The sequence below is a fragment of the Saccoglossus kowalevskii genome, chromosome 14 (assembly GCF_978046115.1).
Source record: "Saccoglossus kowalevskii chromosome 14, keSacKowa6.1, whole genome shotgun sequence".
Taxonomy (NCBI): domain Eukaryota; kingdom Metazoa; phylum Hemichordata; class Enteropneusta; family Harrimaniidae; genus Saccoglossus; species Saccoglossus kowalevskii.
The window spans coordinates 10,400,040-10,682,689 of NC_140654.1; the positions used below are offsets into that span (position 1 = coordinate 10,400,040).

The 282,650-nt window shown below is 36.1% G+C and overlaps 8 protein-coding genes and 1 long non-coding RNA gene across 15 annotated transcripts in view; 3 read left to right on the forward strand and 6 right to left on the reverse strand.

The window, feature by feature from the left end:
* Positions 1-2,072, forward strand: part of LOC100313674 (neuropeptide receptor-like protein 4) — a 7,486-nt gene extending 5,414 nt beyond the window's left edge. The window contains 1 exon segment of the mRNA NM_001168133.1: positions 1-2,072. This exon segment is cut by the window's left edge and continues 1,136 nt beyond it. Within this exon segment, the coding sequence (NP_001161605.1) occupies positions 1-185 (185 nt within the window). The 3' untranslated portion in view covers positions 186-2,072.
* A 10,890-nt stretch (positions 2,073-12,962) lies between these two features.
* LOC102804218 (uncharacterized) lies at positions 12,963-15,578 on the reverse strand. Its single transcript, XR_438492.2, has 3 exons — positions 15,550-15,578; positions 13,768-13,863; positions 12,963-13,305 (listed from the first exon to the last, which is right to left on the reverse strand). It is a non-coding gene; the product is annotated as an uncharacterized LOC102804218 (long non-coding RNA).
* Positions 15,579-23,938: 8,360 nt separating this feature from the next.
* LOC100369636 (tRNA-uridine aminocarboxypropyltransferase 1-like) lies at positions 23,939-38,481 on the reverse strand. The gene is made up of 4 exons (XM_085507643.1): positions 38,221-38,481; positions 30,135-30,275; positions 29,144-29,351; positions 23,939-24,287 (listed from the first exon to the last, which is right to left on the reverse strand). Exons 1-4 carry the CDS (start codon positions 38,398-38,400, stop codon positions 24,034-24,036), a joined length of 783 nt encoding a protein of 260 aa, XP_085363769.1. The 5' UTR covers positions 38,401-38,481; the 3' UTR covers positions 23,939-24,033.
* Positions 38,482-38,760: 279 nt separating this feature from the next.
* Positions 38,761-47,270, forward strand: LOC102804102 (uncharacterized). The gene is made up of 2 exons (XM_006821586.3): positions 38,761-38,889; positions 43,491-47,270. Exon 2 carries the CDS (start codon positions 43,513-43,515, stop codon positions 44,134-44,136), a length of 624 nt encoding a protein of 207 aa, XP_006821649.1. The 5' UTR covers positions 38,761-38,889; positions 43,491-43,512; the 3' UTR covers positions 44,137-47,270.
* Positions 47,271-80,862: 33,592 nt separating this feature from the next.
* Positions 80,863-128,598, reverse strand: LOC102804200 (uncharacterized). 4 transcript variants are annotated; one of them, XM_085507902.1, is made up of 11 exons: positions 128,465-128,598; positions 121,792-121,937; positions 95,901-97,403; positions 95,467-95,643; positions 94,757-94,852; positions 93,280-93,390; positions 91,823-92,004; positions 91,220-91,365; positions 87,819-88,048; positions 86,952-87,087; positions 80,863-85,265 (listed from the first exon to the last, which is right to left on the reverse strand). In XM_085507902.1, the coding sequence occupies exons 2-11, from the start codon at positions 121,904-121,906 to the stop codon at positions 85,154-85,156; spliced, it is 2,808 nt and encodes a 935-aa protein (XP_085364028.1). In that variant the 5' UTR covers positions 121,907-121,937; positions 128,465-128,598; the 3' UTR covers positions 80,863-85,153. The 4 variants fall into 4 exon arrangements, with proteins under 4 accessions (XP_085364028.1, XP_085364027.1, XP_085364029.1 ...); XM_085507901.1 differs by lacking the exon at positions 128,465-128,598 and adding an exon at positions 127,717-127,748; XM_085507903.1 differs by lacking the exons at positions 121,792-121,937; positions 128,465-128,598 and adding an exon at positions 117,575-117,785.
* A 2,787-nt stretch (positions 128,599-131,385) lies between these two features.
* Positions 131,386-162,847, forward strand: LOC100376349 (double-stranded RNA-binding protein Staufen homolog 2-like). 2 transcript variants are annotated; one of them, XM_085507905.1, is made up of 14 exons: positions 131,386-131,548; positions 132,549-132,754; positions 134,268-134,710; positions 135,430-135,586; positions 137,235-137,298; positions 139,018-139,133; positions 140,000-140,215; positions 141,244-141,390; positions 142,026-142,181; positions 142,498-142,558; positions 144,042-144,164; positions 150,076-150,308; positions 154,630-154,832; positions 162,340-162,847. In XM_085507905.1, exons 2-14 carry the CDS (start codon positions 132,566-132,568, stop codon positions 162,437-162,439), a joined length of 2,208 nt encoding a protein of 735 aa, XP_085364031.1. In that variant the 5' UTR covers positions 131,386-131,548; positions 132,549-132,565; the 3' UTR covers positions 162,440-162,847. The 2 variants fall into 2 exon arrangements, with proteins under 2 accessions (XP_085364031.1, XP_085364032.1); XM_085507906.1 differs by having other exon boundaries at positions 140,000-140,209.
* Positions 162,848-167,309: 4,462 nt separating this feature from the next.
* On the reverse strand, positions 167,310-201,529 carry LOC102803000 (hydroxyacid-oxoacid transhydrogenase, mitochondrial-like). Of its 2 annotated transcripts, XM_085507644.1 has the most exons (14): positions 201,474-201,529; positions 200,492-200,615; positions 200,282-200,335; positions 199,696-199,746; positions 196,543-196,646; positions 196,262-196,458; positions 182,533-182,610; positions 179,299-179,404; positions 178,318-178,470; positions 177,567-177,665; positions 169,638-169,716; positions 169,055-169,151; positions 168,512-168,669; positions 167,310-167,596 (listed from the first exon to the last, which is right to left on the reverse strand). In XM_085507644.1, exons 1-14 carry the CDS (start codon positions 201,527-201,529, stop codon positions 167,513-167,515), a joined length of 1,440 nt encoding a protein of 479 aa, XP_085363770.1. In that variant the 3' UTR covers positions 167,310-167,512. The 2 variants fall into 2 exon arrangements, with proteins under 2 accessions (XP_085363770.1, XP_085363772.1); XM_085507646.1 differs by lacking the exon at positions 201,474-201,529 and having other exon boundaries at positions 200,282-200,351; positions 200,492-200,613.
* Positions 201,530-202,846: 1,317 nt separating this feature from the next.
* LOC100372840 (ketohexokinase-like) lies at positions 202,847-214,423 on the reverse strand. The gene is made up of 7 exons (XM_006822126.2): positions 214,229-214,423; positions 212,847-212,963; positions 210,692-210,826; positions 210,147-210,219; positions 208,596-208,745; positions 206,787-206,875; positions 202,847-203,163 (listed from the first exon to the last, which is right to left on the reverse strand). The coding sequence occupies exons 1-7, from the start codon at positions 214,318-214,320 to the stop codon at positions 202,905-202,907; spliced, it is 915 nt and encodes a 304-aa protein (XP_006822189.1). The 5' UTR covers positions 214,321-214,423; the 3' UTR covers positions 202,847-202,904.
* Positions 214,424-216,886: 2,463 nt separating this feature from the next.
* On the reverse strand, positions 216,887-220,964 carry LOC100372991 (activator of basal transcription 1-like). Of its 2 annotated transcripts, none has more exons than XM_078013090.1 (3): positions 220,891-220,964; positions 218,421-218,795; positions 216,887-217,886 (listed from the first exon to the last, which is right to left on the reverse strand). In XM_078013090.1, the coding sequence occupies exons 2-3, from the start codon at positions 218,773-218,775 to the stop codon at positions 217,399-217,401; spliced, it is 843 nt and encodes a 280-aa protein (XP_077869216.1). In that variant the 5' UTR covers positions 218,776-218,795; positions 220,891-220,964; the 3' UTR covers positions 216,887-217,398. The 2 variants fall into 2 exon arrangements, with proteins under 2 accessions (XP_077869216.1, XP_002739285.2); XM_002739239.4 differs by lacking the exon at positions 220,891-220,964 and adding an exon at positions 220,395-220,636.
* Positions 220,965-282,650: the final 61,686 nt, after the last annotated feature.

Sequence of the window (282,650 nt, forward strand, 5' to 3'; positions counted from 1 at the left end):
TAGAGGTTGAAGAAGGTGGAAATGTTTCGGAATATGAAAATCCGGTCTCGAAGGAGGGGGCAGAACACGTAGAAAATAATGTGCAGTGTGCGACTATCTCTGATGTTGAATTAGTACACACAAGCGACGATACTGACGCACAACATCTGACTTCGGCTATAGGCACACAGACAACACTTGGATAGCTACTGAATTAATTAATTATGAAGAATAATATTTTGTTTGTGAAGTTCGATTATCAAGTTATAATATTTATCGGTATAGATGTCTGTGTGGTATTGACATACACGTTTGGGATAAATATAAAGATATTTTTAATATTTTGACACATTAAATATTATAGTATATTTAAATATAGTTTAAATTCAATGTATGTTTTTATTCCAATATGTGAGCATCAGAACATTATCCGAGCTAAGACGGTTGCAACAAACGCCAATGGTGTTTTCAACGTTTTAACAATTTTAACGTGCTCAATGTATATCTTATTGAGTCTTTTATGATTTTTTGGAATTGTGTGATACCACAAGATTTCCCACGGAAGTACGAAATATATACATCTGTCTGTGTATGTGAAATAATATTGCCTCTTCTTCTCGTAGACCGTCTTTCCCGGCATTCCTGTTCCACTACTACTCAATTCCGTTCTCACGGTCTCTGCTATTGTTTACCATCTCACCCGGCATTGCTAGTATACTATACCTTTATAATCATTGGGTATTTAAAAAACGCTCAATCATAAATATATTTTTGGGAATACAAAAACATGTAAACTTACTAGCAAGGAAACATTGTTTAACGAACATCGTGTGTGACTTTCTAATATTAAAATTGTGTAGACTAGTGGCATTTAAATGCTATAATATCTAGAACTTGGTTTTGTTTTCTAAGAATTTAAATATATTTAACTTGTTTCATAGATGTTACTAGTTTAAGTAATTATATTTGCTATGCATTGTTAGTCTAGATAACAACACAAAGTATGTGGTAGATATATGCACAGTTTGCATTATCACAAACTCTATGTCGGTTATATATCATAAACACTAAGTGTTTTTTTTAAATAATGTGTAGAGCAAAATATTCTCTTTGTGAACCATGATGACGATTGGTGTGTGGTATTCTCCCCTGGAAGACACATTTAATAGCTATTGCTAACTCAGCTTTATGACAAATTGACAGATGCTTATTTTCATATTCAAGCATGTTTTTTAACTAATACCCCAGAAATTAACAATGTATCCGTCTGATTGTTTTCTTTAGAAAATTGGCGTTTCATGTATTAGTTTAACTTTGTATGCATGACTGAATTATATATTAAGAAAATAAACAAATTGTAATTTACAAATAATTTTGAAAAAATATAATTTTTGTACAAGCAGATTTACATTTGGTATTACAAGTACAGATTATTGGATGAATATACATTTTTGTAATGTTCATTGTATTGTACTGTTTTATTATAATGTTGTAATAAGGAAATAATTCAACTAGAGTACTATTGACTCGCCTTGTAACCTTGTAGCTTTTTAATTGGTACTGATTGGACTGTTAGGTGATTTGGCAGCCAATCAGGTACAATATTATAGCTTCGCATTGAATCATTTTATTTACAATTCTTTTTAACGGATTCATGCTGCAGAAATTATATTCAGTACGATTTTGCTAAATATGTATTCACTGGTCTTTATTATAGCGACTACTAATGGAGTATCTGAAATGAGTAAATTATCAAAAAAACTGGTATACCATTTAACGACAAATCTATCTCCTAAATAGCAATGTATATTTTGTCAATATTTGTGTATTTAAGATTTGTTTGTTTAATATTACTTTATATTTGTACAGTATTTGTATTTTGTATTTTTCTAGTCCATAGATAAAAAATAATATAATGTTGTTTTGATAATAGATGATAAATCTAAAGCAAGTTTATTTATTTTTTTGCAATTTTCATCTATTGTGATAAAGATAGGTTGTAATTTCAATGTAATGGCCACTTAATTACTGTAATGTTCAATCAATGTATATCACGCATACAAATTAAAGATAGTCGTATTCACGTTCACTTATACCACTTATTTTATATATAGTCAATTGTTAAAATGTTAGTGGTAATTAAGGCGCTTTATTTATTTTTTTGTTCGTGTCACATCTACTGTGTCAGTCACAATATTATTATTATCACCATCATCATTATCATCAATATCTGTATCGCCTTGGATATGTCATATTGAAATGAGGGTTCATATAAATTTACGAGCGTGTTGACCAGTCTTGTAATCATTTATATCGTGAGAAGCAATTTATCACCTATCGTGTACACGCACCCATCCATAAATCAATTAACAGTGTGGAATACAACTATTGCAGTAAAATTCGTCCTCGCGACCCGAATAGACCCCCTGGTGGCGCAATGCATTTCACTAATCTTACGTTATGTACCGCAACTATATTAGATAGATAAATGCAATGTAACCCTCACGGAGCCACATTGAGTATTAATTACATAATTATTTGGATAAATTAAATTTATCTAAACAGACAAATATGGTTTTATTGCCAGATAAGATCCTAGCTCGGGTAAAATAAAAATGTATTACCTGTCTGTCCTCTTTCGGCAGAGAAAGGCAGGGGGTTGGGTATAAGCTGACTGAATAATCACTTCACTGTTTGGGGGTGAAAAACCAGCAATCGGACAATTTACTAATATTTTATAAACATTAATAATAAAGATTAACAGTTTTTCTAGGACATTATCATAATTATTATATGCCAGCATTTTAATTGCCCCACGTTTTATTTTATTATTCAAGACTTTGTATAATAGGGTATATACAATGTTACTGAGTACTAAGCACCACACATTAGAGGTAAATCTTTCTTTCTACTGAAATCGGCAAGGGTAATATTTATTTGATAGGAAAATACAAATATTGTGACTCCTAAATATTTTGGGTTCAAAAGAGATGCATGAATTTCTTTATCAGAATTACTCAAACGACTCAAAAATATTACGGTCTACTGTAGATTCGCTCGAAAACCTGGAAGTATTGATTTCTCGCATGTCAGTAAGACAACTCGTTATTTGGTCAAAACTTATCACCCCAAACATCATCATACTGTGAAGTCGCAGTCCGAAATCCACCCCTCTTTGCAGGCCCATGTTAAATTTCTCCATTTTAGAGATTACCACATAGTCACTGAATCTCCCTTCGACAAAGAACATAGAAAGTTATTTTCAGTCAAACCAGTGACAGTGAGAGATTGATACCTCCTGTACACGATCCCCTTTTTTATGTGATGTGTAGCAGATCGCCCTGGGGTCTTTTTCCCACATTACATTTTCTTAATCCAAGGTAATTTTGGTGGGATTCCAGGTTTAATTGGAGTGCTAAAATCCAGAGACTATTCCGGGGTTTGGTCTTCACACGAGTCCCAACCCTATGTTCCCACAGTCAGATGTGGGCAAACATTTTCAGATTAGCCACCTCTTGATCTTCCCATGCGTGCCTCCAGATAGAGGAGGAGCGGGAATATCATCACCTTTGAGTACCCTTATATGTGCATAAGGACGTACACCTACCTTATATGGGTGGATCAAATCGTCCCTGGATACAACCCCACCAGAACTGTTACCACACACATGACCCTCTGCTTTAGTATTGACATTCATTATTCATTATTTGCTCTGAATATGTTAATCGACTGTGTCAGCTAACCTAAGTACTGACTCGTGTGGATCAGACCTGCTATCAAATAAGGATAACACATACTAGAGTATAACAATCAGGTCCACCGCCTTACCTTCACTTTGGTTTATGCTAGGAAGCTCCATCCATCTATTCAAATAACTCCTTAACCTGGTTACATATATAATTGTTTTTTGATTTTATGTTAGGTGGGATTTCCCTGATGTAACTTCTCCCTACGCCCTTTCTCACTCGGATGGTATACAGTTAACGCTATTCCAATCCTGAGCATTAGTGATTCTCAAGATGTGGCATATAGCAAGGACCCTAGCAGCAAAAGCTATTCCCTGCGAGTTTTTATAGGCCATTTACACCCATGATTTTAGCAGAAAGAGGATATGGCGAATTTTCTAGTTCTCATTTTAGTCTATTTTTAATTTTGTCTGATGCTTTCTATAAATCCCTTCTATGCTTTTCTTCGACATAAAAATTAATCATTATTGTGAATTAATGCTTATTTTGTATTATGTGTGTTATAAATTGTCGAAGGATGAATGGAGGGCTAATTTTAAAGTGGCTTAGTCAATAGTCATTTGGAGTTTGTAATCAGTTAACTAAAAAATACCTACGCTGCTTTGCGTCATTTCACATTTTGCTATGATAATGGTTTTGTTAGTTTGCCTTGTACGCAAATGTCTGCGGTAAAGTGTGTCAGCCTTTTCTTTTGAAAGCCTGAACTTAAACATCATTCCTAATGTTATAATAAAAAACGGTTGTCTCTTTATTAATATGTGATCTGCTGTAAACAAACAACTAAAATAACTACCAACACTGTTAAGAATACATGATATAGTTTTATTAATCAATAAACCTGGGAGACAAAATGGAATTAAACTATTGATTCGTATTTAGAAATGTTCATGGGAATATTGGACTGTATTGTCCATAGTGATTGTTGCAGTTTCAGGTAATATTATGTACCACCATTACCATTACCATTATTTCCTTTAGGGACCGACGTACATGTGCAGTCAAAGTTATCTCCCACTGTATATGTTCCAGTGTTGTCATCAATTAAGGCCACGAGTTTGGCATTCATACCGCACCCAGGTCCAGGAGCAACTGTGGTAAATTCGGAGCCTGCACGTCGACGGCCACCCCTATACAGAGGAAAAAGACGTTAGCAACGACATTTCACTTAGCAACACTAACTATGATCAGTGCCTACATCGTAACATTCCTGCGGTGTGAGAATTAAATAAAGAGTAATGGTAATTGCTCTGATATAGCTGGCATTAGAATTTTCAGTAATTACATATTATGTCAAGATTCAATTAAGATTTGATTTATTATTTAAATTCATATAAATAATTCTAAATATCATTCAATTTTCATTAGGCAAATTCATTTGAAAATTTCTATATTTGACTAATTTAATATTTAATATGCGTGTACTTACTCAAATGCAAAGCCACTTTGTATAGTGGCCATTATTATGCTACATGCTACCAGTACATACATGTAGGTAAGCAGTGACATCTTTGCTGGAAATTCTGTGACAGAGAGATAGACATAATTTTTATTGATATGTATTGTATGTTGAGATAATTATGAGAATAGCAGAAAGTATACACGAAGGCAGTGCGGTGATCATATCGACCTTCTCGAAGCATTGATACCAGTTCCGTCATGGGAAAATATCGAATGTGACGTAAATATGACGCACATTTACCAAATAGGGAAGATGTTAATAATATTTTCGAATTCGATGATATGATGCATGATTTTTTGAATCCGATGCACCACCAATATAGAGTGTAACGGAAATGTAATCACATTACTGAACGAAAGAACCTCGAACGAGTTCCGCTGATATTTATCATTATTAAAATATATATGTTACGTATAACTATTACATTCGCCGACGTGTACTGAATGTGAGCGAATAATTATTGCGAGCTGTGAACATGGTAGTTATAAATTATTTAAATGTACTCGAAAGCATATATCGAGACGCTATGCATAACACAAATATAACACAGTGAGCAAATAGTATTGAATATGAAACTGATATTACTCAATGACATCACATAGACAACAAATGCATGTTGTGATATCGCGTGTATTTGGTAAACTATTTCACAGCAAGTTCTGAAAACACGCGATTAGTGTCTAAAAATAACATAAATCCACTCGTTCTCATACTATTAACACATTAAACACTTCCCAAATTCAACAATTACCTACTGCACTTAATGTAACTATAATAACAAATGAACATATTACCTGAGAACAAGCAGTTGACAAGTTGAAGTCGTTGTAATGCAGTAACATTGACCAGCAATGACTGTATTTATACAGTTTAATCCAGATTTGTAACTTAACGAAAATACTTGATCGATGTTTTTAAAAGTGCTCTAGATTTAATTACTGGTGAACTTGATGAAAGAATTTGTAAATGAGCTTCCATTAACATTGTTTCAAATGGATACTACCGCGCATAATAGGAATACAATAAGATAACCATTCAATTAGGCGAGACATTATTGTACCTCACACTTTTCACTATTGACGTGGAAGTACACGCTCTATTATTTCAACTTCGTGCATTCGACTATTCGCATATATGATTAGCATTACTAACATTTCTCTATTTAGTTCTTAGTTGCATGTTTCAACACTTTTACTGACGGTTTAAAAATAGCCTATAGTTCAAGTGCATCTGATTAGATATGATAAACAATCAAATACATTCTCCATCTAAGCCTCTCCAGGGGCAAATATTATACACAAACATAGCAGTGTTCGTTTCCTTTGATGTTTCAACCACACGTAAGAGTGGCTATATGGATTTATCTAAGTTTAATGAAGTGTTTTCGATTGTGAAAAAAGATTTTTTTTCTTCTCGCTACCTTTAATCAAAATTTCTTGGATAACCTATTGTGTGTATACACATTGATGTACAATGCTGAATATGCAAATAAGCATGGCAATTAAATAGAGTTGAGTTGCCAAATAAATACTTTAAAACGGCGTGTAATCCTACCATAACAGATACTTTATAACCAAACAACCATTATCTCTCCATCCGCTTTGAGAAATCGCATGGTTGATTCCATGAACCATGTTCATTAGAAAATCCTCTTCTACAAATATATGAATATGTACTATTCAAAACAACATTCACATTGCCTGGAAACACATTTACGTTCATGTATCATACACAATTAAGGAATAATTATTGATCATTTAAATACTTATCATTCATGTCAATTCGCGACAATAACATTTACATTATATTTTTTGAAACCACCAAATTAGTTTTCTGGGAAAATCCGTATTTTAAGACAATATATGTTTGCATGTATTGAGAACAGTACATACGTTAGTATGGTGTTAAAATACAACGATGTTTTAGTTTGAACTTATGAATTGATTTAAAACAAAATATACAAGTTGAATTAGAAAATGTTAAAAGTGAGTACATCCTGCTTCATATTCGTAGTTATATAGTCAAAGTCTCCATATAAACTTATATCTATAAACTTACATTTTGGCCATCATAAAGTCATTTTGATACTATTACTACATTTTACAACGAACGAGCATAATACTATTATACTCAAAGGTTTCGCTCTATGAAATATTGTCCCTGAATTTGCACTGTCTTTGAAACTAAACATTAGGACATTAATATAAACAGTTGTTCTCAATTTCTGACCGCGAAACATTTATGATATGATATTGTAATCTTAGTATAAATCATTCATGTTTAGTAGTTACCAAACTATTTATGTGTTTTCTCCACATCGGATCCCCCGTTAAAGCCACATGTTTCAAATTCCCAAGACAATGATGAATGTGAATTTGTCTGCATTGAAAAACACAATGCTTTGGCACGCAATAAAGGTGTTATCTAATGATGAATTACTGGATTGGAAAACACTTCTCTGTAAATGTTGACAAAACAGCAGGGACACATCCCGGGGCAATACATAGAACTTGCCTAATGGGGACGTGCCCATGAAATGGGTCTCGTTTTTTTGGATTTTATGTATAAGTATCGGTCTTATTTCTAGTCAAGATAGGTATAAATATCGGTAATATTTTTCTGATTTGGTATACTTATGGGTCCGTATCTGAGCGAATATCTCCACCACAGACCCGGCCTCAGATCCATATATACATCAACCAGGAAATTAAACAAGGCAATCAACATTTAAACGGAGATTTAACACGGAATAGAAGAGAGTGCACATTCATCAGTGAATTAATTGGCTTACATGTGCTTCTATTGGAGATGCTCTTCTAATAGACCAAATACGGTAACTGTTTTATTTGGAATAAACAGGTATGACAGAAATGATACTTTGGTATAAATATGGGTATAGATTTTGCCACTATCCAGATATAAAAATGGTCACACTTTAGAACACTCAGGGGCATCTCCCTACCCAGCTATGTATCAACTGCCCCCCCCCCGGGGGGGGGGACACATATATATTGATTTAGTTACACTGAGTGTATCCCGTGATTTTCAGCCGAAACGTTTGTAGCTTTTTCTGGAAATCTTGGATTACGTCATTCCGGTAATCAACAGGTGATTAACTAGTGTGTTTAAAAATGTTTCTCTATATCCAGGCGTTCAAACATTATATGGTAAATGTAGGTTTTGAGTGAGATAACAGACAGAGAATACTTTATTTAAAAACACCCTCCAGCTACCGTAAAGATGGGTCTCAATTCTCATTGTGGGAAAAAGTAATGCTCGTTATTGAAAACCGCACACGGGTTGTTAATAGAAATAGTATCATACACAAACATTTACGCAACCAAGAACAAAGAATTATAGATGAAAATAAACGACTGACATACATATTACAATACACAGAGATACTGATATATCGCTCTCGGACAATATACCTAATGTGTTTTGAAACGAGTGAGCACATCCTGCATCTTCTGTGACACTAGACATATATCATCTTAGCATATATGAGGGCGGTATTTACACATCTATGTGAGTCGCAGATTTCCCACCATCAATGCAAAACTGCTCAGAATATATAGTGGATGGTTGTAGAGACATGATTTAAACGAGGGTAGTTTATGAAATATAAAATAAGTAAGTTAGTTATTGGAGCAGATTTAATGATCACGTTACCGGGAATTGATTATTTTCCGAGTTAAACAATAATAAATTGCCTTGATAACCGTTACTTCAATACATTGCATGCATCACAATGCACACCACCCTTGATCAAACAGCATGGAAATGTTGACATGATTTATCACGCTGAGTATTGAGTTCGATGGGTAAAATCACGCAATTCCCACGACATGACAATAACATAGTCTCATTAACACAAAATCTTACTGAGATACAAAGACAAACAGTTCTTACCGAAAGGGTGAATTCTTAATTGTTTGTTAAGAAGTTAGTCATGGTGATTATAGATTTGGAAGTTTGCATTAAAACCGGAATTCGTACAAAGTCAAGGTGAGGCACATGGTATTATATTTGTAGTTGTCAGTTAGATGGTATCTGGGAATTCCTGAAGAGTGGGTTTGGATGCAAAAGGTAGCGAAAACCCTTGACATATGAACTGACCATAATCATATGGGCACCAATGTTCATGTAACTGGAGGGCTATATGTAAAGACATTACTGAAACAGTGGATGCTCGATTACTATCACTTTGACCTTCTTGTTCGTTGTTGAATAAAACCTTATTTTCAGTATCTTCTTCTACTTTTGAACACACAATATACAGAGCATTAGTTATTATTTTGAGTAGGTTATCATTTGCCGAATGGTATATATTTTTGTGCTGACGCTTACTTTAGCTTGCTGGTAGCTACATACTCTGTACGTCCAATATTATACTTAATTGCAATGACACACTCAATGTTACCATCAAGCATACATTCCTTTACACTATGAAGGTCAACATGTGTCTTAAATTAAAATTAACCACTACTCTTTGATATTTTATCTAAATTGTCTAACCTCAAACTGACTTGAGCAGACGGACTGCACTACACTTTTGCGCAGTGTACAATATCTGTTACAACATATGATATGGTAACCCCCCTCACTGTCCTTCAGACATGCACCATAGTAATATCCCATAGCAAATGTACACATGTCTGTCTCAACCAGAAACAACTCTACCTTGTCATTTATACCTTGGGCTAGTAACTGGTTCTGAATACTATGCACTGAATATGTTAAGTTAGCATCTGACATAACTTGTTCGTATAGCTGATTGATATTAGAGATGTGATTGGCTAGTGATTTCACGGAACTTGGTTTACAAATCATATGCTAAGTTATGCTAATTATGCATGACATATACGTGTGACATGACGTATCGTGTATTCTCGCCCAGAGAGGGCGAGTATCTGACCCGTGTGCCACTGGGCTAACCCAATGATGTGATACTGCAAGGGATGAGATGAGACAATGTTAGCAAGTTTGGCTTTGCAGGTAATGCTGAGGCAAATGCTTTGAATGATTTGGTTGTTGTCATCTGTTCTAAAGTGCATGCCCTTTGTACTATGTGTGAGACGTAGTGAGACGTAAAGAATGTCACATGGAAATTTACTGCAATGGGTGAATAACAAATTAGTCTATGTGTTGTCATGGTTGTTTTACACATAGTATGTCCTGAGTAGTTATAGGGCCAGGCTAATATTGGTGGGTATTGTTGTATGCATGCATATACAGATAATCAGCTTTGAATACAGTGTGTGGGGGATTTGTGTCTTTTGATTAGATACCTTGATTGGAACAATGGCTTCCTAAATAAAGACTGTGCGAACTGTATAGTGTTGGATGTACTACCAACAATTTTAAATATTTTTACATTTTTTTTTACTGTTACATGCGTGACTTTAATTCGTCGTAACAGAGTTAGGACTTGTCTGGGATAGAAGAATATTGCTCAACAAGTTTATTAAAGGTCCAGTGACTGTTGCTGTAAGTCTTTAATTTCTAGTGGATGGGATTACGTTTTTACACTTTTGAGCATTTATTTGGCGGTGGAACAAGTGTTGGTGACCGTAGAGTTTCCTAAAACATTCTCCTTGTGTGTGGTAACAAGGGAAATATCTTGACACGGAGGAAACGGAAGAGGAGTGTGTCGTCTGGTCTAGAGATATTTAAATGGCCCCGGCTGTGATATTGATGGCTCAAGTAAATCTGATGAAAGGTGAGCATATGGCAGAGCATCTTGGTGTTAATAAAACTGAAAACCAAATCCTGCTTCACTTGGCAGAGATCCATGGAATGCCCTGCTAATATTACTGCCTACCTGTTAAGTTGTGGATTGTTTACTGAGCATCAGTAAGGCCAATTTTAGCTTACTACTCTCAAAAAGCGAATTAGGCAGTGCTTATTTTTTCGTTCATCATGAACTTCCCAATCCATTCGCCTGAGGAAATTCCATTAATACGTATAGCATCTCCTCATATTATAAATGTACTAATTAACTGGTTTAAATTAGTGGGTTTGTCAAACAATAATAAAAAGGCAAGTTATGAATCAGTCAGAAATTAAGCATTATCATTCATCTCCTATCGTTCCCAATCTTAGAGGGCTTTCGAAATAATACCATCAAATGATTTGAATGAAGGACTACCTCTGCTCTTGTTTGCTACCCAGGAAACAAATTGGCCATGCAGCTCGTTTTCCATTATGACTGCTAAACCAGGAGTGGCTCTCCGACGAGACAGATGTTAACTTATTGGACTATGTCGCTCAATTCAAATATCAAATAACGAAGCATAGGAGGTGGCCCAATAGAACATAAAACTCTCACAAAAGAAAATGATAACATGGTATGACTTTAGAGGAGAAGGTGTCGTCCTATTGCTTATTGCTGAGAAACTTTCACAAGAGAAGTGCCATGATTCTGGGAAGCATCAAGGATCGAAGAATGTGTTACACAAAAGTGCTAAGCAAAATGGCCACGATGTAGATGTGTGTGAACCCCTCCAATTAGTCATCATTTCTATACAGCAAAATCAATCAATATGGACATAGCTCGGAACTAGTTGAACCTGACAAGAATGAGCTCACCAATCTTTCTAGTCTCAGATTGGATTCATTATTGAAGCTAACGAGAATGAACTTGAATGAGAGAGGGTGTTTGTCTGTTCTACAATGCTTCGGCGAATGTTTTGAATACTTTGGTTTACCAGCTGTTCTGAAGTGCTTGCCCTTTGAAAACTTTGGATCAATACCAGATTTATCTGTTTGTTGTTATGACTGTGTCCTGCAAGCTGATATTGGTGTAGACGTGAAGTTGGCGAACATTCTATCTAGATACAAAGTCAAGACTCTTGTTTTAGAAACATTCACTGTCATGATATAATTTCAGACGTGATAGTATAAGAATAAATGTCACTGGTTTGATTCAAACTCGCAACTCCAAGTTCAAATCAAACATCTTTTTCTTTTGTCTACCAGGAAGTCATATTTCGTAGCGTATATTTTCGTACAGTGTAGTTACAAATATTCTTAAGCTAATTATGCAATATAACAATGCAATAATTATAAAGTAATTGCTTAGTACAGACTGACAAAAAGGTGTGGACCACGTAAAAAGAAAAATGAGCGGGAAAAAATAGAACGAAATTATTCAAATCCACAGAAGTGTTATAAGTCAAATAATGTACTTATTATGTATACAACCCAAATACTTGCTTGTTCCGCGATTAGGTAACTCATTCCTTCTCCAATGTTATATAATAGTGTCTTTTTTTCATTTGGGTTTGTCGACCTGTGTGTAGACAATACGGTTGCCGACACACATACAGGGTTAGCGATGCCACCAGTTAAACCCTCTCTTGACGATGCCCCGTATAGAATCACGTAGTGGTAGTAATAGACGTAGATAGTCTATTGATGTGACTTCTCATATGAACCGGGCATGCGCAGTCACAGTGATAGTTTATTATGAATTGGCAAGATTAGTTACAGGCCAATATGTCACTGAGAAGCTGATGGTTGGGTTATCGAGTGGTTTACACGATTAATAAAAATTAAATAATTAAATTTAATAAATGTTTGTTACTGTACAACCCCGATTTTTCACTGGCTTTCGCTCTTGCCTTTTGTTTCTGAACAAAACTTTTATTGGTGACGTTCAATTTGTTTTCAGTCTTCACTACGACCAGTACCATTGTTTACATTGTTTGGCCACGCTCAGCATCAGTGTACTCTCTTACAAATCTGTTGTATGCTATTCGACCCAACAAACACAATTTAATGCTTGATACATTTTAATAATAATATGGTATATACAAATATAATATATTCGATTATGTAACATAGATAACACAGACAAGAACTACTAATTCGTTAAGAATGTCTGTGGGATTATTAGACTGCATTATCCATGATGATTGTTGGTAACATTATGTACCGCCATTACCATTACCATTATTTCCTTTAGGGACCGACGTACATGTGCAGTCAAAGTTATCTCCCAGTGTATATGTTCCAGTGTTGTCATCAATTAAGGCCACGAGTTTGGCATTCATACCGCACCCAGGTCCAGGAGCAACGGTGGTTACTCCGCCACCTCCACCACGTCTACGACCGCTCCTATAAAGAAAAAAAAACAAGAGCGTCAGAAACATTATTTCACAAACAACAACAACGTATTATCTGTTTATTAATATAAATTTGTCATCGTAACGCCATAAGTTACAGCGTGCCGTAATTTTGTGGTATTTTACAAGGTATTTTTATCCTACCATATAAGGAAATGCGAATTCCAAATATGAAATTATTACGCATGTAAGCGACCTCTAATAAAAAAACATGACTGCCACTAGGGTTTGACCGGACTGTCTTCGTGCATATTTTGAGGTATCTTCGTAATAACCTCATATTCATAATACATTCTTGTTATTCTTGGGTATTTTCATGCGGTAATTAACAGTAGAGTTTTAGTAAATTATTCGTTATTCGTGTGTAGTGTCATTGATAGAAAACATATCCTTCATTCGTAGATGAATGAATTTTTAAAATAAATGTTTGTTTTAATTGTTAATCAATACTTACTCCAATGCAAACCCACTGTGTATAGTTGACAAAATTAGACTACATGCTACCAATAAATAAAAGTTTGTAAGATATGACATCTTGCCAATAAATATTCTGAAATAAAAGAGAACAATGTACAGTATAATACTAGTATAGTGTATTGTTACAGTAACGTATCATAGCACCGCGCATTCAGTCCGTTAGTTTGCTCCTTTATCTGTCTCTGTTTATTTGTGTGTATTTTGTCGTGGTAGCACGGTGTAATAACCTGCTTTTGAATATTAAGTAATTATGTGCATAATATATATCACATCTAAAATCTGTAGAAAAATAACGACATCTTGTTATTGATCATTTATGTCAGAATTGGAACAAAGATATACACCAATTTACATATTGATAGATAAATAGTGGAGGTGCTGCATTTATTACTTAAATGGATCTAAAATATAAGCAATGTTTTGACGCACAATAAATGTAGATAGGTAAGCATCTAAAGATGTTCAAAAAGTTATTTCATAATTGACTGAAAATAAAATTATGTTATAACCTGTTTATGAAGTTACGTATATTTTTGTTCTTCTAATGTAATGTAATGTAATGTAATGTAATGTAATGTAATGTAATACCTTACACTCGAGCTATATGAAATAGAAATAGAAAGAGGCAGACATAATAATATCCCTAGGGAAAGCCGTATTTGTCATTTGTGCCTGCAAGAAATTGATGATGAATATCATTTTTTACTAAAATGCACTGCATGGGACACAATCAGGAAAAAGTATCTTCCAAATGAGACACAACCCCCAAATTTGAATACTCTAGTACAACTATTAAGTTCCTCTAAAAGCCAAATCATTAACTCGTTGGCTCTATTTATTTATAAGTGTTTTTTAATCAAAGATCAAATGAGAATAACCTAATAAGCTTGTATGTATATATATATTAATATCCCCATCACATTATTATATAGGGCTTATATTATGTATTGACACACTCTTCATCTATATTTTCATACATATTTTGTAATGTAAATTTATTTCTTGTCAATAATTAATTTGCATGATTGTAATGGGCCGGAGGCCATTATACAATTAATAAAATTATATAAAAAAATATATGAAAAAGAGTTATTTAATCACATTGAAATTAAATCAAATCAATTCTAATCTTTATCTATTTCATGATGCGCATTCATATGTTTAAACATGTCATTTCCGCGTCTATATTATTTCACTGGTACGATAATTAGATGCGCCAAACATTTTATGATTTGTTAAACTTATATTATATTTAAAGTCATCTTAACTGTCAGTGATAAACGAATTTACGTACTCGAGGGGGAGAGCATTCGCTATATACTAATTTTAATGTACAAGGGAAAATAACGCATTTTGTTGGATATTAACAAAACCTAAATCAGTTATACCTAACCGTAGAGATATTTATTTAAAGGAACTCCGTGCGCCTGTTCAATTTAGCTTACGCGAATTGAGTCAAACTTACGAATGATGTATTTAAAAAAAAGAACCACCACGGATGTTTATATAGGGAGTGTAAAACCATTGGTAAACAATACAAAAATTGGCACATCATTAAAATAACCGATTTATTTGTCACTGATAATTCGAAAATAGACTAAAACATTATCATGTGGATATTTTATAAATCTGTCATTTACAGCAGAATTTATATCTGAATAATGTAATGTTTACAAATGAGAAGATTAATACAACATACTCCTTGACTTTAATATGGCGAAAATTAGATACGAACTAAAAAAATAAATAACCACATTACCTGATAGTCAGCAAAGTGTGAAATGAGTCAAAGTCAGTTGTAGATTATTGATCAAGGTGTATTTATATATACTTGGTAATGGTGGGAACATATTTATTGGTGTAAAAGTGTATCTAGAGGCAATTAATAATGAACTTGTTTTAATGAATATCATAAATTATTTCAAATGATGTTAATCTAGCAACACATTTCACGCAAATTTTTACAAATATTAGATTTGAGCTGAGACAACAGAAGAAATCAACATGTGATAACAAAAATACGCTAAGAATACGCGTATTAAAATAATTATAGCGTGGTTTGTGTGGTGACAAAGATACTTTCGGTGTTCTAAACACAAGGAACTCTGGGAGGACAATGGCTTCTAGTTTATGAATTGCGAGTGGATATATTAGTTTGTTCTACTATAAGCAATTTGTAGCGGCGAGTGATTCACCCTAAATTAGTGAGTATTGATTATGTGGAATAGTGTTTATAAAGAAGTTTGGGAGGTTTGTTTGCTGTTTTGCATTTACCTAACTAGTACGTGTCAACTAAAAAAACTGGAATCCATTTCTCCGATTAACATAGCACATTGTACTAGTACGGTAACCCTGTGATACCTTTCCATCAAAACTATTTCGATAATTAAGCAATAAATACGCCTTAATTTTGATGCATGCCTTAACACGAATACGTTTCCATGTATTGTGAATGTCCCTAGCACACATTAACATTTTAATAGACAAGATGTTGACTAGAGATACAAATAGTTACCTGCTCTAAAGAATATGTTCCATGGAAACAATAATCACCAATTGAATGTCAACATATTAATAACAGAGATAAAACAATATTTTATTAACATTAATGAACATTAACAGATTATATTGTTCTCAGATGCCCGGGTTAGTTTGTGACATGGACAGACAACTTGTATATATAAATAGTATATCCTTTCGAATAATGACACTACAGAATAATAGTGTTCAATGTACTATTTCATACGTACAACAAAATAATATGTTGGAGTACAGTGAATGTAGTCCGGACATGTAACAGATTATCACAGTAGCGACTTATCACAGCGACAGTGTAAAATATCACTACACTTAACTGTTCAGTCTACGCCTTCTCAATGAGTGTACGGAGAAACCCGAAACGCGTAACGTTACTATTTTTGTTACTGTGAAAATTTCAGACCGGGTAAACACAACAAATAGTTGGATTATGCAGTGACAACGGCTGTGACAACCCATAATAATGTTGAAACTTATATTGAAAAAAAGAATATCGATAAGACTGGTATATTTCTGTTGATTTCGATAACCATCAGTAGCCGTCACAGCAAATGCGCGTCAACATACTCGATTAGACATCGCGCTAAATTGGTATAAATTAGCCTTTGATTCCTAAGACTAGTTCCGTAATCTCTGTCGTTTTGGCCACCGGAAGTGGTCATGTGATTAAAAGGTAATCACATTATATCGCTTATTCGTAAAGCTGGTTGATACCAATGACGTCACTCGTGACGTATATGTGATATCTCATATCATTCATACTGTGTCCACGAAACCTTTTCCTGTTGTCTGATGTATTGTGAGTTGAAATGACAATAATTTGATTTGAGTGTCGTCCGACAGTTGTGAATATTGCTACGTGTCAGATCTGAATCTGATTACAGATTTTCGATTATCTGTAATTAGCGAAACGAGCCATATACGTATTAAATATTATTTTCGGCATAAATACCCCCCGGAATCATCCACACTTCCGAAACTCCTTTCGCTCCTCGGCCTTATTCTCATTCAGCTCCTGCTTTTTTGGGTTTTCTGCCCTGCATTCATGCCAAAGTCACTCGGAGTTGAAAAAAAAATGGTAATGGTATCTGATGGAATAAAAATCCTGGCAAAGTTGTGAGCATTGTGTATTAAACTATCAAATAAGTGATCATATTCACAATCATGTCAATCTTTCTTCATCAAACAACGAATGACACCAACAGGAGTTGCATACACAATAACTTGTTTGAGTTGATCACACTCCACTTGATTGCAAAAAACGGCAGAGAATCCTCGCAATAGGGGGTAGGACGTTCTCAATATATTTCTGAAATAGGCGGTGTTTTTTTCTTCAATATGTCTGCTCTAGGGGGTACTAAATTTACATTGCGTTCGCAATAGGAAGTATGGTTAACCCATGAAACTGCTTTAATTTCTATGGGCAATTAGAGTGAGGTGATGGGTAGTACATAAATGTACTAAGCATTGTTAAGACAGAGTTGATGTGACAGGAAATAGTGGCGTTATGTATGTGAGCAGCAGATCACATGACGAAAATCTCACCCAGTGTAGTGAACACAAACAATGGCTAGATGAACATGTGCAATTCTAGTCTCTGATATCACAAACAACGTGCAAAATACGTACATAATAACAGTAACCTGGGTCTGACAATAATCATGACAAAAGCAATATGTCTGTGGGCGGCACATACATCGTCATTTAAGAATGGTGCCCGAGCTTAATTACGTATATTTCGAACTCAAAACTCATGCGGCATAAAACTAAATAAGAGAGTTTCCCAACTTGTCACTTTTTTTAGTTTCATGCCGTATTCAAAATGGTTGCCCCCATATAGTAAATATTGCATTTATTTTATTATCACTTGTGCGCCAGCTGACTGTGGTTGCGCCCTCCGCGGTGCTCCAAACCCAAGTGAGGTCTGACGCCGATGAGGGCCTACTCACGCCTACATGTCAGGCTAGACATAACCTTGCATCGAAAAATAAGCACCCATAATGCAATACACTACCTATCCACCAATACAATTGCAAATTTATCAAAATATACGTCAATCAAATCATAGACAAATATCATGTCTACGTCTAAAGTAGACGCCTAATCATTTTTTATTTAAAGCGGGAGGATCGTCACCTGCGTTGAGTGGGCATTGAGTCCCAAGCGACGATAATAACGCACGCTAAAACGCAAAGGCTCATGGGAAGACGCTTGCTTGTAAACAATGGCACGCTGTGGCCATCTGACGCATGCGCGGGTGACGACTCCCCCACTTTAACAAAACTTACCTACTGTATGAACGTTAATACACATTGCGCACACATTACAAGTACAAAACTAATTATCGTAGTAAAAAAAGACAGATCGACGATTGCTATTTTCCTAAAATTACATGCTATGGTATTCGAGGGCTTTCTTTGTACTGATTTGGAGAATACTCGGTCGCAGCATGTGTATGCATGCATACAGCAGCATATATCACCGATTCTATCCATCAAATATGTGCCACAGGGGTCGGTCTTGAACACATTTTATTTTGATTATTCATAAATGATATGAATGGTTCATTCATATTTTTCGACTTCAGGTTGTATTCAGATGATACAATTTAATAATTAATATTGACCTTGACAATGTTCACTAGCATCTCCCAATGTGTTGGTCTGGTGTAATGTTTAATACACATACAACAGTACTAAAGTGTCAAAAACAGAATATATTATTTTCAGAAGCAAAAACTATTATTGTAGACAGCTTGCCTCACATTAATAATATAATTGATATTTCAGCTATATTTTTAGTTATTTGGTAACGATTAGTCAATGGAAAAAATGTTTCCGTGGCAACGAGATCCAGTACTTAAAGGGTGGTGGTCGTCGCTCAGCGCTTCAAATTCCATGTAAACGATATATTTTACACGCGTTGTAACGTAACTACGAGGCCAACACCACACCGAGCAACGACTACTGGGCACGCGCGGATTTAGGCGGAGCCCCCCCTCCCCCTTCAGCCCGCCAAAAAAAATTTACAAATCAATTGACAAACTCGGCCCAGCGGAGGTGCGCGGCCACGTCAATAGGACCGCGCGCCCCTCACCGAATTTCTGGATCCGCCAGTGCCGCCCTCTATCCAAACTTATAATAAATACTTGGTCATTTTCAAAATTGCCGTTTCCCTTGTAACAAGATTCACATCTCTTGCAATATACAATAGATTCATTCCCGAAATTTCCGATTCCAGGGTAACCAAAGTGTTGCTTCCATGGCAACCATGTCATAATCTAATCGACAGTTTAGAGATTGTCCTAAAAATATTACGAGAATCCATCAATTAGTTTTAGGTTGTCCTGCTAACTGACAGACCAACAAAAATTACCGAAAACATTGATGAAGGTAGAAATCTATTCAGTGCGCAAACGATGACAGTTTGGGCACTCTGTCCCTCTGTTAGAATTGCATAAACTCATAAATGCTACTTTTTATGTATGAACTTCTTCACAGCAATGTGTTTTCTGTGCATACTAACTACATGTACAACTCTTTACTGGAACATTACTATAGGGCATGACAGAACGATACAAGTAATGATTTTGTACAAACTGTTATATTCAGGTAAGTGCTCATTTTGTACAAACTTATATTCAGGTAAGTTTCTCTGAAATAGTTTGCCCGCAAATATCAGAACTAAACCATTAAGAAATATGTGTCATCACTATCTAAACATTATCTATTCACCAAATAGGTATAAATCTTATGCATAAATTATTTGTTCTTTTATACAAGAGTTCTCGAACAGGTTATTATTTAGTAATATTTACCCGTCCTAGAGGTCAGATTTTATTAATATGATAGCTATTTTTACATCTCCTTTTACCCATTATAGTATCCTTGTAAACATTTCTTTATGTTAACATGTCATTGTATAGTTAAAGGGTGGTAGTTATCGCGCCGCGCATGAGCGAGATATATGGGTCTCAAAGATGGTGACTTTGCACAGATCAACGAGTACAAACTGAGACGTTACCAAGCTTTAATTAGTTATTTTATTAAATGTATTGAAGGAGTCATCAATGTTTATCAACACAAACGTCTCACATGCATAGCGCGATAACCACCGTCCTTTAATGTTTATGGGTGATACACATATTTTTATCAATATTAATTTAAATGTCAGATTTCATATAATCAATTGAGCTGAAAATTGCTGATGGCCCTTTGTTGTTGAAGCCTCCCCCCCCCCTGATTTAACTCTACAGTGACATATTTTTATGAGAACCAATGGTAACAACAAATGATGGGAACATCTGTACATGGACCAAGGCAATGAGTTTATCTTCAGAGATTAGAACATAATGATGATGGCAGCGTTAGTACATCGTCAAACACCAGGCTTGATGGAAAAGAAATACATTTTCTATAAGGATCTGCACCTTGTATACAAAAAAGGTATGAAAGTCAAAACCCAACATTAGGAAGGAAGATGAGGGCATTATTTTCCTAGATTAGTTATTGCAAACACAGCTTCTTTAAAACGCGGCCACGAATTCCCTGATTATTCAGCCACCACTGATATATTGATTTCAAATCTAATGATGTAGAGGTAAAATAGACATCATCGACTGGGGACTGAGAGAATAAAAGAAATCAATGGGATAAACTGAACCTATAGTACAGCAGGCTATTAGCCAGGAATTTGCAACTGCCAGTCCAAAACAATTCAACTTCATGAAAATGTAGATGGTTTTGGATATATTTTTGTAAAATTATCAAAGAACAATAGGGAAAAACAGAAAAAAGGGAAAAATGGAAAAAGTTGCCAGTCCAAAATCAAAGTTGCCGTCCGTTTGGTGGGTGGACTGGTGGCTGGCTAGAAATACATGCAATTAACTTGCTAGCTTCTTAAGAACAACAGTTGCAAGTATGATTAAAAATAGAGAATGATTTAACCTTGGAACATCAATTACTCTGAACAGAGTTGTTAAATACATCATTGTGGTTTACCAGGTCCTAGCTGAGATTGCATCAACCCAATCACTGGTCCATAGACACGTAGTAGCAAGCAAGAACCTGCTACCAAGACCAAACATTATTCAGGCAAAGATGGCTAACTATCACTGCACTTTTACACACAGAGTCTTAGTATCACCCATTTTGCACACTATTAGTACAAGGCTTTAGAACTCCCAGCTGGTGCTTTCACTTGTTAAATAACAAATACTGTAGAATACTTTATTTTCACTTGGAATTAATTTTCACTGAAGGGATGATTCAGTGAAAATAAAATCCAGCGAATATACATTATTGCAAACAATGTAAATTAAATTCTGCAAGTCCTTATTAAAAGTCAACAGCAAAACAACAAATTTAGCATGCTTGCTTGAGCTTGCCATCTTGCCATGGCTTCCACTTGCCATCTCAAGTATAAGGCAAATGCTGAAATATTGGATGCGATTAAACGACATGGATCATAATACATTAGTTCATGAAGCTTGCCAGCTGGGCATACAGCTAGATGATGCAGGCGTACAAAATTGGGTAACAGGAATAAAAACCATCCTAAACTTTCTAGACCGTGGTGACGCATGGACACAATGTAAACATAACAGCAATTACAGTCTACTTCATCCAATCTTAGATAGACTCATTAAACATTTTAAAACAGTCGCTGAAAACAGCATGTATGATGACAATAAATCTAAAAATCATAAAAACAAACTTAGAACCTACAGATTACTGAAAAAGGATTACACCTATGAAAAATATCTAACAGTAGTTAAAAATCCCAACCATCGGTCAGCCCTAACAAAACTACGTATAAGTGCCCATACCTTACAGATAGAAATGGGGCGGTACAAAAATATTGACATTAACCTTAGAAAATGCAAAGTTTGTGATCTTGATGAAGTAGAAGACGAGAAACACTTTCTTCTAAAATGCAAACTACACCAAGAGGAGAGGATTAAACTGTTCACTGAACATAACTTATTCTCAGCTGGTGTAGCTGAGGAAGAAATCATGATAAAAATTCTCACCTCTACCGACAACAAGGAAATCACTGACTATGCAAAATACATTTTTAACTGCTTTAACCGCAGAGATATTACACTGAAAAAACCACCAGCTGCCCCAAAATAATCACTCAATTTTACATTTCTTGTATTTTATCTTCTACTTTTGTTCTGTTTTACTTATTGATGTAATTTTCTAATTGTTTACTCTATTTTGTTACTTTTTTAGCTAGCTGTTGTTTATTTAAACAACATTCTTTATTGTATTATTTTCAAGATCCCAATAAGGATACGAAATCAATAAAGTTATTTACTTTACTTACTTACATTTTTTTCTAAGTTTTAGATTCAACTTGTCAAAAATCAGTGAAAATAAATTCCATACAAAACACTTTAAATGCAGGTTACAATAAAAGCACACCCAAACGTGATACACTTTTATTTAATGTGGTTCCAATTAATCTGAAAACACAATTTAAAAATAGATTCGTACATTTTTCAGTTATTTTGATAATCATAAATGCATACAATTTTTATTTTGCTTACATGATTACAAAAATGTCATCTGTATTGACACACAAAACGGAAAGATGCCAACATAGATACATTAAAACAATTAAAAAATGCTTTCGATACAGTCATTTGAACATTTGAGTCAAAGCATATATACAAAGTGGAAATTGATCTTTTCAAAAAAAACAGACTGCTGATTGGTCTGACTGTTAGGAGTTAGTGTTGGATAGAAAATCGGGCACAATCGTGCGAGTAGTTTCACATTAACTTAAAGCGAGAGGGTCGTCACCTGCGCATGCGTGGGAATTAAGTCCCTAGCGATAATAACGCATGCTAAAAACGCAAAAGCTCATGGGTAGATGCTTGTTTGTAAACAACGACACGCTATGGCCATCTGACGTATGCGCAGGTGACTACTCCCCCGCTTTGTAGTGTGTATCAGACACTATGCAAATTATTGCATTATTAAACCAAATCAGGCATTACACATTGTGCTTTGCTTTACTGGTCCCTTTCCAATTAGCAACAAAGTTCCAATACAAATACAAATTAGCAACAAAGTTCCAATACAAATACAAAAGTCAACATATCCAATATATACATCAGATTCAAAACTATTGAAGCGGGAGGGTCGTCACCTGCGCATGCGTGGAAATTGAGTTCCATGCGATGATGATAACACACGCTAAAAACGCAAAGGCCCATGGGTAGACGCTTGTTTGTAAACATTGACATGCTATGGCCATCTGACGCATGCGCAGATGACGACTCCCCTCGCTTTAAATAGATGAGCGGGTTTTCTTTTTCAAATATTATATTGTATGAAATGTGCAAGATATTGATACTGTGGTTATTTTGAATGCAGTGGCATACAGTGCATTGCTACAGTTGATAGATGATTGGAGCCGCTATGGCTAGAATGTCGTTTATCAGGACATCATCAAATTATTCTTTATGCTGATACACTTTTAAAGTGCAAAAGGGCCATTTAGTGCAAGTTTAAATTTTGTGTAAACATGGGTTGTATACATTGTGTGCGATCCAGTTCAAACATAACCCAAAGAAATGATATGGTTTCTCATGTTTGCCCTTGCTTGCCAGTGACACCAAAACCGGTGATGAACTCCTAAATTTTTCCATGTAAAACACATGTTCAACCAACACTGCATCTTGAACAGAAATACGCTAACTTTTTTCGAGTTTTTTCTGTTCCTTTAGTCTTTTTTCTCTCACATTAATATTTACTATATTGTGTAGAAATGAATAAAAATACAATAGATTATCATATCTCTTATCATAAATTGGATCAATAAATAAAAGATGATATTCAATCATAAAACGATAAACAGCCTCAATGGTTGCTAGGAAGTTGTCAGGTTTCTTCTCTTGTTTTCGCCAAAATGTAGTCTTCGCAGATTTTAAAATAACACACTGTAAACCTACCAGAGAAGAGAGATACTATATATTGAAATGTCAGTTATTTTTTCCTAGCGATCAATTTTTGCACATAGCTAAATTATTAAAAGACAATCCTAGTGAAAATGCAGCATAAGACATTTGAGTGCTAAGTTCAAATATTTTATTACATAAAAACAAATCTTTATACAGTATTCTACTTTTTTTCCAGAATGTTGATTAACACTTTAGACAGCTTAATTTTTATGGCCAAAATTCAGAGGCAACATTTTGCCTTTTTTTCGTTTACTTAATTTCCTTTTCATTTAAGTCTGCCAAGCTTCAGTGTATTATACCTTGATAAATACCTCATAATCTGTAATAGATGAGATATACCCACCTTGTAATCTGTCATCTCTGTAGATAGATGAGATATACCCACCTTGTAATCTGTCATCTCTGTAGATAGATGAGATATACCCACCTTGTAATCTGTCATCTCTGTAGATAGATGAGATATACCCACCTTGTAATCTGTCATCTCAGTAGATAGATGAGATATACCCACCTTGTAATTTGTCATCTCAGTAGATAGATGAGATATACCCACCTTCTAATCTGTCATCTCTGTAGATAGATGAGATATACCCACCTTGTAATTTGTCATCTCTGTAGATAGATGAGATATACCCACCTTGTAATCTGTCATCTCAGTAGATAGATGAGATATACCCACCTTGTAATCTGTCATCTCTGTAGATAGATGAGATATACCCACCTTGTAATCTGTCATCTCTGTAGATAGATGAGATATACATACCCACCTTGTAATCTGTCATCTCTGTAGATAGATGAGATATACCCACCTTGTAATCTGTCATCTCTGTAGATAGATGAGATATACCCACCTTGTAATCTGTCATCTCTGTAGATAGATGAGATATACCCACCTTGTAATCTGTCATCTCTGTAGATAGATGAGATATACCCACCTTGTAATTTGTCATCTCAGTAGATAGATGAGATATACCCACCTTGTAATTTGTCATCTCAGTAGATAGATGAGATATACCCACCTTCTAATCTGTCATCTCTGTAGATAGATGAGATATACCCACCTTGTAATCTGTCATCTCAGTAGATAGATGAGATATACCCACCTTGTAATCTGTCATCTCTGTAGATAGATGAGATATACCCACCTTGTAATCTGTCATCTCTGTAGATAGATGAGATATACATACCCACCTTGTAATCTGTCATCTCTGTAGATAGATGAGATATACCCACCTTGTAATCTGTCATCTCTGTAGATAGATGAGATATACCCACCTTGTAATCTGTCATCTCTGTAGATAGATGAGATATACCCACCTTGTAATCTGTCATCTCTGTAGATAGATGAGATATACCCACCTTGTAATTTGTCATCTCAGTAGATAGATGAGATATACCCACCTTGTAATTTGTCATCTCAGTAGATAGATGAGATATACCCACCTTCTAATCTGTCATCTCTGTAGATAGATGAGATATACCCACCTTGTAATTTGTCATCTCTGTAGATAGATGAGATATACCCACCTTGTAATCTGTCATCTCTGTAGATAGATGAGATATACCCACCTTGTAATCTGTCATCTCTGTATATAGATGAGATATACCCACCTTCTAATCTGTCATCTCAGTAGATAGATGAGATATACCCACCTTGTAATTTGTCATCTCAGTAGATAGATGAGATATACCCACCTTCTAATCTGTCATCTCAGTAGATAGATGAGATATACCCACCTTGTAATTTGTCATCTCAGTAGATAGATGAGATATACCCACCTTGTAATCTGTCATCTCAGTAGATAGATGAGATATACCCACCTTGTAATTTGTCATCTCTGTATATAGATGAGATATACCCACCTTCTAATCTGTCATCTCTGTAGATAGATGAGATATACCCACCTTGTAATCTGTCATCTCAGTAGATAGATGAGATATACCCACCTTGTAATTTGTCATCTCTGTATATAGATGAGATATACCCACCTTGTAATCTGTCATCTCTGTAGATAGATGAGATATACCCACCTTGTAATCTGTCATCTCTGTAGATAGATGAGATATACCCACCTTGTAATTTGTCATCTCTGTAGATAGATGAGATATACATGTACCCACCTTGTAATCTGTCATCTCTGTAGATAGATGAGATATACCCACCTTGTAATCTGTCATCTCTGTAGATAGATGAGATATACCCACCTTGTAATTTGTCATCTCTGTATATAGATGAGATATACCCACCTTGTAATCTGTCATCTCTGTAGATAGATGAGATATACCCACCTTGTAATCTGTCATCTCTGTAGATAGATGAGATATACCCACCTTGTAATCTGTCATCTCTGTAGATAGATGAGATATACCCACCTTCTAATCTGTCATCTCTGTAGATAGATGAGATATACCCACCTTGTAATCTGTCATCTCTGTATATAGATGAGATATACCCACCTTCTAATCTGTCATCTCTGTAGATAGATGAGATATACCCACCTCGTAATCTGTCATCTCTGTATATAGATGAGATATACCCACCTTCTAATCTGTCATCTCTGTATATAGATGAGATATACCCACCTTGTAATTTGTCATATCTGTATATAGATGAGATATACCCACCTTCTAATCTGTCATCTCTGTAGATAGATGAGATATACCCACCTTCTAATCTGTCATCTCAGTAGATAGATGAGATATACCCACCTTGTAATCTGTCATCTCTGTAGATAGATGAGATATACCCGCCTTTAATCTGTCATCTCTGTAGATAGATGAGATATACCCACCTTCTAATCTGTCATCTCAGTAGATAGATGAGATATACCCACCTTGTAATCTGTCATCTCTGTATATAGATGAGATATACCCACCTTGTAATTTGTCATATCTGTATATAGATGAGATATACCCACCTTCTAATCTGTCATCTCTGTAGATAGATGAGATATACCCACCTTGTAATTTGTCATCTCTGTAGATAGATGAGATATACCCACCTTGTAATCTGTCATCTCTGTAGATAGATGAGATATACCCACCTTGTAATTTGTCATCTCTGTAGATAGATGAGATATACCCACCTTGTAATTTGTCATCTCTGTAGATAGATGAGATATACCCACCTTGTAATTTGTCATCTCTGTAGATAGATGAGATATACCCACCTTGTAATCTGTCATCTCAGTAGATAGATGAGATATACCCACCTTGTAATCTGTCATCTCTGTAGATAGATGAGATATACCCACCTTCTAATCTGTCATCTCAGTAGATAGATGAGATATACCCACCTTGTAATCTGTCATCTCTGTAGATAGATGAGATATACCCACCTTGTAATCTGTCATCTCTGTAGATAGATGAGATATACCCACCTTGTAATCTGTCATCTCAGTAGATAGATGAGATATACCCACCTTGTAATCTGTCATCTCTGCAGAGCGATGAGATATACCCACCTTGTAATCTGTCATCTCTGTATATAGATGATATACCTACCTTGTAATCTGTCATCTCTGTATATAGATGAGATATACCCACCTTGTAATTTGTCATCTCTGTATATAGATGATATACCTACCTTGTAATCTGTCATCTCTGTAGATAGATGAGATATACCCACCTTGTAATCTGTCATCTCTGTAGATAGATGAGATATACCCACCTTGTAATCTGTCATCTCTGTAGATAGATGAGATATACCCACCTTGTAATCTGTCATCTCTGTAGATAGATGAGATATACCCACCTTGTAATCTGTCATCTCTGTAGATAGATGAGATATACCCACCTTGTAATCTGTCATCTCTGTAGATAGATGAGATATACCCACCTTGTAATCTGTCATCTCTGTAGATAGATGAGATATACCCACCTTGTAATCTGTCATCTCTGTAGATAGATGAGATATACCCACCTTGTAATCTGTCATCTCTGTAGATAGATGAGATATACCCACCTTGTAATCTGTCATCTCTGTAGATAGATGAGATATACCCACCTTGTAATCTGTCATCTCTGTAGATAGATGAGATATACCCACCTTGTAATCTGTCATCTCAGTAGATAGATGAGATATACCCACCTTGTAATCTGTCATCTCTGTAGATAGATGAGATATACCCACCTTGTAATCTGTCATCTCAGTAGATAGATGAGATATACCCACCTTGTAATCTGTCATCTCTGTAGATAGATGAGATATACCCACCTTGTAATCTGTCATCTCTGTAGATAGATGAGATATACCCACCTTGTAATCTGTCATCTCAGTAGATAGATGAGATATACCCACCTTGTAATCTGTCATCTCTGTAGATAGATGAGATATACCCACCTTGTAATCTGTCATCTCTGTAGATAGATGAGATATACCCACCTTGTAATCTGTCATCTCTTGTTGATAGATGAGATATACCCACCTTGTAATCTGTCATCTCTGTATATAGATGATATACCTACCTTGTAATCTGTCATCTCTGTAGATAGATGAGATATACCCACCTTGTAATTTGTCTTCTCTGTAGAGCGATGAGATATACCCACCTTGTAATCTGTCATCTCTGTAGATAGATGAGATATACCCACCTTGTAATCTGTCATCTCTGTATATAGATGATATACCTACCTTGTAATCTGTCATCTCTGTAGATAGATGAGATATACCCACCTTGTAATTTGTCTTCTCTGTAGAGCGATGAGATATACCCACCTTGTAATCTGTCATCTCTGTAGATAGATGAGATATACCCACCTTGTAATCTGTCATCTCTGTAGATAGATGAGATATACCCACCTTGTAATCTGTCATCTCAGTAGATAGATGAGATATACCCACCTTGTAATCTGTCATCTCTGTAGATAGATGATGTCTGATTCCATGTACTGTCAATAAATACAACCCGATTGAATTTTGGAACAGGAAGAACATCACGCTTGGCTTTCTTTGCAAGTGGACCATTGGACTCGTCACCTGATTCATGAGTACTTTGTTTAGCAAAGTCATCTAGTGTCAAGGCAGTCGGTGATGGGAAAACAAGCAGCACCTAGTAAGAAACAAGACATGATTATACTATCATCTTTAGGTTACCCATGGCTGTGGTTTAATATTAAAAATTAAAAATCATTTAGAAACCCGAAATGATGGTTGAAAACCATATGATAAATCACAGCAAATGTGAATTTGACTTCAATATAATTTAATTTTAAAATGGCTGGATGTAACATATAATTTGCATATACTGGTAGAAGGATGAACAAAAGAACATCCCAATACCAAATCACTCAACTGAATTTAAATCTATATTTATTAATATTTACACAAATCTATAAGTATAAACCAGAAACTACACTGAATTAAGCTAAGGCATGTACATTAAAAATTATTAATACCGGTAATGTGTTCTAATTTATGTGTGATTGATGCACAAGCAGGAGAGGACAGGAAGGAGACAGGCACCTGCCTAGCCAATCCACTGGTCTTATTCAGATTTGAATTTCAAATGAAAACCTTTTATCAATTTTTATATTGATTTATTATGAAGAAGAATTACCATGCTTAGAGGCAGACATAAGACAATCCTTAGTTGATATACTGTAAAATACTTTATTTTAGCTGGAATTAATTTTCGCTGAAAAGACTTTTTGGGTGTTTTGCATGGAATTAATTTTTACTTATTTTTGACAAGTTTATTGTAAAATATAGTAAAAAAGGTATATTCACTGGATTTTATTTTCACTGAATCACTCCTTCAGCGAAAATAGCAAAACTAATTTAAGTATTGTACAGTAATCTAAATTGGTGGACTAAGTTTCATATAAAGTTGTACCTTGTCTTTTTCTTTGAAGTCTGGAATACATGGATATGTATAAATGGTTACATCATTCGGTGCCAATACTGCAGCATGGACAGCTGTACTTTTACCTTCAAGTTCTTTGGGATGCTTTATTATAACAACTTGTAAAGGTAACTATGTGATGAGATAAAAAATTACATCAATGTTATGTACATTAATATATATTAATACAATTGATAAAAATTACCATGAAACTTTTCCACCACGCGATAATGCACGACTTCGCGAGAAACTGCAGTGTTTCAACAAGAAGTGACACGAAATGTCAGACCGCAGTTTCATATTTTTCTTACATTAGTGAATCTTGCGGGCCCCAGAAATTCATAAAACAGAAAATTAATTAAGTTGCAGGTCAATCTAAATAGCAGGAAATAAATTAGGTGGAAGTAAGTAATAAGCGTTCTCTCAACATGATGTTGCCACAAACTTGTACAAAATCAAAATCATATCAGTACTATTTCGAGACCGTTATATTAATAATTCTGCCTCGATTTAGTTGAATAGTACAGTTTTTGCCCTGATGTATCATATTTTCAAAGGCTTTTTAATACATGATCGGCGAAATATAATAACATAAGACCAGCTTTGTTGTAAACATGGCAACGTGAACTATCCTAGAAAAATTGAGTAACTATCGGGAAAAAAGTTGCCATGTTCCGGTAAAAGTCATTCTTTTTGCTCAATTCTACATTCAAGAACATTACTATGAACATTATAGTCTATACATTCAAATAATGGTTACTTTCCTAAAGTATGGTCAATTTTGGCTAAAAAAATACATTATTCAACTCAACATAAAACTCTCTTGTTTCCGGGTGATCTGATCTGAACTGAATACAGAGAATGACTGAAATGCATGTGAAACCGAGGATTCCCGATGTGTGTACTCGCTATTCAGCAAAATTCGTCAAAGCGTGAGCCACAAGCGTAGCCGAGACACACGTTAGCCGGAGATTAGGCCGCTTGACACGTCTAAACAATAGCGTTGCCAGTCTGTTTATTAGTTGTCTGAGATGTAATAGAAAGTGCCACCATAGACAACCCTAGTATGTCATCAATATAAAATCCTGCCCTCTACTGCGTAGCATGCCAGAAAATTGTGTTTTTGGTCTTGTTGGAAGGTTTTCTTCAGTTATTTCACAATTACTCAAATAATGGGTCTAACTTAAACAGCCAAGAAGCTGAACACAAAACACTACGCCCTGCATGTATGTATTGGGGTCTAAAAACTAACTCTGCAACGCGATTGTGCGACTCGCCGAATGTCGATTATTGCACTCTGCGACAGGATCGCAGTGTCACTCTGCGAAGAGCACGATTCCCATTGGTTGGTTGGTCGAAAAGCGTGAATCTCAATGGTCGATCGATGTAAGGGTACACAGCATGCCTTATGGAAATGTTTAGTTTTAAATGGTTATTTCGCCAACTGCTCGCGAACTACGGTAAACAAGTATTTACCACCGACATGCCGCACGGTTCGGTAATCAGCAAGTATTTAACATTGATTTATTAACATATATAACATCCCCCGGAGGGGATGAAAGGGGTTACAAAACACATGCACGTTGGTGTTGGCTGCCTTATTACGGTGTAACATCAGGGAGCTGGTAACATTAACGCCATCTTCAAGTTGTAAGGCTTCGTCCGCAACAATGCTCATTAGCATAGGCGGCAGCTTTAAAGCGAGTAGAGCACGATTCCTATTGGTTGGTGGGTCGAACAGCGCAAATCCCAATGGTCGATGTTCACTGCATGACTTATAAAAAATTAAGTTTTAAATGGTAAAAATGGTACGATAAAAAAAAAAAGTGTGTAAACACTATGTACTGGCGACATGCCGCACTGTTTGATGATCGGCAAGCACATGGAAGATAAATTGTGGGACCAAACAAATAACACATGGTTTACGGTGATAAAACACATCACACCGCTGGCTAGAAAAATTAAAAACGTGCACGTTGGTTTTGACTGCCTATTTACGGTGTAACATTATCGCCATCTTGGAGTTGTAAGGCTTCGTCCTGACGACTATCCTCATTAGCATAGGTGGCAGCTTCAAAGCGAGTGGAACGCGAAGTACTTTTCACGCGTTCTGCAACGAATGTTGTACGTCAGCTTTGACTTTGTTGAGTGCATCAGGGAAAATAATTTGCATGCAGTGAAAAAAAAATCATTCACGATGTGCAACGTTTTGCCATGACAGCAGTTGTTTGCAATCGTCTGCCTTCGTTTAGATCATAAACGGACTTCAAACTTGTGGTCTACGATCGATTAGCTGGTATTTTAACCAGAAATGAAATACTTTGTAACAGTTGTGAAAAGTAAACAAAAACGGCGTTGGTTTGTGGTATGAATGGAATTATTTTTGAATCATAATTTTCGAAGTCAGTATTACTGAAAATTATGGTTTTTCTTTTTTTAAATGAACGCCAAATTCCGGTGGTCCATTTAGATCTTAGTGTAGCGAGAGGGGGATTTTTTTTTATCTTGATTTTTCAATAATTGAAAATTTGTACCTTGATTCATCATCCCAGCTTTTCGGAAAGACCAGCGCTCAAGCGCTAACACTACTACCGTTTCGTTAATATTTGCATAATGTTTCATTGTACTACCGGTAATACTCTGTTGTTGACGATTCTGATAGAACGGGTGACAAGTTTCCTGTCGCAAACAATGCATATCAATCTAACGTCCATTGTCAGCATTATTATCAGTCAAGACTTCGTCTGAGAAATTGTTTTATTTTCTAAGTCTATATTCTATTTTAATAACACCATCTTACTAACGCAATGACGATGTAAAAAAAAAGCAATGACGTCAATGACAAGACGAGGTAAAGAAAAATCTGCAACTAAGGGTCATATTTACTAATTTAGACTTGCCTACAGCCTGTCGTGATTCCGATATAAAATTACTTTCGCGTTCACCCCTCGTTTACGCAATTTATATTTATTTTTTAAGAATTTTTCATCTAGGTCATATTATGACCAACCTCGCGAGTGGTTCGAAAGGGACGACTAGGCTGAAATATTTGCATCAACGCGAAAGACTTTCAACTACTTAACCGATGACGACACCGATACGTGAGACCGTTGAGGATCGGTGATCAGACGAGGAAGTGAGTACAGGAAATCTGTTGCTCGTCGACATCGGCCAAATAAACAAAGCCATCGTTCCGTTTATGCAGAGAGCGTGACACTGCTGTTTTAGTTTTCTATCTTCAGCAGTAGTTTCAATCCATTCACATAGCTTTACGTTTTTGTTCTCTTAATATTCTTAATAAAACGATATTGATTGCCTAGAAACAGTTTGACCCGCTACACGCTTTTATTTGGGAATTTAAAGTGATGAATATAGTCATAACAAATTATACTTGCTAATGAAAAAAAAATAACGTAACATCGTGTGAAACGTACTTCGCACTCTACTCGCTTTAAAGCTGACGCCTATGCTAATGAGCATTGTTGCGGACGAAGCCTTACAACTTGAAGATGGCGTTAATGTTACCAGCTCCCTGATGTTACACCGTAATAAGGCAGCCAACACCAACGTGCATGTGTTTTGTAACCCCTTTCATCCCCTCCGGGGGATGTTATATATGTTAATTAATCAATGTTAAATACTTGCTGATAACCGAACCGTGCGGCATGTCGGCGGTAAATACTTGTTTACCGTAGTTCGCGAGCAGTCGGCGAAATAACCATTTAAAACTAAACATTTCCATAAGGCATGCTGTGTACCCTTACATCGATCGACCATTGAGATTCACGCTTTTCGACCAACCAACCAATGGGAATCGTGCTCTTCGCAGAGTGACACTGCGATCCTGTCGCAGAGTGCAATAATCAACATTCGGCGAGTCGCACAATCGCGTTGCAGAGTTAGTTTTTAGACCCCCATACATACCTCCGCCCTAGGATGACGTCATCAAAGTATCGATATGTCAATATTAACTTTTAAAAATAAACTTGGTGTGCGAATTAATTGAGACTGCCAATAAGTAGTTTTTTTAATTTTATGAAATGTACATCATATACTCACAAGTATCTATACTCATCTTAACTAATCCACAAATGTAGTTTACAGTTAATAATTGTGGATGAAAACCATCCAACCAATCACAACAACTACGAATATGATTATAAATGTAGTTTTAAAATGATCTAAGTATTGTCCAATCCACAATCAGTTTTATGCATATCAGAGGGTGGCACAAAATCAAATCATAAGCTTTTGTATTAATTTTAATCTAAATTTATGGTTAACAACATCTGAAATGTACCATACATGTACCTGCTAACTTATATGCAATTTTATGAACAATTAACAACTGACCACATGAATGTGATTATTATATTTAGAATAAACGTTTACATTCAGTGTTTTAAATGGTTGTGGTTGTCGCACCAGGTCCTGGTCAATATGGGACATATAGCGAAGTATACAACGCATGTAAAATACACTGTTTGTTTACATGAAATTCGAACACGTGCTGTGTGATGACTATCGCCCTTTCATAATACCTTGCTTTTATAAAGTTACGCGGCACAGATCTAGAAGCAGTACCTACACACGAATTGGTGACGTCATAAAATACATGACCTTCAATCGGGGTCGTTTCCTCGGTATATACAAATTGGTATATACAAATTATAATAAAGATACTTAAGACATTACACATAAGGTAAAACAAATCACGTGACAATATAATGATAATAACGGTAATAAATCCTAGCTTAACAGTTGAACAGAACGCTCATACAGTCAGTCGGGTGACGCCGAGGGTCATGAACTGTGTTGCAAAATGGCCGTGTGGTTGAAACTGGGTCATGGCGTTACGGGTGAGGAAGACATCATTAAACACTCAAAATCACAATAAAACGGGGAACTGGTTGCATATTACGGCGTAGCCAACATGGGAAATAAAAAAACGCCCAATACAAACGACATGGGTTCGAATCAGACTAGATACACACTCACCAGAACCGAAGCAATCAGAAACCAGCAATCGTTTTGGCTTTTCCGTTCAACTCATCGGAACACTGGAGTAGTTAGAAAAATGAACACCACTTAACGACCAACGTCGTGGCGTGGTACACAAGCGTGCCATCAAAATAAAACAAAATTAGCTTGAAAAGACAGTGGGTTCGAGTCCCGCTCAGAGCTACCGTAAAAACGTAAATCAAATAAACTGAAATCTCTCAAACCGTAAACAAGTAAACAAAGAACGTCGCAAAAAAATAATAAACCTCACAAAACTCCACCATACAAAACTGAATGAATAAATAATAAAATAACTAACGTCTTAAACTGGACGACGCGCAATTTGTTCAACAGTTTCCAGATTGTGACAAGAGATAAACAAGACCCAAGTCAAGGTAAGTTTTGTTAAAGTGTCGATGGCGTTCCCTATATTACGAAAACAATTCAGGCAACAGACGAATATCTTCTGTGGTGTTGTGGAATTTATACCGTGTCTGCGGAATTGTTGATTGAGGGTTCGAAGCCAGCAGTTAACATTTTGTTAGAAAGTTTCACAATTAAATCAAATATCCAATGATACCAGTATATTTATTTCATTATTTTAACAACTTGCAATGGTGGAAGTTGGTCAAACACGAGTTCTTACACCTAAATAAGTATCAAATATTTGTCGACACATTTATTCTCTCAACCTTGTAGAGGTGGAAATTAATTAAACAACAGGTATTTACTCACAAATATAATGGTCAATATTTGTCCATACATTCATTCTGTCAATTTAAGAACTTGTAATTGTTGGAATTAATCAAATGAGAGTTGTCTACACCAAAATAAGTTTCAAATACTTGTCCACACATTTATTCTCTCAATTTAACAACTTGTAATGGTGTAAAATAATTAAACGAGAGTTGTCTACACCAAAATAAGTCTAAAATATTTGTCCGCACATTTATTCTCTCAATTTAACAACTTGTAATGGTGTAAAATAATTAAACGAGAGCTGTAGACACCAAAATAAGTCTAAAATATTTGTCCATACATTTATTCTCTCACGTTAACAACTTGTAATGGTGTAAAATAATTAAACGAGAGTTGTCTACACCAAAATAAGTCTAAAATATTTGTCCGCACATTTATTCTCTCAATTTAACAACTTGTAATGGTGTAAAATAATTAAACGATAGCTGTCTACACCAAAATAAGTCTAAAATATTTGTCCGCACATTTATTCTTTCAATTTAACAACCTGTAATTGTGGGAATTAATCAAACGTGAGTTGTTTACATCAAACTAAGTATTTAATATTTGTTGAGACATTTATTCTCTCAATTTAACAACTTGTAATGGTGTAAAATAATTAAACGAGAGTTGTCTACACCAAAATTAATCTCAAATATTTGTCCACACATTTATTGTCACAATTTAACCACTTGTTAATAGTGGAAATTACTTAAATGCGACTTGTTTAATCAGTTGACATTAATGCAACTTACTGTAAATGGGGTAATTATTCACTGGGTTTTAATTTAGCTTATTTCGCTGACTGGAAAATGCGCTAAATTAAAACACAGTGAATATGTACAATTTAGCATAGAACACATTATCTAAATGACGAAACCGTGAATTTAAAACCCACTTAATATGCCTGAAATGGTAAATCAGTGAAAATTAAACCCAATGAAAATTAGTCATTTTACAGTACCCGCAGACAGTGCACAACAGAGTATCATTATTGAGCAATTATAAACAGGAACGTGTCTTGGCATTAGGGTTAGGGTCGGGTCAGGTATGGGCAACGGAATTATTAACAGGAACGTGTCTTGACATTAGGGTTAGGGTCGGGTCAGGTATGGGCAACGCAAATGGCAAACACCCAATTGGCAAGATGTACACTAACGGGTTATGGCATGCATATAGTTTACACAAGTAAAAACACAAAATTGGCAATTTTTTTGGACAATTGTAACTCAATAATAGAAATATGTTGTATTTCTATATATATACACACTATATAGTCTTATCAAATGCAAACACATCCAGTTAATCCATTGTGGTCTTGTGGGTCAGTTCTTTACATAGTGATCAGGAGGACCTGGGTTCAATTCCCTTGCCTGCCCATCTTTTTCTCGCAAACACCATTTGGCAATAAAGCTAAATATGACAACAAATTATTTAATTTGCATGACTACCCACATAGCTCAGTTGATTTGTAGTATGTCAGCAATGTGAGCGATCGCTGGTTCGAATCCAGTATGTTTAGTTAGATTTTTGAATGCTAGTGAAGACAGTGCTCCTATGAGTAGGACTTAAATCCAAACTCCTGTGTGAAGACACTCGTGGTACAGTGGACAAGACAGTGCGCTGGGAACTCAAAGATCGCAAGTTCGAATCACGGATTGGACACTCCTACAAAAGACATGAAAGACGTTAAAAACATAAACAGCGGTTTCAAAAACTCAAGTCAGGAAAACAGAACACAAGAATACTACCCCACATGGAAGCCAGTCGAAGTCGTCGAAGAACGAACACAGTCGAAGAACGAACTCTGTTGACAGCTGTAGGTCACGTGCAACAACAGACACGAGGAGCATGGCTGCTCTCCAAATGGGTCCCTTCTTTTGCATTGACCCCCTAAGGATTGCTAATCCCCCTTTCTAACTCTTCCCCCAAAAATAATATATCGCCCCTTTTAAAATGTATTGAGCCACAAATTAATGAATATTCATGAGCACAGAAACTGCTACGTCATGAATAAATTAGCATAATTTTAAAAAATTTGCATAAAGTGTAGGTACTCCTTCTGGAGCTCTGCCAGTTACGCTTTATTGATGTAAGTGTGAGGTTTTGATCTATGGACATTGGTGAAGTATTTTTATAGGTTAATTGGCATATTCTAATGATAAATTACTTCACGAGACCAACATTCTATCTACCGCTAGAGGGCGCGGCGTACATCAACAGTATTTATTTGAGGGACTATTTTTCGCAATGTAGAAGAACAACAAGCCAATATTTACAACAGAAACAAAATGTTCTCGATCTGTGTCACTCCCAAAGTATTTATTTTAATTCTTACTTTGACAATAGGAATTGCTCCTTCCAGCTCCATCACTGGGCAGTAACAACTGTAGCAAAACCACTTTCTTGAAGCGCTGCACTTTGGACATTTACTTCTACCGAGAACATTTCGAAGAACGTCGTGTGAATTAATATCCATATCTGAGAATGGGCCGTTTGGAGTAGTTGCAGCATCCATCGTTCAATTTCTAGGTCTGTTGTCCAATCAGCAGCAGACGGCTTTTCTCTTAATTTCTGTCGCACAAACATGCCAGCTGCCTCAGTATTATAATTAGTTCGTTGTGTCTTTTCTCCGTAATTGTTGTAGACTCGTCTATTTATTTCTGGGGTGACTGTAGTTTCTACAATGTGTGGTGTAATATTATTATTTGTCTAACCAATTATTATATTAATAAATCAGTTTTAACAGAAATTAAATTCAGCTAATGTTAGTCAAGTGAGGGTTGGCCGTGGTGATTGAAATAATAAATGTAATTTCAAATTCAGAATGGTTTAAACCCAACTTGTTGCGCCCTCAATTGAATCTCGGGAGAAATATCGCGATTTTCCCTAGGATTCCGCAACGTACGTGAATAGGTTGAGGTCGCGATTATTCCCCACCGCAAAATTCCTGAAAATGTAGTATTCCAGATAAATACAAGTGGTTTTCTTTGAGAACAGGAGAAAGGTAAGTGCAAAATGCATAAATGCGAATTTTTAATTGTATGTATAACGGAAATTTGAGTGCGGAGAATGGTCTGGCTGGTTTGTTTACAAGCAACCTTGCGGAGGCCATCGTTTTGTTTATTTGTGGAAGAGTTCGTGCAAGTGTCAAGTTCGTTAACGTTTTCTGCAGCGTAATAATAATTTCGTAATAATTATAATGCTCTTGAAATCTCAGCCAAATCTACTGTATGTTGAGCTTCACGTATTTAACAATTTATTTGCGCCACGAAGGAAGTAAACATAGTCAATGAACCAGACATGAAAATTATATGACTGTTTCTCAAGGCTTGTACGAGGCGGAGTCTGTGAAGTGTTGACTCAGTTTGTGCTGCAATAACGAATGCAGACATTGAAACAATTGAAATCCATGTTATGTTGATGGTCAAGTTTGTACTTGCATTATAAAGGCCAGGCAAAATATATATATATATATATGTATATAATAAAAATAATCAACCTTTCAACAAAATAAGCCCAACCCAATCAACCTTGGGTTTCAATTGGTATCATGTTTTGTGTCATTGGCTTAAATAACCATGGATGATGAGTTGTGTGCAATGGACATTTGCACACTGTTGTACACAACTACTAGGTTTACACAATAGAATTTAATAAAAGCCAATCATGGATTGTGTTTTATAGCATTTTTATGCAGAGATTCCTAATAAGAAAATATATTGTGTGTGTCTCTATTACAAATGTGACCCCTTCTTGTACTAAAATCGGGGTCCTACTTTTAATATTGAGTCCAGGAAGCAGAGTATGAGTTGAACTCCAATTCCTGAAGCCAATACCAATTGAATCAGGAATTAAAATGTAGGGTTAGGGGGTATACTGAGGTTTAGGGTAATAGGGTATAGCCTAGCAGTACTGTATACACAAATCATATCTTGATACCTGATTTGAGTGCGAATGGGAATTATGTAAACACATAGGTGATAGTATTAGAACTAATATTTGCAAGAGAATAGAGCTAACATTTTCCCAGAGTAGTTTGTGATTTTCGACAGTGTAATTATTTCCTGGTGATAAACAGAGATTTTTTTATTTGAAGTCCAAAACTGTGTGCATCATTTTGCTGTACATCCACTCAACTTCGATATGACCCATCTTCTGTAAATCTCTTTACTTCAAACAATACAATTTCCTAACTCTTCTAAGAAAGTGTTTTTCTGTACGCAACATTGATGTTTTTTATAATGACACATACCTAACTATTTTGTGTAATTTAATTGACAGGAGGAATGTTTTGTCAAACATTGCCTATTATTCACACTTTAATTGTGTTGAACCATACAAATGCAAAGATACAGTAAAACGTGTCTAAACTGAACTGAAAGCCTGTCTGAACAACATTGTCAAGTTCCTTAATTAGTCTCTTTACAAGACCTCAAATTGAACACCTCTTTTCAAGAATTATTTGGTTGATAGGTTTTTATCTTGCCTGTTCATAATTAGATAAGTAGAAAAGTATATGAAGGAAAAAGTCTATTACCGTACTATATATTATTCTATAAGAGAAGTTGAGATCAATAAAGTACATGTATTGTACATATAATATTAATTGAGGAACACGTTGGCTGAGATAAGTTGTTGTACTTTTATTTTCGAAAACTTTTGTTATAGTTTATGTTATATTATTCTATAAGGGACACTGAGACTGATGTAGTACATGTAGTATTATTTGAGAAACATGAATATTAATTAATTTTTATATGTAATTATGATGACTTGATGAATGGTTCTTGTTCATTTTTAGTCAGAATTTGTTTACCCCCTAAATTTTACCCAGTATTTTCTGCACAAAATGTTTGTTTCAAGACTTTGCACTTTGCTTTGCACTTTTACCATGCAAGAAAAAATTATGCATTGTCTTTTTGTATCCATTCATTCGTTTATCTGCTTAAGTAAATGTGAAAGTACCTGGGGCTGGCTGGCAAGGTTGTAATAGTTATGCAGTGTTTTAAACTGGTGTTACTGTAGTCTGTTCACTGTGCAGGGAAGTGTTTAGTTTGATCTGGTACAACTCAACTAGTTTTAACTGTATGATTTATGCTGAATTCATCTGTTTGACAGTGTTCAACATTGTGGGTCTCGGACTATCTTGGTCTCAGCTTTCTTACTGAAACCAATGAATTTTCAAGGTTGACACTCAAGGATCTTATTACATAGTAACAATTGGATGACCTCACACATAGACAGTACTGTTGGCTTTACTAGTCAAATGGACAAAGTCTTTTGAAGTAGCATCTATATCTTGACCAGGCTCTTCTGATTTGAGTGACAACATTTTTCCCACCAACATTTTGTCTATTTTCATGTATAATTTAAAAAAAAAATTTGAACCAAATGGACAACATTTCAAATTTTCCAAAGGTGTTGATAACAATTATTGAGAAAAACATGAAAAAATGATGTCGATTTTATTTTGTGGAAAATGACAAAAGTTGATGGTAGTGGTCATCTATATTGAGTTCTTGCCTACATTGTAATGTACTGTGGAATACTTTATTTTCGCTGGAATTATTTTTCGTTATTTTCGCTGAAAGGATGATTCCGTGAAAATAAAATCCAGCGAATATACTTTTTTCCCTATATTTCACATTCAACTCGTCAAAAATACATGTTTAGCCAGAAAAAAACATTTTACATTTATAACTATTCAAAATACCCCCTCACATTTTTAGCTCCGCTGTCGACTTTGTCGAGCGGAGCTTATCATATGAGTGATTGTCCGTCGTCGTCGTCCGTCGTCGTCCGTCGTCCGTGTCAATGTTTTACTTTTTCGACTTCTTCTTGAAAACTACAAGCCTAAATGCTTTGATACTTGGTGTATATGTACCTTGGGTAGACCTCTCTTAGGTTTGTTCATTTCATGTTGATATTTTTAATTCTCTAATTTTGGTGAATATTTTTGTCATTTTTGGTAAAAACTGATATTTTCGACTTCTTGTTAAAAACCGCAAGTGCAATTGCTTTGATATTACATATATAGGTACTACATGTGGACCTCTCTCAGATTTGTTCATTTCGTGATGATATCTTCAATTCTCTAATTTTGGTGAATATTTTTGTCATTTTTGGTAAAAACTGATATTTTCGACTTCTTGTTAAAAACCGCAAGTGCAATTGCTTTGATATTACATATATAGGTACTACATGTGGACCTCTCTCAGATTTGTTCATTTTGTAATGATATCTTTAATTCTCTAATTTTGGTGAATATTTTTGTCATTTTTGGTAAAAACTGATATTTTCGACTTCTTGTTAAAAACCACAAGTGCAATTGCTTTGATATTACATATATAGGTACTACATGTGGACCTCTCTCAGATTTGTTCATTTTGTAATGATATCTTTAATTCTCTAATTTTGGTGAATATTTTTGTCATTTTTGGTAAAAACTGATATTTTCGACTTCTTGTAAAAAACCGCAAGTGCAAATGCTTTGATATTACATATATAGGTACTACATGTGGACCTCTCTCAGATTTGTTCATTTTGTAATGATATCTTTAATTCTCTATTTTTGGTGAATATTTTTGTCATTTTTTGGTGAAAAGTGATATTTTCGACTTCTTGTTAAAAACCGCAAGTCCAATTGCTTTGATACTACATATATAGGTACTACATGTGGACCTCTCTCAGATTTGTTTATTTCGTGATGATATCTTCAATTCTCTAATTTTGGTGAATATTTTTGTCATTTTTGGTAAAAAGTGATATTTTTGACTTCTTGTTAAAAACCGCAAGTCCGATTGCTTTGATATTACATATATAGGTACTACATGTGGACCTCGCTCAGATTTGTTCATTTTGTGATGATATCTTCAATTCTCTAATTTTGGTGAATATTTTTGTCATTTTTGGTAAAAAGTGATATTTTCGACTTCTTGTTGAAAACTGTAAGTCCGATTGCTTTGATATTACATATATAGGTACTACATGTGGACCTCTCTCAGATTTGTTCGTTTTGTGATGATGTCTTCAATTCTCTAATTAATTTATTTTGGTGAATATTTTTGTAATTTTTGGTAAAAAGTGATATTTTCGACTTCTTGTTAAAAACTGTAAGTCCGATTCCTTTGATACTATTCATATTGTTCATTTTCTAATGATGTCTTCAGTTCTTTAATTGAAATGTGCATTGCTAACAGCGGAGCTATCTCAGCCGATAGGCTGCTTGTTTTATAAGTTAGTAAAATACAAAAACTTTAGAAGGGACAATATCATGTTAAAACGCACTGTTATTTTTTGTTGGACTAAAATATTCCTGTGCAAGTATGGAAAGAGTTTCCTGTGAAATACTTTATTTTAGCTGGAATTAATTTTCGCTGAAAAGGCTTTTTGGGCATTTTGCTTGGAATTTGTTTTCACTGATTTTTCATGAGTTTAATGTGAAATATAGGAAAAAAAGTATATTCATGCGATTTTATTTTCACAGAATCATTCCTTCAGCGAAAATAAATTCCAAGCGAAAATAAAGTATTCTGCAGTATGTAATGTGCTCTTTGCTTTTGTTTCATAACAGCACAAATACTGATCTTTGCTTTTGTCTTTCAGGTGAAGTGAACAGGGTAACAAGATGGCAGAGCCAGGTAAATTGGACTTAGACAGTGCACTGCATGAATTGGGAATGCTCAGTGCTGTCACTAATAGTAGAAAGGAATATTTGAAAGAGAAAGAATCAAAAAATGATACTTGTAAAACTTCCAAACATGGATTTACAGTTGTTCAGATGAACTCAGCATTTGTTACGCGACTACAGCCAGTAAAGTCGCTTCCAACATCATGGAAAAGCCTCACCGATATTCCATCACACAAGTTTGATGAAGAAACAGACAAAAGTAGAAGAGCCTCCTATCCTCTTCCCACTGGTAGTGATTTCTATATTAGTCACCATCGTGTGGCAAAAATGCACAGATCGCGTGTTAGATTTCGCAAACCATACACAGTTCCCAAAAAGAGGGCCTGCATAAGAAGATGTAGCGAGAGTGATGAAGTAATAACTTCTAAGGTTGACAATGGTAACCAAGGAGAAGGGAAAGAGAAGATAAAATTTGCTAAACGTCCTGTGAGAAAAATCAAGAGATCCAAATCCCTGGACGATCTTTGTCTTACTAAATTGCACATTGATGAGAATGGTACAACACAGAGAAAAGACATTGAGAAAATAGCACTGAACTTGATGAATTTAACAGTGTCATAGCAAAAATAGTTTATTTAGTTGCAGATCTACTGTATCTCTTTAAATATGTTTATATTCAAATACTGTAGAATACTTTATTTTCGCTTGGAATTTATTTTCGCTATTTTCGCTGAAAGGATGATTCCGGGAAAATAAATTCCAGCGAATATACTTTTTTCCCTATATTTCACATTCAACTCGTCAAAAATCAGTGAAAATAAATTCCATACAAAACACCCTAAATGCCTTTTCAGCGAAAATTAATTCCAGTAAAATAAAGTATTTCACAGTAAACTCTTTCCATACTTGCACAGGAATATTTTAGTCCAACATAAAATAACAGTGCGTTTTAATTAACATGATATTGTCCCTTCTAAAGTTTTTGTATTTCTCTAACTTATAAAAAAATGTGAGAGGGGGTATTTTGAATAGTTATAAATGTAATACATGTTTAGCCAGAAAAAAACGTTGCCAGTCTAGAAAACAATTATAATAAACTCAACTGTTAAATTTGTTTACATTTTTGCCAACCAGCTTGCAAAAGTCTGATAAAAACATAACACTCGCTGATCAGCACACAATCTGTTGTAAAAATGTTTTACAAATAGTTTCTTAAGAATATGTATATGTACATGCATGCAAGTATGTATATGATAACATCAGCTAACAACACCATTTCTTATATTTGAATGCAAGAACTTGTGTCCGGCAACTGTGCAAAATGTAAACAAATGTAAACAGTACATAGGTGTCCTGTATGTGATGGTGTAATTTTCAGCTGTTATGGTAAGGTTCTACTATCTGATTATCGTGGATATGCAGTTTATACAGCTATTTTACTGTAACTGTTGCAGATTTGTACTAAGCATTGTTGTGAGCATCTAAGTAAACATATAGATTTAGCTATAAATGAAATGTTTGTATGATATCGCTGAGGAGAAACAGCCATAGAGACCTGTTTAATCGTTTGATTACCATATTTAAATTTAACTGCAACATCGTGCCTGTTTTTATGTATTTTTTCTATAGGATTTTGGACCTTGAACAAAATTTTGAGAAAGCTATAAACAAAATTTTAGACAGGTTGCATTTTGTGAATGGGGCAAAATTTGACATTGGCGTTCAGAGGGTTAATTTTCCAAAGGACTGATCCAGGGAGCACCCCCTACTTCCAACTCCTTCTCAAAATCAAAACTTGGTCATGCATACTCAGTAGTGTTAGCAGCCAGTGAACCATAGGCTCATCCATTCAAGTTATGTATTTTTCTCTTGGCCATAACTCTTATGTAGGTTTATTGTCTTTGGTGCAGTGTTATTCCCACTCCCACCTCCTCTCCTCTTTCTAAACACAACTGTATTGTGTCACATAAGCTTGGAAGCAATGTTGCATACTTTTAGTGCAACAAAGGCATTCTCTCCATCTTTATAAATATTTATGAATTTTTATGCCAGCCAATCAACAAGCACAGTGCACAACGTCATTTGAATATGTTCCAATCTTATTTAATCGGCCAATATAAACCTCTTGTTGCAGTTTGAATTATGAAATTTATAAAGACGAAGGGAATGCCTTTGTTTTTTAAGAGTACTTTGAAATTCTTGACTGTGAATTTGTTTAAATGTACTTGAATGATAGATGTTAGGTAGTAGGCACTATATTACATTTTGTACTTGCTTCATTCTGGCATTTGAGTGTTAGATAATTGAACATTGGAAATTCTTGAATCCACCTGTCCCTCTAAAAAGGGAAACTTTCTGTGTACCTGTGATTTGGAAACTCAAAGGGCCTTAAAGTAGCAATATATATAACAGTATTGAAGCACTGCTGTGATGTGAACAGACGAATGAATGACTTTGATATATATTATTTCTGATACCACTATTTTCTAAAATGATTGTCAACTGCACGACCAAGCAAACTTGTCACATTGAACTTCCTCCTAGCTTTCATTCCTTCATCACATCAGATTTCATGAATTAGAGTGTGGACTTGTTGAAATTGTATATCATTTGTTATACTTTTTCTATATTTTTATTGCTGTAATGTTTGCATTGTAATTTAATTTTGTCATAATATAATAATGTACAATAGAGCAGTCCATTTTTCTCAGATTTGACGTCACCACTATTAAGGCGATCAGTGGATGTTGTCTTGATCACATGCATTTGAATGCTTTTCAATTTTGTGTAAATAAAACAACACATTTGATCCATGTGTGTACATGTTGCTACACACAGTATGAGATTCATATTTAATGCACATGGTTGTGACAATCACTGCCTTTCAACTGTGATAATCTATAAACTTCTAGTAATGTTATCTCTTATAGTGCGCCCTCTATCAGGACTGATTTTACAAAGATTCAGAGTCAAAATGGAATCGCCCATAATCAAGTTGAATCAGTTTGTTGACTGCTGGGAAGTGAGAGGTCTTCCAGAAAACAATGAAATTGAATGTGACTGTGTAGGTGACTAGAGGCACAAATGAAAATTTTGCGACACATGATTTACTTTGTGTTTATACATTCATAAAATGTGAATTTCATTTTACCAATTCTGTGAAATGTTTTTCAAGATCACTGTATTAATGCACAATTTTCTGTTGTGTCAATGCCATGCCAATGAATTAACATAGCTAGTTGAATCGAAGCAAGTCTACATCAGTAGAATAGCTTAGAGAGCATACCGTTTCTGTTTTAACAACAGATACACATATACAATGACAACAAATGTAACTGTTATTTTTTCACTTCACCGGATTTACATAACAGAAAATTTAAATTGTTAATTTGTTGGTTGTATGGCTTTTATTTATTTGTATGTGTGTTATTTATTTGCTCCAGATTTAATTTGACAGGTGCTATTTGCATAACTTCAATGTGCTTACAAATGAATTGTATTTACTGCAGTGTTGTATGATTTTGTTTATATTGATTTGTGAACTGAATTAATGAAGCTTTTTGTACATGGTACATAGTAATGTGTTTTTCCACTGCATGCCCAGTTGTGAGTTCTTAACATTGTTTTCGCATTGTTACATAACTCTATACTGTTCAAGAAATTGTTGTTCCTTCCATAACTGTAACTATCAAATTGCTGATCTGAAACATCCTGATTTTCAAATAAATTTGGCTAGCCGTTTTGAATGTACAAAATGTATTGATATTGCTATATTCCTTGTAGTATGTGCACCCAAAAAACAATGTGAAGCTACTCAAAAGATGTGCCTGATTATCTACCCAATTCTAATACCCAACAGAATTTCAACGTATAAAATTCTGCCTTGTATATATATTCCAGTATTATTATAACTAGATTTGTACAGCTTCTTCCTTCTTTGGTTGGCTCTTTTTTTAGCTTCGCTGTTGACTTTGTCGAGCGAAGCTTATCATATGAGTGATTGTCCGTCGTCGTCCGTGTCAACTTTTTACATTTTCAACTTCTTCTTGAAAACTACAATTCTCCTGCTTTGATACTTGGTGTATTTGTACCTTGGGCAGACCTCTCTTAGATTTGTTCATTTGGTGATGATATCTTCAATTCTCTAATTTTGATGAATATTTTTGGTAAAAAGTGATATTTTCGACTTCTTGTTGAAGACTGCAAGTCTGCGACAGGCTGCTTGTTTTTAAATGTCTTTGTGCCCAGCAATAGTTCCGGACATTGAATGTCACTGTTGTATCTCCTGACTTTTTTGTATGTGCAAATTGCAAGTACTAACACATAGTGCATTTTTGCCACAGAAGTCATATTCATGTTTGGGACTACATGACAGGGTTGTGTGCCCATCTCTCTATCAAATGGCAATTTTAATGCTCTATCCAGGCATCAACTGGGCTCAGTCGAACACAAGCACCTGCACCTTAAGATAGGTTCCCTCAAAGTCGCATTAGTTAGTGAATAAATCTCGGCCAGTGGAATTGGCCTATTGAGTCTGTGGCACACTCATCCGGGGTAGGGATCGACCCCTTTTTGGTGTTCACCCAGAGATAGGATTTGAACTTGGGTCTACCGATCATGCATTTCCACTAATGCCTAGAATCTATCAGCATTCCACTCACTATACACCACTCCATTAATGCCTAGAATATATCAGCATTCCACTCACTATACACCACTTGACTCATGCCTAGAATCTATCAGCATTCCACTCACTGTACACCACTCCATTAATGCCCAGAATCTATCAGCATATCACTCACTGTACACCACTCCATTAATGCCCAGAATCTATCAGCATTCCACTCAATATACACCACTCAATGCCTAGAATCTATCAGCATTCCACTCAGTATACACCACTCAATGCCTAGAATCTATCGGCATTTCACTCACTGTACACCACTCTACTAATGCCTAGAATCTATCAGCATTCCACTCAATGTACACCACTCCACTAATGCCTAGAATCTATCAGCATTACATTCACTATACACCACTCCATTAATGCCTAGAATCTATCAGCATTTCACTCACTATACACCACTCCATTAATGCCCAGAATCTATCAGCATATCACTCACTGTACATCACTCCATTAATGCCCAGAATATATCAGCATTCCACTCAATATACACCACTCCACTAATGCCTAGAATCTATCAGCATTACATTCACTATACACCACTCCATTAATGCCTAGAATCTATCAGCATTTCACTCACTATACACCACTCCATTAATGCCCAGAATCTATCAGCATATCACTCACTGTACATCACTTCATTAATGCCCAGAATATATCAGCATTCCACTCAATATACACCACTTCTTTAATGTCTAGAATCTATCAGCATTCCACTCAGTATACACCACTTCTTTAATGCCTAGAATCTATCAGCATTCCACTCACTATACACTACTCCATCAATGCCTAGAATCTATCAGCATTCCACTCACTGTACACCACTCAACTCATGCCTAGAATCTATCAGCATATCACTCACTGTACACCACTCCATTAATGCTTAGAATCTATCAGCATTACATTCACTATACACCACTCCATTAATGCCTAGAATCTATCAGCATTTCACTCATTATACACCACTCCATTAATGCCTAGAATCTATCAGCATTTCACTCACTATACACCACTCCATTAATGCCTAAAATCTATCAGCATTTCACTCACTATACATCACTCCATTAATGCCTAGAATCTGTCAGCATTTCACTCACTATACACCACTCCATTAATGCCTAGAATCCATCAGCATTTCACTCAATATACACCACTCCATTAATGCCTAGAATCGATCAGCATTTCACTCACTGTACATCACTCCATTAATGCCTAGAATCCATCAGCATTTCACTCAATATACACCACTCCATTAATGCCTAGAATCTATCAGCATTTCACTCACTTTACATCACTCCATTAATGCCTAGAATCAATCAGCATTTCACTCAATATACACCACTCCATTAATGCCTAGAATCTATCAGCATTTCACTCACTATACATCACTCCATTAATGCCTAGAATCGATCAGCATTTCACTCGTGATACACCACTCCATTAATGCCTAGAATCTATCAGCATTTCACTCATTATACAACACTCCATCAATGCCTAGAATCTATCAGCATTTCACTCACTATACATCACTCCATTAATGCCTAGAATCGATCAGCATTTCACTCATTATACACCACTCCATTAATACCCAGAATCTATCAGCATTTCACTCACTATACACCACTCCATTAATGCCTAGAATCTATCAGCATTTCACTCATTATACAACACTCCATTAATGCCTAGAATCTATCAGCATTACATTCACTATACACCACTCCATTAATACCCAGAATCTATCAGCATATCACTCACTATACACCACTCCATTAATGCCTAGAATCCATCAGCATATCACTCACTATACACCACTCCATTAATGCCTAGAATCTATCAGCATATCACTCACTGTACACCACTCCATTAATGCTTAGAATCTATCAGCATTACATTCACTATACACCACTCCATTAATGCCTAGAATCTATCAGCATTTCACTCATTATACACCACTCCATTAATGCCTAGAATCTATTAGCATTTCACTCACTATACACCACTCCATTAATGCCTAAAATCTATCAGCATTTCACTCACTATACATCACTCCATTAATGCCTAGAATCTGTCAGCATTTCACTCACTATACACCACTCCATTAATGCCTAGAATCCATCAGCATTTCACTCAATATACACCACTCCATTAATGCCTAGAATCGATCAGCATTTCACTCACTGTACATCACTCCATTAATGCCTAGAATCCATCAGCATTTCACTCAATATACACCACTCCATTAATGTCTAAAATCTATCAGCATTTCACTCACTATACATCACTCCATTAATGCCTAGAATCAATCAGCATTTCACTCAATATACACCACTCCATTAATGCCTAGAATCTATCAGCATTTCACTCACTATACATCACTCCATTAATGCCTAGAATCGATCAGCATTTCACTCGTGATACACCACTCCATTAATGCCTAGAATCTATCAGCATTTCACTCATTATACAACACTTCATTAATGCCTAGAATCCATCAGCATATCACTCACTATACACCACTCCATTAATGCCTAGAATCCATCAGCATATTACTCACTATACACCACTCCATTAATGCCTAGAATCCATCAGCATTTCACTCAATATACACCACCCAACTAATGCCTAGAATCTATCAGCATTACATTCACTATGCACCACTCCATTAATGTCTAGAATCTATCAGCATTTCACTCATTATACACCACTCCATTAATGCCTAGAATCTATCAGCATTTCACGCACTATACACCACTCCATTAATGCCTAGAATCTATCAGCATTTCACTCACTATACATCACTCCATTAATGCCTAGAATCTGTCAGCATTTCACTCACTATACACCACTCCATTAATGCCTAGAATCCATCAGCATTTCACTCAATATACACCACTCCATTAATGCCTAGAATCGATCAGCATTTCACTCACTGTACATCACTCCATTAATGCCTAGAATCCATCAGCATTTCACTCAATATACACCACTCCATCAATGCCTAGAATCTATCAGCATTTCACTCACTATACATCACTCCATTAATGCCTAGAATCGATCAGCATTTCACTCAATATACACCACTCCATTAATGCCTAGAATCTATCAGCATTTCACACACTATACATCACTCCATTAATGCATAGAATCGATCAGCATTTCACTCATGATACACCACTCCATTAATACCCAGAATCTAACAGCATTTCACTCATTATACAACACTCCATCAATGCCTAGAATCTATCAGCATTTCACTCACTATACATCACTCCATTAATGCCTAGAATCTGTCAGCATTTCACTCACTATACACCACTCCATTAATGCCTAGAATCCATCAGCATTTCACTCAATATACACCACTCCATTAATGCCTAGAATCCATCAGCATTTCACTCACTGTACATCACTCCATTAATGCCTAGAATCCATCAGCATTTCACTCACTATACACCACTCCATTAATGCCTAGAATCCATCAGCATTTCACTCAATATACATCACTCCATTAATGCCTAGAATCTGTCAGCATTTCACTCACTATACACCACTCCATTAATGCCTAGAATCCATCAGCATTTCACTCAATATACACCACTCCATTAATGCCTAGAATCGATCAGCATTTCACTCACTGTACATAACTCCATTAATGCCTAGAATCCATCAGCATTTCACTCACTATACACCGCGCCATTAATGCCTAAAATCTATCAGCATTTCATTTACTATACACCACTCCACTAATGCCTAGAATCCATCAGCATTCCACTCACTATACACCACTCCATTAATGCCTAGAATCTATTAGCATTTCACTCACTATACACAACTCCATCAATGCCTAGAATCTATCAGCATTCCACTCACTGTACACCACCCAACTAATGCCTAGAATCTATCGGCATTTCACTCACTATACACCACTCCATTAATGCCTAGAATCCATCAGCATTTCACTCACTGTACACCACTCCATTAATGCCTAGAATCCATCAGCATTTCACTCACTGTACACCACTCCATTAATGCCTAAAAACCATCAGCATTTCACTCACTATACACCACTCCATTAATGCCTAGAATCCATCAGCATTTCACTCACTGTACACCACTCCATTAATGCCTAGAATCCATCAGCATTTCACTCACTGCACACCACTCCATTAATGTCTAGAATCCATCAGCATTTCACTCACTATACACCACTCCATTAATGCCTAGAATCCATCAGCATTTCACTCACTGTACACCACTCCATTAATGCCTAGAATCCATCAGCATTTCACTCACTATACATCACTCCATTAATGCCTAGAATCCATCAGCATTTCACTCACTGTACACCACTCCATTAATGCCTAGAATCCATCAGCATTTCACTCACTGCACACCACTCCATTAATGTCTAGAATCCATCAGCATTTCACTCACTATACACCACTCCATTAATGCCTAGAATCCATCAGCATTTCACTCACTGTACACCACTCCATTAATGCCTAGAATCCATCAGCATTTCACTTACTATACATCACTCCATTAATACCCAGAATCTATCAGCATTTCACTCACTATACACCACTCCATTAATGCCTAGAATCTATCAGCATTTCACTCATTATACAACACTCCATTAATGCCTAGAATCTATCAGCATTACATTCACTATACACCACTCCATTAATACCCAGAATCTATCAGCATATCACTCACTATACACCACTCCATTAATGCCTAGAATCCATCAGCATATTACTCACTATACACCACTCCATTAATGCCTAGAATCCATCAGCATTTCACTCAATATACACCACCCAACTAATGCCTAGAATCTATCAGCATTACATTCACTATGCACCACTCCATTAATGTCTAGAATCTATCAGCATTTCACTCATTATACACCACTCCATTAATGCCTAGAATCTATCAGCATTTCACGCACTATACACCACTCCATTAATGCCTAGAATCTATCAGCATTTCACTCACTATACATCACTCCATTAATGCCTAGAATCTGTCAGCATTTCACTCACTATACACCACTCCATTAATGCCTAGAATCCATCAGCATTTCACTCAATATACACCACTCCATTAATGCCTAGAATCGATCAGCATTTCACTCACTGTACATCACTCCATTAATGCCTAGAATCCATCAGCATTTCACTCAATATACACCACTCCATCAATGCCTAGAATCTATCAGCATTTCACTCACTATACATCACTCCATTAATGCCTAGAATCGATCAGCATTTCACTCATGATACACCACTCCATTAATACCCAGAATCTAACAGCATTTCACTCATTATACAACACTCCATCAATGCCTAGAATCTATCAGCATTTCACTCACTATACATCACTCCATTAATGCCTAGAATCTGTCAGCATTTCACTCACTATACACCACTCCATTAATGCCTAGAATCCATCAGCATTTCACTCAATATACACCACTCCATTAATGCCTAGAATCCATCAGCATTTCACTCACTGTACATCACTCCATTAATGCCTAGAATCCATCAGCATTTCACTCACTATACACCACTCCATTAATGCCTAGAATCCATCAGCATTTCACTCAATATACACCACTCCATTAATGCCTAGAATCCATCAGCATTTCACTCACTGTACATCACTCCATTAATGCCTAGAATCCATCAGCATTTCACTCACTATACACCACTCCATTAATGCCTAGAATCCATCAGCATTTCACTCAATATACATCACTCCATTAATGCCTAGAATCTGTCAGCATTTCACTCACTATACACCACTCCATTAATGCCTAGAATCCATCAGCATTTCACTCAATATACACCACTCCATTAATGCCTAGAATCGATCAGCATTTCACTCACTGTACATAACTCCATTAATGCCTAGAATCCATCAGCATTTCACTCACTATACACCGCGCCATTAATGCCTAAAATCTATCAGCATTTCATTCACTATACACCACTCCACTAATGCCTAGAATCCATCAGCATTCCACTCACTATACACCACTCCATTAATGCCTAGAATCTATTAGCATTTCACTCACTATACACAACTCCATCAATGCCTAGAATCTATCAGCATTCCACTCACTGTACACCACCCAACTAATGCCTAGAATCTATCGGCATTTCACTCACTATACACCACTCCATTAATGCCTAGAATCTATCAGCATTTCACGCACTATACACCACTCCATTAATGCCTAGAATCTATCAGCATTTCACTCACTATACATCACTCCATTAATGCCTAGAATCTGTCAGCATTTCACTCACTATACACCACTCCATTAATGCCTAGAATCCATCAGCATTTCACTCAATATACATCACTCCATTAATGCCTAGAATCTGTCAGCATTTCACTCACTATACACCACTCCATTAATGCCTAGAATCCATCAGCATTTCACTCACTGTACACCACTCCATTAATGCCTAGAATCCATCAGCATTTCACTCACTGTACACCACTCCATTAATGCCTAGAATCCATCAGCATTTCACTCACTGTACACCACTCCATTAATGCCTAGAAACCATCAGCATTTCACTCACTATACACCACTCCATTAATGCCTAGAATCCATCAGCATTTCACTCACTGTACACCACTCCATTAATGCCCAGAATCCATCAGCATTTCACTCACTGCACACCACTCCATTAATGTCTAGAATCCATCAGCTTTTCACTCACTATACACCACTCCACTAATGCCTAGAATCCATCAGCATTTCACTCACTGTACACCACTCCATTAATGCCTAGAATCCATCAGCATTTCACTCACTATACATCACTCCATTAATGCCTAGAATCCATCAGCATTTCACTCACTGTACACCACTCCATTAATGCCTAGAATCCATCAGCATTTCACTCACTGCACACCACTCCATTAATGTCTAGAATCCATCAGCATTTCACTCACTATACACCACTCCATTAATGCCTAGAATCCATCAGCATTTCACTCACTGTACACCACTCCATTAATGCCTAGAATCCATCAGCATTTCACTCACTATACATCACTCCATTAATACCCAGAATCTATCAGCATTTCACTCACTATACACCACTCCATTAATGCCTAGAATCTATCAGCATTTCACTCATTATACAACACTCCATTAATGCCTAGAATCTATCAGCATTACATTCACTATACACCACTCCATTAATACCCAGAATCTATCAGCATATCACTCACTATACACCACTCCATTAATGCCTAGAATCCATCAGCATATTACTCACTATACACCACTCCATTAATGCCTAGAATCCATCAGCATTTCACTCAATATACACCACCCAACTAATGCCTAGAATCTATCAGCATTACATTCACTATGCACCACTCCATTAATGTCTAGAATCTATCAGCATTTCACTCATTATACACCACTCCATTAATGTCTAGAATCCATCAGCATTTCACTCACTATACACCACTCCATTAATGCCTAGAATCCATCAGCATTTCACTCACTGTACACCACTCCATTAATGCCTAGAATCCATCAGCATTTCACTCACTATACATCACTCCATTAATACCCAGAATCTATCAGCATTTCACTCACTATACACCACTCCATTAATGCCTAGAATCTATCAGCATTTCACTCATTATACAACACTCCATTAATGCCTAGAATCTATCAGCATTTCACGCACTATACACCACTCCATTAATGCCTAGAATCTATCAGCATTTCACTCACTATACATCACTCCATTAATGCCTAGAATCTGTCAGCATTTCACTCACTATACACCACTCCATTAATGCCTAGAATCCATCAGCATTTCACTCAATATACATCACTCCATTAATGCCTAGAATCTGTCAGCATTTCACTCACTATACACCACTCCATTAATGCCTAGAATCCATCAGCATTTCACTCAATATACACCACTCCATTAATGCCTAGAATCCATCAGCATTTCACTCACTGTACATCACTCCATTAATGCCTAGAATCCATCAGCATTTCACTCACTATACACCACTCCATTAATGCCTAGAATCCATCAGCATTTCACTCAATATACATCACTCCATTAATGCCTAGAATCTGTCAGCATTTCACTCACTATACACCACTCCATTAATGCCTAGAATCCATCAGCATTTCACTCAATATACACCACTCCATTAATGCCTAGAATCGATCAGCATTTCACTCACTGTACATAACTCCATTAATGCCTAGAATCCATCAGCATTTCACTCACTATACACCGCGCCATTAATGCCTAAAATCTATCAGCATTTCATTCACTATACACCACTCCACTAATGCCTAGAATCCATCAGCATTCCACTCACTATACACCACTCCATTAATGCCTAGAATCTATTAGCATTTCACTCACTATACACAACTCCATCAATGCCTAGAATCTATCAGCATTCCACTCACTGTACACCACCCAACTAATGCCTAGAATCTATCGGCATTTCACTCACTATACACCACTCCATTAATGCCTAGAATCCATCAGCATTTCACTCACTGTACACCACTCCATTAATGCCTAGAATCCATCAGCATTTCACTCACTGTACACCACTCCATTAATGCCTAAAAACCATCAGCATTTCACTCACTATACACCACTCCATTAATGCCTAGAATCCATCAGCATTTCACTCACTGTACACCACTCCATTAATGCCTAGAATCCATCAGCATTTCACTCACTGCACACCACTCCATTAATGTCTAGAATCCATCAGCATTTCACTCACTATACACCACTCCATTAATGCCTAGAATCCATCAGCATTTCACTCACTGTACACCACTCCATTAATGCCTAGAATCCATCAGCATTTCACTCACTATACATCACTCCATTAATGCCTAGAATCCATCAGCATTTCACTCACTGTACACCACTCCATTAATGCCTAGAATCCATCAGCATTTCACTCACTGCACACCACTCCATTAATGTCTAGAATCCATCAGCATTTCACTCACTATACACCACTCCATTAATGCCTAGAATCCATCAGCATTTCACTCATTGTACACCACTCCATTAATGCCTAGAATCCATCAGCATTTCACTCACTATACATCACTCCATTAATACCCAGAATCTATCAGCATTTCACTCACTATACACCACTCCATTAATGCCTAGAATCTATCAGCATTTCACTCATTATACAACACTCCATTAATGCCTAGAATCTATCAGCATTACATTCACTATACACCATTCCATTAATGCATAGAATCGATCAGCATTTCACTCATGATACACCACTCCATTAATACCCAGAATCTAACAGCATTTCACTCATTATACAACACTCCATCAATGCCTAGAATCTATCAGCATTTCACTCACTATACACCACTCCATTAATGCCTAGAATCCATCAGCATTTCACTCAATATACATCACTCCATTAATGCCTAGAATCTGTCAGCATTTCACTCACTATACACCACTCCATTAATGCCTAGAATCCATCAGCATTTCACTCACTGTACACCACTCCATTAATGCCTAGAATCCATCAGCATTTCACTCACTGTACACCACTCCATTAATGCCTAGAATCCATCAGCATTTCACTCACTGTACACCACTCCATTAATGCCTAGAAACCATCAGCATTTCACTCACTATACACCACTCCATTAATGCCTAGAATCCATCAGCATTTCACTCACTGTACACCACTCCATTAATGCCCAGAATCCATCAGCATTTCACTCACTGCACACCACTCCATTAATGTCTAGAATCCATCAGCTTTTCACTCACTATACACCACTCCACTAATGCCTAGAATCCATCAGCATTTCACTCACTGTACACCACTCCATTAATGCCTAGAATCCATCAGCATTTCACTCACTATACATCACTCCATTAATGCCTAGAATCCATCAGCATTTCACTCACTGTACACCACTCCATTAATGCCTAGAATCCATCAGCATTTCACTCACTGCACACCACTCCATTAATGTCTAGAATCCATCAGCATTTCACTCACTATACACCACTCCATTAATGCCTAGAATCCATCAGCATTTCACTCACTGTACACCACTCCATTAATGCCTAGAATCCATCAGCATTTCACTCACTATACATCACTCCATTAATACCCAGAATCTATCAGCATTTCACTCACTATACACCACTCCATTAATGCCTAGAATCTATCAGCATTTCACTCATTATACAACACTCCATTAATGCCTAGAATCTATCAGCATTACATTCACTATACACCACTCCATTAATACCCAGAATCTATCAGCATATCACTCACTATACACCACTCCATTAATGCCTAGAATCCATCAGCATATTACTCACTATACACCACTCCATTAATGCCTAGAATCCATCAGCATTTCACTCAATATACACCACCCAACTAATGCCTAGAATCTATCAGCATTACATTCACTATGCACCACTCCATTAATGTCTAGAATCTATCAGCATTTCACTCATTATACACCACTCCATTAATGTCTAGAATCCATCAGCATTTCACTCACTATACACCACTCCATTAATGCCTAGAATCCATCAGCATTTCACTCACTGTACACCACTCCATTAATGCCTAGAATCCATCAGCATTTCACTCACTATACATCACTCCATTAATACCCAGAATCTATCAGCATTTCACTCACTATACACCACTCCATTAATGCCTAGAATCTATCAGCATTTCACTCATTATACAACACTCCATTAATGCCTAGAATCTATCAGCATTTCACGCACTATACACCACTCCATTAATGCCTAGAATCTATCAGCATTTCACTCACTATACATCACTCCATTAATGCCTAGAATCTGTCAGCATTTCACTCACTATACACCACTCCATTAATGCCTAGAATCCATCAGCATTTCACTCAATATACATCACTCCATTAATGCCTAGAATCTGTCAGCATTTCACTCACTATACACCACTCCATTAATGCCTAGAATCCATCAGCATTTCACTCAATATACACCACTCCATTAATGCCTAGAATCCATCAGCATTTCACTCACTGTACATCACTCCATTAATGCCTAGAATCCATCAGCATTTCACTCACTATACACCACTCCATTAATGCCTAGAATCCATCAGCATTTCACTCAATATACATCACTCCATTAATGCCTAGAATCTGTCAGCATTTCACTCACTATACACCACTCCATTAATGCCTAGAATCCATCAGCATTTCACTCAATATACACCACTCCATTAATGCCTAGAATCGATCAGCATTTCACTCACTGTACATAACTCCATTAATGCCTAGAATCCATCAGCATTTCACTCACTATACACCGCGCCATTAATGCCTAAAATCTATCAGCATTTCATTCACTATACACCACTCCACTAATGCCTAGAATCCATCAGCATTCCACTCACTATACACCACTCCATTAATGCCTAGAATCTATTAGCATTTCACTCACTATACACAACTCCATCAATGCCTAGAATCTATCAGCATTCCACTCACTGTACACCACCCAACTAATGCCTAGAATCTATCGGCATTTCACTCACTATACACCACTCCATTAATGCCTAGAATCCATCAGCATTTCACTCACTGTACACCACCCAACTAATGCCTAGAATCTATCGGCATTTCACTCACTATACATCACTCCATTAATGCCTAGAATCGATCAGCATTTCACTCAATATACACCACTCCATTAATGCCTAGAATCTATCAGCATTTCACACACTATACATCACTCCATTAATGCATAGAATCGATCAGCATTTCACTCATGATACACCACTCCATTAATACCCAGAATCTAACAGCATTTCACTCATTATACAACACTCCATCAATGCCTAGAATCTATCAGCATTTCACTCACTATACATCACTCCATTAATGCCTAGAATCTGTCAGCATTTCACTCACTATACACCACTCCATTAATGCCTAGAATCCATCAGCATTTCACTCAATATACACCACTCCATTAATGCCTAGAATCCATCAGCATTTCACTCACTGTACATCACTCCATTAATGCCTAGAATCCATCAGCATTTCACTCACTATACACCACTCCATTAATGCCTAGAATCCATCAGCATTTCACTCAATATACACCACTCCATTAATGCCTAGAATCGATCAGCATTTCACTCACTGTACATAACTCCATTAATGCCTAGAATCCATCAGCATTTCACTCACTATACACCGCGCCATTAATGCCTAAAATCTATCAGCATTTCATTCACTATACACCACTCCACTAATGCCTAGAATCCATCAGCATTCCACTCACTATACACCACTCCATTAATGCCTAGAATCCATTAGCATTTCACTCACTATACACCACTCCATCAATGCCTAGAATCTATCAGCATTCCACTCACTGTACACCACCCAACTAATGCCTAGAATCTATCGGCATTTCACTCACTATACACCACTCCATTAATGCCTAGAATCCATCAGCATTTCACTCACTGTACACCACTCCATTAATGCCTAGAATCCATCAGCATTTCACTCACTGTACTCCACTCCATTAATGCCTAGAAACCATCAGCATTTCACTCACTATACACCACTCCATTAATGCCTAGAATCCATCAGTATTTCACTCACTGTACACCACTCCATTAATGCCTAGAATCCATCAGCATTTCACTCACTGTACACCACTCCATTAATGCCTAGAATCCATCAGCATTTCACTCACTGCACACCACTCCATTAATGTCTAGAATCCATCAGCATTTCACTCACTATACACCACTCCATTAATGCCTAGAATCCATCAGCATTTCACTCACTGTACACCACTCCCTTAATGCCTAGAATCCATCAGCATTTCACTCACTATACATCACTCCATTAATGCCTAGAATCCATCAGCATTTCACTCACTGTACACCACTCCATTAATGCCTAGAAACCATCAGCATTTCACTCACTATACACCACTCCATAAATGCCTAGAATCTATCAGCATTTCACTCATTATACACCACTCCATTAATGCCTAGAATCTATCAGCATTTCACGCACTATACACCACTCCATTAATGCCTAGAATCTATCAGCATTTCACTCACTATACATCACTCCATTAATGCCTAGAATCTGTCAGCATTTCACTCACTATACACCACTCCATTAATGCCTAGAATCCATCAGCATTTCACTCAATATACACCACTCCATTAATGCCTAGAATCGATCAGCATTTCACTCACTGTACATCACTCCATTAATGCCTAGAATCCATCAGCATTTCACTCAATATACACCACTCCATCAATGCCTAGAATCTATCAGCATTTCACTCACTATACATCACTCCATTAATGCCTAGAATCGATCAGCATTTCACTCAATATACACCACTCCATTAATGCCTAGAATCTATCAGCATTTCACACACTATACATCACTCCATTAATGCATAGAATCGATCAGCATTTCACTCATGATACACCACTCCATTAATACCCAGAATCTAACAGCATTTCACTCATTATACAACACTCCATCAATGCCTAGAATCTATCAGCATTTCACTCACTATACATCACTCCATTAATGCCTAGAATCTGTCAGCATTTCACTCACTATACACCACTCCATTAATGCCTAGAATCCATCAGCATTTCACTCAATATTCACCACTCCATTAATGCCTAGAATCCATCAGCATTTCACTCACTGTACATCACTCCATTAATGCCTAGAATCCATCAGCATTTCACTCACTATACACCACTCCATTAATGCCTAGAATCCATCAGCATTTCACTCAATATACATCACTCCATTAATGCCTAGAATCTGTCAGCATTTCACTCACTATACACCACTCCATTAATGCCTAGAATCCATCAGCATTTCACTCAATATACACCACTCCATTAATGCCTAGAATCGATCAGCATTTCACTCACTGTACATAACTCCATTAATGCCTAGAATCCATCAGCATTTCACTCACTATACACCGCGCCATTAATGCCTAAAATCTATCAGCATTTCATTCACTATACACCACTCCACTAATGCCTAGAATCCATCAGCATTCCACTCACTATACACCACTCCATTAATGCCTAGAATCTATTAGCATTTCACTCACTATACACAACTCCATCAATGCCTAGAATCTATCAGCATTCCACTCACTGTACACCACCCAACTAATGCCTAGAATCTATCGGCATTTCACTCACTATACACCACTCCATTAATGCCTAGAATCCATCAGCATTTCACTCACTGTACACCACTCCATTAATGCCTAGAATCCATCAGCATTTCACTCACTGTACACCACTCCATTAATGCCTAGAAACCATCAGCATTTCACTCACTATACACCACTCCATTAATGCCTAGAATCCATCAGCATTTCACTCACTGTACACCACTCCATTAATGCCCAGAATCCATCAGCATTTCACTCACTGCACACCACTCCATTAATGTCTAGAATCCATCAGCTTTTCACTCACTATACACCACTCCATTAATGCCTAGAATCCATCAGCATTTCACTCACTGTACACCACTCCATTAATGCCTAGAATCCATCAGCATTTCACTCACTATACATCACTCCATTAATGCCTAGAATCCATCAGCATTTCACTCACTGTACACCACTCCATTAATGCCTAGAATCCATCAGCATTTCACTCACTGCACACCACTCCATTAATGTCTAGAATCCATCAGCATTTCACTCACTATACACCACTCCATTAATGCCTAGAATCCATCAGCATTTCACTCACTGTACACCACTCCATTAATGCCTAGAATCCATCAGTATTTCACTCACTATACATCACTCCATTAATACCCAGAATCTATCAGCATTTCACTCACTATACACCACTCCATTAATGCCTAGAATCTATCAGCATTTCACTCATTATACAACACTCCATTAATGCCTAGAATCTATCAGCATTACATTCACTATACACCACTCCATTAATACCCAGAATCTATCAGCATATCACTCACTATACACCACTCCATTAATGCCTAGAATCCATCAGCATATTACTCACTATACACCACTCCATTAATGCCTAGAATCCATCAGCATTTCACTCAATATACACCACCCAACTAATGCCTAGAATCTATCAGCATTACATTCACTATGCACCACTCCATTAATGTCTAGAATCTATTAGCATTTCACTCACTATACACAACTCCATCAATGCCTAGAATCTATCAGCATTCCACTCACTGTACACCACCCAACTAATGCCTAGAATCTATCGGCATTTCACTCACTATACACCACTCCATTAATGCCTAGAATCCATCAGCATTTCACTCACTGTACACCACTCCATTAATGCCTAGAATCCATCAGCATTTCACTCACTGTACACCACTCCATTAATGCCTAGAAACCATCAGCATTTCACTCACTATACACCACTCCATTAATGCCTAGAATCCATCAGCATTTCACTCACTGTACACCACTCCATTAATGCCCAGAATCCATCAGCATTTCACTCACTGCACACCACTCCATTAATGTCTAGAATCCATCAGCTTTTCACTCACTATACACCACTCCATTAATGCCTAGAATCCATCAGCATTTCACTCACTGTACACCACTCCATTAATGCCTAGAATCCATCAGCATTTCACTCACTATACATCACTCCATTAATGCCTAGAATCCATCAGCATTTCACTCACTGTACACCACTCCATTAATGCCTAGAATCCATCAGCATTTCACTCACTGCACACCACTCCATTAATGTCTAGAATCCATCAGCATTTCACTCACTATACACCACTCCATTAATGCCTAGAATCCATCAGCATTTCACTCACTGTACACCACTCCATTAATGCCTAGAATCCATCAGTATTTCACTCACTATACATCACTCCATTAATACCCAGAATCTATCAGCATTTCACTCACTATACACCACTCCATTAATGCCTAGAATCTATCAGCATTTCACTCATTATACAACACTCCATTAATGCCTAGAATCTATCAGCATTACATTCACTATACACCACTCCATTAATACCCAGAATCTATCAGCATATCACTCACTATACACCACTCCATTAATGCCTAGAATCCATCAGCATATTACTCACTATACACCACTCCATTAATGCCTAGAATCCATCAGCATTTCACTCAATATACACCACCCAACTAATGCCTAGAATCTATCAGCATTACATTCACTATGCACCACTCCATTAATGTCTAGAATCTATCAGCATTTCACTCATTATACACCACTCCTTTAATGCCTAGAATCTATCAGCATTTCACGCACTATACACCACTCCATTAATGCCTAGAATCTATCAGCATTTCACTCACTATACATCACTCCATTAATGCCTAGAATCTGTCAGCATTTCACTCACTATACACCACTCCATTAATGCCTAGAATCCATCAGCATTTCACTCAATATACACCACTCCATTAATGCCTAGAATCCATCAGCATTTCACTCACTGTACACCACTCCATTAATGCCTAGAATCCATCAGCATTTCACTCACTATACATCACTCCATTAATGCCTAGAATCCATCAGCATTTCACTCACTGTACACCACTCCATTAATGCCTAGAATCCATCAGCATTTCACTCACTGCACACCACTCCATCAATGCCTAGAATCTATCAGCATTTCACTCACTATACATCACTCCATTAATGCCTAGAATCGATCAGCATTTCACTCAATATACACCACTCCATTAATGCCTAGAATCTATCAGCATTTCACACACTATACATCACTCCATTAATGCATAGAATCGATCAGCATTTCACTCATGATACACCACTCCATTAATACCCAGAATCTAACAGCATTTCACTCATTATACAACACTCCATCAATGCCTAGAATCTATCAGCATTTCACTCACTATACATCACTCCATTAATGCCTAGAATCTGTCAGCATTTCACTCACTATACACCACTCCATTAATGCCTAGAATCCATCAGCATTTCACTCAATATACACCACTCCATTAATGCCTAGAATCCATCAGCATTTCACTCACTGTACATCACTCCATTAATGCCTAGAATCCATCAGCATTTCACTCACTATACACCACTCCATTAATGCCTAGAATCCATCAGCATTTCACTCAATATACACCACTCCATTAATGCCTAGAATCGATCAGCATTTCACTCACTGTACATAACTCCATTAATGCCTAGAATCCATCAGCATTTCACTCACTATACACCGCGCCATTAATGCCTAAAATCTATCAGCATTTCATTCACTATACACCACTCCACTAATGCCTAGAATCCATCAGCATTCCACTCACTATACACCACTCCATTAATGCCTAGAATCCATTAGCATTTCACTCACTATACACCACTCCATCAATGCCTAGAATCTATCAGCATTCCACTCACTGTACACCACCCAACTAATGCCTAGAATCTATCGGCATTTCACTCACTATACACCACTCCATTAATGCCTAGAATCCATCAGCATTTCACTCACTGTACACCACTCCATTAATGCCTAGAATCCATCAGCATTTCACTCACTGTACTCCACTCCATTAATGCCTAGAAACCATCAGCATTTCACTCACTATACACCACTCCATTAATGCCTAGAATCCATCAGTATTTCACTCACTGTACACCACTCCATTAATGCCTAGAATCCATCAGCATTTCACTCACTGTACACCACTCCATTAATGCCTAGAATCCATCAGCATTTCACTCACTGCACACCACTCCATTAATGTCTAGAATCCATCAGCATTTCACTCACTATACACCACTCCATTAATGCCTAGAATCCATCAGCATTTCACTCACTGTACACCACTCCCTTAATGCCTAGAATCCATCAGCATTTCACTCACTATACATCACTCCATTAATGCCTAGAATCCATCAGCATTTCACTCACTGTACACCACTCCATTAATGCCTAGAAACCATCAGCATTTCACTCACTATACACCACTCCATTAATGCCTAGAATCTATCAGCATTTCACTCATTATACACCACTCCATTAATGCCTAGAATCTATCAGCATTTCACTCACTATACATCACTCCATTAATGCCTAGAATCTGTCAGCATTTCACTCACTATACACCACTCCATTAATGCCTAGAATCCATCAGCATTTCACTCAATATACACCACTCCATTAATGCCTAGAATCGATCAGCATTTCACTCACTGTACATCACTCCATTAATGCCTAGAATCCATCAGCATTTCACTCAATATACACCACTCCATCAATGCCTAGAATCTATCAGCATTTCACTCACTATACATCACTCCATTAATGCCTAGAATCGATCAGCATTTCACTCAATATACACCACTCCATTAATGCCTAGAATCTATCAGCATTTCACACACTATACATCACTCCATTAATGCATAGAATCGATCAGCATTTCACTCATGATACACCACTCCATTAATACCCAGAATCTAACAGCATTTCACTCATTATACAACACTCCATCAATGCCTAGAATCTATTAGCATTTCACTCACTATACATCACTCCATTAATGCCTAGAATCTGTCAGCATTTCACTCACTATACACCACTCCATTAATGCCTAGAATCCATCAGCATTTCACTCAATATTCACCACTCCATTAATGCCTAGAATCCATCAGCATTTCACTCACTGTACATCACTCCATTAATGCCTAGAATCCATCAGCATTTCACTCACTATACACCACTCCATTAATGCCTAGAATCCATCAGCATTTCACTCAATATACATCACTCCATTAATGCCTAGAATCTGTCAGCATTTCACTCACTATACACCACTCCATTAATGCCTAGAATCCATCAGCATTTCACTCAATATACACCACTCCATTAATGCCTAGAATCGATCAGCATTTCACTCACTGTACATAACTCCATTAATGCCTAGAATCCATCAGCATTTCACTCACTATACACCGCGCCATTAATGCCTAAAATCTATCAGCATTTCATTCACTATACACCACTCCACTAATGCCTAGAATCCATCAGCATTCCACTCACTATACACCACTCCATTAATGCCTAGAATCTATTAGCATTTCACTCACTATACACAACTCCATCAATGCCTAGAATCTATCAGCATTCCACTCACTGTACACCACCCAACTAATGCCTAGAATCTATCGGCATTTCACTCACTATACACCACTCCATTAATGCCTAGAATCCATCAGCATTTCACTCACTGTACACCACTCCATTAATGCCTAGAATCCATCAGCATTTCACTCACTGTACACCACTCCATTAATGCCTAGAAACCATCAGCATTTCACTCACTATACACCACTCCATTAATGCCTAGAATCCATCAGCATTTCACTCACTGTACACCACTCCATTAATGCCCAGAATCCATCAGCATTTCACTCACTGCACACCACTCCATTAATGTCTAGAATCCATCAGCTTTTCACTCACTATACACCACTCCATTAATGCCTAGAATCCATCAGCATTTCACTCACTGTACACCACTCCATTAATGCCTAGAATCCATCAGCATTTCACTCACTATACATCACTCCATTAATGCCTAGAATCCATCAGCATTTCACTCACTGTACACCACTCCATTAATGCCTAGAATCCATCAGCATTTCACTCACTGCACACCACTCCATTAATGTCTAGAATCCATCAGCATTTCACTCACTATACACCACTCCATTAATGCCTAGAATCCATCAGCATTTCACTCACTGTACACCACTCCATTAATGCCTAGAATCCATCAGTATTTCACTCACTATACATCACTCCATTAATACCCAGAATCTATCAGCATTTCACTCACTATACACCACTCCATTAATGCCTAGAATCTATCAGCATTTCACTCATTATACAACACTCCATTAATGCCTAGAATCTATCAGCATTACATTCACTATACACCACTCCATTAATACCCAGAATCTATCAGCATATCACTCACTATACACCACTCCATTAATGCCTAGAATACATCAGCATATTACTCACTATACACCACTCCATTAATGCCTAGAATCCATCAGCATTTCACTCAATATACACCACCCAACTAATGCCTAGAATCTATCAGCATTACATTCACTATGCACCACTCCATTAATGTCTAGAATCTATCAGCATTTCACTCATTATACACCACTCCTTTAATGCCTAGAATCTATCAGCATTTCACGCACTATACACCACTCCATTAATGCCTAGAATCTATCAGCATTTCACTCACTATACATCACTCCATTAATGCCTAGAATCTGTCAGCATTTCACTCACTATACACCACTCCATTAATGCCTAGAATCCATCAGCATTTCACTCAATATACACCACTCCATTAATGCCTAGAATCGATCAGCATTTCACTCACTGTACATCACTCCATTAATGCCTAGAATCCATCAGCATTTCACTCAATATACACCACTCCATCAATGCCTAGAATCTATCAGCATTTCACTCACTATACATCACTCCATTAATGCCTAGAATCGATCAGCATTTCACTCAATATACACCACTCCATTAATGCCTAGAATCTATCAGCATTTCACACACTATACATCACTCCATTAATGCATAGAATCGATCAGCATTTCACTCATGATACACCACTCCATTAATACCCAGAATCTAACAGCATTTCACTCATTATACAACACTCCATCAATGCCTAGAATCTATCAGCATTTCACTCACTATACATCACTCCATTAATGCCTAGAATCTGTCAGCATTTCACTCACTATACACCACTCCATTAATGCCTAGAATCCATCAGCATTTCACTCAATATACACCACTCCATTAATGCCTAGAATCCATCAGCATTTCACTCACTGTACATCACTCCATTAATGCCTAGAATCCATCAGCATTTCACTCACTATACACCACTCCATTAATGCCTAGAATCCATCAGCATTTCACTCAATATACACCACTCCATTAATGCCTAGAATCGATCAGCATTTCACTCACTGTACATAACTCCATTAATGCCTAGAATCCATCAGCATTTCACTCACTATACACCGCGCCATTAATGCCTAAAATCTATCAGCATTTCATTCACTATACACCACTCCACTAATGCCTAGAATCCATCAGCATTCCACTCACTATACACCACTCCATTAATGCCTAGAATCCATTAGCATTTCACTCACTATACACCACTCCATCAATGCCTAGAATCTATCAGCATTCCACTCACTGTACACCACCCAACTAATGCCTAGAATCTATCGGCATTTCACTCACTATACACCACTCCATTAATGCCTAGAATCCATCAGCATTTCACTCACTGTACACCACTCCATTAATGCCTAGAATCCATCAGCATTTCACTCACTGTACTCCACTCCATTAATGCCTAGAAACCATCAGCATTTCACTCACTATACACCACTCCATTAATGCCTAGAATCCATCAGTATTTCACTCACTGTACACCACTCCATTAATGCCTAGAATCCTTCAGCATTTCACTCACTGTACACCACTCCATTAATGCCTAGAATCCATCAGCATTTCACTCACTGCACACCACTCCATTAATGTCTAGAATCCATCAGCATTTCACTCACTATACACCACTCCATTAATGCCTAGAATCCATCAGCATTTCACTCACTGTACACCACTCCCTTAATGCCTAGAATCCATCAGCATTTCACTCACTATACATCACTCCATTAATGCCTAGAATCCATCAGCATTTCACTCACTGTACACCACTCCATTAATGCCTAGAAACCATCAGCATTTCACTCACTATACACCACTCCATTAATGCCTAGAATCTATCAGCATTTCACTCATTATACACCACTCCATTAATGCCTAGAATCTATCAGCATTTCACGCACTATACACCACTCCATTAATGCCTAGAATCTATCAGCATTTCACTCACTATACATCACTCCATTAATGCCTAGAATCTGTCAGCATTTCACTCACTATACACCACTCCATTAATGCCTAGAATCCATCAGCATTTCACTCAATATACACCACTCCATTAATGCCTAGAATCGATCAGCATTTCACTCACTGTACATCACTCCATTAATGCCTAGAATCCATCAGCATTTCACTCAATATACACCACTCCATCAATGCCTAGAATCTATCAGCATTTCACTCACTATACATCACTCCATTAATGCCTAGAATCGATCAGCATTTCACTCAATATACACCACTCCATTAATGCCTAGAATCTATCAGCATTTCACACACTATACATCACTCCATTAATGCATAGAATCGATCAGCATTTCACTCATGATACACCACTCCATTAATACCCAGAATCTAACAGCATTTCACTCATTATACAACACTCCATCAATGCCTAGAATCTATCAGCATTTCACTCAATATACATCACTCCATTAATGCCTAGAATCTGTCAGCATTTCACTCACTATACACCACTCCATTAATGCCTAGAATCCATCAGCATTTCACTCAATATTCACCACTCCATTAATGCCTAGAATCCATCAGCATTTCACTCACTGTACATCACTCCATTAATGCCTAGAATCCATCAGCATTTCACTCACTATACACCACTCCATTAATGCCTAGAATCCATCAGCATTTCACTCAATATACATCACTCCATTAATGCCTAGAATCTGTCAGCATTTCACTCTCTATACACCACTCCATTAATGCCTAGAATCCATCAGCATTTCACTCAATATACACCACTCCATTAATGCCTAGAATCGATCAGCATTTCACTCACTGTACATAACTCCATTAATGCCTAGAATCCATCAGCATTTCACTCACTATACACCGCGCCATTAATGCCTAAAATCTATCAGCATTTCATTCACTATACACCACTCCACTAATGCCTAGAATCCATCAGCATTCCACTCACTATACACCACTCCATTAATGCCTAGAATCTATTAGCATTTCACTCACTATACACAACTCCATCAATGCCTAGAATCTATCAGCATTCCACTCACTGTACACCACCCAACTAATGCCTAGAATCTATCGGCATTTCACTCACTATACACCACTCCATTAATGCCTAGAATCCATCAGCATTTCACTCACTGTACACCACTCCATTAATGCCTAGAATCCATCAGCATTTCACTCACTGTACAACACTCCATTAATGCCTAGAAACCATCAGCATTTCACTCACTATACACCACTCCATTAATGCCTAGAATCCATCAGCATTTCACTCACTGTACACCACTCCATTAATGCCCAGAATCCATCAGCATTTCACTCACTGCACACCACTCCATTAATGTCTAGAATCCATCAGCTTTTCACTCACTATACACCACTCCATTAATGCCTAGAATCCATCAGCATTTCACTCACTGTACACCACTCCATTAATGCCTAGAATCCATCAGCATTTCACTCACTATACATCACTCCATTAATGCCTAGAATCCATCAGCATTTCACTCACTGTACACCACTCCATTAATGCCTAGAATCCATCAGCATTTCACTCACTGCACACCACTCCATTAATGTCTAGAATCCATCAGCATTTCACTCACTATACACCACTCCATTAATGCCTAGAATCCATCAGCATTTCACTCACTGTACACCACTCCATTAATGCCTAGAATCCATCAGTATTTCACTCACTATACATCACTCCATTAATACCCAGAATCTATCAGCATTTCACTCACTATACACCACTCCATTAATGCCTAGAATCTATCAGCATTTCACTCATTATACAACACTCCATTAATGCCTAGAATCTATCAGCATTACATTCACTATACACCACTCCATTAATACCCAGAATCTATCAGCATATCACTCACTATACACCACTCCATTAATGCCTAGAATCCATCAGCATATTACTCACTATACACCACTCCATTAATGCCTAGAATCCATCAGCATTTCACTCAATATACACCACCCAACTAATGCCTAGAATCTATCAGCATTACATTCACTATGCACCACTCCATTAATGTCTAGAATCTATCAGCATTTCACTCATTATACACCACTCCTTTAATGCCTAGAATCTATCAGCATTTCACGCACTATACACCACTCCATTAATGCCTAGAATCTATCAGCATTTCACTCACTATACATCACTCCATTAATGCCTAGAATCTGTCAGCATTTCACTCACTATACACCACTCCATTAATGCCTAGAATCCATCAGCATTTCACTCAATATATACCACTCCATTAATGCCTAGAATCGATCAGCATTTCACTCACTGTACATCACTCCATTAATGCCTAGAATCCATCAGCATTTCACTCAATATACACCACTCCATCAATGCCTAGAATCTATCAGCATTTCACTCACTATACATCACTCCATTAATGCCTAGAATCGATCAGCATTTCACTCAATATACACCACTCCATTAATGCCTAGAATCTATCAGCATTTCACACACTATACATCACTCCATTAATGCATAGAATCGATCAGCATTTCACTCATGATACACCACTCCATTAATACCCAGAATCTAACAGCATTTCACTCATTATACAACACTCCATCAATGCCTAGAATCTATCAGCATTTCACTCACTATACATCACTCCATTAATGCCTAGAATCTGTCAGCATTTCACTCACTATACACCACTCCATTAATGCCTAGAATCCATCAGCATTTCACTCAATATACACCACTCCATTAATGCCTAGAATCCATCAGCATTTCACTCACTGTACATCACTCCATTAATGCCTAGAATCCATCAGCATTTCACTCACTATACACCACTCCATTAATGCCTAGAATCCATCAGCATTTCACTCAATATACACCACTCCATTAATGCCTAGAATCGATCAGCATTTCACTCACTGTACATAACTCTATTAATGCCTAGAATCCATCAGCATTTCACTCACTATACACCGCGCCATTAATGCCTAAAATCTATCAGCATTTCATTCACTATACACCACTCCACTAATGCCTAGAATCCATCAGCATTCCACTCACTATACACCACTCCATTAATGCCTAGAATCCATTAGCATTTCACTCACTATACACCACTCCATCAATGCCTAGAATCTATCAGCATTCCACTCACTGTACACCACCCAACTAATGCCTAGAATCTATCGGCATTTCACTCACTATACACCACTCCATTAATGCCTAGAATCCATCAGCATTTCACTCACTGTACACCACTCCATTAATGCCTAGAATCCATCAGCATTTCACTCACTGTACTCCACTCCATTAATGCCTAGAAACCATCAGCATTTCACTCACTATACACCACTCCATTAATGCCTAGAATCCATCAGTATTTCACTCACTGTACACCACTCCATTAATGCCTAGAATCCATCAGCATTTCACTCACTGTACACCACTCCATTAATGCCTAGAATCCATCAGCATTTCACTCACTGCACACCACTCCATTAATGTCTAGAATCCATCAGCATTTCACTCACTATACACCACTCCATTAATGCCTAGAATCCATCAGCATTTCACTCACTGTACACCACTCCCTTAATGCCTAGAATCCATCAGCATTTCACTCACTATACATCACTCCATTAATGCCTAGAATCCATCAGCATTTCACTCACTGTACACCACTCCATTAATGCCTAGAAACCATCAGCATTTCACTCACTATACACCACTCCATTAATGCCTAGAATCTATCAGCATTTCACTCATTATACACCACTCCATTAATGCCTAGAATCTATCAGCATTTCACGCACTATACACCACTCCATTAATGCCTAGAATCTATCAGCATTTCACTCACTATACATCACTCCATTAATGCCTAGAATCTGTCAGCATTTCACTCACTATACACCACTCCATTAATGCCTAGAATCCATCAGCATTTCACTCAATATACACCACTCCATTAATGCCTAGAATCGATCAGCATTTCACTCACTGTACATCACTCCATTAATGCCTAGAATCCATCAGCATTTCACTCAATATACACCACTCCATCAATGCCTAGAATCTATCAGCATTTCACTCACTATACATCACTCCATTAATGCCTAGAATCGATCAGCATTTCACTCAATATACACCACTCCATTAATGCCTAGAATCTATCAGCATTTCACACACTATACATCACTCCATTAATGCATAGAATCGATCAGCATTTCACTCATGATACACCACTCCATTAATACCCAGAATCTAACAGCATTTCACTCATTATACAACACTCCATCAATGCCTAGAATCTATCAGCATTTCACTCACTATACATCACTCCATTAATGCCTAGAATCTGTCAGCATTTCACTCACTATACACCACTCCATTAATGCCTAGAATCCATCAGCATTTCACTCAATATTCACCACTCCATTAATGCCTAGAATCCATCAGCATTTCACTCACTGTACATCACTCCATTAATGCCTAGAATCCATCAGCATTTCACTCACTATACACCACTCCATTAATGCCTAGAATCCATCAGCATTTCACTCAATATACATCACTCCATTAATGCCTAGAATCTGTCAGCATTTCACTCACTATACACCACTCCATTAATGCCTAGAATCCATCAGCATTTCACTCAATATACACCACTCCATTAATGCCTAGAATCGATCAGCATTTCACTCACTGTACATAACTCCATTAATGTCTAGAATCCATCAGCATTTCACTCACTATACACCGCGCCATTAATGCCTAAAATCTATCAGCATTTCATTCACTATACACCACTCCACTAATGCCTAGAATCCATCAGCATTCCACTCACTATACACCACTCCATTAATGCCTAGAATCTATTAGCATTTCACTCACTATACACAACTCCATCAATGCCTAGAATCTATCAGCATTCCACTCACTGTACACCACCCAACTAATGCCTAGAATCTATCGGCATTTCACTCACTATACACCACTCCATTAATGCCTAGAATCCATCAGCATTTCACTCACTGTACACCACTCCATTAATGCCTAGAATCCATCAGCATTTCACTCACTGTACACCACTCCATTAATGCCTAGAAACCATCAGCATTTCACTCACTATACACCACTCCATTAATGCCTAGAATCCATCAGCATTTCACTCACTGTACACCACTCCATTAATGCCCAGAATCCATCAGCATTTCACTCACTGCACACCACTCCATTAATGTCTAGAATCCATCAGCTTTTCACTCACTATACACCACTCCATTAATGCCTAGAATCCATCAGCATTTCACTCACTGTACACCACTCCATTAATGCCTAGAATCCATCAGCATTTCACTCACTATACATCACTCCATTAATGCCTAGAATCCATCAGCATTTCACTCACTGTACACCACTCCATTAATGCCTAGAATCCATCAGCATTTCACTCACTGCACACCACTCCATTAATGTCTAGAATCCATCAGCATTTCACTCACTATACACCACTCCATTAATGCCTAGAATCCATCAGCATTTCACTCACTGTACACCACTCCATTAATGCCTAGAATCCATCAGTATTTCACTCACTATACATCACTCCATTAATACCCAGAATCTATCAGCATTTCACTCACTATACACCACTCCATTAATGCCTAGAATCTATCAGCATTTCACTCATTATACAACACTCCATTAATGCCTAGAATCTATCAGCATTACATTCACTATACACCACTCCATTAATACCCAGAATCTATCAGCATATCACTCACTATACACCACTCCATTAATGCCTAGAATCCATCAGCATATTACTCACTATACACCACTCCATTAATGCCTAGAATCCATCAGCATTTCACTCAATATACACCACCCAACTAATGCCTAGAATCTATCAGCATTACATTCACTATGCACCACTCCATTAATGTCTAGAATCTATCAGCATTTCACTCATTATACACCACTCCTTTAATGCCTAGAATCTATCAGCATTTCACGCACTATACACCACTCCATTAATGCCTAGAATCTATCAGCATTTCACTCACTATACATCACTCCATTAATGCCTAGAATCTATCAGCATTTCACTCACTATACATCACTCCATTAATGCCTAGAATCTGTCAGCATTTCACTCACTATACACCACTCCATTAATGCCTAGAATCCATCAGCATTTCACTCAATATACACCACTCCATTAATGCCTAGAATCGATCAGCATTTCACTCACTGTACATCACTCCATTAATGCCTAGAATCCATCAGCATTTCACTCAATATACACCACTCCATCAATGCCTAGAATCTATCAGCATTTCACTCACTATACATCACTCCATTAATGCCTAGAATCGATCAGCATTTCACTCAATATACACCACTCCATTAATGCCTAGAATCTATCAGCATTTCACACACTATACATCACTCCATTAATGCATAGAATCGATCAGCATTTCACTCATGATACACCACTCCATTAATACCCAGAATCTAACAGCATTTCACTCATTATACAACACTCCATCAATGCCTAGAATCTATCAGCATTTCACTCACTATACATCACTCCATTAATGCCTAGAATCTGTCAGCATTTCACTCACTATACACCACTCCATTAATGCCTAGAATCCATCAGCATTTCACTCAATATACACCACTCCATTAATGCCTAGAATCCATCAGCATTTCACTCACTGTACATCACTCCATTAATGCCTAGAATCCATCAGCATTTCACTCACTATACACCACTCCATTAATGCCTAGAATCCATCAGCATTTCACTCAATATACACCACTCCATTAATGCCTAGAATCGATCAGCATTTCACTCACTGTACATAACTCCATTAATGCCTAGAATCCATCAGCATTTCACTCACTATACACCGCGCCATTAATGCCTAAAATCTATCAGCATTTCATTCACTATACACCACTCCACTAATGCCTAGAATCCATCAGCATTCCACTCACTATACACCACTCCATTAATGCCTAGAATCTATTAGCATTTCACTCACTATACACCACTCCATCAATGCCTAGAATCTATCAGCATTCCACTCACTGTACACCACCCAACTAATGCCTAGAATCTATCGGCATTTCACTCACTATACACCACTCCATTAATGCCTAGAATCCATCAGCATTTCACTCACTGTACACCACTCCATTAATGCCTAGAATCCATCAGCATTTCACTCACTGTACACCACTCCATTAATGCCTAGAAACCATCAGCATTTCACTCACTATACACCACTCCATTAATGCCTAGAATCCATCAGCATTTCACTCACTGTACACCACTCCATTAATGCCTAGAATCCATCAGCATTTCACTCACTGCACACCACTCCATTAATGTCTAGAATCCATCAGCATTTCACTCACTATACACCACTCCATTAATGCCTAGAATCCATCAGCATTTCACTCACTGTACACCACTCCATTAATGCCTAGAATCCATCAGCATTTCACTCACTATACATCACTCCATTAATGCCTAGAATCCATCAGCATTTCACTCACTGTACACCACTCCATTAATGCCTAGAAACCATCAGCATTTCACTCACTATACACCACTCCATTAATGTCTAGAATCCATCAGCATTTCACTCACTGTTCACCACTCCATTAATGCCTAGAATCCATCAGCATTTCACTCACTGCACACCACTCCATTAATGTCTAGAATCCATCAGCATTTCACTCACTATACACCACTCCATTAATGCCTAGAATCCATCAGCATTTCACTCACTGTACACCACTCCATTAATCCCTAGAATCCATCAGCATTTCACTCACTATACATCACTCCATTAATGCCTAGAATCTATCAGCATTTCACTCACTATACATCACTCCATTAATGCCTAGAATCTATCAGCATTTCACTCACTATACACCACTCTATTAATGCCTAGAATCTATCAGCATTTCACTCACTATACATCACTCCATTAATGCCTAGAATATATCAGCATTTCACTCACTATACACCACTCTATTAATGCCTAGAATCTATCAGCATTTCACTCACTATACACTGCTCCATTAATGCCCAGAATCTATCAGCATTTCACTCACTATACACCACTCCATTAATGCCTAGAATCTATCAGCATTTCACTCACTATACACTGCTCCATTAATGCCTAGAATATATCAGCATATCCAGATTAATGCATATTTGCTTCATACAAAACTACACATCACACGGGAGCTTTGATATCACTATATTATATGACAATTCTTATCGGTCACTTCAGATTTATGTACATTACAGAGTAGTTATGGAGAATTTACAAAACTGATTAAAACAATGCATACACAGTTGCTAAAGCATCAATCCACATTTGTTTCCAAGGGAGCCCCTCAAATGTCTGGCACACAAACTTGAAGAAAAAATTAATTAATTTTGAAAAAAAAAAAATAATTAATCGTAAATGTTTTGGCTGGGCATGTTTTTTTCTTTTCGGGTATAATTCCTCATTCAGCGTACTAGTACTCCTTAAGAAACTTCGTTATTAAAAGATTAAACAAGCAGCCTTTCAGCTGAGATAGCTCCGTTGTTAACAATGCCAGTTTCAATTAGACAATTGAGGATATCCTCACAAAATGAACAAAACTGAGAGAGGTCTACCTGAGGTACCTACCTATATGTTGAATATCAAAGCAATCAAACTTGCATTTTTTAACAAGAAGTCAAAAATGAACAAATATAGGGAGATCTACCCAAGGTACATATACACCAAGTATCAAAGCAATCAGACTTGTATTTTTTGAGAAGAAGTAAAAATGTTGACAAAGTCGACAGCAAAGCTAAAACAAGCAGCTTGTCGGCTGAGATAGCTCTGCTATTAGCAATGCACATTTCAATTAAAGAACTGAATATATCGTTAGATAATGAACAATAGGTGTAGTATCAAAGCAATTGCTGTTTTCAACAAGAACTCAAAAATATCACTTTTTACCAAAAATGACTGAAAATATCACCACAAAATGAACCAATCTGAGAGTGGTCTACCTGAGGTACATGTACCTATATGTATAGTATCAAAGCAATCAGACGTACGGTTTTCAGCGAGAAGTCGAAAATATCACTATTTTACCAAAAATGACAAAAATATTCACCAAAATTAGAGAATTGAAGATATCGATCATCATGAAATAAACAAATCTGAGAGAGGTCCACATGTAGTACCCATATATGTAATATCAAAGCAATCGGACTTGCAGTTTTTAACAAGAAGTCGAAAGTATCACTTTTTACCAAAAATGACAAAAATATTCACCAAAATTAGAGAATTGAAGATATCATCATGAAATTAACAAATCTAAGAGGGGTCTACCTAAGGTACATATACACCAAGTATCAAAGCATTCAGACTTGTAGTTTCCAAGAAGAAGTCGAACAAGCAGCCTCTCGGCTGAGATAGCTCCGCTGTTAGCAATGCACATTTCGATTAAAGAACAGAAGATATCATTAGAAAATGAACAATATGCATAGTATCAATGCAATGGGACTTGCTGTTTTAAACAAGAATTCAAAAATATCATTTTTGACCATAAATGATTGTGTTTTTTAACAAGAAGAAAATATCACTTTTTACCAAAAATGACAAAAATATTCATCAAAACTAGAGAATTGAAGATATCATCATGAAATGAACAAATTTGAGAGTGGTCCACATGTAGTACCTATATATGTAATATCAAAGCAATTGGACTTGCGGTTTCTAACAAGAAGTTGAAAATATCACTTTTTACCAAAAATGACAAAAATATTCACCAAAATTAGAAAATTAAAGATATCATTATGAAATGAACAAATTTGAGAGTGGTCCACATGTAGTACCTATATATGTAATATCAAAGCAAGTGGACTTGTGGTTTTTAACAAGAAGTTGAAAGTATCACTTTTTACCAAAAATGACAAAAATATTCACCAAATTTAGAGAATTAAAGATATCGTTACAAAATGAACAAATCTGAGAGAGGTCCACATGTAGTACCTATATATGTAATATCAAAGCAATTGGACTTGCAGTTTTTAACAAGAAGTTGAAAATATCACTTTTACCAAAAATGACAAAAATATTCACCAAAATTAGAGAATTGAAGATATGATCATGAAATGAACAAATCTGAGAGAGGTCTACCCAAGGTACATATACACCAAGTATCAAAGCATTCAGACTTGTAGTTTTCAAGAAGAAGTTGAAAATGTAAAACATTGACACGGACGACGGACACCGGACGACGAACGACGACGGACAATCACTCATATGATAAGCTCCGCTCGACAAAGTCGACAGCGGAGCTAAAAAGTTGATGCGGACAATGCACACCCCGCTCTTTTGTTGCATCTAACAAAATGTGAAATTCAAACCCCATTTTCAAGGTAGCCAGGTAACTAACTAACAAACACACACGCACACTATTTACCAATTATTCATACAGAAATAGGCAGGATAAGCATGTATTTAATAAAGATTAGTTCATATATAAATAACGCTTTACATAGAATGTATTATAAGTACCATTGAATTCCAGTAACTTAAAATTGTTTTTGACTTTACAACCTTTTCACCAAAAACACAAATGTTCTTTGACCTCAAAATAATAATATGGTGAATGTCAATTTGTAAATTTGGTGAATGGACAAGGTTTTAAGAAATAATTCCTGCTTTCTTTGCTAACTGTCCAGAGTAGCCAAAGTAAAATTCATTGCATTACTTGGATTTGCAGAATTAATGCATTTGTGCAAAATTCATTGTTGATCTAATCTCAAAATGTATCTGTTAGTCTTGTATTCAAATACGGGTTAATTTGAATAAATTTGCATATATAGCAGTTGTAAATGCATTACCATGCAAGTTGATAAGATATGATAATTACCTGTAGCATAAATTTGCATATATAACAGTCAAATATACAAATGAGAAATTTGCAGAAAATACTGTTAACCATATATGGTAGAAAATACAAATGAATAATTAGCATATAATTTGCATATACAGCAGTCAAAAATACTGTTAACCATATATGGTAGAAAATACAAATGACAAATTTTCATACATAGCAATCACAAAATCTTATTGACCATATATAGTAGGAAATACATGACTAATTATCATATAATTTGCATATATAGCAGGCAAAATATTGTTGATCATATAAGGCAGTAAGTACAAATGACTAATTTGCTTACATAAGAAATGTCATTGACCAAATATGGTAAGAAATACAATTAACATATAATTTGCATATACAGCAGTCAAAAATACTGTTAACCATATATGGTAGAAAATACAAACGAATAATTAGCATATCATTTGCATATACAGCAGTCAAAAATACTGTTAACCATATATGGTAGAAAATACAAATGACAAATTTCATACATAGCAATCACAAAATCTTGTTGACCATATATAGTAGGAAATACATGACTAATTATCATATAATTTGCATATATAGCAGGCAAAATATTGTTGATCATATAAGGCAGTAAGTACTAATTTGCTTACATAAGAAATGTCATTGACCAAATATGGTAAGAAATACAAATTGGTAATTAGCATATAATTTGCATATACAACAGTCAAAAATACTGTTAACCATATACCTGTATGGTAGGAAATACAAATGACAAATTTGCAAACACAGCAGTCAGAAAATCTTAATAAACATATATATGAGATAATACAATTGATTAATTAGCATATAATTTGCATACATAGCAGTCAGAATACTGTTTCATATATAGTAGTAAATACAATTGACAAATTTGCATACGCAAGCCAAAAATGCCATTGACCATATATAGTAAGAAATGCAAATGAATATAATTTGCATATAATATGCATATAATGATATAGAAAAAACATACTATATTTACAGCTGGGTGTAAATTGCATGAAAATTTTAAAATGTTTATATTGTACTCAATTGAATTATTAAATACAATTCTCACAATGAAGATTAAGTACTACAATGTACAGCTGACATGAAGGCTGGACAGATTACAATAATTACAATTATTTAGATGTATTTTCATCAATTTTTGTTTGTACTTTGTGATAATATCAACATATAAATTGCAAAAGATTTTTGATTTCAATTTTTTACAATAAAATAATGCTTGTTGCATATTGAGGTATTCTTTACAATGCTTATTTGCATACTGTAAAATACTTTATTTTCGCTTGGAATTAATTTTCATTATTTCTCCTATATTTTACATTCATCTCATCAAAAATCAGTGAAAATAAATTCCATACAAAACACCCAAAATTCCTTTTCAGTGAAATTTAATTCCAGCTAAAATAAAGTATTTTACAGTATTAGGGAAATGAGATTTTCCGATACTATTAATTTAACCAATACTGCGAATGACAATACTACATTGTCTTTGAAATACTATATTTTTATGCCAAAATGTGGATGTTTATTTATTGGCAGAATTGTTCATCTCGATCAAATGTTTTGAAAAAATATGAGCTATTATTAGAATTCACCTTGTGAAAACTGACTTTAGCAATTAAAAATGCAAATTATGACAGTCACTATTGCAAAGAATAAATTATTTTTAATGCTGTATTTTCAGAATTTCATAAATTTAGCATTCAAAGCATATAGAATCACGGCAGTGATTGGTGTAAAGAGTCAATTATTTTATGTCGTATTATGAGCATAATTTGCATATACACGTATAATTAAAAAATAATGTATTACACTTTTGTTAAGCTGCGATTGACCTTAGACAAAAATGGCTGCTGAATCTTGTTGAGAGTGAGAGATTAATAAAACTTCTTTTAGCTTCTCAAACAGCATTCATCCTCCCTTGGCATCATGTCTCCCGTAAAATCTGTATTAGAAGCCACATCCCTAATAGAAGCCGCACCCATTCTTTTTGAGCAATTGAGAACCAAAAATTCACCATTTCTCATATGTGTAGATGCTCTAATAGAAGCCGCATCCCCTCTGTTGTATTGTACCATTTTATTAGAAGCCGCAAATTTTAAAACAGATTTTACACTACTGATCTACTGATCTATGAATCCATAGCAAACATGAGTCATTTTCCATGAATTTTCAGACTCCTGTTTCTCGAAAAACTGGCCGATGACTCTAAATTTCATGTTTCGGTATCCAGACATGAACCCATAATAATGACAAACATGACAAACTGGTATAATCCTCAATTCAGCTGAAACTCTAACGCTGCAGTTCACAATAAAAATGTTATCAACCAAGTTCTGTAAAATCAGTATTAGATGCTGTGGCTTAAATCTATTAAAACGGTAAAATGCAACAGAGAGGATGCAGCTTCTATTAGAGCAGATACTCATATAAGAAATGTCAAATTTTTGCTTCCCAATAGTTCAGAAAGAATGGATGCAGTTTCCATAGGAGATACAGCTTGTAATACAGATTTTACGGTAGTATTAACACATAAGTCAGTTAATTATACACATATTGTACGTGATAATATTCAGCCACTGGAATTCATCCCAGTTTACTAGTATATATTAATATATCCAGTCACAGCTGTTTACTGTAAAAGGATTAATTATTCCATGGGTTTTAATTTTGCTTATTTCACTGACTGGAAAATGTGCTAAATTAAAACCTAGTGAATATGTCAAATTTAACATAGAACACATTATTTAAATGATAAAACCGTGAATTTAAAACCCACTGAATATGCCTGAAATGGTAAATCAGCAAAATTTAAATTCAGTGAAAATTAGTCATTTTACAGTATATATAAATATATCCAGTCACATTCAAATCAAGAAGAATTAACACCAAGATGGACAATCAACCACTTTAATAATATAAGTGAAATTTTTTTGAAACTTAGGATACGGTACCCCTACCCTTAGTTCACAGTATTCAATATGGATACCCTGAAAGGAGTAAAGGCAGTAAATCAAGTGAAATGTTTGGGATAATTTATATTTATATAATTTGGAAAAAAGTTATATTTTGTAATAAGCAATATTTTGGTCATTTGACCAAATTGTATAACATAAATAAATTTTAAGCAAATTGCAGACCTGGAATTTAATACTTATTTTAACTTGTGTGGCTTTCCAGTGGGACAAGCACTACTGCCCTCTAGTGGCGGATGGTACATTTATGTAAGGAGTAAAATGTAGGTGCTGTCATTTACAAAATTTTACAGGACAAAACAAAGGATCTTTGAACATCATTTGGTTGAACAGCTCAACTGATTAAAAAAAAATTATGGTAATATTTTCTTTTGCGGATTTTCACAGCCCTTCTCACATACACAAATAGTGCAGTGTTATTATAATACAGACAATAAAAAAAACGATAACGTTTTAATGAATGCCCCTTAATAATGTGATTTCATTTGACAGGACACACATATATACACATATAGAATATGTCAATCAATTAAAATGCTTGTTCAGTTCATTGTCTTTCAACACAAGCATCCCCTCTGAGTTGCTTTGCTACAACAAAGGTTTCAAATTTCTTGGTAGTTTCTGTAATTTTTTTGCTAATTCTTAACCATCAAGACATGCTGTCCCATCAGCTCCACATTCTTAAAAATTATAAATAGATTTTGCTGAAACCCCTGCAAATGTTTATGCATTTTTCTCTAATTTATTCATCAATTGAGGACTAAATAGTTGTAATTTCTCATTGGGTAAAAATCTTCATTAAAATTTATGGAAAAAAAACACATAAACAGTAATTTACTTTGGCATTCAATCGGTTAAAAAGCTTTTTCTTCTCCTGCTTCTTGTTCAACATCATTACATTCTTGTTCTGCATTGTTATCCATACAAATCCAGTGCCCAATAGACTCGGCTAACGATGCAATCCACCTGAAATAAGTAACAAACAAACAAATAAAACAGCTTAATTAAATTATTATGATACATAATGAACAAACATTATGTTTCTGGACATAATATCTGACATTACATTACTAATAATTATTATACACACTTTTTGTATTTTGGCATTCCCATGATGTATCCTTGGAAGGAAAAGATGTATAATAATAAGGTTATTACAAGGATACCTCAAAGTATGTACAAAGACAGTACAGCAGGAGTATCGACCGGCACTCTGCGAAGGTCGATGCACAGCGCACTGTAATAACCTCATATAATGTCAACAACATTACTGCCATATTATATTGAATATTAAAGCAGCAGCATTGCAGGCTAGGTTGATAACTGCTTGCTCCACACATGTCTAGAATGTTACATGAATGGAACAAGCTTGGCCACACCAACTTCAACATAAGTCATCAAACTAATACTGCGACAACAGAATATCTATACGAGATGCAATTCCCTTGCAATTTATTTTACCAAATCGTATAAATTGCTGAATGAAAAATTATCCAAAGAAATTAAACAAAATATATGCATATACTGACGCATGCAGTTGCATATGTCAGGATGCAGTCACTTGTCTGCATCTAGTGTGTGTATTTAGACGAAAAGCACATCCTGCAATTATTGTTTGATCTAATCAGTATGAATCTTGAGACACGCATAGCAAACCAGTCAGCAGAACACAGCTAGCAATGTTGCTATTTTGGTGTTCAAAACTATAAGGCATTGACACGGTTCAAACTATAAGGCATTGACACTAATTAAGTTTGCCAATGGCCGAACTAAATATATTTGATGACTTACTCAGAAAATGAAAATAAAAGACTATTTTAGTGACTATAACATGACTAGATATGAACTAAGATAAACAAAATGGTGGATTTGATGACTTACCCAGACAATAAAAGTGTGGTAAATAGTTATTTAGGCTATTTTAGTGATTATAATGGCCGAACTAAATATATTTGATGACTTACTCAGAAAATAAAAATAAAAGACTATTTTAGTGACTATAACATGACTAGATATGAACTGAGATAAACAAAATGGTGGATTTGATGACTTACCCAGAAAATAAAAGTGTGGTAAATAGTTATTAAGACTATTTTAGTGATTATAACATGACTAGATATGAACTAAGATAAACAAAATGTTGGATTTGATGACTTACTCAGACAATAAAAGTGTGGTAAATAGTTATTTGGGTTATTTTAGTGATTATAACATGACTAGATATGAACTAAGATAAACAAAATGGTGGATTTGATGACTTACTCGGACAATAACAGTGTGGTAAATAGTTATTTGGGTTATTTCAGTGATTATAACATGACTAGATATGAACTAAGATAAACAAAATGGTGGATTTGATGACTTACTCAGACAATAAAAGTGTGGTAAATAGTTACACGTATTTGGGTTATTTTAGTGATTATAACATGACTTGATATAAACTAGGTTGAACAAAATGGTGGATCTGATGACTTACCCAGACAATAAAAGTTTGGTAAATAGTTATTTTAGTGATTATAACATGACTTGATATAAACTAGGTTGAACAAAATGGTGGATTTCATGATGTACCAGCAAACCCACAAATAGTTCTTGTAACAGCCATCATGGCCTATATTCTCTCTTTTCAGTAGATATATATTTCAAACTTGCCTTTTTCTGTCAACATCATGATCAGCACTGAAATACCACACTCGCATAACAGGATCAGGTGGACTCAACATAAATGCAAATTTCTTGTTACCTATCTCTGTTTCTTGAATGCTGTAACCATGGAAATGGGCCACGCCTTACAAATAAAAGAAGCAATTAGCAACATTAAAAAGGTATTATAAACAAAAGATATTTTACAATAATAACAGCTCATTGTTAAAATATAATTCACCAACTTTTCAGAGTGAGAATATTCTGTCAGGCATAAATGTATAGCATTCGCATACAGTGGCGGCGGCGGTACAGGGGGGGGGGGGCAGTCTTTCCCTCGAACAAAATTGGGGGGGCATCGCCCTCCAAAATCAAGATGAAACCCCTTTGTGTCAGCAAAATTTGCCCCACAAAATGCAGAAATTTTTTGACATATGACATAATAAAAATGTTGACATATTATAATTTTTGACATATGACATATAAAATCTTTGACATATGACATTTAAATTTTTGACGTATGACATTAAAATTATTAAAATTTTTGACATGACATATTAAGAGTAAAGAGTGAAAGAACCAAGTCTCAAGGTGAGGATGAGTCCACATATACATACATACCATGTACTTTCAACTTTCAGGTTAACAAACTAATTCATGATTTTTTTTTATTGTGTAAGTCACACAGAACCCATATCATACACAGCACAGCACAATGATTGTTACATTTGTTGTTGTTGTAGCTATATTGTTAAAAGCGCATCTCAAATGTAAGACGTATGGATACATGGACATACACAGTATTTACGTGTATGTGTTTCTAATAGTCCAAGAGTGAATTTAAAGCCATGGATCGGACAGTCTGATATTTCTTACCTTGTGCTGTCAGAGAATTTACATCCCTATAGTAATACATGCAGGCATCTTTCAACACACAGTAACGTCGTCGCCAAACCTTTCGTCTTCCACCTACTTTATAGAGGTAACCATGGCAATCAGGGTTAGTAATGGACAATGATGGCAATCCTACATTATGTACACTGATATCTATCCATGGATCAGACGAAACCTTTGGATTTGAAGCTCCAGACAGTGCATTAGCCCACCTGAAATAAGATGAAACGGGAAACAAAATTAATATTAGATGAAATAACGTAGTTCACATGATGTCCTTTACATAGTGTGATTCATTACATATGTAATGCAGTTTATTATTTATTTATCTTTATTTCAGATTGTCAGGCATTTGAAAGTCCATATAAAACTAGTATGACAAGTCATTGAAAATGACACAGTCCCCGTTAAGTTCTCTTTGTGCTCGTCATATTAAAGCGGAGGGGTTGTCGCGAGCATGTCCTTGAAACTTGAGTTCCAAGTGGCGTATACAACAGATTGTTTATTTACATCAAAACACGTGTTTCGTGTCATAGTAATATGGCCAAAATAAAAACAGTCGTTATTCAGCCATCTTTGATCTGATTATGAAACACACTGATATGTATGATGTATGTGCCAAATACGAATGAAAATGGTACATAAATTGTGGAAATATAGTAGTAAGGCCAACAAGCAGCCTATCGGCTGAGATAGCTCCGCTGTTAGCAATGCACATTTCAATTAAAGAAGTGAAGACATCATTAGAAAATGAACAATATGAATAGTATCAAAGCAATCGGACTTACAGTTTTTAACAAGAAGTCGAAAATATCACTTTTTACCAAAAATTACAAAAATATTCACCAAAATAAATTAATTAGAGAATTGAAGATATCATCACAAAACGAACAAATCTGAGAGAGGTCCACATGTACTGTAAAATCTGTATTAGAAACCGCGGCTTCTATTAAAATGGTACAATGCAATAGAGGGGATGCGGCTTCTATTAGAGCATCTACACATATGAGAAATGATGATTTTTTGGTTCTCAATTTTTCAAAAAGAATGGGTGCGACTTTTATTAGGGATGCGGCTTCTAATACAGATTTTACGGTAGTACCTATATATGTAATATCAAAGCAATCGGACTTACAGTTTTCAACAAGAAGTCGAAAATATCACTTTTTACCAAAAATGACAAAAATATTCACCAAAATTAGAGAATTGAAGATATCATCACAAAATGAACAAATCTGAGAGAGGTCCACATGTAGTACCTATATATGTAATATCAAAGCAATGGGACTTGCGGTTTTTAACAAGAAGTCAAAAATATCACTTTTTACCAAAAATGACAAAAATATTCACCAAAATTAGAGAATTACAGATATCATCACGAAATAAACAAATCTGAGAGAGGTCCACATGTAGTACCTATATATGTAGTATCAAAGCAATTGGACTTGCGGTTTTTAACAAGAAGTCGAAAATATCACTTTTCACCAAAAAATGACAAAAATATTCACCAAAATTAGAGAATTAAAGATATCATTACAAAATGAACAAATCTGAGAGAGGTCCACATGTAGTACCTATATATGTAATATCAAAGCAATTGCACTTGCGGTTTTTAACAAGAAGTCGAAAATATCAGTTTTTACCAAAAATGACAAAAATATTCACCAAAATTAGAGAATTGAAGATATCATCACGAAATGAACAAATCTGAGAGAGGTCCACATGTAGTACCTATATATGTAGTATCAAAGCAATTGGACTTGCGGTTTTTAACAAGAAGTCGAAAATATCAGTTTTTACCAAAAATGACAAAAATATTCACCAAAATTAAAGATATCATTACAAAATTGACAAATCTGAGAGAGGTCCACATGTAGTACCTATAGATGTAATATCAAAGCAATTGCACTTGCGGTTTTTAACAAGAAGTCGAAAATATCAGTTTTTACCAAAAATGACAAAAATATTCACCAAAATTAGAGAATTAAAGATATCAACATGAAATGAACAAACCTAAGAGAGGTCTACCCAAGGTACATATACACCAAGTATCAAAGCATTTAGGCTTGTAGTTTTCAAGAAGAAGTCGAAAAAGTAAAACATTGACACGGACGACGGACGACGGACGACGACGACGGACGACGACGACGACGACGACGGACAATCACTCATATGATAAGCTCCGCTCGACAAAGTCGACAGCGGAGCTAAAAAGTCAGATGGCTGTCAATCGGCCATCCTTGACCAGATTTTGAAACGAATTGTCATGGACATGCATCCTAACATGTATAAAGTACATGTATGTGCCAAATTTGAATGAAAACTGACAGAGCACGTCCAAGATACTGCATAAAAAAACAAAAACAAGATGCCTGCCAGTCGACCATCTTTGATCCAATTGCAAAATAAATCGTCATGGGCATGTATCCTAACATGTATAATCTATGTACCAAGTTTGAATGACAACTGACAAAGCATGTCCAAAATACAACATTTTCAAAAAACAAGATGGCTGCCAGTCGGCCATTTTGAATTGAATCGCTAAACCACTGCATGTGCATATGTCCCACATAAGGTACTAGGCACATGCAAAGAATGAACGGAATCAGTCCACAGGATTCTGAAATATGACGTTGGATAGACTGACACACGGACAGACGGACACACAGACGGTCGGACAGACAAACTCAGGAATTCACGGACGGTCGGGGACATGTATCCTAACATGTATGATCTATGTACTGAATTTGAATGAAAACTGACAAAGCATGTCCAAAATACGACATTTTCAAAAAACAAGATGGCTGCCAGTCGACCATCTTTGATCCAATTGTGAAATAAATCATCATGGACATGTATCCTAACATGTATAATCTATGTACCAAGTTTGAATGAAAACTGACAAAAACAAGATGGCTGCCAGTCGGCCATTTTGAATCAAATCGCTAAACCACTGAATGTGCATATGTCCCACATAAAGTACTAGGCACATGCAAAGAATGAACAGAATCGGTCCAAGGGATTCTGAGATATGACTCCGGACAGACGCACGGACGCACGGACGGACGGAGACCGAATTATAAGTTCCCGTTTTCGGACTTCGTCCGAACGGGGACTAAAAAATAAATAAATAAATAAATGACCAAAAAATATATATTAAGGTCAGTGTGCCAATGGCAACATTAAAAGTACAAAATATTATTCCAATGAACAAGGCAGACGATGGTTGGTTGTACTCTTGAAAATCGATTTCTACTATCGATATGCAAATGAGGAACGAAAATAAATCCTGTCTGACTTAGTAGTTGGCGTTTGTGTAGTATTCCATGTGATACCTTCATATTAGGTCTACATTTATAGTACAATTTAAAATCATTTCGTACCTTGACATTTCTTCGTCATCATTTGCGTATAAATAGTACGTCTTGGCACCATACTTTGTTAATTTGAATGCATAGTCTTTACCAACATCATGGGCTTTTGTCACAGTGTAGTTTGGTAAAATAATAGCTCCAATTGGTTCCTTATCCTGATGACAAAGCATACATAGAGTGAATCTGATATATAGTGGCTTGGAAGGTTTTACATCTTACTTATTTCCATATAAGTAACCTAAATGATTCATATATTAGTATTTTAAAGATTCTAACATGACTAGGTTGAACAAAATGGTGGATTTGATGACTTACTAAGACATTGGAAGTGTGGAAGGTTTTACATCTTAATTATTTTCATATAAGTAACCTAAATGATTCATACATTAAGTTCTTGAAAATTTAGAAATAGTTATTGGAAGTATTTTAAAGATTCTAACATGACTAGATATGAACTAGGTTAAACAAAATGGTGGATTTGATGACTTACTCAGACACTGAAAGTGAGGAAGGTTTTACATCTTACTTATTTTCATATAAGTAACCAAAATGATTCATATATTAAGTTTCTTGAAAATTTCTTAAAGGATTCTTACAAGTTTCCTTACATACCTTATCAGTTTTATAGTAGTACAGACAGTTGTCATGTTTAAGTACAAAATATCTTTTTCTCCACAGCTTTAGACCACTCCCTCCTTGTTTATATAGATAGCCAGATATTATGGGTTGGTCACTTGGTAGATTAAGTGCATTGGAAACACATGTAGCTACAACCATTGTAGCAGTGTCAGAACCTGAAAAAATAAAACACAATAGTATCAATCTCCTCACAAGGGCATTATATAGTTTATCAAGACCTAAAAAATTGTTTTTGCAGCATGCTAATTTTATGCTATCAACTAAACAAGCAGCCTGTCGGCTGAGATAGCTCTGCTGTTAGGAATGCACATTTATTAAAGAACTGAAGATATCATTAGAAAATGAACAATATGTACAGTATCAAAGCAATCAGACTTGCTGTTTTAAACAAAAATTCAAAAATATCACTTTTTACCAAAAATGTCAAATAAATTCACCAAAATTAGAGAAATGAAGATATCATCACAAATTGAACAAATCTGAGAGAGGTCCACATGTAGTACTTATATAAGTAATATCAAAACAAGCAGCCAGTCGGCTAAGATAGCTCCGCTGTTAGCAATGCACATTTCAATAAAAGAACAGAAGATATCGTTAGAAAATGAACAATATGTATAGTATAGTTGGACTTATGGTTTTTAACAAGAAGTCGAAAATATCACTTTTTACCAAAAATGACAAAAATATTCACCAAAATTAGAGAATTGAAGATATCATCATGAAATGAACAAATCTGAGAGAGGTCTACCCAAGGTATCAAAGCATTCAGGCTTGTAGTTTTCAAGAAGAAGTCGAAAAAGTAAAACATTGACACGGATGACGACGGACAATAACTCATATGATAAGCTCTGCTCGACAAAGTCGAAAGCGGAGCTAAAAATCAGACTTGAGGTTTTTAACGAGAAGTCGAAAATATCACTTGACAAAAATATTCATCAAAATTAGATAATTGAAGATATCATCACGAAATGAACAAATCTGAGAGAGGTCCACACGTAATACCTATATGAGCAATATCAAAGAAATTGGAAGTCAAAAATATCACTTTTGACCAAAAATGACAAAAATATTCACCAAAATTAGAGAATTGAAGATATCATCACGAAATTAACAAATCTAAGAGAGGTCTACCCAAGGGACATATACCAAATATCAAAGCATTCAGACTTGCAGTTTCCAAGAAGAAGTCGAAAAAGTAAAAAGTTGATGACGACGGCAACGATGGACAATCACTCATACGAAAAGCTCCGCTCGACAAAGTCAACGATGGAATTAAAGGAAGAGGCTTGAGTCAAACTTTCCCATTCCTCATGCTTCCATTATTATGAGTTAACTAATTAACAATTTTGTTTTAAAAAAGCAAGTATTTGTAAGAATAATACCACAGACTGAATCAAATAATGTGTGAATACAATTAATATAAAACTCACCACTTTGTACATATCTTACAACTTCGTGGTGTGACGCCATGGCAACATCTTTACCATTTAAATTTAAAACAGCATCTCCTATACGCAGACCAGCATCTTCTGCAGCTCCGCCTAGAAATGTTTGAAAATTGGTAATTTGAATTCATTTGCACAAAAGTAGTTTCATCTGCAAATATAAACATGCATATACTGTATATGGTCAGCTACATACTGTATATGGTCAGCTGTATACTGTATATGGTCAGCTATATACGATATATGGTCAGCTGTATACTGTATATGGTCAGCTATATACTGTATATGGTCAGCTATATACTGTATATGGTCAGCTATATACTGTATATGGTCAGCTATATACTGTATATGGTCAGCTATATACTGTATATGGTCAGCTATATACTGTATATGGTCAGCTATATACTGTATATGGTCAGCTATATACTGTATATGGTCAGCTATATACTGTATATGGTCAGCTATATACTGTATATGGTCAGCTATATACTGTATATGGTCAGCTATATACTGTATATGGTCAGCTATATACTGTATATGGTCAGCTATATACTGTATATGGTCAGCTATATACTGTATATGCTCAGCTATATACTGTATATGGTCAGCTATATACTGTACATGGTCAGCTATATACTGTACATGGTCAGCTGTATACTGTATATGGTCAGCTATATACTGTATATGGTCAGCTATATACTGTATATGGTCAGCTATATACTGTATATGGTCAGCTATATACTGTATATGGTCAGCTATATACTGTATATGGTCAGCTATATACTATATATGGTCAGCTGTATACTGTATATGGTCAGCTATATACTGTATATGGTCAGCTGTACACTGTATATGGTCAGCTATATACTGTATATGGTCAGCTATATACTGTATATGGTCAGCTGTATACTGTATACGGTCAGCTACATACTGTATATGGTCAGCTGTATACTGTATATGGTCAGCTATATACTGTATATGGTCAGCTGTATACTGTATATGGTCAGCTACATACTGTATATGGTCAGCTACATACTGTATATGGTCAGCTACATACTGTATATGGTCAGCTACATACTGTATATGGTCAGCTATATACTGTATATGGTCAGCTATATATGATATATGGTCAGCTATATACTGTATATGGTCAGCTATATACGATATATGGTCAGCTATATACTGTATATGGTCAGCTGTATACTGTATATGGTCAGCTGTAGACTGTATATGGTCAGCTATATACGATATATGGTCAGCTATATACTGTATATGGTCAGCTGTATACTGTATATGGTCAGCTGTATACTGTATATGGTCAGCTATATACTGTATATGGTCAGCCATATACTGTATATGGTCAGCTGTATACTGTATATGGTCAGCTGTATACGGTCAGCTGTATACGGTCAGCTGTATACTATATATGGTCAGCTGTATACTGTATATGGTCAATGCTTACCTTCATCCACCCCTGTGACCCGAACTGGTCTGCTGTACTGAATACGAAATCCAAACTGACCATCTTTCTTGTTTATTATCACTGTTCTTTCTCGAACTGAAAGCAAAACCAAATCAAACTGAATTCTGGGATGTCATCGATCAAGAATTTTGCACTTGTATTCATTTTGTGCGAGTTCACAGTGACTAGTCAGTGGAAAACTGGTTATTAATCTAGCAATAAATTTAGTAATATTGATGTTTCTATGCCAGATGAATATATACATTATGCTTGGGTATTCATTTTCACTTTACAGTGTATAAACTTAGCATTAAGGTATAAAAAAAATTATAATTATAAATTATAATGAATGTGAAATTCATATTTTTACATCCCTTGTAATATAATTTTGAAATGACCTCAGCATCCAATCAGTCTTGCAAGCACCCTTATAGTGAATCACAACCTCTCATTCAAATTTGAATCTAAGTTTATGAATATTCACAAACATTCACAATTAAAGAGAGGATGTCATCACCTGCGCATGAGTGTGTCAATGTTCCTAGGCGAACGTTTTCCCATGAGCATTTGTGTTTTTAGTGTTTGTCGTTATCGTTGTTTGACTCAAATCAAATGTATGCATTTTTTTTCTTATCTTTTAGTATTTAGATATTACATTTTATTGTATTTTCAAAAATGCAATAAAGATATTATTATTAATAAATACTCACCATTTGGGCTTAATCTGGTATAATCTTGGATTGAGTCACTTCTAATTATTCGTCTTCTTGAGATACTTTTATAACACATGTTAAACTCTGCTTCAGAAGCGGTTGTATCAATGGACCCACGTTCGACTCTGTCACGCGAGAACACATCATCATTTCCACTTCGACTCTTTGGCGTACCTAAAAATATGATAGTTGTAAAATTATAAACAGTTCAGAGAGGGGTGCACCCTCTATTCTATGCAAAGTCTCTGCAGTATACATATTATTATAGATATTGTATTAGCTTAGAATCAATTATGCCTACCTGCAATGCTAGTAATATCTCATCAATCATTCAGATATATACAATTGTCTCAATACGTGATGCGATAAGTAAACTCCAGTATGTTGAGATTCAGTTAATTTTTTATAATTACAAAGCCTCAGATTCTTACCGGCAACACTACTGAAGTTTGATCGATCAGAAAACACTTCATCATTTTCGCCAACATACATCCATGTTGATCTTCTGTATCCTTCATCATGGATACCAACATCATCATCCTCTTCATCAGATCCATCGTCCATGGTCTCTGGTGACCCATCACGGGAAGATTTGCGACGCGGTCTTCTTATAGTTGGAGTTTGTGATTCTATATTACAGTGCATGCTCTGCTCGGTTGACATGCTCTGCTCGGTTGACTGTAGTTTCATTTCTTCAAATGATTTACGAGGTACAGTGGAATTTGACATTTCTGATGCAATGTTCTTTGATTCTGTTACATGACTTTCACATTTATTATTCACTAGTAATGGAGTGTATTCGCTATCACTAGCTTTTCGTGTTGGTGCAGCATCTTTCTCATCAAATCTGGCATGGTTGTCATCTTCAGCATAGTGTGGTTCCCCAGGCAACGAATACATCTCAAGTTCAGACGATGCGCGTGATATTGAATCATCCAATTCTTTCAACACGCTCTCTATAGTTAAAGACTCATTCAACTGAATATCAACATCATCCATAAATTTTAAATCATCCTCAATTCCTCTTTTTTTCACATCCTTTTCAGCATCTTTTGCTAATAAATTGTTGGTGTGCTCAACATGAACTTCAGCAATGATGGTGTTCTCTTGTTGTTCCCTTTCAATCTGACTCAATCGTTTAGGTTTCGGAGGAGGGATTGGAGTATGCGATCGTTTTGTTTGTGGTGCTACCGTTGGTTTGACGTTCTGCTCTTCAGAAGATGACGATGGGGGAGGTGTGGTATATGAAGGCACTGATTTAGTCTGTTGTGTTATCATAATCTGTTCTTGTTCTGAAGTACTACATGTTGATTTCACCCTTGGTGGTTTCTTTGGTGGCTGCTCAGCACCTGCCCGCACAGCGAGTCGAATGTCTGTCGTCCGCCGAACAGCATCATTTGAAGCTTGCCCTTGATCATCACGACCACTGCCCTCTATTCTCTGAGCATTTTCAACATTATACTCCATTTCCGAATTTCTTTTTTTCAATCGTAAAATAATATCTTTTTCAGTCAGCTTCTGGATAAACGAATCAGGCACATCAATAGCTCGTTCATTAGCATTTATTTTTTTCTCTTCCATGTATGAGTTTCTATCTTCATCGTCACGGTAACTGGTATTTGTATAATGAGAATATTCACTGTACATACTACACTCACTCACGTCACCATTGTCAGACACTCGCTTCTTTTTTTTCCTTCGTCTCAGAAATATTCGTTTCTTTTTTTTCTTTTCTATTTGTGGGTATTCCTCCTTGAACTCATCAGGGGAGTACACCATGTACCCCTTCTTGTTTTTACCCATGTCGTCGTCGTCTTCGCTAACAGAATACCATGCACCTGAATCCCCAGTTGAATATGAATAGGAAGATGCTCCTGAGTCTGAATCAACAACTGAATCTTGCAGCGATGCTGAATCAAGTAATTTGGAAATTTCTGAAAAACAAGAAAATAACAGAAGACAAATGAAAATATGTAGAAATGATATTCTCTTAACTAAATGGCATGTAGAAGAAAACATCAGCACCCTCATGTGCCAATATAGAGACAAGACAACTCATTAAATTTTACGGCGCCCTCATTGCATATTTACGCAACACCCCAGATTCTATATGGGCGTGCATGCGTAACGCTGAATCTTTGACTTTCAGGAAAGTCGTCTATTTAATGCATGTACCACACCTTCCAGCAAAAATTGCAGAGAATCGGTTGCTGATAATCACTGAGTTTTATGTACCGGTAGCCTATATCTACCAATGCCAACAAATGATACTATCACCCTATTGCAAAACGTTGAACGAAAAAAAGTTTGAATGGAAAAAATTATCATCTGCATATTATGGAAATAAAGTAGTTTTTGAATGGTTTAAAGCGGGGGAGTTGTCATCTGCACATGCGTCAGATGGCCATAGCGTGTCAATGTTTACAAACAAGTATCTACCCATGAGCCTTTGCGTTTTTAGCGCATGTTGTTATTGTCACTTGGGACTCAATTCCTGTGTGTGCTCTCGTTTTAATCTGGTCTTTCCAAAGATAGATACTAGTTATGAAAATACGCTACAAGCTAGAAACCCATGTTGCTGAGAACTCATTAAATGAATACAAATGATTGGCCTCAAGATCATTTCTCATTTTGGCTATTTTTGGTTTTAATTTCTTAACTTTTTTTTTTAAAAAACAATGAACTTGTAAACAAATCTTCAACTTCATGTGTTAACTGAAAGTAAAAACTTATTAAGTGTATAGTGCCCCAATGTGTTATCATAGAGAATTAAACTACATGTATTTAAGTTTACCATGTTCAGTCTAGAAGCGCCTATATTGTATGAATGAATGTATTGTACTCTTATGACCCCAGACACATCTCTGTCATGTAAAAGAGAAAGAGTAAGAGAAAGAGAAAGTTTGTAGAACTCAGTTTCTCAATTACCAATCTCCCTCAGTCATCACCAATATATGTATACTTTACCCACTGGCTTGTTTCCTGATCACTAATAATGATGTATTTAAAGGCCCAATTTACTTGCCCCGGGCAAGTGTGAATTGGAGGTGTGGCTATGCTAATGAGTGTTGTTAATCACTTGCATAGCCCATGAGCATCCTGTTTCAGCGGTCCAACATCATGTGACTTTGATTGACAGTAGTTAATTATTCAAGATTAGTAGCGCATCCCTTTCCTCGGTTCATGTTTTTGACGTTTATCCGCCAAAATCTCAGCTCGTACACTATTTATTGTCATAAATACTACACACATGCAGTCACTGCTGTGATATTCATAGTCACATGCATCCACTTTGGCACGACATAATCGACCTGTAAGTTTGAGAAAACGTGTTTTTACGGAAGCTTGGCTGAAGCTGTTCACTACAGTGTGACAAGCAAGGAAATAATCCCTATTGTTTAGGGGCGTATTTATAGTATACCTAGGCCTTTAAAGAATAAAGAGCTGCCCTCTGTCTATCATTTCATGTTAGTATGGCAACGATAAGGACATAAGCAAAAAAAGTCAAGCCTATTATTTGCACACATCTTCATTCTGTTCTGTTATTATGCAATAATCAGAAAAGTATTTAAAGGTTATTGGTAGAAACATGTTGACTGTTAATTTATGGTTATTATATGTTTAACTTTATTAATCAGTCAGGGTCTGCCTTGTGTTATCTCATACATAGAAAAGAGATAAAATTGTTTTTATGAAAAACATCTTTCAAAAAATAATATTTGTGTCATGCACCAGCTGTTGTTGACAGACATTTTATTTGCAAAGGAAATCAAATTGAGTATTTACTGTAAAATATTTTATTTTCGCTTGGAATTAATTTTCGCTGATACATGGAAGAGAGATAAACTTGTTTTTATGAAAAAAATCTTTCAAAAAATAATATGTGTCATGCACCACCTGTTGTTGACAGAAATTTTATTTGCAAAGGAAATCAAATTGTTTTCATTACTGTAAAATACTTTATTTTCGTTTGGAATTAATTTTCGCTGAAGGAATAATTCAGTGAAAATAAAATCCAGCGAATATATCTTTTTTCCTATATTTTACATTCAACTCGTCAAAAATCAGTGAAAATAAATTCCATACAAAATACCCAAAAAGTCTTTTCAGCGAAAATTAATTCCAACTTAAATAAAGTATTTTACAGCAATGAAAACAGTTAGTGTGTGTGCACTACGATGTATATCCAGCAACACATATTCTACCATTTGGCATATCATTATTATATTTAGCTTTTCACAAATGCAGCTCTAGAACTTATAGCGTGGTTGATAACACCACAGATTTTTACAGATCATTGGCCAATTTTTCTTCTATACAAAAGAATTTACGTAACACAAATACATGTATACTTTGACAATGCACAACCGGCGATGAACAGCAGGAAAAACCACATAAACTTGGCGCTTTTCACAAATGCAGCTCTACAACTTATAGCGTAGTTGATAACACCACAGATTTTTACAGATCATTGGCCAATTTTCTTCTATACAAAAGAATTTACGTAACACAAATACATGTATACTTTGACAATGCACAACCGGCGATGAACAGCAGGAAAAACCACATAAACTTGGCGCTTTTCACAAATGCAGCTCTACAACTTATAGCGTAGTTGATAACACCACAGATTTTTACAGATCATTGGCCAATTTTTCTTCTATACAAAAGAATTTACGTAACATAAGTACATGTATACTTTGACAATGCACAACCGGCGATGAACAGCAGGAAAAACCACATAAACTTGGCGCTTTTCACAAATGCAGCTCTACAACTTATAGCGTGGTTGATAACACCACAGATTTTTACAGATCATTGGCCAATTTTTCTTCTATACAAAAGAATTTACGTAACATAAGTACATGTATACTTTGACAATGCACAACCGGCGATGAACAGCAGGAAAAACCACATAAAACTTGCCGCAGTTCTGAGTATTACTTCGTTAAAGTATGGCAACTCAAAAGAATGGATTTTATCTATGTCAACATCCTCGTAAATAGTATAAATTTTGCAGGAAATAGAATTAGCATATTTTCATAGCAGTGAAAATGTCTTTTGGGTCCTACGTCATGAAGTGTCACTGACTTTTGCAAATTTTTCTTCTTTACAAATGCCATGAAAATTCCTAGCAGCAAAACGTTTTACAGCATGTGGCATATTGGACCAATATTTCAGTTTGATTTCTTTTTATGCATTTCTATTTCTGCGTTTTGTTTTACATTTTTCATTTTATCAAAGAAATAATTTATGCTGAATAAATGCAATAAATATTGAACATAATGACAGGTGCAATTACTAATCCAATGATAAACACTTCAGCATTCTCAAAATCCTATCTAATGCAATGCACTTTCATCTAACCTATCTGCTAATGGTATGATCCAGTACACTAAAAATAACATGACCAGACTAAAAAACAGAGATGTAGAGGTCATGGATAGATCATTACATTGTTGACCTGCATATGCAACTATTGAAGAGGAATGTTGTTTATATCAAGAAATAACAGTATATATAACATGTCTTCTTGTTAATCAATTTTCCCATGATCCTCCATGTTTACTAACATGATAGCGTGTACAGCAAAGTGAGTATAATCAGAGGTACATTACTTGGGGTTTGCAACTCGCATAGTACTGTATGGTGACATCATGTCAAGATCCCATTCAAGTCTCTTCTCGTAGATAGCGAGACTGAGGCTACGACCTTCTGGCATGACACATATCAATGTTCAAGGTTTGTAATGAAAAAATAAAACTTTTCTTGTCACTATCATAGTGAAAAATGTAATACATCGAAAATGTACAGAATTTATAGTTCTCGTAATCCGTCATATCGTGGGCAGCTATTTTGATCCACCTGGACATCCCAGTATCCTAGTTACCTCGGGCATGCGCATTTGCATTTTTCTGAGTTGGAATGCTTATGCGAGAGCGAGATTGTAACGGGATCTTGGTATCATGTCACCGTAGTTGCAAACCCCAAGTAATGTACCTCTGGTATAATATAGTGTCACGATTTCAACATATTTTGTAACACATTGCCTGGTGTGGCAGATTTTTCCCATTCAATTTAGCTATCTGCAGAGGCTTTCAGAAGGCGAGGTTTTTATTAGAGAACATTTTTTAGCAGTATGAAACTGATCACAAGCAGACACCATGCACCGGCAATAAAGATCTTTTCAACCCCAACTGTGTTACCCCATGACAGCTTGTTGTTAGTCTTACTAAAAATTCCTTCTTAATCAATACTCTTGATAATTACTCCACAAATGATAATGAATAGAATTATCACTATTCTAGTTTAACATATTATTTGTGTGAATCCTATGACTTAATAAATAAACAATCACATATTGATGTGATTTATGTACTATGGTACTGCGACACCAGAAATGTGGGTGATAGTAGAGAAGTCAGACAAGACACTTTTGTGGCAAGTGAAAAAACAGAGATTACACACTGATGTCATGAATTTGTACAGGAGAAGTGACCATGTGATGTCATGAATAGGTACAGGAGAGGTGATCATTTGATGTCATGAACGGGTACAGGAGAGGTGACAATGTGATGTCATGAATGGGTACAGGAGAGGTGACCATGTGATGTCATGAATGGGTACAGGAGAGGTGACCATGTGATGTCATGAATTTGTACAGGAGAGGTGACCATGTGATGTCATTATTAGGTACAGGAGAGGTGACCATGTGATGTCAGTAATGGGTACAGGAGAGGTGACCATGTGATGTCATGAATGGGTACAGGAGAGGTGACCATGTGATGTCATGAATTTGTACAGGAGAGGTGACCATGTGATGTCATGAATGGGTACAGGAGAGGTGACCATTTGATGTCATGAACAGGTACAGGAGAGGTGACCATGTGATGTCATGAACGGGTACAGGAGAGGTGACCATGTGATGTCATGAATAGGTACAGGAGAGGTGACCATTTGATGTCATGAACGGGTACAGGAGAGGTGACCATGTGATGTCATGAATGGCTACAGGAGAGGTGACCATGTGATGTCATGAATTTGTACAGGAGAAGTGACCATGTGATGTCATGAATAGGTACAGGAGAGGTGACCATTTGATGTCATGAACGGGTACAGGAGAGGTGACCATGTGATGTCATGAATGGGTACAGGAGAGGTGACCATGTGATGTTATGATTGGGTACAGGAGAGGCGACCATGTGATGTCATGAATGGGTACAGGAGAGGTGGCCATGTGATGTCATGAATAGGTACAGGAGAGGTGACCATTTGATGTCATGAACGGGTACAGGAGAGGTGACCATGTGATGTCATGAATGGGTACAGGAGAGGTGACCATGTGATGTCATGAATGGGTACAGGAGAGGTGACCATGTGATGTCATGAATGGGTACAGGAGGGGTGACCATGTGATGCCACGAATGGGTAAAGGAAAGGTGGCCATGTGATGTCATTATTAGGTACAGGAGAGGTGACCATGTGATGTCATGAATGGCTACAGGAGAGGTGACCATGTGATGTCATGAATGGGTACAGGAGAGGTGACCATGTGATGTCATGAATGGCTACAGGAGAGGTGACCATGTGATGTCATGAATGGGTACAGGAGAGGTGACCATGTGATGTCATGAATGGGTACAGGAGAAGTGACCATGTGATGTCATGAATGGGTACAGGAGAAGTGACCATGTGATGTCATTATTAGGTACAGGAGAGGTAACCATGTGATGTCATGAATGGGTACAGGAGAGATGACCATGTGATGTCATGAATGGCTACAGGAGAGGTGACCATGTGAAATCATGAATGGGTACAGGAGAGGTGACCATGTGATGTCATAAATGGGTACAGGAGAGGTGACCATGTGATGTCATGAATGGGTACAGGAGAGGTGACCATGTGATGTCATGAATGGGTACAGGAGAGGTGACCATGTGATGTCATGAATGTGTGTAGGAGAGGTGACCATGTGATGTCATGAACGGGTACAGAAGAGGTGACCATTTAATGTCATGAACGGGTACAGGAGAGGTGACCATGTGATGTCATGAACGGGTACAGGAGAGGTGACCATTTGATGTCATGAACGGGTACAGGAGAGGTGACCATGTGATGTCATGAATAGGTACAGGAGAGGTGACCATTTGATGTCATGAATGGGTACAGGAGAGGTGACCATGTGATGTCATGAATGGGTACAGGAGAAGTGACCATGTGATGTCATGAATGGGTACAGGAGAAGTGACCATGTGATGTCATTATTAGGTACAGGAGAGGTAACCATGTGATGTCATGAATGGGTACAGGAGAGATGACCATGTGATGTCATGAATGGCTACAGGAGAGGTGACCATGTGAAATCATGAATGGGTACAGGAGAGGTGACCATGTGGTGTCATAAATGGGTACAGGAAAGGTGACCATGTGGTGTCATAAATGGGTACAGGAGAGGTGACCATGTGATGTCATGAATGGGTACAGGAGAGGTGACCATGTGATGTCATGAACGGGTACAGAACAGGTGACCATTTGATGTCATGAACAGGTACAGGAGAGGTGACCATGTGATGTCATGAATGGGTACAGGAGAGGTGACCATGTGATGTCATGAACGGGTACAGGAGAGGTGACCATGTGATGTCATGAATAGGTACAGGAGAGGTGACCATTTGATGTCATGAACGGGTACAAGAGAGGTGACCATGTGATGTCATGAATGGGTACAGGAGAGGTGACCATGTGATGTCATAATTGGGTACAGGAGAGGTGACCATGTGATGTCATGAATAGGTACAGGAGAGGTGACCATTTGATGTCATGAACGGGTACAAGAGAGGTGACCATGTGATGTCATGAATGGGTACAGGAGAGGTGACCATGTGATATCATGATTGGGTACAGGAGAGGTGACCATGTGATGTCATGAATGGGTACAGGAGAGGTGGCCATGTGATGTCATGAATGGGTACAGGAGAGGTGACCATGTGATGTCATGAATACATGTAGGTACAGGAGAGGTGACCATGTGATGTCATGAATGGCTACAGGAGAGGTGACCATGTGATGCCATGAATGGGTACAGGAGAGGTGACCATGTGATGTCATGAATGGGTACAGGAAAGGTGGCCATGTGATGTCAGTAATGGGTACAGGAGAGGTGACCATGTGATGTCATGAATGGGTACAGGAGAGGTAACCATGTGATGTCATGAATGGGTACAGGAAAGGTGACCATGTGATGTCATGAATGGGTACAGGAGAGGTAACCATGTGATGTCATGAACGGGTACAGGAGAGGTAACCATGTGATGTCATGAATGGGTACAGGAGAGGTAACCATGTGATGTCATGAATGGGTACAGGAGAGGTAACCATGTGATGTCATGAATGGGTACAGGAGAGGTGACCATGTGATGTCATGAATGGCTACAGGATAGGTGACCATGTGATGTCATGAATAAACACAATACAAACAATAATGTCCCACAATGCAATGGTGCTGACCAAAAGATTATCAGCCTCCCAACCAATATGAACTGGGAAAATTAAGGAACATATTTTCAATATGTTGGAAGGGGGCTTAATTAATGTGAGTTCTGTAGTACCGGTACTATTTTTCCTTGAGTATGTAAAATTTCCTATCTCAGTAGAAATATTGGTGCATAGTTCTAAACTGATGGTGATTACTGAAGTTAAGTAAGTATACAGTATGTAAGAATATCTGTAATGAGCAACAAAATCTCTCACTCTGTTACCACATCCTTAATGTAACAAGATTCCTTGCCACATCCGCTACAACAGATGGCGATTTGATTAGATTGTTATTGAACACTTTTAATGTAATTGTTTTTCATCAGAATCAGGGTTACCACATATCAAATTAAACTTAAAAAGAATCTTATCACAAAAACACAAACACATCCTGAATAAATAAAGTCATTCATCTTATGGTTGTCAAAGCCCAATTCAAATGTCAGACTACTGAGTATGTTGCCGAGCATATGTGAAATGCATTGTGGGAAAGAAATTCAAGTTTTCCACTTCTTGTTAATGAGTATTTGTAAAATGCATTATGGGAGAAACTGTGTACATTACTGTATATTATCACATTGGATTAGAGTGTTAATATCAATAACATATGACTTTGACAATTTTTCGTTAAATTATCGATTATCGAAATATTGCAACCCATTTTATCATATATTATTAAAGTATGATGATAATAACATTTAATTCACTCAAAATTACTGCATTTCACCGTAATTTAAAAAACCAAACTACTGTGAATCTGTACTGTGATAAAAATGAGCATTAACCTAGTGAGTCTTAAAATATGAAAATTAATTTTGACTAACTGTCAAGAGAAGCATGTGATAGCATGCAAATAAAAAAATAATTTATAATAGTGCATCATCAATAACATTTTAAAAATATTTTAATGAATCCTAAAATACATTTGTTAGATCTCTGAAAGTTACTGTGGTGCCACAGATTATTGCATTTACTACAGCATACACTATTAACACTACTGTCATGCCACCAGTTTTAATAATTTTTGTACAAAATGGACAAAGTAAATACGGTGTATACAATTTACAATAAAAAAATACAGTATATTAAAATAAGAAAGAATGCCATTGAAACATTTTACAAAATCAGAAGAAGAAATAATAAATTATTAACTTTGTTAATCTGACAAGGTCTTGATGTATATATTTAGTTAAAGAACTCTAAACAAGTGTGGCCTTTATAGCAGCATGTGACTTAGATTAAGTCATAACATCCACAGCACCTGTTGGTAGTATAGCTAAATTGACCACCAATGCTGTGATGTTTAGAACACATGAAAGTCAAATTAGTGGAGTTCAGCCAAAGTTTAAGTCATCAATACTCATTACATTTGCAAACCATCTGGAATAACTCACAAAAATTATGTTTTTATTCACTCTTCTGATGACAACATTCAGTAGCACATCAATCAGAAATAGAAATACTGGTAATGCCAGATGATATAAAGGTCAAGCCAAAATATTTGATCCTGAAATGGCAGATTTTGAATTTAAAGGCAGGTTCACAAAATATACTAGGTAACTACAACATCCAAAACATTCTTGAGAAAAAGAAAATTGAAAATCTAGCACTGTACAATGACAACCAATGTGCCTTCTAATCCATAGAACTGATTTTGTAAGGATCTTGTGTCCAAATGGAATTCTAAAAATTAAGTTGGGTCAGCTTGTTGACTGCTGGAGAAATGATTTCTGAAGGCACAAACTACTGTAAAATGAATAATTTTCACTGGGTTTAAATTTCGCTGATTTAGCATTTCAACCATATTTATTGGGTTTTAAATTCACAGTTTTATCATTTAAACAATGTGTTCTATGCTAAATTTTACTTATTCACTGGGTTTTAGTTTAGCGCATTTTCCAGTCAGCGAAATAAGCAAAATTAAAACCCAGTGAATAATTAATCCTTTTACAGTATTATGTGGTTCATGATTTTACTTTGTTTTTACACTTATGTTTTTCATTAAAATAAATTGCAAATTCCTTAACTATATAGAAGGATATAACTGGTCACTGGTAGCCTAGTGGTTGTAGCATCGGTGAGTGTGCCACAGACTAAATCCACTGGCCAAGACTCATTGACTGATGAATGCCACATTGGGAAAACTTGGTTAAAGTACTCAGGTGCTTGTATTCAACTGTGCATGGTTAAGTGTACCCCAAAATGCCATTATCATAGGTAGATGGTCACATAATCCTGTCAGGTAATGCCAAACATGCAATATGGTTTCTATGGTGATTATGCACTATATGTTAGCACTCATACATGCAATTTACACATGAACAAGCAGCCTATCGGCTGAGATAGCTCCGCTGTTAGCAATGCACATTTCAATTAAAGAACTGAAGACATCATTAGAAAATGAACAATATGAATAGTATCAAAGCAATCGGACTTACAGTTTTTAACAAGAAGTCGAAAATATCCCTTTTTACCAAAAATTACAAAAATATTCACCAAAATAAATTAATTAGAGAATTGAAGATATCATCACAAAATGAACAAATCTGAGAATGTTCCACATGTAGTACCTATATATGTAATATCAAAGCAATCGGACTTACAGTTTTCAACAAGAAGTCGAAAATATCACTTTTTACCAAAAATGGCAAAAATATTCACCAAAATTAGAGAACTGAAGATATCATCACAAAATGAACAAATCTGAGAAAGGTCTACATGTAGTATCTATATATGTAATATCAAAGCAATTGAACTATTGATTTTTAACAAGAAGTCGAAAATATCACTTTTTACCAAAAATGACAAAAATATTCACCAAAATTAGAGAATTGAAGATATCATCACAAAATGAACAAATCTGAGAAAGGTCCACGTGTAGTACATATATATGTAATATCAAAGCAATCGGACTTGCGGTTTTTAACAAGAAGTCGAAAATATCACTTTTTACCAAAAATGACAAAAATATTCACCAAAATTAGAGAATTGAAGATATCATCACGAAATGAACAAATCTGAGAGAGGTCCACATGTAGTACCTATATATGTAGTATCAAAGCAATTGGACTTGCGGTTTTTAACAAGAAGTCGAAAATATCACTTTTTACCAAAAATGACAAAAATATTCACCAAAATTAGAGAATTAAAGATATCATTACAAAATGAACAAATCTGAGAGAGGTCCACATGTAGTACCTATATATATAATATCAAAGTAATTGCACTTGCGGTTTTTAACAAGAAGTCGAAAATATCACTTTTTACCAAAAATGACAAAAATATTCACCAAAATTAGAGAATTGAAGATATCAACATGAAATGAACAAACCTAAGAGAGGTCTACCCAAAGTACATATACACCAAGTATCAAAGCATTCAGGCTTGTAGTTTTCAAGAAGAAGTCGAAAAAGTAAAACATTGACACGGACGACGGACGACGACGACGACGGACGACGACGGACAATCACTCATATGATAAGCTCCGCTCGACAAAGTCGACAGCGGAGCTAAAAAAAAAGTCAGGAGATACGAGTGACATTCAATGTCCAGAACATCAACAACAAATAGTAGGATATTTGGAAGGTAACTTTCTCAATGTATGATTTTCTACTGAAATGAGCCAGACTGAGCATAACCGAATACGTCACAAAAAATCTCATGTGATGTATCCTATTGGCTGGCTTACAGGGCACACTGATAACCACTCAGAATTGACAATTAGTCTGTTCTAGTTATATCAACTACATTTTTTGGATATACTGTGAAATACTGTATTTTCGCTGGAACTAATTTTCGCTGAAAAGGCATTTTGGGAGTTTTGTATGGAATTTATTTTTACTGATTTTTGATTAGTTTAATGTGAAATATAGGAAATAAAGTATATTCGCTGGATTTTATTTTCACGGAATCATCCCTACAGCGAATATAGCGAAAATAAATTCCAAGCGAAAATAAAGTATTCAATAGTAAATAAATTTATTAATGTGCAGTACGTGATTCACCAACTGAGCTGCACCTTGGTGAAATATTTTCATGGAACTCTTCAAACATGCCCATAAATGTTTTTAGCTGGCTGTAAATAATACATACAAGGTTATTCCGCATGGATAGAGCAGAGTATGAATGAATCACAGACTGTGAATGAAAGAAGTATTGACCAACACATAGTGGAGACCAATTTGACAGCAAAATACCCAAGTGCACACTTTGTGCTATTCTTATACCGGTGATAAGTTATTATTATACAACTTCCTGATTCAACTGCTTAGTGTATAAATTTAAGCTTAAAACCAAGCAAGATGGTGAAAATTGGTGAAAATTTCTTCTTTTTTTCACTATCAACCATTTTTGAAATATTGAAATCATTCCATACGTGAAATTTCAATATCTACAAGACAGGATTGCACATTCTAATAAAATTATTGCATGCTGTAACTATAACTGATTATGATGACAGAGACATAATAAAGGAAATATGAGTTGACTATATAACTAATTATTATATTAATGTCATAGCACTGAAACCTCTGGAATTTTGTTAATTGATTTGCTATGTAATACAGAGTTAAATTACATCTAATAATAAATCAATCTGCAATGTTTTATTATGGATTGTAAAAAATTGTTAATTTATTAATTTATTTATACCCAAGAGCACACTTTGTGCTATTCTTATACCTGGTAATAAGTTATTATTATACAACTTACTGATTCAACTGCTTAGTGTATAAATTTAAGCCTAAAACCAAGCAAGATGGTGGCAATTAGTGGCAATTTCTCCTTTTTTTCTTGATCAACATAATTTTGTCATGGATATCTGCCATTTTGGAAGTATTGTGTAATCATTCCATACTTGAAATTTCAATTTCTACAAGGTAAGATGAACATCCTAATAAAATTACTGCATGCTGTAACTATAACTGATTATGGTGACAGATACATAATAAAGGTAATATGAGTTGACCAAAGATTATAACTTCGTAAATTATTATATTAATGTTATAGCACTGAAACCTCTGGAATTTTTGTTAATTGATTTGCAATGTTATACAGAGTTAAATTACATCAAATATTAAATCGATCTGCAATGTTTTATTCTGGATTGTAAAACATTGGTAATTTATTTATACATGTACCACTCATCCTATTTTCTATTCTATTTTATTTTATTCTATTCTATTCTATTTCACTCTACTATTCTTTTCTTTTCTTTTCTATTCTATTCTATTCTATTCTATTCTATTCTATTCTATTCTATTCTATTCTATTCTATTCTATTCTATTCTATTCTATTCTATTCTCAACTATTCTTTTCTTATCTTTTCTTTCCTATTTTTTTCTTTTCTTTTCTATTCTATTCTATTCTATTTTATTCTATTCTATTCTATTCTATTTTATGCAGCTCTATTTTACATAAGTCAGATATCAAACTACATGCCACTAATTTGATTTAAGTGTAAATATAGAACATGCACATTCCAACACTTGATAAAAATAGAGTGAAAATAAAATAACTGGAAATCTCATTGTTCATTAAAAATGAAAGTTATTTATAATTATTTGATATAATAATAATGAAATAGATATTATCTGTTCATATTTCATGCAATGCTCCCATCATAGAGAATAACATTTTGAATGCCAGTCATTTTGTCACAAAATTAAACACGCATAATTAGCTTATTAGCTTATGTCCATTTATGTTCATTTAGTTCAAAAGTAACAAAGAAATTTCAGAAAACACATAAAAATGTGCAAAACCAAAAATTAAGAGGTCCATTTGACATTAACTTAATGTAATGTAATTACTTATTCATCAAGCAATTCTATTCCAGCAAACAAAAAAATTAACAAAAACTAAAAAAGCGATGGATGGATGTATTTATAGCACTGAAATAATTTAGCAAGGGCTTTGGTAAATCAATAAACATTTTTGTAATTCACAATAAATCACTGAAAAGCCAAATCAAAATAACTGAGTTGGAGCTTCAGAAAATATGGTACAAGATGTCAACTTATCGGTGACTCGGGCAAAATGTCAAATAAGTTGCCATCTTGAAAGGCTACATGTAAGCCTCTCTCAAATGGCCTCTCACTGATAATTTTATTTGTTATTTCCTATAAAAGTGTGCGGTGTTTGTCATAATTTTCAATGGGCCCAATCGCACGACCGATTTCAATGAAATGGCTACTACTCGACCCTTAGTTTTCACATTGCATTATACCAGTATACGATATTTGTCTTGTGTAGAGTCACTATGCCTGTCTAATTGTGTCTAAAACAATATTTCAGTACAATTTGGTCATCTTAATGTAGTTTTTAAAAAACAATTAAATTAATTAATTAATTAGTTAATTAATTAAGGAGTCACCTGCGCATGCGTCAGATGGGCATAGCGTGTCATTGTTTGCAAACAAGCGTCTACCCATGAGTCTTAGCACTTTTGGGGCTTTGGTCTCAATTCAAGCGTGTGCGCAGGTGACGACCCTCCCGCTTTAAATAAATCATTCATCATGTTGTCATTCACATTTGATCTGTTTCACACACTGAACGCTATTTCTATGATTACATCTGCACTATTTTTACTCAAACCTACACCGGGTAATCATGACCAACGCTGCATGCTATTTATTTTTCATTCACAATCAGTAATTTGATGAAAGTCTGTGACTGCAACTGAAATCCCAGACAAATTTTCACAGATATCAAATTTTGTTAATTGTCTTCAGCCAAATTAAATTTGGTCCAGTGTGTGGATTCAATATCCTGTGTGCTTTTAAATATACAGAATACTGCTTCCTGTCATGAGTACATATACTTTTATACTTCAAACAGTTGTAGCGTTAAAAAAATGTTCGAGGTGATGAAAAAAAAAAACGTTGGAAACGAGGAACTGAAATGTTTTGCAAGGTTAAACTGCTTGGTATTGGCTATTAATGTGTCTATCACACCCAACCATGGCTGCTTGCAGACTCTGCTAAATACTTTGCCAAGCAAAATACACATCACAACCAATTCCTAATTTCCGAGTTACTATTTTTCTCACGAAATTCGATAGAGGGCGTTCTCAAAGTACCCGGATGACAGTCCGTTCAACGTTCGTGGTGGGGTTGAATTTGAGCGGCGTCTGCTGTAAGCAATATACTAGTAGTTACTGTTGCCTAAGTCTTACTTTTTACAAACGTTTTGCATGAATTGGTCAAAATGGTTAACTGGTATTGTAATGCTATTCCTGGGGTTCGATTAAAAAGAAAAAAACAGCAAAATATCCTGAGATGAAAGGCGTAACTTTTCATACATTTCTTTCGTCCAAGAAATCATTTCAACTTGAACGCCAGTGGATTCGAATGCGTCGTCGGGAATCTGAGAGGACGCCAAACTATATTCCCGGGTTTGTTCACGGCATTTTCCATCCTGCGCCAGTATTTTTTTACCGGTAGTTCAATAACTGGAGACAGCCGTCTTTCAACCGCAGTTATACATCGATTGACAAACGAAGACTGTCATCTTCCCGAGACGAGCGCAAACGAAAACATTTATGATAACTGCATCAGCTGATCGCTTGGTGAATCATATTAATTCACACTTACACTACACAATTACAAACACCAGAAACTATTTTAGAGTTAGATTTAATAATAAACCATGGCTTGTAAGGATTTTCCTTCATGGATCATTGCCGAATACACTCTGCCATAATGAAAATAAATTCAGTATTCTGCACATGATGAAGCTTTACATAAATGATGAAATAAATAACCATTATCAAGTCGATATTCTTTCAGTCAACAAATATGCGAACATATCAGCTATTTCAAACAAAGGCAAAGTATGAAGGTTTTTTTGCCAAGTTTTTATGTTACACGGATCTACCAGAGTTAGTGTCGACTCACTGTGTTTTACAGTACGACAACGATTGTTTGACTCTTGGCGAACATTTAACTCGTTTGCCAACTCAACAAGTTCAAAAAGTTAGCTTTATGAACATTAATATTGCTGCAAGTTATACCACGATTCCGAAGAAATTTGCGGAGTTCTGGAACTTTTTTGCTTTTCCAATCTATTGATTTACGCATGTTCAATAAAAACAACCCCACTCAGGCTCGTCATCCGGGTATTTTGGATGCGCCCTCTAGCGGAATTCCGTAGAAAACTAACAACTCGAAAATTAGGAATTAGGGAAAAAAATTAAAATAGGTTTTGATTCTCGTCACTGTGTGTGTCTGTTTGAAACTGCGCTTTGTGCAATTTTACATATCGGTACAGTGCACCACATATAGGGAATGGGGAAATGTTTGTTTTCTGTTTCCAACAACATTTTGTTAGTCCAAATCAACCTTTCATAAACCTATTTGAAAGAGTCTCTGCGCCACTTTTCAATTTTCCCTAAGATGAGAAATAAAACTTTAGTTTTTTGGCCTTACCAACCACTCTTCTACTTTATCATTGCATTTCAACTAATAGTAGTTGGAAAAAGCATCTAGCTAAAAAAGTTGAAGAAACTGATTGCTGTAAAAGGCAATATCGTTTTGCCACAACCTGCTCAATATGGGTCCCATAGCGAAGTACACAACATATGCAAAATACATTGTTTGTTTGTTTGTTTGCATGATATTCAAACCACCACTCTTCAATCCTTAGGATATAATAATTTTTCCCATCAACTTTGCACATTTTATAGTATCCACAATTGTTGACAATGTGACACAAAGATTCACTATTAAATTATAAACTGTATTAATCAGTCAGGGACTGGTAAATACCTCATTAGAACACAGGAAGTCTGCCTACTTACAAAAGGAATAAGTTTCTAACAACTTAATTGTTTGGAAACTTGTTACCACAGATGGATCGAAGTGCAAGTAGAAGACAAAAAACATTTGATAGTTTAACAGTAAGAGTATTGTGCTTTGTGTTTGTCTCTACTTTATGGCTTAAGTAGACTGAAGCCGTTAATCAGTTTTAAAATAAATTTCATCCTTCCATCCGAATACTACCATAATTGCTCTATTATAGTGTATGCACTTAAATAAATGCCAGGTGTGTCTATATTGACAAAATGATTCGTAAAATGAATACCAGCAATACCCGTATGTGCAACGGGAAGGCCAAAACAACTGTACCCTGGGAGAGTGTCAAAGACTTATTGGGAGAAGCCAAAACCACTGTACCATGGGAGAGTGTCAAAGACTTAACTTGGGAAGCCAAAGCCACTGTACCCTGGGAGAGTGTCAAAGACTTAACTGAGGAAGTCAAAGCCACTGTACCCTGGGAGAGTGTCAAAGACTTAACTGAGGAAGTCAAAGCCACTGTACCCTGGGAGAGTGTCAAAGACTTAATGGGGGAAGCCAAAACCACTGTACCCTGGGAAAGTGTCAAAGACTTAATGGGGGAAGCCAAAGCCACTGTACCCACAGAGTCAATGAGGAGACCAAAGCCACTTTACCTTAGGTGGCTGTGCCACAGACTAAATAATTATGTGGGTACAGTTTATGAATGGTGAAAAAAAATGAGTTTGGTATTTGTTAAGGTGCCAGGATAGACCTTTACACTGCCATAGTGCCATTGTGTTAGTAACAGTAACATTTTATTGCATCTTTAGAAAAAGAACATTTCTGTCAATTGTTAGCTATAAATATATTGGTAAGAAAAAACAAAAAGTAATTCATGTTATCCTGAATGTCACAAACTCCTTGAGACACTGTGGTCAAACAGAGCTCCTTGAGTCATTGTGATCAAACAGAACTCCTTGCAAGTCATAAAGAGAAATACAAGTGTCAGCAAATAGATTTACTGCTCAAGTTTATTTGTCAACTTCAGCTAGCGAGTTCAAAGTTTAAATTTAAAATATTCAAAATAAACTTGTTGGAAATATCTTTATAAACACAACAACAGATGATCTCAAATAGATTGTAAAATAGTAAAAAATGTTCTATTACTATTAGTAGTATAAGCACATGCCAAAATGACAAATGTGAACACATTGCAAGCTATGTGATGATCTAGCTGTTGGCAATGAGATGCATGCTTTCTTAGATTGCAGGAACCCAGAGATTGAATCTGCTAGGTGCAAATTTATGAGAGCAATCTCAATGCACAAAGAATTTCAAAGTTTGCCTAAAGCTGATCATGTTTAAGAAACTGATGAATTCAAAAAATAGTTTCATTGCCAGCAGTCTAGGAGTCTATATACATAAAATCTTAGAAATGTATGCTAATTGTTAAACATCTTTTTAATTTTTTTATTTTTATTATTGTTGTATTTGTGCGTTACTGTGTTGGTTTTTGGCCATAAGTTATGTAATTTCTTACATTATTTCGAGTCAAATAAAATATTCTATTCTATTCTGTATGATGTTAAAACAGAAAGATGGTTGGACTGATTTCAGTTTCACAGGGTTGGGTTAAAGGTGACTAAATCAGACAACAAATTTTTGTCGTAAATGGAAAATTTACTTTTTGAAACAGATTAAAGGTTGAACATTGAAATTGAGATTTTTATGTACACATGTATGCAGAACTTTTTGGTTGAGCATTTCGTCCTTATTGCGATATATGTATTTTCACAGCATTTTGAAAACAAGCAGCCTATCGGCTGAGATAGCTCCGCTGTTAGCAATGCACATTTCAATTAAAGAACTGAAGACATCATTAGAAAATGAACAATATGTATAGTATCAAAGCAATCAGACTTACAGTTTTTAACAAGAAGTCGAAAATATCACTTTCTACCAAAAATGACAAAAATATTCACCAAAATTAGAGAATTGAAGATATCATCACGAAATGAACAAATCTGAGAAAGGTCTACATGTAGTATCTATATATGTAATATCAAAGCAATTGAACTTTTGGTTTTTAACAAGAAGTCGAAAATATCACTTTTTACCAAAAATGACAAAAATATTCACTAAAATTAGAGAATTGAAGATATCATCACGAAATGAACAAATCTGAGAATGGTCTACATGTAGTATATATATATATGTAATATCAAAGCAATTGAACTATTGGTTTTTAACAAGAAGTCGAAAATATCACTTTTTACCAAAAATGACAAAAATATTCACCAAAATTAGAGAATTGAAGATATCATCACAAAATGAACAAATCTGAGAGAGGTCCACATGTAGTACCTATATATGTAATATCAAAGCAATCGGACTTGCCGTTTTTCACTAGAAGTCGAAAATATCACTTTTTACCAAAAATGACAAAAATATTCACCAAAATTAGAGAATTAAAGATATCATTACAAAATGAACAAATCTGAGAAAGGTCCACATGTAGTACCTATATATGTATTATCAAAGCAATTGCACTTGCGGTTTTTAACAAGAAGTCGAAAATATCACTTTTTACCAAAAATGACAAAAATATTCACCAAAATTAGAGAATTAAAGATATCATTACAAAATGAACAAATCTGAGAAAGGTCCACATGTAGTACCTATATATGTAATATCAAAGCAATTGCACTTGCGGTTTTTAACAAGAAGTCGAAAATATCACTTATTACCAAAAATGACAAAAATATTCACCAAAATTAGAGAATTGAAGATATCAACATGAAATGAATGAAATGAGAGGTCTACCCAAGGTACATATATACCAAGTATCAAAGCATTCAGGCTTGTAGTTTTCAAGAAGAAGTCGAAAAAGTAAAACATTGACACGGACGACGACAACGACGACGGACAATCACTCATATGATAAGCTCCGCTCAACAAAGTCGACAGCGGAGCTAAAAACGGGACACAAGTCATCATATTTACCGGAGGATAACTGACAACAGAAATGTTTATGGAATTATTTCCAATAGAATTCATGATTTTATTTGGATCAAAGAAACAGAATTGATTTGTTTTGAGTAAATAATTTATCGAGAAGGTGTGGAAAAAAAGAACTAAGAAGTAAATTACAGTTAACAGATTAATTAAATCAAGGTCAACAAATCTGTTATGTATCATTGTTATGTATCAGTGCTTCCATGTGGTCTTATATGTATAGATACTAAATCCAGTATCCAACTGACAATGACATCACCACATGCAACTACTTTCTGATATATATGTCAAGTGACAAGTAAAAAATTCATGCAGAGAGATTGAAAATAAACTGATTAGAGCACATCATTGGTATAAGCAAGCTTAGCAATGAATGGATGATTTTAGAGGGAGGGACCCACTGGAGGATGTTTACAATGTTGGGTGATGTATCCTGCTATGTCCCATGGTATCATATTTGTAATGGGAGTCCATACTTGTATGCAAACATTTGACCATACTCAGACTAAAACCAAAGTCACACAAGTAGATTTAAAAATCAACAACACTCGATCACGAAGAACTCGGTATGCTTTCATCATGCGTATGAATAATTTCATCATGTGTCTGTTACTTTTTCTCTCCAGTTCAGATTGTAAATATACTCACGAAGTAGTACCAGGAGAATATATCTTAAACTTAGACATCATGGATGTTCGGAGCATCGCAACCATTCAGCAAGAAGAGATCTCCATCCCAGAGAGAAATCAAATCACAGAAAGAAACCAAGAAAATAACTCACCTCAATGTATCCATGGAAACTCTGACATCAACTGATAAACTGAACAGTTGTTAGTGGTGTGAAAAGGAATTCCAAAGTGATTTTACCCACACTTGTTTGGGAGTAAAAGCTCAGAGAACAGGCAGGGCAAGCATCTATAAGGTCACACTTTGGTTAGCAGAACTGCAAGTATGTGATATATTTAGACATGTGGATGGCATCAACACTATGCTAGACCACTTAACTTAATCAAAATTGTTATATTGCGCAGTACAGTTGAAATGGCTATCAAAATGGCCTCAATCTAACTCAATTTAAGGAAACATTCAAAAGTCTTATGTTTTGAGGTTTATTGAGCAATAATAACTATATTACATTAAAAATTATCTTAATAACCCTCTCCTCCTTCTATTCAATATTTTTATAAATATAACGTTATTGATCTAACAAATAGATTCTGTATCTTTTTGTTTATTATTATGCTTATATTTTTTATAGTTGTTTGGATATTTATGTTTACAATGTAGTTCATAGTCAAATTTTGTCACTTTTCAGCAAAACATTTTTCCAAATCACGACTAAAACTTAGCGTAAAACAAATTTTCATCCTAACAGAACTTATACTTAATTTATCAGTTGTTTATTTCCAAGCAGCTAAGGAGGCTTAGAAACTTAAGATCAGCTCATGGCCACCACTATCTAATTAAGTGATATCTTGGGATAAACCATTAAAACATGGGGGTGGGGTAGTCTTATTAGCTCAATGATGTGTTTAATGAATATTTAATGTTGTCATTATCAACAAAAGATCAAAAGGAAAGAAGAAAACTTTTGTTGAAGGATGAAAAAAACAGAGCTGACTTAGACTAGTACATGGAAGAAGGGTGTGGCAGTGGTGTCAATTATGGGCCTGGTGGGAGGCTAGTAAAAACATGCACTTAGACATGGGATTGGAACTTAGATCAAATAAACAAAGGCAACTGGTGCAAAACAAATCAGTGGTTGTTTACAGATCCCAGATGGGACTTGCAATATTCTCAAATAAGTGCTTGTTTTTTTTTTGTAGCACTGTTGTCTTTCATTTTAAAACAATAATGCAACCTCTACCACATGACACGATCACATGACTGGATCACATGACAGACTGACAGACTGACAGACAGACAGACAGACAGACAGACAGAATCACATGACAGTTTGCAATGAAGATATGACATCCTGGTTAAATTTACTCCTCATTTACAGGATCTAAAGTAGTACAAACAAATTATGAAAAATGTGTGTTCTACTGCAGCCTGTAATACAAAGAAAGTTAGCAGCTCTCATGCTGTCAGATACCCAAGTAAAACACTGTGTGTGCAATCTGGATACCATATATATAAGCTATTGCACTTGTTTGAAAATGAACATCACAATGGAGTGCCTTCAGAACAAAGAATATGTAATTACTGTACCATCAATGAAATCAAAGATGAGCAACAATTTGTTATGTCATGTACCATTTATAGCCACCTGAGAAATCAACTATTCACAAAAGATGAACAGCATGAAAACACTTTCAAGAATTTGAACCTGAAAGAAAAGTTGTATTCCTTATTATTTCTGCTCAATACCTAAATTTTTCATTTGAATTTTGGCAGCAACACCATCATAACTCTATTACATAATTGGGTCACTATTAATAATGTAATAGTTTAATTCATCAAAATATTTTCCTTAAATTTTTTTTTCTCTTTTATAGTTCTTAGTTATTTTTATTTTATTTTTATCAATGTTTGTATTGTATTTTGACTTCTTCTAACATCAAATGATTTTATTTTCAACTTGAATTTGCTATGACCTTTGTTTGTTTATTAATGTTTGTATTGTATTTTTTTTTTATTTTCGTTTATTGTCATGTATCTATTTTTATCCATTCCAATGGATGTTAAGTGATTAAGATTATTATTATTGTTTATGTTTTGCACTTGTAGACATAATAACAACTGTGTTCACTTGCTGTTATTAAATATACAAGTAAATAAAACTTTATATGGGCAACGGTGTCACTCATGTTGATCAGTATGTGCAATATTTGTCATTGGATATCCCGATACTGGTTGGCCAAAATATACACGAATTAAGTCTCAGAATGATGGGTACACTTAGGTCATTATACCAACAATTACAGCAAAGGTGATAAAATCATCAAATTATTGTTCATTCAAAAAAACATAAATTAATATGTGGATTGCATATGCCAATTTAACAGTCAGGAATTCAATGTTCTGTAAAATATTTTATTTTCGCTTGAAATAGACCATTTTCCGTACACTGCGAGAATCACGCGTTATGCGTGAAATTGAACGTAAAAACAGGACAAACAAAGGTCATAGCGTCGTAGTGGCGTCAAACATCGCGTAGGATTCAACGCGAAAGGGGACATTTCCATGCTTAATAATGTGCTGTCCACATTTGATGTTAGGCAATTTCGATTAAGTGAGGGTATTCGGAAGCAATATTTCTCTGTCGAAGATCGGCCGGTCATTGTGAGCTACGAAATAAAGAAATTCGAGTTCAAAATCAAATAAATATATAATACACTGACCAATATTACCATAACTATTGATCAATTTATGCAGACAATGTAAAAATATGCTTATTTGGTTCAAAATTATTAAAAAAATAAATAAATATGCAAAATGTTGCATCAAAATAAATAAGCATAACTCGCAAATGTTGTAAATAGCTTTATCATTTCATTACTCAGTGGATAACACAACTTTCAGCTAAGACCAATAGGAATAATTTTGGTAAAAACAAAGTAGTTAAATGAGTTTCCTCACTGAGGGCGCTTTTCAAATGGAGGATCACAATAGGTTGAACAAAAAAATAACTTACATTAATACCCAAATGTTGTTATGCAGCATTCATTCAAATAAAACTAAAGATCAGTCTATTATATAAGAATTTAACATTTAAACAATTCTTTTAGGCAATAAATCATCATAAAACTTTCATTTTTTCAGGGATAAGAAAAATACAATTTCCAAGTATGTACAAAACAAAAGAGGATTATGTTGATTACTAATACTACCGTTAAATCGGTATTAGAAGTCACATCCTTAATAGAAGTCGCACCCATTCTTTTTGAACTATTAAGAACCAAAAATATCACAATTTCTCATTTGTGTAGATGCTCAAATAGAAACCACATCCCCTCTGTTGCATTGTACGATTTTAATAGAAACCACTGCTTTAGTTCAGATTTTACAGGAGTAGTGTATTTTCCACTCACCGTGAGATCTTGTGTAATGCGAAAAATGGACGAATAAACATCTGATTCTAAAATCAAATGATTTTATATTCAACTTGAATTTGCTATGACCTTTGTTTGTCCTTTTTTGAACTGAATTACTTTTTTTTATAACTTTTTTTATAACTTCACTTATAAGAAAGTATTTAGCATTATTTATTAATTGGTTACGTAAAATACTTTATTTTCGCTTGGAATTAATTTACGCTATTTTCGCTGAAGAATTATTTAGTGAAAATAAAATCCAGTGAATATAAATATACATTTTGGACGATTTAGCTTCACTTCAGAAGCAGAACTTGACACACTAGTAAGAAAATAAAGATGCACCAAAGACGAAGGACGCAATCAGGTTTTCTAGAAGCGTCTTTACATCGTTTTGTAAAGATTTCGGGACACTGCTAGCAGACGTCAAGAAGAAGACGGTAGACGATCTATGCACGTTCCTAGTATGAACGTGTAATGTGTTATAAAAAACATATTGCATGGCCTAATTCGGGCACTAGTATACGTCTATTTCTCGAGGGGTTGTGGGGTACCAACAATACCTGTTATTTCACGAGGCCGTATTGTTGGTACCCCACAACCCTGATGTGCCTACTAGTATATTCTATTCTAGTATATTAAAGAGGTTTAAGCCAAATTGAAGATATGTCATAATTGTCATACTTTTATTGTTGTTATGAGTACATACTATCAGAATTACGAAAAATAAAAAAATAAAACGGGTCATTGGATGATTTTTTGAGAGTACAAAATTGTCATTTTTATACTGGTTTCTATGGTTATTATTTATCCATAATTTTGCTTGATGAGATCGAATAAAAAAATCATATATATCATTATTAATATAAAATTTAACAAAAGTTTATATTTTGTGAGTTATCTCCCATAATGCATTGCTTATATGTGCCTTACAAATTGTCTAAAACTATAAACACACCTTTATCTCCCTCCTGTTCTGGCTTCATTATGTCAGTACCGGTAGTTTCCATGGTTACCATTGCCTCACTGTTCACACCATCTACGTTTGACAATGTTTCCATAGCGATATTCATCAGTTCTCTTTCCAAAAATGATATTTTTAACCTAAACCAAACAAAAAAACATACACAGCCATTATAAGCGATACACCATAAATAATTTTTCAAGTGTTTTTGGCATTTTGAAATGAAATTAATCATTGAGATTAAGCTTTCAATAAATTTGATATAGAGAAGCAGATAGAAACATAGTAAAAAAAATGGCTGCCAGCTAGCCATCTTGAATTCGATCTTGAAAAAAAAACACATACATTTGCATGACCAAAAAAAAAAACAGATGAAAAAAAACACGACAAATATGCATGATCACTAAAACCATTAAAAAAATTGTAAATATGTGAATAAAATGGTGTATTATGGTGTGTTGAAATTTTTAAATACAGAATTCTTTGCTATCTTATTCAAAACCATAATTGTTTGAATGCCTATATTGAGTACTAGGTAGTAATTTGTTCATATAAGTATCATGTACATGGCAGACTTATCAAAAACATTAATCTGGTGATTTTCAAGAGTTTACAGTGAGTTTTAATAATTAAGTCTAGGTAAATGTGTCCCAACTATTTTAAGAATCTGTTATTCAAATATTCACAACTTGAAGGGCGATGGACGTCGCACCAAGCATGTGCGAGATATGGGTCTCATAAGACGGCGATTTTGACCATCGAATACCAAACCAAGCTTTAATTAGGTGATTTTTTTGTGACTGGAAGGTAACGAAGAGTCACCTGTGGTAATTAGTGCTAGTCGCACCCAAGCCAAAACTCGGGCTGTGATTTTATTAGAAGAGCACACTGGATTGTAGGAAAATCAATGTTTATCAAGAAAAAAGGAAGCACATGTGCAGCGTGACGACTACCGTCTTTTAAGTGTTTTTCTGCCCAATAATTCACTACTTGTTAACTCATTTTATAGGCTATTATTTAATTACTCAGGACTCATTGTGAATCAGTGATGTGAATTTTATCTGGGTGGCATGAACAGAGTAGATTTGATAACAGTCTCCAAAACATAGTTACATTCATTATTCAAAAATTATTCTATAATATTTTTTAAATAAAATATTTATAAATGGTACAATCTATTAACCAGTACTACTTCTGTAAAAAGTTATATTCAAACCTGTGTATAGTGACCAGCCAAGGTACAGTCAAACCTGTGTATAGTGACCAGCCAAGGTACAGTCAAACCTGTGTATAGTGACCACCCAAGGTACAGTCAAACCTGTGTATAGTGACCACCCAAGGTACAGTCAAACCTGTGTATAGTGACCACCCAAGGTACAGTCAAACCTGTGTATAGTGACCACCCAAGGTACAGTCAAACCTGTGTATAGTGACCACCCAAGGTACAGTCAAACCTGTGTATAGTGACCACCCAAGGTACAGTCAAACCTGTGTATAGTGACCACCCAAGGTACAGTCAAACCTGTGTATAGTGACCACCCAAGGTACAGTCAAACCTGTGTATAGTGACCACCCAAGGTACAGTCAAACCTGTGTATAGTGACCACCCAAGGTACAGTCAAACCTGTGTATAGTGACCAGCCAAGGTACAGTCAAACCTGTGTATAGTGACCACCCAAGGTACAGTCAAACCTGTGTATAGTGACCACCCAAGGTACAGTCAAACCTGTGTATAGTGACCACCCAAGGTACAGTCAAACCTGTGTATAGTGACCACCCAAGGTACAGTCAAACCTGTGTATAGTGACCACCCAAGGTACAGTCAAACCTGTGTATAGTGACCAGCCAAGGTACAGTCAAACCTGTGTATAGTGACCACCCAAGCTACAGTCAAACCTGTGTATAGTGACCAGCCAAGGTACAGTCAAACCTGTGTATAGAGACCACCCAAGGTACAGTCAAACCTGTGTATAGTGACCACCCAAGGTACAGTCAAACCTGTGTATAGTGACCACCCAAGGTACAGTCAAACCTGTGTATAGTGACCACCCAAGGTACAGTCAAACCTGTGTATACCGGTAGTGACCACCCAAGGTACAGTCAAACCTGTGTATAGTGACCACCCAAGGTACAGTCAAACCTGTGTATAGTGACCACCCAGGGTACAGTCAAACCTGTGTATAGTGACCACCCAAGGTACAGTCAAACCTGTGTATAGTGACCACCCAAGGTACAGTCAAACCTGTGTATAGTGACCACCCAAGGTACAGTCAAACCTGTGTATAGTGACCACCCAAGGTACAGTCAAATCTGTGTATAGTGATCACACACGGTATAGTCAAACCTGTGTATAGTGACCACCCAAGGTACAGTCAAACCTGTGTATAGTGACCACCCAAGGTACAGTCAAATCTGTGTATAGTGACCACCCAAGGTACAGTCAAACCTGTGTATAGTGACCACCCAAGGTACAGTCAAACTTGTGTATAGTGACCACCCAAGGTACAGTCAAACCTGTGTATAGTGACCACCCATGGTACAGTCAAACATGTGTATAGTGACCACCCAAGGTACAGTCAAACCTGTGTATAGTGATCACACACGGTATAGTCAAACCTGTGTATAGTGACCACCCAAGGTACAGTCAAACCTGTGTATAGTGATCACACACGGTATAGTCAAACCTGTGTATAGTGACCAGCCAAGGTACAGTAAAACTTGTGTATAGTGATCACACACGGTATAGTCAAACCTGTGTATAGTGACCACCCAAGGTACAGTCAAACTTGTGTATAGTGATCACACACGGTATAGTCAAACCTGTGTATAGTGACCACCCAAGGTACAGTCAAACTTGTGTATAGTGATCACACACGGTATAGTCAAACCTGTGTATAGTGACTACCCAAGGTATAGTCAAACTTGTGTATAGTGATCACACACGGTATAGTCAAACCTGTGTATAGTGACCACCCAAGGTACAGTCAAACCTGTGTATAGTGACCACCCAAGCTACAGTCAAACCTGTGTATAGTGACCACCCAAGGTACAGTCAAACCTGTGTATAGTGACTACCCAAGGTACAGTCAAACTTGTGTATAGTAACCATCCAAGCTACAGTCAAACCTGTGTATAGTGACCACCCAAGGTACAGTCAAACTTGTGTATAGTGACTACCCAAAGTACAATCAAACCTGTGTATAGTGACCAGCCAAGGTACAGTCAAACTTGTGTATAGTGACCACACATGGTATAGTAAAACCTGTGTATAGTGATCACACACGGTATAGTCAAACCTGTGTATAGTGACCACCCAAGGTACAGTCAAACCTGTGTATAGTGACGACCCAAGGTACAGTCAAACCTGTGTATAGTGACACCCAAGGTATAGTCAAACTTGTGTATAGTGACCACACATGGTACAGTTAAACTTGTGTATAGTGACCACACATGGTACATTAAACCATGGCCTATAATGCAAAAACTATTAAACATAACGGCAACTGAACCTTTTCACCACCAGACTTTCTCACCCAAAGTTGTCTGCACTTTTTTCTATATTCTTCAATATTTCCGGAAATGAACCCTAATTTTGGAGCCAACAGACAAAATTTGAATAAATTTTCAGAAAGAAAGTGCAGACTATAAATGAAAAGAAGGAACTGGTGGTGAAAAGGTTAAGCTAAAATGCATATTAAGCCATTGTCTGCAACACCTGAGTGATCTGAGATCATAGACTTACAGTGGTTACAATGACACTTTAGATTTGGGTGTGGTAGTAATCAATCAAAGATTTACACTAAAGCTTTGTTCAGAGATGACACTTGACACACATAACAATAGCAGCAATGGTATACAATATAGACATAATAAAAGTCGCAATGATTACTCAGACCTAGAGGCTAAATGTTTATCAACATGCTATATGGGTAACAAAGCTAAATATTGTAACAGATTACACTAATGAACCAGTTAAAAATTAATAGAGTTTCATTTTGTAGGAACCTTTGTTCATCTGGATATTTTTGTGTTGGTAAGTTCTTTTGGATCTAACAATAAAATAACAAGTGTTTCCAGTAATGGGCTATAAAAAATACTGTGTAAGAGGTTATAAAAGTTTCGATTTTAGTTCTCCCACATAATGTAGCTTTGTAGGTTATATAACATAATCATGGTTTTTAATTTTAGATGTCAAATTTTAGTTTTGTTATGGTGATGGATTCTATCATGTTATGTCGTTTGGCCACCATCTTGGATTATCGCTAACAATTACAATAATTTGGGACATTGTTTCTCATGAATGTTTTACTCGATCAGTTAGATATTTTGCTCACAAAAAAAAATCATATAATGTTATCAGTCAGATGGTTTAACTGCCAACTTCCTGTTCTATATATATGACATTATCATGTGGCATTGTGGATGTGTTTTGCAGTACTGAAATCAGATGTTGGTCTGGGTATGTAAATACTGTGCTCTGAAAGTGGGTGGGGTCAATATAAGTGGGCCACACACCCCTACCCATTGTGCTTGAAAGGCCCCCTCCCCATTCCAGGAGTTTGGGTCATTATTTTCTTATAGACGCTTTAACCAATCAACTTGATAATTTAAATGTAGCATGTATTGCTAAATTTCAGTATGAGAAATTAAAAATAATTGTGAACAGTCACATGGCTTGGCTGCCATCTTGGATTTTTGCAAGAAATTACCACAATTTAGGACATTTGTTTCTCAAGATTGTTTTAACCAATTTTGTATATACCATGTATGGCTAAAGCTTATTATGAGAAAATAAATGTTGATAGTCACATGGTATGGCCACCATCTTGGATTTTCAGCAAAATTTACCACAATTTGTGGCTTGTTTCTGGTGAATGCATCAACTAATGAACTTGCTATACAACAAGTATGACCAAAGAATCTTATCTCATCTTATCTCATCTTATCTCATTTTGTCTTATCTTAACAACATCATATGAGTGGTGTTCTCACTGGACGAAATAAGCCGTTGTAACAATGCCTTTTATTTGAGAACGTTGTTTAAATGTGTGTGTGAACAGAATACACCGTTTTGGCATCAGCGTTTTTGACACCATTGTAAAAAGGGGTGGACCAGATCCTAAACACCATTGTCACACCGGCTCTTGTACAACGCAATGTGCCATGTGAACACAATATGATGGCCAAACGCTCTCTATCGCCGAATTATTTATGCTTGTCAATACACAAGATGGCGTCAGAGGTTACAGGTCGAATGTCGAACTGGTCAGACGAAAAAACGAGATTAATGATATCTGTATGAAGAGAATCGAATATTCAAAGAATGATGGACGAATCGTCTAGGAATGATAGAGTATATGCACTGATTGAAGAAAAAGCGGCTGAAAAGGAACAGGACGTCATTACAATGTCAACGGAAGATCAAAACTTTATGTATAAAGTACAGAGAAGTGACTGAGCACAACAACAGAAGTGATAGAGATCCAAAAACTATGTCATTTTGGGATGAACTACACAAAATAGTAGATGGAAGGCCAGCATTCAATCCTCAAACACCGGTGTTTTTACTAAGTGAGAACGCGAGCAGACAATTCAGCAGATTATCTAATATTTGCACAACACAAAAACATTGTTAACATCGGCATTTATTATACGTGTGAGAGCCTAGCTATATATGAGTTTGTACATGTTAAGGCACATATCCAGCCTTCAAACTTAGACCCAGAAAAGATGCTCAGAGTTAATTACGTTTATTCTTCTCATTTGTAACGTAGTTTTAACTTTACTTTAACTTTTTTTAATCAAATCACGAAGAAATATAATCAGAGTTTATGAGCAGAAATAATCACTGGGTTTAGTTGCAGTGATTCACTGATTTGTGGACAATAATCTATTTTATTGTCAAATTTGCATACTTACTGGCTTTGCATTGGCTGTCATAGATCGGAAAACTTTGAGTCAGAAACAAAAAACAAAACAACAAAGTTATTAGATAATGAAAAACATTGAAATATTACAGTGGCAGCGGCACGGGGGCGTCGCCCCTACAAAATCAAACTGAAACCCTTTGTACCAGCAAAATATGCCCCTCAAAATGCAGGAAATAGCTTTCAGAGAGTCTAGATTTCAATTTTTTTACGGGGGAGCATGCACCCGGACCCCCTAGTAAGGTCGCGGCATCGGCGCAAGGTTGGTGAGCCGATCTCGCCCGCCCATTCAAAATTTAGTGCTGCCGCCTCTGTACTGTTACCTATTACCTCGTGGCTTGAGGTAGTCAGTAAATTTGCCGGCTCGTCGCAATATATGATCGGGCTACGAAGCAACAGGCTACTAGTACATGGTCCGAGGTGAAGCCTGCCTATTTATGATGCCAACATTGTTATACTGCATCTCAATTAACCATATGCAAAACTTTCATACATCGCATATATTTGTCAGCGAGTTTTTTTTCCATCGACAGAAACTCAATTTCCGGGTACAGTGACAGCGACGCTTTCTATTTTTATACACCAGGAAGTACGTGCACGTAATTGTAAATAATCCGTTTCACATGACTCAATAATCAATTAACCGTTAACTGAAAGTTTTCAAAACACTTAACGATGCCCGGTAGTTTCTGAAAATGTGACCAAGTTGTTTAAATAATGTTTTTTCTAGCTTTACCTACCTGTTCGTGAACGTAATGGGTACTGCGCTGTCGCTGTTACCGGTACACCTGACTCCCTAAGTTAGGCAATTTAAAGTGAGAAGGCTCCTTATCACCGAGCACCGAGAAGCGCCGGTGCTCCTGAAAACCAAAAAAACTGAATCACTCAACGTTGTGGAACTGTACTAAGGGGTACTGTTATTGAAAATGTGTAAGTAATTCCTTTATTGAAATCTCATCGTTTGGGGTTTAAAGTTACATGTAAAGTACAATAATAAAGTTTGAGCAAACATCATACAGGAAATTTAAAACTGATTTTTAAGTTGGAAAATTTGTCACATCAATGTGAATTACAAAATTGAGAATTTCTAATCATTGGCTTGAAATTGAACTGGACAGAAAAATTGAATTTGTGTTTCCCTTTGTGTGAAACCGAAGTTGATAAATTGTGTTATATAACTTTAACCCATCTGAGCGCCAAAGACAACTTTAGGCACCATCCACAAAATGGTTCCGTTTATAGTCTGCCCTTTTCCACGGATAATGCTTATTACAAATTCAAATCTGTTGATCAAATCTAGAAGCAATGTCCCATTGTGTCTGTCTGGTCCAAAAGTAAGATTGAATTCAGTAAAAATTACGAAAAATTTGAACAAATTTACTCAAATTTGTCAGCAAAAATTTTCACTCAATCGAGTAACCTGCCTATCAATTGCATTGACAGGGATGCCATTTTTTCTGTGTCTCAGCAGTGTTTCGGGAGACTCTCAGTTTTTCAGAAAATTTGTTTCTTTCAAATTGGTATTGTTCAAGGTATGTTTTTACTCTCGTTCAGTTTATGAAACTCGTTGACCCATCAGCTTTAAGATCTTTAAGATTTTCAGGCATTTTTAACAAACTAATGTGGAAAATATTGTTAGGCCAAAAACACAAATTTTTGGAAACATTTCTGTGCCAAAAAAAGACGCCGCGGTTAGTGTTTTGGGTTTAGTCATGAGCTGGTTGCGAGGCCGCGACCCCGATGACTACCCCCCCTCATCGTCCGGGGAAAACACCTCTTAAATAGATAGATTTTGTAGACGCCTATATCTCATACATATATAGGCTTATTGACATTACGATGTGCTCAAACTTACACAATGTTTCAAGAAATGTTCTAAAGGTTAGTTTTTGCATTAATTTGGTGAAAGTCCCCTTTCGCTTTTCGGGCGTTCTCGTACACAACTGAATTAAATCTATCCAAAACAAAAATCAATTAGCCTGAGCCTGAGCTATGTGTTCTGAATTCACGATCTGCGCCTTTGTGGTACCATTGTTTACGATGTACAGGCTTTATTTATTTATTTATTTATTTATTTATTTATTTATTTATTTATTTATTTATTTATTTATTTATTTATTTATTTATTTATTTATTTATTTATTTATTTATTTATTTATTTATTTATTTATTTATTTATTTATTTATTTATTTATTTATTTATTTATTTATTTATTTATTTAGGTGTGTGTTTGTTTGTTTGTTTGTTTGCTTGCTTTGCTTTTTGTTTGTTCGTATTTATTTATTTATCTATTTGTTTGCGTATTTGTTTTATTTATTTATCACTGCACATGCGTCTGAGTGTTTGTGTTTTTAATTTGCCATGAAACGAACACGCGCTGCAAAAGCAATAAGTTTAATATACGATAAATTATGATCTAATTTGATCCTCAACATGCCGTATCAACAATATATTAGTTTAGTTTTAGTGTTCTAATATGTGTGTATTGTTTATATGAGTGGGGCAAGTTGGGTAGCTGGGACAGTTTTACGAGAAATAAAAAGGGCTTTTTACAATTTACAAGGAAAAAAGACGTTTTTACAGTTTACAGTGAAAATTGAATTTTGCAATGAATTGTGTCATCTAGTCGTTTTAGAGTTTCGAAAATGTAATTTCCCTGGATTATTCTTTACGACTTTTTTTATTTTGATATAAATTCTTGTACGTACCGAGAAAAATGACACATTTTTACAGTGTACAAAAAAATATTTGATTGATTACGTTGTACGTCTAGCCTGTGATTACAGAATTTATTTTTTCAATTTACGTTGTACGAACAAAAAAATATTGCAATTACGTTCATTGAACGAAAATAACCCTTGTCCCCCCTTATATCCATTGCATTGTCATGGCTTCTTTGAAAAATAAAACGCATTTGGTCCCAATAAAACCCAACCTAATTTATTTATTATGGTATTGCATATTACTATAGCCAACAGTATACTAATGTGTATAACGACCATCCAAGGGACTTGGCGGGTGGTGGTCGTCGCGCGCGTAAACACATGTATTTGATTAGATCCGTCAAATCAAAATCAATTAACTTACGAGAAAATTAAAAATGTTGGTCTTTAACAAAAGCGAATCTGCAAAAATATTGCTGAAAAGGTGGTTACATTAAACAGGTGATTCTCCTGTGCCGGGACGGGTAGACTGGTTGATTATACCGGTACGTTGTTTCGGGGCTGTTTCAAAGTGGACAATATAGACAGGTGGTTTTGAGGCAGAAATGGTCATTTACACAGATTTGAATGAGTTCAAAATTTTATCATTGACATTTTTTTTTCAAAAATATATCTTTTAAATTTTCATATGTCTTTAGTTTTGTTGTTTCAGTTACAGTTTTTTTCCAGCAATTTATGTATTGTGTGCCGATTTGCTTTATGTTTTGCTAAGGTCAATGACCTTTCAGTTGCGAATAACGCTGCTTCACGAAGCGATTCATTGCATTTAATGAGAAGAAAAAATACAATTAAACTTTATATCATGTAATTATTCAATATAAATATATAAGTTAAATGTTTACATATATCAAATATTTTATTTTATTTAACCATAAGCATTAAAACGCTGTACCCATTTAGCTCGAATGCGTGTACTACAATCTGGAAACTCGCTTCATTTTCTGGGTAGAGGCTACACGTCCACATGTTGTAGACTTGTAGACATTTTCTTTAGTGTTTGCCAATGTTGAAATTTTCCCCCTAATTCCTTCATTTCCATCAGTCGACGTCGAAGACTACGTGGTTTCAAGTTACATTCTTTAAGTAATCCCAGATAAAAGGTAAGGAGTATGATGCTTCTTGTAATGCCGAAGCGAGAATTCTCTGATTCGATGACGCCATTTTGAATGAATCTCTTCATCGAGATTCTTCTGAGAAGAGGCTTATACATGTATCCCTCAAAAATTATTTATTGTCTTTTCCTTTATATAGTTTTACCAGTCGCGACTCAAATCCACGTGTACTTATTCAATCAAAGTAAAGGCTCAATCTTTGATAAATTTGAAATCCACGGAGATGTGTCGGTAGGGGCCCTCGTGGGGGTTGATTTACAAAACCCGTGTTTACGTTAGTTCCTTGTCGGAGGTATTCAAAATTATTCAGTACAGTACATTTAAACATAGGTGATAAACCAATCAAATAATATTGGCTAAACTTTATGATACTAAATTTTATTATTCTTTAATATATTCGTTATTTTGTAATCTCCCCTCTGACGTTTTATTAATAACCATTTTCGTAAAATTGTATTAATTTAAATTACTAAACTATTTTTTACAACAAGTCGGTTTTCACTAACTCATGAAAATTTGCAAAAAACAATCTCGCAAAAATTAATTAAAATAGTTCATACATAGTACATGTATAATATTCAGGACTATTTATCCACAGTCAGCTGGCATCGGTGTCACTGGGTGTATATGGTAGAGCATAAGTTGTGCAACCGAATTTGCTGAGTTTGCAAATAACTTGGGCAAAAACTCGCGTTTTTTTAGCATTTTTGTAATAAAGACATTATTCTCTATCAATAATCTGCCCAAAACAGGAACATTTCTACCAATTCTTATGTTTTTTCAACGTTTTTCGAAAAACCTGCGATTAAACAGCGAAAATGGAACATTTCGGAGGGGTTGAAACGGAAGAGCCAAATACAACGCGTACAAATAAAATGCGTATTTTGACCTCTATGTGGCCAACAAATGGCTGGACACAATCTGTTTGCAGCCGCTGCCAAAGAGCCCCACTGTACCAGGGATGATAATTTTGATTTCTATTTTATAGATATATAACTTGCAACCATGTCTCAAGTCCAAGGAGTTCAAGCAACTCAGCCACCCCCAGCAACAGCAGGAGTTCCTCCGGGTATGAACCAGACAAACCCAAAGGTAGTCAGTGGTCCGGCTGCTGCTGCTGGTGGTCCTGGAATGCCAACTGGTGCTGTACCGTCCTCGACTACTGGTACTGTTACTCCACCAGTTGCACAAACTGTAAGTAAACATTAAGAATTGGAGTTATTTATAGGTCAAAATTTTGACCATTCTCGCGTCTTTCTCACGTATGTGAGTTGGGCCGAAAATTAGCCATTGTTACATAATTACTTTTTCATGCTTTAGTTTGACAGTTTCTGATCAGTTCTCACATGCGCGAGAATGATTGTTTCCTAGTGTGTTCTCACGTAAATAGAAAAAATGCGTGAGAACCCTTGTATGGTTTTGCGTACCAATCTCACGTGCGCGAGAATGATTGTTTTCTAGTGTGTTCTCACGTAAATAGAAAAAATGCGTGAGAACCCTTGTATGGTTTTGCGTCCCAATCTTACGTGCGCGAGAATGATTGTTTCCTAGTGTGTTCTTACGTAAATAGAAAAAATGCATGAGAACCCTTGTAGGGTTTTGCGTCCCAATCTTACGTGCGCGAGAATGATCGTTTCCTAGTGTGTTCTCACGTAAATAGAAAAAATGCGTGAGAACCCTTATATGGTTTTGCGTCCCAACCTCGCGTGCGTGAGAATGATTGTTTCCTAGTGTGTTCTCACGTAAAAAGAAAAAATGCATGAGAACCCTTGTAGGGTTTTGCGTCCCAATCTTACGTGCGCGAGAATGATTGTTTCCTAGTGTGTTCTCGCGTAAAAAGAAAAAAATGCATGAGAACCCTTAAACAGTTTTGCATCCCAATCTCATGTGCGTGAGAATGATTGTTTCCTAGTGTGTTCTCGCGTGAAAGAGAAATACGCAAGAATCATAAAATAGCCATGCTCACGTACGTGGAATTGATGCGATGCCGCGTTGTTTAAATTTATGTGAGAACAGTCATAAAAACAGTCATCTTCACGCACGTGAGAATGACAACGGTTTCACCCTTGAATTGTACTGTGTTACGTGAGAACACGCGTAAAAATACCATCCTCGCGCGTACACTGTCCAACTCACTTAGTGAGAATTACGTGGGCATGGTCATTTTTTTGTCATTTTAAATACCTGAGGATTGACACTGCCAACTAGTACAAATGCAGAAAACTTAATAGCATTACAAATGTTTTCATATTTTACCAGTTAATAGTTCAATTATATAAATTACATAGAAGCAAATTAAAAGTGGGCGTTACCCAAACATATTTCTATGACTTTGTGATTGTTAAGACCATTCTTGCGGTAGTTTTTATTGAAAAAATGATTGAAATGCCCAGAACTGAGGTTTGTAATTTTGAAACTAGTTTGAGTATCCAATTTGTTCTACAGAATTTAAAATGGCCAGTAACAATAAGTTTAGACAATTGTTTCAAAACTGTTTAGCTGTATTCATGTACTTAAAATTTTACTCTACTTGCATATTATATGCATGGATTTTGAAGAATTCATGAACAATTCAAGCAAAATTATTTCACATGTAATTATTTCTGAATATCTGGTGCTTTGTGAGACAGGAGTGTTGATTGACCGGGAGTCTTATTCACATGTTGGGTAATGCATCTTTCATTTGCTTTTCTATGTCTCATTTCAGATATCACAAAACATGGCAAACCCCAAAGAGAAAACCCCCATGTGTCTGCTCAACGAGTTAGCCCGTTATAACAAGACACAGCCCCAATATAAACTACAAGATGAGTCTGGTCCAGCCCATCAGAAAACTTTTAATGTATCACTTACGTTGAACAACCAAGTCTATGATGCTTCTGGATCTAGTATCAAAAAGGCTCAGCATGCCGCTGCAGAAATAGCGCTCCAGAAGTGTGGTTTACCCCGACCGAAGCCACGCCCGCCTAGGGTCTTGTATAATGGTAATCCTAATAGTATGACCCCTACCGTAGAATTGAATGGTCTTGCTATGAAACGAGGGGAGCCTGCGATATATCGTCCCATTGAAGCCAATCCTAGAGGACCTCAACAGGGATATTATAATAGGCCACCTCCCAATTATAACTTTAGAGGAATGTACAATCAAAGGTAAGAAAATGCTCTATTAGTAGTGTACGCACTTTCAAAAATGAAAGTTGGGGAATTTAATTTTTGTCTCCTATGTGCAAAGCACACAATTAGGAGTCTTTGCCGTTACTCTGTATGTACGTATGTGTGTGTGTGTATATATGTGTGTGTGGGGGGGGGGGGGTGTGTTGTGTGTGGGTGGGTGGGTGTGTGTGTGTGTGCATGTATATATATTCCAGATATCACTGGTCAGATTTGGAGATACAACTAATAGAGCTAATACAGTTTGTAGAGTTATTCAAATCTTGGCAGACATAAATTGCTAGTACGTGGTATGGTTATTATAAAGGTTTTCATCACTCATTCAAAGATTTCCAAAACAAATGAAGATTAATCCTAAGAAGAGACTATTGGCTGTGCACGTGTGGCTTGGCAGTTATTCAACATGAATAGTGTATCTACCATACCATTCACTTTAAACATCACAAATTATTTGCATTAATTATTGTTGTGTGATTTACAGAGAATTTAAAGTTATATAAACACAAAAGCACGCCACAGCAGTGACAATTCTAAACTTTGGTACCAATTGATTTTGTGTCAGGCTGCTCAGTTTCCATCTGTGTAATAGAGAAAAATTACTTTGACATCAACAGCTATATAACTAATGTTTATTTATGATACTAAATGGTTTGAAATTTATTTCATGATAAAAATGTGCACATTTTTCTCGTTTCTAGATACCGTTACCCTATGGCAAGGCCCTGTTATGTATCCCTTACTGTTGGTAACCGTGAATTTATTGGTGATGGCAGAACTCGTCAACAGGCCAGACATAATGCTGCCTTGAAAGCACTCAAAGTTTTGAGGAATGAACCTCTACCTGAGGGTGCCTTGGTAAGCTGGCTCCTTCTACAATGTATTTCAAACTACCTACAGATTTCTATTCCTATGTACAAACTGATGTACACAGCTCCACAACACTATAGCTGACTTCTGTAAATGGCTTTGCTTTCGCGAAGACATTTTTGAGAGTCTGTGAAAATTCAATTTTGTGTGCCATTTGTCTTCACGGATGTCATAAAATTATGAAAATTTCCAGCAGTAAAAATTGAACAGTTTGCATTATGTTTTAACCTCTTCGCTACCAGTTTTCTTTTTTCATCACAAATTCACAAAATAGTCAGGTTTGTAGTCTGCGCATTCCTTCAGAAGACTAAAAAATAAAAATTGATTCAAATTCTCTCTGTTGGCTCCAAAAATAAGGTTCATTTCCAGAAATATTGAAAAATATAAGAAAAAAGTGCAAATTTGGGCAAGAAATGATGGTGGTGGTGAAAGGGTTAATAGCAAGTACAGCATTGTGATATATATCATGGTGTGAAGGTTCAGAAAATAATAAATGATAGATGCGAGTTATGTAAGGGATCTGGCACCTTGACAAGTGGGTAATACAAGGAAAATGGGACAAGCTTCATGAAAATCCACATCCAAGACCTCCTACACTCTATTTTGATATTAGTAGTATTATAGAACTTCATTTGAAGTACTGTAAAGGTTTTTTATTTCGTAGTTTGTGACGTGATTCATGTATCCTGTCATTCATACTATCTATATACTATACTGTATAGTGTTATTAGTCGCCGCTTGGACGAAGTTTGAAAACGGGGACTTATAATTCGGTCTCCGTCTGTGCGTCCGTCCGGAGTTGTATCTCAGAATCCCTTGGACCGATTCTGTTCATTCTTTGCATGTGCCTAGTACTTTATGTGGGACATATGCACATGCAGTGGTTTAGCGATTTGATTCAAAATGGCCGACTGGCAGCCATCTTGTTTTTTGAAAATGTTGTATTTTGGACATGCTTTGTCAGTTTTAATTCAAACTTGGTACATAGATTATACATTTTAGGATACATGTCCATGACGATATATTTCACAATTGGATCAAAGATGGTCGACTGGCAGGCATCTTGTTCTTGTTTTTTTATGTGGTATCTTGGACACGCTCTGCGAGTTTTCATTCAAATTTGGCACATACATGTACTTTATACGTGTTAGAATGCATGTCCATGACAATTTGTTTCAAAATCTGGTCAAGGATGGCTGATTGACAGCCATCTGAATTTTTGGCCTTACTACTATATTTCCACAATTGATGTACCATATTCATTCGTATTTGGCACATACATCATACATATCAGTGTGTTTCATAATCAGATCAAAGATGGCCGAATAACGGCTGTTTTTATTTTTGGCCATATTACTACTACATGGAACACGTGTTTTGATGTAAATAAATAATCTGTTGTATACGCCACTTGGAGCTCAAGTTTCAAGGACACCCTCACGACAACCCCTCCGCTTTGATATGACGAGCACAAAGAGAACTTTCAAAAATTTAACAGGGACTGTGTCATTTTCAATGACTTGTTACGATTAAAGGAATTGTTACATTACATTGTTGTAAGGAAAACAAATCATCGGATAGTGGTTTTCATGTAGGCTTTTTTTGTAATTGCGAAATTTTGTAATTTTCTTTACAGGAACTACTACAAAATCAACAACTTCTAGAACAACAACAGCAGCAGCAGCAGCAGCAGAGTGCTGGTGAGTGAAATTTTGACATTTACTGTAAACTGATATTTCAGTGATTCTGTGAGTGAACCATTCACTGTGGTCCCTCCCTGAGACTGCGAGTCGCAGTGAACTACTAGTATGACCTTAAGACGGTCGCAGTGAATTTTTTAATCATCATGAATGTCATTGCATCAGTGACAAACATTTATAGCAAAAAATTAAATTGTTTACATTAAAGCAAGGGAGTCATCACCTGTGCATGCGGCAGATGACCATAGAGGGTAGCCTACCCATGAGCCTTTGCATTTTTAGTGTGTGTTATTGACGCTTGGGACTCAATTCCTCCTTGCGCACAGGTAATGGATCAAATCTAATAGTGGTTAAAATGGTAAACTTGTCCCTAATTTACTCCTTCAACCAATGGCTACCCATCAAACACTAATGGATCTTGTCACATAGCACATCTTTTAAAGTTATATTGTTGGCAAAATTTGAAAGTTTGAAAGCCTTTTTAAATTATTTTGAATAACTTGGACAAATATCAAATCTGAGAGTTAGTTTCACGTGTTATTTTATATTGATAGAAACACATTGTGCCGTTTATCGACCAAGTTCGATTATGCATTGTTTGAATTCTTTCAAAATTAGCTGAACACAACTAACATCAGAAGTACGTAATGTTTGGTGGACGCTATGGTAACAATTTGTTATTAATTTGTTCTATAAATTCAAATGAAAGAGACCTAATTCAAAAACAACTCGAAGAGTGGTGTAATGCATGCCAGACTAGTGTTGGTGATAAATGCTTCACTTTGAATATTGAGTTTGTAATGCATACCATATTTGATCCTCAAACAGATAATCTTGCTTGCTTATAGGTCATAATTGAAGCAACAAAACTCCTTAGGCGAAACTGCAAGGCGAATATCTTAGGATTATCATAGTTGCTCCAGTACACACATTACTGTAAAACCATTTTTTACTGACATTTCACTATTTTGATGTTTTGAGCATATTCACTGTTTTAATTTCATGAATTTGTCAAGAAACAAGTTTCATTGTTATTTCACATGTTCACATTGATTTAATTTGGCAGATTTTACTTAAAAAATTAAAACCCAGTGAATAATTAATGCATTTACAGTACTCAACATGTCAAAAGGCTTTGAGCAAATTTTGCCGGCAATACAACTTTAGTGTAATAGTAGTAATGCATGCTGGGATGACTAGTACATGGCATTGTCTTGGCTGGTTCCCGCCTCAAGTGTCATGGCGTACCAAGCCACAAGAGGCCGGTAACTAGTAACGGTTCTGGCATTCTGATTGGTACATCACTTTCTCGTTGCTTGTTCCATTTCCCTTAGTTACCTGACGTCAGCGCTTACGCTCGTGGCCGTTCAGGGGTTTCCTTTTGCTTTGTTGGGCGAATAAAAAACTGTTTCTTTTGTTATAAATTTGCACAGAACATATCAAATCTGTAAATCTAAGCAGACAGTATGTATGAGCATGGCTTTATTGTAGCATTACAGACACGTTAACGCAAAACGGAACTTGGAATGTTTTCAAATTACGTCACCCAGTCGCGTTCCTTCCGGCCGGAAAACCGGCCCAAATGGAACAATATGGCGATTACTAGTTACCTGCGTCCTACCTGCCATTCGCAAAGGACGCCGGGAACCAGCGAAGGCATTGTCTTGCAAGATTGATTTGATGGACCTTGAACATGTTTTGTCTACTTTGTAACAATAGAGGGTGTCAAACTTGATGTTGTTGATGGAGATGACAATGACGATGATGAATCAAAGTCTGAAATTAGTCAATGTTATGAAAGTGCTCATAGGAGGAACTTGCCTATTTCATTCGAGGTAAGGTTCATGTATTTTATGCTGTTTGACTCTTTCCAGTATAAGCCTTGTCATCACTAGTTGAAAATAAGTAGCTTTGAATTGGATTGAAGATGGTTTATTTGTCTTCACTTGATCTAATATAAAATTATATCGAGCTAATATACATCTGGCGGAAGCCAGTCGCAGCAGCTGTAAGGACAGAATGGAGATGTTCGGTGAAGGTTCTATGTGCCGCGAGGCAACTGGAGGATAGATGGATATAATATACAACTATGTTAACTACTGGTAATATGGATCAAAGCCAGGGGTAATTTTTGAACCGAATTAACAAACAGAATTTATTGCGCTAGTGGGAACACGAAACTTAATTTGATTCAAACCAAAGCCACTGAGCTGTGGACTATAAGAGATGTTTTCTTAACATCACTAACTGAAGCCTTTATCATAAAAGAGTGTTGGACTTGTTCTAGAGATGAAATACTATGATTAATCAAGACATGAACTATTCAGTTTGAATTTGAATCAACAAAACAAAACATCAGAATTTTATTAAAGAATTTTGACAATTAAAAAATGGGAATGTTAAAAAAAAAATTGCAAAGACACTTTACCGATTCTTGTTCAAAACAAATTCTCAGGCGAAATTACCAAAAACACACTACATTTTATTTATAGCGCTATACACAACACAGGTAAAAAAATTCAATGTTTGATTACATGAAATTTGAACATGTGCTGCACAATGACCACCATCCTTTAACGACATGCACAACAAGACAGCTGCTTCAACCACATGTGTAGATACATCGAGTGTCATTGTAAACTGAATCGTAAGTAAAACTACATTCTTCATTCACCACTCAATCATGTGTTCAATTCACAAGGTGATCAACGAAAGCGGCCCCCCTCACATGAAAACTTTTATAACACGCTGTACTATTGGAGAGTATTCAGCGGAAGCTGAGGGCAACGGTAAAAAGGTATCAAAGAAACGAGCTGCTGCTAAAGTCCTAGAACAACTGAAAGTTCTGCCAGCTTTACCAGTCATTGAGAAGCCAAGACCTAGGTTCAAGAAGAAGAAACCTAAATCTCTGGTAAAGGTAAAAATTGCTTGCTGCGTAGTAGTTTTTTAATTTTAGCATTTTGGGAAAGTAGGTACATAATACTTTGCTGGTTAAAGGTTTTATATTGACAAACCCCACAGCAGAGGTATCATGATACTTTGAAAAATCTACAAATAATAGACTAGTCAATTAGTCTGGACGGCTGTGGGTGGGCCTTGCGTGTACTGGTCGGTCTGTGCATGTGTGTCTCATGATGTACTGAAGTCTCGAGACAGCCAATCGGTTATGACACCTGTGTCGTCTACGTATGTACGTAGCAAGTCACCAACAATTCTTGAGTGCTTGTAGGTTGATGCAATCTCATTCAGTACTTGCTGTATTCTCATTCAGTACTTGCTGTATTCTCATTCAGTACTTGCTGTATTCTCATTCAGTACTTATCATAATTTAATGAGATAACAGCCTGAAATGCAGCAAAAAGAATTTTGCTTGATTAATACTTGTGCTATTTGCATATTTCTAGAAGCAATTGACATGACTTCATATCACACAAGTGGCATACCCTTACATTGTTCGCCTTCCTTGTCTGTACTTGTACCAAGCCTACCTTGTATTAAATTGATAGTATACTCTATTACATGGACAGCACCAAAGAAAGTGCTAGGATATGTGTGTCAATTTGGTGATGGTGTATAATATTGTAGCGGGGAACATCCAAGCATTTTCACAGCCTAGCCAACCACAAGTGGTGAAAACAGCAGAAAACTCATAAAACTGTACTTTACGGTAACTGTTCTGACTTCCCAGAACAGTACAGCAACATGTGTAACATATCAAAATTTGGTTGTTCAGGATTGTCTTAAAGTTGAGTTTGTGCTGTTTCCTCAACTCAGCTGTTTTCACCAGCTCTTTTACCGGCGTTTTCACAGCACCTTGCGCAGAGCCCATAGAAATACATAGTATAGTAGAATATTATGCGACGTACAAAATGTAGTACCGCCTACGAGAATAGAGCCGATTATGTTTGTATTTCCCTAACAACAATAAATGTCTTGTGTGAACAGGTACAGCAAAGCAACCAAGACTATGGCCTAGGAATGAACCCTGTAAGTCGTCTTGTACAAATCCAGCAAGCAAAGAAAGAAAAAGAACCTGTTTTCACTCTACTACAAGAACGAGGTCAACCACGTAAACGAGAATTCATCATGCAGGTAGGTAAAATTCTATGTGGTCTTTCTCAATTCTCATTGTATGAGCTGAGATTATTGGATTGTTACATCGCAATCTGACATGCAATGTCATGCAATGTCAGATGATTCCCTTCTGAAAATATTGTTTTGCTTTTTTCGAAAAATTAATTTATTTTGTAGTGGTGCCCAACAAATGTGCTGTTTACCACTTTAATTTCGCAGGAGAGTGGGAAAGTATAAAATCAGGTTTTTAAGGCAGGCTGTCACAGATGTGGCCAAATAAAATAACTTTGACTGGCAAAGATACTCTTATTAAAGCGAGAAGATCGTCACCTGCGCACGCGTGAGAATTGAGTCCCAAATGTCGATAACAACACACAGTAAAAATGCAAAGGCTCATGGATAGAAGTTTGTAAACAATGACACGATATGGCCATCTGACGCATCTGCAGGTGACGACTCCCCCTGCTTTAAAGCCCACATAAGTTAAACATGTATTGTCTAATCGATCATTAAAGTATGAAACACATCTGTCATTTGTTTAAGATTTAGTGCTTCTAGTGACCAATCAGCTTCTTACTATAATTAAGGAAATTTGTACAAAAAAAGCATTATCATTCTAGATTCATTTTTGATGATATTTGATTGTTTCTTAGGTCACAATTGGTAGTAATCAATGCACTGGTATCGGGCCTAACAAAAAAATGGCAAAGCGGGCTGCTGCTGAAGCAATGTTACAATTACTAGGATATCGTAGTACACCACCCTTGCCAAATAAATCTGCTTTGAAGACAGAAGGAGGTGAAACACCAGTAAGTGATTTATTGTATTCTTACACTGAAATTTTTATTGTTTAATATGCTAAATTCTTTAGAATGAGTTTGTGGAATCTTCCGTGTTCACACGAAATTACCATTTGTCTATTCTGCCATGCCCTCTATAGTTGTCACCAAGACCAGTCATGGTAATTTCACGTTGGACTACGATTTAAGAAAGATAATTATAGAATTGCCATGCCTGGGCCAGCTAACTAACAAACAAACAGCCTTCATCTTTTACATGCCATTTTGATACAATCCGAATATGAGGACTTGTAGATTTACCTAATATGTGATTATTAATTTCTAGAGTTCTGAAGAGAAATCCACAAATGGTAGAAAGGTGACATTCGCTGATTCTAAGTTGGGAGGTGAGTAGCAGGATTATTGAAATAGATCTCTACTGGGCTAGATCATTTTAAACTCATAGTTGCTGTCGACATAGGAAGTAAAGTACTAGTAAGCAAATAACACCGAATAAACGGCAAGGTAAAGACTATGTCTAATTATAGTAAACACATACTGCGTGCGTGACTAGAACCGGCGCTCGCGTATGGCACCTAATCGCCTAGCTTCACGCCTCTACACGTCTTCCCCTCGGCCACCGGGCATCCCCAATAAAGGATGCTTAATAACGGAGCTTATTACGTGCAGAGAACATGAAACCCGTCCACGCGATCCGCGCCACACAGCATGGCCAGAATGCGGCAAAGGCCTTCAGATCTGGCTGTAGTAGGATGGTGAAAGTAATGGTACAGCATTGGAACAGTGAATAAGTACTGAGAAATAATTTTAAGCTCATAGTTGCTGTCGACATAGGAAGTAAAGTAAGCAAATAACACCGAATAAACGGCAAGGTAAAGACTATGTCTAATTATAGTAAACACATACTGCGTGCGTGACTAGAACCGGCGCTCGCGTATGGCACCTAATCGCCTAGCTTCACGCCTCTACACGTCTTCCCCTCGGCCACCGGGCATCCCCAATAAAGGATGCTTAATAACGGAGCTTATTACGTGCAGAGAACATGAAACCCGTCCACGCGATCCGCGCCACACAGCGTGGCCAGAATGCGGCAAAGGCCTTCAGATCTGGCTGTAGTAGGATGGTGAAAGTAATGGTACAGCATTGGAACAGTGAATAAGTACTGAGAAATAATTTTAAGCTCATAGTTGCTGTCGACATAGGAAGTAAAGTAAGCAAATAACACCGAATAAACGGCAAGGTAAAGACTATGTCTAATTATAGTAAACACATACTGCGTGCGTGACTTGAACCGGCGCTCGTGTACGGCACCTAATCGCCTAGCTTCACGCCTCTAAACGTCTTCCCCTCGGCCACCGGGCATCCCCAATAAAGGATGCTTAATAACCGAGAGACTACTGACTATGAATACTTGATTGTATGTGTATAGTTGTCAGAGAACTTGGCTTGTGTATTATAGTCACTGTATGACCAAATAAATTACACTCCCTTTGTGGCATTATAGCTAGAACTGCAATGTCGTGCTCCACCAGCCATATTTTCCAAATTTAGGCTTTAATGTGCCAGTATTGAAAATTCCAAGGCGCAGAAAAAACATTAAATGTTGAAAATAAAATTAATGATTTTGCTTATTGCACTTCAGTTGAAAAAGTCACTGCTTTTTAAATTTGTTTGGTAACATTTGCTTTTTATGAAAAATTTAAATAAAAGCATGATTTTTTTTAATGAAAATTTTAAATAAAATGATGTGCATGGATTTTAGGAATTTACTTCATACTTTTTTTTCTTCTTTCATTGTCTGACCTCTAGCAAATACTATGTTAAGGTTTGGCACCTTATTTTGATTTTCTAATTTGATTTATTTTGAAGGTTCTAAAAGTCCAATAGAAGGACATGTAATAGCAGGAAGACCACTTGCTCCAGGTTTATTACCAATGGTACCAGGAGTAACAAATGCAGCTGGCTTTTCTATTGGACCTCTAGCCCAGCAAGGTATGTTATTTCTATTTTTATCATTGTCTTTCTCGAAGGAGAGTCAAAAAAAAAAAAAAAACTGTCAGAGGCAAGAACTGTGTTGGGAGACAAATGATCTTGACTATATAGTAATACCGTAAAAACTCAATTAATTCGCGGTCTCTATTAGTTCGCGCACCCATTTTATTTTCGAACGCTAATTTTTAAATGTATCCTTTTAATTCGCGGCGTTCAAAAACATGTTTAAAATTGTATCCTATTAATTTGCGGGCCAGAATAAAGTAGATAACTCAGAATATATTGCATGAAGACATTAAAAATATACATATAATTTTATGTTATCAGTACTTGGTGTCGCCGCAATCGCAGATGATCTCCATCATCACAGCCTTTCAGTTAGCAAGCAGTTTAGGTTCGGTAAAGATTTGACGTGAAAAAAATCATTCCCCCACGTCACTACAGATGTTGGGCAAGATTATTACGTAGTCGATAAATATCCATCGGTCAGCACATCGATTACGAATTTCCGTGATGGAAAGCTTAGTACGAGGCTTTTTCATCGCTGGTCCACAGGGTTGCATCGACCATGTGCCCACCATTCTATTACGTCATTTAAGTGAACCGCCCTATGGTGCGTAAATTGACATTTTTGATTGGTCGGGCGTTTGACCTCGTGTTACATTTTCACAGTTAAAAAACACAGTTAAGTGGTTATGTACCTTCTATAAATCTAACCTTGCACACATAATCTTGTACTGATGTGTTTTTTGTCCAAGAAAGACGTTCCCTTTCATTTAACCCCCAGTTAACTCTTCACGTCCACGGTATTTGTGAGAGTTAAAAGATTTTTCGAACAAATGACAAGTAACTATATTGATTTGCGTCAAGCTGGGTGGCCCGAATTTAAATATCAGCGCATGAACCAAACGCATGGTTAATAGAGTTCAGTCGAAATGTACGTGAATAATGCGATCGAAGTCCGCTGCCCAGAGTTTATTATTAGTCCCCGTTCGGACGCAGTCCGAAAACGGGGACTTATGTTTTGCCCTGTGTGCGTCCGTGCGTCCGTGATCACCTGTATCTCGAACATGCATGGACCGATTAAGTTCAAACTTCACTCATACATCACACATTATATGGGACATATGCACATGCATTTTTTTCATGATCCGATTAACGATAGCCGAATAGCGGCCATTTTAAGGCCGAAAATGCATCAAAATCGCACATTTTCACCATTCCGGACCCGGATCTCAGTTATGCGTGGACGGATTTTGTTCAAATTTGGTACATACATTAAACATAATAGGACCTTGATGCACGTCATTTTTTTTTTTGGATCGGGTTCGAAATGGCCGACTGGCGGCCATTTTGTTTTAAAGAATTCAGTTCTGGATCCGTATCTGAGACATGCTTGGATTGATCGAGTTCAAACTTCACACACACAAGATACATCATGTCACAAATATGTATGTGCATTTGTTTCATGATCTCATTAACGATAGCCAAATGGCAGCCGCTTTAAGGCCGAAAATGCATTGAAATCGCACATTTTCACCATTCCGGACCCGGATCTCAGTTATGCATGGACGGATTTCATTCAAATTTGGTACATACATTAAACATAATAGGACCTTGATGCACGTCATTTTTTTTTTCGGATCAAGTTCGAAATAGCCGACTGGCGGCCATTTTGTTTTAAAGAATTCAGTTCTGGATCCGTATCCGAGACATGTCTGGATTGATCAAGTTCAAACTTCACACACACAAGGTACATCATGTCACAAATATGTATGTGCATTTGTTTCATGATCTCATTAACGATAGCCAAATGGGGGCCGCTTTAAGGCCGAAAATGCATTGAAATCGCACATTTTCACCATTCCGGACCCATATCTCAGTTATGCATGGATGGATTTTGTTCAAATTTGGTACATACATTAAACATAATAGGACCTTGATGCACGTCATTTTTTTTTTTCGGATCAAGTTCGAAATAGCCGACTGGCGGCCATTTTGTTTTAAAGAATTCAGTTCTGGATCCGTATCCGAGACATGTCTGGATTGATCAAGTTCAAACTTCACACACACAAGGTACATCATGTCACAAATATGTATGTGCATTTGTTTCATGATCTCATTAACGATAGCCAAATGGGGGCCGCTTTAAGGCCGAAAATGCATTGAAATCGCACATTTTTACCATTCCGGACCCATATCTCAGTTATGCATGGATGGATTTTGTTCAAATTTGGTACATACATTAAACATAATAGGACCTTGATGCACGTCTTTTTTTTTTTCGGATCAAGTTCGAAATGGCCGACTGGCGGCCATTTTGTTAAAGAATTCAGTTCTGGATCCGTATCCAAGACATGTCTGGATTGATCAAGTTCAAACTTCACACACACATGGTACATCATGTCACAAATAGATATGTGCATTTGTTTCATGATCTGCTTAACAATAGCGGAATGATGGCCAATTTAAGGCCGAAAATGCATCAAAATCACGTATTTTCACAATTCCAGAACCGGATCTCAGTCATGCATGGATGGATTTTGTTCAGATTTAGCACAATGTGTTGTACATATGCAGGTGCATTTCGGTCATGATCTGCTTTGAATGTATATGTCACTCAAATATGAACGGAACGGGGACATGTCATTGACAATGACTTGTATTATAGTAAAATTTAATTTGACGTATGGTATGTTTATGTTTGCGTAATTATTATGAATGCAACGCATTATCAAGTTGGTGATAATGAAATATTCACAGACCCAATACCTGTCAGTGCCCTAACAATAGTTAAAAAAAACAACTAATTATCATGAAAGCAATACATAACGAAGTACAGAGCCGGTACAATATTGTAAACAAATTTGCGTAATTAGAAAAGCAGTGCACTAAGTAAACGACGTTCAAGTTGATATATTCAAGCCAGTACAGAGTTGCATACAAGTTGCGTAATTACAGTACCTTCGGATATAATAACAATTTTACTAGTTTGACGCGCAGGCATGAAAGAAAAAAAGGTTGCTAAGGTAACGCGCCAGTTCAGTGCGTGACTTGGGGTCAAACTTCGGTCAACACACACTTGGTGTCAGCATCGCCGCGCAACAAGTTTCGCTAAAAAGTACTTGAAGTTCAATTGCATCCCAAAACGATGTCGCTGATCACTCAGTTGTCGCAGCGTGTGTTGTCATGTCCATGATGCACCCCGTTTTGACTTTGGCTTGCTTTTCCGTCTTAGTGATGCGACCTCTCACCAATGTATTAAAACCACAGGGAGCCCAGGAACTATGATCAACTGTACGCACTCCCTATGAGCGGGGGGAGGGGGGTGGTATCGGCTGGTATCTAGTGTAAGAAAAAGACAAGGAATGAAGGCTCCAGCCAGCTCACATTTTTTAAACTCGAAAAAACAAAGAATGAAAAATAAAATCTAAAAAAAATACCAGGTTGAAGAATATTAGTTACTCCTTCAAATTTCGCCAAAGCCTTACCTACATTTTACTGATATCTGCAGAATAAATCAAGAAAACTACACAAATTGAACGGTTTGCCCGAACGCACAGCACAGTTGGAGGCGTGGCCTGTTCAGCACTTGTCAACAACCAATCACAAGACTGGTTACGAACCACATCGAGGTCACGACTCGGTTAGCCTTACTCAACTGCCATAACATCGCCTGGGCGATGCCTAGAAAAGTAAAAAAAAAGGCTGTGCAGCCAGACGGCTACTTTGTAGCCACGTGTTCATTGTTTGTGTACAGAGTGACCTTTGCTATTTCACTGTTTCATTTCAAGTGTTGCATGGTCCTTGACGCAGTGCGTGTTCTCTGCCCGACTATACGCCATGAATGTCGCTAGCCACGCGAGTCTCAGAGGCACTAAAAAACGTCCTGTAATCGTGTTCATTGGAAAACAAAACAAATCACTAATAAATTTATGAAAACAGCTCCTTTTTGAATCTATCGAAAAGTACTCTTTTAATTCGCGCACCAAAAACCAATAATTTTTACGCTATTAATTCGTGCACTTGAAAAAATAATTATTTTTACTACCGCGAATTAATTGAGTTTTTACGGTATAAAGTTATCACAAAAAGGCTGCAAAGTACGAATGTAAGCACTGGTCACTGGTAGCATAGTGGTTGTCGCATGAGACTCGTGATCGGTAGACCCTAGTTCAAATCCTACTTTAGGCTGAACATCAAAGGGTCGACCCCTACCCTGGTTGAGTGTGCCACAGACTCAATGGGAAGGCCAATTCCACTGGCCGAGATTCATTCACTAACTATTGCAACTTTGGGGGAACCTTGGGAAAGGTCCGCAGGTGCTTGTGTTTGACCGAGCCTGGTTGACGCCAGGATAGTGCATTAAAATTGCCATTTGACAGAGAGATGGCCACACAGCCCTGTCTTGTCGTCCCAAACATGAATATGACTTATGTGGCAAAATGCACTGTGTCAGCACTAGTACTTGCAATTTGTACATACAAAAAAAGTCAGGAGAGACAACAGTGACACTCAATATCCTGAACTGTCGCCTGGCACAAAAAAATTATTTAAAAGAAAGAACAAAAAATAAGAATGTACCGTTAAAATCCTATTATAAACCGCGATTTATATTACAATGTATCAAATAAAAAATTGGGATCAACAGCTCAAGTTCGGGGTGCGGTTTCTATTACGTACATATTGCAATCACTAAATGGGCGTGGTCATTTTTCCCCACATCACTTGCATAAAACAAACAATAGACTGTACATCTTTTGAATATAAGGGTAACTCCAATTTAGATGTCAGGGAAGAGTGATAAGCGTCACGTCACAAAAAGACTGTTCACATGAAAAAAAAATACTCAGTATTTTTAGTGTAATATGCATTTATTTTTTTAATTTTCTTCGTAACGGAAAGTATATTCTGACAGGAGTTTCAAATAAAAACAAGCACTAAAAAAGTACGGTACCGTGGGTACGGTAACGCAATCCGGCCATGCTTCGGCTCACAAGTGAATAACTTACTTGTTTTCGAAGTGTTGAAATTGTTGATTATTACTCAGTAGTGATTATAATAACGCACGAAAAATAAATTCGTTGAATTGTTATCAAATGCAAGTAAAATTCAACTTAGTTTCATCGTAAGCGAATTATTTCGGTCACATGTAAACGATTGACGCAATAAGACATCCGCCATGTAGTTTGAATGCACACGAGAAGTTACTTGACCAAATAGGTCAAGTCGCTAATTAACCAATCAAAATGCTGGATGGTGCCCACGTGTTCAAATTACCTTGGTTCATTTAAATATGTTAACGACAGGTCACCGACTTCATGGTGAACGAAACGAAGAGATTTACCGATAATGTCGTGCGATCTTTTGGCTTTGATTTCCATGGAAAAACGACATGACTTTTTTTTTAAATTAAGAAATTAGTTGTTTTCGAAAGATAAACTGAGCATTGAAAAAGCATTTAACAGTTTTTCGGTGATAACAGCTCATTGTCGAAAACTTGCGACACGTGGACGTATTCATAAAGAGTATTGACAAAAGTTGTCGCAAGAACAAAAGCAGTTTCACTGCGTGTTTGACATCCTAACACTACTGAACAATAAATAGGTGTGAATATTTTTAGGCACGTTGTTGAAACAAATGAATAGGATTAGGAACAATGTACCAGCTGGTTGAAACAAAGTCAGTCACGGTCTTGTTGAATTGGGGGTGCGGTTAGTAATAGGTACTTTTCATGTTTTCAATTTTTGTTGAGAACTCTTCAACACTGAAGCCAAAATCGGGGGTGCGGTTACTATTAGGTATGCGGTTTATAATAGGATTTTAACGGTAGGCAGTATTTCGGCATTCCCATGATTTATCATTGAGAGGAAAAGATGTGTAATAATAAGGTTATTATCTTACTTTGTAGTTTTAAACCGTGCACCTGGCGGTCATCTCGGAGTAGATAGTTGTAAATCTATGGCAACGACTGCAACTATTGCTAAAGAGCTATTGATTAATGGCAAGTCGCCTACTGCGGATGCTCTCATCAAAAGTGGCACTGGACCTAAAACTGAACAGAAACTACTACGACCTAAACAGCAATTGATGTTCCTTGCTGAAATTCAGGGACTACAGGTAGAATTTACAGATTTCCCAAAGGTCAGTGCATTTTAAATATTCATATCAGTTTTTTCTTCTTACAGAATTTGTACAAAATTTGTATCGCAATTGGTGAAGAATTGGTTAGTGCTTCGTCAAGTGCTAGAAACTTAGGTGTCTTGTTTGATTCGCAGCTATCTATGGAAACACACATTTCTACTATTTGTAGATCTGGATATTCCCATCTAAGAAATATTAATCGTATTCGTAAATCATTATCCCAATCTGATACTGAAAAGTTGGTACATGCATTCATATCTTCTCGCTTAGACAGCTGTAATTCATTATTGTCTGGTCTCCCTGTAACTAAGATAAAACCTCTTATTCGTGTACAAAATGCAGCAGCCCGCCTTGTCACTCGTGCTCGAAAATATGACCACATTACAGACATTTTTATTAAACTTCATTGGTTACCAGTTGTACAAAGAATCAATTTCAAATTACTTTTACTAGTGTATAAATCTTTGTATGGTTTTGCCCCAAATTATCTATGTGAATTAATCGAATTTTATGTACCTAGTCGTAGTTTAAGATCTGAATCAAAGTTTCTTATTAAAACTCGTCAGGTGTGTAGTAAAAAGTCCAAGGTGTTATACAAAGACCGTGCTTTTGAAAATTTAGGTCCTAAACTTTTTAATGAATTACCTCTGTCTGTTCGTTCTAGTCCTTCAGTAGACATTTTTAAATCCAGACTGAAAACGCACTTATTTAAATGTGCTTTTAATATTTGACTGATTGTTTATTGTATCAGCGCCTTTGATCTTCATATGTTGGAATTGTTGCGCTTAATTAAATAAAGTTATTATTATTATTATTATTATTATTACAAGACTCGGTATGGTTCATACTATAATGTACTATGCAATGCAATGGCTACACATGCATTACTTTCAAAATATGCTTTTAAATATTATTAACTGGTTTTTGACTCCCATGTGCGAAGCACAAAATGGGAGTCTTTGCAGTTAGTGTGTCTGTATGTGTGTATGTGTGTATGTGTGTGTGTGTGTGTGTATGTGTGTCCGACTGTTCCACTGCTATCTCAAGAACCATACATCGGTTTTTGATGAAACTTGGTGCATAGATGCTCTGGGCCAATGCGCAGATTTGATTAGGTTTTGGTAAAAATCCATGCTCGTTAATTACCTAATTTGCATGATAATTAGCTAATTTTTAGCTGTTCTATGACTGTTCCACTGATATCTAAAGAACCACTCATTGGATTTTGATGAAACTTGGTACATAGATGCTCTGAACATATGCGCAGATTTGATTAATTTTTGGTAAAAATCCGTGCATATTAATTACCTAATTTGCATGATAATTAGCTATTTTTTAGTGGTTCCATGACTGTTCCACTGATATCTAAACAACCACTCATTGGATTTTGATGAAACTTGGTACATAGATGCTCTGAACTAATGCTAGGTTTTTATTAGTTTTTGGTAATAATCCGTGGATACTAATTACCTAATTTGCATAATGATTAGTCAATTTTCGGTTTTTCCACTGATATCTCAAGTACTAATCATCACATTTCAATGAAACTTGGTACATAGATGTCATACGACACTGCACAGACCTGATAGTTTTTATGGTAATATCAGTACATATTAATTACCTAATTTGCATAATTAATTAATTTTCAGCATTTGATATAAGTAGTTAGCATTACATTTCAATGAAACTTTTGGTACTTACATACTCAAGGACTATGCAGAGATTGATTGTTTTTGATAAATATTTGTGCACATTAATCACCTAATTTGCATAATTAGTTAATTTTCAGCTTTTCCACGGGTATCTCAAGTACTAATCATCGCATTTCAATGAAACTTGGTACATAGATCCTTTAGGACTATGCAGAGACCTGATTAGTTTTAGGGTAAATAATTGTGCATATTAATTACCTAATTTGCATAATTAATTTTCAGCTTTTCTACTGATACCTAAAGTACTAATCATCATATTTCAGTGAATCTAGAATTATGCAGACCCAATTAGTTTCCGGTAAATATTTGTGCATATTAATCACCTAATTTGCATAATTAACCAACTTTCACACTGATATCTCAGGTACTATACATCACATATCAATGAATGTACATGGATGCTGTAGGACAATAGACAGACCTGAATAATTGTGGGTTAAAATCTGTACATATTAATTACCTAATTTGCATAATTAACCAATTTTAATCTTTCACACTGATATCTAAAGTACCGTAAAAACTCCAAAATTTCGACCGGTTTTAAATAATTTGTGTTAGAAATGTGACGTGTTTTTAGAGTCAAAATTAAGGTGCATTTTCGGACGGTCGAATTTTTCAGAATAGAAATCAGCAAAAAAAAATGGGGATGATAGACAGTGTGCTTCATTAGTTTTTAAAAAATGCAATGTCCGTCAATTGACGTAAACTTCCTCATGTTTCACGGTAAAAGCAAAGGTCGTGGCCGAGTTGTAACTCAAAATCTAAACAAAGTCATCAATCAGTGAGTATTATGACAAGCAAAACAAAACATCAAGACGCGGAGAAGAGGTCAGCACAAAACTAATAGGTCAAAAGACAAAGCTGTCTCGCACTACCTAGGAAAACTTGCGAATGTTCGAAGTACAGGTACCCATTGGACAAAAGATACATGGAAGTTTAGCAAACGATCTCCCCGACCCAGTGCAATGTATCCGGTTAGAATCAAAGCTCACGTGTCCCTTATTTGAGCACCGTACCGGTGATTTGAGGGACCAAATTCTGCCGTAAATTCGCCCTTGGATTAAAAAATATAATGGGATTTAAGAAAATAAAATGGGACTTTTAAGGTGTATTTTGGCGTCATTTTTCGGACATTTCAATCAATCCTGCCGGCTAAAATAGAGTCTAAGTTTTACCGTAGTCATTGACGTCTGTCTATTCAAGAGTACACGTGTATGATTTTTATCGTGACTAGCGTGAGCGGGTAAGCTTCCTTTCGAGAATGAGCTGTTATCACTGTGAACAATGTTAAATTATTCTTCAGATGACCAGTTTATTTTTTAAAAACAACTAATTTTTTTATTTAAAAAAAATCATGCCGTTTTCGCATCATCCAGCTTTTTGATTGGTTAATTAGCGATTTGACCTATTTGACCTAAGAGAACATGGCGGATATCCTACAGCATCAAACGTTTATACGAGACCGGAATCATTCGCTTACGATGAAACTAAGTTGACTTTTATTTGTATTTCATAACCATTCAACAAATTTATTTTGTGTACATTATTATAATCACTACTGAGTACAGTAATAATCAACAATTCAGAAACGCAGCATGCCGAGATTTTTGTGTTCGTTTTTATTTGAAACTTCGTTTATTTAGAATATATTTTCGTTACCAATAAAATAAAAATCTCTCAGTCAATCAGAAACCCGGATTCATGCCTTTGAGGAAGGTCCCGTTTGAACGCTCACATCGGTTTTTTTTCGTTTGGGGGAAAACTAAAACTGGTCGCAATTTTCGAATAAGAATGAGTCGGCAATTTTTAGTGGAGTCGAAAATTTGGAGGTAAATAAAACACCGAAACCCGGCAAATAAATAGGCGGTCAAATTTTTAGAGGGGTCGAAATTTTGGAGTTTTCACGGTGCTAATTATTCCATTTCAATGAAACTTAGTACAAAGATGCTCTAGGACAATGTACAAACCTAATTAGTTTGGGGTAAAAATCTGTTCATATTAATTCCCTAATAAGCATAATAATTCATAATTTTTTGGTTCTAATCACATTTCAATTAAACTTGGAGACATAGATTTTCTGTTACATTGCGCAGACCTCATTAGTTTTACACTCAAATCTGGTCATATTAATTTTCTGATTTGCATAATTAGTTTTCAGCTAAGTAATTTCGAATTATATTTAATGTGTCTCCAATACTCTCAGCACATGGGAGTTCTTTCTAAGCTTTCTTTGATTATTTTATTTTCGAAGATAAGAAAAATTCGCTAAATTAAAGCTACTCGAAAATGTAAAATAACATTAGAACTGAATGGTTTTACATAATCAAAAATAGTGGTTGGTCTTGTATTAGTCTACTGTGCTATGTAGACTAGGGATGGAAGAAAAATGTCCTGCATACTTTATACACACCTGAAATGTTTTATCAGAATACGCTTGTGAAACAAATTAATGGTTTATTCTGATAAAATTAATGAACTGTTTCAAGCATTGTAAAAAAAAAAACTTTCTTGACTTTAAAAGGATTGTGTCCTGAGAGACTGTTCAAGTTTTGCAGTGAATCTAGACCACCACCTCATCACTGATCATTATGACTTGTTTTATATCTCAGGGTAATAAACCAGAGTATCTGTCTCTGGTTTCTATTGCTACCAACCCGCCATTAGTTGCACACGGGGCTGGTCCTACTGTGGACTCGTCTTACGATGCTGCAGCTCTGCAAGCATTGAAATCGTTGACAGATATGGACATAGGTAGTTTGAAGCAAGGAGAACTTGTCAAACCAGAAGAGATTAAAATAACTGATCCTACCATGTAAGTACCACCATTTGGTTACTTTGTTGGTGAATATACTCCAACACTCACACCCAGATGAATACCAAAGGAATTGAGATTGCTATTCACTGTTTAATAATACTTAATACTGTAAAATACTTTAATCGCTTGGAATTAATTTTTGCTGAAGGAAAGATTCAGTGAAAATAAAATCCAGCAAATATATTTTTTACCTATATTTTACACTCAACTTGGCAAAAATCAGTGAAAATAAATTCCATACAAAACACACAAAAAGTTATTTCAGTGAAAATTAATTCCAGCTAAAATAAATTATTTTACAGTAGTCATGATTTATTTCCTTGTATTGGGCTAGAGTACTGTAAAATGACTAATTTTCACTGGGTTGAAATTTCGCTGATTTACCATTTCAGGCATATTCAGTAAAGTTTTAAATTCACGGTTTTACCATTTAGATAATGTCTTCTATGCTAAATTTTATATATTCACTGGGTTTTAATTTAGTGTATTTTCCAGTCAGCGAAATAAGCAAAATTAAAACCCAGTGAATAATTAATCCTTTTACAGTAATAACAAATTAAGAGTGCATGACATGAATTATAACCGTGACAAAGATGGAACAAGTATAGATGATTATCTGCACTGTTCATCAACAATTATATGCAACTTCACGTCTGACAAATTAAAGTATTATCCACTTTGAGGGAAATCAAAATCAAAATAAGTTGCTGAGGCTCGTTACTAAATATTTTTCTCAGCAGTAGGTTAGCTGTACAACTTAATTTTTTAATTCGCTGACACAATCCTTAAGTTTAGAGCTGTGTCACGATCATCTACTGAGTTGGGTTGAAATTGTATTATAACTGTCTAGTTTAGAGTTCTGTGTCGAAAAAGCTGGGAAATGTTGGTTGGTATTCTACACCACTGCTAATTGAAAAAGTAAAACTTACATCCACAATCCTGAGCAAATAACAAATAATCACATGTACTTTGCTGGTATTTCATTGGTATTTTTGATTAAAAGTGACCAGTCTGAGGCTACACTTTGAATCAGCTTTTCAGTGACTTGTCGTATTTCTAATTTAGGCATAATTTTGTGAACATTTCCTAAATGACTCTAATTTAGGTTTTCCAGAATCATTGACACATATTCAAGAGTACAATGTTTATTGTGAGTAGCGTGAATGAGTAAACTGTTTCGACAATGAGTTATCACCGTAATGAGTTATCAAAATTAAAGCCAAAAGATCGCACTACAACATCAGTAAATCTCTTCCATGTTGCGTTCACCATGAAGTTGCTCAACTGTCAATTCGAACACATTGGCACAATCCAGCATTTTGATTGGGTAATTAGTGACTTGATCTATCAGGTCAAAGAACAGTTTCAGGTTACTCGTATACATGGAAGAACATATGGATATCGCATGTAATCTGCTGTTTGATTTTGTTTGCAGTTTGGGTTTGAATTAGGTATGTGTGATCTTGTTTGATTTTGTCACTAGTCTGGTTTGAATTTTGCTCACAGCTTTATACATAATTCGTACCATGCACTACCTGCATTTCATTTTGCTCGCTGAAAATCTTATTGTAGGCATCTCGGTTTTCTTTTGAAAGTTTTACATAATATGAGCAGCATATTTTTAGCTCCGCTGTCGACTTTGTCGAGCGGAGCTTATCATATGAGTGATTGTTCGTCGTCGTCGTTCGTGTCAATGTTTTACTTTTTCGACTTCTTCTTGAAATCTACAAGCCTGAATGATTTGATACTTGGTGTACCTTGGGTAGACCTCTCTCAGATTTGTTCATTTCATAATGATTCTGGTGAATATTTTTGGTAAAAAGTGATATTTTCGACTTCTTGTTAAAAACCGCAAGTCTAATTGCTTTGATATTACATATATAGGTACTACATGTGGACTTCTTTTAGATTTTTTAATTTCGTGGTGATACCTTCAATTATCTAATTGACTCCCGTGTGTGAAGCACAAAAAGGGAGTCTTTGCAGTTAGTGTGTGTGTCTCTGTGTGTGTGTCTGTGTGTGTGTCTGTGTGTGTCTGTCTGTCTGTCTGTCTGTCTGTGTCTGTTCCATCGATATCTCAAGAACCAATGTTCGGATTTCAATGAAACTTGGTATATAGCTTGTCTGGGGCAATGCGCAGATTTGATTAGTTTTTGGTTGACAGCCATGCATATTAATGAGCTCATCTGCATAATAATGTGTGAATTTTAAGCTATTTCAGTTATATCTCAAGAAGCATTAAAACGATTTTTATGTAACTTGGTAAGAATGTTACTAATGATTGGCTGCTGCAATTTATTGTTGTGTTTTACATTTTAATTAAAATTTAGCATTTTTTATGTATTTTTTTATTATTTTTTTTAAAGTTTTTTATGCCCAATTGCATGAATACAACTAATAGGAATCGATGAGTGGACTAATTTGCATAATGATGCGCATGCGTATTCTATTTTTTATGACCAGCAATTTATGATGGTGTCAGCCATTTTGTTATTTCCAGTGTGTTGTACAAAAACGAAGCAAGCGCTCGGGAGATGAAATGTATCAGTTTACATTATGAAAAGGTCTAAGAAATTACATGTATGATTTTTTATTATCGTAAATAAGTAAATAAATAAATAAATAAATAAGTAATTGAACAAATGTATAACCTCAATGACTGAAACGAATTACTGTGCAAGCTAGTTTACATTCACGTGTGGTGTACAATTACATTCAAGCCACGGAACATTGAACCCTGTGTGAGCCCAGTCAAGAAAATAATGAATGTGAGATTCATCATCGCCAAAACCATGGCAGTGTTGAAGATATGAAAATGGTTGGTAGGTTTGATTTCATGGTAAAACATTGTGTAAATTCGTTGTACTTGTGAATCCTGATTTATCACCGTATTATTGAACGCGAGAACAAATATGGTGACCTCCAGCATCAATATAGTTGTATCAAGTCGCTGCCGTAAGGAGATATTTCCTTTGTATCGCTTACCAACATTGTATTGTACTTCTTTCCTTTATTTTCCTTTACACATTTGGAAACTTGCATGGTGCACTTTCGCCCCCACCTTCCCCAAATTACGAAGCTATCATGTCGATTAGTAGGTATAGGATGTCTATGTGTGTTGATGACTACGTCGTTGTGTAAGGGCTTCTCGTACGTAAAATGGGGCACATTCCCAGTAAAAATATCTATTTACACAGAGCTGACAAAATTCGCCTACATGTGTAAATTCATGTTGGGATTTGGAGAAAAAAAAATCGTAAAACATACCGAATTTCATGTGACAGGTCACAGGAGCGATCAATTTTGGTGTCGATTGTTGGTGGGCTGATCAGCATGTCGGATTATTTCTGGGAACGTTCTTCGTGTGGGAAATCGCAAAATCATTAGCACTAAGTAAGCTGGTTTACCTTATTTTTGTGTAGAGTACCCTGTACAAATGACATGAATCGACATGCGATGATTACCAAAACAATTTGACAATTGGTGTCTCATTTGTTCACCGCCCCCTCAACACGGTGATTTGTTATGACGGTGGTTTGTTATGAGCGGTATTTTTCCCCCGGCCCTTTTCGTTGGAAATTACGAATTCATTGGCTCTAATATATCCTAGTTTACTTTAGTTGTTTCATCCAATTATTCTGTACATTGATTTTACCTAGCAAAGGAAACAATCGGTGTTTGGCTTTGTTATATTCAGTTTACACTATTGCAACACCTTATGTGGGCCCCCAGCGTGAGCCTCATGTTTCACTATTTTTTTCATTGAATATTACACCGCACGATATCCCTCAAATCGGAAGGCTTCATGTGGAATGTATAGACCGTGATGTCGGCATTAACTACTGGATGCACAGTGGAAACCACTGGGGCAACGCCACGCTGACCGGCGTCTCCTGCCTGGTAAAAAAAAAAACATGCGGGGCTGCAGGGTTTTAAGCCATCATAGATGTTTTCGAAATGAAAATTAGCGAATAGGTTTTGTTTCGAGCCACTTAAACTATCCTGTGTGTATTTTTGGTTGGTACTCATCACGTGCCCCAGATAGTGTCAATTTATACGCAGTAACAAATGAGACGCGATGGGGATTACTTTGAATTTTATGTACCTGAGAAGTACGTCTGCCGTAAATTATTAATATTTGTTATGGTACTGAGCTGTACGATGGTTGTAATTTTACCTTGTCGATTTTCGGGATTTACAAACCAATCCAAAAGATTGTGATGCCTTCCTTATTAATATACGTAACTGAAAATAAATATAATATTTATTGACACACATTTTGATATTATATAGTGGTTTGAATTTTAGATATTTAGATTGTGATTGTTTGTCAGAAATTTACATAGTTGTTCTTGCTACTTCACGTTTTCCGTGTTAACTAAACTTCTAAAATATTTTTAAATGCCCTACAAGTTTATTTTGGGCATTTATTTGTTTACTATTTTCGTTGCATTTCATTTTCCCCAATGTTTTATGAATTATTTCAGTTTTCTTTTTAATGTTGCAATTTTGTGTAGACTTTTTTATGCATATTTTTAAGTAGGCTTATTGTAGGTATACGATGTCTATGTGTGTAGATGACTACTGGTGGCTCCTTATTTAATAGATTATTCATAATTTGTTTATCATCTTCAAATATTCCCGAATATTACATCATGATCCCTATTCCCTCAGCACACGGGAGTTCTTTCTAAGCTTTCTTTGATTTTGATGATTATTTTTGGTGAAAAGTGATATTTTTGAATTCTTGTTGAAAACAGTAAGTCCTGTTGCTTTGATACTATACATATTGTTCATTTTCTAATGATATCTTCTGTTCTATAATTGCAATGTGCATTGCTAACAGCGGAGCTATCTCAGCCGACAGGCTGCTTGTTTTTACTTGCGCACAAAAACTAAAGTGGGATAAAATATAATTTTGTGACATCTTTGGGTCATATTGTCTAATAAACAGAACTGAACCAACCATTATTGTGTCAATTTCTCAAAATGGTGCCACATCTGTTGTCAATGGCCTCTGTTGCTTTTCATTCTCATTTCTTTCACAGATGTTTATCAGAGAATAGAAAATAACTTTGGTTCCCTCTTTTTTGTCAGGTAGCACAAAATGTGCACAAGTCTTCCTCCACTCCCCTTGAGTTGCTTTTCTATGCCAGCCATGTGTTCCAAGACACAGTTATTTCTCTATTTCTGATCTCTGTATATACTTACTCATTTTGATGCCTTCTTTTTAGTCCCCGTTCGGACGGAGTCCGAAAACGGGGACTTATGTTTTGCCCTGTGTGCGTCCGTGCGTCCGTGATCACCTGTATCTCGAACATGCATGGACCGATTATGTTCAAACTTCACTCATACATCACACATTATATGGGACATATGCACATGCATTTTTTTCATGATCCGATTAACGATAGCCGAATAGCGGCCATTTTAAGGCCGAAAATGCATCAAAATGGCACATTTTCACCATTCCGGACCCGGATCTCAGTTATGCATGGACGGATTTCGTTCAAATTTGGTACATACATTAAACATAATAGGACCTTGATGCACGTCATTTTTTTTTTCGGATCAAGTTCGAAATGGCCGACTGGCGGCCATTTTGTTTTAAAGAATTCAGTTCTGGATCCGTATCAGAGACATGTCTGGATTGATCAAGTTCAAACTTCACACACACAAGGTACATCATGTCACAAATATGTATGTGCATTTGTTTCATGATCCCATTAACGATAGCCAAATGGCGGCTGCTTTAAGGCCGAAAATGCATTGAAATCGCACATTTTCACCATTCCGGACCCAGATCTCAGTTATGCATGGACGGATTTCATTCAAATTTGGTACATACATTAAACATAATAGGACCTTGATGCACGTCATTTTTTTTTTCAGATCAAGTTCGAAATGGCCGACTGGCGGCCATTTTGTTTTAAAGAATTCAGTTCTGGATCCGTATCTGAGACATGTCTGGATTGATCAAGTTCAAACTTCACACACACAAGGTACATCATGTCACAAATATGTATGTGCATTTGTTTCATGATCCCATTAACGATAGCCAAATGGTGGCCGCTTTAAGGCCGAAAATGCATTGAAATCGCACATTTTCACCATTCCGGACCCAGATCTCAGTTATGCATGGACGGATTTCATTCAAATTTGGTACATACATTAAACATAATAGGACCTTGATGCACGTCATTTTTTTTTTCAGATCAAGTTCGAAATGGCCGACTGGCGGCCATTTTGTTTTAAAGAATTCAGTTCTGGATCCGTATCTGAGACATGTCTGGATTGATCAAGTTCAAACTTCACACACACAAGGTACATCATGTCACAAATATGTATGTGCATTTGTTTCATGATCCCATTAACGATAGCCAAATGGTGGCCGCTTTAAGGCCGAAAATGCATTGAAATCGCACATTTTCACCATTCCGGACCCAGATCTCAGTTATGCATGGACGGATTTCATTCAAATTTGGTACATACATTAAACATAATAGGACCTTGATGCACGTCATTTTTTTTTCAGATCAAGTTCGAAATGGCCGACTGGCGGCCATTTTGTTTTAAAGAATTCAGTTCTGGATCCGTATCCGAGACATGTCTGGATTGATCAAGTTCAAACTTCACACACACAAGGTACATCATGTCACAAATATGTATGTGCATTTGTTTCATGGTCCCATTAACGATAGCCAAATGGCGGCCGCTTTAAGGCCGAAAATGCATTGAAATCGCACATTTTCACCATTCCGAACCCGGATCTCAGTTATGCATGGACGGATTTTGTTCAAATTCGGTACTTACATTAAACATAATAGGACCTTGATGCACGTCATTTTTTTTTTCGGATCAAGTTCGAAATGGCCGACTGGCGGCCATTTTCTTAAAGAATTCAGTTCTGGATCCGTATCCAAGACATGTCTGGATTTATCAAGTTCAAACTTCACACACACATGGTGCATCATGTCACAAATAGATATGTGCATTTGTTTCATGATCCGCTTAGCAATAGCTGAATGATGGCCATTTTAAGGCCGAAAATGCATTAAAATCACGTATTTTCACAATTCCAGAACCGGATCTCAGTCATGCATGCATGGATTTTGTTCAGATTTAGTACAATGTGTTGTACATATGCAGGTGCATTTCGGTCATGATCTGCTTTGAATGTATATGCCACTCAAATATGAACGGAACGGGGACGTGTCATTGACAATGACTTGTCCATGGTTATATCATTCATTGGTTGATGTCGCCATTCTTTGTGTTTCAGTGCTGAATACTTTCACAACATAAAATTTTACCCCTAGTGATTTGGATTCATGTATCATACATACATACCCTGCATACTTGGCTTCATTATTAAAGGTGCTAAATAGAGATTAAAATATAATTTTCAGAATTCTTTTTTGATTATGACTTTAAAAAAGCAATCATACATGCGCAAACTAAAACCAGTGCCCTGTTGACTTTTCAATTTGTTTTCTCTATACAGGAAACCGGACATAAGAACTGATGAAACAAGGGATCAGAAAACTGCTAACTCGTTGGACAAAAAGACAATTCTGGGAAAGCCATCTGGGACTGAGGCGTAAGATGGTCACGCCTCATCCCAGTGTTAAATACTGAAGACAACAATTACCTATACTCTAAGACAAACTTAGATATATTTTTTTTTTATGTTTTATTTTTTTTTTGATTCATAAAATGAATCAAAAACTTGTACAAGATTTTTGTAGGTTTTACAAAATGATGCAAGACTGGCCCAAATATTGAATAACTTGTGAAATTAATTCATTTATTAAGCTCATAATTTTCTAGTGTGTGTTTTCCGATTTTATAGTTGGTTAAAAACAAACAAGTTAACCAAGCTTCTTTCAAAAAGATGAAAAAATATACAAAATAATTTTTAAAAAAATATTTCAAGTTAGGGTAGGTTATAAATAATATACAATTTTATTCTTATTTTGTTATTATTACATGCCTTTATCAAAATGCGATATGTGGTTTAGAATAAGAATTTTGCAGTCACTTGAAGTTTGTGTTGACCATTGTCGCTTGTAATGCCCATGGCTTATGCTGCTAACGGTTGATCAAACATTTGACTGGATTTTGATAACCATTATATCTGACTGCCTAGAAAAGTCAACCAAGAGGCATGTAATAAAAATATTAGGGTCCAAATAATGGCACGTTTGTCCTTAAGGTAAAAGGAGAACATTGAATGAATGAATGTCCATATTTGGTCTTGTGTAACTTTGGACCAGTCTTTCTAAAATGTCATCGTTTATGAGTAGACAATTATCAAGTCAGTTTTTTTATCACCATTAATTCTAAGGTGTGTATCATTTTATCGATTTCTAAATCATAGTGTCCAAGTAATTTATGGCACATTTACGATAACCAAATTAATATGGTAGAATTTTATTTTAAGCTTAAAATAATGTACTGTATATAATGCGTTGCTGGACCCATGCACAATTGGAAAATTTAATCTTGAGCCATCTTCATTGTCTTGCAATGTTTTCATTTCTGTAACGATTTAAAATGATGTAAACTGACTTTTTGTTTGTTTCTTTCTCATAAAGCGATTATTTGTTAACCCCTTGTCATGGATCCAATGCCACATCTGCTTCATGTATAAATTATTTTTTATTTTTTAATATTTTAAAAAATCCGACCTTAGTTTTGAAACTACTGTGGTTATTTTGCATGATTCATGTGAAGGGGTATAAGAAGTTATTTTTTATTCGTGCAAGACCTGAAAATCTGTTCAAATCTTGCACCTTTTCCAGTCAGTGGCAGGGTGTTCAACCAAGGGTTGACTTCTTGGGCATTTCAGGTCCTGTTAGATTAATAATCATTATGTTATTTGTTGTCTTCATGTATAATACTAATGTTAAGAGTAGTTTTAGATTTTTCAGACATACAGCAGAGGAAACTAAAAATAACGTTGACGTGTCTTATCAACTCATTCAGGAGGATTCTGACGGTTCTTTCATAGTCTTTGGGTTTCAGATGTGTAGAAGCCATGTTTTCAACATGCTTTTCATTAGTCTGAAATACAGGACTGATTTAGAGGAAACAGTGGCTGTCAATTTTCGAATTTCGGCATGTGTAATTACAAAAAAAAAAAAATCATTTTATTTACCCTTTCCTGAATGAAATGTTTACTTTCCTGTGTTGTATGAAAAAACAGAAAAGTTTTTACAAATAATTGGGAAATGATACAATTTATCCACTACATTGTGTTTAAACTTGCAATTAAAATGTGTCTGGTATTTTACTTGTAAGTGGCTTTAAAACTGTATTATTTCCTTATGCGGTTATTTACAGTGGGTGGAGAAGAGTTGAAAATCTAAGAATCATCACACAAGTCAAGTGTATCTATCAAATAACTTGGTGTGAAATAAAATGAATATGAAAATGCACTTCCGCTTTAGTCTTATTTTGTATAGAAATTGTGTTTTTTTAGCTCCGCTGTCGACTTTGTCGAGCGGAGCTTATCATACGAGTGATTGTCCGTCGTCAGTGTCAATGTTTTACTTTTTCGACTTTTTCTTGAAAACTACAAGCCTGAATATTTTGATACTTGGTGTAGACCTCTCTCAGATTTGTTCATTTCATGATGATATCTTCAATTCTCTAATTTTGGTGAATATTTTTGTCATTTTTGGTAAAAAGTGATGTTTTCAACTTCTTGTTAAAAACCTCAAGACCAATTGCTTTGATATTACCCGGTACATATATAGGTACTACATGTGGACCTCTCTCAGATTTGTTAATTTTGTAATGATATCTTTAATTTTCTAATTTTGGTGAATATTTTTGGTAAAAAGTAATATTTTTGACTTCTTGTTTAAAAACCACAAGTCCAATGGTTTTGATATTATACATATAGGTACTACATGTGGACCTCTCAGATTTGTTCACTTTGTGGTGATATCTTCAATTATTTAATTTTGATGAATATTTTTGGTGAAAACAGCAAGTCAGATTGCTTTGATACTATACATAATGTTCATTTTCTAATGATATTTTCTGTTCTTTAATTGCAATGTGCATTGCTAACAGCGGAGCTATCTCAGCCGAAAGGCTGCTTGTTTAAAAGTCCTGTTTAAAAGTCACTCAAGGATCAGAATCCTGGTGTATATTGCATCTAATTTCAAATTTTATAAGAGCAGAACTCGTTACTGAAAGCCTTCTAGCAATGCATACTAATTGACATCACATCGGGTAGAGCTGCTTAAACATGAATTGCAACGTTCTTTGGACAGTTTCAAAAGATTTTTAGATTGTAAGTCACGAAAACCAAGCTCTCGTTTTTAAAGCAAATATGAATAAGAATCATTGACAGTATAGCTAACGAATGACCAGTGATATCCTACCAGCCACTACATCTACAGTTCCCAACGGTTCACAGCTTCTTCAGAAAACTGAGTCGAAAAACTTGAGACTGAATCGCAATGGTTTGCTACAATGCACACTCGGTGCGGAGAAAAACGGACGTGATCATAGGGCAGGATGGTATGGGCGAGACGTGGAAGAAAATCTATCAGGTCATGGGGCTTCCGCTAACCTAGATTTCTGTCGTCGGCTGAATCGCAGATTAATGCCTACATTTCAAAATGGTCATTTTGACTGACCGGTAGGTAATTAAACATAGGGGCAATATATGACCATTTATTATAACCATTATATAATACATTACATTTCGTTCTAAGTTAGACCTGTACACGAACAGTGTATCTCTAGTGTTATTAATCACGTACGTTATGATTACAAATATATATAAATAAATTTATTCATAATACTGTAGGCCTCCAGCCTCATGGTATACTCATTGTAATTACATAACATGTTACAGAGGACAATGTCATTTTACAGTGACTGAAAAAGAACAAGAAAATATGAAAAGAACATGAACTGTCAGACCAAAATAATTGTATTACGTTTTTTTGTGGCGAGAAAAATAAATTTAGAAATGTTACGCAAGATTACTGCATTTTGTAATTGTAATAGTGATATAAATTTTTCGGGTGAGGGAAGTGTATAATAACTTGGGATGTATTTAGATCTCAACTATTGGTAAAACGGACAGACAGATAATGCAAAAATGGTACTCGTTCTCTACACAATTGGTATTACAATAAAATACAAACTCTTTCTGTGCGTGTATTATGGAATTTTGGAATCAGTTTCAATATGTAGACAATGGGCAGAAATTCTTAGGTAACAGTCTTTTTGGACTGTTTTAAATAATTCTCTTGACCAAATATATATTTAAATTTTCTATATAAGCACAGCTTCTGAAATAGCTCGAGTCCACTTTGCCAATTTTGAATATCAATGTCCAAGCATTGCTGTTTGAAAAGCTTAACAAAGTATTCAGAGTTCCCCACCCCTTGGTTGTACCATGCCTCACCCAGACCATAAGAAAGAAGTAACATTTTTAAATTCAGGGCCCAACACTTTTTACCCCTTTCTGCTTCATGATACAGAAACATACGAATAGATTGTCAAATGATGAATAATTTTTACGGAAACCAGTCTGTTCTTCCACAATAGGATAGTGCAAGTTGACCCAATTAAGCAGTCTATGATATATAATATCACTGAAAACTTTTGTAATCGAAGGCAATAATGTAATGCCTCTATAGTTATTAACTGAATCTCTTTCACCCTTCTTATAGACAGGAATAATTAAACCATGCACCCATTGTGGAAGGAATATACCAGTATTAATTATTGTATTGAAAAGTTTAACAAGTAATTGTTTAAAAATCATAGAAATATGCTTAAATATTTCCGGCGATAAACCATCAATACCAGCTGTCTTATTTGCATTTAACCGACTAAGGGCATGTTCCAATTCCACAATTGTAATGGCTTGATCTAAAATCTGATAGTCAATAACTGTATTTGACTCTTATTATTTTAAAATTAATAAATTATCAAGATAGTCTTAAACATAGTGTATCTGATTTGCTTGTTAAAAAGTAATATTGCTTGTGTGGGTGTCCTATCCTTATTGAACGCCTTCAAATCAATAATTCATTTATGGAGTCGATATATTTCTGGTTATAGCAAAACATGGGCAATCTTTAGCATAGAGAAATGGGAGAGTCTACAAATCTTATATTAAAACGCAAAATCGGAAATTATCAGTATATTCCAGATAGTTATTACCAAAATAAAATTTGTAGTCTGCAAATGAGCTACTTTTTTGCTGCCTCTGGAGATTGGGGGGTGTGATATTGAAAATACAGTCTTGGTTTGCAGACTATTTTTTAGCTGTTGTTTTGTCGAAAACAATACTGAATGGATTTCAAAGAAACCCAGGGATTTCCATTCTGAATAGGAAAGCTTCTGGCCAATTTAAAAGCTACACTCGGGAATCATAAATGCAAAAGTTTGCACCAAAATAATTTTCATGAAGATAAACTTTCAGACCCAGAAAAGAAGTTGCAATACAGTATTTATTATAATTAGTATTTATTAATTAATTTCACTAAGATAAAAATGATATATATGCAATTTTTTTTCACTTCATAAAAATATTTTGTCCAATATTTCAATATATTTCTGTTTACAATATTGCTTAAACCGAGGACTGAAAATATTTGACATATCAGAATTGTCACTACAAACTTCATTCTCTCAAGGTTTTAGTAGACTTTCATGGAATTCTCAAATAGTTTAGATAAATCTTCTTCTGACTGTGGTCTTGGAGCCAGTTTAGTAACTCTGTGCTATAAAGAGAAGATAAAATTTGATTTAGATATTGACAATCCTGAACATTTTAGAAAAGAATTCCATCGGAATTCCATCAGAATTATTAAAAAAAATGGTTGAATTTGGAGCTTTTTGTTGAAATGAATTGTTTTGTGAATAGAAATTTACATTATGTGATAATGTAAAGCTACGATGACATAAAAACCCCTAATTATGGTAGTGGGGATTTATATGTATGATATTATGTATTAGTATTGTCTTTGTAGAAAATCATTGAAAATCAATGAAAATAAACTTCATACAAAACAGCCAAAATAAAATATTTTCACAGTAGGACTAAATCAACTTGTTCCACATGCCAGGAAAATGTGGCCTTAATCATGTGATTTGATGCGATTCAAGAGTAAAGAAGCTCACTGGTCACTGGTTGTCGCTTCAGACTCATGATCGGTAGACCAAAGTTCAAATCCTACCTTAGGCTGAACCCCTACCCTGGGTGAGTGTGCCACGATTCATTCACTAACGAATGCGCCTTAGAGAGATGGCCACACAGCCCTGTCATGTAGTCCCAAACATGAATATGACTTCTGTGGCAAAATGCACTATGTGTCAGCACTAGCACTTGCAATTTGCACATACATAAAAAAGTCAGGAGAGCCAACAGTGACACTCAATGTCCAGAACTGTCGCCTGGCACAAAAAAACTATTAAAAAAAGAGAGAAGCTCAAAAACAGGTGTGGCTCTATGCACTATAGAATTACGGCAACTGGAATCAAGAGTCTTACGTTGATATTTAAATAATAACATGTTTATGATGGTAGTCAGGACCATAGTACTGATCGGCTCTGGCATCATCAATATTATGGTCATGACCAACGTACGTAACAACAGTGAGATGTGATAAACAATAACAAATTCAGCCTTTGTATACCTGTGGTAGTGTTCCTTTCACTAAAGCAGGGATATCTTGAGTACTAAAACCTAATTGGGTTAAACCATCGTCTATGTTCAAATCATACATAAACTGACGCACTGTTTCTGACAGAACACGACCAGCATCCTCTTTTTTCACATTCTTAACATCCGCACCTAAGGAAGAAACAAAATTGCTTTAACAATTCTTAGTCAATTCCAGATTGTCTTTCTCACAAAACAGATCAATTTTTGGTTCTATATATAATTGTGTGATGTGAATACCAGTACATCAGGTACTGTAAATGCATTAATTATTCAATAGGTTTTAATTTCGCTGTTTACGTTTAAATCCCCGAAATGTGAAATTCGCTAAATTAAATCTACGTGAACATGTAAAATAACAACAAAACTCATTTTTTTCCTTGACAAATTAAAACAGTGAATATGCTCAAAACAGCAAAATAGTGAATATAAGTGCTTTTACAGTAGTACTGGCCTGTTGTCTAATATTTTTTTACAGTGAAGATGTCTATTTTCTTGCCCTATTTTCTTCTCTTACCCAATAACTCTGCTGCTTCAATATGCCTTTCAGGACACATGGGTGCAGTAAACTGAAACACTGCAGGCGCTGTCATGACAACGGATAATCCATGTGGCTGAAAGAAGAAACAAATGTTTAGATTGAATGCTGTGAATAAAAATAAAAATGCCACCCCCTCCATCTGTTTCACCTTTGTCTCGTTATAATGTATTTCTGGAAAGGCAGTCAATTTTGACAGAAAAATGCAAAATCCTATTATTTGAAAATGCCCTGATTTAATTTATACAACAGTAAATAATAGGTGAAATTTATAGATATATACAAGGCTACATGAATTTTAAAGCGAGGGAGTCATCACCTACATGTACGCATGCGTGGCAACTACCCATGAGCCTTTGCGTTTTTAGCGAGTATTGTTATCACTTGGGACTCAATTCCTGCACGTGTGCAGGTGATGACTCTCCCACTTTAAAGCTTAGATTTAAATATTCATAAGTGAACATAATTCAAACTTGTCAGTTCTCTCAGATTTCGCGTATCCCACCATGACAATAAACAGAAGGTTGTTTACAATAATTTCTTGTAATGTAGTCTTACTTACTATTATAGGGTGGTTTACTGCATAATCTTTTGCTTTATAATTCTTTACCAAACCAGCTATAGGATAAGACATACCATGGCTGCATAAAATGAAAATACCAACTGTGTTGTCATGACAATTATTAATAATAATTCTTGATACGCTTAATTACCAAAGGGGAACACTACCATTACTGAATCCAAAGATGAACACCAGCATTACCAAATCCAACAATAGCAAATACACTTACCAAAGATGAACACCAGCATTACTGAATCCAACACTAGCAAATACACTTACCAAAGATGAACACCAGCATTACTGAATCCAACACTAGCATATAAACTTACCAAAGATGAACACCAGTGTTACCAAATCCAACACCAGCAAATACACTTACCAAAGATGAACACCAGCATTACCGAATCCAACACCAGCAAATACACTTACCAAAGATGAACACCAGCATTACCGAATCCAACACTAGCAAATACACTTACCAAAGATGAACACCAGCATTACCGAATCCAACACTAGCATATAAACTTACCAAAGATGAACACCAGCATTACTGAATCCAACACTAGCAAATACACTTACCAAAGATGAACACCAGCATTACTGAATCCAACACTAGCATATAAACTTACCAAAGATGAACACCAGTGTTACCAAATCCAACACCAGCAAATACACTTACCAAAGATGAACACCAGCATTACCGAATCCAACACCAGCAAATACACTTACCAAAGATGAACACCAGCATTACCGAATCCAACACTAGCAAATACACTTACCAAAGATGAACACCAGCATTACCGAATCCAACACTAGCATATAAACTTACCAAAGATGAACACCAGTGTTACCAAATCCAACACCAGCAAATACACTTACCAAAGATGAACACCAGCATTACCGAATCCAACACCAGCAAATACACTTACCAAAGATGAACACCAGCATTACCGAATCCAACACTAGCAAATACACTTACCAAAGATGAACACCAGCATTACCAAATCCAACACCAGCAAATACACTTACCAAAGATGAACACCAGCATTACCGAATCCAACACTAGCAAATACACTTACCAAAGATGAACACCAGCATTACCGAATCCAACACTAGCATATAAACTTACCAAAGATGAACACCAGTGTTACCAAATCCAACACCAGCAAATACACTTACCAAAGATGAACACCAGCATTACCGAATCCAACACTAGCATATAAACTTACCAAAGATGAACACCAGTGTTACCAAATCCAACACCAGCAAATACACTTACCAAAGATGAACACCAGCATTACCAAATCCAACACTAGCAAATACACTTACCAAAGATGAACACCAGCATTACCGAATCCAACACTAGCATATAAACTTACCAAAGATGAACACCAGTGTTACCAAATCCAACACCAGCAAATACACTTACCAAAGATGAACACCAGCATTACCAAATCCAACACTAGCAAATACACTTACCAAAGATGAACACCAGCATTACCGAATCCAACACTAGCAAATACACTTACCAAAGATGAACACCAGCATTACCGAATCCAACACTAGCATATAAACTTACCAAAGATGAACACCAGTGTTACCAAATCCAACACCAGCAAATACACTTACCAAAGATGAACACCAGCATTACTGAATCCAACACTAGCATATAAACTTACCAAAGATGAACACCAGTGTTACCAAATCCAACACCAGCAAATACACTTACCAAAGATGAACACCAGCATTACCGAATCCAACACTAGCATATAAACTTACCAAAGATGAACACCAGTGTTACCAAATCCAACACCAGCAAATACACTTACCAAAGATGAACACCAGTGTTACCGAATCCAACAATAGCAAATACACTTACCAAAGATGAACACCAGCATTACTGAATCCAACACTAGCAAATACACTTACCAAAGATGAACACCAGTGTTACCGAATCCAACAATAGCAAATACACTTACCAAAGATGAACACCAGCATTACTGAATCCAACACTAGCAAATACACTTACCAAAGATGAACACTAGCATTACCGAATCCAACACTAGCAAATACACTTACCAAAGATGAACACCAGCTTTACCAAATCCAACACTAGCAAATACACTTACCAAAGATGAACACCAGCATTACCAAATCCAACACTAGCAAATACACTTACCAAAGATGAACACCAGCATTACCGAATCCAACACTAGCATATAAACTTACCAAAGATGAACACCAGCATTACCGAATCCAACACTAGCAAATACACTTACCAAAGATGAACACCAGCATTACCGAATCCAACACTAGCAAATACACTTACCAAAGATGAACACCAGCATTACCGAATCCAACACTAGCAAATACACTTACCAAAGATGAACACCAGCATTACCAAATCCAACACCAGCAAATACACTTACCAAAGATGAACACCAGCATTACCGAATCCAACACTAGCATATAAACTTACCAAAGATGAACACCAGCATTACCAAATCCAACACTAGCAAATACACTTACCAAAGATGAACACCAGCATTACCGAATCCAACACTAGCATATAAACTTACCAAAGATGAACACCAGCATTACCGAATCCAATACTAGCATATAAACTTACCAAAGATGAACACCAGCATTACCAAATCCAACACTAGCAAATACACTTACCAAAGATGAACACCAGCATTACCGAATCCAACACTAGCATATAAACTTACCAAAGATGAACACCAGTGTTACCAAATCCAACACCAGCAAATACACTTACCAAAGATGAACACCAGCATTACCGAATCCAACACCAGCAAATACACTTACCAAAGATGAACACCAGCATTACCAAATCCAACACCAGCAAATACACTTACCAAAGATGAACACCAGCATTACTGAATCCAATACTAGCAAATACACTTACCAAAGATGAACACCAGCATTACCAAATCCAACACCAGCAAATATACTTACCAAAGATGAACACCAGCATTACCAAATCCAACACTAGCAAATACACTTACCAAAGATGAACACCAGCATTACCAAATCCAACACCAGCAAATACACTTACCAAAGATGAACACCAGCATTACTGAATCCAATACTAGCAAATACACTTACCAAAGATGAACACCAGCATTACCAAATCCAACACCAGCAAATATACTTACCAAAGATGAACACCAGCATTACCAAATCCAACACTAGCAAATACACTTACCAAAGATGAACACCAGCATTACCAAATCCAACACTAGCAAATACACTTACCAAAGATGAACACCAGCATTACCAAATCCAACACTAGCAAATACACTTACCAAAGATGAACACCAGCATTACCAAATCCAACACTAGCAAATACACTTACCAAAGATGAACACTACCATTACCGAATCCAACAATAGCAAATACACTTACCAAAGATGAACACCAGCATTACTGAATCCAACACTAGCAAATACACTTACCAAAGATGAACACTACCATTACTGAATCCAACATCAGCAAATACACTTACCAAAGATGAACACCAGCATTACCGAATCCAACACCAGCAAATACACTTACCAAAGATGAACACCAGCATTACAAAATCCAACACTAGCAAATACACTTACCAAAGATGAACACCAGCATTACTGAATCCAACACTAGCAAATACACTTACCAAAGATGAACACCAGCATTACCAAATCCAACACTAGCAAATACACTTACCAAAGATGAACACCAGCATTACCAAATCCAACACTAGCATATAAACTTATCAAAGATGAACACTAGCATTACCGAATCCAACACTAGCAAATACACTTACCAAAGATGAACACCAGCATTACCGAATCCAACACTAGCAAATACACTTACCAAAGATGAACACCAGCATTACCGAATCCAACACTAGCAAATACACTTACCAAAGATGAACACTAGCATTACCGAATCCAACACTAGCAAATACACTTACCAAAGATGAACACCAGCATTACTGAATCCAACACTAGCATATAAACTTACCAAAGATGAACACTAGCATTACCGAATCCAACACTAGCAAATACACTTACCAAAGATGAACACCAGCATTACTGAATCCAACACTAGCAAATACACTTACCAAAGATGAACACTAGCGTTACCGAATCCAACACTAGCAAATATACTTATCAAAGATGAACACTACCATTACCGAATCCAACACTAGCAAATACACTTACCAAAGATGAACACCAGCATTACCGAATCCAACACTAGCAAATATACTTACCAAAGATGAACACTAGCATTACCGAATCCAACACTAGCAAATACACTTACCAAAGATGAACACCAGCATTACTGAATCCAACACTAGCAAATACACTTACCAAAGATGAACACTAGCGTTACCGAATCCAACACTAGCAAATATACTTATCAAAGATGAACACTACCATTACCGAATCCAACACTAGCAAATACACTTACCAAAGATGAACACCAGCATTACCAAATCCAACAATAGCAAATATACTTATCAAAGATGAACACTACCATTACCGAATCCAACACTAGCAAATACACTTACCAAAGATGAACACCAGCATTACCAAATCCAACACTAGCAAATACACTTACCAAAGATGAACACCAGCATTACCGAATCCAACACTAGCAAATACACTTACCAAAGATGAACACCAGCATTACCGAATCCAACACTAGCAAATACACTTACCAAAGATGAACACAAGCATTACCGAATCCAACACTAGCAAATACACTTACCAAAGATGAACACCAGCATTACCGAATCCAACACCAGCAAATACACTTACCAAAGATGAACACCAGCATTACCGAATCCAACACTAGCAAATATACTTATCAAAGATGAACACTACCATTACCGAATCCAACAATAGCAAATACACTTACCAAAGATGAACACCAGCATTACTGAATCCAACAATAGCAAATACACTTACCAAAGATGAACACCAGCATTACCGAAGCCAATAATAGCAAATACACTTACCAAAGATGAACACCAGCATTACCGAAGCCAATAATAGCAAATACACTTACCAAAGATGAACACCAGCATTACCGAATCCAACACTAGCAAATACACTTACCAAAGATGAACACCAGCATTACTGAATCCAACAATAGCAAATACACTTACCAAATATGAACACTAGCATTACCAAATCCAACACTAGCATATAAACTTACCAAAGATGAACACCAGCATTACTGAATCCAACACTAGCAAATAAACTTACCAAAGATGAACACCAGCATTACCGAATCCAACAATAGCAAATACACTTACCAAAGATGAACACTAGCATTACCGAATCCAACACTAGCAAATACACTTACCAAAGATGAACACCAGCTTTACCAAATCCAACACCAGCAAATACACTTACCAAAGATGAACACCAGCATTACTGAATCCAACACCAGCAAATACACTTATCAAAGATGAACACTAGCATTACCGAATCCAACACTAGCAAATACACTTACCAAAGATGAACACTAGCGTTACCGAATCCAACAATAGCAAATACACTTACCAAAGATGAACACTAGCGTTACCGAATCCAACAATAGCAAATACACTTACCAAAGATGAACACCAGCATTACCAAATCCAACACTAGCATATAAACTTACCAAAGATGAACACCAGCATTACCAAATCCAACACTAGCATATACACTTACCAAAGATGAACACCAGCATTACCGAATCCAACAATAGCAAATACACTTACCAAAGATGAACACCAGCATTACCGAATCCAACACTAGCATATAAACTTACCAAAGATGAACACCAGCATTACCAAATCCAACACTAGCATATACACTTACCAAAGATGAACACCAGCATTACCGAATCCAACAATAGCAAATACACTTACCAAAGATGAACACCAGCATTACCAAATCCAACACTAGCATATAAACTTACCAAAGATGAACACCAGCATTACCAAATCCAACACTAGCATATACACTTACCAAAGATGAACACCAGCATTACCGAATCCAACAATAGCAAATACACTTACCAAAGATGAACACCAGCATTACCAAATCCAACACTAGCATATACACTTACCAAAGATGAACACCAGCATTACCGAATCCAACAATAGCAAATACACTTACCAAAGATGAACACCAGCATTACCAAATCCAACACTAGCATATAAACTTACCAAAGATGAACACCAGCATTACCAAATCCAACACTAGCAAATACACTTACCAAAGATGAACACCAGCATTACCGAATCCAACACTAGCAAATACACTTACCAAAGATGAACACCAGCATTACTAAATCCAACACTAGCAAATACACTTACCAAAGATGAACACCAGCATTACCGAATCCAACACTAGCAAATACACTTACCAAAGATGAACACCAGCATTATTGAATCCAACACTAGCAAATACACTTACCAAAGATGAACACCAGCATTACCGAATCCAACACTAGCAAATACACTTACCAAAGATGAACACCAGCATTACTGAATCCAACACTAGCAAATACACTTACCAAAGATGCACACCAGCATTACCAAATCCAACACTAGCAAATACACTTACCAAAGATGAACACCAGCATTACCGAATCCAACAATAGCAAATACACTTACCAAAGATGAACACCAGCATTACCGAATCCAACAATAGCAAATACACTTACCAAAGATGAACACCAGCATTACTGAATCCAACACCAGCAAATACACTTACCAAAGATGAACACCAGCATTACCGAATCCAACACTAGCAAATACACTTACCAAAGATGAACACCAGCATTACTAAATCCAACACTAGCAAATACACTTACCAAAGATGAACACCAGCATTACCGAATCCAACACTAGCAAATACACTTACCAAAGATGAACACCAGCATTACTGAATCCAACACTAGCAAATACACTTACCAAAGATGCACACCAGCATTACCAAATCCAACATCAGCAAATACACTTACCAAAGATGAACACCAGTGTCACCGAATCCAACACTAGCAAATACACTTACCAAAGATGAACACCAGCATTACTGAATCCAACACTAGCAAATACACTTACCAAAGATGCACACCAGCATTACCAAATCCAACATCAGCAAATACACTTACCAAAGATGAACACCAGTGTTACCGAATCCAACACTAGCATATAAACTTACCAAAGATGAACACCAGCATTACCGAATCCAACACTAGCAAATACACTTACCAAAGATGAACACCAGCATTACCGAATCCAACACTAGCAAATACACTTACCAAAGATGAACACCAGCATTACCGAATCCAACACTAGCATATAAACTTACCAAAGATGAACACCAGCATTACCGAATCCAACACTAGCAAATACACTTACCAAAGATGAACACCAGCATTACCGAATCCAACACTAGCAAATACACTTACCAAAGATGAACACAAGCATTACTGAATCCAACACTAGCAAATACACTTACCAAATATGAACACTACCATTACCGAATCCAACAATAGCAAATACACTTACCAAAGATGAACACCAGCATTACTGAATCCAACACTAGCAAATACACTTACCAAAGATGAACACCAGCATTACCGAATCCAACACTAGCAAATACACTTACCAAAGATGAACACCAGCTTTACCAAATCCAACACTAGCAAATACACTTACCAAAGATGAACACTAGCATTACTGAATCCAACACTAGCAAATACACTTACCAAAGATGAACACCAGCATTACCGAATCCAACACCAGCAAATACACTTACCAAAGATGAACACCAGCATTACCGAATCCAACACTAGCAAATACACTTACCAAAGATGAACACTAGCATTACTGAATCCAACACTAGCAAATACACTTACCAAAGATGAACACCAGCATTACCGAATCCAACACCAGCAAATACACTGGCTAGATGCATTTTGGATCTGGCTTCAAAGTCATCTGCATTCTTCACAGCTCTATAAAGTTAAACATTGTTTTTATTGCATGCCTCACTCTCATGTAAATTTGATACATAGTTTAGAATAGTGTTTTGCCACCATTGTTCATGTTCATTTTTGATGCATCTAATAAATATAAATAAATACATCCCATAATATCTGGCAAATGATTCTCTGCACTCAGGCGCAAGCTTCCATGTTCGATCAGCAATAATATACAAGCTTTTCTGGAGTCTGATCTAAAACTCCTTTGAAAAGTATTTATATTAAAGGGACTCGTAGCCCAAATTTGTCTGCTCTTTTTCTTATATTCTTCAATATTTCTGGAAATGAATCCTAATTTTGGAGCCAACAGACAAAATTTGAGTCAATTTTAGTTATTACTCAAAAAATTTGATTATTTTTGTCCCAATCTTCTGAAAGAAAGTGCAGACTATAAACAGGACTATTTTCTGAATTTGTGATAAAAAGAAGAAACTGGCGGTGAAAAAATTAATAGATATTTTCAATCAAAGAGAAAATTATATATCATCTATTGCATGATGAGATAGGAAACATGGATATGTACCTCTTTTGTACTCCTCTCCCTGTCAAAGACAGTTAGACACATCATTACGAAATACCTCAAAAACAAATTGAGTGAAATATAATACAATAATTGATAGATTACCTTCGCATATATTTTTTTATTATCTTGAGTGCATCCAATGCCCAAATATCACTAATTGGATTACTACCTTGATAGGCTGGTCTTTCAATTGGATTACTGGGACGAGGGGTTCGCTCATTAAATGGAATAGCCGTGTAAGACTCTAAAGCATGGCTAGAAAGCAAAAAAAAAACATAGTTAAACTAATGAACAGCTTGCCTGTGATTGCTAGAGAACTGTAAGAGTAAGTAGATGCGTTAATGAAATGATCACAGACCTGTAGCTGAAATGTGGTTAATGTAAATTGAATCAGAAAACAAAATGGCCACCAATCAACCATTTCAAATTTGATCAAAGTGTATCAAGGTTCCATAATGTTCAATGTGTGTAGTAAATCTCAAAGAAATCCATACATATGTCACTGAACATTCATGTAATGAACTGCAGAAATGATTTATTTTGATGATTTTTTGCCCTAAAATAACCACCATTCAATAATTATGAATTGGATCATGAAATTAATGTATACACGTGTGACAGGATGTATGTGTGACGTTTGAAAATTGATTCAGGCATATGGGTGCACAGAGGTGAATTAAGTCCAAATTGGATCTAATAATTGTATTATACAAGATCAATAGAGAATTGAAGATATTGTCACGAAATGATCATTATTCATGTATTGTCATGAATAAATCTGACAGAGGTTCACCAAAAATTATCTACATACTAAATAGCAAAGTAATTGAGTTGGTAGTTTTCTAGAAGAAGTCGAAAATAGATTTGTTGACGGATGGACAGCGACAGCGACCAATCACCTATATGAACAGCTGCGCTCAGTCATCTTTGATGACTGAAGAGCTAAAAACTCTTCAAATCGAGTCACTCTTAACCAATAAATCTTGCTTATCATTTTTTGTTTTTTAATTATAGTTTTCATCCCCCAAAAATTCAAAACTATTTAAACCTAATTATTAGCCCTATTTTAAAATTAAATCTCACCACAAGACATCAAACCCGCTATAAGCAGCAACGCTTTCAGGCATATGTAATGTATGCAGTGGATCCACGATACCAAGCAACGGTCGGATAGTACGACTGCCAATTCCTATAAATATATAGAAAGAAACAAAAAATAGATATGTCAGTGATCAGTTTGTGCGATAGTTTGTGGCCAGTTTGTGTGAGAGTTTGTGGTCAGTTTGTGTGAGAGTTTGTGGTCCGTTTGTGTGAAAGTTTGTGGTCAGTTTGTGTGAGAGTTTGTGGTCAGTTTGTGTGAGAGTTTGTGGTCAGTTTGTGTGAGAGTTTGTGCGATAGTTTGTGGTCAGTTTGTGTGAGAGTTTGTGGTCAGTTTGTGTGAGAGTTTGTGTGAGAGTTTGTAGTCAGTTTGTGTGAGAGTTTGTGGTCAGTTTGTGTGAGAGTTTGTGGTCAGTTTGTGTGAGAGTTTGTGGTCAGTTTGTGTGAGAGTTTGTGGTCAGTTTGTGTGAGAGTTTGTGCGATAGTTTGTGGTCAGTTTGTGTGAGAGTTTGTGGTCAGTTTGTGTGAGAGTTTGTGGTCAGTTTGTGTGAGAGTTTGTGGTCAGTTTGTGTGAGAGTTTGTGGTCAGTTTGTGTGAGAGTTTGTGGTCAGTTTGTGTGAGAGTTTGTGGTCAGTTTGTGTGAGAGTTTGTGTGAGAGTTTGTAGTCAGTTTGTGTGAGAGTTTGTGGTCAGTTTGTGTGAGAGTTTGTGGTCAGTTTGTGTGAGAGTTTGTGCGATAGTTTGTGGTCAGTTTGTGTGAGAGTTTGTGGTCAGTTTGTGCGATAGTTTGTGGTCAGTTTGTGTGAGAGTTTGTGGTCAGTTTGTGTGAGAGTTTGTGGTCCGTTTGTGTGAGAGTTTGTGGTCAGTTTGTGTGAGAGTTTGTGGTCAGTTTGTGTGAGAGTTTGTGCGATAGTTTGTGGTCAGTTTGTGTGAGAGTTTGTGGTCAGTTTGTGTGAGAGTTTGTGGTCAGTTTGTGTGAGAGTTTGTGGTCAGTTTGTGTGAGAGTTTGTGTGAGAGTTTGTGGTCAGTTTGTGTGACAGTTTGTGCGATAGTTTGTGGTCAGTTTGTGTGAGAGTTTGTGGTTAGTTTGTGTGAGAGTTTGTGGTCAGTTTGTGTGAGAGTTTGTGTGAGAGTTTTGAATGAATGATGCATTTTATTGCAAAGTTGTTTTTGCATCTAAATTGCAGGTACATTCCAGTTCCATTCCCAGCATTATACTACCAGTAATGTTATATTTTTGGGGGCATCTTTCAATGTTAAAACAGCAATTACTTTGTATAATTGAACATGTATTCCTATATGTATGATGTATGTGCCAAATATGAATGAAAATGGTCCATAAGCTTTGGAGATATAGCATGGTCAAAAAGCAAGACGGCTGACAGTCAGCCACCTTTGATCTGATTATGAAACAAATTGTTATAGACATGTAATCTTAAATGCGCAATGTATGTACCAGATTTGAACAAAAGCAGATAAAGCATGCATAAGATATCACATTTTCAGTCGGCCATCTTTTATCCGATCACGAACAAAATCATCATAGACATATGTATACTAACATGTATAATGTAGGTACCAAATTTGAACAAAAACTGACAAAGCATGCATGAGATACCACAATTTCAAACAAGCAGCCTATCGGCTGAGATAGCTCCGCTGTTAGCAATGCACATTTCAATTAAAGAACTGAAGACATCATTAGAAAATGAACAATATGTATAGTATCAAAGCAATCGAACTTACAGTTTTTAACAAGAAGTCGAGAATATCACTTTTTACCAAAATGACAAAAATATTCACCAAAATTAGAGAATTGAAGTTATCATCACAAAATGAACAAATCTGAGAGAGGTCCACATGTAGTACCTATATATGTAATATCAAAGCAATCTGACTTACAGTTTTTAACAAGAAGTCGAAAATATCACTTTTTACCAAAAATGACAAAAATAACCACCAAAATTAGAGAATTGAAGTTATCATCACAAAATGAACAAATCTGAGAGAGGTCCACATGTAGTACCTATATATGTAATATCAAAGCAATCTGACTTACAGTTTTTAACAAGAAGTCGAAAATATCACTTTTTACCAAAAATGACAAAAATAACCACCAAAATTAGAGAATTGAAGATATCATCACGAAATGAACAAATCTGAGAAAGGTCTACATGTAGTATCTATATATGTAATATCAAAGCAATAGAACTTTTGGTTTTTAATTAACAAGAAGACGAGAATATCACTTTTTACCAAAAATTACAAAAATATTCACCAAAATTAGAGAATTGAAGATATCATCACAAAATGAACAAATCTGAGAGAGGTCTACATGTAGTATCTATACATGTAATATCAAAGCAATTGAACTATTGGTTTTTTAACAACAAGTCGAAAATATCACTTTTTACCAAAAATTAGAAAAATATTCATCAAAATTAGAGAATTGAAGATATCATGAAATGAACAAATCTAAGAGAGGTCTACCCAAGGTACATATACACCAAGTATCAAAGCATTCAGGCTTGTAGTTTTCAAGAAGAAGTCGAAAAAGTAAAACATTGACACGGACGACGACGGACAATCACTCATATGATAAGCTCCGCTCGACAAAGTCGCCAGCGGAGCTAAAAACAAAATGGTTGCCAATAGCCCATCTTTGAACCGATCGTGAAAACAAATTGTCATAGACATGTATCCTAACATGTATAATGTGTGTACCATATTTGAACAAAAACTGACAAAACATGCATAAGATACTACATTTTCAAAAAACAAAATGGCTGCCAGTCAGCCATCTTGGATTGAACCAGTAAACCACTGCACGTGCATATGTCCCAGATAAAGTACTAGGCACATACAAAGAAAGAACAGATTTGGTCCACAGGGTTCTGAATTATGACGGACAGACCAACAGGAGGATGGATGGATAGACAGACAGACGGAAAGACGAAGACCGAATGATTCATTTGAATGGGTAATAAAATAATAAAGTAATAAAAGGGCTGAGCGGGAAAAGTTTCTGCACTTTTTTCTTATATTCTTCAATATTTCTGGAAATGAACCTTAATTTTGGAGCCAGTACACAAAATTATAGAATTTTAGTCAATTTTCACTCAAAAAAAATTGTTTTGTGACAGTGAGCATTTCACTCATAACATGTTAGTAAAATTTAGTCAAAAATTTGGCAAAATTTCTTTCATAATATTATTCTTACCTGTTTTTGCTTTTAATGGTTCATAATCAAAAATAGCTACCCCAGTAGTTTCGCTTCCAGTACCTGCAGTCGTTGGAACTGAACACAAAAGAAATATTTCACATTTTAAACTGGAACAGAAAAAACATTCAGTTAACATGACAAAGAAATAAAACATTTGACACAATCAGGGCTGATTTAAAATTATATTTTTCAAATGAATGATGCATTTTATTGCAAGGTTGTTTTTGCATCTTGCACATACACCTTCTGTTTCATGCCTGGCTTTATACTAATGTTATATTTTTGGGGGCGTCTTAGGGTGAACCTTGGTAAGATTTGTATGCGAGTGGTTGTGTAGTGACCTTGACTGGTGGATTGACATTCAACTTACTAGCTATCAATGGTTTGGCCTTTATCTTACCAGCTATCAATGGTTTGGCCTTTATCTTACTAGCTATCAATGGTTTGACATTCAACTTACTAGCTATCAATGGTTTGACATTCAACTTACTAGCTATCAATGGTTTGACATTCAACTTACTAGCTATCAATGGTTTCACATTAAACTTACTAGCTATCAATGGTTTGACATTCAACTTACTAGCTATCAACGGTTTTGCCGTTATCTTACTAGCTATCAATGGTTTGACATTCAACTTACTAGCTATCAATAGTCTGACACTCAACTTACTAGCTATCAATAGTCTGACATTCAACTTACTAGCTATCAATGGTTTAACATTCAACTTACTAGCTATCAATGGTATGACATTCAACTTACTAGCTATCAATGGTATGACATTCAACTTACTAGCTATCAATGGTTTGACCTTTATCTTACTAGCTATCAATGGTTTGACATTCAACTTACTAGCTATCAATGGTTTTGCCTTTATCTTACTAGCTATCAATGGTTTGAAATTCAAATTACTAGCTATCCATGGTTTGAAATTCAACTTACTAGCTATCAATGATTTAGCCTTTATCTGATTAGCTATCAATGGTTTGACATGCAAATTACTTGCTATTAATGGCTTGACATTCAACTTACTAGTTATCAATGGTTTAACATTCAACTTACTAGCTATCAATGGTTTAACATTCAACTTACTAGCTATCAATAGTTTGACATTCAACTTACTAGCTATCAATGTTTTGGCCTTTATCTTACTAGCTATCAATGGTTTGACATTCAACTTACTAGCTATCAATGGTTTGACATTCAACTTACTAGTTATCAATGGTTTAACATTCAACTTACTAGTTATCAATGGTTTAACATTCAACTTACTAGTTATCAATGGTTTAACATTCAACTTACTAGCTATCAATGGTTTGACATTCAACTTACTAGCTATCAATGGTTTGACATTCAACTTACTATAGCTATCAATGGTTTGACATTCAACTTACTAGCTATCAATAGTCTTACATTCAACTTACTAGCTATCAATGGTTTGACATTCAACTTACTAGCTATCAATGGTTTGACATTCAACTTACTAGCTATCAATGGTTTGACATTCAACTTACTAGCTATCAATGGTTTGACATTCAACTTACTAGCTATCAATAGTCTTACATTCAACTTACTAGCTATCAATGGTTTGACATTCAACTTACTATATATATAGCTATCAATGGTTTGACATTCAACTTGCTATAGCTATCAATGATTTGACATTCAACTTACTAGCTATCAATGGTTTGACATTCAACTTACTAGCTATCAATGGTTTGACATTCAACTTACTATAGCTATCAATGGTTTGACATTCAACTTACTAGCTATCAATAGTCTTACATTCAACTTACGAGCTATCAATGGTTTGACATTCAACTTACTAGCTATCAATGGTTTGACATTCAACTTACTAGCTATCAATGGTTTGACATTCAACTTACTAGCTATCAATGGTTTGGCCTTTATCTTACCAGCTATCAATGGTTTGGCCTTTATCTTACTAGCTATCAATGGTTTGACATTCAACTTACTAGCTATCAATGGTTTGACATTCAACTTACAAGCTATCAATGGTTTGACATTCAACTTACTAGCTATCAATGGTTTCACATTAAACTTACTAGCTATCAATGGTTTGACATTCAACTTACTAGCTATCAACGGTTTTGCCGTTATCTTACTAGCTATCAATGGTTTGACATTCAACTTACTAGCTATCAATAGTCTGACATTCAACTTACTAGCTATCAATAGTCTGACATTCAACTTACTAGCTATCAATGGTTTAACATTCAACTTACTAGCTATCAATGGTTTGACATTCAACTTACTAGCTATCAATGGTTTTGCCTTTATCTTACTAGCTATCAATGGTTTGAAATTCAAATTACTAGCTATCCATGGTTTGAAATTCAACTTACTAGCTATCAATGATTTAGCCTTTATCTGATTAGCTATCAATGGTTTGACATGCAAATTACTTGCTATTAATGGCTTGACATTCAACTTACTAGTTATCAATGGTTTAACATTCAACTTACTAGCTATCAATGGTTTAACATTCAACTTACTAGCTATCAATAGTTTGACATTCAACTTACTAGCTATCAATGTTTTGGCCTTTATCTTACTAGCTATCAATGGTTTGACATTCAACTTACTAGCTATCAATGGTTTGACATTCAACTTACTAGTTATCAATGGTTTAACATTCAACTTACTAGTTATCAATGGTTTAACATTCAACTTACTAGTTATCAATGGTTTAACATTCAACTTACTAGCTATCAATGGTTTGACATTCAACTTACTAGCTATCAATGGTTTGGCCTTTGTCTTACTAGCTATCAATGGTTTGGCATTCAACTTACTAGCTATCAATAGTCTGACATTCAACTTACTAGCTATCAATGGTTTAACATTCAACTTACTAGTTATCAATGGTTTGACATTCAACTTACTAGCTATCAATGGTTTGGCTTTTATCTTACTAGCTATCAATGGTTTGACATTTAACTCACTAGGTATCAATGGTTTGGCCTTTATCTTACTAGCTATCAATGGTTTGAAATTCAAATTACTAGCTATCAATGGTTTGAAATTCAAATTACTAGCTATCAATGGTTTAACATTCAACTTACTAGCTATCAATGGTTTGACATTCAACTTACTATAGCTATCAATGGTTTGACATCCAACTCACTAGGTATCAATGGTTTGGCCTTTATCTTACTAGCTATCAATGGTTTGAAATTCAAATTACTAGCTATCAATGGTTTGACATTCACCTTACTAGCTATCAATAGTCTTACATTCAAATTACTAGCTATCAATGGTTTGACATTCAACTTACTAGCTATCAATGGTTTGGCCTTTATCTTACCAGCTATCAATGGTTTGGCCTTTATCTTACTAGCTATCAATGGTTTGACATTCAACTTACTATCTATCAATGGTTTGACATTCAACTTACTAGCTATCAATGGTTTGACATTCAACTTACTAGCTATCAATGGTTTGACATTAAACTTACTAGCTATCAATGGTTTGACATTCAACTTACTAGCTATCAACGGTTTTGCCGTTATCTTACTAGCTATCAATGGTTTGACATTCAACTTACTAGCTATCAATAGTCTGACATTCAACTTACTAGCTATCAATAGTCTGACATTCAACTTACTAGCTATCAATGGTTTAACATTCAACTTACTAGCTATCAATGGTTTGACATTCAACTTACTAGCTATCAATGGTTTGACATTCAACTTACTAGCTACCAATGGTTTGACATTCAACTTACTAGTTATCAATGGTTTGACATTCACATTACTAGCTATCAATAGTCTTACATTCAGATTACTAGCTATCAATGGTTTGACATTCAACTTACTAGCTATCAATGGTTTGACATTCAACTTACTAGCTATCAATGGTTTGACATTCACCTTACTAGCTATCAATAGTCTTACATTCAAATTACTAGCTATCAATGGTTTGACATTCAACCTACTAGCTATCAATGGTTTGACATTCAACTTACTATAGCTATCAATGGTTTGACATTCAACTTACTAGCTATCAATAGTCTGACATTCAACTTACTAGTTATCAATGGTTTAACATTCAACTTACTAGCTATCAATGGTTTTGCCTTTATCTTACTAGCTATCAATGGTTTGAAATTCAAATTACTAGCTATCCATGGTTTGAAATTCAACTTACTAGCTATCAATGATTTAGCCTTTATCTGATTAGCTATCAATGGTTTGACATGCAAATTACTTGCTATTAATGGCTTGACATTCAACTTACTAGTTATCAATGGTTTAACATTCAACTTACTAGCTATCAATGGTTTAACATTCAACTTACTAGCTATCAATAGTTTGACATTCAACTTACTAGCTATCAATGTTTTGGCCTTTATCTTACTAGCTATCAATGGTTTGACATTCAACTTACTAGCTATCAATGGTTTGACATTCAACTTACTAGTTATCAATGGTTTAACATTCAACTTACTAGTTATCAATGGTTTAACATTCAACTTACTAGTTATCAATGGTTTAACATTCAACTTACTAGCTATCAATGGTTTGACATTCAACTTACTAGCTATCAATGGTTTGACATTCAACTTACTATAGCTATCAATGGTTTGACATTCAACTTACTAGCTATCAATAGTCTTACATTCAACTTACTAGCTATCAATGGTTTGACATTCAACTTACTAGCTATCAATGGTTTGACATTCAACTTACTAGCTATCAATGGTTTGACATTCAACTTACTAGCTATCAATGGTTTGACATTCAACTTACTAGCTATCAATAGTCTTACATTCAACTTACTAGCTATCAATGGTTTGACATTCAACTTACTATATATATAGCTATCAATGGTTTGACATTCAACTTGCTATAGCTATCAATGATTTGACATTCAACTTACTAGCTATCAATGGTTTGACATTCAACTTACTAGCTATCAATGGTTTGACATTCAACTTACTATAGCTATCAATGGTTTGACATTCAACTTACTAGCTATCAATAGTCTTACATTCAACTTACGAGCTATCAATGGTTTGACATTCAACTTACTAGCTATCAATGGTTTGACATTCAACTTACTAGCTATCAATGGTTTGACATTCAACTTACTAGCTATCAATGGTTTGGCCTTTATCTTACCAGCTATCAATGGTTTGGCCTTTATCTTACTAGCTATCAATGGTTTGACATTCAACTTACTAGCTATCAATGGTTTGACATTCAACTTACTAGCTATCAATGGTTTGACATTCAACTTACTAGCTATCAATGGTTTCACATTAAACTTACTAGCTATCAATGGTTTGACATTCAACTTACTAGCTATCAACGGTTTTGCCGTTATCTTACTAGCTATCAATGGTTTGACATTCAACTTACTAGCTATCAATAGTCTGACATTCAACTTACTAGCTATCAATAGTCTGACATTCAACTTACTAGCTATCAATGGTTTAACATTCAACTTACTAGCTATCAATGGTTTGACATTCAACTTACTAGCTATCAATGGTTTTGCCTTTATCTTACTAGCTATCAATGGTTTGAAATTCAAATTACTAGCTATCCATGGTTTGAAATTCAACTTACTAGCTATCAATGATTTAGCCTTTATCTGATTAGCTATCAATGGTTTGACATGCAAATTACTTGCTATTAATGGCTTGACATTCAACTTACTAGTTATCAATGGTTTAACATTCAACTTACTAGCTATCAATGGTTTAACATTCAACTTACTAGCTATCAATAGTTTGACATTCAACTTACTAGCTATCAATGTTTTGGCCTTTATCTTACTAGCTATCAATGGTTTGACATTCAACTTACTAGCTATCAATGGTTTGACATTCAACTTACTAGTTATCAATGGTTTAACATTCAACTTACTAGTTATCAATGGTTTAACATTCAACTTACTAGTTATCAATGGTTTAACATTCAACTTACTAGCTATCAATGGTTTGACATTCAACTTACTAGCTATCAATGGTTTGGCCTTTGTCTTACTAGCTATCAATGGTTTGGCATTCAACTTACTAGCTATCAATAGTCTGACATTCAACTTACTAGCTATCAATGGTTTAACATTCAACTTACTAGTTATCAATGGTTTGACATTCAACTTACTAGCTATCAATGGTTTGGCTTTTATCTTACTAGCTATCAATGGTTTGACATTTAACTCACTAGGTATCAATGGTTTGGCCTTTATCTTACTAGCTATCAATGGTTTGAAATTCAAATTACTAGCTATCAATGGTTTGAAATTCAAATTACTAGCTATCAATGGTTTAACATTCAACTTACTAGCTATCAATGGTTTGACATTCAACTTACTATAGCTATCAATGGTTTGACATCCAACTCACTAGGTATCAATGGTTTGGCCTTTATCTTACTAGCTATCAATGGTTTGAAATTCAAATTACTAGCTATCAATGGTTTGACATTCACCTTACTAGCTATCAATAGTCTTACATTCAAATTACTAGCTATCAATGGTTTGACATTCAACTTACTAGCTATCAATGGTTTGGCCTTTATCTTACCAGCTATCAATGGTTTGGCCTTTATCTTACTAGCTATCAATGGTTTGACATTCAACTTACTATCTATCAATGGTTTGACATTCAACTTACTAGCTATCAATGGTTTGACATTCAACTTACTAGCTATCAATGGTTTGACATTAAACTTACTAGCTATCAATGGTTTGACATTCAACTTACTAGCTATCAACGGTTTTGCCGTTATCTTACTAGCTATCAATGGTTTGACATTCAACTTACTAGCTATCAATAGTCTGACATTCAACTTACTAGCTATCAATAGTCTGACATTCAACTTACTAGCTATCAATGGTTTAACATTCAACTTACTAGCTATCAATGGTTTGACATTCAACTTACTAGCTATCAATAGTCTTACATTCAAATTACTAGCTATCAATGGTTTGACATTCAACTTACTAGCTATCAATGGTTTGACATTCAACTTACTACAGCTATCAATGATTTGACATTCAACTTACTAGCTATCAATGGTTTGACATTCAACTTACTATCTATCAATGGTTTGGCCTTTATCTTACTAACTATCAATGGTTTGACATTTAACTCACTAGGTATCAATGGTTTGGCCTTTATCTTACTAGCTATCAATGGTTTGAAATTCAAATTACTAGCTATCAATGGTTTAACATTCAACTTACTAGCTATCAATGGTTTGAAATTCAAATTACTAGGTATCAATGGTTTGACATTCACCTTACTAGCTATCAATAGTCTTACATTCAAATTACTAGCTATCAATGGTTTGACATTCAACTTACTAGCTATCAATGGTTTGGCCTTTATCCTACCAGCTATCAATGGTTTGGCCTTTATCTTACTAGCTATCAATGGTTTTACATTTAACTCACTAGGTATCAATGGTTTGGCCTTTATCTTACTAGCTATCAATGGTTTGAAATTCAAATTACTAGCTATCAATGGTTTGAAATTCAAATTACTAGCTGTCAATGGTTTAACATCCAACTCACAACGTATCAATGGTTTGGCCTTTATCTTACTAGCTATCAATGGTTTGAAATTCAAATTACTAGCTATCAATGGTTTGAAATTCAAATTACTAGTTATCAATGGTTTGACATTCACATTACTAGCTATCAATAGTCTTACATTCAAATTACTAGCTATCAATGGTTTGACATTCAACTTACTAGCTATCAATGGTTTGACATTCAACTTACTAGCTATCAATGGTTTGACATTCAACTTACTAGCTATCAATGGTTTGACATTCAACTTACTAGCTATCAATGGTTTGACATTTAACTTACTAGCTATCAATGGTTTGACATTCAACTTACTAGGTATCAATGATTTGACATTCAACTTACTATAGCTATCAATGGTTTGACATTCAACTTACTAGCTATCAATGGTTTGACATTCAACTTACTAGCTATCAATGGTTTGACATTCAACTTACTAGCTATCAATGGTTTGACATTCAACTTACTAGCTATCAATGGTTTGACATTCAACTTACTAGCTATCAATGGTTTGACATTTAACTTACTAGCTATCAATGGTTTGACATTCAACTTACTATAGCTATCAATGGTTTGACATTCAACTTACTATAGCTATCAATGGTTTGACATTCAACTTACTAGCTATCAATGGTTTGACATTCAACTTACTAGCTATCAATGGTTTGACATTCAACTTACTATAGCTATCAATGGTTTGACATTCAACTTACTAGCTATCAATAGTCTTACATTCAACTTACTAGCTATCAATGGTTTGACATTCAACTTACTAGCTATCAATGGTTTGACATTCAACTTACTAGCTATCAATGGTTTGACATTCAACTTACTAGCTATCAATGGTTTGACATTCAACTTACTATAGCTATCAATGGTTTGACATTCAACTTACTATAGCTATCAATGGTTTGACATTCAACTTACTAGCTATCAATGGTTTGACATTCAACTTACTAGCTATCAATGGTTTGACATTCAACTTACTATAGCTATCAATGGTTTGACATTCAACTTACTAGCTATCAATAGTCTTACATTCAACTTACGAGCTATCAATGGTTTGAAATTCAACTTACTAGCTATCAATGGTTTGACATTCAACTTACTAGCTATCAATGGTTTGACATTCAACTTACTAGCTATCAATGGTTTGACATTCAACTTACTAGCTATCAATAGTCTTACATTCAACTTACTAGCTATCAATGGTTTGACATTCAACTTACTAGCTATCAATGGTTTGACATTCAACTTACTAGCTATCAATGGTTTGACATTCAACTTACTAGCTATCAATGGTTTGACATTCACCTTACTAGCTATCAATAGTCTTACATTCAAATTACTAGCTATCAATGGTTTGACATTCAACCTACTAGCTATCAATGGTTTGACATTCAACTTACTATAGCTATCAATGGTTTGACATTCAACTTACTAGCTATCAATGGTTTGACATTCAACTTACTAGCTATCAATGGTTTGACATTCAACTTACTAGCTATCAATGGTTTGACATTCAACTTACTAGCTACCAATGGTTTGACATTCAACTTACTAGTTATCAATGGTTTGACATTCACATTACTAGCTATCAATAGTCTTACATTCAGATTACTAGCTATCAATGGTTTGACATTCAACTTACTAGCTATCAATGGTTTGACATTCAACTTACTAGCTATCAATGGTTTGACATTCACCTTACTAGCTATCAATAGTCTTACATTCAAATTACTAGCTATCAATGGTTTGACATTCAACCTACTAGCTATCAATGGTTTGACATTCAACTTACTATAGCTATCAATGGTTTGACATTCAACTTACTAGCTATCAATAGTCTGACATTCAACTTACTAGTTATCAATGGTTTAACATTCAACTTACTAGCTATCAATGGTTTGACATTCAACTTACTAGCTATCAATGCTTGGACATTCAACTTACTAGCTATCAATGGTTTGACATTCAACTTACTAGCTATCAATGGTTTGACATTCAACTTACTAGCTATCAATGGTTTGACATTCAACTTACTAGCTATCAATGGTTTGGCCTTTATCTTACTAGCTATCAATGGTTTGACATTCAACTTACTAGCTATCAATGGCTTAACATTCAACTTACTAGCTATCAATGGTTTGACATTCAACTTACTAGCTATCAATGGTTTGGCCTTTATCTTACTAGCTATCAATGGTTTGACATTTAACTCACAAGGTATCAATGGTTTTGCCTTTATCTTACTAGCTATCAATGGTTTGAAATTCAAATTACTAGCTATCCATGGTTTGAAATTCAACTTACTAGCTATCAATGATTTAGCCTTTATCTGATTAGCTATCAATGGTTTGACATGCAAATTACTTGCTATCAATGGTTTGACATTCAACTTACTAGCTATCAATGGTTTGACATTCACCTTACTAGCTATCAATAGTCTTACATTCAAATTACTAGCTATCAATGGTTTGACATTCACCTTACTAGCTATCAATAGTCTTACATTCAAATTACTAGCTATCAATGGTTTGACATTCAACCTACTAGCTATCAATGGTTTGACATTCAACCTACTAGCTATCAATGGTTTGACATTCAACTTACTATAGCTATCAATGGTTTGACATTCAACTTACTAGCTATCAATAGTCTGACATTCAACTTACTAGCTATCAATGGTTTGACATTCAACTTACTAGCTATCAATGGTTTGACATTCAACTTACTAGCTATCAATGGTTTGACATTCAACTTACTAGCTATCAATGGTTTGGCCTTTATCTTACTAGCTATCAATGGTTTGATATTCAACTTACTAGCTATCAATGGTTTAACATTCAACTTACTAGCTATCAATGGTTTGACATTCAACTTACTAGCTATCAATGGTTTGGCCTTTATCTTACTAGCTATCAATGGTTTGACATTTAACTCACAAGGTATCAATGGTTTTGCCTTTATCTTACTAGCTATCAATGGTTTGAAATTCAAATTACTAGCTATCCATGGTTTGAAATTCAACTTACTAGCTATCAATGATTTAGCCTTTATCTGATTAGCTATCAATGGTTTGACATGCAAATTACTTGCTATTAATGGCTTGACATTCAACTTACTAGTTATCAATGGTTTAACATTCAACTTACTAGCTATCAATGGTTTAACATTCAACTTACTAGCTATCAATGGTTTGACATTCAACTTACTAGCTATCAATGTTTTGGCCTTTATCTTACTAGCTATCAATGGTTTGACATTCAACTTACTAGCTATCAATGGTTTGACATTCAACTTACTAGTTATCAATGGTTTAACATTCAACTTACTAGCTATCAATGGTTTGACATTCAACTTACTAGCTATCAATGGTTTGACATTCAACTTACTAGCTATCAATGGTTTGGCCTTTGTCTTACTAGCTATCAATGGTTTGACATTCAACTTACTAGCTATCAATAGTCTGACATTCAACTTACTAGCTATCAATGGTTTAACATTCAACTTACTAGTTATCAATGGTTTGACATTCAACTTACTAGCTATGAATGGTTTGGCTTTTATCTTACTAGCTATCAATGGTTTGACATTTAACTCACTAGGTATCAATGGTTTGGCCTTTATCTTACTAGCTATCAATGGTTTGAAATTCAAATTACTAGCTATCAATGGTTTGAAATTCAAATTACTAGCTATCAATGGTTTAACATTCAACTTACTAGCTATCAATGGTTTGACATTCAACTTACTATAGCTAACAATGGTTTGACATTCAACTTACTAGCTATCAATGGTTTGACATCCAACTCACTAGGTGTCAATGGTTTGGCCTTTATCTTACTAGCTATCAATGGTTTGAAATTCAAATTACTAGCTATCAATGGTTTGACATTCACCTTACTAGCTATCAATAGTCTTACATTCAAATTACTAGCTATCAATGGTTTGACATTTAACTCACTAGGTATCAATGGTTTGGCCTTTATCTTACTAGCTATCAATGGTTTGAAATTCAAATTACTAGCTGTCAATGGTTTGAAATTCAAATTACTAGCTATCAATGGTTTAACATTCAACTTACTAGCTATCAATGGTTTGACATTCAACTTACTAGCTATCAATGGTTTGACATTCAACTTACTAGTTATCAATGGTTTAACATTCAACTTACTAGTTGTCAATGGTTTAACATTCAACTTACTAGCTATCAATGGTTTGACATTCAACTTACTAGCTATCAATGGTTTGGCTGTTGTCTTACTAGCTATCAATGGTTTGACATTCAACTTACTAGCTATCAATAGTCTGACATTCAACTTACTAGCTATCAATGGTTTGACATTCAACTTACTAGCTATCAATGGTTTGGCCTTTATCTTACTAGCTATCAATGGTTTGACATTTAACTTACTAGGTATCAATGGTTTGGCCTTTATCTTACTAGCTATCAATGGTTTGAAATTCAAATTACTAGCTATCAATGGTTTGAAATTCAAATTACTAGCTATCAATGGTTTAACATTCAACTTACTAGCTATCAATGGTTTGACATTCAACTTACTATAGCTATCAATGGTTTGACATTCAACTTACTAGCTATCAATGGTTTGACATCCAACTCACTAGGTATCAATGGTTTGGCCTTTATCTCACTAGCTATCAATGGTTTGAAATTCAAATTACTAGCTATCAATGGTTTGACATTCACCTTACTAGCTATCAATAGTCTTACATTCAAATTACTAGCTATCAATGGTTTGACATTCAACTTACTAGCTATCAATGGTTTGGCCTTCATCATACTAGCTATCAATGGTTTGACATTTAACTCACTAGGTATCAATGGTTTGGCCTTTATCTTACTAGCTATCAATGGTTTGAAATTCAAATTACTAGCTATCAATGGTTTGAAATTCAAATTACTAGCTATCAATGGTTTAACATTCAACTTACTAGCTATCAATGGTTTGACATTCAACTTACTAGCTATCAATGGTTTGACATCCAACTCACTAGGTATCAATGGTTTGGCCTTTATCTTACTAGCTATCAATGGTTTGAAATTCAAATTACTAGCTATCAATGGTTTGAAATTCAAATTACTAGCTATCAATGGTTTGACATTCACCTTACTAGCTATCAATAGTCTTACATTCAAATTACTAGCTATCAATGGTTTGACATTCAACTTACTAGCTATCAATGGTTTGACATTCAACTTACTATAGCTATCAATGGTTTGACATTCAACTTACTAGGTATCAATGGTTTGGCCTATATCTTACTAGCTATCAATGGTTTGAAATTCAAATTACTAGTTATCAATGATTTAACATTCAACTTACTAGCTATCAATGGTTTGACATTCAACTTACTATAGCTATCAATGGTTTGACATTCAACTTACTAGCTATCAATGGTTTGACATCCAACTCACTAGGTATCAATGGTTTGGCCTTTATCTTACTAGCTATCAATGGTTTGAAATTCAAATTACTATCTATCAATGGTTTGACATTCACCTTACTAGCTATCAATAGTCTTACATTCAAATTACTAGCTATCAATGGTTTGACATTCAACTTACTAGCTATCAATGGTTTGGTCTTTATCTTACCAGCTATCAATGGTTTGGCCTTTATCTTACTAGCTATCAATGGTTTGACATTTAACTCACTAGGTATCAATGGTTTGGCCTTTATCTTACTAGCTATCAATGGTTTGAATTTCAAATTACTAGCTATCAATGGTTTGAAATTCAAATTACTAGCTATCAATGGTTTAACATCCAACTCACAAGGTATCAATGGTTTGGCCTTTATCTTACTAGCTATCAATGGTTTGAAATTCAAATTACTAGCTATCAATGGTTTGAAATTCAAATTACTAGTTATCAATGGTTTGACATTCACATTACTAGCTATCAATAGTCTTACATTCAAATTACTAGCTATCAATGGTTTGACATTCAACTTACTAGCTATCAATGGTTTGACATTCAACTTACTGGCTATCAATGGTTTGACATTCAACTTACTAGCTATCAATGGTTTGACATTCAACTTACTATAGCTATCAATGGTTTGACATTCAACTTACTAGCTATCAATGGTTTGACATTCAACTTACTAGCTATCAATGGTTTGACATTCAACTTACTAGCTATCAATGGTTTGACATTGCCTCTGACTGGAACACCTTTACCAACTGGAGCATTGACAAAATCCAAGAACTCGGCATCAGGATTACATAAATAGAGATTGGCAGCTTTGGCTGTGTCCATCACTGATCCACCACCCACAGCAAGAAATGAATCAAAATTACCTTTCTTAGCAAAATCAATTGCAGTTTGGAAACTGAAGGATAATCAAAAATTAAACTGTTACATTTTAGTAGAGTTGAGAAACACAAAAACTATTTTTGATTATTTTTAATCTTACCTAACATTAGTGGGTTCAATTCTAACATCATCAAAGACACTGTAGTTAATATGGTGTTTTTCCAACGACTCCACAGCAGACTTCACAGGAGGAAGCCGAGATAGCTGAAAAATCATTTAAATGGATATATTCAGTGACTGTAGTGATGTCATCAGTACCCGCAGTGATGCCATCAGTACATGTAGTGCCTGTAGTGATGTCATCAGTACCTGCAGTGATGTCATCAGTACCTGTAGTGATGTCATGTCATCAGTAAATATATAGTGTTATTATATCTCATGACCATGACAGCCAATCAGATTCACACATTACATATATTCATGTGTCTACCTGCTAACATATTCATATCTCCATCTGGTTTCCTAATTTATCTGATTTAGATTTTAAGTGAACACAATACCCTGCAATAATCATGCATCATTTCACTATTTGCATGACTGTCTTATTGGAGTGAAAACTTGAATTTTGTAGTGATTTTGTGTGATTTGTCTTCCCTGCTGCAAGTTTTGCCAGCACACTTGACTACAGACTTTGAAACATTCAATCTGCACTTGTGCACTTTTTTCTTTAAAAAATCTCTGAGAGTGGATTCTGCTGTGGGATGGCATCAGTACCCGCAGTGATGCCATCAGTACCTGTAGTGATGTCATCAGTACCTGTAGTGATGTCATCAGTACCTGTAGTGATGTCATCAGTACATGTAGTGATGTCATCAGTACATGTAGTGATGTCATCAGTACATGTAGTGATGTCATCAGTACCTGTAGTGATGTCATCAGTACCTGTAGTGATGTCATCAGTACCTGTAGTGATGTCATCAGTACCTGTAGTGATGTATGAGAGTGAATTCTGCTGTGGGATGGCATCAGTACCTGCAGTGATGCCATCAGTACCCGCAGTGATGCCATCAGTACCTGTAGTGGTGTCATCAGTACCTGTAGTGGTGTCATCAGTACCTGTAGTGATGTCATCAGTACCTGTAATGATGTCATCAGTACCTGTAGTGATGTCATCAGTACCTGTAGTGATGTCTGAGAGTGGATTCTGCTGTAGGATGGCAATGTTGTGCTTGAGTTTGATACGTATTTTGACAGTACCCTGGTATATCTAAATATTATGAACAGTATATTTGTTGTAAAAGAATGGTGATGACATATAAAGCCCATACTCAAGCAATGTGCAGCTCTCATATGCAGCTCATTTTGTTGTTTATATGCAAACTGTGATACCCCGAAGAGTGCACAGGGTGAACGGCGCCAGTTGCATTTGTAAAAAGTTATTTTTTGTCAGGTAGAATCTGCTAAAATTTGCAGGATCATGTTGTTCAAAAAGGCATCCATGATGAAACTTAATTAACTTAAATCACTGCTCTTGAACTCTCTTAACTTGTATATATGCATACATGCATGCATTCAGCTCTACAAGATTGCTATGTCTGCTTGAGTGCTATAATTTCTGTTTTAAGAGAGAGAACAGAGGTAAATATACAATTTTAGTGACCTGAAGAGGTCATTATATGATGTCATCAGTAAATAATGATGTCATCAGTAAATAATGTCATCGGTGAATATTGATGTTATCAGTTATGTACATAATCCTTAGTTATAGTTATAATTCTGATTACCATAGTTACATTGTAGTTGTGGATAGTGATGTGTAGTTACCAGTAGTTGTGAAAAGTGATGTGTAGTTACCAGTAGTTGTGAAAAGTGATGTGTAGTTACCAGTAGTTGTGGATAGTGATGTGTAGTTACCAATAGTTGTGGATAGTGATGTGTAGTTACCAATAGTTGTGGATAGTGATGTGTAGTTACTAATAGTTGTGGATATGATGTGCAGTTACCGATAGTTGTGGATAGTGATGTGTAGTTGTGGATAGTGAAGTGTAGTTACCAATAGTTGTGGATAGTGAAGTGTAGTTACCAATAGTTGTTGATAGTGATGTGTAGTTACCGGTAGTTGTGGATAGTGAAGTGTAATTACCAATAGTTGTGGATAGTGATGTGTAGTTACCAATAGTTGTGGATAGTGATGTGTAGTTACTCATAGTTGTGGATAGTGATGTGTAGTTACCAGTAGTTGTGGATAGTAATGTGTAGATACTGGTAGTTGTGGATAATAAGTGTAGTTATTGATGTTATCAGTTATGTACATAATCTTTAGTTATAGTTATAATTCTGATTACCATAGTTACATTGTAGTTGTGGATAGTGATGTGTAGTTACCAGTAGTTGTGAAAAGTGATGTGTAGTTACCAGTAGTTGTGGATACTGATGTGTAGTTACCAGTAGTTGTGGATAGTGATGAGTAGTTACTGCTAGTTGTGGATAGTGATGTGTAGTTACCAATAGTTGTGGATAGTGATGTGTAGTTACTAATAGTTGTGGATATGATGTGCAGTTACCAATAGTTGTGGATAGTGATGTGTAGTTGTGGATAGTGAAGTGTAGTTACCAATAGTTGTGGATAGTGAAGTGTAGTTACCAATAGTTGTTGATAGTGATGTGTAGTTACCGGTAGTTGTGGATAGTGATGTGTAGTTACCAGTAGTTGTGGATAGTGAAGTGTAGTTACCAATAGTTGTGGATAGTGAATGTGTAGTTACTCGTAGTTGTGGATAGTGGTGTGTAGTTACCGGTAGTTGTGGATAGTGATGTGTAGTTACCAATAGTTGTGGATAGTGATGTGTAGTTACCAATAGTTGTGGATAGTGATGTGTAGTTACTCGTAGTTGTGGATAGTGATGTGTAGTTACCAGTAGTTGTGGATAGTAATGTGTAGATACTGGTAGTTGTGGATAATAAGTGTAGTTACCAGTTGTTGTGGATAGTGAAATGTAGTTACCAGTAGTTGTGGATAGTGAAGTGTAGTTACCAGTAGTTGTGAATAGTGATGTGTAGTACCAGTAGTTGTGGATAGTGATGTGTAATTACCGGTAGTTGTGGATAGTGATGTGTAGTTACCAGTAGCTGTGGATAGTGATGTGTAGTTATCGGTAGTTGTGAATAGTGATGTGTAATTACTGGTAGTTGCAGATAGGGATGTATAGTTAGTTGTAACATTTAGTTACAGATACCTAGTTTCAAAAACGCAGTCATTTATAATAGATTTAATACAAACATGAAAATATCACTATCCCTTAAAATGACTTACATTTTTGTCTGTTACTAAACACACATTTTTAGCACCAAGATTATGAAAGTCCTGAAAAGAAAATGAAGTGGTAAAATTACAGCCAAAGATTTATAATTAACAAATTGTGAGATGGTCATAAAACTACCCTACATTTATAGAAATGTAAAATCATTTATTTTCACTGGAATTTAATTTCACTATTGTGATGCGATGAGCAATTTCACTGGGCTTCAAGTTCATGAACTTGGAAGGGGAAAAAAACGAGTTTTATTGTTATTCTTTATGTTCACCTGGATTTAATTTAGTTGATTTTACTTATCTGTGAAAATAGCGAAATTAAAAACCAAAGCATAATTAATGTGTATACAGTATGCAAATGAGTATTAAGTCTGTCGAAGAAATGGTTACTTTTTGTCTCTGCCATCTTCTTTAGCGTCAATACCTATTTGCAAAGTGCTTTTCACAGTTTTGAATACCATAATCTCACCCTTTTCTGTTTATTAAGCAATCAAACTTTTTCAGATGTCCATTGCATTCTATTGGTTAAAATAGGTTCACATGAAACTTGAGAGATTATGAGATTTTACAGTACTACAGTACTCACCATACCCACTTCAGAGGTTACTCCTTCTCCATAGCGGATATTACTACAAGCCATCTATAATAGAACATAACTACAGATATAGAATAAATTTTTCAATCTCCAATAAAATGTCTCACACAATAGTATTTGAAGAAAAATATAAGAATATATTTTAAGCATTTTAATCGTACACACCACTGCAGTTTTTTTTTATCAGAATGAATCACTTACTTCAAAGGCATATTCTTTAGATGGACTTGATTCTGTTGAACATTGTTTCATATTTTGCATCACATTGGCAGCACCACCATGTCCACCAAAACTGAAAGCCTGTGAATGGGCAGGACAGCGACATCTGAATAGACAATGATAAACTAAGTAATTACCCATAATACATTGCTGTTAGATTTGTTTAATCCTTTGCAATAAATAAGTAAGTTTGGCCAAGTTTATATTCGTTAACAACAATAATTTATTTCGGAAGGGGGGGTATGAGTTCCTGATATAGAAAATGTCGCAAAATTGTGCATTGACTCATTGTTTTTTTTAACTTAGTTTTAAGATAGATTTTTATTTCCAGGTTGATGTTACTGTAAACTTTGAGTTGAACTATGGGTAGAGGTTTCTTTTTTATTTATTTTTTATTTCTGTCTCTGACTATTTAACCAACCCCCTCCTGAGTTTCTATTTGTCAACCCCTTCTGAGAACACATGCAGTTTCCATAAGGATATCAGGATCAAGGGGGCCATGACGAGTTATTTTTGTGGTTGGTCAATACATGGACGTCTTCACGGCGGAACGACTATGTCCCGTTATAGGGCACTATCCTTGCTCAAATTAATGAGCCCTGTATTTGTACGTGTCACATCAAAACAGGACAGTTACAACATCGTTGTTATAACATTTGCAATGTATGTATAATGCCACGTTGACACGAGATGTAGAACTTATTGATCTCAATCAGACCATGTTACGTAGGTACACATGTACAGCGCTTATGGGTTGGTACACAGTCCCTCAACACCTGAGGGACTGTGGTTGGTAATAGGATCTTGCAGTCACCGCCCACAACAAACAGATGATTTATCCCGGAAGACAGCGGTACGAGTTCCCGATATAGAAAACGTCATAATTAAACAACACATTGTATTTCACTTCAATGGTTTCAAGCTACGCAGATAGTTTTTTTTTTAGTTTTACAGATTTACTTACGATGCACTGCCAACCTGCCGCAACAAATGAGTGACAAGTTCTCTTGCGGAAGCCATGTTTTCAAATGCGTAATTTGCAGACTGTTATTCGAAAATACAACGATGGCGCTGTTCGCATGAATATTTAGGGGGACGACGTTCTCTGCCGGGAAACGCGAAAAGTAAAAAAAGCTTTAATTCACATTTGCAAAGCAATTATTTTGAATAAATTTCAATAAAATTGTAAGTATTTTTCAAAGTTTGCAAATGAGCGGCTGCTATTGGTTGTAAGTCCATCACTAGGTCAGCTGATTCATTTATTCGTATTTGATTGGTGAGTGATTGATTATCGTCAGAGACTCTGTTAAAACTTTCACGAACAGAATAACAGGATATTATTTTAATTCGTTTCCTACACATTCATAGATACTGGAGGTAGTTGTCTACAGATCATTTTGCCTGGATTTTTACAATATGTTTTTTTTTTATTTATGTTCCTCATCCACAAAAAGCCAGAAAATAGAAACAACTAATTTTCACACAGAAATAGGTCAAAAATCCTTGAAAACTGATTTAATACTATTTATCTTGTATCTTCAAATTGTGATTGGAAACATATCAAAATAGGTACATTATCAGGATTCTCATGGGGAAAATGCATTTTTTCTCCAACAAAATATTTGACTCTTAGCAAAAACCTCAAAATTAATGAAAATTGTACTAAAATGTCAAATATCTGCAGACAATTTTCTGTAATTCTGTAAAGGCGCCATTTTGTTTCTGGCTGAAATAATTTGCATACTTTTACTATAGACATTTGTGGCAACAACATTTTGCAAAAGTTGCAACTTAAATTTTTAGAATAACTTCAGATTTCTTACTTTGATAGTTATCTGTGAAATACACATTTTCAAATCATTGTCGAATTTATAGAATTGCTTGTAAATGTTAATTTTGTATTGTAGGCGCCCATAAAACAAACTATGTAAAGCACGCATCTTTTGTTCTGACACACCAATGCAGTTTGACAAAATTGAATTTGTGAAATCTTGATTTCCATACATAGATTTTATGATCTCTGATAAGCATCAGTCAAGGGAAATATCTGAAAACTACACCAATCAGAATGATTATATGAAATCAATTCAATAGTAACCGGGGAACACAACATTTTCAGACTCTCAAATTACATCTGCAGAACAAACTGTAGTTCAAGTTGAACAATTTTTCCATCAAATATATGCTTCTGTATGACTGCTTCAACATAGGTTCTTCATTAACAACAAACCCCACACCTCCCCTTCAAAATTTCAAAATACACCACACATCTCAGTCACAATGTAGAAAATTGTATTTGTGATTATGTAATATAATTATATATAATAATCAGTAAAATTTTTAATTTTTTACATGCTTTATTTTTTCTAAAATATGGTATGAGACACAACTGAAACTATACAATGCCCTCGGCAATTCCACCAAAGCCATGCTGCCCACACTTCTTGCCAGCGACTTTACAGCCCATAGTCAGGGCCTCTGATATAGTTTGTTTATTAACAAGTGAGTAAATAAAGCCAGCATTAAACGTGTCTCCCGCTCCCAATGTATCAATCACTTTGTCAGGCGGGAACGTTGATGAATGATATTTGACTTTAGTAGTGGTTTCCATTGCCCAAGCTCCGTGCTCACCCCACGCACACACTAAAATAGCACTGTAAAATAAAAAAAATATGATTGTTACGTTTTTGTATTTTCTGGTAACATTAAAGCGGGGGAGTCGTCACCTGCGCATGCGTCAGATGGCCATAGCATGCCATTGTTTACAAACAAGCGTCTACCCATGAGCTTTTGCATTTTTAGTGTGTTGTTATCGTCACTACTTGGGACTCAATTCCAGCGTGTGCGCAGGTGACGACTCTCCCACTTTAACACAAGTCATTGAAAATCACACAGTCCCCGTTAAATTTTTGAAAATTCCCTTTGTGCTCGTCATATTAAAGCGAAGGGGTTGTCGCGAGCGTATCCTTGAAAAGTGGGTTCCAAGTGGCGTATACAACAGATTGTTTATTTATATCAAAACACGTGTTCCGTGTAGTAGTAATATGGCCAAAAATAAAAACAGTTGTTATTCGGCCATCTTTTGATCTGATTATGAAACACACTGATAAGTATGATGTATGTGCCAAATACGAATGAAGATACATAAATTGTGGAAATATAGTAGTAAGGCCAAAAAGTCAGAAAGCTGTCAATTGGACATGCATCCTAACATGTATAAAGTACATGTATGTGCCAAATTTGAATGAAAACTGACAGAGCACGTCCAAGATACCGCATAAAAAACAAGATGCCTGCCAGTCGGCCATCTTTGATCCAATTGCGAAATAAATCGTCATGGACATGTATCTTAACATGTATAATCTATGTACCAAGTTTGAATGACAACTGACAAAGCAAGTCCAAAATACAACATTTCCAAAAAAACAAGATGGCTGCCAGTCGGCCATTTTGAATCGAATCACTAAACCAATTCATGTGCATATGTCCCACATAATGTACTAGGCACATGCAAAGAATGAACGGAATCGGTCAGCAGGATTCTGAAATACAACTCTGGACAGATTGACACACGGACGGACGGACGGACAGATAGACTCTGGAACTTGCGGACGGTCAGAGACATGAATCCTAACATGTATGATCTATGTATTAAATTTGAATGAAAACTGACAAAGCATGTCCAAAATACAACATTTCCAAAAAACAAGATGGCTGCCAGTCGGCCATTTTGAATCGAATCACTAAACCACTGCATGTGCATATGTCCCACATAATGTACTAGGCACATGCAAAGAATGAACGGAATCGGTCCGCAGGATTCTGAAATATGACTCTGGACAGATTGACACACGGACGGACGGACGGACGGACAGACAGACAGACTCTGGAACTTGCGGACGGTCAGAGACATGTATCCTAACATGTATGATCTATGTATTAAATTTGAATGAAAACTGACAAAGCATGTCCAAAATACAACATTTTAAAAAAACAAGATGGCTGCCAGTCGGCCATTTTGAATCGAATCGCTAAACCCCTGCATGTGCATATGTCTCACATAAAGTACTAGGCACATGCAAAGAATGAACAGAATCGGCCCATAGGATTCTGACGCACGGACGGAGACCGAATTATAAGTCCTCGTTTTCGGACTTCGTCCGAACAGGGACTAATAATAATAATAAGGTCTTTGCTGTTACTCAACAAGTACTGGGAACATCTGTTATTCCAATTGGGAATTTCATATTTAACAAGCAGCCTATCGGCTGAGATAGCTCCGCTGTTAGCAATGCACATTTCAATTAAAGAAGTGAAGACATCATTAGAAAATGAACAATATGAATAGTATCAAAGCAATCGGACTTACAGTTTTTAACAAGAAGTCAAAAATATCACTTTTTACCAAAAATGACAAAAATATTCACCAAAATTAGAGAATTGAAGATATCACAAAATGAACAAATCTGAGAGAGGTCCACATGTAGTACCTATATATGTAATATCAAAGCAATCGAACTTGCGGTTTTTAACAAGAAGTCAAAAATATCACTTTTTACCAAAAATGACAAAAATATTCACCAAAATTAGAGAATTGAAGATATCATCACGAAATAAACAAATCTGAGAGAGGTCCACATGTAGTACCTATATATGTAGTATCAAAGCAATTGGACTTGCGGTTTTTAACAAGAAGTCGAAAATATCACTTTTCACCAAAAAATGACAAAAATATTCACCAAAATTAGAGAATTAAAGATATCATTACAAAATGAACAAATCTGAGAGAGGTCCACATGTAGTACCTATATATGTAATATCAAAGCATTTTTAACAAGAAGTCGAAAATATCAGTTTTTACCAAAAATGACAAAAATATTCACCAAAATTAGAGAATTAAAGATATCATTACAAAATGAACAAATCTGAGAGAGGTCCACATGTAGTACCTATATATGTAATATCAAAGCAATTGCACTTGCGGTTTTTAACAAGAAGTCGAAAATATCAGTTTTTACCAAAAATGACAAAAATATTCACCAAAATTAGAGAATTAAAGATATCATTACAAAATGAACAAATCTGAGAGAGGTCCACATGTAGTACCTATATATATAATATCAAAGCAATTGCACTTGCGGTTTTTAACAAGAAGTCGAAAATATCAGTTTTTACCAAAAATGACAAAAATATTCACCAAAATTAGAGAATTGAAGATATCATCACGAAATGAACAAATCTGAGAGAGGTCCACATGTAGTACCTATATATGTAGTATCAAAGCAATTGGACTTGCGGTTTTTAACAAGAAGTCGAAAATATCAGTTTTTACCAAAAATGACAAAAATATTCACCAAAATTAAAGAATTAAAGATATCATTACAAAATTAACAAATCTGAGAGAGGTCCACATGTAGTACCTATAGATGTAATATCAAAGCAATTGCACCTGCGGTTTTTAACAAGAACTCGAAAATATAGTTTTTACCAAAAATGACAAAAATATTCACCAAAATTAGAGAATTAAAGATATCAACATGAAATGAACAAACCTAAGAGAGGTCTACCCAAGGTACATATACACCAAGTATCAAAGCATTTAGGCTTGTAGTTTTCAAGAAGAAGTCGAAAAAGTAAAACATTGACACGGACGACGACGACGGACGACGACGACGACGGACGACGACGGACAATCACTCATATGATAAGCTCCGCTCGACAAAGTCGACAGCGGAGCTAATAAAAAAAAGATTGTCTTTTAGGCTGATAATAAAAGCAGGGGAGTCATCACCTGCACATGCGTAAGATGGCCATAGCTTGTCAATGTTTATAAACAAGCGTATACCCATGAGCCTTTGCGTTTTTAAGCGTGTGTTGTTATCGTCGCTTGGGACTCAATTCCGGCGCGTGCACAGGTGACGACCCTCCCGCTTTAAGACGATGCATGAATAAATGTAACACATTTCCAATTTTTATTTTTTTAATGTATTCTATGGAGTTTTGGGATTAGTACTGTAGAATACTTTATTTTCGCTTGGAATTTATTTTCGCTATTTTCGCTGAAGGAATGCTTCAGTGAAAATAAAATCCAGCGAATATACTTTTTTTCCTATATTTCACATTCAACTTGTCAAAAATCCGTGAAAATAAATTTCAAACAAAACACCCAATAAGCCTTTTCAGCGAAAATTATTTCCAGCTAAAATAAAGTATTCTACAGTATGTCAGTTTTTATATAAAAGCAATTCTTTGCACATTATTGAGTATATATACTTGCCCTTGTTTGACCTTTGATTGAAGTCCATCTAACGCTGACTCGGCCGTTGAGTAACCGAAGTGCTTAGCATAATCTTTACTGAAAAATACCTAAAATTAATAAATTGATATGAGTCAATTTATTTTTATTATGTATCCAGGAATTTATACAGCATAAACCCCACCATAAAAAGTGCAGAATAGTTTTTTTTTTATTTCGTCATTGCACAGCACCCTCTGTGGACGAAGTGAAAAAACTTACAAAATGTGTGTGGTGAGAATGCCCTCAACTCATTAAATAACTAAGACTGAGGGGCGGGCTTATACCCAGGGAGGGGATTATTATTAATAGAGCAAATACAGTATATTATTAGTGTAATATATATCAATATCTTGACTAAATCGGTGAGGGCGCAACATTCAAGTTTACCAAAATTTATTAGAATGGTACTTTCAAAGTCACATGATATACATTGAATTATTAATGAGAAATTAACATACAATGGACCTTTTATGCTGTAGTGTACAAAATAATTGCGTGCTGAATATCACAACTTTTATATTTTCTATGGTGGCTTGTTAGTTTCGACCACATGTGTTTACAAGGGTACTGACTACAACTACAGCATTCAGAATCATAAACAAGCAGCCTATCGGCTGAGATAGCTCTGCTGTTAGCAATGCACATTTCAACTAAAGAACTGAAGACATCATTAGAAAATGAACAATATGTATATTATCAAAGCAATCGGACTTACAGTTTTTAACAAGAAGTCGAAAATATCACTTTCTACCAAAAATGACAAAAATATTCACCAAAATTTGAGAATTGAAGATATCACGAAATGAACAAATCTAGAAAAAGGTCTACATGTAGTATGTAATATCAAAGCAATTGAACTTTTGGTTTTTAACAAAAAGTCGAAAATATTACTTTTTACCAAAAATATTCACCAAAATTAGAGAATTGAAGATATCATCACGAAATGAACAAATCTGAGAAAGGTCTACATGTAGTATCTATATATGTAATATCAAAGCAATCGGACTTAAAGTTTTTAACAAGAAGTCGAAAATATCACTTTTTACCAAAAATGACAAAAATATTCATCAAAATTAGAGAATTGAAAATATCATCACAAAATGAACAAATCTGAGAAAGGTCCACATGTAGTACCTACCGGTTTATATGTAATATCAAAGCAATCGGACTTACAGTGTTTAACAAGAAGTCGAAAATATCACTTCATACCAAGAATGACAAAAATATTCACCAAAATTAGAGAATTGAAGATATCATCATGAAATGAACAAATCTGAGAAAGGTCTACATGTAGTATCTATATATGTAATATCAAAGCAATTGAACTATTGGTTTTTAATAAGAAGTCGAAAATATCACTTTTTACCAAAAATTACAAAAATATTCATCAAAATTAGAGAATTGAAGATATCATCACGAAATAAACAAATCTGAGAGAGATTCACATGTTGTACCTATATATGTAGTATCAAAGCAATTGAACTTGCGGTTTTTAACAAGAAGTCAAAAATATCACTTTTTACCAAAAATGACAAAAATATTCACCAAAATTAGAGAATTGAAGATATCAACATGAAATGAACAAACCTAAGAGAAGTCTACCCAAGGTACATATACACCAAGTATCAAATCATTCAGGCTTGTAGTTTTCAAGAAGAAGTCGAAAAAGTAAAACATTGACACGGACGACGAACGACGACGGACAATCACTCATATGATAAGCTCCGCTCGACAAAGTCGACAGCGGAGCTAAAAATATGATAACAAGTTATGAATATATATACTTACTACGTCGCCATGAAATGAAAGTTCATGGAGATTCATTTTGGGTTTTTCTAGTTCAACAGATATTGTAATTTTGTCTTTCTTTGTATTTTCTTTGTTATTGTACTCTTCCACTTTCAGGATCATTTTCAATATTTCTTTCAAATTTCTTCCCTGGATAATAAAAAATTTAAAGTTTTAATGTTTCACACACACTGTAGACTTGTTAATGTATTCTTACACTTCAGAGTAGAAAAAGCAAATATCAATTTAAAAAAAAAAATCATTACAATTTAGTAAAAAATAAATTTCCATAAAAACGGCATGAATGTTTTAAACTTAAATATTTATCAATTCAAAATGGCAGTGTATAGTGACATAAATGTTATGCGTCTTTAGAAAACTTATTCGCAGAGTGGGGTGGCAGGTCAAGGTGACGATTGATAAGTAACTGAGCAAACCAATCCAATTAAATGCCTTCTTTGGTTTTAAAAATATTTATAAATATTAACATGCCTTTAACTGTAGTATGAAAGTTTTGTTTAAGAAAACACTTAATGGATGATAGGATAACAATTATGGGAATTAATTATGAATTCAGGGATAAGAATAGGAATGCTAATTTTCAGCTGAAAGTAAAGTAGCCGGGGTCACCAGTTACCACTTCATCTTTCTTCTCAATTCACACGATCAAAGTCACTTCCTTATCAAGCAATGCCCAACGAAATTTGTTCTTAATGTCTTTATCGATCTATTGCACTGCTGACTCGTTTTCTTTTGTAACCAATTTCACCATTATCGCAGCATGAAACTTGTAAACAACGTTCCAGCTCTGCTAACAATTGAAACAATAAAATGGCGTCGTTGGTGTATGGCCTAAGACCATACACAGGCCTCTTGCAGCCGACAACAATGACCCGACAGTGTGTTTACTTCGGGTGAATAAACAAGATCTATATTTTTACCCCCTCCCCTAAAAAAATTGACCCCTGCGGCTTAGAAATCCATGGAATTCCACGGGAATTCCCTGTGAATTACTATGTTTAAAATTTTAATTTAGTCAAGAGTATTAAAGTTGTAATGACTAAGAAAGGAAATAGAAATTCGTGTTACGATAAAATTTAACAGTTTAAATAATTTGCTGTCACAGTAATGCTTTGTAATAATTACTGAAAACATGTCTTTTTAGCGAATTTAGCGAGAGAACTGATTCGCTAATTTAAGATGTCGCTAATGACTTTATTATAAATTTAAAATGGCCAAGGCTTGGGGATTTGTATACAGTAATCTGGGGCGCTTTCTAATTACAATTGACAGTTTTTCTTTCTTTTTATGGAGTTGATAACTGCGCATTTGTTTTGGCACGCGACAGACAAGTATTGTGAAAACAGGAAATCAACAATGACAAGAGAGATTCGTTAAATCAACATTTCGCGATTACGTCATTTTACCACAATTACCTAAAATTGCATGTCGCTTTTTCAACAATTACATGTTTTACATCATATGCTCTGGGAACTCAATCTGTCAAAAACTATTGCAAAGTAAATCTTTATAATGTTTTTGTTTTTATACCTCAAAATGTATCCAGGTGTACCGACGAAAGTCCAGCTTTTCAAAATCTTCACAACTTAGTTCTGGTAGATTTCTACAGATTTAAAAATATCAAAAGAGTTACAGCACTGTATAGAAATGTGTGCAAAAAACATCCCATACAATGTGTGTAAGAACAAACACTTTGTTTGTTTACACTAATGTTGTTAATAAATAAAATTTCTACACAAATATGTATACTGTATTTATTATATAGTTACACATCTACAATATAGGAGACTGTAAATTCTGGATTTGGTTTTTGTTCTAAAACAACCAAAGAAATGAATATTAAACATTTCACAACATGCCAAAAAAACACTATCTACATGGAAACAAGAACTCATACATTGCCATGGAAACTAGAACTCGCATTGCCATGGAAACTAGCACTCACACATTGCCATGGAAACTAGAATTTACTTGTTGCCATGGAAACAACAACATACACTTTGCTATGGAAACTAGAACTTACACATTGCTATGGAAACTAGAACTTACACATTGCTATGGAAACTACAACTTACGCATTGCTATGCATTATTGTTCGACTGCCGCTTGCATCGTTAACTATACAACACGAGGTGGGAACTTGACAATTATCGTGATAAACACAGTGATCAGTAATAACCCCGTAATGATGAAGATCCTCCATTATCAATCTATTAATATATAAAATTATACAGACGAAGCTATAAATGGTAATTATTTCATTTGATTTGATTGGCTGTAACTTTGAGGCATAAAGCTGGGTTTTCAATTTGGCCATCCAATCAGTGTTTTTTTTTGGTTTCCAAATTGTAACATTACCAGTTAACCTTTCTCGTCCAAATGTTTCTGCACTTTTTTCTGATATTCTTCAATATTTCTGGAAATGAACCCTAATTTTGGAGCCAACAGACAAAAGTTGGGTCAGTTTACAGTTTTTACTCCAAAAAATTGGCTATTTTTGCCCCAATCAAGTGCAGACTATAAACGGAACTATTTTGTGAGTTTGTGATGAAAAGTGGGAACTGGTGGTGAAAAGGTTAAATAAAGGAATATGACATTAATCATATTTACTAAGAATATAATTTGTTTTATAATGTTTGTGTAATTTTTAAACTATTGTGGCTTAAATATAACTGCGTTGAATAACTTTACACAAGGTTACAGAAATTGGCATTCATTTGTTTTCAGCTGTTGCATTTTTCAAAAAATAAATTCCTAAAAAAAGATGAATATTTTGTGATGTTACATAGATTTATTAATTGCTATGACATCATGGATTGTAGGGGTAGATAAACAAGGGCTCACAACAATAATCCATGAATCAGAAACTATGCTGCGTTTCACTCGTGTGAATCACGGGGGATTCCAATCAAGCAGCATTTAGCAAAGAAATTATTTTGTTTCTTATCAAAGAATTTATGACATGTGTGATGCTTAAATCTGAATCAATAATGATACATATCTACACAGTCCCTCTAACCCCGGTCTGGAAACAGTCATTGTATTAGGTGTGAATTACCTCCTTCCCTGGCAAAGGCGCGTTGCGGGTATGGGCATAGCATTGTAACGTGATCAATACACAGTCAGACACTATTTTTGACATCATCAGTGCTATGTGTTTTTTTACAACTTAGTTGTTTATTCCAGAATTCTTGCTTTTTCACGTAATTTTTTAATCAGGATATCTGTATAAGGTCATATTTTAGCCGGCGAGTAGTTCTTTAATTCATCTATTTTACCAGCAGCGACACATTTCCGCAACTAATTTCCATACCTTTACCCATAAATTGTTCGTGTTTGATTTAGGGGTGATTCAAATGAACTCTATTTTATTTACCCTATTTCTCAGCGCAACACCAATATTTGTCTTCGTTTTTGACATATTATGGTCAAAACATATCATAAAAATTGGTGGGCTGATTTGTTATTTTGTCACATCGAATTTTATTTATGTTAAATTGGGCGATTTTTATGGATGCTTTTTCTATCGTAAATGCAAATGCAACGTTTTGAAATGACAATGTACGATATTCTGTGCTGAAAAAAATCATTCATATACAAAAATTGTAGCATTGTTTTATACTTTTCATCGAGTAAAGTCAATAATTGTTATATATTTGACTTGAACTGTTATGCACCCCCAAGAATCAGAAATATCGCAGGTTTTTCGATCGACCATGCTAACATGAACGAGGCCATTTTGACAAGATGTGTTTAGCGATGTCAGCATGTTGGTACGCGAAGTTCTTTCCTTATTAAACTAGAAGATGAACATAATTCCCGATATTAATCATTACATGGCAGGAACTGGATGTTTATGAGGTAGGCTGGTTGTGATACATATCAGGGTTCAAAAACCACAAATTTCATGGTGATAATTTTGTTTACATGTTTTGTTTACATTGTGGTTGCCCGAATTTGAGATCAAAGTGAAGTCATACAATGAGGTATCGCTTTGCATGACAGTAAATTTGCCAATTTTACTTTCTGACTCCCTCGGCCGAGTGTGAATGGTTTGTTTACCTGCAACGCGGTGCGAGACAAAAGAACGCTGGTCGTTTCCAGACCGGGGATAGAAGGACTGTGATATCTAGGACTGTAGCTAAGTGTTTGTGGCGAATATCAAGTTGAACTTCCAATAAATTCTAGGCTATGGTTAAAGGGGTTCTGTGTTATTGTACTTGTACTTACTCAGACAATTTATGCTTGGCTAGGGTGCCAAGATATTCACATGGTAAGCCAAGCTGAGCTAATACAACCGATGAATTCCCTGCATTACCACCGCGTAAACAATGCTGCTCCATACATCTAATATTGAAAGGAATTTCATTACTGTAAAATACTTTATTTTAGCTGGAATTAATTTTCGCTGAAAAGACATTTTAGGAGTTTTGTATGAAATTCATTTTCACTGATTTTTGAAGAGTTGAATGTAAAATATAGGAAAAAAAGTATATTCGTTGGATTTTATTTTCACTGAATCATTCCTTTCACGAAAATTAATTCCAAGCGATAATAAAGTATTTTACAGTATTTATTATATCATACATACATAAATTCAATGTTAATTTCATTAAATAACAGAAGATGCAAAGCCTGCAACAAAAATGAAATACAGGATGAGAAACATTTTGTGTTAATATGTTCTCAGTACTGCACCCAAAGAGATAAATTATTCATTGAGGCTGAAAAAATTAATAAAGAATTTAAAAATAACAGTAACAAACACATGTCCATTCCCTTTCCCAATTTCTGAAAAATGCATTTGAAATAAAATATTTATTCTTTTTTTCTCTTCGACAACTGTACAATGTACTCATTTCTATTGATATGTACTTATTTGAGATTTTATTATTACCATTTGATTTGTTTTACCTATACTTTGAGTACTTGCCTTTAATATTTGTAGTTTGTTTATTTTTTTTTATCATTAATTTATTATTTTTTTTTTCTTTAGTTTTTGTCTTCAACTTTTATAATTGTAGTTTTTTAGTGACCTTACTGCTGAAGTCAGTGTTGTGTCAATAAACGTATAGGTTAAATCCAGATACGTAACTTGTTTGTCAGAAAGTGTTGACTAAACCAGGTGAAAATACAGTGAGAACATTGTATATGATTTGATACTTATCACAGTCGTATATTTTTTAGTAAATAAAAAAGATTGATTGAAAGTTATATTATAGCCAAAGTAGTTGCCCCAATTGGATTTGAATGAAACATCAGTAAATACCTCGCTTTGTTATAAATTAATTATAAAAATACTTAAACAGCTTTTCTGAAAGCACTGTATTAAAAAATGACATAGAAAAAAAAAGTCATGGTTGAAATGTTATCAGGAAATAAGTTGTTTGAAGAACAAAATTTTGTAAAAAAAATTGTCAATCGAATTACAACAATCATTATCTCCTGGCTACAACCACAGGCGCTCGGAACGTTTCTTGGCTAATAAAAAATGACCTAAAGTGGGATCGGCATAGTTAGTCAGTCGCCGGTACATTCCCCTACCACTCATAATAAGAGAGGGGTCTTAGACTGCACAAAAACACAGTTAGTACGTTCATTGCTATATCTACCTGGAATCCGTGTCTTCTTCTGGATAATGTCCTAGAACGTTAATAATGTCCAAACAAGTCAATCCAACTTGCAGAACACATTTCGCTTCCATTTGGACCGCTATATCCAGTTAGCAAATGGCTATTATATAAAGTTGAGCATAGGTCACAACTATTGGCTCTGACCCCCGACACAAATATGGGAAAGATAGTGAGAGCGCCACCAATCTTCGGAGTTCGAGTACCAAGTACTTGTTTATTACGCCACCAGTGGCAGTTTTTAATGTGAGCATTATAGGAGTGAATCATTATCCTGATTTGTTTGGTTATGCTGAATATGGTGTTTCTGGTACACAAAACAATGTGTATTGCACAAGTGAGTGAACAGATAAAGATACAATAACAAAAAAAATGACTTGCCATAAACTGGCCAATGATCATAAGATATTTATGCTCCAGTCAATGTCAACCCCCACCCTCCCCACCTCGGGGTTTAGTGGGGGATTTGGAAATTATTGTTGTAAAATTTGCGAAATGCCCCACCTTCTGGGGCAAGATGGATAGGCAAATCCCCACTCAAAACAAACCCCCATATTTCTCCCACCGATCGCCACTGTCTGCCATGCTTGCTATCAGCAGAGTACTAGCGATGACGGGACACGAAACACGGCCATCCCCCCCCCACGGGCACAGTTTGGCGGTAAACCCTGTCTAATGCCCCACATTTGTCCCGCATCGCCCAAGGTGGGAGGGGTTGGGGTTTACATTGACTGGAGCATTAGGTTCAAGGTAAAAGGGCATGTTCACCACTTCACAGTATGAAATTTTTGCAGAATTGTTGACAGGACTCAATCTAAAAATTTCCCTCAAATATACATCTCTAATTGGTTTGGGTGGTACTAGTATATATTAAGGGATCTGTTTTGACTCACGTGTGCGGGAGTTGTGTCGTCACAGGAAGCGCTGTTCCAGCACAGACGTAGAAGAGGACGACCTGCAGCGTCAATGGTGTGCGGGAGTCTTTGCAGTTAGCGTGTCTATGTGTGTCCGTCTGTTCCACTGATATCTCAAGAACCATACATCGGTTTTTGATGAAACTTGGTTCACAGATGCTCTGGGCCAATGCGCAGATTGATTAGGTTTTGGTAGAAATCCATGCATATTAATTACCTAATTTGCATGATAATTTGCTAATTGTCAGCTGTTCCATGACATCGATATCTAAACAACCACTCATTGGATTTTGATAAAACTTAGTGCATAGATGATCTGAACTAATGCTAGGTTTTGATTAGTTTTAGATAAAAAAAACGTGCATGTTAATTACCTAATTTGCATAATCATTGGTAAATTTTCGGCTTTTCCACTTTTAATCTCAAGTACTACTGGTAGTCATCACATTTCAATGAGACTTGGTACATAGATGTCATAGAACACTAAACAGAACTGATAGTTTTAAAGGTAATGTCAGTACATATTAATCACCTGATTTGCATAATTAGTTATTTTTCAGCTTTTCCATTGATACCTCAAGTACTAATCATCACATTTCAATGAAACTTGGCACATAGATTCTCTAGGACTATGCAGAGACCTGATTGGTTTTAGAGTAAATAATTACCCTAATTTGCACAATTAATTAATGTTCAGCTTTTCCACTGATACAATGCATCTAGAGTACTAATCACATTTCAATGAAACTAGGATTATGCAGAGACCCAATTTGTTTTCGGTAAGTATTTATGCATATTAATTACCTAAATTGTCAACTTATATTTTAGGTACTAATCATCACATTTCAATGAAACTTTGTACATGGATGCTGTAGGACAATAGACCTGATTAATTGTGAAATCTGTACATATTAATTGCATTATTTGCATAATTAACTAATTTTACTAATTACTAAACTAATTATTTCATTTCAATGAAACTTGGTACAAACCTGATATGTTTTGGGTTAAAATCAGTTCATATTAATTCCCTAATTAGCATAATAATTCATAATTCATTTCAATGGAACTAGGTACATAGATGGACTGTTACATTGTGCAGACCTCATTTGTTTATCACTCAAATCTGTTCATATTAATTTTCGGATTTGTATAATTAGTTTTCAGCTTTTCCATCAATATCTCAAGTACAAGTAATTTCGAATTAACTTTTTATGCATGTCCAATACTCTCAGCACAAAGTAGTTCTTTCTAAGCTCTCTTTGAGTTTATATTAGAGAAGAATCCTTGTACTTTGACTCATACGAGTGTGCCCTTCAACATGAATAATTTTGTAGGGATTCAGATTCAAAATGGAATTCCAAAATCAAGTGGAGTCTGCTTGTTGACTGCTGTGACTGTATTGATGACTTTTGACACATACAAAAACGTTTTGGCCTCTGATATTTTTACACTTATTTTGTTTAGAAAATGTGAATTTAATTTTACCAAATTACAAATTCAATAACTATAGTAAGATTACTCCATCAATGTATGATTTTCAGTTGCATCAATGACATACTAGTGAATTAAACTAGTTGCATCATAGCAAATCAGTGCGCATCACTGGAGTGACATATGCTGGTAACATTTTTTTAACAAATCTCCCCTGCCTACAAGTTACCAGCTCTACATTGAAAGATCATTTTTCCCAATGATTTCCCAATAAAAACATGTATGTCACAAATTATTTATATTCAGAAGTGGGTTTAATTTCAAAAGAAATTGACACATTATACAGTTGAATGCTGAAGGCAAAAATAAAACTAGATTTTGCCTCCGTCATCGGGTGCAAGCGTCAGTTTGAAATCTGCCCCTCTTATATTTTTGTTTTCAATTATGTATAGAATAATGTTTTTGTTTAGATGAATAGATGTTTTAATGATCTGAATCAACTTTTAATGCAGGAATTTTAGCATAATTTAATAAATGATAAACTTTGAACATATCTCGCTGTTGTGGTAAATAATCTTATTACAAAGAAATGAAACCGCACCACCTTTTTTTAGGTCAAAGTGGGTTTCAAACTTGCATCAGCGAAACAAAAGAAAATAAAGCACAGCCAGTGATCAAGTCTTATATGGTAATATGATTAGCTATAATTTATGCGTCACTGTCATCGCAGTGTCATGTTCGATATGGTTCCCGAGACACAGTCATTGACACAGACTTGTTGTCTAATCTCAAACATTCCAAAATTCATTTAAATATTTTTTGTAAGAAATCAGTTGATGATCTTTTTGAAACTTTTCTTTCTAGTTTATCTGATCTAATCTCATCCTCCGTTGGTCGTTGTTTAAATTTCCTTTCAAATATTGTCATTTCTTCGCCTTTCCGCTTTTTCTTCTTTTCCATCTCGTCTAGCATCTTCTTTTTCTGCACGTTCTTTAAATAAAAATTTGTTTCTCTCTTCGCTTGAGAAATTTCAGTTCTCATTCTCTGGTCATGCACTGCTCGCTCATAAGCAATTTTTTCATTAAGCTGAGTCCATTTAAAGCGATGTAGATATTTAATGTTCCATATATCGTAATGATATCGGTTTCTTTTTTTACCACCTATCTGAGTATTATTTAATGACCAAGCAACTTGTTTTGCAATGCTCTTATCTTTGAATTCTACCCAACCTTCTTCAAAAGACTTTGATGAGTTGCCGCCACGTTTCTTCCTTTCTTTTCGTTTCTGTTTAGCTGCAATAAATGACATGAGACGTCAGCACAACAAAGAAATACATTTTAACTGGCTGCTGGTTTTCAATAAACGGAATAAAACTTTGGGGGAATTTTCAAATGGTCTTAACCATAAATGAATAAATCCCAAGCCAGTTGTTTTAGTCTCCCTATTGAGTCTGGGACGCACTCACACACGCTACAGGGTCAACCCTTTATTTGTGTTGATGATAATTTTCGAAAAGCAAAATTATATGAAAGCAGTGGCATGATGCGAGTTTGTTGCATTAATGGGTTCGCTGGACTTTGGTTATGTGAGGCAGTGGCATTAATCGGTCCCTGGGATTCGGTTTTGTGAGGCATTGGCATTTAATAATTGGTTTTCCGGGCTTCCATTCTGTTAGGCAGTGGCATTAATGGGTTTTCATCAACTTTATAAAAGTACCTCACAATTGGTGACTATGAAGGTTTAGTAGAAGCTCAGCTTCTCCTGTTGTTAGACACGTGTTATTTGTATATTTAATTGTTTATTTTTGTGTATAATAAATTACTCACATTCTGGTTGAAGATAAACTCGTCCTATTTCACCAAACTGACTCAACATCAACTTCAGTCTTTTAGGTTTCATATACGGTGGAATGCGACTCAAATATACAATGCCAGCTATTCTATTGTCTTTTGCTTTTTTTACATCTTTTGTTCTTTTTAGCCTCTCTTTCTTTAGATCATCTCCATCTCTATCGTCATCCTCTTCTTTTTCTTCTGCACTCTCACCACCGTCATCACCACTACCATCATCATCAGTAATATATTCTTCTTTTTTTTCTTCTTCTTCTTCTTCCTCCTCCTCCTCCTCCACTTCATCATCAACAACCTTTTTCATTTTTTTTATTCTAGATTCAGAAAACATGTCACTTTGCTCTCTTGTATCTAAAAAAAAAAGAAGCTTGAATAAGGAAACCCTAATGTAAAATACTTTATTTTAGCTGAAATTAATTTTCGCTGAAAAGACTTTTTGTATGGAATTTATTTTAACTGATTTTTTTAATGTAATATATAGGAAAAATGGTATATTCATTGGATTTTTATTTTCACTGAATCATCCTTCATCCAAGCAAAAATAAAGTATTCTACAGTATCTCCAGTGTTGTCAGCACTAGTTTCTGTAGTGCTTTATTTGTTCAATGGTGAACTAGCTGAAGCCTAACAGTGAGGGTGCAATAACTAACACTGAGTCTGTCTGGCTAGACTGTTGTGTTGATTATTAACATTACATCAAACCATAAAAGGTATACTAAGGGGGAGAGAGCATAACTTATAATCAAATTTATTTTTTTTGCTTCAAACTGAAATTATCAGCAAATCGTTTTACACAATAATTAGTTTTATTTATTTACTTGAGGAACAAATTGAGAACATGCATATGATGGTTTTGAAGACAACACAGGTCACCGGCCAGATCAGACACTGCTGTTCACGTGCTACATTTGTTTCTGAAGTACAAGTCTAATGAATTGCTTTATTCATGTGTAATCAAAATGAACCAGACTTCCAAAAAATTATTATGAAGTACAATGACATACATCATGGTAATTATTTTTGTAATCACAATGAAGGATGTCAAGCAAAAACATACTTTCCATGATAAAAGAGTGATAAGACCAGAGGAGGAGAGTTGTCAGTCAGTGCAATTGTTCACAGACTCTGCTGCAATATTTTCTTTGAAATTTCAGCAGTGTTCTTACTCAATGTTGTAATGGCGATCGTTGACACAAATGGCGGCCATCGCTGTGGTTACTGACCGCCCGGTCGATTGATTGTACCTCCTGGTTAGGGACGACGTCAAAAGATCGATGTCGGATAAAAAACTTAATTCCTTTAGTTTTTTTCCAAACCCCCCTACCCCCCACTGAAACTTAATTGATAAATATTGGTCATGGCGTCAGACTACATTCATCATTAAATACAAATTGATAATCGGACAGTAGTATTGCATAGCAGTTGGTTGTCGGGTGGGTGTAAAAAGAGTTTACAAATGCACCTCATTTGACGCACAGATTTACACTTGAACCAAACCATTTTTCTGTGTTTTTTTTTCCCTTTTCGGGTTATTTCTGTCCATAATTGGATAGAACTACAAATACTCCAAGATTTGTTGACTTCATTAAAAAATAAAATCGTTTTTGTAAGATGGAAACTGTTTTAGATCAGACACCCCCCCCCCACCCCCAAACTAAAGGAAATAAGTTTTTTATCCGACATCGATCTTTTGACGTCGTCCCTTACGCTGTGCTTACTTAGGTGTTGAGGGACTGTGCTTATATACATGTGTATCATCAAAAATGGTTATCGTATATTGCAGCATTAAATCCATTTATGTACTGTAGTATCAATGGGAACGGCGAACGTTAAGTAAAGTTCATTCTGTTCATATTCTCAGATGAAACTACACACATTTTAACTACACTTCTGACAACAGTGTGCACATGCACATAAAAAAGAAACACAATAAGAACGTTTTAAACATACCAAACGCCGGATGTCTTTTCGAAGCAGCACGTTTTTTCAACTTACAGGGCGCCGCCATTTTGACCTCATATAATGGAAATTGCACCATGGGACTTAGGGATTGGTCAATGAAAATCGTGGGCAGGTCAGCCTAAGGTGTGTAATATGTGCACGGTTACTAGAAGAACTAATAACCGTGATATGTGTGATAATTACTAATGTTTGGTTTAAAGCGGGAGGGTCGTCACCTGCACACGCGCGGGAATTGAGTCCCAAGCGAAGACAACCACACATGCTAAAAACGCAAAGGCTCATGGGTAGACGCTTGTTTGTAAACAATGACACCATTTTCCTTCCCAGAGTTCCTTGCGGTTAGATCACCGAAAGTATTCGTGATAGAACTCTGCCTGGGGAGATTAAGATTGCAATGACACAGCCAATCTCCTTCCCATAGGCCTTTGCGCTTTACGCAATAGTGCCTCTGCTACAGGCAGCCTTCAATTTTGTGGTCAATCACCTCACTACGCTTGGCTGGTTCCCGCCTCAAGTGTCATGGCGTACCAAGCCACCATTCGCAAAGGACGCCGGGAACCAGCGAACTCACTACGCACGGCCATTTTCTTGTACCTGTTACATCTGAAAACGTACTACAAAAAGTGGAAATAAACGTATGTGACATCCGAACTATTTATTAAATGTCAGACCTCAGTAAAAACTTAAATACGAACCATTTTATTGCGGACTATGTTACGCAAGGTAATGTTACTGTAGTGAAATGGCGCACGTGATACACTAAAACTTGGAAGAAAAAACGTTCTGTTATCGTATATAGTTGGGAAAGAAACATTAAAGACTAATTTCACTGAAAAGAGTTTCCTAACATTTCCGTTCATCTTGTATTTTGGTGAATATTTCAATACTATTTCTGGCTTGAACGGGTTCGATTTCGCGCGTCTAACAGCAATAGAACACAAAGGTTCTAGTAAGTTTATAAAGTTAGTCATTTATAGTAGAAACTAATGCTTTGGCATGTAGGAAAGGATTGCACTCTTCTAGCGCAAGTCATGTATATTTTAATTTAATTAACAGAACATTTTATTCGGAGTCGGGCGTGAAACGTCTTATTTGAGTGATTAAAGTAACCAAGTGACTTACGCATAACTTTGTTAACCGACAGGGTCTTGTAGTTCGAACATATTCGAATATGCAAATGAGTTCTATGCAAAGCTGCTTTGTGCAGTGATGATAAGTAACGCGCATCGAACTGTGCGGAGTTCGTGACACCGCATCCTGCGTACCAAAGGTCACGCGCCATCTTCAGGTCCGTGCAATCTCCTTTCCAGAGGCCTTGCGCTTTATGATAAGTAACGCGTATCGAACTGTGCGAGGTCTGTGCTGGGACAGCGCTTCCTGTGACGACACAAATGGCCATCTGACGCATGCGCAGGTGACGACTCCCCCGCTTTAAAGTGCCTGTGAAATGGCTGCTATTTTCACGCCTAAAATTATCCATTGATACATAAATATTATTATTTTTTTTTTATGTTTCTAAGAATGAATTATTTTTTTAAGTGAAAAAATGTGTTTTAAACTCAATCTACGGCAACTTTATTTTTGTGTATTTTAAAACGAGGCTCCTCATTAGCTTCTTATTTGCATACAGAAATTCCCTTGTGACGTCAGAAGGGGAAGTCGCATGGCAGCTTGCATTGCCGATACGTGTAAATAAGGCAAATTTCTTCTGCAGTTTTCTCGTCTTTGACTAAATTTTCACTTATGTACTTGTTCGTCGAGGAGGAATGGACCATAATGAACACATAGTATCAATTTGTGTTGCATGGGGTTGAGTTAGATGCGAAATATGTTCGTTCTGGTGTAGCTGGTCACCGTGATCGTCAGCGGCGCACGTTTGTACACTGTCGCTGGACAAAATAGAATTTGACGTCGGAATTATCTCGTTATTTAGCAGGTTACTAGGCACGTCACTACACTGTTTTATTTCATCGATCGTCTGAGTAAAACTTTCAAAATTAAAATAAAAGAGAACATATTTTGACATTCTAAACATTAGACCATAGTGATCACTATAAAATAATTTAAAAAACGACAAATCACAGTTACTAAATAAATGACAGCCGCGTGGAAATAAATTGAAATTTTGTTGAAATAGGTGAACGCTTCGGGTCACGACTAGGACAAGTGCGTTAAAAGCGGCGTTTAATTGGATAACAAAAATAATCGAGATCGACACACATACAGATAAATTCAGAGTGGATTCGAGTTAGCGTGATCCATGGCGTGATTGTCATAATTATAACATCATATTAAAACTTTATTTGGTGGAAAGACATTGACCAAGCCCGGATTCTTATTTCAGAAATTATTACGCAGATCAAGCTGCAAGAATGGAGGTAAAAAAAGAACAGAGGTGTGAATTCGACATTCAACACAAACCACCAAACAATTCAGAAACTTTTAGCCTTCGAAAATGAAAACAATTAGCAGTGTGTAAGGGCTGTGTAATTTCCTGTTTGTCCGACGCATCGTTTTCGTGTCACTGTCAAAATTATTAATGTCTCTATAAAACGATAATCAGGATCGCAAAAAAGTCAACTGATTTGAAACACTTGCCGGACGTCGCTCTCTCTTCTGAAATCCGCCTCGGTGATCATGGTCGGGAATCTATTTCTTTCAAAAGTGTTGCGCCAGGTTTATGTTGTCGGCGTTTCTCTTTAAACCTAGTTGTTTTTTTGAAAACAAGAGATCCCGGCACCAAAACCAACCCGGCACCACAATGTACGAGAGAACCCGGCACCAATTTGAACGGACACGCATTTGTGTTGGATTTATGTCGATTTAACAAACATTTTTATTTTATTTGCAGATATACACATACTTTTAACCGGCTACTCGTACCTGTTTTTTTGGTTGTCGATTTTACGAAAAAGTAGATTGTCGATTTCGTGAACGTTTGTCGGTTGCACTACCATGGAGGAACCTCTGTGCACGTATACCGATACTTAGTAAATGTATTTATTATAGTTCTTGATTCAAATACGAAACAACAAGTATATGAATCACGAGATGTTTAAACCATATTTCGTGGATGATTTTGAACGTACTTTGCATTGAGGGACTTATACAGTAAGATTAGGTTCATTCACTGAAGTGCCGGGATCGTTTTGGTGCCGGGATCGTTTTGGTGTCGGGTTGGTTTTGGTGCCGGGTTCTCTCGTATTCGTTTTTTTTCATGGACGAGGACAGTTTTTCCAAAAAATGAATCTGAGGTTAAGTGGCTTTCGTCCACTGATGTCGCACCTTAGGATCGATTAGAAACGTGTGAATACTTACACTATGACTATACGTTTCACTGCAACTGCCCACAACACAACAGCTAAAAACTCTCTCTTTAAAAAAAAAAGAAGAAAATAGACAAAAAAAAAGAAAGAAAGAAAACGCCGACTGAAAAATGTATATCGTTTAAAATTATACTGAAAGACCAGTGTTATTACGGCTCAGGGGTATGACTTCCTCTCACATTTTGACATTTGGTGGCGCACTTTCGGCGAGAGTCGGAAATCCGGAAACAATCGACCGTTTCAGGATAGGTGGGCGTGGCTACAACACGAGAAATATCCCAAATTGACTTGGATACGAGTAATGATTTTCAGCAAAAAAATCAATAACTGCCCATTTCAGTGGGATACAGATCTAAAATGGGAAACGTGAGGGTGGGCATTGCACAGGCACTTTAAGCTGAAACAGCCGCTGCTCAAGTGATTTTAGCAATTATGATCATATTTTGATAACTCAATTAGTATTTCCTTGTTCTTATTTTCCAGAATGAATATTAGTTTGTCTTCGTCTGCACGAGAAATTTTAGGCATGTTTATGTTTCTTTCTCGTCTGTGAACAGAAGCGGTGGCACGAGATTTTGCATGGAGGAACGAGATCTGCCCACCATCCCTCGCGCCGAAATCTAGACTCTCTGAAACACAAAGGGTTTCAGCTTGAATATGGAGGGGCGGCGCCCCCTCCCCCAACATTTTTCGACGCAAAGGGCGGTGTTCGCATAGATTTTTGTTCTAGTTGAACGTTCACATTTAGTAACTCGAGCTTTAATTTACAGTTAACCGAACTTCGAGTAAGTGGACACCATAGTTTTTTTCCCGTAACTCGAAATTGTCTATGTTTTCCCGTTACTCGATGTTTGATTTACTGAATGTGGACGTTCAGCAAAAAACTAAAATGTATGTTGCCCGTAACTCGAAGTTCTCTGAAATATAGGCGTGGTCGTTTTTGTAACGCGATGCCCGTAACCCGATGTCTGTAACAGCATCTCGTTCGACATTGCATTTTTCACGCGTTATACCAATCTCCCAGGCAGAGTTCTATTACTTTCGGTGATCTAACCGCAAGGAACTCTGGCATGGAGAATGGCGTTATACACGTCGCTGTGACTCGTACAAGTTTCCGGGAAAACGCATGCGCAGGTAACGACTCCCCAGCTTTAATTGCGACGAGCGCGAATACAACTCAATCAAACGAAGTACTTGTATGTTTATATTCATATACATGTGTATTTAGTATAGTAAATAACGGCCATGTGTGCACGTTATTTGAGATTCAAGGATGTGAGCATTCTCTGACTGGGATCACCCGGTCTCTTAATCTAAACCTTCGAAATACGTGTGTCAAAGGGCGCCACCTCGCGCCGATAAGAGAATTTTAGTCATCAGTGAAATTGTGGAGTATAAATATTTACTTTGAATGCAAAATAAAATGAACTATCCATGCCATGGCGGGATATATCCCGCTATTACCGCCTCTGCATTCTTTTGTAACGAGACCCCTCGACTAGGAAACATATCCATATTGTTATTGAAATGTTCTCGATGCTTACAAATTAGATGTGACAACAATTTTACGTAAATATATATTAAAGCGGGAGGGTCGTCGCGCAGCGCGTGTTCGAATTTCATGTAAATAAACAATGTATTTTACACGCGTTGTATACGTCGCTATGAGTCCCATATCGAACAGGACGCGGCGCGACGACCACCGCCCTTTAAGCTGACGTACAGTGTTAATGCGTATTTATGGCATAAGGGTTTGTCATGGCGAGTATACACCTACAGCTAGGGGCTTCAACCTGAGTTGACAAGTCCCTGTGTTTTCCGCTTGGATTTTGGGTGAGAGTGCTCCACAGCCAGTGGAAGATTAACCCTAAGGGTGTCTTTGACAACACAATGGATGTGTTTGTAAAATTACTCAAATTTTGCTGAAATTTCTGAAAATCTAAAAAATTGGGTAAAAAAAGAAAAAAGATCGACTTGGTCGTTAAGATGGGGGGGGGGGCAAAACAGTGACTCATACCCGTATACTTTAACTATGCGAGTATCTCTCACTCCTCCAGAGGTTCTGTCATGCAACGCGTGTGGTAAGAACCCTCCCCGCCCCTCCAAAATCAAGCGGAAACCTTTTGTGTCAGCAAACTTGCTCCTCAAAATGCAGGAAATAGCTTTTCAGAGGGTCTAGATTTCAAAATGTTTTAGGAGGAGCATGCCCGGACCCCCAGTAAGGTCGCGACTTCGGTGCTAGGTTGGGAGCAGATCTACCCTCCCCTCTCCCCATGCACAATTTCGTGCCCGCCGCTTTTGCTAAAGTGTCATGGCGCACCAAACCAAGACAAAGGACGCCGGGAAACAGCGAAAACACTTTCCAAGATCAAAATGGCCATAGCTGTTACCGCGTGCTGGCGCTTTTTGATAAACGAGTTGACTACTTGCAACAAGAGTATTCAAAAATAGAATCCTGAATATCATTAGCAATTACGTGTATATGTGACCATTGGTAGCTCCGTCTGGCAATCCGTACAATGTATTTACAACCCAAAACTGAATTCTGAAATACGGAGCGTAAATATAAATGGAAAAAACTACGAAAACGGTACATCGTTAAATCAATTCGAATGAGCCTTCAACGTCTAGACGATATAAGAGTAACCCGTCACGCGCACGGCACTCACGGGTCTTTTATTGGACACAAAACGCATGACATAACAAAAACTTTGATAAAGCCCATATTTTGCTGTTATTCCCTCCCACGAAGAACGCCAGATGTCACTCCTTTGACACATATTAGTAGTCCGAGGAAGAACTCGCCACACGCACCGGGAACACCCACGAATGGTCTATGTACAATGGACGGAGAGTTAGGAGAACACCTACTCCACGTGTCTACACAGCTAATCAAATACAATATAGTAGTAATAGAACGATGAGCTCGTTGAAGGAATTAGTAAAAGAAACAAATGAATAGTAATTGGTTTAGTGCTATATATACACATTTAGACACCAATGAAACACAAAATACTTGCGACCGTTGTGCGAAGTAAAATTCATTGACCATAGGAATGACATATTAGACGAGATTAATGTTAATAAACTTTAAATTACCTAATTCAACTCCGTGAATCGATTCAGAACGACCAAAACATCTGAGTAGAATTGGCATCCTTTGTACTGACCGTATAAATGGAGGATCCAGTGAAAATCAATACAGTATATAAACTTTGCATGAATGATTTTACCAATTTTACGACCCTCTCGACGAATAAAAAAATGATCTCTTAAGAGTAACGAAAATATAATAACGTGAACATTGCACTGATATTGCAGAGGCGGCGGCACGACCTTTTGCATGGGGCGTGATTTTCTCGCCGACCTTACTAGGGGTCCGGCCGGGGCATGCCCCCCTTGACAATTTTGAAATTTATACCCTCTGAAACCCTACTTCCTGCACTTCGAAGGGCAAATTTTGCTGACACAAAGGGTTACAGCTTGATTTTGGAGGGGCGACTCCCCCAACATTTTTCGAGGGGGCGATTGCCCCCTCCGCCCCCTTCCTGCCTGTGCCGCCGCCACTGATACAAGACACCAATATCTAAATTATACTTGATATACAATTATATTTATATATATATTTGATAGCGTTCACTTTTTTTTTATAATATTGTGTGTTCTCAGTAACGTTGGGCACAAAACGTATGAAATAAAAAAAAAAAACTGAGATAAAATAATGTTGTACACTTTGTTGTTATTCCCATCCGAACGGTAGATGCCACTCCTTCAAAGGAAGGGGTGAACTAACTCGTAAACTTGAAGTGGCCAAGACAACTTGAAACTGAGAAGTATCAAAATAATCAAAACTCCTTCGAACAAACAACCGGGCTCTGGGGCCCGATATGACACTTCCGGACAAAACTCCGCTATTGCAAAGCGTTACCTGGACAACGATGGTGTGACGGTGACGAGCTCATAATTTTGGTGACGATCAGATTCTTACCGTACGCAGTTTCTTGCCGCTACCACTGTTGAAGATAGCGTTGAGGGTGATATAACAAACAGAAACAGGAACTATGACAATCTCCCAGGCAGAGTTCCGAGCCTATTCCACGATCTAACCGCAAGGAACTCTGGGAAGGAGAATGGAACTATGAGTGTCTCGTACACTGGAACGAGAACGTTCTATTTGTTTCTGCCATGTTAGGTGGTCGGAGGCGTATATTTACATATTTTTTTTATCTGAAACGAAAACTTCCTCATATGGCATCAGTTTGGTTCGCTCTCACGCAATGACAATATCACCAGCTGTACATGTAATTCTTTTGCTAAGGCCATACCACACATACACATGCAATGACCAAAGTAATTGTTTTAAAACTCCAGCATCACTTCTATGATACCTGTATCAAATTTTTAGTTCAACAAACAGTTGATTATTCACAGTATAAACGTGGGAGACTAAAGATGGAGCAACAAAATAATGGCATTGTGTGTCCGAACAAATGCAACCAAACTAATGTCGATAAAATAGTTTCTATTCTATTAAAACACAGTGTCTTTCGTTATTTTTTTTTCAATTAATGTGATCTGAACATTGTATTAATCATTGGAATCGCATTGCCATTATTCAATAAAGATTAATGAGAAACAACTGGCATATATTCTACCAGTGGCCACCTTTCAGAAGGAGAATAAGAGTACTTATTCTGTGACTTGAGTCACGCGACGGAGAGCTGCAAGTGACTGGTGCGGCATCAACGACTGGTCTTCGGAATGTACCACTTCGACGAGCGTCAAGGGACACGGCTTCCCACAACAAAGACACCGGGAACTCATGTCCTGATTCAATCTTCTAACACTCTACTGTCGACAATTCCCCAAGCCTAATTTGCTTATTTTTCCGCGAGATTAAAAATAAAACGCCGAAGGCCCAAGCGCTACGCTCGAGGTACTGTCGACAGCCGGCCACTAGCCCTCTTGCGCTCCCGTTTCCAAGCATTGTATAACTGTAATCTCTACTAATTCTTATTATTTTCAATACATATTATCATTATTTATCACTATATCAATGTGTGCCGTTTATTTGTGTCCACTATCGTCGATGATCCTGGAACCTTGATCTAGACTGCCAACCGAGTGCAGTTGCAATTCCCCCGGCTCAAGCAAACAACCCATTGCAATCGTACAATCCTTACTCGAAACTCTCATCCCGACATACGCGTGGAACAGCCTAGATTTGGTCGATTCACTAAGAATAAAACCAACGCAACAATAGAGCATAGGACCAAACCCCTTCCAGACACTCCGGACAAAGCCCAGCTACGACATAACGGTCCGTACAAAACCCCGCTAACGCAAAGTGCTACCGTACTAAACCACCGTTCCATAATTATGATACAGCTGTAAGTCTGTATTATTTTTATTTTCAAGTTGTTTGCAATTTATATATGCGTTTATGAACGTAACAGTATATTGATGTTGCATGCTAACTTGATCGTCAGTTAATATCGTAAAATTAATATACTTCAAAACAAACAGTCATCAACACTGCGAAACAGACTTTTCGTTTTCGACATTGTGAAAATCTTTTGTTTTTATGCAGAAAAATACAGTATTTTTACAAAGTGAAAGTGACATTTAAAGTTATTGTTTATATATGAGTTGTTGGTCATACTACATAGTTTGTAATTTCTTTCAGCTTCTTTCAGTTATAATTCAAGACAGATAAAAAGCAAAAATATAGAGAATATAGCAATTTATTTTTACTGTAATATTCTTGTGTAATCGGTAATTACGATATTATTTATGGGTGCATAGGAAATACATTTAGTTTTGAATTATTCAAAATATTTTTTTTCAGAGTTTTTCTTCCAAAAAACGAAACAATTTCACAATGTCGAAAACTGAAATTCTTTATCGTAGCAAATATAGCAGATTAACATAACTATTACATTTCGTGCTGCACGCCATCTACGCCATGTCGTCACATGTACAGTACGGTCAATTGAGTTAAAACTTCATATTATTAGGTATTTCAAGCAACTAAATAAACGGCTGTAATTGTGTCAATTCGACCACACAAACGGGGAACCTATCGATTGTCAGCGTTCAGCGTTCCCTGAAAAGCGTTGATATTTGAAATCTATTGTATACTTCTCTCCATTCGCGCAAACTGTGTCGCGTACTACGGGCCAATAAAGCTATACGAATACTCCCAGACTGCAATTTTCAGTAAGATTTCGTCGTTTACTCAAATTCGCACAAAAATGGCATGAGATTACTAGTATTTCAAATTGTCTCTCTCACACACACTTTATCATCATAGAGGGGGGTTGTCCGGAAGAGGGGGGGTCAGGACAACAATCACACGTTGCTCAGCTAGTGAAAGGAACGTGTTCAGGTGCTAACTATATTTTGGCAGAAACAAATCTTTTAATATTTTCAAATGAAAAGTGGGGGTAAAATGATGTTGTCAACAAATCTCGCATCAAAACATTTGGTCATTTGCGAAAATACTAGTTAATATTACAAACGTGTTAGTAAGGGGTATCCCATTTTTTTTTCGTTTTCACCGTTGATCCTCGACATTAAGTAGTTTATCCCCAAAACCCCTCTATCCAACTCCAGTTTTCATATGGGGAACCGCTAACCGAGTTTGTTTCGGGCCCTTCTCGATGCCTGCGTATCAACAAATAATAGAATAAAAATGGCGGTATTGGGAGTTTCAATTCCGGATTTGAGGTGCTGTGTTTGTGGTTTCAGTACAGGAAAATGTGAACGTCAAAGACTAGTTCGGGAATTGCAATCACTCGTCTGGGAGTCTAGATCGATGTTCCAGGATCGTCGATGGTAGTGGTCAGTAATATACGCCACGTTGATATAGCCCGGAATCCACCAATCAAGGCGGGGGGGGGGGGCAATGTGGCACCTGCCCCCTGAGTTTGGGAGTTCAAGTTTAAAAAAAAAAAACTTAAAATAGAAAAGTTTCGACCAACCACGTATTTGGTTTGTACGTATACACGATTTGAAATAAAACATGGTAAGCCAGTTGCGTGTACAGTGGGTCAAACGTTACCTTCAAGTATTTCTGATTGACACGTTAGCCATGTCAGCTTCGAAGAAACGCTGCACACAACTGTCAATGTTGAATTTTTATAGTACAAGCAGTAATGTGAGGAATACCAGTATGATTGATGTATGACGTCGCCCTCACAGTAAGTATGGCAGTAAATTCAATTGAACGAAAAATCGATCACAATCTGATGATATAAATCATTTAAATTACGGCTTCTCTCCTTTTGAAAATATGTGGTGGCCCTGAAAATGGCCGTTTAGTTTGGTTGCTATGAAGCCACCAATCAAGCTCGATCACTTCATTATGATCTTCTTGGTGGTAGAGATTACACAGGGTCGGCAATGCCTCACGGCGGTGGGAAGCAATTAACAGAATTTCGTAAACGATGCGGAATATATTCAAAAATATTGAATGTATATTATCTTTTCTCGGATCATGTCATCCAAGATTTTGAGACGCGATTTGCTGATCATCACTGTGATCTGATAACTGCACAAGCACTTTTACCATGCAACATTGGTCAGCACACATCAACCCATGTGACCTCAATTAACAACTACTATGGGAAATCGTTGCAAAAGGATGAATTTTCGAATATTGAAATTGAGAAGTGGATAACAAAGTTCAGTGATACACCAATTGAGCAACGCATAATGATGCTGCTTCATCTCTTGCTGTTTGTGATGTCAACTATTCCCAAGCCATCCACAGAATTCTCACAATATTCTTTACAACAACTGTCGGAAGCGTGTCATGTAAACGATCTTTTCTGCACTTCGGCGGGTGAAGTTATGGACACGATGTAGCATGGCTCAAGACAGACTCAGTGCTCTTGCAATGTTACTAGTACACCGAGGCACAGACATCATTCCTTCCCCAAAAGTGATTTATTCAAGGAAAGTTAACTGGAGATAAATTTATATGCTATTGCGAAAGCTGTAAACATAAACTGTGTATTTTACAACTATCAATTGTATTAATCAGTCCCGTACATTACATTAATATTGCTCCTATATGAAGATAGAACAAAAGTGTTTTGTATATATTCATAAAATATATCAAGATGATTTTATTGTTAAAAATAGATAGATATACCCCCCCCCCTAGCCATTAACTTATGGCGCAACTGCACACCTCTACGCCTTTATACATTTATACGCAATTAAAAAATCGCATTTGCTGCCCCCCTAGTGAAAAAAGCTAGCTACGGCCCTGCCAATTCAGAATGCCCTTCCCAGTGCACTCAAGAATTGCCGGTGAATCGTTACGTAAATATGTAGACGGCACGGAATTCTGTGCCATCACTAATTGGCGGTCTCTGTGACTTCATTACATTGCCATGACGAGAACTCGCATATACGAAGACTGACCCGTACACAAGGCCCGCTCACAGCTCTCCACATCGATTCACTAGACTAGTGTATTATTTCCAGATTTGTCAATTTGAAAGTCTCGCGATAATAGACTGCATCTAGTCTAACATTGATATAGAGACAATGATGATATATTTACGATAACAAAAATAGTAGAATATACAATTAGTCAATGCTCGAACTGGCATGGAATCGATAACGTAAGAGAGATGGCAGCGACTTGAAGGGACTCGGGGACTAGATGAAAAGTTGTGTCCGTTGATACTCGCGTCTGTCGCTTGTCACTCACTGCCACCCCATGCACCAAGTATCCAAGTACCTTCTACCCGGTTGACGTTTGTTCTCTCCTTTTAAAAGGTGGACTCTGGTAGATGTATCAGCTTTTTCTCACGAATCTTTGTGAAAAGGTAACAATGTGTTTCCGATGGTAAATACAATGTTTAGATCACATTTATTGAATGGTTGGTATTGAACTTATAATTAAAATTATGATGTTTAGTGACGTCAGCGCAAACAATGACATCATTGAGTTGTTCTATATCTAGCCGCCACCTACGTTTACGCTGTGAATAACAAACTAGTTGTTTCGACTCACTATCAATTTGATTCAGGATACTGGATAGGATGCTGGAATTTTAAAACCCATACTTTCCAACTAACCAAGTGTCTTAAGAGCGAACTAAACTGATACCACTATGTGTATGAGAAAGTTATCGTTTCAAATAAAATATGTTATTTTAATATCAATATCCTGACATGGCAGAACAGAAATAGAAATGAAACGTCATCGTTTTAGATACAAAAAGATATATAATCATAATACGAGTACATATGTCGAATCACTGGTAGAAGCCCACGCATGGCGTAAATTGTATTTCCAGGCAATATAAGGATATTGACTTAAAAAACCGTTGGGATCACCAGCTTAATTTTCGAGAAAATGATCGTTGTATTTCAGTGGTGAGTAGCTATGTTGGCAGTATTATAGTGCTTCGACCATAGGTTCTTATGGTAGAGATAATATGTCATATCCTAAATTGTAGGCTGGTGATATAGGCTGACAAAAATATATATTGTGATTGAAGGGGTATTTTATGTTGTTCACAAGTATTTTAAAAAATCTGGGTGTTAAAAAATAGGAAAAAAATAAATTTTTCTGTAACATTGTGCTCTATGTAATTGTTCTAAAATAGTAATTTTCGAAAAATATTAGGACAAGTTTCTCAAAATAGGTCACTGTAACACACAAAAGAATGCTATTTTATGGTGCCATGCGAAAATAGCTTCATGAATTTACAGAATAAACCAATGAACGCTGTCATGCGATTTATGACCAACTTTATCCAAAATTATGAGTAGGCTTCTATCATAATAATATCAATATTATCATGATATGTATATATATATATATATATATATAATATGTTAATATGTTAATTTGCGAAGTATATGTCTGCTCGTTGGTGCAGTGAATTAAACATAAAGCTCCTGATGAGTGAGGTACTTGTACCTTACGAAACAGTGCTGTCGAGTTTCAATATTCATGTAGTTGTGTATTAATTCCTCTATTACCGCATTTATCCGCTCAACAAATACATTGTATTGAGCACTTTTGTTTTGGAATAATCGACTCCCACATCTAGACTATATATATATATATATATGCAGGAACCGGCCATTGTTATTAAATAAACATGCACGTGTTCCTGTTAAGAAACATCTGATGGGCAATGTTATCGTAGCGGGTCACACATGTTGATCAGCGAATGACACAGGTTAACCCCCTTTTTGCGAGCTTGTTGGCAAAACTGTAAACATATGACTGCACAGTGCGATGACCTCAGTATACATTGTTAAGTAGTCACAACTCAAAGCCGCCATTACTTGCATTATCCATGTGTACTAATACAGGGAGTTATTAAAATATTAAATATTAATAAACGTGATGAGTAAAAAATACACCCTAGAGACAAGAAAAAATACTACGCTTTATTCGCCATTCTTTGCTATTAGAGAGCAAGAAATATGATCTCTATAGTTGACATTTGTGAAGAAATCACATCAATAATTTACATCATGTCTTTGATCTGTCTAAATCTGTAGAAATCTACCAGAACTAACTTGTGAAGATTCAGAGCTTGGCTTAAGTCGGCATATATAGATTCATTTCATCGAATGAATTACCGCTTTCAAGTCGTAAACTACACAAACTCTAAACAAGTAATACAGCAATAAAGAGAATAGTTTAGCCATACTGTACAAGTATATTGTTATACGTCGCGGACAGACAGAATTTCCTTAAATGCGTAAATACTAATTTAGTTCAAACAAATTCATTAATCGTTAATCAATTAATCACTGTGACAGAAGAAACTCATCCGTCATATATCGGTGCGCCTCGGAACTAATTTAGAAAGAACACGACCACGGATGAGTGGTTCTATTCGACGAGAATATAAAGTGGACGTGTTTTGTTTGTCTTCACATCGAAATATAATATAGCAATTGATTTTGTTAATCTGTGTGTCCATTTTCCCCTCAAACAATTGACCACTCCTCGTTCCACGATAAGCAGCTTAAAGCTAGTCCCAATATTATCATCCTCTCTCAATTAGTTCCCGTTTAAATCTCGATGTTCTGCGCTCCATTTCCGGCAATGCATTGAAAGCATCGACGCTGTAGCACCATCGACGTGAAATATTAAGAAACTAAACATAAATACTTGATGAGCCCAAAAGACGTTAACAATATGGAAATTAATAGATTTGGGACCGATGGTAGGTCTCTTAGGTAGAATGAAGATTATATTTGAATGTTGAATATAATGTATATTGTCGCAGACAATTCGTTGATTTCAAGATTCTCGTTCACTGGTGCATATACTGCAGGGAACAGTATTACCGGATCATGAATCCTCAGCTTTACTTCTGTTGTCGAATACGACAATCTATCAGTTCCATATTTCAAAATCTGATGTCACCATTCGTCAATCTTCGCGTATCATTCGTAAATCTCCCTGTATCATACGTGACTGCCAGCCTATTAGATTGGAAAACCATTTTATTGTTTCGTGATAATTCATTTCAATTTAAATTCGTGTTATAACCAGAGATTTTGTTCAAATTCATTATTATTATCGTATCGTCGGCAACTGAAACGAACATTGCATTCGTAATTACAATCTTAGAAAAATGATTTTAATTATTACAATTGATTGTGTAATGAATTTATCCATATGGCGTTACCTCATCGGTAGCGTGGGTGACGAACGAAAACGGGTATAAATCTATCCTATTAAAGGCATTGCTCACCAAAATCCGACCCGGGAAACTCCAATATTCTTAATATTCGCACACATTGGCACTATAGCAATCGTTTTGGTCTAAAACGGTGTATAACTTTTAAATTTCTTACTAAAATGTTTGTTTTTTTTAAAGGAAGGTTTTCTTTAAAAAAATAATACGATTTTCATGGTGTTTTTTTTTACAAATAACGTGGCCATGATGTGGTCTATAAAGACGTATACTTAATCAACAGTTTGTCCAACATGGGGTATACTTTTTACCTAATGGGTTTGTAAGCACACTCATACTAAATCAGTAACCCAGTGCCCAAAGATATTCAACTTTGTATCCGTTTTCACCCAGACATTAATCCAACCATTAATCGAAAAGGTATATCCAAAACTTAGATCGCGATGCGAAAAGGATTATATGTTTTGATTTTATGATTGCGTAATGTGAATAATAATACCCCCAAATATACATTTTTGCACAACAAATGTATCAATAGCCATAACATAAATACAGCAGACTAGTCATGTGACCGGGTAATAGTATGACATAATGCCATTGTCTCGCCCTGACGTTTTTGAGGATGTAGACGTTATTTCAACGAGTGATGCTGTGTATCCCGCGGCTGTATTTTCACGAGCGAAGCTAGGAAAAACTTGACCACAGCATGGATATATTTCATCATCTCGTTGCTCTGTTAGCAACGAAAATGGCGACCGACAAATAAAGCAAACAGAACACTATTCAGGATTTGTTCAAAATAAAAATAATAAAACACAGCCTTTGGAAATTTCTTGAGACATAGGGCGTCTTCTTGTGTATTTTAACATTAATATCAATCCCAACCGAGACTCGGCATCCAAAGAGTACGTCTTATTGCCGTCGTCTGGGAGATTTTCAAACATTTTAGTCGTTTTCGATCCGGGTTTCATGGTTGCACAGTTTGTTTTTGATCGATATGAAAAGGATAGTTTGATTTTTGTTATTCCTGATGTAAACAAACGGATTAAGCTTTAGCTGAGGTACATCGAATTATGAAGGCGGTTCATTTGCATAATTCGCCATGGAAATACCGACATTATTACATGGACACGTGACTAATTTGCATAGTTATTTCATGACTTTTGATAATCTTGTTTGTGCAAGAAAATGGTTCTGGAGAGTTTTATTCAAACATGCGTAACCAGGGTAATAAACCATATAAACAAAGTGCCCAATTTGGTCGTCCTATCTTGCCGATTGTTAGAATTTGAAGTTAGATCGAATATTCAAAATATATTGTTGCAGCTTTATGTTTTATTTCGACAGTGTAAGGCTAATCGAGGTACAGTTGTTTATCAAAACATGCATGCGTAGCCAAGCGTGTTATTTATGCATAGACAGTATAAACGGTCGTGAGTGGCATGGAAAGCAGTTGGCCTAATTAAGCATTGTACGTTCCGTGTAGTTATTAAGAATATTAAAATTCCTAATTATATTATTTAATGTGAACTGGAATTAAAGAAGCGTGAAAACGAAATCGATAAAACGCATCTTGTATTCTTTGATGATGAATATAGGAGTTATGAATACAATTACGTTCGTTTTGACAACGCTATATCGACACACTGCCGATATACTAGTATACCAACGTCAGGAATTGACGGTCACGTGATGCAATTAGAGGCTGCGTGTGCCTGAGCTTGAATTGCCCCAGGCTCACGAGTTGCTGCCGTCAGCTGTATGTTGCTGTTCGTTTTTTCCCCCAGTTGAATTTAGCGGTACAACAAATGGAAACTCGAGTCCAACACCGATAGAACCAACATTTTAATATTTTCAACAAATCAAACAAATGTCTGAAATTAACACGGTTATATCTTCGCAATAATCTAAACTTGGAGATCAGGGTCAACAAAGAGAAGCCCAAACGAAATAGAAACTGACACAAAAAGAAAGACAGTGTGCAGGTTATAAAAAAATAATAATGAAATAATCGGTCTGATAAGTTAACTTATCAGACCGATTTGAGGATATGGCTGTGATGTCTGAGGTGATGAAAAATCCCTATATGAAGATGTCCACATTAGTTTCTGTATATTTTTTTTACGCGTCTCTCAAAATACACATATCATTCGAATTTATAGTGAGCTCGGTACAAAATATTTGATTTTAAAGCGGGAGGGTCGTCACCTGCGCACGCGCGGGAATTGAGTCCCAAGCGACGATAACAACATAACGCTAAAACCGCAAAGGTTCATGGGTAGACGCTTGTTTGTAAACAATGACACGCTATGGCCATCTGACGCATGCGCAGGTGACGACACCCCGCTTTAACTGAGTTCAAAGTTCTGAAAGTCACTGTTAAAGAAAGCTTAAATGGTTAATAAAACATTAACGAAACATTAAATAGTATGTGAACGTAAACTGAGAACAGACACACTGTACACTGTCTATTACGCGTTAACTTGCACACTGAACAAATGGCTTACAAATTAGTTCAATTCGCATGGTGGTGATTTATAACACAAATAATGAATCCCCAAAACAAAAAAATATACAGTTAGAAGTTATGAGAATCAAAAAATAAAACAATCTTCACGCCTAATATAATTCTCAAGGCCGTGTTACACTAGGTAACTCATGGAGGAACGCACGATACAACTGGTCTCAACAGTTGCCTCGTGTGTATGTTGTAATTGGATCACCAAAATGGGTCAAGCAACAATCGCTTGAAAAAAAACTGTTACGACTAGTTGCCCGTCGGCATAGTTAGTGCCTCGTGTGCACAATTCGTCGCGATGCCTGTTGACAACTCAGACCTTTTCACATACACGAAACAACGTGATGTTTTTGTTTTTGTTGTTTTTTTTAAATTTATTTTATTTGTAAGCTTAGTTTCATTTAGTATTGTTGTAATCTTTATTAGTTACATCCGAGAAATCCAAATGAAAATGAAAATGAATCCAACCTTCGAGTGACACTCGCTGAATTTTGTTTTCAAGTTCCCAGGACCGGAACAATTTTATTTTGCACAGTTTGCATTCGTCTCTAAATTCAAAAGTTTCTAATTGTTCGCCTTTTAACAAACCGAAATGACGGGCACGCGCCCACAGGAAAACCAGCTGTTGAAACTCTGAAACCGCTAAATAGACTTTGCGCTTGATTATTGTCTCGTGTAGGGTAAGTCGTGCCATGGAAGGTGTTACTGTATGATATGTCTACATACCAGACAGACCTAAGTGCGTTCACGCACCGGATAAAACAGTGGTTAGCACGGGCTAAAAACTCAAAAATGTGTTAAGAATATACACAAATCATCAGTCATTTTAACTATGGTTACTCAGCACAGTAACCTGGTACACCTGTCAGTTCTACCATGGAGGTAAAAGACAGACTCTATCTTTCAACTCCAATGGTTCTACGGTTTCATAAAACAATACCAAAGCAAATTTAGAAAGTGTAGATTGAAGAATAATAGGAAGCAGAACAGAGTCTCGTCGGCAGGTCATTTATTTCATGACAACAATATCTCTAGATGTGCTCGCGTTGATTGCCATGTCGGAAATAGTATACCGAAATGGTTCGGTAAGGGGGCGTGCTCCTATTCACGCCCGCTCAGTGCAAGCTGCAGGGGGCACGAGAAGGGTTTTTTTCCCCTGTTGGACGGAGAGTCTGCGGGCTATTTTTGCCTGGCGCACCTCCCCCTAAATCCGCGCGTGAATATAATAGTATATCTTTCAAATTAACGTTGAATACAGCGGCGTACACTTACACGTCTTTAGCCTGTGCTAATGGTCGGGTCTTAAAAACAGGCCAGATTTATACCGTCATTCATTCACTGCCAAGTCAACGAGCTAAAACACAGTGAAGCATTAATTAAAGACGTTTGTGAAAAACTTCAAATACGATGTCGGAAAAGATGTAAGGAATTAATGTACAACGACGACAAAAGCACAAACCATTCAAAATAAACTGAGATCGTACAGAAAATTAAAAACAGGTTTTTCACTGGAAAAATACTTGCAAATAATAAAAAAAAAAACTATATCGCTCTGCAATGGCAAAACTGAGGATGAGTGCCCATCGCTTTCTGAATGAAATGGGAAGGTACAACAATCTCCGATACAGTTTGTGAAATTAAAGAAATTGAAAATGAGCAACACTTTTTGCTTGTCATGTCAGTTATACCCTAAAGAAAGAGAAAGTTCGTTCAAAAGACACAACATTATTCATGGCAACAAAACAATGAACAGTTTATTTATTAATATTTTAAATATAAAAATGAAAAAAATATAAACACATCTATAACTGTTTTAATATACGAGAAAATACAAATTAACCATTTTCTCTATGTTTAGAAATTTGAGCGTCTTGATTGATTTTTTTTCAGTGTTAGTGATAGTTATTTTTACATGTTTTTGGGATACGATAGCAATAAAGATTTTCTATTTTTCATAATACACCCCCCCCCATGAATAACAAACAACATCGTTCTGTACACATAGAAAATATATTCGCATTGTAGCGTCCATATTAGAGAAAATGGCAGAATATAAAATGAAGAAGGGCATCATGGGTAATCTTTGGTTAATTGCGCACAAATTCCAAAATACTGTTCAAATTGACAAGTGGCTAAGCAATTAAAATCGCCTTCCATCAACCCTTCAACATAAATGTCTACAGAATATAATACACATGATGCAATGTGCATGCCTTCATTCACAATTCTGATTAAGTTTATTTCAATTTTGCTAAATGATATAGTTATGATTTATTTGAAAACTGAATTTTCGTTTTCTGTCAGTATTGAAATGGGAATTTTATTTTTGTTTGAGCTTAACCCCCATACCCAAAGAGAGAAAAAAAATCACATTTTGCACTGTTTTTGGAGTAACTATCCGTTTTATTGACTTTTACGGTTGTTATATATCTCTGAACACCTTGTCCGTACGTGTATAACATGTTGTGTTCTTTGGTGGAAAGTCAGTTGATGAGAATTTCGGAGGGTTGTGCACTGTTCGAAGGTTCAGCAATGAATGACTTGTTAGTTTGTTCATGCATTATAATTCTGGACTGTTTTAATGAGAAGTGATTGGGCTCTACGTCATTACACAGTCCCTCTATCTATAATAGTGTTCAAGCTACACGAAGTACGGGCTAAGATTAAGCCAATCTCATACGTTTGCATATCGGATAGACTCAAACAAGGAGAAGGGAATTATTTAATAACACCAGAATGAATGGAGCAACAAGCAAACTAACTATCTTCAATATGGAGAATTATTTAATTGATATACAAAATTTAAAATTCAGGCGATTTGCAAATTTATAATTTCTGACAATAAACTACTCATTGAGATTGACAGGCAGAAGAAAATTCCTAGAAATGAAAGAATATGTAAACTTTGCACAGATGATGAAATTGAAGACGGGAACCATTTCTTAATAGGATGCAGTAAATATGACATACCCCGTAATACATTATTTAAATATATACAGGACAAAAAATCTGACTTTTTAAAAATGAATGAAAAAGACAAATTTCGATTAATTATGACAAGCTTTGCAGGAATAGAAACTGCACAATTCATACATACAAGTATGAACTTAAGAGATGGAACATAGCAACTCCATCATTTAAGTATACGGGTGGTTTTAATGCAATGGCATATTTAGTAGCTTAGTAGTTATATTCTTATACTAATTACCATGTTTTTTTTCTTCCATTTTTAGTTACATTTATGTTTTATACGTGATGTTGGTGGAGTGAACTGTATTTCAGTTTTGCTTTGTCCTACAAAATAACATTAGCTTATCATGTTTTTCCTCGTTCTATAATTTCTTGCATTTAAAGCGCGGTGGTCGTCGCACAGCGCGTGTTCGAATTTCATGTAAATAAACAATGTATTTTACACGCGTTATATACGTCGCTATGAGTCCCATATCGAACAGGACGCGGTGCGACGACTGCCGCCCTTTAATGTGTTATTTGTGATATTAGGTGCGTGAAGTATTATTTCTGTTTTTTTGTTTTACAACCATAAAATTACTCTCTGTAGTAGAGTGTCGTGTTGAATAAAATTATTATTATGGTTTCTGCGTGCCCGCAAAACTCACCCGCAGATACGATTTTGGGGTACCCGTACATACCTCTGGAGTGTTCCATTTTTATACACACTTGTGCGCAGTAATAAAAAGACAAACTGATACATTTTGAAGCAGCTGGCTCGAAAGTTTGAGTGTTGACAATTGTTGAGAAGGTAGATGATGTTTTTTTTTTTTTAGCAGTGATGTAGTCGTAGCTGCTGGGTGGTCAGTGTCATCAGATCAGGTGAAAGTTATGGAATTATTTGATGATTGGATTATTATATTGATCTTACTTCAAAATAAATCGAGGCAGCCATGTGTAACTCCGGGGTACTGGTGCCGCTGACAGTAATCTGTGATAAAGAGACTGTGATTAAGTCCGACCCTAGACAAAAGATGTCCTCGGGCAAACTGTCTACAGACATGAATATTTTAAGGAAATGTTAGTAAATTATGTAGGGCGTGAATGTAGTACACGTGTATACGAGTCTCAGACGTCTACAACGTGCAGTATTTGGATATTATAACCAAGAGTTGCTTAATCATGAACTTAGGGGTGGACATTTGAATATTAATACCACCCCCGTCAACATGGCAAAACAACTTTTTAACTTGAATCCCCGTTCGAACGTAGTCCGAAAACTAAGAGTTTCACCTCGAGGCGCCCACCCCCACGTGTATCTCAGATATGCCTGGGCCGATTTCATTCAAACCTCACATATCCATCATATCATAAGCGTAAGCATTTATTTTCATGGTCAAATTTAGTACTGACAATTCATCAAAATCATTACTGCCATATCAGAACTGGATCAGATCGTGCAATGGCATGGACATTCAAAGTGCTGGTATGTCCATTGAACATAACGGGTTCTTGATGCACACAATTTTGCCCTCGATTTGATTCAAAATTACTGATTGATAGCTATTTTTAACAAATCCTATATCCAGTATTAGTCAACAGTAAATGGACGATTTTCTTTATGTGTGTCAGTGAAAAGGTGTAAAATATTTCATCAGTGTTTTTCCGAAAACATAAATGAACACACTTTTCTCACAAAAGACACTACTACAATACAGTCAATTTTCTGTTGTTTCTATCCTCGGGGGGACGGACATCCGGTCATTTTTACCGCCTGGCAATCCGCGGCGGTGAAAACAAAGGCCCAAAACTTGCAGAAAACAGTACTTTGGGATGATTGTTGAGACTCCTCTGAATAGTGTAACAAGATTAGCCCTACGTGTGTAACATATATAAATTTGGTTGTTCGGGATTACTTCAAAGTTGAGTTTGTGTTGTTTTCTCGAATTTTCACCGGCTCGACCGGCGTTCCACAGCAGCGCGCACAGAGCCCATAGAAATGCATGTACAGTGGTGCGCGTCTTAGCAACGTGGAACGTCTTGTGACGTAGCTCCGCCCCCGAAGATAAATGCACAACTTAATTCGAAACACAATAATTATTATAAAGCGGGGGAGTCGTCACCTGCGCCTGCGTCGGATGGCCATAGCGTGTCATTGTTTACAAACAAGCGTCTACCCATAAGCCTTTGCGTTTTAGCATGTGTTTTTATCGTCGCTTGGGACTTCAATTCCCATGGTGTAAGGTAGAGTCCGGAACAACATACATTTACACTGTGCCTATGATTACCGACAATCCTATGTGCTGAGATCTACTCTAAAACGAGTGGTCATAGTAACATATCAGTATTAATTTGCGTTATTTTGTTTTTGTTTATTTTTCGCCAAATTGTTTTGTATCGTTTTGTTTTTTAAAGCGGGGGAGTCGTCACCCGCGTATGCGTCAGATGACCATAGCGTGTCATTGCTTACAAACAAGCGTCTACCCATGAGCCTTTGCGTTTTTAGGGTGTGTTGTTATCGTCCCTTGGGACTCAATTCCCGCGCGTGCGCAGGTGACGACCCTCCCGCTTTAAACCATTACAGTACTGGATCACGCTGGACGTAATAAGGAATACAAGCCCACCATGAGCTGTCATGTTTGATTTCCTTTTCAAATACAGATAGCCATTTTTCATCCATCTCAGTGCTGTTTTTAGTATGCATATCTGCATCATGACAATTTATCCATTTGTACAATGGTCATTTTGGTCGTCTTTAACAAAATTGATCTAAACACGGCTCATGTTCCGTTACATGTTTATTATGTATGATTAAAAGCATTGGGTAAATTAGAATCTATTTTTGTGTGAAGTTTTGTTTGCCATGAAAAATAACAATAATGATAACTTAATAATAACCATGACTCGATCCTTCACTACTACCAAATTTGAGCATACTGACGGCAACATTCTCCCGCCACATTTTCGTGCAAAATTTTATACATTTTTCTATAATTTCTGCAATAGTTTTTGGACAAGATATAGATAATTTCCATTGTCAACATATCTTAATCAACATTTTTAATAATGTGCATAGAAATTATTCGGGTTTATTTTGTGAAAAGTGACAAAGTTATCTCCGGGTTTCAAATGCTAGGAGCACATGCGCATAAAATCAGTATTTTTTAACTGCGTTTGCGCAAGGTGGGTCCAGTATTTTATTTTACCAGGTTTTTTGTTGGAGCGGAGTCGTCACCTGCGCATGCGTCACATGGCCATAGCTTGTCATTGTTTACAAACAAGCGTCTACCCGTGAGCCTTTGCGTTTTTAGCGTGTGTTGTTACCGTCGCTTGGGACTCAATTCCCGCGCGTGTGCAGGTGACGACCCTCCCGCTTAAAAAAAAACAAACCATAACAAATAATTGATAATAATTGAGTAATTCAGATGTATCTTTAGGATCCTATTTGGGGCACTGTGAAAATGCAAATATGGGTGAGAACATGTAATTTTTAGTATTGTTGTTTGATGATACTGTATGTCGAAGAATACATTGGACTATGATTTATTGAAAACGCCGTTCTTGTATTACACTTATGAATATTTGATAGTTAAACAGTTAAAAACTTCAATACGCATATACATGTATATCTGCTGTTTGGGTGCGTACAATAACAATCATTGCACATGCGTATTAGCGGATTTGAGTTTTCATCTAACGAATACTGCTATATGTCCTACAAACGCAAATTGTGTACCTCATGATGATTAAAGGGCGATGGCCGTCACACCGCGCATGTGCGACATTTCTGTTGATAAACATTGATTTCCTCCACAATCCAATGCGCTCTTCTAATGAAAATCACGAGTATGAGTTTTGACCTGGGCACAATATGCACTAATTACCGCCGTTGACTCCATCGGTACCTTCCAATCACCAAGGATATTTAATAGTTAATGCTTAGTAACGTCTCAGTTTGTACTCGGTTTGGTCTGCGCAACAGTCAAAGTCGCCATCTTTGTTCATATGAGTTCCATATCTCGCGCATGCGTGGCGCAACGAACACCGCCCTTTAATCATGGTCCAATTTGGTCTCAAGAATAGTTTATCGAGCAACTATATCATTAAACATTTCATTTTCATCTATATAATTTCCACGAAGCGCTTCGAAATGTTTGCCAAGTTCTGGATGAATTATGAAACCCGTGACTGAAGATATCCGACGAATACAGCAACAAATGACACCAAATTATTGGCGAAAAAAAAAAATCTGGCTATGAAACTCTGCTTTCTTTTTGCATGGCGAAGAATGATTCAACGCCGTGGGCGAGGTTTAAATCTAATCCAAACCGAAACACTATGCAAGCAAAAAACACTCTTTATACGGACGTCCGTGCTGTAAACATATCCCTTGCCTGTCAGTGATTTAGGGTATTACCAGTATTCAATATCAATATAGAATGCATGGATTCTTCGCCTAATCGGCTCCTCACACATTCTCTATTACAGCGCATCTATCAATAATTACTCAACGCGGCTCAACCCCGCATTAAATGTTGCATCTTAATCCCACGGATTAGGCTAGTTTTTCACGATGACGAGTATTATTTACATTCGATTTAATATACCGTGGAGACATGAATTATTAATTACAGTATCCTTTTGTAAAATTAAACAATGTGAAACAAAGTATGACAGACTCTATTTGCGGTGTTCAGAGTCACGTAGTTTTGTTGTCCTACTACGTCATCAAATTCGCCATTTTCATCTCAAAATTCTGAAAAATTGTATTTGTGTGCCGTAAAACAACTGCGAACGAGGCTAAAAGTTGATAACGTACTAAAAGAGAATATCACGTGACCCAGATGCTGTTATATGCGAGATAGATTTCTGCCAGTAATCTTCAGCAGACGGTTTAATCTGAAGTGTTTTCGAACGATTTGTTTGGCTGTAATGACTGAAATGGCTGAGAGACTCACGGGTAATAACGTCATCTGTAGTCAGTTATGAATTCTTCTTTTGTTTTAAATGTTTGGGTATTTGCAATGGTTTTTAAATAAATCTCCATCATCCCTCTCACACATTATTGGACCACTACTTGAGAAAACCATTTGTCTTTCCGTGTGAGTGACCCCATTCAAGTGCGGTAGTCGTCGCGCTGCGCATGTGCGAGATATATGGGTCTCATATAAACAAAGATGGTGACTTTGACTGTTGTGAAGATCAACAAGTACGAACTGACACAATTCCAAGCTTTAATTAGGTAATTTTCATGTGATTAGAAGGTATCGAAGGAGTCACTGGCGGTAATTAGTGCAAGTCGCACCCGGGTCAAACCCCATTTAAAGAGCGCATTGGATTGTGGGAAAATCAATGTTTATCGACACAAATGTCGAACATGCGCAGCGCGACGACTACCGCGCTTTAAACTTTATACAAATGTACAAGCATAGGCCTTATGGCGACTACCATACGAGGCGGAGACGAAGCTGCCGTACAATATACAACTCGGTTCAGATAAAGAACTTTTTTTTTAACTGTTTTGTTTTGGAAGACAAAACAGGGGTAGGACATCCCTCTGAGTATACTTCACATATTCAAGCATATTTTAGAAGTCCTAATTAATTAACACGTTAACTGTTATGATATGGTACGCTTCCGGCATAAATTGCTGTTCCGTTGGGAATTTTCACAAAATGGGAGACATCGATTAATAAATTTACGCACGACTAACTCTTCTATGAAAGTTTTTGGAATGTAATTGGGTATATTAAAATATGTTTTTAGACAGTTTGCAATTCTCATTTGTTACTATATTTTGTCATTGCAAACAGTATATTACAACATGAAACACACCGTATCATATCATTTGATAATGGAGAAAAGAACTAAGACGAACAAGATGGCAGACATGATGACCTACTCCGGCACATGTGTCACGTGATAATAGCATTTCCCTGTGTCATACTAAATCACACAAAAAAACAGAAAGTTGTTATACTAGTATTGCTTGAACTGATGGCACCATTTCCACAAGATTGCAGAGGGGCGACGCTAAATTAAACTACATTCATGACAAACAATGACTACGTGTGGCTGATATATAGAGAAACCATTGCGTTGACCCATGGGAGGGTGATTATTAAAGAGAGCGGCTGTATATTAGGATCTCAATCGAAGATACGCGCTGTCTAATCCGCCCTGGGAGATTATGTGAATGTTTTTTTTTGGTGAAACTTACAACCGATGGCGTCGATTAACGTGTATTTAGTCAATACTATATATCTAGTCTTCCCCCGGGGTATAATTTCACTTCTTAACTAGTATTTATCTGAATAAAAAAATATGTTTCCATATAGCGGTTGCGTTGACCTGACAAATGGGCTCCCGGTTTGATAAAAGCAAAGGTGAGAATGACGTCACTTTGTGACAAGCCACGGCGAGGTGATTAAGATTGCCAGTGTGGGCCAGCCAACTGTTATAGGTCGATTGAAGAATTAGCACATTATACGTGCTATGCCAAGTAACTCCTCCATACGACTCCCAATATTTCCTGAATTACCTATGAGAAAGCAACAGTTTTCTATAAAACCGTCACCTGAACTGGATATTATCTGTAGGTGGGTGATTGTTTTAAAGGCTTTTGTAGAATTTTGTGGTATATGACTTCGATTTGTTTCGGTTTAGCTGAAGAAAGTGAAAGGTAAGATTCTCTTTCTATATAAGATTTTGTCTACACATTTATACACCACATGGTTTATAGGAGGCTCACTTGGAACATAAACGGAATATACTCGTTTTATACACGGGGTATGCACGGAGTATGTAGGAGTAAGCACGGAGTATACACTGAGTAAAAACAATAATATACACGGGGTATGCACGGAGTATACACGGAGTATACACGGGGTATGCACGGAGTATACACGTAGTATACACGGAGTATACACTGAGTAAAAACATAATATACACGGAGTGTGTAGGAGTAAGCACGGAGTATACACTGAGTAAAAACAATAATATACACGGGGTATGCACGGAGTATACACGGAGTATACACGGGGTATGCACGGAGTATACACGTAGTATACACGGAGTATACACTGAGTAATAACATAATATACACGGAGTATGCATAAAGTATAGACGGAATATCCACGAAGTATACATGGAGTATACACGGAGTATACACGGGGTATGCACGGAGTATGCACGGAGTATGCACGGAGTATACACGGGGTATGCACGAAGTATACACGGAGTGTACACGGAGTATGCACGGGGTATGCACGGAGTATGCACGGAGTATGCACGGAGTATGCACGGAGTATACACGAAGTACACACGGAGTATACACGGAGTATACACTGAGTAAAAACATAATATACACGGAGTATGCATAAAGTATAGACGGAATATGCACGGAGTATACATGGAGTATACACGGAGTATACACAGGGTATGCACGGAGTATACACGGAGTATACACGGGGTATGCACTGAGTATACACGGGGTATGCACGGAGTATACACGAAGTATACACAGAGTATACACTGAGTAAAAACATAATATACACGGAGTATGCATAAAGTATAGACGGAGTATACACGGAGTAAAAACATAATATACACGGAGTATGCATAAAGTATAGACGGAGTATACACGGAGTAAAAACATAATATACACTGAGTATGCATAGAGTACAGACGGAATATGCACAGAGTATGCACGGAGTATACACGGAGTATACACTGAGTAAAAACATAATATACACGGAGTATGCATAAAGTATAGACGGAGTATACACGGAGTAAGAACATAATATACACGGAGTATGCATGGAGTACAGACAGAGTATGCACGGAGTATACACGGAGTATACACTGAGTAAAAACATAATATACACGGGGTACTATGATGGCATATTCTAGAATATTCTATTGCATTATGGGATCGTTTTTGACCGAATCGAACACAACTCCGTTATCGTTCGACTGCTCACAGTGCCGAGGAAGTTTGAGAAAAAAGATAGCTAACGACGAAATCGTTAGGTAACAAGCTGTTTAGGAAATTTTCTCAAACAAAAAATATAACAGGTGTATTTTTAAAAGACATTTTATACGGGTGACACAAGTTTTACGCTTGTGTAACAACGGACCAATTTTCGACCGCGGGGCGTCCGGGTATCGAACAAATTCATAATTTGTTGGAAATGTATCACGGCGCTCGAACCACAGCAATATCGTGACATTATTGGATGTTACAAACGCAGGTTACAGGTTCAGTTTACTCCCGAACATTTTATTTTGTTATGTAGCATTTAATTATGACAATGTACGTTTGCACCGCGGTCCCAATGTGGACGACTGTTTTGGTGTCTTTTGCGTGAGAGTCATGCAAGGCGCCCGACACAAAAAAATATTTGTATTTGTAGCCAGCTTGTTCGTAATTTAAAACGATTATGAATGGTATAATTATACAGGGAGGGCAAGGGTTATTTTCGTTCAACGTAATTGCAATAATTTTTTGTTCGTACAACGTAAATTGAAAAAATAAATTCCGTAATTCTGTAATCACAGGCTAGACGTACAACGTAATCAATCAAATATTTTTTTCGTACAATGTAAAAATGTGTAATTTTTCTCGGTACGTACAAGAATTTACATCTAAATAAGAAAATCGTAAAGAATAATCCAGGGAAATTACATTATAGAAACTGTAAAACGACTAGATGGCACAATTCACTACAAAATTGAATGTCAAGACGTAAAAGGCCCTCTAACCGAATGAAGAGCATTACGAGGGTAGTATGCGCATGCGTCTATACACACGGCGCAGTAATGGCAGAGAATTTGAGTCGGAGAGCTCTTCGGACCATTCAATGTTCCATTTTTTAACACTGTAAACTGTAAAAACGTATTTTTTCCCCTTGTAAATTGTAAAAAGCCCTTTTTATTTCCCGTAAAACTGTACCAGCTACCCCCCTTGCCTCCCCTCATTATAGTCTTTATTACTTGAGCTTATTAATTATAATAAATACACAATTTTACAGTAACAAATGTGTTTTAATATAAATACCGGAAGTGGCAATTACCTACTGAACCGACCACCTGTACTGTATAAATCTACCATGTCCTTGTTACAGTAGAGAACTTACTATATTATGCACGTACTTTTATTCCACATGTCAGTAATAAGGCCAAGTTGGGAAATTACCGCCATCCACTGTGTAATAGCTGTATTGATTCATCGTGTACTGTTCCACTTAAAAAAATATAGCCTCTCTTCCCAAAATCTGCAAACGAGGTTTATGCATTGTAGAGTTAAGTAATAACTTTATTAATCCAGTATGACATTGTTTCCGTTACATAAACTACGACCACAATCAGCTGGCGTAAATTGATATTCAAACTAATGTGACTACCGGTAATCTTATTTACTACATGGAGGCAGCCATCTTTAATACGACTTTAAAGTAAAAAAAAAAAAAAAGAGAAAAGTTGAGAAACGGGTTATTCAGATTCCTACAAATCAGGGTAAATACATAACAAACTTTCACAGCCAGTTCGTGGTAACATTAAGCTAACCGTTAACACAATTTGGCTAAAATTATTGTTTTTGTGTGGAAAAATTCATTATACGTAGAACACGTTTCCGGGGTAATTGAAACCGAATCATGAACCGTGGACGTACAAACATGTTAGTACGTCCCTATCTTCCACACAGAGTTCTATTTCTACGAATATACTTTCGGTGTTCTGACCGCAAAGAAGTATAGTCTTCTATCTACTATGCTCATGTATGAGGGACTGTTTTAAATGACTCATATGGGTATGTTGACAACTAGTGTCACGCTGTATTCCTTATCAAACGTTTTAGTTGAACGCTAAAAAAGCTGGTATAAGTGGCTCATGCTAGACTTAGCACTTGGACTCGGTCGCTCGGCTTAACAGATAGACAAGGCGTGAATTCTATGTTCTGTATCCGACTCCATTATTAAGATCCACGTGTAATACCCGCTTGTATTAAAGTTATGAGAATTAAACTGATTTGAAAGGTAAAAAATGAAAATATACTTTATTGTGAAATACTTCTTGACAAAGTATTTGTCTGTGAAATTCAGTGTGAAATGATACAAATTTGTGAAATGCGTTTCTCCATATCGCGCACGTGCTTCCTGGTATACCGTAAGTCACAGTCCCAAACACAACGTGGAACGTCTTGTGACGTAGCTCCGCCCGAGGATAACTACTGGCTTAAAACTGCACAGAGATTCAGGACATGCTCATTAAAACTTTGGGAAGTGTAAAACTAAACTGTAATACCCTTAACAGGAGCAACACGTGGAATTCTGAATGCTAGCAAATAAAATCACCTTATCAGCTGCTGAAATTCTTTATTTATTCAGTTCTCACCCTCTTTCGCCATTTTGTTTGCTAGACTTTATTTTACTTTTATCTAAATCCTTTAAAGGGATATGATTATTATTATTACATTATTATTACATTAATATTACATCATTTCTAGTTGTCATAGTACTCTCATATGTTATATACCCCGGTAATATTACATAACATCGGAAAAGATTAAAAACTGGTTTTACAATAGTGATTCTGTAAGTTTGCGATAGTTGTGTCGTGACAACCACGGCATTTTTACTGGCATTATGCAAATTAATATATTAATATGTTAACTCTAGATGCCGGGACTCTATTTGAAAAAAAACACGTTTTTCTTTGATGTCGATGTTAAAATACGTTTAAAATAACTTGAAGGTCACCAAGACTCGTGTATTGGCGGCGGATTGTACTGAATTGTTCGTAATTTGAAAAGTTCTTGAATTTTGTTTGCTGCATAAATCATCTTGCATAATAAAAAGTGATGTGATGCCTACGGTAAGAACAACATGACGCACGTGTACTTCGAGTTAATAATCTATTTGGACGTCACGTTGTTCCGTTGTTTTCTTACTATTCGTAATTAAATGGAACGTTCCGCTGTCTGCATCAAATAAAACCTGGTGGGACTATTGTCCATCTGCAAATCGATCAATATATCAGAAAATTCATCGTGATAATTCTGCCGAGATGTGAATGCAACTAATCCACTTAAGTCATGTATGAGTGAATTTCATTATATATATAAAAGCATTCCAAGAAAACGCACCATTCCACGAAAAGGTGACATTATCCGTCCGTCCATAATGTCACGCTTCATGGTGTTCGCTTGACTGAACGGTGAACGTCTCTCCTTCCCAGTGTAAGACAGATTAGTACGATCCCGACAAACGGACGGTAAGCATTTCGCTTTATTAGACTTTTCGGTCTCATTTGTTTTTTCTCGGATCAGTTTTGTTTTGCATTCTTGTTTGTTTCTAACATACTTCCATCGCGGTCGACCTGTTCTCAATTATTTGGAAAAAAGTGTTTCCTCGCTTCCATCATGACGTGTACCAAAGTTTAAGTTGGTGAAAAACACAGAAATTAGTAAGCACCTATAGCCTTTTTTCGGTTTTTGTATAGCTCAGTAAATTTTCAATTTTCGTTTTTTTTTCAATTCAATGGAAAAATCAAAATGAATCGTGTGCAAGTCTTAACTGCGTATAGTCGCGTCGTGTTTCTCCGAAGTTTTGCCGTATGTTGTGTTATTGTGACGTAACTTGCTAGTAGAATATTAAGGTAGGTAATAGCCCTAATAAATATTTACCGATCGATTTTGATGCTTTTTACCGTACTTTTACTTATTTAAAACAGCTTCCAATCACGGAAATCAATTACAGCGAGTTTCACCGTCTCAAATTGGGATATTATTTTCACCGTTCGTATTAGACCAATAATGTGTGTAACTAATATATATGTATTTATAAATATAATTACTATATTGAAGTAAGCAATGATAACAGTGAGAAATAATAGAAAGGAAAAAACGTGATTGGATATAAATGAATGTAGAATATATTTACTAGAATGAAATTGATAGAATACCGCACCCCAGGGGCCTGGGTGAGATCTTCCACGGTAGTTGGGAATTTATTTCTTACCAATGCCGCAGGCGGGTGAGATAAAAAAAACATCACAAAATATTGCAATTTAGTTGTTCTTTTACGCCGTATGATTAGTCTGATAATAAACTTTTTTGGTAGAATATGCGTCAATCGTTCGGTGGCTTCGATCCCTCGTTTTAAGACGCACAATCTACCAATTGCTTTTTGTTTATTACGTACTAATATATACTTTCAGAAAAATGACATATAGGAAGGAAATGCGCGTTCTTATTACATGTTATACAATTTAACTGTTACGTTAACATTACTATGATGTATGTCGTCCATAGCGCTGACAACACTTCAAGGCACGCGGTCCGGCGAACGGTAACACGCTACCCTAAATGTAAGGCTACATCGGGTGAAATACGTATTTCCATGTAAATACATTGCGTTGGTATACTAGTAGAAACTGTACACACAAAGACCATAATGTAAGTTTACGCTCCGTAGTCTTGCATACAGTCATATTGTTTGTTTTTGGTATTTTTTTCAATAAAATAAAATATTATGTGAGCTTTCGAGGTAACTCGGCTTTCGCTACTTTCGCTATGAATATAAACACGCCATACAAAACAAGAATATGATTTTAGATATTGAGAAAATAAAACAATGAATTCCATGGCACTCGCCATGAATTTAGAACAAAAACAAAACAAAAAACTTGATTGTGAAATAAAAAAAAAATAATGAGTAACTTCGAACATGGTTTTCGGTATAATAGTGCAGGGAACAACAATTTTGATATTTAAAAAAATGAAAACATAATAATTATGTATACTTTGGTATTTGGTCAAAAAGACAGCAGTGGGACAAAAGTTCGTACAACTAATAGAGGAGTAACGAGTTCTAGGAGTGCGATCAACGACACAAATGTTCCAGTTGTTCACAAACTGAATACACTTTTCCGGCTGTTGACGGCAGAGATATTTTACGAAGTACGTACAAAGACTACCAAGATATGTGTATATAAATAAAAAGTATGTTTTCTCCATTTTACGAATATTTCAGAGCCAGCCTGGATGATTACAAAAACTAAAACTTATCCATGTTACCTGTTTGATTTCCCGTCACGATAGCGGATTTGCAGCTAGCGATTGATAAACGAACACGTGCGCTAGACTCCATTACCAGCTAATTACTCGCGTATGCCGTTATAATAATTGAAATTAGATTACCAGTCATGCTTTGTCGGTTACGCCGCCGAACACCGTGTGTCTGGAGCGTGTCGATGCCTCTAACGCAGGGTGTTCTTATGGCTTAAAGTGTTCTGAGATGATGTATATAAACTGTTGACACAATACAAGCTGTCGTCCGGCTACTCTTAAAATTGTGTGTGAGACGAAGCAAACCTCATTACCGCGTCTATACCATTTTACCGAACCCAATATGACGCTGTGGGAATTAGTTGTCAACACCAAATGAATTAGTTTAATTTAGTTAAATTTGAGAAGAGTACATTATATTATGTAAGATATGACGTCATAAAAACCTCTAATTCTGATAATGGTGAATCATAATTAAACAATAATGAACGACCCGCCAACCCATAATGGGCGAAAGCTCACTTTGTGCGACATATATGTACGAGGCGTGAGCCGAAATGCGAACAATGTAATTATAGATAAAATAATATCAGAAAAACTAATAACAAAATTTGAAAAAAATTGTAAACAGATTTTAGACAATGATAACAAAGGGAAAAATCACAAAAATAAATTGCACACTTACATAGAACTGAAAACAGACTTTGGCTTTAAAAACTACTTACACGTGATCAAAAATACTCATCACAGGTCATCAATGACAAACTTGAGGATTAGTGCTCACAGACTACAAATAGAGACTGGGAGATATAACAACACAGATATATCTGACAGAAAATGTCTATGTTGTGAAAATAACGCCATAGAGCCTGGATAAAGAACATTTTCTTTTAACATGTGATCTCTACGCGGGAGAAAGAAAACAACTTTATCAGCTGTTATCACCCCCACATTTAGCAAAAGATAAAGAAAAACTAAAATATATTTTAAATAATAAAGATGAGAAAACAATAATACAAATAGCAAAATGCATAGAGAACAGTTTTAAAACAAGAGAGGCAAAACTGAAAACATTATAGTCAGCTATTATTATTATTATTATTATTATATGGAGCACAAAGTGTGCTTGGGCTGTCGGGGAGTTCATTATTGTTATTATTTTGAAGCGTTGTCAATACCAGTGGATTTGCTGCCTCTAAAAAACGGAGAAATTTGGAGAAAAATCCACAGTGAACGGAAGAGTTTCACAGTCACTGGCCCGTGAATCTGAATATTTTAAAATGTTTTTCTGGAAATTGTTTCCACAATCTCATATAGCAAACTAAGAAAGAAACTAGTTTTAATCCATCAAATATTATTGTATTTAACTAATTTACATTGTGAGTCAGTGAATGAATGACTGATGTGTGGAGTAGCATTGCAGTGATCGCCCGAGCGAACGGTACACCGTGACTGGTACGCCGAATCGGTCACGGTGTCCGCCGCGGCCTTGCACTACGCTACGCTAGATCGCTGCAGTGGTCCAGCTGGATCGACTGTGCGTAGGGGTGCGAACACGGGGTACATGTACGTAGTTGCATCGTTAACCCATCCCACTAGTGTTTTCAAACCATCAAGGTAGATGTTATTGACAACTGTCCTGTCTATTAATAGTTATTTTAAATTCCACGGGAGGGCGGTGATTTGACGAATACTTTGAAGCCAAACGAAAGTTACAGGCGTAGCGAGCATGGCTGGAAAGCTAGTGGGTGTTAGCCATCCTAGAAAAAGAACCAACAGTGTCTTTAATCTGACTGTATAAATAAAAAAAATACACACCTGAAAACACGGATACTTTCTTTTGCTTAGTTGGATATGATATTGTCGGGAATACAAAAAACTCATGTTCGAAGAGACACGACTTTTCAATTATGGCATAATATGCCTCACAGCGAGAGATCATTCATAATACAATTCGGACACGTGGAAACGAAACAAACGCCTCGCAGCAATATAATATCAGAGGTACATTACTTGGGGTTTGCAACGCAAATAGTACTGTATGGTGACATCATGCCAAGATCCCATTCAAGTCTCATCTCGTAGATAGCGAGACTGGTGCTACTACCTTCTGACATGACATAGGCGGTTTGTAATAAAACAACAAAACATGTAATACCACATTCATAGTGAAAAAATGGAATACATCGAAAATGTACAGAAAGTAGTTATCGTAATTCGCCATATCGTGAACAGCTATTTTGATCCACCTGGACATCCCAGTATCCTAGTTACCTCAGGCATGCGCATTCGCATTTTTCTGAGTTGGAACGCTTATGCGAGAGCGAGATTGAAACGGGATCTTGGTATCGTGTCACCGTAGTTGCAAACCCCAAGTAATGTACCTCTGATAATATATACAGTTTGGAAAACGCAATATTTGCTCTCGTTTTGAGAAATGCGATATTTAATTTGTTCTTCACTGCGTACTATCACCATATGCTTGAGTCATTCGACACAAACATCGCAGAACTACTTTCTGTTTTGACGCGGAACTTTCTGTACGTGAATAACTCGTTCACTATTAGTTCCTTTGCCTGTCAAATTGTCTGTCCAGCTTTAACCCATAATAACTTGTAGAAGACGCTTAGATAGATATATGTCGTAATAGAAACAGTGTACAGTACAGTGTTCGAACAGACCATTTGACGTTATTCACGCCGAGTACGGTGTTCGAACAGATCATTTGACGTGATTCACGCTGCAGCACAGTGTTCGAACAGATCATTTGACGTGATTCACGCTGCAGCACAGTGTTCGAACAAACCATTTGACGTGATTCACGCTGCAGCACAGTGTTCGAACAAACCATTTGACGTGATTCACGCTGCAGCACGGTGTTCGAACAGACAATTTGACGTGATTCACGCTGCAGCACGGTGTTATAATAATAATAATAATAATAATAATTATTGCATCTTTAGAAATACAGTATTTCTATCAGTACAGTAGCAATAAAAGTATAACAATAATGAAATAATAAAGAAAGAGAAAATATTAAAATGTTAAGTATAAAAGTAAAATGTACTAATACTAATAAGTTTAATAATAATAAAACTAAGACTAATAATAATAAAATTCAAAGCTAACAACTATCTATTCTTTCTTGAAAGGCTTTGTAAATAAACTGTGAAACCTTTTTTATAATTTCACAATCATCTGCACTGAGCAATCGAAAGAATGTATTGTGTGCATCATGTGATAGAAAATTAAATTCAGATATAAGTTGTTGGCGCAAGTTTCCATATTTTGGACAGATCATGAGAAAGTGAAATTCATCCTCAATCACATTCATGTTGCACTGTTTGCATTTTCTTTCATTTACTGGTGTTTTAGGGTGTGTGTACCTGCCCTTTTCAATTTCAAGTTTGTGTGTGCTTGTTCTCAATTTTATTAATGCATTTCTATGGTTAATGTTTTGTAGTGTCAAATATGGCTCAAAAGAGTATTTAAATTTGATTTTTGCAAATGTTCTAAGTTTACTATTATCATTTGAGATTTGTGACTTCCACTGGTTTGCATATTTTTGTTTTATATTTGCTTCAATGTTATTTATAATCTTATGAATGTTTCTTTTTGGAATACCTGTTGTAAAATTTATGTGTAATAATTATATTTTAATATTTTATTTACTGATGATAACCATGTTTGTTGCTGTGATTTTCTTTGTTCATAGTATGCTTGTTTTGTAAGGTTATCCTCTGGCATATCTTTTAGTCTTAACCAGTATTTTATTAGCATTTTTTTAATTTCTATTAATAGTGGTAGTTCGCCTATTTCGCTCCTACATGCTGCGTTACTTGTATATCTGTTTAAACAAAGTGTTCTCTTACAAAATTTTAAGTGAGTTTTCTCAATTGGACATTTCTCCCATTTTCCAAAATCCAAAATGTCTGATCCCCAGACATCTGCACTATAGAGTAAAATGGGTTTAATGTTTGAATGAAATAATTTCAGAAAGAGTTTGATGTCAGTGTTCCCTTCCAATGTTTTGTTCAGTATAAACATAGCTTTGCCTGCTTTCTCTGCTAATGTTTTCTTTGCTTCTATAAAATTTCCAGATGACGAGATTATTATCCCAAGATAAGTATAACTTGTCACACAGCTAATAATCGTATTTTTGTAATAGAAGTATTCAGATGTTTTTAATGATTTATTCCTAAAAATTAAGATTTTTGTTTTAGATAAATTTATTTCTAGGTTCCATTCAGAACAATACGTCTCCAAAATATTTATTAAATTTTGCAAACCGGGTGCTGTTTGAGACATAAGAACTAAATCATCTGCATATAATAATGATGGTACAGTTTTATCATTCAGTATGGCTGGATTGAGTTGTTCATGACTGGAATTGAATGATGTACTTAAATCATTTATGAAAAGATTGAAAAGCGTTGGACTCATCACACAGCCCTGTTTTACTCCTTTTTTAATTTCGATCATACGAGTGATTTTGTGCCCTGATTTTATGGTTGCGTATGTCAGGAGATACATGTTTTTTATAACTAAATATAGTTTACCATTAATACCAGCCTTTAAAAGTTTATAAAATAGCCCATTTCTCCATACATTATCAAAAGCTTTTTGAAAATCTACAAAGCAACAATAGAATTTTTTATTTTTTTCAATTATTGTTTTAAGTACAAATATTTGGTCTGTTGTGCGATGATTTTTTCTGAATCCTGCTTGATTATTGTTGATAATTTTGTTGTCCTCTAAATATTGTGTAAGTCTTGAGTTTATGATGGAGCAGAACGCTTTGCCGATACTGCTGGAGACAGAAATTCCTCTGTAATTATTTGGATCATGACTGTCCCCTTTCTTATATAGGTGTGTTATGATGCTGGTATTCCACATGTCTGGAAATATACCTGCATCTAGTATTAAATTGAATAATTTTGTTAGTGACTTAGTTAAATAATTTGTTAAATAATTTAGGACATATACCATCATAACCAGCAGATTTTTTAGATTTAAGACAGTTTATTGATAGTTTAGTTTCTTTTTCCGTTATGTTTTTATTTATATTGAGGTCATGTGAGATATTTTTTTCTAGATTTGTTATTTTAGTATGTATGTTGTTTTCGTTATTCTGAGTGGTATTTTCATTTAAAATTTTGTAGTATTGTAACCATTTCTCGGGTGATATTGGGTTGTTGCTATCTTTCTTTGAATCTTTCATAGCATTTATAATTTTCCAAAATTCTTTTGGGTTTTTTTTTGTTGAGATTTGATAGTTTGTTTAATAACAAATTTTGTTCCTCTCTTTTTTTCTTTTTAATAAATCGTTTGATTTTGTTCTTTTTACTGTAATATGTCTCACGAAGGTTGTTATCATATGGAAACTTGCTCAGCAACTTAGCTGTTTTTATGAGATCATTTTTTATTGTTTGACATTCTTTATCAAACCACTTTTTCTTTCTTTTCTTTGACTGTGGTTTACATTTGTTTAATATTGGTGTTGCTGAAGTATCTATTATTGAGTTAAATGCTTTAACTGCTTCATTACCCCCATCATTATTTTTTTCATATTTTCTCTCTAGAAATAAATTAATTTTTTGTTGTACCCTGTCTGAGGCTAATGTATCTTGATATGTGAAGGTGTACAATAGATTCCATTTCCATGTTTTGGGTAGACAGTATAATTGTTCGTTGTTTGTGTCATTATCTAATGATAAATGTTCTGGTAGTTTAAGAAAACAAGAAATTTGGCAATGGTCTGAATAAAAGGTAAAATCATGAACTTTGAAATATTCAAACTGATTCAATAAAGATGGTGAAACGACTGTGTAATCTACTGTACTGACCCCATTATAGTGGAAACATGTAAAATTTCCAGTTGAATCGCCAGGAATTCTACCATTTAATATATTTAGATTACAATTTTTACATAAATTTATCAACATGTTTCCATAAGAGTTGACAGTTATATCCTTATTATGACGTGAGTCATTATCATCTATGTTGTAAGAATCTGGTAGAGGTAAGAATCTAGATGTATCATTTTCAATATAATCTGGCAAAATTCCAGTTCTACTGTTAAAGTCTCCTTGAATTATAACGTCACCCAATTTAGAATACTCTGTAATCTTTTTTTCAAGATTATCAAAGAAATTTTGTTTAGCATATGTTGAGTTAATAGGAGGATGTGTTCGAACAGACCATTTGACGTGATTCACGCTGCAGTACGGTGTTCGAACGAACCGTTTGACGTGATTCACGCTGCAGTACGGTGTTCAAACAAACCATTTGACGTGATTCACGCCGCAGCACGGTGTTCGAACAGACAATCTGGCGTGATTCACGCTGCAGCACGGTGTTCGAACAGACAATTTAACGTGATTCACGCTGCAGCACGGTGTTCGAACAGACCATTTGACGTGATTCACGCTGCAGTACAGTGTTCGAACAGACCATTTGACGCGATTCACGCTGCAGCACGGTGTTCGAACAGACAATTTGACGTTATTCACGCTGCAGTAGAGTCGACTGGTCCAAAATACGAGCACACTCCCGGTCCTGCATAAATATGTAGTTTTGGACTCATATTTGACAACGCCAGCTTCAGTTTTGTGCCGTGCATGTTGATTTTGTTTTGTAGCCATTAACTGTACGCCCGAGTTGTTACAGGTACACATTCGTTACATACAGTATTAAAGGGCGGAGGTCGTCGCGCTGCGCATGTGCGACATTTGTGTTGATAAACATTGATTTTTCCACACAGAATGAAATGAAAAGTATGAGGTATGACCTGGGCGCGACTTGTACTAATTACCGTCGGTGACTCCTTCGATACCTTCTAATCACCCCCAAAACTACATAATTAATTTAGGTAGAGGCCTACTCATAATTTTTGACAAAATTGGTCATAAATCGCATGACAGTTTAGGGATTGGTCAGTTACTTCGGCCTAGGGGGGTCGGTGGATCAGTAGGGGGGTCACCCTGTTTTTGATATCACGAATTGGTGATTGGGGTCACCATGTTTTCCAGAATTCACACACGCGCTTATTCATATATTTTTAAAATTTTATTTCAGAACAAAGGATAAAATAGTTAATCGTACAAATGTGTTCTCAATAATAACTATTACCAGAGGTACACAAAATGTTATAGGCTAAATATTTTGGGGTTGAAGTTGCCAAATAACTAACAGATTGTGCAATGCGGCTTGAACCTCAATTATACTGTTAAGTTTTAAACACTTCCCAAGTCCATGTGCTGCTGATATCAGATGGTACAGCAAATCAAAAAAGTTAAATTTGTGAAAATGCTGATATATAAATTAAAATAAATGATGAAAAAATACATAAATATTTTTTCTTTTAACTTTTAAATATGCATATTTTGCTCTGTAAAATGCCAAAATCCAACACAAATTTAAGCAAAAATCAAAGTTTCCTTTGTTTTCATAAGCACTGTGCTTCGGATGTAAAGCATTTCTGGTCTATAAGATATACATTTTGTATTCATTTTTCAGGGGGGTCAGCATGTTTTAAAATATAATGATGGGGTGGGTCACCCACTTTTTTTTATTTGATAGGGGGTGTGTCAACTGAGATTTACAGCTGGCAAAATGGAATCTGCCGACCCCCCCCCCTAGGCCGAAGTAACTGACCAATCCCTTATTATGTACAATCATGAAGTTAATGTCCCATGGTACAATTAAATAGCATTATTTTGTGTGTTACAGTTAAGCTTTTTGAGAAATGTGCCATAACATTTCTTGAAAATTGCTATTTTTAGAACAATTCCATAGAACACAGTGTTAAAGAATTTTTTTTAAATAATTCAGAACAACAAAAAGCCTATGTCACCAGGCTAGATTTTGAGATATTGCATAATATCTCTGCCATAGAAACCTATGGTAAAAGCATTATAATAGTGCCAAACTGGCGACTTTCCACTAAAATACAACCATCAATTTCTCGAAAATAAGGCTGGTGACCCCTAACTTTTTTTAACTCAATATTCTTATATTGCCTTCGAGTACAGTTTATTACAAAATTAATACATTTAAGCTTTTTAGTTTGTACTCGTTGATATGCGCAACAGTCAAATTCGCCATCTTTGTTTATATGAGACCCATATATCTCGCGCATGCGTGGCGCGACGACTTCCGCCCTTCAATTCGTGAACAACTGTTGATTCATTGAGACGTGACGTACTAGTATTTTCCATGCTCTATTTCCCAACCGAAATGAATTCACCCATATGTCGCCATTATCGAAGTAATTAGTTTATAATTCAACATGGCAGCGCTACATGACACTTACACTATGGATGGACTGTGACAGTCGGCTTTTTTATGTATGTTTTGTTTTAGTTGGTTCGATAAATACGTGAATATGCCGAAAATATAGAAAAATCTGCTATTTTAATTATTATAGAGAACACATCATGCGCACATTCTCCTACAATGAGCTCTATGCGTATAATATAAAAAACAAGAAAAAATTACAAGTACTATAAAAGAGAAAAAAAAAAGAAAAACTAGAAAAATTGTCTGCAGTAATATATTTTAGTGCCTTTTTAAGAATGAATCTGAGAATTAATGACAAATGTTTGAACCGGGATATTGGATATTGCACCGTAACATTTAGGCTTAATACGTGGTGTCAATCGTTGTTTTGCGCAAACGATGGACATGACGCAATAGGAGTGATTTCATATGATTAATTCGCATGATTTGAAAAATTCAATAATGGTAATTTTAGGCTATTCGGGGTGTCAAGGAAAATCCAAGTAAATTAGTTTATAAAAGTTTATGTATTTACGAAAACTTCGACGTATAAGAGATCCAGCTGCCAGGGGAATAATATAGAAACCTAAATGTGGGATCTTCGTGCACGCGAATCGTAACGGCGTGGTATCAATCGCTGCCTTACGGAAACGATCGACATGACGCGATAGGTGTTGATAGGAGTGATTTCATACGATCGATTCGTATGATATGAAAATACAAAATAATGGTCATTTTAGGCTTATCGAGACACCAATGAAACGCAAAAGAGTTTGATTTAAAAGTATATATATTTGCAAGTACGTGGCTCAATCCCATCCACAACCCGTACATTGACCCAACAGACCCGAGGATTGGTGGATTACATCGCGCCGATCAGTGTCTATTACAATCGTTTGACATAAAGTGGTATGGTTGCGTATGGGTAATGTCATGCCCTTCTACGGCATGACAGCGTAAGATATGACGTCGTTTCAAAGGTATGAATCGAGATCCCGAGTTATACATGAAATCGAACGTGAAAACAGGACAAACGTGGGATTTGACAAACGCGAAGGAATTTTGGGAGATATTTCTACGCTTAATAATGTGCTGTACACATTTGATGATGGTCAGTTTCGATGAAGTAAGGCATCTAATCGTAACATTCCCCTTTAAAAGATCGGCCTTTCGACTTTGAGCTATGAAAAAAAGAAATTTGAGTTCAAAATCAAATCGTTCGATTTTTGCGGCAGACGTTCGGCCCGCGTCTTTCACACGATACGCGAGATTTCGCAGTTGAACGGAAAATCACCTATCACCTAGCGGGATGGTATCGTGGTCCAGCGTTACTTATCGATATGTAGCACAAACTTGAAATTTTATATTTGATACGTCTGTTAATTTGATTTTAAAATCGGTGAAATGCGAGATGATATTGAACCTTGCTGACAGAAAAGACAGGCAGCTGAATTCTGAATTTTTTGAAGTTTCTTTATCAAATAATCAAGGCATCTGGCTATAAAGTATTGAAATAATCAAGACGATAGTATGAAAGTACATGTGAGAGTTTGTGTCGCGTTTGTTATAAGATAGTAGCGAATGGAAGACATTGTTGTAGTTTAATTACGGATTACGGACTTATGGCGAGGAACTTACAACATACTCGTCGATCGACGTCGTCGTGCATCGACGATGCTGGATGCTACTTTCTCGGTCTAACGTACAAGACGTGGGGTCATAGAGAAATGTCAATGCATTCTTAAACAATCTGGATGATTGAACAATGGAGTGTGTATATAGTTGATTGTTGTCGTAAAAAGCATGGTGATTTACTGAATGTGCTTAAATCCCCAAAATTGGTTCTGAGTACAGCCGGCCACACAGACAGGACACTGGAGCGTAATGGCGATGAGTCCGACTTCAAACCATGAAAGGGCTAACGACGTGACGCCTAATTGACGTAGAATCAGGTGGTCGATCGCGATGGTGTCAAAAGCAGCGGAAAGGTCCAATAAAGTCAAAATACTGATCTTTCCCTTGTCTATTACATCCAGAATGTGTTTTTTTTTTTTTTTGAAATTTTAAGTGCATTACGGGTAATGTGTATATTAAAAGACAATCTGTCAACAAAGATAGCCGTATTCGTGCAATACAATAAAGAAAAACTCTAATGCGCATGCGTACAAGATTTATCTGTGCGTACAGGTAATTACAATCTCGTTTTTTCATTATTTTCCAAGGTGGCATACGACTTACTTGTACACAGCGATACAGAGATAATAAAACCAAAATTGAGGTAACCATGTTATCTTTCGAGAAACAAGGGTCTACGACTTATTTTTGTTTTTGCACTGGCATCTATGGCTAAAATACGCAAATTTGTCTCATTTCATATGATGAAAAAGTCATAGTCATAGTTTTTTATTGATATTAATTCGAATATTGTGAAATTAAAGCTTTATCAAAAACTAAAAATACAAAACAAAAATAATAAGAGGTGTTAATTGATCTACTCTGGAAATTGTCCCATGAGGTACCTGAATTTGTCAGTATCATTGTGTGTGTATAATTGAATAACGTATGAGGACATAGAGTATACTTGATTCCGTTCATTTATGTATCACGGGGGAAATCTTCTCCTCTGGGGTTTTCCAACCCGTGTCAGGGGGAAATCTCGTCTGGTCTCTATATCTCGTCTGCTTGAGGTACGGGATCGGGAAAGCCACTTATACTTTACAGTCAAATAGACGCACACAACAAAACACGGTTCAACTCTCGTCTTTAGTCGGTCAGTCGAGTACTCTATAAGACACAGCGCATTGGGAAAAAGTCCCCAAGATTATCGCAAGGCTGACCCAGGACTCTGTCCCTAGACTGCCCCAAGACTATCGCAAGGCTGACCCAAGACTAGACCCTGGACTTCGTCTCTTGTGATGTTTTCGCCAAGACCAACTAAAACAACTTTATTCACTTTCAAAACCTTAACCAATTACAAAGCAGTTAAAATACTCTAAGGCGTGGTCTTCACACATTCAACTTGCACCTAGCCAATCAAACTAAGTACTGGACACGTCATATCTTTTGATTAATCGTTCACCAACTGCAAATACCAACTGTCAGAAATAGTAGTCCGGATAGCGACGGTTATATCGTAATTAGTTCCAAATCACTGAGTCGAGTTCCGTCCAGGACCTCGCATGAACCTAAACGATGACAGAGATAACACAGCCATTCCCTAGTAATCAGCTAAATAAGCCGATCAACAGAGTACGCGCAAACAAATTCATGACATATGTACAGTACAATACTGAACTTACACAAATCAATAATGTGATCTTGACCTTTGACTTTTGACCCGAACATTTGCCCAGGTGTAACAACATGTGCTGCAAGATCGTGTGTTATGTGTGTCAATCAGACACTTTGGCCTTGACCATTGACCTTTTCTTCCTGGAATTTTTAAAAACAGATTTTTTTACTAGAAAAATACTTGCAAGTAATTTTATAAAAAAAACACTATATCGCCCATCGCTTACAGATTGAAATGGGAAAGTTCAATAATTTGCCAACCTCTGATAGACAATGTCCAATTTGTGAAAATGAAATTGAGCAACACTTCTTGCTGCCATGTCAGTTATACGCTAAAGAAAGAGAAAGTTTGTTCAGAAAACAGTATAAATAATGTGGCGAAACACATTTATAACTGTTAATATACAAGAAAATTTAATTAAAAGTGAAATAATTAAAGCGCGGTGGTCGTCGCGCAGCGCGTGTTCGAATTTCATGTAAACAAATTGACATGGTCGTTGACAGCTATTGCGCTCTCACCGACGGATTCACTCTGACACAAACGTAAGGGTAAATCTGTCGGTGAGGGCGCAATAACAACTAGCAACCATGTCGGGCGAAGTAATAAGCCTCCCTAAATTGTAGACTGGCGCAGTCGAGCGATTAATTTGTCTTTGTAGTTTAAATAAATTGCGTTCCGCCGTTACCTTAGAAACGTGCGCACCCTTGTGTAAAAACGTTTGTCTGCGTAGGTGGTTTAAAGCCTGGCGCACACTACAGCATCTTGCTCAGCAAAAATTCATTCGTGGCAGTTTGCTTAAGCATGTTGCTGTAGTCTGCGGGCTTGTTTTGGACCTGATTCCTGCTATTTGGGGCATAAAGCAAAATATCCAAGTGTTTGATAATTGCTGCCACTCGTGGAAAATTCCTCACAGTGTGCGCTGGACGAAAGCAACTTGCTTAAGCAAACTGCCATGAATGATTTTTTGCTGAGCAAGATGCTGTAGTGTGCGCCGGGCTTTATTTCTCTTTGTAAACATTCGACTGCTCATTCTGACGCCGGGAACCAGAGAAACCAGCAAACAAATACGTGTGAGCTGCTATGATATCACCCCCCCCCCGTATTCTAGCACGGAGACCGACTGACAGCGCTACAACTGGAAACTCGTCTATTGTACAGTCAGTTGGAACATGGAACTATAAACTGGGGGTTATAGTTCCATGGTTGGAACAATTCGATTTTCAAGTATAGTATTAAATAGTTTCGTAAACAGGATTACCATCTGCTTAGGGCTTTATTTCAAATATTTGTATACAGGCACTTTTATAAGCTCTTCACTTTATGTGTTCGCCTTCTGGATTTACCGACATGCATTTGGGTAAGCTTCTTTAAATTATTCATAAATAATTCAAATTAAATAATATGTTGCCTGAGCCTAAGTTGGTGCTTGTATTGGTTTAACTTATTTTCGAGATCGAACATTCGAAGATTTTCAAGTGCCTTGAAAACATCAGTCGAAAACTTTCAAAAATGTACTTTGGTCTCGATGTTGATACTCTCCTGAACAGTGTAACAAGATTACCCGTACATGTCACATAAAAAGCTCTCTGCTGTGATGTACATTTTCCTTTTCCGTTTAGGCGCATTGCCACAAAAATTGTGTTTATACTTTACCCATAATCCTTTGCTGAAGAACCAAGATGGTGGACTACATAATACTGGTGAAAAGTTGAATATCTAGAGAATGAAAAGTGATATAAATAAACTGTAAATTGCATGTCCTTACATTTACAGAGCTCTTTTATCTGGGAGCATTATGTTGTTAGTCTTGACTTTTCCTTTAAAGAAAAAATATTGTTCGAATTTACTGAAGCCACATATCTGGACTACTAAGTTTTTGACAGAAATTCAAATTCTGTTCTGCCTCCAAGCTTCTCCGAAAAAAGGCAGTTGTGTATTGTCTTATCGACATTTGGTCAGTTTCACATGTCACCGTACTTTCAAATGAACTTACTTTAACACATGAACCTAGGGATTGAAGTTAGTCCTCACAGGGCTCATACCACTAATTGAATTTCCATAGACGACAATGTTATCATATGACGAGATTGCTATATGAAAATGGTGAAGAAAGTTGAAAACATGGCTCAAAAATGGGAAATCAACATGCCGGTAATCAAGCACTTGAAAAAAACTAACATGTTGGCCAGCTCAAGCTATTGCAAATCTCAGGTAAAACAAGACACACCTACTGTATTTGGATTGCATCTAGAGAAATCACTGGAACTTGAAACACCAAAATTAAAACATTCAAATACACACAGAATAAACTCACAGGTACACAGTCGCTAAGGAGTAAACAAAAGACCACATGTTGGTCTCACCTTTGACCCAGGTGACCACGCCCTCAAACAGGGGGCACCTGAGAAAAAAAAATATTTAAAAATTTCATTGGTTCTTGCAAGGCATATAAATTGGCTACGAGCAGCCATTGGTTGATTAGTAGAACGTATGTTAGAAAGACACCATTATGAAGTACATTTAAAATGAGACAGTAAGCACGTTCGTTTCCGAACTGTGAGGGCATTGTGATAGTTAACGCTCCAGTACACGCTGAAAAAATATATATATTCAGTTATATTCAGATCGCAAAGTAACGCTCATTCATTGATGATGTCTTCGGATACACTTACCTATATTTCTATATTTCTACCGTTTCTAAAGTTAGACAGCTTGCAGCCAAAAACAGTAAAAAAAACAATCTTCCTAATAAAATTAAGGGAAAGTCAACATTATAACAATAATTTAAAAAAACTAACGCGTTGCTTGAAAGCAGGAGAGGTGAAAAGCTGATTTTAACATGGGGCTCTATGAAAAAAATGTGAGCCCCCCCCCCCCACCAAATCCAATATGGAATTAACACATTTCTTTCCTGTATAAAAAACAAGGTTTTCCTTTTGCTCTCAAAAATTGCGTGTATATAAAACTGTTTTTTGTTTTTTTGTTACACAACTTGCGAGATATACCGGAGCCATCTCAAAGCAGGTACACTGGGTGGGCCACTCTCACTTGGAGAGTCTTCGAGCTTATGACCTGACCTAGGGAGCCACAGTGAGCCGCAACAAGTGGGGCGTTCCCTGGCGAATACCTAACTTAGCGATAAAAGACCCATAGTCGCTGCAAAGGAGAATGTGGATGAGCATGAAGTTATAGCAGTAATACTTGTTTACGGAAAACGAAAATTAGAATGTTTTTAAATTATGTCACATTTGTCACGCACATGCCTTTGAGCCGGGTTCCCGGCCCAGTGGAACATTATGGCGATTACTTTTGGCCTGCGTCCGACGTGCCATTCGTAAGGGACACCGGGAACCAGCGAAACGATATAATACTAGTACACATTTCCAAAAATTCTGCCCTCTATTGACGGGCGATTCTTTGACGTTCTATGACGTATATGGATGAAAGCCACGTGGTTCAAATGGACACCTCTGATTGGTGGTGTAGTTGTTCTTCATCTAGAATATAGCAACATTTCTGAAAAACATAATTGTCACTGGTTTGTACTTATAAACTGCCAAAAACCAATTTAAAATTGTACCTAAACTAAAAAAAAAATACCTAAACATAAATGCACATGTTTTACAGATAGAAGCTGGCAGAAAATGTCAATCCAATGAGAAGGTGAAATCGAAGATGAAGACAATTGTTTGCTAAACTGTAAACTAAACATGAGTAAACGTTATAAGCGAAACAGGACAATTTACAAATATAATATCAAATATAGAACAATGATAGCCATCATGACAGTTAAAGTGATAGAATACTAGCACCTCCATCAAAATATAACTAAGGAAGGAAAATTTAAATTAAATAATTTGTCAGATGCTTTATAACAGCTTTTCCATATAGTTTTTTTAATGTTTTATAGGATTTATTTGTTATCAATTCTCTGTGCGTTTTTCCCGTTATTTTCATTACTGTAAAACGAAAGGCCTTCATTTCGCCATTTACATCATAGAGGGCGCGATTCTCAATGTTTCAGAGTTAAAATTTTCGATAAAGTGTATAATAAGTTAGATGTTGTTATTTTCTTCAAATAAATATGGCGGATGCGACTCAAGTTTCGCCTCAGTTTCACTTTTCCGAAAAGTGGCAATAAATTAACATTTCATTAAATATTTAAAACTTGATTTTTGTGTTTAATGTTAATTTGTGTAATATAATGTAGGTAACTGGAGCTCTTTATACATGGAAAAAATTGTGAATTATTAATGCCATGAGCTTAAAACAGATTGTATAGAAAATGGGGGTCGGTTAATTTATTAATAACCCAGACATGTGATGCACTGCAATGTAGCCGTATATTCAGTTGATACACAGTGGATTAGAAACGCTCATTTCAAGAACAATTTTGCGACAAAAGTTCAAACAAAAGAATATTAGATTAAATTTGTTTTAAACAATTAAGAATAAGATTGTATGTGTCGTATGGATTGCGTTTATATCGTTTAACAATGTTACTAATTATTATTATTATTATTATTATTATTATTATTATTATTATTATTATTATTATTATTATTATTATTATTATTATTATTATTATTATTAATATTAATATTATTATTATTATTATTATTATTATTATTATTATTATTATTATTATTATTATTATTATTATTATTATTTATAAAATTGTTTAAAATAACTCATTTTGTTAGTCGTGTGTGTTTGTGTATGGTCGCAACCAAAAGAAACTGGTACATCACTTAGACAGTCTGGATACCAGACATCTTTGAAATTATTACCTTAGTTTATAAATATCATAATTGATAATAATATAATTATGTTAAATGCTTTAGAGCCAAATTACAGTATCCTCGGGGGGCGGAGCTACGTCACAAGACGTTCCTCTTTGCTAAGACGCGCACCATTGTACCATGCATTTCTATGCAGTGCGCGCTTCTGTGGAACGCCGGTGGAGCCGGTGAAAATTCGAGAAAACAACACAAACATAACTTTGAAGTAATCCTGAACAACCAAATTTATACAAGGCTAATTTGTTACACATGTCAGGGGAGTCTCAACAACCATCCCAAAGTACCGTTTTCTGCGAGCTTTTATTTAACCCTTGTTTTCACCGCGATGATTGCCAGGCGGTGAAAATGCCCGGATGTCCGCCCCCAAAGATGTGTAGTTTCGACTGTTACCCGGATATTTAAATGGTCGCTATACATCTCAGACCTCGGTACACATGTAGGATTTGTAATGGAGTACTGTAAAACATGTTGAGAAAACGAAATGCAATTTTAGCGAATTGTGGTAAAATGACGTAATAGACCGCGAAATGTTGATTTAACGAATCTCTCTTGCCATTGTTGATTTCCTGTTTCACAATACTTGTCTGTCGCGCGCCAAAACAAATGCAGAGTTATCACCTCCATAAAAACAAAGAAAAACTGTCAAATGTAATTAGGAAGCGCTCCAGATTTTTATGTTCCGGATTACTGTATACAAATCCCCAAGCCTTGGTCATTTTGAATTTATAAAATAGTGATTAGCGACATCTTGAATTAGCGAACCAGTTCTCTCGCTAAATTCCCTAAAAAGACATGCTCGTGAAAAAGACATGTTTTAAGCGAGGACACTTAAAATGTGTTGACGGTGGTTCACTGCAAAGCACAATAAGGTATAGTCTAAGGTATGACGTGAACCCTAAGCAAACTTTGTCAAAGCATAAATCGAAGATGGACAAACTGCAAGAGCGCCGCGTACGGTGATGTGACAACGCGCTCGCGATGGTAAGGCAGTATTCACGTGGGCAGTATTAAAGTGTGTCACTGTGTGTGTGTGTGTGTGTGGGGGGGGGGGTAATGCTTATTCCCATTGACGCTGCAGGTCGGCGTCTTCTACACCGATCTGACGCATATCGCGCAAGGTGTGTCGGGAGTTTGTTCGAAATATCGAACGTTTCGAAGTCAGTCGTCAGTTGGCACGTATTGTACAGAAATATTAAATCGTTTCATGGGTCTGTTTACCAAGAAAACTTGTAAGAACAAACTGGGCCCAAATTGCGCAAATTTGCAATAAGTTTACGCTGCTAGTGTCTGTTTCGGAAGGCGTTGTACGCGTGATTTTATTGCGTTCATTGACGTTCTATTTTCGAACTCGTTGAAACCGGAAATTACGCAATTACTTTCGAACTTCAAACACAAATTTGATTAACATTATTATGTGTTTTTTTCTTTTGTTTCAAAGATTAAATTATTTATGACATTAATATTTCACCACTAGACAATATTTCACTATAATACGCGATTAAAAAGCAACTTAAATTGGAAAAACGATTATCAAGTTCCGTGTATAAACACTAGTGTAAAAAGGCAGCGGAGCGCTATTTTAGCCAAAATCGGCTAGTAAGGCGTCATATGACACAGGTTTGTGCTGGGACAGCGCTCCCGGTGACGACACAACGTGCTTATTCCGTGTCAGAAAAAAAAACACAGAGAAGACCAAGTTGGCGCTGAGTGGTATTTGAGACGGCTCGATAGACGGACGTTTTACTCAATGTTGTCCTTGAGTTATTATCCTAAATTGATTTGGATTTTACAGAAAAAAGAGAATGGTCACTTTTAACTACAACTATATATTTATGAATCGATGCGATAAACAGAGAAATCGATAACAGACATGATACTTTATCGTATCACATGTCAGTAAGCCAAGGGCCACCAATAAAACATAAATTAATTTCCTGGCAAACAACTGTAGTATATTGCTTGCGGTCATTTCGATATCGCTATCTGTGCGTGCACCGGGGTTTGAAGACTCGATGATACCAGACGTCATTCTCGGGGTTCACAATGCGCTTGTCTTATCTCTTGATTATTACCCATATAGACCCGTTGTTGCTAATTCATATTACATTCCGTGTTATCGGTAAAGTCATGCCGCGGAAACCCAATAAACAGCCGCCATCTTGCCGTTTTGTTGTTCCCGAAATTAAAGAGCAGGCCGGCGCAGGTATGGACTTCAATACAAAAGCATCTATGGGTGGATGGATGTGATATACAGAGAATAAAAGAAGATAAGATACCACACAATAAAGATGATGCGGCTCCGTATTTTCTTTTAGTATATTATGTGCAAGTTAGTGTAGACTACTAAGAGATTGAAACTACGTACTTTTTCTTAGTACTAGTATATACCTTTCAATCGGGCAATAACAAACAACAACCCAAAATATATTCAGGTTGGCTACACAATTTACGAAATTAAATTTAGTAGTCACATCACCCTTCTCCACAGCCATCATTTTAGAGACCTGATTTGTTTTAGGTTACATAATCTTTTCGGTACGTACATTGAAGTGCATGCATATGGTCACTTGTTTGTATGTCATAAAAGACCGAGTGTGAAACATTGTATAGACACTACGATGTCTTACATAAACGTATATATCCACTGAAAAATCTTTTTTAATAATGTTTTATTTTCGATCTGTTGCTTCTGACCACTGTACCCGTAGATCCGCTATGTTTAGTATTGGGTCCCGAAGATGAAATAGAATACACGGGTTTAGTTTCTCTATATTAGAAAGGTTATATTATTACGCCATTCCTAAAAGTCTCCTTCTTTGCCGACGGGGAGATATTGTGACGTAAGAATGACGCAAATAAGTGAAAGCAGCATCGCTCAAAACGACATTACCGGCTTTGTAGGTCGTTCTTCGTTTATAAAATAAATACACTTTATTTTCTAATTGTGGACAAACCAATATCGAAGATGTCGGCCATCTTCTTTTCACCTTATTCACGCCACAAAAGAGACCCGTCGCTAGATTGTGAAATGACCGATATTCTAAACAAGCAGACCGACCAATTTCGACGTTTGACATTAATCTATTCCATAGGGGTACCCAGTCTTGATTCCAAACTAGAGTTTGAGGTACCCATACATACGTACCTACTGTGAACGTGCTGATGTAGCATTTTATTACCGGCTTTGTAGGTCGTTCTTCGTTTATAAAATAAATACACTTTATTTTCTAATTGTGGACAAACCAATATCGAAGATGTCGGCCATCTTCTTTTCACCTTATTCACGCCACAAAAGAGACCCGTCGCTAGATTGTGAAATGACCGATATTCTAAACAAGCAGACCGACCAATTTCGACGTTTGACATTAATCTATTCCATAGGGGTACCCAGTCTTGATTCCAAACTAGAGTTTGAGGTACCCATACATACGTACCTACTGTGAACGTGCTGATGTAGCATTTTATCTTTAAGTACAGGTCCTATTTTCCCTTAAGATATAAACGTATAAACTTCGGTCATAGTGTGACGGTGATATATGTAGTAGATAATATTTGCTAATCTTTGTCCTAAGTAACTATTAAAAATATCTAGACGTTTCGCGCAATGGCTCTTTATCGATAACACAGTAGAACATGTTAAAACGTATAGGTAGAACTTAAGAACGTAATGACACGCACAGCAACTATAAAATGGAATTTCTAAGTAGCCAGTTTGCCTCAACTTTCCTCGAGAACATCATGTGTTACATACATCACCGACACCATCCTAACACCTACTATATTAATAAAATTGTGTATACAAAGCTATGTACCTATGTATTATACTATATTATCATACATCTGTCACCGTAACGCCATAAGTTACAGCATGCCGTAATTTTGCGGTATTTTACGGGGTATTTTCATCCTACCATATTAAGAAATGCGAATTCCAAATATGGAATGATTACGCGCGTAAGCGTTCTCTGATAATAAAAAAAAAAAACATTGCTGCCACAAAGCAAGGTTTGGCCGGACTCCACACAAAGAAATTCGCTGATTCTGTTCTAATTTTTTTGGATTTCGGCATTCCCATGATGTATCATTGGGAGGAAAAGATGTATAATAATAAGGTTATTACGAGGATATCTGAAAATATGCACTCAGACAGTACGCCGTCGCATCGACCTACTGCGTCCAAGATTACTGCCAAACCAAGGTGTTTTTTTAAATATGCATTATTGCCTTTTACAGGGTGTAATATGGACAAAAACTGCTTAAACACAAGAATACCCATAATTATGCATATTTTCTTTTTAAATATTACCGACCGAATACGACTTGGCATAAATGACCCAACACGTGACGAACTAAACATAATACTTACATAATACATACTACGCTAAGAATAATACACTTACATATAAAGATGATATATAGACACAATGAGGGGGTAAATTTGAAGCGTGACGTAGTAGTAACTGAAATGACACATCGAATATACTGCACATCAAGAAACATAACAACATGCCTATCATCTGGATTTTGACAAAATTAACCTCATCCAATTACAGACACGTTCACGCTAGCAAGGTTTGTGTGTATACGGACAGTATCTTGGGTATATCTATAACTCTGAATCAATAGAAAAAGCGACACTTATTCTGTGGTGATTAATATTGTATATATGAATTAGCTTACATGTTTGTAATGACAAATGAACCATACCAACTTTGTACACCTGTATGCTATAATTGGATGTGATGCCATTTTAATCTAAAACGTTTCCTTTTGATGATTATTTTAAATTTTTGACCGGTAAATTTGCTGTACTGGATTTTCCATGACTGTAAGAAGTCGAAATGAGATGGGTACAGCAATTATAATCAAAATCGATTGGTAATTTTAAAGGCTAAGGTACACGTGTTTAAGTACATGTATTTTGGATTACTAGTACGTACTATTAATTTAAGATACATGTGTTTGAATTAGTGGTACGTACTATTAATTCAAAATACATGTGTTTTAATTAGTGGTACGTACTATTAATTCAAGATACATGTGTTTGAATTAGTGGTAAGTACTATTAATTTAAGATACATGTGTTTGAATTAGTGGTACGTACTATTAATTCAAGATACATGTGTTTGAATTAGTGGTACGTACTATTAATTCAAAGTCCATGCGCATTGGATTACTAAAACGTACTATAAATTTAAAGTTTACCGCACTGAGTATTAGTACGTACTACTAATTCAAATGCATGCGCAAAACACGTTTTTAGTTTATGATAACTTGTGTATGTGTGTGCGTGTGTGCCAACATGTGAAATCAACCAACACATTCACCAAGCTGCCCGATATTGCATTTTTAAGGTTTGCGCTTCAAGGGATGGGAGTTTAAACGCATGCATTTCCACTCTATATGAAAATTTGTCCGAAAACTCGCGACACATGGCAAATAAGACGTTTACGGGGGCGCAGATTTTATCGAGATCGCCATTGGCACTTTTAGATGGTAATATTATAAAAGAAGAAGGTGAGACGCGGGATGTTAGGAGACTGTCGTTGGTTCAGCTGATCGGGATGGATGGGTCCTCATTACATGACTACCTTTCACTGCAGTAATATCAATATTTACTAATATTCCCCTGAAATTGTGATGAAAATAATTATCCTGTTGAAATGTTTTTTTCCTAATTGTGTAGAATTGATACAACTTTTACAATATAACTGTCGCAATCCGATGTCAGCGTTTTAATTTCAACAAAAATGCGTTTATTTTGAGGTAAAATATATTAATAGAACAAGGCATTTAAATGATTTTGCTGTTATTATTTATTTATTACTAGCCTGGGTATATACATCTATATCAAATATGGCGGATGAATATTCAAACAAAAAAGAAATGAAACACCATAACCGACGATTTTGTGAAACGACTCCGCGCTCCACGCCTGGGATAGCCTAAGTTCAACTTTTTACTCGAGTTTTAAATTATAAATTGTTCAGAGAGCCTAAGTTGCCAGGGTTGTGACATTTGCAGTGCCATGCGCTGTCAAAAACCCGAGTAGAGGGTCACGATAGGTTAAAAACAATGAATAGTCAATCAACACCTTGAGCGTTTCACTCGTGTCGTTGTTAAAATAGATACGATGATTATTATATGCCTCTTAACCGTATCGGATTGCAGTGCAAGCTTTCAAAGATGGACAATAAAACACTTTCGGTCAAATGAAAGTTATTTTTAATACATTAAAACTCCTGTTCAGGATAATCACGGCTTTACTCACTATTAGTGTGCTGCCACAAATCCGGGTTCAAACTCATTGCAGATACACAATACAATATTCATATTCACATTATTTTATATGTAAACACCCCCAACTCCATTCAATATGCTTTCATACAATATATTCACAGAGTACATATCTACGCCATATGCCACGCTCACACCCATATATTTATACATATACACATACACCATTACACCGTATACTACACTTCCATACAATATATTCACAGAGTACATATCTACGCCATATGCCACGCTCACACCCATATATTTATACACATACACAAACACCTTTACGCCATATACTACACTTCCATACAATATATTCACAGAGTACATATCTACGCCATATGCCACGCTCACACCCATATATTTATACATATACACATACACCTTTACACCTTACACTACACTTCCATACAATATATTCACAGAGTACATATCTACGCCATATGCCACGCTCACACCCATATATTTATACATATACACATACACCTTTACACCTTACACTACACTTCCATACAATATATTTACAGAGTACATATCTACGCCATATGCCACGCTCACACCATATATTTATACATATACACATACACCTTTACACCATACACTACACTTCCATACAATATATTCACAGAGTACATATCTACGCCATATTCCACGCTCACACCATATATTTATACATATACACAAACACCTTTATGCCATATACACTTCCATACAGTATATTCACAGAATACATATCTACGCCATATGCCACGCTCACATCCATATATTTATACATATACACAAACACCTTTACACCATACACTACACTTCCATACAATATATTCACACAATACATATCTACGTCGCACGCTGCGCTCACATCCACATATTCAAACGCCCGCACCTACAGGCCATATAATATATGAAAAACTATTAACGATTTTAAACAAAGCAAAATATGACCAATGATATACCTGTAATACTAAAGTAACCAATGTAGGCGGCGTGTCCTGTAGTACACACTGTCCCTACAATGACATTCAGTATACACACGTCAGTAGTGTAACTTTAACCTTATCGACGTAAGTGCAGAATGGTGAAAATTCAAATCAAAATAAGCCGGCTATGTCTTTAATGACGTAAACTGACATAGCCACACAGTGGTACTTTGAAAAATATCAACGGGCGGGGTACTACTACTAGCATACTTCCTAGTTTCTTACGTTGTGGGGTCGTACGGTTTATTGACGGGTCCCAAATTTCAATAAAACGATCCTAACAGTGGAATGTTTGATTTGTTGTTCATCTGTGTGACTGCACTCATTAGTTACCACGACTCCGCCTCGCTACTTTCGCCGCTACTCTTAGAAAGCGGATGCAAAAGAGGGAACAAAATAAACCCGTTCATAAAAAATGATGAATGCTTCTAGTTTTTTCTTCTTCTTAAAACGCCCACTAACGTGTACTAATTGTAATTAGTATTACACAAAGACGAGTAAATGGAATCTAAACAAACAAGTGGCGGTAGGATGCTTTGATGTATTCATAGTCTCCCTCCTCGTACAACGTATTCCGCGCTGACAATGATGTTGATCTACGCATGCTCAGTTCACTAATGCCCATGTGTTAATTTCTTTGGCTTTCAGATCACACATTTGAAGCGGGGGATCACAGTGACAGCGCCTTGTGTGAAACATAGTAACAACGATCGGTGTTTCTACGTTATATATACGTGACCCAGCCTCTCACCTGGCGTAAGACGATATGGACACCTGTATCCCAGGACTTTCTTACCGGTAAGCTTGCATCAATTTAAACTACGCACTGAAAGTGTAAGCGACTTAATACTATTGTCGGCATCTAGTTTGTAACACATTGATCTCTGTCAGGGGGGAGGAGAAGTAAAATCGCTCAAAATACCGTAATTATCAAATTAGCAAATAATAGTGCATGACTCCCACTTCACAAGGTACGGGCTGGTGTGGATAAATGTCGATACTTTCTTCGGATAGATACTTGTCACGCCAAGTATAAATTTAATTGTGTAAGTGACTCACAATGATAGACCTTCATTGTAGTGACAGGAATTGGCAAACAATCCACTCGAATGTAATCAGATTACAACGAGCCACTTAAATTTGCACGGACTTTCACAACTTTAGAGTGCATTGCGGAAACGCCTCCTCCTATGCATAAAGGCACAGGCACTATTTAACACCGACATTCAAAAATTGAGATGTTCAAATATTTAAAGGGGGTAAAAAACAAGTCAGTAAGCGAGTTAAATGACAATACAACATAAACTTGACAGTCCTTACTACCTGTCTCAATGTTGACGGCACGTATCTCCAACTTGCGTGTCTATGCCATCCGATTCCCAAACTCAGTACGACGCTATTCGAGGTACTGTCCCTGTTTGTTGGAACTGCTTGTTTGGGTGCACTGACAAAATCGTCATACATTACTACATTGGTCAGTGTGCTTCTAAATTAAAAGAGTTGAAGCCTCCGTAACTACAAGCGCGTCGAACCCGTCGTTTACAGAAAATCGGACGTCGGCGTAAACGTACAAACCGATTCCATTATGTGGTCGCCGATCTCCACTCACCTTCACATGTAGTGAAGCCACAATTGTCACGAATCAACACATTTTGATGACGGTGAACGAAATCATACGCTGATAGCAGTAAATTTTCACAGTTGAATGACGAAAATAATAAAAAAAGAACGTTTTGGCATGCAGCTGAAGTAAAGATGTTAAAAAGCGGCACCTCATCTACTGTAAGAACGTTGTCCTATGTCTTTGTAATTCGAACCGACTTTACAACTTAGGCGAGCAACCCACTTATTGAAACAAACTGTGTAAGTCAAGGATGCGGGATTCATTTTACCCCGTCTTATCAAGTTGGTTTTCGTGATTTTATTGACTGCACAACATGTTCGAAAAGTCTGAAAACACCGATATATTGCATACACAAATATCCATTTAAAATCCGTGAATTTAGAATTTCAAAATGAATTGAATAATCACTAATTTTGAATATTTCCTTTGTGCGGCGTTAACATGATATAATTGTGATACACTGCCCCCTGACAACAATGAATGAATGACGTAATCATATACAACACAGCAACACTCGAGTTTGCAAATGACGTCATTTCCTGGATAGCAACCTGAACGCAAGTGTACGGGGATTCTGGGATAGTGTCTTTTATAATAACATGGCGTACTTTAGGAATGTAACAGACCGTGTAATGACAATATTATCCCGTGGCCAACTACAATGTGTATTACAAATTTGGAATTCAACAATAATAGTACAGGCCTTCGTCTCAATGTCGAGTAAGGGAAATGATATTAGTAAGACGTTGGAGAATCTACCTCAGTTGTCTACTATTTGCCACCCACGTTGTGTAAAGTAAGGTACCTATCATTATGTACAATATTCACATCTATCAGAAGAGTAGTTTATCATGCATCAATGTACCCCTCGGACCAGGTGGGCCATGGATTATCCCTATCCCTTTATACAGAACTTGAAATGTTCCTGCAAAAATGATAATAAGATTTTGTTATCAGCTCTAAACCATACTTATTTTAAGCGCTGACCTGACTTTGTGCCAAGAGTTCCTCGAGTGTTTTCACAAATTGTTACTCGTCCACCTGCCTCAGATGGGCAGAGGCATGTCGGAGTTTGCATTAACTGCCACTATATTATCAACCATGGTGCACTGATACATATCCATAAATCATATATCCCATGATGCATTGCCGAATGTCCCATGATATGCACATCACACGGTGCAGAATCGCATATCCCATGATGCATTGCCACATACAATGTATACTATAATGCACTGTTCTATATCCCATGATGCACTGCTTCAGTCCAATGCTGTCCACGATGCAACGTCTGGGGTTGACGACGAGATAGAATCTTTCTTCAAATATTGTTGGCCAAGGATGGAGTTTGAACCCAAAACATCAACCACACCGAGTAGAGGCTCTAACGACTGAGCGATTATGGATTGCGATGGACGATCTCTGGAATATAGCTACGGTCAATTCGATTGTCATATGGTTGTCGAATTGTCCATGTGCAAAAGACTAAGTGTACAATACACATATACACGAGCAGTTCAATTGATTACTGAATCGTTAAATATTACCATTTGTCACTCACTAACTCAAAAGTGTTATTTTGTAAAAAGTCGTGTGAAATTAGTACACACGGGCTAGTACACCCGAGACGTGCATTTTACTCGACTTTGGCCTAAACTGTGGGATTATATCTGTAAACCCACACGTTCTTGTGGTGTTTCTAGCACATATTATTGGTGTACATTTGTTAACTAGCTATCCGTGCGGACACGTAACCAACGATATTATCATTTGTCAATGACGCGATACGTACACGTAATAATGTGTTGACATACATGCCCATAAAAGGCAAACATAGATATTGGTAAAACCAAAACCTGACCAAAATAAGTACAATTAAAATGTTAAAACAATTGAAGCGAATATTCGACCAAAAAATACAGAAGAACTGCTAATCGGTAAAGTCTGAGCTGATGGTTTCACACATATTTGGAGAGTGGGACTTCATAAATGATGTCTTGTCAATTTGTCAGCAATATCCCCACGCTATAAACCGTGATCATGTGTTCCTGTACATAACGTGGCCCGTCTGGGACTGTATGCCACTAGTCCGAGCGCGTACAAAGAGCGCGTCATCGAATTATAACGGTCTGCTCAATGAATACGATTTTAAACAGCTAACATGTTGTTAGGCTTCCTTGGGGGTTTTACTGTAATTTAAAGAGTACCATAGAACGCCGAGCATGTTTAACAAAGCGTTAATAACTAGTATCAAAGGTCGGGGTAATTTATAATCGATGTCCTGCTAATATTTTTATGATTTGCACTCGATCCAATCTGGGTCGCTTTTTCATCACGGTAATGTGCTAAATTATGCAATATCTTGTAGAATCAATATACCTGGTCTCATTGTTAGTGTTTTACCTATTAATTTGGATCGCGTATCGTATAAAGACCTCGCCTTAAAACGATTCTACAGCTAACAATAGTTTCTTGCTTTACCCGCCGGCGAACGTCTTAATATAAAGTTATTACTACTATAAATGCCGACAAAAATAGCACTTTCCGTGCTTTTTTATTCGACTATAGTGCCGAGCACTCTGTCGCGTTGTCAATCTTTTATTCGGCTCAACTTGAGTTCCAGATGGAAATCGTGCGTCTGTTTGGTTCAACCGTTTACACTCACCCACGTATTCGTAAATCATGATACTGTTATATTAGTACCATATTCTTACGCGTCGTGTTCACCAAACCCGACGCATATACGAAGTCACGAGTGATTGTTTGCACGGAATTGAAACTCGTGCACTGCATGACGCCACCCCACCGACATATCACAGTACTACCTGTCGCTATAACGGTACCTGTTCCTGCACCTAGAAACCATTTTATTTGAAAATTTCAAAACTGGCCAGAAATTGCCGAAAATGTAATTTCATCATCTGAAACATTGGCATAAGTTATGAGATCAATTATGCAAATTGCTTTTAAATTTTCGTCGCTTGCCATTGGCGAGGATATTGAGCCACAGGTGTTCATATGGGCAATACGATATTATTTCCGAGCATCCGGGTATTTGGTATAGTATTATATCGCAGCAGATAAAGTGTACTCGCAGTTAAACGTGCTATGGCACAGTGTTTCAATTCATGCAAGAAATCATTTATATCGCCGGCAATGAATAAAGAAATTAGTATGCGGGAGAATAATATGGTCTTCCAGTGGTTCGGTTTGTATGTGTGTTTACCAGTCCATCGTCGCCGCGTTACACGATCTGTGAAGGGGTCTGCCTCATCCGACTCTACTTCCCAAATTTAATAGTGTGATTCCATATTTGGATGGACATCATTATACTGAAGTCATTTCGGGCGTGCTATAATTACGATATGATAGTAATTTACACATGACGTAAAATGGAACTCGTAATGAAATACTAGTAGATTAGATACCCCGGCA

Bases quoted from the DNA above. Each gene is read 5' to 3' on its own strand.
- LOC100369636 (XM_085507643.1), bottom strand. From the start codon at position 38,400: ATGGATGCTGCAACTACTCCAAACGGCCCATTCTCAGATATGGATATT. The intron at 29,352-30,134 runs GTACAACTTTAT...GTTTCTTACTAG, and splicing joins ACTTCAAAGAAAAAGACAAG to GTGCTGCTTGTTTTCCCATC. The intron at 24,288-29,143 runs GTGGGTATATCT...CTTCTCTGGTAG, and splicing joins CAGAGATGACAGATTACAAG to GTTTACAGTGTGTTATTTTA.
- LOC102804102 (XM_006821586.3), top strand. From the start codon at position 43,513: ATGGCAGAGCCAGGTAAATTGGACTTAGACAGTGCACTGCATGAATTG.
- LOC102804200 (XM_085507901.1), bottom strand. The intron at 95,644-95,900 runs GTAAGAATCTGA...TCATATTTTTAG, and splicing joins AAACTTCAGTAGTGTTGCCG to GTACGCCAAAGAGTCGAAGT. The intron at 87,088-87,818 runs GTAAGAAATATC...TTTATTTGTAAG, and splicing joins AAATTCTCTGACAGCACAAG to GCGTGGCCCATTTCCATGGT.
- LOC100376349 (XM_085507905.1), top strand. From the start codon at position 132,566: ATGTCTCAAGTCCAAGGAGTTCAAGCAACTCAGCCACCCCCAGCAACA. The intron at 137,299-139,017 runs GTGAGTGAAATT...TTGTAACAATAG, and splicing joins GCAGCAGCAGCAGAGTGCTG to AGGGTGTCAAACTTGATGTT. The intron at 144,165-150,075 runs GTATGTTATTTC...CTTACTTTGTAG, and splicing joins TGGACCTCTAGCCCAGCAAG to TTTTAAACCGTGCACCTGGC.
- LOC102803000 (XM_085507644.1), bottom strand. From the start codon at position 201,529: ATGGCTTCCGCAAGAGAACTTGTCACTCATTTGTTGCGGCAGGTTGGC. The intron at 200,336-200,491 runs GTAAGTGATTCA...GTTCTATTATAG, and splicing joins CTAAAGAATATGCCTTTGAA to ATGGCTTGTAGTAATATCCG. The intron at 178,471-179,298 runs GTGAGATTTAAT...TTTGCTTTCTAG, and splicing joins AGCGGGTTTGATGTCTTGTG to CCATGCTTTAGAGTCTTACA.
- LOC100372840 (XM_006822126.2), bottom strand. From the start codon at position 214,320: ATGGAAGCGAAATGTGTTCTGCAAGTTGGATTGACTTGTTTGGACATT. The intron at 212,964-214,228 runs GTAGATATAGCA...TTTCAATATTAG, and splicing joins GAAGAAGACACGGATTCCAG to ATGTATGGAGCAGCATTGTT. The intron at 210,827-212,846 runs GTAAGTACAAGT...ATATATTAATAG, and splicing joins GCCAAGCATAAATTGTCTGA to ATTGATAATGGAGGATCTTC.
- LOC100372991 (XM_002739239.4), bottom strand. From the start codon at position 220,482: ATGGTGCAATTTCCATTATATGAGGTCAAAATGGCGGCGCCCTGTAAG. The intron at 218,796-220,394 runs GTATGTTTAAAA...TTTTTTTTTTAG, and splicing joins GAAAAGACATCCGGCGTTTG to ATACAAGAGAGCAAAGTGAC. The intron at 217,887-218,420 runs GTGAGTAATTTA...CATTTATTGCAG, and splicing joins AGTTTATCTTCAACCAGAAT to CTAAACAGAAACGAAAAGAA.